Source organism: Marmota flaviventris, chromosome 7 (assembly GCF_047511675.1).
Source record: "Marmota flaviventris isolate mMarFla1 chromosome 7, mMarFla1.hap1, whole genome shotgun sequence".
Classification (NCBI taxonomy): Eukaryota; Metazoa; Chordata; class Mammalia; order Rodentia; family Sciuridae; genus Marmota; species Marmota flaviventris.
Genome location: NC_092504.1, coordinates 107,884,963 through 108,142,893, shown reverse-complemented (window position 1 = coordinate 108,142,893; position 257,931 = coordinate 107,884,963). Strand labels below are relative to the sequence as shown.

The 257,931-nt window shown below is 37.9% G+C and overlaps 3 protein-coding genes across 15 annotated transcripts; 1 reads left to right on the top strand and 2 right to left on the bottom strand.

Annotated features, from left to right (window-relative positions):
* Window positions 1–29,685: 29,685 nt before the first annotated feature.
* On the top strand, window positions 29,686–141,446 carry LOC114085438 (broad substrate specificity ATP-binding cassette transporter ABCG2-like). 10 transcript variants are annotated; one of them, XR_011708018.1, is made up of 19 exons: window positions 29,686–29,875; window positions 56,023–56,243; window positions 62,036–62,095; window positions 63,024–63,138; window positions 63,692–63,841; window positions 66,315–66,451; window positions 71,595–71,746; window positions 73,019–73,114; window positions 73,838–74,085; window positions 76,649–76,731; window positions 83,135–83,224; window positions 84,460–84,584; window positions 86,114–86,259; window positions 88,367–88,456; window positions 89,520–89,605; window positions 115,004–115,084; window positions 140,076–140,343; window positions 140,748–140,785; window positions 141,342–141,446. XR_011708018.1 is itself a non-coding variant. In XM_071614560.1 (18 exons), exons 2-16 carry the CDS (start codon window positions 56,041–56,043, stop codon window positions 115,080–115,082), a joined length of 1,860 nt encoding a protein of 619 aa, XP_071470661.1. In that variant the 5' UTR covers window positions 29,686–29,875; window positions 56,023–56,040; the 3' UTR covers window positions 115,083–115,084; window positions 140,748–140,785; window positions 141,342–141,446. The 10 variants fall into 10 exon arrangements, 7 of the variants coding, with proteins under 7 accessions (XP_071470661.1, XP_071470663.1, XP_071470660.1 ...); XR_011708016.1 differs by having other exon boundaries at window positions 140,748–141,446; XR_011708017.1 differs by having other exon boundaries at window positions 140,076–140,785.
* Window positions 126,650–194,594, bottom strand: LOC114085440 (broad substrate specificity ATP-binding cassette transporter ABCG2-like). Of its 4 annotated transcripts, none has more exons than XM_071614564.1 (18): window positions 194,439–194,594; window positions 191,908–192,024; window positions 188,433–188,553; window positions 164,046–164,263; window positions 159,757–159,816; window positions 158,128–158,242; window positions 157,422–157,574; window positions 154,827–154,963; window positions 151,423–151,574; window positions 149,915–150,019; window positions 149,069–149,316; window positions 144,452–144,534; window positions 141,611–141,700; window positions 139,792–139,916; window positions 138,067–138,221; window positions 135,548–135,637; window positions 134,590–134,675; window positions 126,650–126,892 (listed from the first exon to the last, which is right to left on the bottom strand). In XM_071614564.1, the coding sequence occupies exons 4-18, from the start codon at window positions 164,180–164,182 to the stop codon at window positions 126,745–126,747; spliced, it is 1,884 nt and encodes a 627-aa protein (XP_071470665.1). In that variant the 5' UTR covers window positions 164,183–164,263; window positions 188,433–188,553; window positions 191,908–192,024; window positions 194,439–194,594; the 3' UTR covers window positions 126,650–126,744. The 4 variants fall into 4 exon arrangements, with proteins under 4 accessions (XP_071470665.1, XP_071470667.1, XP_071470666.1 ...); XM_071614566.1 differs by having other exon boundaries at window positions 188,433–188,548; XM_071614565.1 differs by lacking the exon at window positions 191,908–192,024.
* A 16,763-nt stretch (window positions 194,595–211,357) lies between these two features.
* LOC114085439 (broad substrate specificity ATP-binding cassette transporter ABCG2-like) lies at window positions 211,358–257,707 on the bottom strand. The gene is given in 17 exon segments (XM_071614563.1): window positions 211,358–211,586; window positions 213,451–213,536; window positions 214,603–214,692; window positions 216,779–216,924; window positions 218,434–218,558; window positions 219,793–219,882; window positions 225,966–226,048; window positions 228,598–228,845; window positions 230,102–230,197; window positions 231,505–231,656; window positions 239,307–239,443; window positions 240,691–240,743; window positions 240,746–240,842; window positions 241,405–241,519; window positions 242,120–242,179; window positions 248,919–249,139; window positions 257,688–257,707. Coding segments are annotated over 16 exon segments (1,911 nt in total). The 5' UTR covers window positions 249,122–249,139; window positions 257,688–257,707; the 3' UTR covers window positions 211,358–211,456.
* Between the last annotated feature and the right edge of the window lie 224 nt (window positions 257,708–257,931).

Here is a 257,931-nt window from a genome sequence, read left to right as displayed (position 1 = left end):
AATATATTAGAAAAACCAGGATTATTTCTAGAATAAGAAAAGTCACAATGACTGAAAAACATGTCTTTGATAAGCTTATTGAGGTTGATGGAATTTACTTATACTTACCTAGTGGACTTGTTAGAGCTTAGGTGTCTTGACTGGGTGCTTTGGGCTACAGGTGGGTAAAGGGCTAGGGGTCTGCAGATATGGCTCTTATGTCATTTCTAGGACATTCTGCTCTGAAGTCACTTCACTTCCTAGCATGGTTCAGTGGTATAAAACCTGGTTGCACCCAAATCTCCTGCGGAGTCTTGTTATGCTACACACCCGGCCCTGCCTGGCCCACCATAGTAGCACCTGAAGAGACATCTCCTTGAAGAACTCACCAGAGCTGGATTTTGCCATTTCCAAGATCCTCTCAGTTCTGAACATATTACACTTGTGGTTTAATAACTTCTGTATCTCTGCATGCACAAGGTTCCCCCCCCCCAACTTATATACATTTATTTCCACAAGCTACCTTTACCAGGAATGAAGTATTTACCAGAGCTGTGAAAGTCTTTTTACAAGGAATATACAACCAGTCTTCACTAAGGATTTTGTATGTTCCCACGTTTTCAGTCCACAGAGAGAAACTTATGTGTCTGTATTTATTCACAAAATATGCCAACCAAAGCAACCAAAATCATTAATGCCTACTTTTTCAGTTCATAAAAATGTAAATCTATCCTTTTATATAGGTCCTCCCTTTTTATTGTGATATTATGTTTTTATATGTTTTATTGTACTAATAAACACATGGTATAAATTCATTACAGGAATATTTTTGAAAGTGTGAGTTTATTTTCCTTAGGTGAAGAACAAAATGTTACTTCTTTAAAGACTATATGGCAACTTGCTGGCAAGATGATTACATGGGGTAACTGAATGATTTTTCCTGACCTATGTGTGGACTACTACCTTGGGCATTAGATCCTTATGGAGGTATTACCTTTACAGAAATGTTTTTGTATTGTCTGTGGCTACTTTGGCCCTTTGATGGCAAAATATTTTCATAAAGACCATTATAACCTACAAAACCTAAAATATTTACAATCTTTTTGTTTATATAAGCTTACAGACCTCTACATTAAACTAATAGAGTTTGTTCTCAAGAGTTGGAATACTTAGGTCCATGAATCAAGCAATATTGCCCTCTCACAATATTATTTCCATTAACTAATTTTTACAATTATGCTTTGTATCTCTGAAGCTTTAGGTCCTGCTGGATTAGAGGTCCTGAATCCTAAAGAGTCAGGGAATAAAGGAATACCTAGCACTGGAAATAAAGGAAACATTCTATGGAATTTAACAATGTCACTTAGTCACTTTGAGTTTTTCACACTATTAGAATAGCAGCAAAGAACGGAGTTATAATTTTGGTCATCCCTGTTACCTGGAAGGGTCTGGTTGTTACTACATAACGGGCAGAAAATTTATAGAGAAAACTTGGAGTTTCCATGTTCCACATGCTGGTAGGGGCATGAGAGCCAAGACACTCAGCCCTTAGGTTTGAAGATGTGGATCACTGTGCCAGACAAATAGCTTAGTAGAGCTGAAGTACTGACAAAGAGTGAGAACCTTCTAGAAAGGATGGTATAGGAGAAAAGTAAAGAGTTACGACCAGAGCCTGTAACTAGCAGCAGCAGCGGAAACAAGCTGTGTTCCACGAACCCTCTGTATTGTTTTCTACTCTCTCAAATAGTACAGGAAGGACTTAAGGTGATCATATGTGCATCTGCATGGTGCGAGAGGCAGACTCTCACATCTCCTCTGTGCTCCTGCACTTTGGTTTGCGGCTGCGGTGGGCAGTTCCATGTGGGCTGAGCTCATGCTGATAGCATTCTTCCTCAAGCCTGTGCCACACCTCTTTCCACATTTCTGCTCTTAGGCCTTCTCTAAATCTGAAAGAATTTCAGCTCTTGTGTAAGTATAGCTGGAATTGCAGACATTAACACCCCATGAGCACCTTAACCAACAGGGATCAGCCCAGGAGGAAATGCCTCAACCTCCTGTTTTGCAGACGAAATTATTGGAGGCATTCCTTCCTGCTCAGAGAGAAGGAATCCAGTCCCTTTGCCTACAGAGAAAACTTCAGCAGTGCACCTCTGTATCAGTATTCTTCTTTTCCTGCCTTACTATGTTTCCTACTCCAGTTTCCCAGTATTGCCTCTTAAATAAACTACACGAACCAAGTCTTTGTCTTAGCTCTTCTTTCTGGGGAATGCAAACCAAAGCATTCTCCCAGTAAGACAGAAACAAGTATTTCTTCTGTGACTGCTGTTCACTCATACAATGCTATCCTTTTTTACAGAGGGGATATGCTACAGATAATCTGAAGAATCCACACAAATTCAGAGCTAGTAAATAAGTTCAACAAATGTGCTGGATGTTAAGTTATTAAAGAATGAGTGATTTTCCAATGTAATAAAAATATAAAAACTGGAAATATAATGGAAGACAAGATTATGTTCTCTGTAGTAACTGTTAAATAGTAGTGAAATCATTGTGGTAAAAAATTAAAAATAAAAACATTGAGTGCTGGGGTTGTGGCTCAGTGGTAGAGTGCTTGCCTCACATGCATGAGGCACTGGGTTTGATCCTCAGCACCACATTAAATAAATAAATAGATAGATAGATAGATAGATAGATAGATAGATAGATAAATAGATTGTGTCCATTTACAACTAAAAAATATTTTTTAAAAAACATAGATATTAATGAGTACATGAAATTATTAAGAAGTTTTAAGTAACAGTAAAGGAATCTAAATGGAGATCTGAGTAAATGGAGACTCTATTTTTTGGTGTAAAGATGTCACTTTTTCCCAATCCAATAAATCCAACATAATTCAAATTGAATTTCAGTGGAGTTTGTCTCCCAAGAGCACATAAGCCTTTTTCTAACATGTATATAGATAAGCAAAAGTTCACAAGTGTACCTTGGTTGATTTAGCAAACAAAAACAAAAATGAAGAGAAGCATTGCCTTTGTACAAATGAACATATATTGCTTTAGACCTAGTACTAAAAATTGTCATGCAGAATGAGTCATAGATGTATATAAAAGTCCAAAGGATTCAAAACCACACATACATATGTGTGAATCTGAACTATATCAATGATACCATGACCTAATAAAGAAAAACAACAGAGAATTTTGACACTGGCTCATTATATCCCACAGAGTCACTCTTAACCTGAATTAAAAGTGAACAATAAAAACCATAAGTTTAATTAATGAATGAAAATTGGGGGATCTTGTGGATGTCTCTTTTCAACTCCCCAAACCTAATATGCAAAACATTAGTGAACTTTTACTATGTGGCAATGAAGGAAACATTGGCAATTTAGCAAATGGATGAGAAATATTAACAATGTCCAAAACTTATATGGAATTAGTGCTAATATGATGCAAGGAACTTATACACACAAATGACTTTGATCCAATTGACAAACAGGAAGTGAACAAAAACATGCTTATTTCCCATTACCTCAAAACAGATTATTTTAACAGTTTGAGTAGGCAGTTTTAAAAATGGCAAACTCAGGTGCTTAACAATCTCATAAGGGACTGTTCAACCCTTTTAGGAATCAAAAATGCAAAATAAAATGAGTCTCATGTTGGCACCATTCCTTTAACAGATGAAGAAGCTGGAAGGCACCAGTGCTGCTGAGGAGTCCTTGTGTGTGTGCTAGGATTTTAGACAGGGCAGTCACTCTGGAGGGCAGCCTGAGAGTTCTGGAAAAAAGTCTTTATACACTGGGGTTCCAGCACTCAACACCTATTATATGCCCACAGAGGAAGCCATGAAAAGTCAACAAGGGAATGATGTATGGAGTCAACTATTCACTGCAAACTTCCTGTCAAAAATAATGAAAGTAAGAAGATAACCGATCCCATTTTTCAAAGCACAGTCATTTGTTGCTTAACAATAGGGTACTGTCTGAGAAACACATCATTGGGTGCTTTCATGGTGGTGTAAACATCATAGTGTGCACTTTCTCAGCCCAAGATGCTACAGCCTATCACACACCTAGGCTGTGTGGCTATACCTAAGTTACACACATTACAGCATGCTACTGAATATTGTAGGCATTTGTAGCACAATGATATTTTTGTATCTAAACATATATAGACACAGAAAAGATACAGGGAAAATAGGGCATAGGGGATAATAATGGTACATCTGTACAGGGCACGCCCCATCAATGGAGCTCACAGGGCCAGGAATTGCTCTGGGCAAGTCAATGAGTGATGAGCAGATGTGAAGGAGCCCCAGGACATCAGTGAGCACTGCTGTAGGTTTTGTAAACACAGTGCGCTTAGGCTACACAGAATCTATAAAGAAACAAACTTTTCTTCCTTCAATAATAAATTAATAGCTTATTGTAGCATTTTTACTTTATGAACTTTCAAAAATATTGGTTACTTGACTCTTGTAAAAACATTAATTTAGAGCCCAAACTTACTGTTTAGCTCTGCAAAAAATTTTCTTTCTTTATATCACTGAACTTTGCTGTTCATTGAGATTGGGCTACTGTATCACTCTGTTTTGCTGTCTCTGCCACACAAGATGCTTTTTATATAACATAAATATCTTTTCTGACTTTTTTGAAACTTCTTTATTTTGGGAGTTCAACTGTACTTTAATATGTGTGGTAGGAACATTTGTTCCTTCTTAGAATTTGTTGCCTTTTAAAATCTGTGAACAGACACCCAAAAACCTGATGTGACTGCATGGTCGATCCTTCAAGGACAGCTCAAGATTCATATGTTCATCTTCTTTTAAGGTAGCTAAGACTTTATTCTTGATTCCAAAAGTCTTTTTTTAAATCTTTTTTTAAAGATATACATGATGGAGGGATCCAACATGGCAGCGAGTGGGGAGGCAGCGCTTTCAGTACCTCCGCAACAACGGGGTCAGAGAGACGCATAGGACACGCGGTGGGGCTGCAAGTGCAATCAGATCCTTGGGGAACCGCCTCCGGTGAACAGGACCTGGCTGGCTGGCTGGGAGGAGGAACAGGGGGAGGGGCCAGATAAGTGAAAGGGCTCTGGACTAACTGGATTGAGAGACTCCCAGGAGTCACCTTACAGGGATTTCTGTCAGCACATAGAGGGCAGAAGCTCGGCTCAGAGGGCACAGCTCCGCCTATTGGAAGAGAAGAAAATGGGATTCAGCCATAGAACAGGGGATGCCAGCATGGCAGAGATCTGATGTCATCGGAGAGCGGCCGAGGAGAGAACTTCATCAGTGCCAGCGGCGACAGAAACAGTTGGTCTCCAGGTAGGGAGGGTGAGTCACAGATACCCGAGTCTCTCTCGCTTTGTCGTCGAGCCAGAGGGGAGGAGCGGGACCGCCGCCCGCGCCCGCAAGGTAGGCAGACCTGCGACCAACCTGCAGATCAGGCCCAGCGGTCTGCGGGCCTGGTAGGAGGGCAGGGCAGAGCCGCCACCTGCGCCGCAAGGTAAGCAGACCTGCGACAGACAGGCGGATCAGGCCCAGTGGCCTGCCAGCATGGTACACACTTCACCCCAACTGGAGTAGGGGCAGAGCAGAGCCTTCGCCCGCGCCCAGATCAGGTCCAGCGGCCCGCCTGTGTGGTGGTCAAGTGACCCCAATTGGAGTGGGGGCGGAGGGGAACTGCCACCCGTGCCCGCAAGGTGGGCAGACCGGCGACCAACCTGCAGATCAGGCCCAGCGGTCCCCGGGCGTGGTAGGAGGGGCAGGGCAGAGCCTTCGCCCCCACCTGCAAGGTAGGCAGACCTGCGACAAAACGGTGGATCAGGCCCAGGGGTCCACGGGCGTGGTAGACACCTCACACCAATTGGAGGAGGGGCAGAGCAGACCCCCGCCCGCACCTGCAAGGGAGACTTTTCAACTATACAAGAGCAATATAAATATATAGGGGGGGAAAAAATTTCAAAAACACAACAGTTTAACCAAGAAGAAAGAAACGCAAGCAGTATGAAAAGACAAGGAAAGAAAGGACTACAAGCAATGCAGGTCAACTCAACTTTAGAAGAGGTAGCAGCTGCAGCAGATGGAATGTCAGATAAAGAATTCAGGATATATATGCTTCAGATGATCTGGAGTACCAAGGAAGACATTAGACAGCAAAATCAGACAATGAAAGATCACTTCGACAAGGAATTACACAAACAAATCCAGGAAGCAAAGGATCAACTATACAGGGAGATAGAGGTTATAAAAAACAAACAAACAGAAATCCTAGAAATGCAGGAAGCAATAAACCAACTTAAAAACTCAATGGAGAATACTACCAGCAGAGTAGAACACTTAGAAGATAGAACATCAGACAATGAAGACAAAGTCTTTCAACTTGAAAAGAACATAGATAGCTCAGCAAGACTGTTAAGAAACCATGAGCAGAACATCCAAGAAATATGGGATAACATTAAGAGACCAAACTTAAGAGTCATTGGGATACAGGAAGGTATAGAACTCCACAAAAGGAATGAGCAATTTATTCAATGAAATAATACAAGAAAACTTCCCAGACTTGAAGAATGAGACAGAATCCCAAATCCTAGAAGCCTACAGGACGCCGAATGTGCAAAATTATAAGAGATCCACACCTAGACACATTATAATGAAGATGCCCAACATACAGAATAAGGAGAGAATTTTAAAAGCTACAAGAGAAAGGAAGCAGATTACATTTAGGGGTAAGCCAATCAGGTTAACAGCTGATCTTTCAACACAGACTCTGAAAGCTAGAAGATCCTGGAATAACATATTTCAAACACTGAAAGAAAATGGGTTCCAACCAAGAATTGTGTATCCAGCGAAATTAAGCTTCAGGATGGAAGATGAAATTAAAACCTTCCAAGATAAACAAAGTTAAAAGAATATGAAGCTAGAAAACCATCTCTTCAAAACATACTTGGCAAAACATTACAGGAAGAGGAAATGGAAAATAACAATGAAAACCAACAGTGGGAGGTAGGACAGTAAAGGGGGGCGATAATCAAAGAGGAAAACAAACCATGTTTAGTAACATAAATAAACAAATATGGCTGGAAGAACAACCCATATCTCAATAATAACCCTAAATGTTAATGGCTTAAACTCTCCAATTAAAAGACACAGGCTAGTAGAATGGATCACAAAACAAGACCCAACAATATGCTGCCTACAGGAGACGCATTTGATAGGAAAAGACATACATAGGCTGAAGGTGAAAGGTTGGGAAAAATCATATCACTCATATGGACTTCGGAAACAAGCAGGAGTGTCCATACTCATATCAAATAAAATAGATTTCAAGCCAAAGTTAATCAAAAGGGATAAAGAGGGACACTACATACTGCTCAAGGGAACCATACACCAACAAGACATAACAATCATAAATATATATGCCCCAAACAATGGTGCAGCTATGTTCATCAAACAAACTCTTCTCAAGTTCAAGAGTCTAATAGACCACCATACAATAATCATGGGAGACTTCAACACACCTCTCTCACCAATGGACAGATCTTCCAAACAAAAGTTGAATAAGGAAACTATAGAACTCAGTAACACAATTAATAACCTAGACTTAATTGACATATATAGAATATACCACCCAACATCAAGCAGTTACACTTTTTTCTCAGCAGCACATGGATCCTTCTCAAAAATGGATCATATATTATGTCACAGGGCAACTCTTAGACAATATAAAGGAGTACAGATAATACCATGCATCCTTTCTGATCATAATGGAATGAAACTGAAAATCAACGATAAAAGAAGGAAGGAAAAAGCATACATCACTTGGAGAATGAACAATAGGTTACTGAATGATCAATGGGTTATAGAAGACATCAAGGAGGAAATTTCAAAATTCTTAGAGATTAATGAAAACACAGACACAACATATCGGAATCTATGGGACACATTGAAAGCATTTCTAAGAGGAAAATTCATAGCTTGGAGTTCATTCTTTAAAAAAAGAAAAAACCAACAAATAAATGATCTCATACTTCATCTCAGAATCCTAGAAAAAGAAGAGCAAAACAACAGCAAAAGAAGTAGAAGGCAAGAAATAATGAAAATCAGAGCTGAAATTAATGAAATCGAAACAAAAGAAACAATTGAAAAAATTGACAGAACTAAAAGTTACTTCTTTGAAAAAATAAACAAAATCGACAGACCCTTAGCCATGCGAGCGAAGAGAAGAAGAGAGAGAACTCAAATTACTAGCATACGGGATGAAAAAGGCAATATCACAACAGACACTTCAGAAATACAGAAGATAATCAAAAATTATTTCGAATCCTTATACTCCAATAAATTAGAAGATAGTGAAGGCATAGATAAATTTCTTAAGTCATATGATCTGCCCAGATTGAGTCAGGAGGATATAGACAACCTAAACAGACCAATATCAATCGAGGAAATAGAAGAAACCATCAAAAGACTACCAACTAAGAAAAGCCCAGGACCGGATGGGTATACAGCAGAATTTTACAAAACCTTTAAAGAGGAACTAATACCAATACTTTTCAAGCTACTTCAGGAAATAGAAAAGGAGGGAGAACTTCCAAATTCATTCTACGAGGCCAACATCACCCTGATACCTAAACCAGACAAAGACACTTCAAAGAAAGAAAACTTCAGACCAATATCTCTAATGAACCTAGATGCAAAAATCCTCAATAAAATTCTGGCGAATCGGATACAAAAACATATCAAAAAAATTGTGCACCATGATCAAGTAGGATTCATCCCTGGGATGCAAGGCTGGTTCAATATACGGAAATCAATAAATGTTATTCACCACATCAATAGACTTAAAAATAAGAACCATATGATCATCTCGATAGATGCGGAAAAAGCATTCGACAAAGTACAGCATCCCTTTATGTTCAAAACTCTAGAAAAACTAGGGATAACAGGAACACACCTCAATATTGTAAAAGCAATCTATGCTAAGCCTCAGTCTAGCATCATTCTGAATGGAGAAAAATTGAAGGCATTCCCTCTAAAATCTGGAACAAGACAGGGATGCCCTCTTTCACCACTTCTGTTCAACATAGTTCTTGAAACGCTGGCCAGAGCAATTAGACAGACGAAAGAAATTAAAGGCATAAAAATAGGAAAAGAAGAACTTAAATTATCACTATTTGCATATGATATGATTCTATACCTAGCAGACCCAAAAGGCTCTACAAAGAAACTATTAGAGCTAATAAATGAATTCAGCAAAGTGGCAGGATATAAAATCAACACGCATAAATCAAAGGCATTCCTGTATATCAGCAACAAATCCTCTGAAATGGAAATGAGGACAACCACTCCATTCACAATATCTTCAAAAAAAATAAAATACTTGGGAATCAACCTAACAAAAGAGGTGAAAGACTTATACAATGAAAACTACAGAACCCTAAAGAGAGAAATAGAAGAAGATCTTAGAAGATGGAGAAATATACCCTGTTCATGGATAGGCCGAACTAACATCATCAAAATGGCGATATTACCAAAAGTTCTCTATAGGTTTAATGCAATGCCAATCAAAATCCCAACGGCATTTCTTGTAGAAATAGAGAAAGCAATCATGAAATTCATATGGAAAAATAAAAGACCCAGAATAGTAAAAACAATGCTAAGCAGGAAGTGTGAATCAGGCGGTATAGCGATACCAGACTTCAAACTATACTACAGAGCAATAGTAACAAAAACAGCATGGTACTGGTACCAAAACAGGCGGGTGGATCAATGGTACAGAATAGAGGACACAGAAACCAACCCACAAAACTACAACTATCTTATATTTGATAAAGGGGCTAAAAGCATGCAATGGAGGAAGGATAGCATCTTCAACAAATGGTGCTGGGAAAACTGGAAATCCATATGCAACAAAATGAAACTGAATCCCTTTCTCTCGCCATGCACAAAAGTTAATTCAAAATGGATCAAAGACTTTGATATCAAATCAGAGACACGCCATCTGATAGAAGAAAAAGTTGGCTACGATCTACATACGGTGGGGTCGGGCTCCAAATTCCTCAATAGGACACCCATAGCACAAAATTAATAACTAGAATCAACAAATGGGACTTACTCAAACTAAAAAGTTTTTTCTCAGCTAAAGAAACAATAAGAGAGGTAAATAGAGAGCCTACATCCTGGGAACAAATCTTTACTCCTCACACTTCAGATAGAGCCCTAATATCCAGAGTATACAAAGAACTCCAAAAATTAGACAATAAGAGAACAAACAACCCAATCAACAAATGGGCCAAGGACCTGAACAGACACTTCTCAGAGGAGGACATACAATCAATCAACAAGTACATGAAAAAATGCTCACCATCTCTAGCAGTCAGAGAAATGCAAATCAAAACCACCCTAAGATACCATCTCACTCCAGTTAGATTGGCAGCCATTATGAAGTCAAACAACAACAAGTGCTGGCGAGGATGTGGGGAAAAGGGTACACTTGTACATTGCTGGTGGTACTGCAAATTGGTGCAGCCAATTTGGAAAGCAGTATGGAGATTTCTTGGAAAGCTGGGAATGGAGCCACCATTTGACCCAGCTATTCCCCTTCTTGGTCTATTCCCTAAAGACCTAAAAAGAGCATGCTACAGGGACACTGCTACATCGATGTTCATAGCAGCTCAATTCACAATAGCAAGACTGTGGAACCAACCCAGATGCCCTTCAATAGACGAATGGATTAAAAAAATGTGGCATTTATACACAATGGAGTATTACTCTGCATTAAAAAATGACAAAATCATAGAATTTGCAGGGAAATGGATGGCACTAGAGCAGATTATGCTAAGTGAAGCTAGCCAATCCCTAAAAAACAAATGCCAAATGTCTTCTTTGATATAAGGAGAGTAACTAAGAACAGAGTAGGGACGAAGAGCATGAGAAGAAGATTAACATTAAACAGAGATGAGAGGTGGGAGGGAAAGGGAGAGAAAAGGGAAATTGCATGGAAATGGAAGGAGACCCTCAGGGTTATACAAAAGAACATACAAGAGGAAATGAGGGGAAAGGGAAAAATAATACAAGGGGGAGAAATGAAGGTCAGTAGAGGGGGTAGAGAGAGAAGAGGGGAGGGGAGGGGAGGGAAGGGGGGATAGTAGAGGATAGGAAAGGTAGCAGAACACGACATTCCCTAGTATGGCAATATGTAAATCAATGGATGTGTAATTGATGTGATTCTGCAATCTGTATATGGGCTAAAAATGGGAATTCATAACCCACTTGAAGCAAAGTGTGAAAGATGATATATCAAGAACTATGTAATGTTTTGAACAACCAACAATAAAAAAGAAAAGAAAAAAAAATCTGTGAACAATCACGTTTGACGATTTGGGGAAAACATGTTTTTGTCATTTAATATGAATTTTAAATTTCTAACTAATTTTATATGAAGACAGCACATGTTCTAATAATATAAAATACTATCATATTAATATAATCTGTAGTAATTAGCACAATTAAGATCTCATGGAAGCTTTATAATATGAAGTAAAAAATATACATGTGTTTGTAATATATATATATATATATGTTTAAGACTGTTAGAAGACTTTTAAGTAAATACTTAGTTTTCATTTGACACTATCAGTACCTTTTATTGGCCTTTCAAATTTGAAATCAGAAACACATTCCTTGTGTTCATTCAACAGACTTATTTGTTGAGCAAGTCCCTGTGCTAAGTACCATACCATCTTTTTCTATTTGTAAGAAATTTCAACTTTAATATGTTTTTGTACATATATCTTCTTGTTTTGTCCACAGAATCTTCTGAGGTAATTAAGGTAAATATTCATTTTCTCTATGTACAAATAAGAAAAGAAAGTCTTCAGAAAAGCGGGCTCATGCACTAGGTGTCTGGTTGTGGTCACATGACTAGAGTGGAGACTGAAGATTGGAATCTCAACCAGAAGACCAGAGAATAGTAGAGTACTATTATCTGTCTACTTTAAGCTTCTCTTTGTGTTATGGGTGATCTCTAAAGAAGGTCATTTAGAACATCTCCTTATGGTATCATGTTCTGTGGAGAGCCATGTGTGGACTATACCAGCATTGCAGCCTAGTGAATAGGAGAATCTGGTGTCTGGGATCTTCCAGTGGAAATTTCCTCTGGCCAAGGCCACCCAGATACATTGTGAGCCCTATTCAAGCTCTGCCTGGTCCTATACAGCACCAGAGATGGGGTGACCTGCGCAAACACACAGCCTCTCAGAAATGGGTGTGACCTGCCAAGATGCCAACCAACCGGTGAACTGCAATACTCTACCTCTGAAACCTTATCCTGCCTTTGATGTACCCCCTTAAATAAACTACAGGAGCCATATTTTAATTGCCCATCCCCATCTCCTGTATGGACTGAATCTATCAGGGACCCTACTTTAAAACTATGTTTCTGACTCTGTGTCTTTTGTTCTTCACTGATTATGTTTGACTTATTTTCTCCATGGCTCACAATCTCCTGGTCTGGAAGAAGGACTCCTGGAGAGGCGCTGGTAGCCTCCCCAAAATGTTCCTTGTATTATATGGGAATGGAATATCTGAAGTTAAAATTTGTGTGATTACCCCTAGTGGACATTGAAGGCATCTTGCCCTAACCCTTTGTGCCACAGCACTTCAGTGTGTCTACTAAGTTCCAGCAACCTGTGCTTGCACATCTTTCCTTGATCAGAAACCAGCAAGAGTTGTCCTATCTACTAGAAGGGATAGGGAATTATTATCATTCACCCAGAGTAGCTTTCCATACAAAGTCCTATTCCTTAGGTGGGTGAAGTCTGATTGTATGTTCTGCACTGTCTGCCAGTCTCACCAAAAATCTATGGCTCCAGCAGCCTATACATCAGCCAGCTTGATACACGTCCTTTACTGACACTTAAATGCTCCTGTCCATCCCACTCTACTGTTCCCATTGCCTCCACCTCCCAAATTAGCCACCTGCCCTGCCTGGAATCCTTGTCTGGGGCTATACTTCAGCAGGACCTAAAAAATAAGACACCATGCATGGCAGCCCTGTGTATAAAGGTTAAATGGCTACCCAGGATGTTTGTATGTTTCTAATAAACATGGAGATGTGTCAGTTGTGTTGTTTGTGTACATAGAAAGAGAAGGTGTGTTTTTCACACTCTAAACCTTTAGTAAAAGTCTCCTGAAAAAAAGACAAATGACCCAATAGTTTCTACTTGGAAAACAGAAATTCTTACATCTACTACTCCATCATCTGTATTAAGAAGTAAAGTGCTCCGTTCTACATAACTATGGAATTCTTGGTTGTTGATGGAGATTCATAAATGTAACATTTTAATTTATACACTCATATAGACAAGAAGATGATAGGAAAAAGATGGAGAGTGGCTTCTCCATGACTAAAGAGGAAAAGTGTATTGAACTTAAAGGTAGAAAGAAAGAATCTGGCAAAATTCTGCAAGTGAAATTTTTTAAAAAAAACAGTATAGTAAGTATCATGAAGACTTTCTAGTGGCCATAATCATCATATAGCACATGGTCAATACATACAGATGCCATGAAAAGGCTACACTTTAAATTGAAGTTTGTTTACATTTTTACCGATGTGGTACACATACTAAATATGTTCACTCTATACCACTGGAATGCAAATGTCAGTGCCAAGGAATCAAGAACTTTATGAAATGCCTTTATACGAAATTAAAGATAGAGATGAAACCATGGGGAGAGATGTTAAAAAAACTTAGTATGTTTCATTTCTATATAAGCTAAGCTGAAAAGATCCCTGTGCTCCCTTTTCCAGTAGAGATCATTGTTGACATATGTTACCACTTAAATGAACCACTTGTCAATGTAAGCACAGCATTTGAAAAGGGAAGCTTTCTTCTATTGGTTATTCAACAACTCTGTGGGTTCTCTTGCTTGTCCCATTAGCTCCCACTCTGTCACTTTAGTGAACAGTTTTTTTTAAAAAATAACATTCTTATTTGTATTGAGAAATAGATTTCCCTCAGAAATTTAGGGAGACTCTCCACTAATGATAACAACTGCTACTAACTCAAATTTGGATAATATTTCCTGAGGATGGGTGAACTTCCAGCACAAAATTCCAACACAAAAGTCTCCTTTTCATTAAATTGAAGTTCATTTGAATTATAAAGTATAGTTTTGAAGTACCTGATCAGAATTTTTGAGAACTATATTCTTCAAATGTTACAAACCAAAGCTTTTTTTTAGTTTTATAATACTTTATTAACTTCAAACTTTCTTAATATCTTAGTTAACATAAATGTATTTGCTGAGATAAAACTTTTGAGTGCATATTGAAAAAAAGTAGTCAATGGGTCCTACTAGATAAGTTGTAACAGATGCGAATAAATTGAGATACATGGGAAAGAGAAAATGCAGAAGTTTTACTACTAAGCAAACTACTGAAAAAGGAAAACTTAATGACAATGTAAGAATCCTTCTGATTTTCTCATCTATGGTTAGAAGCACCATTTTATACTTCACCTTTGTTTGCTTTTTGAGCTCACTTCAAACAAGTATTAGTATAATATAAAATTAAGATATACAGTTAGTCCTGCAAGACTAACAAGTAAATATAGTACCTAACACTAATCTGAACATTATAAAAATAATAGAATAATGACTACATACACATTTTGTGGTTTGGAGCTCTTTTCTACTTGATTTTTGAGAAACGTTCACTCAAAGAAAGTAGTTGAAATAAAAACAGTCCTTTCTTAAAAGATAAACCATGTATTGCGCTCATGAGTTACTCCTGAAGGGAAAGGCAGGCTCTAGTTCCCTGCACACATTGGAAAATGGCAATACTGATTTTGTGGTTGGAAGTGAAACTCAGAAGCCCTCTGACAGGTCTCATCTAGCTTTAAAAGGCGACTTCATCATCAACTGAGAAGATGCAGGCAAAATGGCAATTGGACATACCACTCAGTACACTTTTCAAGGTTTTTTGTTTTATTTGTTTGTTGTTTTTTCCCTGAACTCAATTTCCATATCTGGATTTCCATATGAGAAAAAGAAAAAAATACTTTGATCCACCAGTAAAATTTGTATAAAGTTTATATAAAATAAATAATGTTCAGAAGATAACAATCAGCCATAAAGAGGAGCATCATATATTAATCATAGTGTATAAATACTGTAATTGTTATGGTGCTTGGGACAGCTGCCTTCTTGTCCCTGAGGAATACAAACACCAATATACCATTATATTGTATGAAAAATGAAGGACCAGAAACCAAGACCTGGAAGCAACACTTTATTAGTAGCCATAGCCCTGAGGGATAATTCCCAAAGTCTGAGCCCAAGTACAGCAGGCTTTTACTTTTATACATAAGCAAGTTTGGTGTACATCAAGGCAAGGGAGTTGATGCAATTCTGTTGGAGTTGATGCAATTCTGTATTCTATATTACTTATATGGATACAAACACTCTGCTTGTCAGTAGCTAGGGACTCAGCTCAGACAATTTAGGGATTTTTACAACACTAAGCCTAAAGGGGGGTTGTTCTGTTCCCAGTATTTTGTTTCCTGCTTCTCCTACTGTGGTTACAAGTACTTGTTAGCTGCCGTAAACCTCTATGTTTAAATGTCAGTAAGTGGAGCTGCTATGTGTCAGCTTGCAAAACCACAGCCTGTCAGCTCCTAAACTGCTAAATTTTCCATTCTCTTCTACCACAATGCACTAATATCCATGCATTGTGGTAGAAGAATGTATTGTTTCTGCCTCCACCTTCTGTGCCATCTGTGGACAGGGAGGAGGAAGGGCAGGATCCTCTGGGGCGAGGCTGACATTGAGTCCCGCAGGTGTGCCTAGACTGTGACTTGTCTAGGAAGCTGCATCATCAGATTCCCAGCACTCCAGCTCTTTCTGCACCAGCATCTGTTCCCTGTGGATTTCACTGTCATGACCCAGTCTTTCATCCTAATAAGGGAAAAGAAACCAAGGTGTTGTTGGTGGGGTTATGCATACTCTGGCACATAGTAATATTTTTAGGACATTCAGGGGCCAAATAATCTGTTAGAGCAAATAATAGTAATTCTGGGTCACTGGAATAATTGTTCACTTAATTGTACCCTTCATTAAAGGCAGGGCCAGTGTGTGGGGTACCGAGTGACACCTCCAGATTCTCATTTGATCTGCGGTTATAGAGGCAGATAAGCATCTCAGGGGAAGGATTTTAAAATATGTCTACCCTGATGTTTTATAGAAACAAAGAGTGAATGTGTTTCAAAGAGAAAATTTTGAAAATGATGGTGAATATAAACAATGGTATGAATAAAGTACAATTTATTTTTCTCTTCTTCAATACTTCAACTAGAACACTGTATCATCAATGTATATTTTATTCAATAAAATGTTGTTCACCCATCAGGTATTTTCCAGCCCATGACCACTGACCTTGGCCTCCCCATCTAGCAGTCTCCCAAGCATATTGTTGAACTTGGACACCATTCTGCCAGTGAAGTGCTCCATGCAGTCCTCACATCTCTCTCACTGCAGGAAACCTCAGTCAAGAGGGCCAAAGCCACCGTGTGATTATCATTTCAGCCTAGTTAGCTTTAAAAATGGAAAAGCTGAGTTTTTCCTTAAACATTATGATGACCTGAACTGTCACATTTTTTTCCGCTTTTGCTGTGCTGGAAGGACACCCAGAGCCTCAGACATGCTGAGCAAGCACTCTGCCTTTGCGCTATTTCCCACCTAGAAACAATACATTCTAGATTTAACTTTTGCTAGTTTGGTTTTGGTAGTAGGGATTGAACCTAGAGATACTTTATCACCGAGTCACATCTCCAGTCCTATTCATTTTTAATTTTGAGACAGAGTCTTGTTAAGTTGCTGATGCTGGCCTTGAACTTGTGATCCTCCTGCTTCAGCCTCCAGGATTACAACCATGTGCCACCATACCTTGCCAATTTTAGAAATTTTTCTAAAGGAAACTTTTGATGTATAAGTACTGTCTGCACATATTCACTAGAATGTTGCTTATTAATAGGGTATCCTTGACAAATGGCTACATTAAACAATCCATAGAAGATTGTTCATCTATGCAATGGAGTTCTAAGATAAGACTAGAAAGTATTTGGTGACAGAATATTTAATAAAATAGAATTTTGTTCATAATATATTAAGTAAATGAAGCAGCTACAAAACACTGTACTGTGTTATTACCCACTATTTTTAAAAATAAAAATAAAAGAGTATAAGTACCTTAAAATGTGAAACAGCGACCATTTCTGAAATGGCAACACAAGAGCTCTGTAGATTCTCTCTCTGATGAAACAACTGTGTTAAAAATTACTTCTGACAACTCAAATGTAGGGGTTCTGTGTTTGGTATTGGGTCCCTGATGACTTCATGGCTGTGGCATGCTTAGTTTCTGTGCAAAGGCATAGGATGCCTGGTTGCTAGGGTAATACCCTCCATGCTAGAGTCATATCAGTTTCCACCTTAATGGTAGGCACATAACTCCCAGGAATAAAGGAACTTGCTTTCTTGATAACTACAATGATTCACCAAGCTCCAGTGCTCCTGGATCTGCCCACCTAACAGTAACTTCAGGCAATAGACTTTCTTGAGAAAGCTCCTAACATTACATATTGTAACTGTGAAATGTAACTACAGAATAAGCAACCTTACTGATACTCTAAACAATAATGTGGTTATGATACTAATGACCTAATGTAACCTACTGGTATAAATAAATGTGGCCATTTGGACAAAGATCCACTCTGCTATCTTCCCTGCCTCTACACCTTCCTTGACTCTGTCTCCTCTTTATTATTATTTCTTATACTCAAACAATTAAATGCTTTAGAAATTGTATTGCTTAAAGTCTGCCCTCTAACATTACTTAGTACATAAATGTTTTGAAAAATTGTTTCCAGATTTGTTGCCTCCTACTTCCTTAAATACTGCAATTCCTTTGTAACTTTGCTTATGATTAATACTCTAGGAGTGTGGGGGTCCAGGAGTTACCTTGATTTATATGAACCGTGTGATGTCACATAGCTGTCATAGATGTGGGATGCAGTTCTAACAGCAACAGGGTCCATTGGTTCCATGCCATATGTATTCTGTAGGATTTTTATTTTACATGAAAACTCTTTCTGAAGCATACATGTATGTGACTTGAGAGGCAGGGGCAGAGTGGATTAGAGGGTTAGTATAAAAATTAAATAAGTTTTCTTGTATGAAGAAACCCTTCGAACAGGGTCTAACACATAGTAGCTTCTAAAGCATAAGCTATTATCATTAGAATTATTATGAGTGCTGTTGCTATGTCATTCAAAACATGTCCATGTAGTTCTTTTTTAATGCCTAATGTTCTCTCACACCCACTATATTTTATTAACTAATAATAGTGATTTGATAGTGACTTGATATAAATGCTTTGCAAATGCTGTGTTGGTTAGTTTTTCATCACTGTGACCAAAATACATGACAAGAACAACATAGAGGAGAAAAGATTTATTGTGGTTCATGGTTTCAGATGTCCTAGTTCATGATGAGATGACTATTGCAGAAATGTCATGCAAGTGCATGGCAGAGGAAAGCCACTCAGCTCATGGCAGCTGGAGAGCAGAGAGAGAGAGTTGGGAGGGTGGAGAGGAAGGGGCCAGGGAAAGATAATATATATGTTATTGCTTCAGATAATAAGTCTTTATTGAGTACCTGTAAAACATAGATACTGGAAAAGGGAGGAAAACACTTAGAGGCAAATTATTCAGAGATAATCAGGTTTCACCTACTGAATGAATGAATGAGAGACTGTCTGTATCTTTCTGTATTGCAAAATACATATTCCTGCCGGGCGTGTTGGTGCACACCTGTAATCCCAGCGACTCGGGAGGCTGAGGCAGGAGGATCAGGAGTTCAAAGCCAGCCTCAGCAAAAGCGAGGCATTAAGCAACTCAGTGAGACCCTGTCTCTACTTAAAATACAAAAGAGGGCTGGGGATATGGCTCAGTGGTCAAATGCCACTCAGCACAATCGCCAGTACCCACCACCTCCAAAAGGTCTCTATGTATTCTTCTCAACCAGATTATATGTGTTTTCAGTGCATGGTTTGTATTTGTTTATGCCCTTCATTTGCCTAGTAAAATTATGTGCATCTAATAAAAGTCTTAGGCTTGTTGGTTGATTAACATTCCATTTAAAAAAATTACACATAATTTAATGAGGTATAATACCAGAAGGATAGAGGGAAATATAAGGGGCAAGAACGTCTTTGTGATAGGAGGTCTTGGAAAGTTCTTCCTTCATATCAAAATTATTGAAGGTATGGATTCCAAAGGGCACAAAAAAATCCCTGCAAATAAACACATGTATTAATATAAACTTAAAATCATAAACATACATTTGAGAAGGATGAACTTTAAACCAGACAGAAAATTCTGAATAATTACATGGCAGTTCTCTTAAAAAACAAAGATAGAACTCCTAAATGGGGCAGCATTCTCACTACTAGGAATATATACAAAGAAAATGAAAATCAGAACATTAAAGAGACCTCTGCACGTCTGTGGATATTGCAGCACTATTTACAGTGGCTAAGATATGGAATCAACTAGTGTCCATCAACTGACGTTCCTTATTGCCTACGTGGCTTAAACAATATGATCCTCAGTTTTCTTCTCTGTAAGATGGAATACTTAACTTCACCACAGTATTTTTTGGTGTGTAAATAGTAATAACTAAAATTCATATAGTACAAGGTGGGCCCTTAACAAATATCTAATAGCAGTGCTTCTTCTTTCCTAACTGGGCTACCACAGCACATTTATTAGAAACATCAGCACTTTAACATGTACCGTCTTATGCTGGAATCTAATGATCATAGATTCAATGTGCTATCATTCCCATAATTAACTGATAAAAAGCTTCAAGGGCTATTTTTTCTCCAATGAATATTCATGGCACCTTTGTCTAGAATGAGAAACTGTATTTATGTGGATTTGTCTCTGTTTCTTCTATTCTGTACCATTGGTCTGTTTGGGTGTCAATATCATGTCTTTTTTTTTTTTTTTAATTCTGGCTCTGCAGTACAGTTTAAGGTCTGGTGTTGAGATGCCTCCTGCTTCACTCTTTTTGCTAAGGATTGCCTTGGTTATTCTGGGCCGTGTCTTTTTCCAAATGAATTTCATGATTGCTTTTTCTAGTTCTGTGAAGAATGTCACTGGGATTTTAATAGGAACTGCATTAAATCTGTATAATACTTTTGGTAGTATGACCACTTTAACTGCATTAATTCTGCCTATGCAAGAGCATGGGAGATCTTTCCATCTTCTAAGGTCCTCTTCAATTCTTTTTTTTAGTGTTCTGTAGTTTTCATTGTAGATATCATTCACCTCTTTTGTTAGATTGATTCCCAAGTACTTTTTTTTTGAGGCTTTTGTGAATGGGGTAGTTTTCCTAATTTCTCTTTCAGTGGATTCATCACTGATGTATAGGAACACATTTGATTTATGGGTATTGAGTTTATATCTTGCTACTTTGTGGAATTCAACAAATGATGTTGGAGAAACTAGAAATCCATATGTAGCAAAATGAAATTAAATACATCTCACCCTACATGAAACTCAACTAACAGTGTATCAAAGACTTAGGCACTAGAACAGAGACCCTGCACCTAATACACAAAAAAGTAGGCCCAAATCTCCACCGTGTTGGCTTAGGAACTGACTTCATTAACAAGACTCCTAAAACGCAAGAAATAAGATCAAGAATCAATAAATGAGACACATTCAAACTTAAAACCTTCTTCTGAGCAAAGGAAACAATTCATCACATGAAGAGAAAGTCCATAGAATGGGAGAAATTATTTACCACCTGCACCTCACATAGAGCATTAATCTACAGGATACATAAAAAAAAAACTCAAAAAACTTAACACCACACACAAAAAATAAATAAATAAACCCCACCAAATAATTTAGTCAATAAATGGGCTAAGGAAATGAACAAACACTTCACAGAAGAAGATATAAAAATCAATCAGCAAATATATGAAAAAAATGTTTAACATATCAAGCAATTAGAGGAATGCAAATCAAAACTAAGATTTTTATCTCACTCCAGTCAGAATGGTAATTATCAAGAATATAAGCAGAAGGTAGGCGGGCCTGCGACCCACCGGCAGAACAGGAGCAGCGGCCTGCTGAGTGGCAGAGCCGCCCCCTCCCCCTGCGCCGGCAAGGTAGACGGAACTGTGACCACCCACAGAACAGGCCCAGCGGGCTGCTGAGGGGCAGAGCCGCCCCACACCACCCGCGCCTGCCAGGTAGGCGGAACTGTGACCACCGACAGAAAAGGCCCAGTGGCCCGCGGAGGGGCAAAGCTGCCAACCACTCCTGCAAGGTAGGCGGGCCTGCGACCCACCGGCAGAACAGGCGCAGCGGCCTGCTGAGAGGCAGAGCCGCCCCCTCCCCCCGCACCTGCAAGGTAGACGGAACTGTGACCACCAACAGAACAGGCCAGACCTGCAACCGACAGATGAACAGGCCCAGTGGCCTGAGGAAGGGTACAGCCACCCACCCCGCGCCTGCAAGGTAGGCGGACCTGCGACCCAACGGCATTACAGCCCCAGAGGCCTGCAGAGGGGCAGTGTCGCTGCCTGCGCCTGCAAAGTAGGCAGAACTGCGACCACCCACAGAACAAGCCTAGAGACCCGCAGAGGGACAGAGCCGCCGCCCGCGCCTGCAAGGTAGGCAGACCTGCTACCGACCGGCAGAGCAGGCCCAGTGGCCTGCCGGCATGGTATGCACATTGCCCCAACTGGAGGAGGGGCAGAGCCGCCGCCCGCGCCTGCGAGGGAGACTTTGCAACTATACAAGAACAATATAAATATATAGGGGGAAAATTCAATAGCACAACAATTTCACCAAGTAGAAAGGAATGCGAACAGTATGAAGAGACAAGGAAAGAAAGGACCACAAGCAATGCAGGTCAACTCAACGTTAGAAGAGGTAATAGCTGCAGCAGATGGAATGTCAGATAAAGAATTCAGGATATACATGCTTCAGATGATCTGGAGTCTCAAGGAAGACATCAGACAGCAAAATCAGACAATGAAAGATCACTTCAACAATGAATTACGCAAACAAATCCAGGAAGCAAAGGATCAACTATACAGGGAGATAGAGGTTATAAAAAACAAACAAACAGAAATCCTAGAAATGCAGGAAGCAATAAACCAACTTAAAAACTCAATGGAGAATACTACCAGCAGAGTAGAACACTTAGAAGATAGAACATCAGAAAATGAAGATAAAGTATTTCAACTTGAAAAGAACATAGACAGCTCAGCAAGACTGTTAAGAAACCATGAGCAGAACATCCAAGAAATATGGGATAACATCAAGAGACCAAATTTAAGAGTCATTGGGATACAGGAAGGGACAGAGTTTCAAACCAAAGGAATGAGCAATCTATTCAATGAAATAATACGAGAAAACTTCACAGACTTGAAGAATGAGACAGAATCCCAAATCCTAGAAGCCTACAGGACGCCGAATGTGCAAAATCATAAGAGACCCACACCTAGACACATTATAATGAAGATGCCCAACATACAGAATAAGGAGAGAATTTTAAAAGCTACAAGAGAAAGGAAGCAGATTACATTTAGGGGTAAGCCAATCAGGATAACAGCTGATCTTTCAACACAGACTCTGAAAGCTAGAAGATCCTGGAATAACATATTTCAAACACTGAAAGAAAATGGGTTCCAACCAAGAATTGTGTATCCAGCGAAATTAAGCTTCAGGATGGAAGATGAAATTAAAACCTTCCACGATAAACAAAGTTAAAGAATTTGCAGCTAGAAAACCATCTCTTCAAAACATACTTGGCAAAACATTACAGGAAGAGGAAATGGAAAATAACAATGAAAACCAACAGTGGGAGGTAGGACAGTAAAGGGGGGGGGAAATAATCAAAGAGGAAAACAAACCATGTTTAGTAACAGAAATAAACAAATATGGCTGGAAGAACAACCCATATCTCAATAATAACCCTAAATGTTAATGGCTTAAACGCACCAATTAAGAGACACAGGCTAGTAGAATGGATCACAAAACAAGACCCAACAATATGCTGCCTACAGGAGACGCATTTGATAGGAAAAGACATACATAGGCTGAAGGTGAAAGGTTGGGAAAAATCATATCACTCATATGGACTTCGGAAACAAGCAGGTGTGTCCATACTCATATCAAATAAAATAGATTTCAAGCCAAAGTTAATCAAAAGGGATAAAGAGGGACACTACATACTGCTCAAGGGAACCATACACCAACAAGACATAACAATCATAAATATATATGCCCCAAACAATGGTGCAGCTATGTTCATCAAACAAACTCTTCTCAAGTTCAAGAGTCTAATAGACCACCATACAATAATCATGGGAGACTTCAACACACCTCTCTCACCAATGGACAGATCTTCCAAACAAAAGTTGAATAAGGAAACTATAGAACTCAATAACACAATTAATAACCTAGACTTAATTGACATATATAGACTATACTACCCAACATCAAGCAGTTACACTTTTTTCTCAGGAGCACATGGATCCTTCTCAAAAATAGATCACATATTATGTCACAGGGCAACTCTTAGACAATATAAAGGAGTAGAGATAATACCATGCATCCTTTCTGATCATAATGGAATGAAACTGAAAATCAACGATAAAAGAAGGAAGGAAAAAGCATACATCACTTGGAGAATGAACAATAGGTTACTGAATGATCAATGGGTTATAGAAGACATCAAGGAGGAAATTAAAAAATTCTTAGAGATAAATGAAAACACAGACACAACATATCGGAATCTATGGGACACATTGAAAGCAGTTCTAAGAGGAAAATTCATTGCATGGAGTTCATTCCTTAAAAAAAGAAAAAACCAACAAATAAATGATCTCATACTTCATCTCAAAATCCTACAAAAAGAAGAGCAAAACAACAGCAAAAGAAGTAGAAGGCAAGAAATAATGAAAATCAGAGCTGAAATTAATGAAATCGAAACAAAAGAAACAATTGAAAAAATTGACAAAACTAAAAGTTGGTTCTTTGAAAAAATAAACAAAATCGACAGACCCTTAGCCATGCTAGCGAAGAGAAGGAGAGAGAACTCAAATTACTAACATACGGGATGAAAAAGGCAATATCACAACAGACACATCAGAAATACAGAAGATAATCAAAAATTATTTTGAATCCTTATACTCCAATACATTAGAAGATAGTGAAGGCATAGATAAATTTCTTAAGGCATATGATCTACCCAGATTGAGTCAGGAGGATATAGACAACCTAAACAGAGCAATATCAATTGAGGAAATAGAAGAAACCATCAAAAGACTACCAACTAAGAAAAGCCCAGGAACGGATGGGTATACAGCAGAGTTTTACAAAACCTTTAAAGAGGAACTAATACCAATACTTTTCAAGCTACTTCAGGAAATAGAGAAAGAGGGAGAACTTCCAAATTCATTCTACGAGGCCAACATCACCCTGATACCTAAACCAGACAAAGACACTTCAAAGAAAGAAAACTACAGACCAATATCTCTAATGAACCTAGATGCAAAAATCCTCAATAAAATTCTGGCGAATCGGATACAAAAACATATCAAAAAAATTGTGCACCATGATCAAGTAGGATTCATCCCTGGGATGCAAGGCTGGTTCAATATACGGAAATCAATAAATGTTATTCACCACATGAATAGACTTAAAAATAAGAACCATATGATCATCTCGATAGATGCGGAAAAAGCATTCAACAAAGTACAGCATCCCTTTATGTTCAAAACTCTAGAAAAACTAGGGATAACAGGAACATACCTCAATATTGTAAAAGCAATCTATGCAAAGCCTCAGGCTAGCATCATTCTGAATGGAGAAAAATTGAAGGCATTCCCTCTAAAATCTGGAACAAGACAGGGATGCCCTCTCTCACCACTTCTGTTCAACATAGGTCTCGAAACACTGGCCAGAGCAATTAGACAGACGAAAGAAATTAAAGGCATAAAAATAGGAAAAGAAGAACTTAAATTATCACTATTTGCTGATGACATGATTCTATACCTAGCAGACCCAAAAGGGTCTACAAAGAAACTATTAGAGCTAATAAATGAATTCAGCAAAGTGGCAGGATATAAAATCAACACGCATAAATCAAAGGCATTCCTGTATATCAGCAACAAATCCTCTGAAATGGAAATGAGGACAACCACTCCATTCACAATATCTTCAAAAAAAATAAAATACTTGGGAATCAACCTAACAAAAGAGGTGAAAGACTTATACAATGAAAACTACAGAACCCTAAAGAGAGAAATAGAAGAAGATCTTAGAAGATGGAAAAATATACCCTGTTCATGGATAGGCAGAACTAACATCATCAAAATGGCGATATTACCAAAAGTACTCTATAGGTTTAATGCAATGCCAATCAAAATCCCAACGGCATTTCTTGTAGAAATAGAGAAAGCAATCATGAAATTCATATGGAAAAATAAAAGACCCAGAATAGCAAAAACAATGCTAAGCAGGAAGTGTGAATCAGGCGGTATAGCGATACCAGACTTCAAACTATACTACAGAGCAATAGTAACAAAAACAGCATGGTACTGGTACCAAAACAGGCGGGTGGACCAATGGTACAGAATAGAGGACACAGAAACCAATCTACAAAACTACAACTATCTTATATTTGATAAAGGGGCTAAAAGCATGCAATGGAGGAAGGATAGCATCTTTAACAAATGGTGCTGGGAAAACTGGAAATCCATATGCAACAAAATGAAACTGAATCCCTTTCTCTCGCCATGCACAAAAGTTAATTTAAAATGGATCAAGGAGCTTAATATCAAATCAGAGACACGCCGTCTGATAGAAGAAAAAGTTGGCTACGATCTACATACTGTGGGGTCGGGCTCCAAATTCCTCAATAGGACACCCATAGCACAAAAGTTAATAACTAGAATCAACAAATGGGACTTACTCAAACTAAAAAGTTTTTTCTCAGCTAAAGAAACAATAAGAGAGGTAAATAGAGAGCCTACATCCTGGGAACAAATCTTTACTCCTCACACTTCAGATAGAGCCCTAATATCCAGAGTATACAAAGAACTCAAAAAATTAGACAATAAGAGAACAAACAACCCAATCAACAAATGGGCCAAGGACCTGATCAGACACTTCTCAGAGGAGGACATATAATCAATCAACAAATACATGAAAAAATGCTCACCATCTCTAGCAGTCAGAGAAATGCAAATCAAAACCACCCTAAGATACCATCTCACTCCAGTTAGATTGGCAGCCATTATGAAGTCAAACAACAACAAGTGCTGACGAGGATGTGGGGAAAAGGGTACACTTGTACATTGCTGGTGGGACTGCAAATTGGTGCAGCCAATTTGGAAAGCAGTATGGAGATTTCTTGGAAAGCTGGGAATGGAGCCACCATTTGACCCAGCTATTCCCCTTCTTGGTCTATTCCCTAAAGACCTAAAAAGAGCATGCTACAGGGACACTGCTACATTGATGTTCATAGCAGCACAATTCACAATAGCAAGACTGTGGAACCAACCTAGATGCCCTTCAATAAATGAATGGATAAAAAAATTTGGCATTTATACACAAGTAATAACTCTGCATTAAAAAATGACAAAATCATAGAATTTACAGGGAAATGGATGGCATTAGAGCAGATTATGCTAAGTGAAGCTAGCCAATCCCTAAAAAACAAATGCCAAATGTCTTCTTTGATATAAGGAGAGTAACTAAGAACAGAGTAGGGTCGAAGAGAATGAGAAGAAGATTAACATTAAACAGGGATGAGAGGTGGGAGGGAAAGGGAGAGAGAAGGGAAATTGCATGGAAATGGAAGGAGACCCTCAGGGTTATACAAAAGTACATACAAGAGGAAGTGAGGGGAAAGGGAAAAATAATACAAGGGGGAGAAAAGAATGACAGTAGAGGGGGCAGAGAGAGAAGAGGGGAGGGGAGGGGAGGGGGGATAGTAGAGGATAGGAAAGGCAGCAGAACACAACAGACACTAGTATGGCAATATGTAAATCAATGGATGTGTAACTGATGTGATTCTGCAATTTGTATATGGGGTAAAAATGGGAGCTCATAACCCACTTGAATCAAAGTGTGAAATATGATATATCAAGAACTATGTAATGTTTTGAACAACCAACAATAAAAAATTAAAAAAAAACAAGTACAATATAAAACTGAACATAGGAAAAAAAAAGAATATAAGCAACAATAAACATTGGCAAGAATGTGGGGGAAAAAGATACATTCATACATTGTTGGTGGGACTGCAAATTGGTACAAACCTTATGGAAAGTGGTATGGAGATTGCTCAGAAAACTTGGAATGGAACCATCATTTGACCCAGCTGTCCTACTCCTCAGTTTATACCTGAAGGACTTAAAATCAGCATAGTATAGTGATGTGGTCAGTTCAATGTTTATAGCAGCTCAATTCACAACAGCTAAACTGAGGAACCAAACTAGATGCCCTTCAACAGATGAATGGATAAAGAAAATTTGGTATCTATACACAATGGAATATTACCCAGCCTTAAAAAACAAAATTATGGCATTTGCAGGTAAATGGATGGAGTTGGAGAATATCATGCTAAGTGAAATAATACAATCCCAAAAAACCAAAGGCCGAATGTTTTCTCTGATATGCAGATGCTAATTCACAGTAAGAGGGTGGGGGTTAGGGACTAATAGAGGTATTTTTATTAGGCAGAATAAAGTGAAGGGAGGGGAGGGGGTATGGGGATAGGAAGGGTATATCAATGAAGAGGACATTAAAACCCTTTGTGCATATATGATTTCAGGTCCTGCGTAACTCTACATAATGTACAACCAGAAGAATGAGGTGTTATACTCCATTTATGCATGATGTGTCAAAATGTGTTCTATTGTAACATATGACTAATCAAAAAAATGTTTTTGAAAGCTTAAAGTGGAAGAAATACATCTTATATTTTTTGGGGGGCTATACTGCTAAAACCCCAGCAATTTATTAATACTTACCTGAATCCATAATAATATTCAGGAATCAAAAAATACATACTAAACCTTATATTAAATTATACAATTAAATTATACAATGTAATAAATTCTCTATCATTTAGCCTTCTTTCCCCCTTAAAATATGTGAATAATTAAAATTACTTAAACAAATGAGTTGGCAGTAGTCATCTACACTTGTTGTGTTTAGCAGTTCATCTTAAGACAACAATTAACATCCACAATACTCACTACACGTATACTGCATCAGAGAAGTAGGAATGGCTTCATAACCAGTTGTCCTTGAACCAAAGTACCAAGAACAGTCTTCCTCAAGTGTTACTTGACCTGCCACATCTCAAACTATATTTGACCTGAGTTTAAGATTTAAAATTCTAACCCATTCACATTTATGGAACAAGTACTAGACATGAAGCTGAACAAGATGTGACCTCTCCCTCCAAAAGAGAAACTTACAGTATTCCCAGGGAGAACGCTGCCTGCCCAGCAACCACCAAGAAGTGGACACAGATAGAATGCAGAGTCCTTATGTGATCCGGAGCCATTTAAGTAAATAAAGTTGACATGAAAGTGTAAGGTTGAGGCTCCAAAGCCAACTAAACAATTCAGTTGATTACTTTCAATTAATATGAAATTAGAATATACTTTGGGTGGATTGACTACTATACACCATTCTGGGGTTTTAGCCTGTTGGTTTGTTGTTTTTAAGGGGAATTTTTTAAAATTAAAATTATTTAAAAATTTGGACTTGTAAATATGGTATAGTTACAGGTAAATATGTAAATTAAAGTGCTTTGGGTACTGATTTAAAAATGGATCTTTCTCATTTTCCTATTGTGCTTAAGAACCAATATACTGACTTTTGGTTTTGAAATTCTCAGAATCTGGCTTTTGTTGCTTCAGTGAAAGGGAAGCAACAATTTCCTTGGTGTCCAGCAGGTTCTCCAGCATTCTTCCAGCTTTGAAGAATGATTATTGTAACAGACCTTTTACCAGCAAACAGGAGCTCAGTGCTCTCTTGTACCATGTCTGGGTATCCCAGATGGCTTCGAGTGACAGTTTTGTACACTCCAGGAGTCAGTTACATCCTTAGTTCGAGGGGATGGCAATTCAACTGCCCCTCAATGACCCCTGGATTTGGAATCAGATGATTTGGCTCAGAGTTTGTTTACCCCAACCTGAATATCTGCCTCTGGGGTTCATGATTGTGGTTCTTGGTGTCTTGGGATACTGGACAGCTATTAACTCTCCTAAGATTGAATTCTGTTTTCTAGAAAAAGAGCATAATAATAACGACAGCTTTTGTGAAGCCCAATAATAGAAAAGTATGTTAAGACTGCTGCACACTATAAAATGCCATGGAAATGTGACAGTTACAGTTATGTCTCTTCTTCATTCAGTCCATCACCCCCCACCCCACCCCCATGGCTGCTTCTGTGTGAATCACAGATCAATAGGTCCACCTCCTGTTCACTTTTCTTATCTGTAAAAAAAAAAAAAAAAAAAAAACAGTGTTTTTGATTTGTCCCTGCGTGCTCTCTGTGACTGGGTTCTCAGTTCCTGGTGTTTATTGTGATCGTCCTTGGCTGCATTCGTCTTCTTCCTTCCGCCAGCCCAGACTGGGTAAAAGGTTGGGGAGCAGACCCGTCGGGGAGACGCTTCCAGCGCCCTGATCACGCACATTGGAGCCCCGCTCAGGGAAGCCTGGTCCGTTGGACCCAGCTCACAGTCCCCAGCCCTAAGCGCAGCCTCCCTGTGCAGGAGCCGCCCGCGGTGAGTGCTGGGGGTAGATGGGACGTGTATGTGTGTGAGTGTGTGTGTGTGTGTGTGTGTGTGTGTGTGTGTGTGGTCGTCCTGGTCCCAGGAAGGCTCTGCCTCAGCTGCAGCTGTGTCCTGGGTCAGCAAACCGCATCCCCAGAGCACAGGAGGGAAGGGGAAACTGTCAGCCCTCTCCCCTGGGTAGGCATGAGACCTGAGACCGAGACCGAAAGTGAATGCATCCAGCGCCCAAACCTAGGGAAACTGTATTGAAGCCTCTGCTAGAGCCAAAACGGAGAGACAGCTCTGACCAACAGTGCTAGGCTGGCTCTTGGATCAGCAGCAACAACAAAAAGGGTAATGATTTTATTCATGTGTCAGGGTTGCAGGGGTGGGCTTTATAGAGTCTAAAAATTCTCCCTTATTTTGGGCACAGTTTCAAAAGGTGTTTTCATTTGCACACACTGTGGCCTTGGGGCGGGAGCTTTTGCAGTCCTCTTTATTGGACTCACTAATGTATAAACGTCCTTGCCCAGGGTAAGAGTGAGCTGCTGTCTCTGCTAAAACAAGATAGGTGCGGGTGGAAGAAAGCATGAATCTCTGGAGTATCACGTTAAAGATCCCAGGAATTTGCCTTTAGCCAGGTATTTGTGGGATGTCCCAACAGTTTTAATACTGAAAGCTCAGTTCTTGTCTCTGTTGCCAATCCAATAATGAGGAAAGAGTTTTGAGAAAAAGGTAAAAGTTGTATTGATCTGCTAGCAATGGAGAAACAGGGACTACTGTCCCAGAGGCTGGGATTCTCCCTGCCAGGGGTAAAACCAGGCTTTTAAAAGAGAAACAAGGATAGGGCAGAGGGGTGGGAGGGGAAGGGATGGGGCACGGGGTTATTAATGATGGTGGGATGTGATGATCATTATTATCCAAAGTACAGTTATGCAGACACGAATTGGTGTGAATATACTATGTATACAACCAGAGATATAAAAAATTGTGCTCTATATGTGTAATAAGAATTGGAATGCATTCTTCTGTCATATATAAATTTTAAAAAGAAAACTTAAAAAACTTTTTTTTAGTAGAACTTTACAGCAAGGAAAAAATCACCCCTAAAAAGTTCATGACTTAACTTCTACGACATCCACAAGTGAGGGTATGCAGGATGTTACCTGCCAAAGAGGACTCCTCTGAGGATGGACATTCTCAGGACTGGAAGAGACTATGTCACATATACTTATGACCACTCGACCAGTGTTTACACACTCTAAGTCTCTTATTTCACACACACACACACACACACACACACACACACAGAAATATATAATAATGAGAGGTATTAGAATCTGCTAGTGAAAGATGGGCTAAAAGTACAGGAAAATATAAGAACGTAAGTCAAACTTGTACATAAGTTGTGATGGAAAAGGAAAGCATATTTTAAAAAAAGAAGAACAAGGGCTGGGATCCAAATATTAACAAATATTAAAATGAGTGATCAGTGCAGTCCTCAAGATAGTTATTGCTCCAGTTCCCATTTTTACAGTTTATTCATGTTTTTACTTCTCATTTTTACTGTTTATTCACATGGGAAGTGATATTTCTTTAGTCAGAGAAGGACATGATAGCTTATTAGGGTATTGGAACAGTCTTAGTCTCCTTTTCTATACTTTTAGGAAAGGGGGATGGAGAAGAAGAAGTAAGGAAAGAAATACATGTCTGTTTTAAAACAACCCACCTGAGGTTGGGCAGCAAAGTTTGTTCTCAAAGCATAAAATGGAATCCTGTTACATTTCCCTATTGTCAATTTTTATCCTCCATTTCTATGGAAAATGGGTGACAACATCTCCTAGCTATTTCCTGCTGAAAATAGATGATAAAGGGGATCCTCAGAATGGAAGTCTTTTTGCCTATTATTGTCATTTTTCCTTCTGGGCTTTTACAAGAAGGGATGCAGCCCTGTTTCTACCCTTGGTGGGGACCTAAATGAAGCATACTCACATAGAATAGTTAATATTTGTCTGATATGTTGTACATAGTGTTCTAATCTAGTTTTCTTCTTCAATAGCCATGTTTGCCCTTCTTCCTTTGGGGTTCCAGGATGGATCTCCCATACAGTATTTGATAGGGGCTCATTTTAAGTCTGCTTATGGGGACCACTCTAGTCGAAGGGAATAATTGGTAATACCTTATCCCACTGCAAATGAGTCCTTGATGTAATTTAAGGTCTTTAAGGTCTGATTCATCTTTTCCATTTTTCCTGTAGATTGGGGTCTTCAGGATACAAGCAGCTTCTATTGGATATCCTATGTTTTGCTCACTTATTGTATTACTTTGTAATGGAAGATAGTCTTTTGTCAGTCTGTACCCAGGAGAGGAATCCATGTCTGGGGCTGGCTCATTTAAGATGGCTTTTGTAATTTCCTTAGCTTTTCTTTTGCTAGTAGGATAAGCCTCAACCCACCCTGAGAAGATGTCTACCAGTATCAGCAAATAGCTCAAGTTTCCCATGGCATGGGACATTTGGGTTATATCTCTCTGCCAATCATCAAAAGCCTGCATTTCTACAGCATTCTGTGTCTTTTACAGTTGGCTACCTTTCACATTGTTTTGTGTGTATAGGACATAGTTTTGAGTCATCTGTGAATAGTCTGTTGGAAGCATGGCCTTTGCATGTTTGACAAGGCAACCCTCCCATAGAGAGTTCTTGTTGGTGTTTTACCAAAGGCAAGACCAGTGCTTCAGGCAAGAGAATGAGCCCATGGGAAATCTGTTTTCACTTTGTACTGTTATCCCGGAAGTCAGAACTCCACTCTATGGCCCATTTCTCATCTTTGTCAGTATAATGAGGTTTGTATTGGTCTAATTCAAGCTATGGTATTAGGGTCTTGTAAACATTTTTTCTTTTTTGGTATGGTCCTTTTGGCTACCCTATCAGCAGCCTAATTTTCCCTGGCCACATAAGTATCTGTCTTCTTATGACTAGGACAGTGTATGATTGTCAACTCCCCTGGTTCGGCCACAACCTAGATCCATGTCAATATTTTAAGGTATTTGTTTTCAAAGGGGACGAACCCTCTTTCTTTCCAAAGAGCTTCATGTGCATGTACTATCCTGAAAATATTTTGAGTTAGCATAAATGTTTACCTTTTTCCCTTTGTACAATCCAAGAGCTCTTATCAGAGCAGTTAGGCTATATGGGTTGATATTTCCAGAGGCAGTCTTGGATTCCACCTTGTATCCAGTTATCTGTTGGCTATTATACACAAAGTTGATCCTGTCAGTGAAAAAGTTCCAGTCTGTCCAGCTCTTGATAGGCTAGTCACCAGGATTTGGTGAGGATCAGGAGGCTAAGGCAGAAAGATTGCGAGTTTAAAGCCAACCTCAGCAAAAGCGAGGCACTAAACAACTCAATGAGACCCTGTCTCTACATAAAATAGGGCTGGGAATGTGGTTCAGTGATCAAATACCCCTGAGATCAATCCCCAGTACCCACCCAAAAATCTGACTCTTTTCAGTGGACTTCTTATATTCACACAAGGCAAGGTGGTCTAGTAAAAGAACCATAGCGTTAGAAAGGCAGTGTTCACAGTCAGGGTTGGCTATAAATAGGTCACCCACTTATGAAAGGATCTCTTGATCTAGCCATAACTCTCACAGGTCTTTTGCTGGACTCTCCTTATACAAAGTGTGAGAGTTTTGGGCTGGGGATGTGGCTCAAGCGGTAGCGTGCTTGCCTGGCATGTGTGCGGCCCAGGTTCGATCCTCAGCACCACATACAAACAAAGATGTTATGTCCATCAAAAAAAACTAAAAAATAAATATTAAAATTCTCTCTCTCTCTTAAAAAAAAACAAAAACAAAAAACAAAGTGTGAGAGTTTTTAAATCTCAGAGGTAGGATAGTCCAGCAACACTGTGTGGTTACTTTGGTTTTGGGGTCCTACCTCTCAAAAGCAAATGGTAATTGGGACTTGCTTTCCAGTGGAATGGAGAAGAATCCTCCTTATAAGTCCAGCACTGAACCAATCATAGTCACCTGGAATTACTGTCTGCAGGGTATAGGCATTTGGCACTGTGGGGTGAATGTTCTGGGCGTTATTACTTATAGCTTCCAAGTCTTATATACTTCAATACTCATCAGTGTGAGGTTTGTTAACAACCAGGATTAGAGTATTATAGGGGATCTGGCAAAGCTGATTCCTTGTTTAAAAAATTTGTCTTAGAAGAGGCTGGATCCTCTTAAAAGGAATATTGTTTCTTACTGTAACAGGTTACTCCCTCCATCTTGATCTGCCTTCCTGGGGTCCTGCTAGCCCATATGGCCTTACTCATTTTTTTAAACAAACCTTCAGCAAAGTGAGCTCAGTTTCTTTTCCTGGTTTGGTTGGCAAGTGAAAGCTGGAACTGGAGTGTGTTATTCAGTGGCACTTGCAAATGGAGTCACTGCTTTTTGGGTGAGGTTTTTGAGCATTTAATCTCCACAACAAATCTCCTTCCAGGAGAGGAATTGGACAGTCTAGCATGTGTAAAAATCTATGCCTCAAATTCTGTTCTCCCAGCTTTTATTCAAAGGGTTGGAGCAGTGGAGGCTGTTGAGTCTGAGTTGTCACTCCTATCATGGCCATAAAGAAGTATATATACTTCAGTTGAGTCCTTACTATTAACTGTATCAGGGCTCCTATGGGGCCCTTTGGCTCATCTCACAGCCATTGTCTTTTGCCCTCTGGTTAGTGCCAGCCTTCTCAGTGCCCAGGCTCATTTCCAAGATTGCCTGATCACTTTTCTTAACCAAGAATTGCAAAGCCTAATGAAAAACACTGAAATTTTTGATCTCTAACTTCCATTTTATTCTCCTGTTTTTAAAAATGCACATACTGCTGATCTCCCCGTGCACTTATGCCAAAGGGTGCATCATTGCAAGAACTGCTTTGCCTCAGCATAGCCAAATGGGATGTCCTGTCCAATTTTAAAAGGAAAGTCATTTTTGTCCTTGGGTTATAATCTAGCAGTGTCAAGAGGAGGGGACTTACTGCTGTCGAGTCCTTTTCAAAGTGTGGGCCTTCCCTGTGTGCAAAGAAGGGCACAGAAATTGGAACCAGTGCCAGACCAGACAGCACAGGATTAAAATTAAGATAAAAAGTGTTTAAATAATTCTCAACTTTTTCTTCAGGTGTTTTTCTAGCCTAACACACTAGAAGTGATGACTTTTTTGGGCACCATTTACTTAGTTTCTGTCTGTTCAAACTTCTTAACTGCATAAATGCCAACACATAAAAAAATTCTTCCATTTATCTGTTCTCTGACATGCCAACCTCAATTGTGAGATTGTATAATTCAGAATATCATCCAATGGCCAGAATGTGTTACAGTGAATCACCATCTTTTTTTTCTTAATTATAGGCTTACAGCTATGCAGGACCCATTCACACAAGATCTACTGGCAGGGATTGATGCAGCATAGCTCATGTGTTGAAGGGCCAACAACAGATGAAAACAAAGCAAAACACATGCACACACACACACACACACACACACAGAGAGAGAGAGAGAGAGAGAGAGAGAGAGAGAGAGAGAGAGAGAGACACACACACAAAAAAAAAAAAAAAAAAAAAAAACTAGAGGGAATTCCCAAAACCAAGACTGACTGACATATGGAGTTACAGAGACCGGGTGGGGGAAAATCTCTAGGTTCTGTAATTCTACTTAATCATGATTCCTAAACCAGTGGTGCCACAAATATTTCCACAAGGAAGAACCATATGTTCCTATGAAGGGAAATCATATGTTCCCATGAAGGGGAACTAGATGTGTGGAATCGAGTGTCTCAGCATGCACACTTGAAACTTGGCCAAGTTATTGACTTTATTATATTTAGTTTTCTTTTTCTCGAAGTATACCAAATAGTGGAGTGAGTCATACACACTCAGGGAGGAAAAAGCAGGAGTTTTCTTAAGCAAAGGGAGCCTCAGCAGAAATATACCTAAGTCATTTCTAATTTTTGCAGAATAGCACCTCTCTCAAAATGGTCTGACTTGGGCAAACTCACCCCATCTCCAATGTCTCAAGTGGTTGGCTGTCAACAAGTTCATCAGCCACCCTATATCTTCAATATGGAAAGGGGATTTCTTGTAGTGCCAGACCTGTCCAGGGAGGCTGGAGTGGGGGCTACTCTTGGGCCCACTTTGGGGACCAATTTGATACCAAAATCTTGGTTTTTTTTCTCCATTGCCAATCCAATAATGAGGACAAAGTTATGAGGAAAAAGTAAAAAGGGTTTTTCTTTTCTTTTTTCCTTTAATTTATTTATTTATTTATTTATTTTGGTATTAGAGAGTGAACCCAGGGCACTTAACTACTGAACAATATCCCCATCACTCCCTGCCCCTTTGTGTATTTTATTTAGAAACAGTGTCTCACTGAATTGCTTAGGACCTCACTAAGTTGCTGGGGCTGGCTTTGAACTCGAAATCCTCCTGCCTCAGGCTCCCAAGCCACTGAGATTATAGGTATGTGCCACTGTGCCTGGCTAGTAAAATGTTTTATTGATTTTCGAGCAAAGGGGAAATAGGAGACTACTGTGATTCTCCCTGTCTGTGATTCAGAACTGGGATCTAAATGTTATCTGTAGATATAATTAATTAGTGTCTATAAGGAGTCCTTGATGGAGTCATTGCTCCAGTTCCCAGGTTTAGAGTTTCCTTATTCATGTGGGAAGTTGTATTTTTTGGAGCAGTGAAGGACATGATAACCTGGGATGGGAAGATAATGTTAGTCATTTTCCTCCTGCTATTAAGAACGGAGAGAAGGGGAAGAAACAGAAACAGAAAATAAAAGGGGAAAAAAAAAACAAACAATGTCAGTTTTAAAATAAACCACCTGGTTTGCACTCAAAGCACAAAGTAGACATTATTACAATTTCATTCATTATGTAGTTTATCCATGGAGATATGGTGACAGCATCTTTTGTTTGCTTGTTGTTATTGTAGTTGTAATACTGGGGATTGAACCCAGAGCCTCCTATGTGCTAGGTAAGCACTCTAATACTGATCTATATTCTCAGTCCTGCCTCTAGATTTTGAGATCATGATTGTTTGAAAGTGTGAGAGAGTAGCAAAGAACACATATCATATACCATATTCTTAATGGATGACAGGTTAAAGTTAAGGTCCTAGAAATGTGTCTGGCTTTTTTTTTGTGTGTGTGTGTGTGTGTGTGTGTGGATAAGATTGACTGTTTAACTTTTCTTCTCAGAGATTTTACTCCCTTTATCTTAAGGAGTGCGATGTTTTGATGGGGGTCCCTAATCGCCTCAAGGACCTTTGGGAAGGAGGCAGCCTGGAAAGAAGCCAGGAGCACTTGGGCAAAGTGCTTATGTTCCACAGCCCAGAAATTTGAGGTCATTATTGAGTGAAAACTGCTGCTTTGTGGGGTATTTGGACGATTCACCTGGCTCCTCTCAACCTTTATATCAAGAACTATTAATACTGTGTCTCAGAGCACATGCACCCAAGACTGGAGCCTTGGTCACTGAGCTTTGAATAAAGTGAGTGAGGAAATTTGTGTGGCAGGAAAATTGTGTGGTACTGTGGTACATTTTATTAGAAAATAGCACACTCCTCAAGTGAGATGACTAAATTTTTGTTATTGGAGTCCTAGTCCAGATAATTGACTATGTGGGTCCTAACAAATCAGGTCTGGGTACTTGGCCCATAAACCAAAGGAAAAGAATAATGGTGCAAAGCAGGAAAGGAACTTTAATTAGTACCACTAGATGTGTTTAGCCATATCTTTGGGTCTGCTGACATGGGTTTCTAGATTATATAGAAGAAGGTAACCAGAAATATGCATCATCTAGTAATCTTAGTTAAACTGAGTAAATTGATTATTATCTCCGGGTTGGTGGACTGGCCTTGTCTAAGATAAGAAAGTTGCCCTTGTCTAGGGGCTAGTTTCCACTCATAAGAGGTTTATTGATCAGATCTCTTGTTCCCTAAATCCAAGGTGACTGACTCAGAGCAAAATACACAGGTTACAAATATAGACAGAGATTCCAAGTTGTTGTTGTTGTTGTTTTAAAAATCCTGCTTTTATTTGCCTATTGCACATTTGTGGGCCTAAGGGAAGAGTCTAAGTCCTCGTTACATTTATCAGCCATGGTAGTTTCATTTGAAAAAGAGTATGAAACACCAACTGATAATTCAGAGTAGTTTCTTCAGAAAATGAAGTGGTGGTGCATCTGATTCCAGGTATTATAGTGGTTATGGGCAGGCTTGTTAAGATAAACCTGGTGCTGTCTCCAAATATGTGAACATAAACATAGAGTTGATATGGGACGGATGAAAACTTACTAAATATGAAATTACTGTAAGTGGAGGATGAGCTTGTTAATATTACTATTTAAAAGGCATTGACAAATATCACCAGCTAGCCAGGCTGGCAACCTATGCTGGGTTCACAAAATCTGGCTACATCATCAATAACTGAGAAAACAGCAAAGAAAGCATGCAAGCACACAGAAATACCTTTTCAAAGTCCAGACGGCTCTTGATCTTAGGGGTCTGTGGGAAAAAGACAGCTTACACCTGGATTCTTTATTTTTTATGGAAGGGGTGCGGTGCACACAAAGGGAGGTTCCATGGAGTGTTCATACCAAAGGGGTCAGGTTCAGGAAGTTGAATCTACCTTCATGATGTCCTGTGGTCAGTAGCTTGATTGACATCTTGGCAAGTCACGCTTATCTCAGGTGCTGTGTGGAAACAGAACGAGAGGAAACTGCACACGTGTGTTGCATGGCCCAAAGAGCACGCAACACCAGGTCAGTCCTCCCATATGTTCAAATGAACATAGCTCACAAACACAGCCCATGGCTGACTCACGACAGACAAACATATTTTATTTCTTGTTTCTAGGATGTAATATTTGTCCACAAGCTTGGTTGGTTTGCTAAAAAGGTCTGCAGCTCCCTTGTGTAATTTTAATGTCAATGGGTGAACTTTAATAATAACTTTAAAAATTAACCACTTGTTAAAATACGGGTTAAAAATAATATTGAGAATGTTCAAATAATACAAAAAGATATTATATACCAAAAATTAATTTGCAATTCTTATTAATTAAAAATATTTATATCTATAACATTGCCCAATTTTCTTTTCTTATATGATTGTAGAAATGTGAATGCTCACTTATTTTTTTCAGAAAATCATACAGATTGTACTATAAATGTTCATTGAGTGTCTAAAGTCAGGACCCTGGACTTTATGCACTAGTTCCTTTAGGAAACACATTCTTTTACATAAGATTTATTACAATATACACACATGCAAAATCTATTTCAGCATTTATATCTCATGAAGCACCCATGAAACATTTGGAGTGAGCTGAAATATGATGTCAAAATAAAATACAACCTAGAGTGGAAAGATGTCATGAGGGAGCACATTGGAATGGACACGGGCAGACACAAGGCCCTTTTGCACTTAAGTTTCATCCTGGAGGTCATAATAAAAGGTAATGATCAGTTACACTATTTAGTTACAATAAAGGGGAAGCATGCTGACTCTTTAGAGCAGCTTCCCCTGGCATTTACTTTTGAGGGAAATATCTTTTGTAAGTATCACACAGGGAGGCAGAGGAGACTGAGAAATGGCCATAGAGAGCACCCTCAGTGTGATCCATAATGCTTGCAATAGCACATGTTCTATGTGCACTTCCTAGGGAGGATTGTTGTAGTTGTAGTTTTCCTTGTTCTACATCTTATGGATGCACATGAATGCTAAGACTCAGTGGCCCCATGTCCTTCTATTTTATGGCTGGGTCTTATTTGGGACAAACCTAGATTTTATGGAGGGCTAGATGGACTTTATGCTTTTAAATATTTTGTAAATATTTTCATCAAGATTTTTAATGCATATTTTTAAATGACACATACTAATTGAACATCTATCCTATGTTTGGTGTGGCATTGCAATGAAAGTTTGCAATGTGTAATGATAAGGTCTGGGTATCTTGCATATCTGGCAACTCAGACATTTTGTCTTCCATTTTTTATAGGAGTTTGGCAGTTCATAGCTACAGCCTGTATCAAGTGAGCTGATTTATACTGTATTTCTTTCTAAGGTAAAGTGATTAAAATATTTTGGTGAAAATTAAAGAGTCCAAAGGAATGTAGCACCCTTTCTATATCTATAGGTGGCATAGGCCTTGAGGAAACTGAAATTTGTCTTTTAGGGGGAAAAAAATCCATGTCAGCACACCTCAAGATGGGAAGCAAAAATTAATAATCTAGATGATTTGGCTGAATATATTCTTTTTCAATGATGCTTTATTGAGATAAAATTTATGCACCCAAAGATCCCACCCTCTGGTACACCTTGCTTGTAACTTAAGGTAGAGAAGAGAATAGATAGGAAAGTCAGAGGGAACAATAGAATACTGAGAAGGAAGAAGAAAACATCTCTCTTTACCTCAAAAAAAGTTGATAAAAACTAAAAATAAGATCTTTGAGACCTTATAATTTTTACTGTGTAAAAACATATTCTACAAGCATTCTCAAGCTTGCACTAAGTTTACAGAAAGGCATATTAGTGCCACATGTATAGATGAGGAAGTTGAGAGTTCCCAATATCATTCAAAGCTGAGGCAGAGTAGAAACTGCAAAAAATAAATGAATGGATGGATGAATGAATCAAAAACTGGTCCAAATTTTATAAGTAAAATAGAAATGCCATATCTGTAGATGAGAAAGTTCATTTTATTTATCTGGAGCTACAAAACAGTCATTGTGTATTGATTTCAGGAAGCTAGAAATATGCCTTCCTCCAGGGAGATGTGCTCCATGTGCCTCACTGAATGCCACCTGAGGAAGCAGAGGCTCTCTCTGAGCAGTTGTCTCCCAGGGTCATATGTGCCTAGCATTGATTTCTGGTTCTGGCTAGGAGAAAAATTCAAGTGGCTTGAATTTGAAACAAAGCACAATTACCACCCATTCTCCCATATATTTTATGCAACAGATTTGGGGGGAAGATTAGCTCTTAGGCCAGAAAAAACTACAAAATATTAATAAGAGCAAAGCAATTAATTCTGTATAATTTGAACTAATAAATACAATCTGATTAGTTCTGTCATCTTTATCCAAAGAAAACCAACTTTTCTGTAAAAGCCAGTCCTGTTGACAGGTAACAGACATACATGAGTGGTAGGAACATGAAGTTAAGGGGACAGTTCTACAAAGTAGGCCCAGTACACTACCCCCTATATGCTTTCTTTAAAAACAATTTACCACAGTTCTTCCTGACCTAATTCAGTAGTCTATGTTATATTCCTTAGCGAACAACTGTATTGAGATATTCAAGCCCCAGAGTTTCCTTTCTGCTGATAAGGAGAACACAAGTTACCCTGTAGGAGAATTTTATGACCTTTAAACCGACCAGATTCGAGAATTCAGGGAAATCATCATCATCATCATCATCATCAAAGCCCCTATACATAAAATCTGTAGGAATAAATTCCAGTTAGAATGGTCAGCACAGGTGAAGGAACTTGAGTTACCTTGGGTCTTTTCCATGCACAGTGGGGACTTGGAAGTCTAGTGTAGTCCTGCCATCAGTCAGAGTCATGGTAGACCTGGGCAGGACTCTCTGGAAATTTCTTTGGGACCACCAATAAAACTGGAGAAAGGAGGTGTTTGCCATCCTCTCCTCTCTGAGTGGACCCACTCTCTCCTTGAAAGTAACCCCCTTTTCCCTTTGCTTTCCCTTCTAATAAACTCATGCCTTGTACTCTGAGTGACATGTCTGAAATCTTTCCAGCATGATTTGGAGAACTGGTAATCTAGGCTGTCTCAACTCAGCTGTGTCTTAGAGCCCTTGCTCTGTATCACTGTCAGATCTGCACTAGAGATTGCCTGTGCACTTTTCTTCTTATACAAATTAAGTTTGGTCACCATCTGGGTAGAAAGTTTAACCCATATTCCCAAACATCCCATATTCCAAAATATCTTTGGAATTTAGGTACATTTTATAGAATACTTTGAGTATGGTCTATAATACTTAATATTATTCCAACAATTTAATGCATATTTAGAGGTACTTTGTAAACTAAATCACAATGGTTATAGTACAACTGAACGAAAACCTTTAAAAAATATCCCATCTTGCTCATACCCTGTATTCACATCTTTACCTTAAATCTGTGTTGAAATGGGGAATGAATCAAAAGCCTTTTTGCTGGTCCTTACACTGGCACTTGGACTTGCATTGCTCCACCAGGTGACCACCTCCGATGTCTGCTCAACATCCTCATTGGAGAGCCCTTTCCTGATGACCTGTCCTCTTGCTTTTTTTTTTTTTCCTCTCCATTGCACTGGCACTTTACATTTTTCACATGTAACCTTTAAAAAGACCAATATCAAGGAAATGTTCCTGATAACTTTTCTCCATGCTGTATTTCTTCAGACTGAGAGTAAAGGCTGAGAAGCTGCTCCCCCTATCTATTGGATTCCAAGTGGAAATTGTCCCCCTGTCCAGGTCTGTCCAGCCCAGGCTAACTAAACATGCACATTTCCTGATTTTACCTCACTTTGCTGTCTCTTCTCTTTGAAGAGCTCTCCTCACCCCAGAGGATCTATACATGGAAATGTAAAACAAAAAGTTCCTATATGTTCCTTTAGAGCTGGCTTTGAAAAGGACCAATTTTCCTGCCAGTTTCCTTTCCGATATTTATGGACTGTGACTAACAGTGCTACGTAGCCTCAGTGATTACTGGGATATTTTGTTTAGTTCCCACCTGCATCTTCAGTGCCTTCTATGTAACATCAGCCTAGTATATACTGAAGTGATTTTACAGGTGAGAAACAGGTTTGGAGAGTGTAAGCTAGGTCATCTTCCTGAAAGCTTCTGTGGTTAGTAAATTTAAGGAAAAGAATCTCAACCCCATTATACTTTAGATATGAGGTGTCCCCCACAAATTCATGTATGAGACAATATAAGAATAGTCAGAGGTGAAATGATCAGATCACAAGAGCTCTAATCTAAACAGTGGATTGATCCACTTGTATGAATTAACTGGAAGGTAACTATAGACAGGTAAGGTGTGACTGGAGGAAGTATATCACTGGGTGTATTCCTTTATGGTTTATATTTTGTCCGCTGGTGAACAGAGCACTCTGTCTGCTTCCTGACTACCATGTACTGAGTTGCTTTCCTCTGTCACATCCTCCTACCCTGATGTTCTGCTTTATCTTGGCCCAGAGATATGGTATTAGCTGACCATAGACTGAATCTGAAACCGTAAGCCAAAATAATCTTTCTTGTCAGGTGTTTTGGTCACAGCAAAACAAAGCTTACTAAAACAAATCCCATATATTGTCTCATGAGCTAGGAAGCATGTTATGGGCATTTTTAGGAAAAAAACCATCTGAGCACCCCCTGGAAATCTGTTGGCCAAGTTGTAGATAACATTAAATATTTTTAGGGTACAACATGCATGTAATTTGTGCTTGGTCTTAGTTCTCTAAAGTATAACTGGACCAAATATTTTCTGAAGTTTTGGTTTTCTACCATAGATTAAAATTAATTTAGGAAAAAAATCTTGCAAATGTTGTGGGAATAGACATTGAAAAACAATAGTCTTGAGGTTTTATGATCATTTACATCTATTTAATGAGAAGATTTTGATTAAGTTGAAAAATTAAAGGACAGGAAAGAGGTCAGTGGTAGGGAGAGGTTTTTTTTTTTTAACTTTTTCTTCTTTTTTTAGTAGACATTTAATTTTTAAGTTTTAAAAATTTAAATTAAATGTACTTTAGCTGATACATAAAAATAAACATTTTACACATTAATGGATACCATATATGGTTTTAATGTTGTATTATATTAAACATGTATATTTCCTCAAATATTTATCATTTCCTTTTGTTGAAAATATTTCAAATCCTTTCTTGTATTATTTTGAAATATATAGTCCATATTTGTTATCTACAGTTGCAAAGGCAAGGAGATGGTCTTTTTGGGGGATGATGGCATTTGTGTATATCCTGACATTGAGACTCACATGACTACATTTTTGAGAGTCTGAAAAGCTCACTTAAAGAGGGGAAATTTTACTATTTAAAATTCTGTTTAGTATTGTCATTTTTGTAATAAACATATTAATTAAGATGTAAGGATATTCCTAGCTAGGTGTATATCCTGCATTGAAACAGAAGAATGATATTTTCTGTGATCTGGAACATTTAATATATTGAGTTCTTAGGTAGTATTATTTAGTATTATGTAGAATTTGTCTGTATCTTTAAAAAATAAATATTATCTACAACTCTAAATATTCTCTAATAAAGCTAAATGTTCTTCGTTTGTGTTTATTCTATTTCTAAATTTTGCATGTACTTTAGTACTTCCACTGTTACCCACCCTCTACTCCCCCCCCAAAAAAAAAACCAAAATGAATCTTTTAGTTTCACTTGCTTCTAAGTTGACTTAAAAATCACTAATTTTGGAGGTGGGCAATAATTATCTATTATTCTTCACTAGCTTTGCTGAAGATAACTCCTCTGATATTTGGGTTATAATGATACTGGTTGCCTGGGTTACTCTTCAGGAACCTTAAGGCCTTTTTGCTGAAAACCCTGACTCTTCCCTTGGACCTGTACCTCTCTGATGGGTGCCTAGGGTGAGATGAAATGTTTGCATCTTTGTCTTCCTTTGTCTCTCCTCTTTATTACTTTGGTCTTTGCAACAGGTTCTACTCAGCTCTGCATGTAAATATGTTTATCATTTAAGAAATGACTTGCCCAACAATAAAATATGGAGTTACCATGGCATAGGCTTGCCTAATCTTTCTTTTTCCCTACTCCAGGGATGAGAGCGCCTACCACCCACCAAATACAGAAACTCCAGACTATGAAAGGAAAGTTAGCACCAGAAATTGCAGAAAAGATTTCTTATTCCCAGAAAGGACATGACTATTCCTCTTTTTTTATAATCCTTTTTCCCTTGTTGTTCTTATTCTTTATCTATAGCCACTCAACTCCCCGGAGTTGTGAAGCTCATTTGTGAACAAGGCTTCCTCTTCTCCATTCTTTGGTCACTGAATGAAGTCTTTCTTTGCACCCAACACTTATCTGTAGAACATATGTTTCTTGGGGGATGAACATCCAAGGCTAAGTTAAGGAACACTATCAGAATTGAGCATCCCTAGAAGAATTCTGTAAGTCTACTTAACATGATTTCCAATGACTTCTTGCTATGATTATTTTTTTTTAATTTTTTATTGTTGGTTGTTCAAAATATTACATAGTTCTTGATATATCATATTTCACACTTTGATTCAAGTGGGTTATGAGCTCCCATTTTTACCCCATATACAGATTGCAGAATCACATCAGTTACACATCCATTGATTTACATATTGCCATACTAGTGTCTGTTGTGTTCTGCTGCCTTTCCTATCCTCTACTATCCCCCCCCTCCCCTCCCCTCCCCTCTTCTCTCTCTGCCCCCTCTACTGACATTCATTTATCCCCCTTGTATTATTTTTCCCTTTCCCCTCACTTCCTCTTGTATGTACTTTTGTATAACTCTGAGGGTCTCCTTCCATTTCCATGCAATTTCCCTTCTCTCTCCCTTTCCCTCCCACCTCTCATCTCTGTTTAATGTTAATCTTCTTCTCATTCTCTTCGACCCTACTCTGTTCTTAGTTACTCTCCTTATATCAAAGAAGACATTTGGCATTTGTTTTTTAGGGATTGGCTAGCTTCACTTAGCATAATCTGCTCTAATGCCATCCATTTCCCTGTAAATTCTATGATTTTGTCATTTTTTAATGCAGAGTAATACTCCATTGTGTATAAATGCCACATTTTTTAATCCATTCATCTATTGAAGGGCATCTAGGTTGGTTCCACAGTCTTGCTATTGTGAATTGTGCTGCTATGAACATTGATGTAGCAGTGTCCCTGTAGCATGCTCTTTTTAGGTCTTTAGGGAATAGACCAAGAAGGGGAATAGCTGGGTCAAATGGTGGCTCCATTCCCAGCTTTCCAAGAAATCTCCATACTGCTTTCCAAATTGGCTGCACCAATTTGCAGTCCCACCAGCAATGTACAAGTGTACCCTTTTCCCCACATCCTCGCCAGCACTTGTTGTTGTTTGACTTCATAATGGCTGCCAATCTAACTGGAGTGAGATGGTATCTTAGGGTGGTTTTGATTTGCATTTCTCTGACTGCTAGAGATGGTGAGCATTTTTTCATGTACTTGTTGATTGATTGTATGTCCTCCTCTGAGAAGTGTCTGTTCAGGTCCTTGGCCCATTTGTTGATTGGGTTGTTTATTCTCTTATTGTCTAATTTTTTGAGTTCTTTGTATACTCTGGATATTAGGGCTCTATCTGAAGTGTGAGGAGTAAAGATTTGTTCCCAGGATGTAGGCTCTCTATTTACCTCTCTTATTGTTTCTTTTGCTGAGAAAAAAACTTTTTAGTTTGAGTAAGTCCCATTTGTTGATTCTAGTTATTAACTTTTGTGCTATGGGTGTCCTATTGAGAAATTTGGAGCCCGACCCCACAGTATGTAGATCGTAGCCAACTTTTTCTTCTATCAGACGGCGTGTCTCTGATTTGATATCAAGCTCCTTGATTGCTATGATTATAATAGATGTGACTTGTAATTTAATTTTTCTTTTACTAGGAATTATTGAGAATAAGGTATGCAGAGATATGGAGGATTGAATAATAGTGGACATTACAGTATTATTGCTTTTATGTTAGCTATCATCTGTTGGAAAATTCAATTTTCAAGTGCAAATATAATGTTTAGAAATTTTATTTTTGCAGGGAAGTGTAAGGAAGATACTTTTATAAATATATTCTTTTATTTACTGACAATGTAGGAGAGAGGTAAGGGCAAATATTTCTGTTCTATGACCTGGGCTTGCAGAACATTTTAGTGCTAAATACTGAAGTTATAATGCAAATACTGGCCCACATGCTTAGGGATCTTTGCAACTTTTATAGGAGAGCCTTGGGGTATTCCTAGAAGGGTTATTGTTACTGAAACTATTCTTGTCTTTATTACATTGTCCTTCCAGTGCTATTGGAAATTTTGTACAAAAAAAATGTGAACTTGTTTCAGGAATGAAAAGAATATGTTTTGGTTTTTGAAAAGTGAACAGATTCAGTGGTCAGGTTTAATTTTTGAGATTCACTTCATTTGTTTTGCTTGAGGTAAATGAATATAGTTAACAGGACAGGTCTAAAAAACCAAAATTATTTTCTTTTAGACAATTGCCACATTTTCTAATTTTACAAATATGTTATTTTCAAGCTGAAGTATATAGCACTTTTTAAATTAATACTGCAGGTTGCTGTGTTTCCTAAAAGTACAATCAGGTAGGAACACTGTTGTGGGAAGAAGGCTTTTATTCTTATGCTGTCATGTAAGGGAGGCAGCAGGTAAGAATGGAATTCCCAGGCCATCTCCCTAAGAGAGAGAAATGCATGTTTTTTAAATAGTATCTATGGGGCAGGCAGGGCCTTGGTCTTCCTAGTGTCAACCCATGTGGAGGGTGGTCTTAGTTGCTTCTGTGCTTTTCTTCATTGTGGAACTTCATGGGTGGCATGTCTCATTATCATCTTTAACCTCTATCTCAGGGTATGATTTTTACTATGCCAATAAAGTAAAAGTTGTTATAGGGTATTCCAGTGGCTGGTTTTTACATGGCTTTGCCTTCTGTAATTAGGAAAATCTCTTTGAACATCTTATTAGAAGAAAGTAAAATATTAATATTTGTTCCTATGTTTGACTGGTAATTAGCTTAAGAACTTTGCTTTTTTCAATCTCATTTTTCCTGATATATCTATTGATCCCATAGTCTTGAGAACTGATTGAAATGACACCATTTCCTACTCTTTTCTATTTTAGTGTTTGTTTTTTTTTTTTTTTGAAGCATATATTTAACATCATAGTTTTGGGTTGTTTTGAAACTCAGGAATTAATTTGTTTTAAGATAGAGAAAATGTATGTATCTTTTAAGGTGTTACAAAATTGCTTTTATTTTTAAGTGATTTAGTAATGAGAAATACAAAATAAGAGAATAAACAGGGATTCAACATTCTACCAAAGTCTGAGCAGCTTACCTTGATCTATCAAATGCTAGCCTATTTGTTGTTTACACATATTCCCATATTTTTTATTTTTTTCCCATATTCTGGGATCTCAGAAATTTGTGTTTAGGGCTCCTGATATTTTCTGACCTGCAAGTCCAAATTTTGTTTTTCTGAGAGATTGCTGAGATATTTGCTTAGAAATATTAAGGGGTCTAGGAACACTCCTATGGCAGCTTTTTTCTTCATGGTTTTCCTGAATGTTTCTCTCTGTGTGTGCAGTTTTCATGTACAAAGACCCAGAAAGGAAAGAGTACAGGGTAGTGAGTTTGATCTAATGCTATTCTCTCCTTTCGGGTATTTTGGTTCCTCAAGTCCAGGATGCTTTGGTTGCTTTCATGAAAACTATTCACATTGCAGATACCAGAAGCTGATGCTGATCCATTAATGAGGACAAGGTTTTGAGAAGAAGGAAAAAGGTGCTTTATTGCTTTGCTAGCAAAAGAGAATATATATATTGGAATCCTGACCCAGAGACAGTGATTCTAAATAATTAGGGGAACAGTGGTCTTTAAAAGAAAAAATGCAGGGAGATTTAAGATGGTGGACTAGAGAAAGGTTGCATTCCTCGTTGCTCCATGGCTGAGGATCCAAGCAGCAGGAAATACTGCTTCTTAGCAGGGAGAAGTGGAGGTGTATTTCACTAAAACTTAACATTTGACAGTGAGACTGTCATTAAGGTTTAGAAATTTGGGTACATTAAACAAAAAATAATGAATACATTGGAGCCAAACTGGTTGCTGCAGCAGTGGCAGCAGTGGTAATGGGGCTGGTTCAGCACACAGGAGGGAGAACATGGACAGAAACACAATGGAAACATTAGTATGGAAGAACCTGAGATCAGGAAAGCAGCCTGAACTCGGTGGATACAGAGCCTGCATTGTGCACTGTTGCTTGAAAAGTGCTCTGTTTCTCAACTGGCTGCAGAGAGCAGATGCAGAGCCATCTTCAGGTGACCATGTTGCAGCTGCTGCTGCAGGAGATCATAGCAAACACTGCCACACTATTTCAGCGAGCACCTACTGTGTACCTAGCAGAATGGAAGTGAAACAGGCACAGAGAATATTGTACCCAGGGGGATTCAAGTCAGAAAAGTGAAGGGGAGTCAACTCCCTTCTCCTTTGAGTGTGGTATCTCATATGAGCAGTTGAACTGGAACTGGGAATCTGAACAGGGGTTGTGAATACACTTAGGGACTAAGCCTGGGAAGGCTGTGTTCCTGGGAAGCATAAAGTCTGGAGGATTGGGTCTCATGGCCTATGAGTAGAATACATGGGAACTTCCTGAGATCCAAACTCCTAACAGAGATCCACAGGGCTTAGCCCCTACACTTTCCAGAAATCATGTTGATTTAACACAAACACTGTGTATACCATACCTATGAGGGGGGATTCAATCTAAAACACTCTAGGCAGATGCAGTAGGATTGTGAATTCAAAGCCAACCTCAGCAACTTAATGAGGTCCCAAGGAACTCAGTGAGACCCTGACGCTAAATTAAAATATATATATTTTATAGAGTCAGGGTCTAAATTAAAATATATATATTATATATATATGGATGTGACAGTAGTTAAGTGCCCCTGGGTTCAATTTCTGGTACCAAAAATTAAAAATTAAATAAAAATAAAGCTGAGGGTATAAAGCAGTAGTAGCACACTTACTTGGCATTCCCAAGGCCCTGGGTTCAATCCCTAGCACTGAAAAAAAAATAATACTAATAAAAATAAAATAAATAGACAGTACACTGGTTTGTACACAATTTATGACTACCTTTGAATGTTGCAAAAAAATAAATAAATAAAACACTCTAGGACAAGTAAAAGCTAAAAGGCCCACAGATAAGAGTGGAAAAGAAATCCCTTCCAACAGACGCATAAAACCCAACATAGGAATACAAGAAATTTGAAAAAAAAAAAATAAGCTAACACAACACCTCCTAAAATTCATCAGCATTATAGAAAAGAAAATAAGTAACTATCATCAGCATTTTACAGTGAGCAACGTTAAGAGACCAAATTTAATAATTATTGCAATTGAGGAGGGTTGTGATATGCAAGCTAATGGAATGGATAACCTCTTTGAGGAAATAATAACAGAAAAATTTTCCAAACCTGCAGAACAGATAAATATTCATCTATAGGAGGCATTCAGAATACCTCATAGACAAGATAAAAAAGGACCTCTCCATGACAAATGATAATTAAAATTCCTAACATACAGAAGAAGAGAGTTTTAAAAATATTAGGAGAAAAATTTCAGGCCATATGTAGAGGCAAACCCATAAAAATCACTCCCAATTACATAAGTAGAATACTATTCAAATTGAAGTCTCAGATAGACCCTAGTACAATAATACTGGGTGATTTCAACACAACTCTCTCACCATTAGATAGGTCATCCAGACATAAACTCAGTAAAGACTCTATGAACTTGAAAAATAAATCAAATGAATCTAACAGACCATCTGTAGAATATTTCATCCAGCAACAGCTGGAGTGGCTAACACATCAGATAAGGAATTCAGGAGAATCCTGAATTCTATGAATAGAATACATGGGAGGTTCCTGAAATCCAAACTCCTAACAGAGATCCACAGGGCCCAGCCCCTAAACTTTCCAGAAATCATGTTGATTTAACACAAACACTGTGTATACCATACCTATGAGGGGGGATTCAATCTAGAACACTCTAGGACAAGTAAAAGCTAAAAGGCCCACAGATAAGAGTGGAAAAGAAATCCCTTCCAACAGACACATAAAACCCAACATAGGAATACAAGAAATATGAAAAAAAATGAGCTAACACAACACCTCCTAAAATTCATAATTTACAGGCAACTGATCCCAATGATAGTGGAGTGGCTAACACATCAGATAAGGAATTCAGGAGAATCATTATTGAAATGATCAGTGAATTCCAAGAGAAACACAGAAAAACAACTGCATTAATTAAGGAAGCCAGTGTAGAATATGAATGAGAAATTCAATAAGGAGATAGAAATACTGAAAAAGTTTCAGTGGCTCTTGAAACTTTCTTCAAAATAGACTGTATTTTAGGCCATAAAGCAACTCTTATCAAATACAAAAAAATAAAAATGATATAATTCCTTACACTTATCAGATCATAATGGAATTAAATTGGAAATCAACATGACAATACCCTGTAAACACATGGATTTTGGACAATACTCTCCTGAATGATGAATAGGTAGTAGTAGAAATCAAGGGAGATTTTCAAAATCCTTAGACTCAAATGACAATAGTGATACAACATACCAGAACCTCTGGGACACTATGAAGGCAGTTTTAAGAGGAAAGTATATACATATGAGTGCCTGCATAATAAAATCAGAAACATCCCAAATAAATAACCTAATGATGCATCTCAAAACCCTTGAAAAAGAATACTTCAATTATAAAACCAGTAGAAGGAAGGAAATATTTAAGATTAGAACTGAAATCAATGAACTTGAGAATATAAAACAATACAAAAAATCAGTGAAACAAAGAGTTGGTTCTTTGAATAGATAAACAGGATTTATAAGCCCTTACCAAACTAACAAAAAGGAAAAGAGAGAAAATCCAAATTAATAAAACTAGAGATGAAAAAGGGGAAATCATCATAGACATCACAGAATTCCAGTGAATCATGAGGACTATTTTGAAAACTTATATTCCAATAAATTGAAAAACCTAGAAGAAATGGATACATTTCTAAACAAATACAATCTGCCAAAACTGAATCAAGAGGACACAGAAAACCTAAACAGACAAATAACTTGTAATGAAATAGAAGCACTAATTTAAAAAAAAACTTTCCAATAAGAACAACAACAAAAAAATCCCAGGACCAGATGGATTCACAGCTGACTTCCAACAAACCTTTAAAGAAGAACTAATGCCAAGACTCCTGAAATTATTTCATGACCCATAGAATGGATGGAACAATTCCAAATTTGTTCTATGAAGCCAGACTCACACTCATACCAAAACCAGATAAGGACACATCAAGGAGAGAAAATTACAGACCAATATCTCTAATGAACTTAGATGCTAAAATACTTAATAAAATATTAGCAAGTTATATTCAACAACATATTAAGAAGACTGTACATCACGACAAAGTTAGTTTGATTGCAACTTGAAATGCAAGGATGGTTTAATATATACAAATCAACAATTGTAATTCATCATATAAATAGAATTAAGGACAGAATTCACTTTGTCATCTCAATATGTACAGAGAAGGCCTTTAAACAAATTAGTTTGCCATCCATTCATGATAAAAACACTAACGAAACTAGGGATAGAAGGAATCTATCTCAACATCATAAGGATTATATATAAAAAATCCAAATCCCACCTCACTATAAATGGGGAAAAACTGAAAGCATTTCTATTAAAATCTGGAACAAGACAAGGATGTTCACTCTAACCACTCCTATTTAATATAGTACTAGAAATTCTAGATAGAGCAATTAGGCAAGAGAGGGAAAAAAAGGGATAAAAATGGGAAAAGAAGAAGTCAAAATATCACTGTTGGCAGGTGATATGATCCTATACCTAGAAGATCCAAAAGCTCCACCAAAAGACTGCTAGAGTTAATATACAAATTAGACAAAGTAGCAGGTTACAAAACCAACTTATAAATCAATAGTTTTCCTCTATTCCAACAATAAATCTACTGAGAAAGAAATCAGGAAAACATTCCAATTACAATAGCTTCGAAATAAATAAACAAAAAACCTGTAGGAATAAATCTAATCAAAAAGGTTACCAAGTCCTCCACAATAAAAATTGCAGTACATTAAAGAAAACCTCAGAAGATATAAAGACTTCCCAAGTTCATAGATAAGCAGAATTAACGTTGTTAAAATGGCCTTCCTTCCAAAATCAATATATACATTTAATGCAATCTCCATCAAATACCAATGACTTTCTTCACACAAGTAGGAAAAACAGTCTTAAAATTCATTTGAAAAAGTAAAAGACCCAGGAATAGCCAAACCAATTTTAAGCCAAAAAGCAATACTAGTGGCATCAAAATACCTGACTTCAAATTATACTACAGAGCTATAGTAAGAAAAACTGCATGGTCCTGATATAAAAACAGATACATAAACCAATGGAACATAACAGGATACACAGAGACAAATCCACATATCTACAGTCATCTGATCCTCCACAAAAGTGCCAAAAATGCACATTGGAGAAAAGGCGCCTTTTAAACAAATGGTGCTGGGGAAACTGGCTATCCTTATGTAGAAGAATGAAGCTGGAACCTTATTTCTCATCCTGCACAAAAATCAACTCAAAATAGATCAAAGGTCTAGGAATTAGACTATGGTACTCCTAAAGAAAACTGTGCTATCCTGGAGTCAACACTCCAGCTTTTAGTGACACACAATGACTTTCTCAATAGCACACCTAAAGCTCAGAAAAGAAGGTAAAGAGTTCTTTAATGGGATGCTATCAAATTAAAAAGCTTCTGTACAGCAAAGAAAACAATTAGGAATGTGAAGAGGGAACCCACAGAATAGTAGAAAATCTTTGTTAGCTACTCTTCAGACAGAGGATTAATATATAAATAATTCAAACCCTTACACCAAATAAACAAATAACCCAGTTAATAAATGGGCAAGTGAATCAGACAGACACTACTAAAAGAAGAAATAGGAATGGCTAACAAATATATGAAAATATGTTTAACATCATTAGGAATTAGGGAAATGCCAATCAAAACTACCCTGAGATTTCATCTCACACCAACAGAATGGTAATCACTATGAATACAAATAATAATGAATGATAAGATGCAGAGAAAAAAAAAACCACTTTTATACTGTTGGTAGTGTGGTAAATTAGTATATCCACTATGGAAATCATTATAAAGGCTCCTCAAAAGACTAGGCATGGAACCACCATATGACCCAACAATACAAGTCCTCAAAATTTATCTTGAAGAATTAATATCTTGCATATCTTATCTTGCATATCCATGTTTATAACAGTATAATTACAATAGTCAAACTGGAACCATCCTAAGTGTAATGTGGTATATATATATACAATGGAGTTTTATTTTACCATAGGGAAAAATTAAATTATGTCCTTTGCAAGAACATGGATGAAACTAAAAACCATTATAATAAGCAAAATAAGTTAAACTCATATGAGGAAGCTAGAAAGGAAAAGGGAAAAGAAAGGAAGTGGATCTCATGAAATCAAAGGGAGGTCAGTCGAAAAAAGGGAAGGCAGGGGAGGCAGTGAGGGAGTGAGGAGGTAATGGGGAGTAATTGTGGCCAAATTATATTATATTTTAATATTGTTTGCATATACAGATATGTAACAACAAATCCCACCATTGTGTTCAACTATAATGCAACAATAAAAAATGTGGAAAGAAATGCAAAGGCTGAACTCCAGATGTGTCCTAGTAGGAATACACTTTATTCTTTGCCTTGAGAGAGCCATTTCTTACATCTACTGGTGCTAACCCAGAAGTCTGGATTCCTACATTCCTGTGCTCAGTGAGCAAAAGGACAGATAGTGTGGCCTAGGACGGAAATCGAGTTAGAACTTCTAAGTTAGGGAAAGTGAAAGGGACAAGAAGAAGGAAAAAATTGTCAGTTTTAAAATAAGCCACCAGTGGCAGAGCAGTGAGGTTTATATTCAAAGCATGAAGTGGACTATTGTTACATTGCCACTTCTCATGTTTTTTACTTTTGTTTTGTTCCCAAGGAAGATTTGTTTGGATCAGCTATTCCATGATTGGCACAGAGAACATACTTCATTGATGAATTTGGCTCTTAAAAATAGAACTTAGTTCCATTAACTTAATTCAGCATAATGTATTGATGAATTTGGCTCTTAAAAACAGAACTTAGTTCCATGAACTTAATTCAGCATAATGTCTTACTCTAATTAAATCTCTCAGGGGCCCTTTTTCAGTTGTTTAATGAAGCATTTAAAAATTCATTGATACACTTAATATTCAGGTTTTTGCTTTAAAGTTTGGAGCTGCTTAAATATTGGTTTGACTTTGTCATTTGCATATTTAATTTTAAATCTTTCTAGAATTTAAATGTTTTCTTATAAGGAAATGATTAGGTAAACATAAATAATTTTGGAGTATACGGTGTTATTAAGATTTCCATTGCTGTGACAAAATACCTGAGAAATTCAACCTAGAGGAGGAAAGATTATTTTGGCTCGTGGTTTCAGAGGTTTCATTCCATGGTCAGCTAGCTCCATTACTTTTAGGATTGCAGTGGGATAGAAAAATCATATCAGAAGGACATTGAGAAAGAAAACTGATCACTTCATGTAAGTCAGAATGAAAGAGTAGAGAAGGAGCCAGGAACAAGATACACCTCTCTATAATACACCTCTAGTGACCTTCCTCCTTTAGCCAGGCCCCACCTCCACTAGCACCACAGGCCGTCACACTTTCAAGTACATGGCCTTTGAGACACATTTGATATCTGTATCCTCACCATCACATCTGCCTGGTTGATTGAAGGTCCATAACACGCAGAGATGTAAAGTTTGGAACCATATGTTCAGAGAAATTCCTCCTGTCACTGACAGCTTGGTTCTGTCCTGTTTGGTAATAAAAATGTTACAAACTTTAAAATTAAAGAAAAAATGCAGGGGTACATGCAGGCTGTCCCTGAAAGAAAGTTGTGTTGTCATATGCCTTTCAGGACAGACAAGTCTAACCTTTACCTCTTTTTCCTACTTTGTGTTTTGAGTACTTTTCCTACTCTGAACTCTTATTAGGAACTTACTTGACATCTGATTGGAATGCAGGTGTTCATAGTGTCTTCCTGCCATTTTAGGCTCTAAGGTTGTTCTTATCACAGTGATGTGGGCTGTTCTTTGGTAAGGAATCTACTCACTGCAGCACAGTTGAAAACAGTCTTGCTTTAATTGTATTGTTATCTAGGGTTTACAATCTCATTTATGTAGACAATCAACTTACTATTGCTTTTTTCTCTACAGAAGGCAAAATCTCTGAAGATGTCTTCTAATAATGACCAGGTTGTTATTCCAATGCTACAAAGACACACCAATGGCCTTCCTGAGATGATCTCTACTGACGGGGAGACAATTACCCAAGGAGCTGTGTTGAGTTTTCATAACATCTGCTATAGAGGACAAGAGAAGAGAGGCTCTCTACTGCGACGAAGAACAGTTGAGAAAGAAATACTATCGAATATCAGGTATGTGCATGAACTTTTTAAAAAATCACTTAATTGACCTACCATGAACCTCACAGGCTTTGCCTATAACCAATAAGCTGCTGTGAACATTTGTATATAAGTCTTTGTAGAGACATGTAGACACATGCTTTCTTTCCTTTTGGATAAACTAAAGACTGAAATGATTGGATCACTTGTTAAGTATGTTTAACTTTGAAAGGAACTGACAAATTCTTTGTAAAAATTATTCCTTCCTGTGTTTGAGAAACCAAACAATGTGTCATTTAGTTTTGAAGTGGGAACTAAAGTGTGGAGAGAAAGGAGCACGTCTGTAAAACTTTCTCACTGTCAGGTATCTCAATTAAATTGCATATGCTAGATATTGGGTTGTTAATGTTTTTCTCATTTCTAGAGAACAGAGGCTATAATTTCCTTCCACAATGACTGGAAGTGAATTTTGTTTTGCTCAGACAGCACAACATACAAGTATTTTCTGTTTATTTATTTAAAAATAAAATCGTTATTCCTAGAGCAAGTGAGCAACTTTTGGGGGGGGAGTCTCCAAGGCAGGGGCAGGGGTTTACAAGAGGCCTTTAATCTGGGGTGGCCATGAACCTATATGGAATCAGATGTTTGTCCTATTTTCTTGATATTTTGTATGTGACTGTGATCTTCTGTGTTAGTAGCAGCCATCTTCCTCAGAGGCAAGGAAATAATGAGGATCATCTATGTTTGCATGTGGGTGAGAGCAAAATATCAGGATCTGAATGATGACTGAGCTGAGGCCCGGAGCACTGTGCAGATTGGAACTCTCTCCATGCTCTACACCTGGCATCATGTCTTCCTGTCTCTTTCTTGTGTTGGTTACATTCTGACTAGGAGAATAATAGTGGATGCAAACTGTCATTTTTAGCTGCATGAATCAATAGAATTGACTAATGAACAGTTGAGAGCATTTTGTGAAACATAATCAAGAAAATGTTGGTACTTCAGATTTTGTGGTGAAAGAGGCAGAAAGTAACAGGAATTGAATACGGCCAGGTTTGAATAGCTGTAAAGTGCACACTGTGTACTTATATATTCTAGCTAGCACCTCCAAGCACCGTCTCTTCTAATCAAGGTTCACCTTGAGTGTGCCTGAATAGTGTACTTCTTGGCAAAGGAGGAGGTCATCATCTAGTGCTTTCCTACTGTCCACACTGCACTGCATTTGCTCCCCTCCCTGTGTCTCTTTCCTTACTCATTGCCATTAGCTTTTTGGCAATCATTTGAGAGCAGGCTGTTCAGGTGATGCTCCTTCACCCCTAACTCCTTCTTAATTAGTTTGCAGAAAGAAGGACTCTTTTATGTATAATCACCAGTTGTTTTCTGGCAATAGCTGAGGGGAAATATAGCCTCAGAATGAAGGAAGGAGTGGTCCTCAGGGCTGCCCATCACCTTGCTCCTCACATAGCTGACTGGCCACCACATCGTGTCTCTGCAGGTTCATACAATCTGGTATTTTTTGTCCCATCCCCTCCTGGTGATGGTAATATTTATCACCTGGCTGTGTTGCTGTCTGCAAACTTCACCATAATGCTGCCATTTTCCTCTTTGGACATTATTAGTATTATGAGGGCAGATGCTCTGACAATGTTTCAGAATCCTGCTCCTCATTGAGCTGCAACTCACCAACTTCAGTTCCTATTTGTGGGTGCTGTCTGGATCAGCAACACGGTGGTAGTAATTTTTTTATTTTATCATCTCATAGTTTTCATTCTAGTAGGGACATAGTTTCATTCATGGTCCTTTCTTTCATTTATTGTACTGACTCATGGATTCCTATTTCATTCAACAGCATTCAATACCAATGCATGGTTATGGTTATTTATCATGATACACCTATTATTCCTGGTTTGGTCAGTGGAAAATCTTTCCAAGTGAGTTCCCTTTGTCCTTTTTTATTTTGACTTATCCTCTAATTATTTGAGGACTTCCTTAGCACTGCTAGAAGTTCCAGACTCTAATGTGCATGTTGGTAAGACTTGAAATTTCACCTACTCGGTAGGCTGAGGCAGGGGGATCACATGTTTGTAGACAACCTGGCAGCTTAGAGATAGCATGACTCAAAAGGGAGTTCATAACCCACTTGAATCAAAGTGTGAAATATGATATATCAAGAAATTTGTAATGTTTTGAACAACCAACAATAAAAAATTAAAAATAAATAAATAAATAAATAAAACATCTTCAATATTAAAAAAAAAAAAAGAAAATTTAAAAGTGGCTGTGGATGTAGTTCAAAAGTAGAGAGCTTGCCTAGCATGAATGAGACCCCACAGAATTTCCAGGCTCACAGTATAATTACCTTGCCAGACCTGGGGCCAGCTGCTGTTCATTCCTGTGGAGGATGGTATTTACAAACCAATATCTGAGTGTTTAGAATGCTCATTGCTATTGGTGTGTCATTGCTCCTAGATCTTCTAAATGAACAGACCTAGAGAATATATGTATGCATGTACACACACACACATGTATACACATACATTTATAACATTGTTTAAAAAAAAAACTGCCTCTGTGTGCGCACATGCACATGGATCTGGCCAAGAGGGGTAAAAGGAGTGATGGGTGGAGTGATTGTTCCCACAGCACCTTGGGAGTTTTCCATCTATACTTTTCTATAATTCTCTGTATAGATTAAAAACTATGAGTTCTCATTAATGCACCAATTCCAATTGAATGAGATTTTGTTCTCAGAAATTTTATAGTCTAATGGTTGCACAAAACTAGAGCATTTTTACTGTGTTATTCTGGCGTGATAGAAGGATTAAAAAGTACAATGTCAACTTGTAACCCTAAATTGAAAGTTTTAAGATCATGGAATTTGAGAAAATGGATATGTTGAGTGAGCATGTGTATAGGGAGGTGGGATATGCTCCAAGAATGTCCTTGACACCTCTTTTCCACAAACAAAACAAAACCAAAGAATTAATCACTGTTCATTAAAATGTAATGGATGTGACAGGAATCCTTAAGGAGAGTTTTATTTCACACATTTATAATTCAGTATGTTACTTATTATGGGAGATGGACAAAGGATAAAATAGTGACAGCGTGACACAGTTCTTGTTCACAATCCCTTCACAGTATAATAAGGAGAATCAATATATACAAACACCATAAAGCAATAAACAACAGTGAGCCATGACTATCTTTCTTCCCTCCCTCCTTCCCTTTCTCCTCCCTCCCTCCCTTCCTTCCTTTCTTCCTCCTTCCTTCCTTCCCTTCTTCGTTTATTTCCTTCTCTTTTTTTCTGTGGATCAAAGTCAGGGCCTTGTGCATGCTATGCAATCACTTTACTATCCAGCTATGTACCCAACCCTTTTTATTTAGAGACAGTGTATTGCTAAGTTTCCCAGGTGGCCTCAAATATGCTATCCTCCTACCTCATCTTCCCAAGTACTTGGGAAGCATGGGCCACCGCACCCATCAGTGGTAGAGCTCATGCCTAGCATGTGCAAGGTCCTGGGCTCAATCTCCAGTACAGGGAAGGCTTGGGGGCAGAGGGTAGGGTGGGGAGACCAGGGAATTGTGGAACTTACACTAGAACAGAGACCAGCAAAACATGTTCTGTGAAGGGCCAAATAATAAATTATTTTGAACTTTTTGGGGCATTCAACTGGGTTGAAAATAAATTCTGCTTTTGTAGCATGGAAACAACTATAGATACTATATAACCCAACAAATGTGGTTCTGTCTCAAACCACTGTTTATGAAGACACAGGTGACCTGCTGTAGTATTGCTGTTTCCTTGGATAGAATATCAACTCTGAGAGGGATAGAATCTTTTTATTTTTGTTTTTCTACTTTTTTTGTTTGTTTGTTTGTTTCATTCTCAGCTCTATCCCATGTCATGGAAGAGTGTCTTGTCTGTACATCATACACACTTAATATTGTGTTGTGTCATGGAGGTGGAATTAGCCACTGTTCTACTTTGGAACCCTTGCATTTGTGATTGTACATCATTGTTTTCTGTTAACGCTAGAGTTTAGTGTCAAAGCAAGCAAATTTATTCATCTTAACCCATCCAAGTTCAGTTTAATTCAGAAATAATTCAGGATTACTTGGTCTTTATTTGACTAGGTATTACAAAAATCTGGAAAACTCAGGCTGGGGTTGTGGCTCAGTGATAGAGCACTTGCCTAGCATGTGTGAAGCACTGGGTTTGATCCTTAGCTCCACATAAAAATAAATAAATAAAGATATTGCATTCATCACTAAAAAAATTATAATAATATTTTTAAAAATCTGGAAAACTCTTCTGGCAGTGAAACCTTAGTAAATCTCAAACTTGTTTGGTCATTTCAGAAGCAGAGGCTAGGTAGCTATTAAAAAAAAAAAAAAAAAAAGATGCACTAAGTGTTACAGGAGAACCCACTTTGACATTTCCCAGTCATTGCTATGTCTTCCCATTGGGAGGTGAAAGGCTACTAAAGAATAAGTGATATTCCTGTTACAGTTTGTTCCAGGGTTATGGAATTCTCATTGTCTCTGATGTTTCAGTGAGAGGTTCCTCAGTTAGTGAGCAAAGTCAAAGGTGCATTTCACGTTAGTTTCCAGCAACTCATAGTATAATGGTGACAGATCAGGTGCCACAAGCAAATGAATGCTAAGGCCCTCTTGGATGTGAGCACTGTGTGGAAGTTGTGCTGGGAAATTTATAACCTCTGTGGGAATCATCATCTGAGAATGAAGTAGCTGTCAGCTTTGATCTTGCATGTGGAATAAATACTGTTTTCTATGTAGAATACATCTTGACCTCTGTACAATTTTAAAGGGAGACTAGATGTATACACCAGCATTCTGAATGAGCTATATGAGGCCTCTGTTTCATCATGCCTACGTACCCACAGTGGCTCTGCTATAATTTTTTTTTCCTTCTTCCTACTCCATCTGAATATTCACTACCCTCATGCCTCTGTAGGAAATTTACTTATGCCTGGATGTTCTTAAATGACATCACCCGATAAGTGATGTTTCTAATTCTAAAATGAGCTCTTGGACACTTAACAAAGAAGGAGCTGATCTATGGTGAGGATGTGTTTCCTTTTCTAATTGTTGAGACTTTTCGTTAGTGTTAAGCACCTGTGATGCTTTCTTATCCTCTGGAGTGCTCCATTCTAGCTTTTCATTTCTACTTAAGATATGTTGGGTTTTGGTCTGATGAGAGATTAGCAGTGACATCACTACTTCTCATAGTCTCCAAGCCAGTGGTTGATGGATTGTTTAGGGCTGGCTAGGTAGCAAGTGAGGTCAATGGAAGATACTAATCATTGAACAACTCTCAGAAGCTCTCATGTACGTCTACACTGTGCTGGGAGGCACTGACTTTACTGGAGAGAATCTGTTACTTATTTCAAGGAACTTTTGATGTTGTTGCTGGGGATGGAGCCCATGGCCTCCTGCATGCTAACTGCTGTCTCTGCAACTGATCTATATTCCCAGGACAATTTCAAGGAATTTTTTGGATGTGTCATTTTCCAAAAGGGATAAGTGATTTAGAGAATAAATGGAAGGAATTTAGAGGAACCTAGCCATCTTTCTTGTAGGTATTGACTAGGACTGACGTCTTTGGTATACTGAACTTCTATTAATCATCAATTCTATTTTTTTCTCTTTGATTTGGTACTTGTTTACTGTTTCCTATTTCATCAGACTTTCTTGAGTGTATTCAGTGCAGACTGCAAAGTAATAGAGAATGAAATGAAACAATGAGTCATTTTTTGTGTTAAAATGGAATAATGAGTCATTTTTTATGTGTGTGTTTCCAGTGGGATCATGAAACCTGGCCTCAATGCCATCATGGGACCCCCAGGTGGAGACAAATCTTTGTGAGTATAACAAAATATAAATAAGCTTTTTCTGTGCAATTTTGGTATGCTTTTTAAAAAATCACTTTACAGCTGGGCATGTTGCTGCACACCTGTAATCCCAGTGACTCAGGAGACTTAGACAGGAGGATCACGAATTCAAAGCCAGCCTTAGCCAAAACAATGCACTAAGCAACTCAGTGAGACCCTGTCTCTATGAAAAATACAAAATAGGACTGGGGATGTGGTTCAGTGGTTGAGTGTCTCTGAATCTCTGGTACCAAAAAAAAAAAAAAAAGAAAAATCACTTTACAGAGTAGGTGTTGGTTAAGCCTTTGCTGTACATTTCCAATCTGGTCCTATGTGCTGGAGATAACATGCAGTCAGACTGGCTTATCCCAAGGACCAGAAAGTCCTATTAGGCCACCTTCACTCACACAGCATAAAAGGTGATTGACATAAAGTTGTTGGACATATTATAAAGCAATGTGGATGAAAAAGTAGGGAATAATATTAAAAGTGGGGAGAAGAACTGATACAACAGCTAGAATGATATCACTGTCCTAAAAAGGGCATACTGCCATTCCTCTCTACCTTTCCATTTAATTCCACTTTCAATCTTTTGTTGAAGATAAATCTTAGAAAAAGGAGCACATTGCCTGGTTGGATCTTCTAAGGTCAGACAGCCGGGGGAATCACTTGAGAGGTCTGTGCTGGACAAGCTAAATTTTTCTTGCATTTTTATTTTTGAGCTTTTTGTAGTAAGTACATAATGAAAAGGAAGGTGAGAATTGTATACCTATATGGGTATAGATAAAATTTTAGTTATACCATGTACTTCTTGACTAGTACATTTTCCAGTGCACAAAATTTGGTTTCAGGATAACTAAGTGATATGGCCTGAGGTGAGGGAAAAAAAATAACTCAGAAAATATCTGTCTTTTTATAGGTTGTTAGATATCTTAGCTGCAAGGAAAGATCCATGTGGATTATCTGGAGAAGTTTGGATTAATGGAGTACATCAGCCTGCCAATTTCAGATGTAATTCAGGTTATGTGGTACGAGTAAGTATCAGTGAGTTTGATTTTTATGTTTCTTCCTTTTCTATGTGGGAAAGAACCTTGGATTGTCATTTTGTGTGCTCCCAGATGAATACCTGACATGCTCATGGAACCATCTTTCTGTACAGTAGGTCTTCATAAAATTCCATAAAATTGATAGTGGAATTAATGGAAAGGTAGAGAGTATCCACAGTATGATCATTTTAGGATAGTGATATTCTTGCTGTTTTATCACTTTCAAAAGTGTCTGCTGTTATACTTTTTGCCTTTCCTTCAAATTTCTGATTCCTCTAGAAGATGCCTTTGGTAAACCATCATGCAAAACAGTGTGAGTCATCATAATTACATGTGCTTCATGTGGCTGTGCATTTGTGAATGAAATGACTGCCTTGGGCTCTGTAGCTGTCTGTATGGGGGATGACTGTAGTTCACAGAGTTAAAAGTTCCCTAGAATGTTACATTGCGCATGTTTCTTCTGGATATTAAGTTACATACATCAGAGTGATGGTCTTAGAAAAAACTCTTTGTCTCATTCAAATACTCTATTTGTCTTAAGGATGATGTTGTGGTGCACACCCTGACAGTAAGAGAAAACTTACAGTTCTCAGCAGCTCTTCGACTACCAACTATGACAAATCATGAAAAAAATGAGAGGGTTAATGATATTATGGAAGAGTTAAATCTGGATAACATGGCAAATTACAAGGTAATGTGGGGGAAAAAAAAACCTGATCAATCATAGCCAGATAAAGGATCCCTGTGTAGATAATATAACCCTTAATCATAAATGTCCTATAATATGCATGGTCAAAAGTGGCTGCTTTCTTTAACAATGAGAAAAGCAACTAGTTGTGTACTGAGAAGGGGGAAACTAAGTGGGAAAACAATCATAATGATGGTCAAATCCCAAGAATGAAGTGTGTACAGCTTTTTCCATACAGTTGTCATTGTATGTACCCTCATTGTCAAGTTATGGCTCATTTGATGTCTTTGCATTAACTTTTCTTCTTCCCCTTTTAGCTTTTCTTTTCCCTCTTTTCCTCCAGTGAACTTTGGTCTAGTGTTTTTTTGTTTTGTTTTGTTTTTTGAAGTATAATTCTGGAATTGATTAATGATGAGAATCCAAGGATTCTTGCTCTCTTTCACTTTTGTGTAATTTGTCTTTCAAAATTTATCCATAAACAGTAGGATTTACTTTTAATTTTTGTAGTGTTCAAGTTATTTTTCTATAGTGTCTCTTTAGCAGTTTTCTCTGTCCTCACCTCTTTTCTTCTCTTCCTTCTTCCCTTTCTCTTACTATTGTATTTCCAGAGTCTTACATGCCAGACTTTTTTAGGATTGAGAAGTAGAGTGGTGGGCAAGAGTGACAAAGATTGGACAAAGTAACTCTTCTGTTTATGGACTGTGCAGGATCAGAGAAAGATGAGAAGAGAGTGAACTTGACAGGTGAACACTCCATACAGAAGTTTTGTTGAGCAGACATTTTTGGATCTTTGGGTGATAATGAGCTGTTTAGAATGTAGTGGCTCTGGTTTAATCTGCTGTGATCTCCCCTTCAGGAGGCAATGATGACTGCAGAAGAGCCTTCTGCTGGCAGCTGCTTCCTGTTGTACTTACTTATAGTTTTTATGTGAAATATATTTGTTTGAAAAACCCTATGATACCACCATTTTCCACATATTTTTGCTTTGTGACTTATTGAGTTGTCATTATTTTGGCTTTATTTATTGAACTATTGTCTTTCCACTTTGGTAGCTTCTTTCACTCTATTCTATTTTTTTAAGGTTTTTTTTTTTTTTTTTTTTTTTTTTTGTACTTGTAGATGGACAGCATGCCTTTATTTTATTTTATTTTATTTCTATGTGGTGCTGAGGATTGAACGCAGCACCTTCCACATGCCAGGCAAGCAATCTGCCACTAAGCTACAGCCCCAGCCCTCATTCTATTCTTTATCATTAAGCACTCACTGCCTTAAGTTTCTCAATTCAATTTCCAGGGAAAATATACAGATACAGCTTGAATTATTAAAATTCATAAATTTGATTGAAATAATTTTGATTTTTTTACTTTTTATGATGTTTTAAGCATTACAAAAATGCTAAGAAGATAGTCTGATTACTATGACATAATTGTTGAACGATTCATATAGTAGTATGATTACTAAAAAAAATCATGCAGGTTTCTCAGTTGTTAACATCTTCTCTCATAATTACAACTGCTGTTTCTTACTGAAGTGTTTTTATAGAAAGTTATGTGAGATTTTATACTTGAATATTTATTAGGTATCTAGAAAAAAAGCAAGGACACTTGCCTACCTTCCCCAATACCATTATCAACTAACAAATCAAACAATATCTTCATGGCACCTGCAATACCAAGAGCATCTTCGTTCACATTTCCCAAGTTACCTCCACATGTTAAAGTTCAGTTATTGATAGAATCCAATCAAGGGCCACAAGTAACATCTGAATATTATCTTTTTGGAGACTCTTAGATTCACCATTGTTTCCCAATTCCTGCCTCCCCCAAGCCTTCCTAGTCCTCTAGCCATGAACAATGACCCTGACTGGTTGAAAACATTGAACCAGTTGCTGGGTGGAATATCCCACTAAATGGATTTATCCTAAAGAATGAATTAGGAATTCTATGGTGAGTCAGGGAAATCCTTGTGGTGATTAAAATGAAACAAATATGGTACAGTAGAAAGTGAATTTCTCTGGCTCCAAGTTCACCCTCTTATTGTAAGTGTACTGGGGAATTTGGATGGATGTAGTGGGCTGAGGGTGTTGACAGAAGACTAATCAATTACTAGTGATGCTTCCCCTTTTCCTCTTCTGTCTTTATCTCTGTTTTATACTGCAGTTTCACTATGTCAGGGCCATCTGCATTAGTGTTCTAAGGCACTGTCTTAAAACTATATATTTGACTTGATAAGGACAAAAATATTAAGAGTCTGGACTTTCTATCAAGTCTAGCTTCTTAGCAGCTCTGTCCTAAGCCTCAGTTTACCTATCTGGTAAAAGAGAACCTCCTCTTTCTCGGGGGCCTATTTCCTTGATGTTCAAAATCATGAGGATAATGACATAAAGTTTTCCTAGCAAGGCTGGCACAGGTTAGTTCAACAAAAGAGAGTGACTTTGGTAGTTTTCTGTTGATAATGATAATAATCTGTGTTTTAGGTTAAATCTAGAGAATTGAAAAAAAGGACTAGTATAGCTGTGGAGCTGATCACTGATCCTGCCATTTTGTTCCTGGATGAGCCAACAAATGGTCTAGACCCAAGCACTGCAAATACTGTTTTTTCACTCCTGAAAGGGTAAGTGTTACAGGAACATTTTTTTTTTCTATTTTCAATCACTTCTATGTACAGGTGTTCTTATTGCAGGGGATTCTGAAGTAAATTGCAGGGTTTTCTTTGCTAGAGAAAAACAGTCAATTAAAAAACAAGTAGTAACAAGAAAGCTTAAACAAGAGCTTGGGAAAGAAGGCTGTGGTGGGTGTGGGGAGCTCTTTTAAACAGCATGAGGGTCAGGGAAGACCACAAGCATGGGCATGTGAGCTGGAGGAGAGGGAATGGGACCTGAAGGTCCTGCGGAAGAGAGTTCTGGTTGGAAGGAGTACCCTGTGGCCCTGAGGTAGAGTATTCCTGATGTGTATGGAATATCAGAAAAGCCTCGGAGACAGCACCCAGTGACTGAGGGGAGTGAAGGTTGGTTTCTGTACTGTCATAACAATGCCACAGGCTGTGGACTGAGCAACAGAAATCACTTTTCTTCTAGCTCTGGTGTCTGGAATTTGAGATCAATGGGTCCACAGGATTGTTTCTTCCAAGGCCTCTCTCTTTGGCTTGAAGATGGCCATCTTCTCCCTGTGTGTCTCTGTCCTAATCCCTCTTAACTGGACACAGTCAGTTGAGAAGCCACCAGTCAGTTACATTCTTTAATCTTAAGTACCTCTTTAAAGACACTATCTCTAAATGTAGCCACCTTCTGGGATACAGGGGGTTAGGACTTTCACATAAAATTTTGAGGAGGCCACAATTTAACCCATCAGTTAGAATATAATATGAGATAGAGTTGGGTTTGTGGCAGGTTACTTAGTCCTCGAAGGGCATTGTAAGACAAATGGCTTTTCCTGTAACTAGGGAACATGAGAGCATCTGGAGAGTGTCAGAACAGAGCAGAGACTGTGGGGAAGGTTGTGCGTTCGACAAGAGTGAGTGAAGGACACTGGGAAGGAGCTGTGGAGGCAGGATAGGGCCTGGGCCAGGATGCTTATGGTGAGGTGGTGAGAAGAGCCATCTCAGTTTCCTTTGTGCCTCAAGATCCTTTTCAGAAACAGGCTTTTTCTGTTTTTTCTCTAATCTAGAAGAGTTTCTAGTCATTCCCTGTCATGTCCTTGCAATTCTTAGTCCATTCTATGGAGTGACCCTTGGCTGGGACTATCCCTGTCTTACACAGCTGATTTCAACCATGAAATTCTGCTGTTCTTGGAACAATACAGCCAGGGTTATGCATATACCTCAGGTGGTATGGATCTCTGTCACTTGGGGTCTGCTGGGCTTCTCTGCTGGGAAATTACTCTTCATCTCCATTGTAATTGATTACTGTTTTGTTAGGGAAGATATTTGGCTATTATGTCTATGTTATGTTCATCACCAAATCTCTTCCCACCAGTTTTAGCATACACCAATAATGCCTGCTCTTGTGACAGTTACCCAACATGCAATAGTTGACATTGTGTGGAAGGAAGAAATTTCTCTCCTTCCTTATTCATTTTCTGTTTGACACAATGGGTTAATCTGTTCTTCACTGTTTCAATGATCAATGTGGCTTTCGGGTTTTTGTATTTGTTTTTTTAATATTCCCCTTATCTTCTTCTAGCAATTTTTACTTCTTGATCGCCATAATATTCAGGTTTATCATGTATTTTTCCTGCAAGAGCTGTTTATTCCAGAGGTCCTGGTTCCATCTGGTATAGTTATTTATTTTATTTTATTTTTTAATTGATTTTTTAAAAAACATAAATGACAACAGAATGCATTACAATTCATTAAACATATACAGCACAATTTTTCATATCTCGGGTTGTATATAAAGACCAATTCGTGTCTTCCTACAGGTACTTTGGTTAGAAGCTAATATCTGGTTTCTTAGTGTGGTCCCTGCTACCAGAGTGGCATTATTTCTATATCCTTAGTAGACAGAACAAGGAAATACATATGTGTGATGTGTGTGGATGTGTGTGTGTGTGTGTGTGTGTGTGTGTGCTGGGAATCCAAACCAATGGTTTTGCACATGCTAAGCACCAGCTTTACTAGTGAGCTACACCCTAGCTCATATGTTTATATTTCCAACAAAAATCATATATAAACATAGATCTATAAGTAATGCTGTTTAAGTATATATATTCAAAACCACATGAGTTCTGTGCTAGTCAGGTTTACATAATTATGGCCAAAATATCCAAAAAAAAATCAACCTAGAGCAGAATAAGGTTTGGGGGGGCTCACCATTTCAGAGGTTCAGTCCATATTCAATTGATGTCATTGCTTTGGATATGAGATGAAGCAAAGAACCAGGACGAAGGACATGGAAGGAGAAGCCGCTTCTTTCATGGTGGCTTGAAGCAGAAAGAAAATGGAAAGGGGCTGCAGGGAAGACAAACCCTTCCTGATCACACCACTAGTGACCTACCTCCTCCAGCCACACCCCACCTGCCTACATTTACACCCCAGTTAGCCCATCGAAACTAGGATGGATTGATTAAATTACAGCTCTCCTAATCAAATTATTTCACTTCTAAATATTTCTGTGTTAAATTGAAGCTTTTGAGACACCTTATATTGAAGCCATAACAGCTCATGTTTATGTCACAATGCAAAATGCATTCAATCCATCTCCAGAGTCCCTATAGACTTAATAGTTCCAGAATTACTCCAAAGTCCAAGTCCATAGTTTTCAGTGAGACTCAAGGCCAACTTTTGACTGTGAGCCCCGGTGACAATATCAAAAGCAAGTTACATACATCCAATATATGATGGCACAGATTAAATATCCCCATTCTAAACAGGAGGAATAGAGGCATAGAAAGAAGGAACAGAACCCAAATAAGACCTTAACCTAGGTGGGCAAACATTTCCTGTAGGTTCATATCCAACATCTGGGCAGATGATGGTGAATTGTTAACTCCAAAGGTCTTGGGCAGCCCCATCCCTATGGCCTTGCTGGTTGTGGCCTATACGGCCTCTCTTTTCCTCTGGCTCTGCCTACATTAGCAGCTTTCCTTGGAAGACATTCCACATTCCTGGCATCCCTTAATCTCCTGGGTCTCCCTGCAGCTTTGACTTCCTTCTCACAGCTTCATACACCACCCTTTCAGGGACTTCCCACAGGGATACCGACTCTGCCACACTTTGCCTAGCCTCCCAGGCCTTCCTTTGAAATCTTGGTGGCAGTTTCCAATCCCCTAACTCTAGAATCTTGCATTTACACAGAAATAATGCTGCATGGGTGATGCCAGAGATTGCAACCAGCTCAGGTAATAGCTGGGACCCCTGAAGTGGCTTCTAAGTACCTGTGCCGCCAAGCATGGTGAAATAACTTCCTTGCCCTCCTGCCCTGTATAAGTAAAGTGCACCCCCAAGGTCATTTAAGTGAGTTTTCACTTCTATATCCTTGAGCTGCAGTTGGTATGATATTGCTGATTCCTGAGATGCAGTCAGGGTGTCTTTCTGTTGTCTTAGTGCCCAGTACTTACCTTCTCTTTCATGATGGTACCATACCATTTTGGCCACAATTTTACATGTACTTCTCTAGCCAACTTGTAAGTTTTAAAAATCCTCCTCCTTCACTACTTTTTGCTCCTGATTCTAGCAGTAAACCTGGCTACAAACTGCCAGCAATATTCATGCCACTGCCTGATTGCTGTGCATGGAAGCACTGGGTAAGCACTTCACTACAGAGTCACTCCCCAACCTTTTAACTGTCTTGTTTTACACTGTGTAGTGCACAGGCATCCTTGCTTATACAGAGAGCTCTACCCAGTCCTTCTCAAGCACCACTCTACTCATGCCCTGAGTCTGGTTAAATATGTAGATTCTGTTTCCCTAGGACTGAGGTAGAGCCCCAGTTTCTTCCCAGGAGACTCTAAGAGGAGGTCTTCATACTGATGCTGCTGGTCCTCAGACCACACATTGGGTGTCAGGGCTCTCAGGTAATCCCACTTCATGCCCTGAGTCCTTTACCAGCTCCCGATTACCTATGAGCAAAGTTCCAGTTTCTGAGTGAGGGTTTAGCATGGGCCTGTTCTGCTCTCTGTGTACTCACTTTATCTTCCTCGTCCAACACCAGTTCACATTCACATTCACTCACACACACACACACACACACACACAAACACTTAGTCCTGAACACTGAGCTTCTTACTCTACTTTCCCAGTGAGATCTTTTTATTTCACACTTTGTTCACCTTGTTCTCCTACCATGAGTGAGTTTCTCTTCTTAGCTCACCACTCCTGTTTGGCCTTTGAATATTCTACTTCAATCATCTTTAGACTGGGTTATAAGTCTCCTGTTTTGATCCCAAGAAACCTTAGTTAAATTTATTTCACATTGTATTCAGATTATTGGTCTTATGTCCTGATTCTCTTTGAAGCAGAACCCACTCTGCTAGTATATACTGGGTGGTGATCAAATGCATAAATTAAAGTGATTCTTCTCATAAAATATTTTAATAACACTTTGAGCAGTGGTTTTCGCCTTTGTTTTCTGTGCCCATTAGTAATAACTCCTATGCAAAGGTAGCTTAGCACTTTTTTTTAAACCATGGAATAGAACTAGCCTTTCCCCTCAGTAACTGTGATCAATTTGACCTTTAATGCATATCTGTAAAAGAAAGAAATAGTAATATTGCAACTGCCTTTAAAAAGTAGTATAAAAAATTGAAATTAAGTTATCTTTAAAGCATTTATTGCAAAATTATAAGCTGCCAGGATTATTAATTGTATTGTCAGAGCAGAATGAAAAACAATCCTAAAAAGATAGAAGATTAGAGTGGTCAAAGAATAGGGTGTAGGACCTTTGTTTGAATATTTAGTTCATTATTAATTCTTAAACATGAGTGTAGTTACAGATTACTTGAAGAATTTTAAAAACTATGGGCTCACAGTACTGACTCCTAGAAATTCCAGTTCAATATCTGGGAAGACATTCCACTAATCTGCATTGTCAGTGAACATTTTACTGGATTTTAGAATGCTGATGCTGGGTCCTTTAGAAGCCCTAGCTTAATAAGAGCATGGAATTTAGGTTCCCCTACTATCATGCAGGTAATATGAGATGAAAAGTTTGTTCAAAAAAATTAATTTGAGCTATAGGCAAATGCTATAATGAGAGAAATAAAGTATTTTAACAAGAATCAGATTTTAATGGCTTATTATTTTTCTTCTTTCTGCATAGGATGTCTAATCGTGATCGAACAATCATCTTCACCATTCAACAGCCTCGGTATTCCATTTTCAAGCTGTTTGACAGCCTCACCTTATTGGCTTCAGGAAAACTAATGTATCATGGTCCTGCACAGGGGGCTCTGGAGTACTTTCAATCGGCAGGTGTGGTTGACCTTTTCACGCACTAGATCCTTCATTCATAGACTCCTTGGTAGAGTACAGGGTTCCACAGGAGTGTTGCTTGATATCTGTGCAGACACACCTTGGGATCCCCCACTGTAAAACATCTTCAGTTAGTTTCATGGTAACTTTTGCTTCATTTTGCAGCACCTGCTTGTTTTTTAGGTCTTTTTCTTGTTTGTATTTGAGTGTGCATGCATGTGTGTGAGTATTTCTACTAGGACATTGTTCTGCTTCACAGCTATGATGTTCTTTCCCTGAACATTCAATGATTAACTGGTTGGACAAACAGACAGTTTCACATTTATGGTAAGGCCCAACATTATTATCTTCTTGACCATTGTAAGAGATTGTGGTTTTTTAGCTTTCCTCCTGACCAGTGATCTTGCTCTGCTTTCATGAGGGCTCATGGAGATGCTACTTTATTTTCTAGTAAGATTAGATTGCAGGTTTAGGCCCTGAATGGATTTGAGTGACCCATCAGTCAATAGAATGATCTTAAATCTGATTTTGATGTGCCAAAATTTTGGGGCTACCTCATTCTTTGTATTTCAGGTTGAATTATGTGATTTTAAAAAATGGCTCACTCAATCTGCTTCATTTTAGAGATATTGGTTGTGATTATAGATGTTTGTCCATGATCCCATATACAGTTTAAATAGTCACTGGTTATTTTTCTTAATTTTTATTTAATCTCTGTCAATTAAAAATGATCAACCATATATGGGTCTGGGGAATCCAGAGTAGACGAACTTAAGCATCAGATCTCAGGCTAAAATCAGATGATTGTGGCATAAGAAGCTGAGGTGAATTCAGGTGTGCTCTGCTGGTCATGTTTTAGCAAGAGTGCTGCTATAGGGATTGGTTGAATATTTGGAATGATGGCAGGTGGATCTTTGTATTTAGATGGTGGAGAAACAATTGTTGCTGACATGCATCCATTATGGAATTTTAAAAAACTCAGAGCATACTGGACATGGGTATTTAATGCTTTTTTTCTTGGACTTAGTTTTAGAATTATAAAGTTCTGATAAGCATCAGAGCATTTTGATAGCTCCTTGGGTTTCATGATTTATGATAGTTGAAGACTAATGTAAGATGTTCTGAAAGGATAAATTAGGGGAGAAGAAAGCCAGAAGATGAGAGAGAAGTTGTTAGATTCGACTTAGCCTCACCTCCCTCACTCTCTGGAAGTGAGTCCTCTTTATTTTCTAAGACCATTAGGTTATGTTCTTAGGTGGCTTTTGTTCTCAGGTTACTCTGGTGAGGAATACCAAAACCCTGCAGACTTCTTCCTGGACATCATCAATGGAAACGTCCCTCCTATAAACAGAGAGGAAGAAAATGAAGGTATGTGTACCTGTTCGATTCACAGATATTTGCCTGATTGGTTTGGTTAATGTTTGACAATATGGTTGGCTGGAGTAGTAGCACAGTGGTAGAGCACTTACCTAGCATGTGTAAGGCACTGGGTTTGATCCTCAGCACCACATAAAAATAAATAAAATAAAAGTTCATCAACAACTAAAAGAAATTAAAAATGTGGTGGCTCATTAAACCATGGCTTTTTGAATTCATGTTAATGTGGTTGTGTCACACCAATCAACAGATAGACTTTGTTGACCATGAGTGCTGTGCATGTTTTTTTATTTTATTTATTAATGAATATTTATATGTTACTGTCAGTTTTAAAGGGAGTTTCCATTAAAAATAAACGTGCTTGTTTTTATAATATTTAAAAATGAGAATCTTATTTTAATGTAGTAATAATCGAGGAACAGATGTTTATATTAAGAAATATAACTATGAATGGTAAAAAGTAATTTTAAGAATTAGGTTCCAATCAGTTAGGAAAAGGTTAGTGAATTTGCTGTTTGCCACAAGATAATGACAGAAGTCAGGGCAATTAACAAGTTTATCAATGTGTAAAATGATAACAATGCTAGTACTTTTTCAATATTCAACCTTTAGAATTAAGGTGTTAACCAAGAAACAGGAAACAGAAAAACACTTTCAATCAGTTGTTAAATCTGTTAAAAATACTTCCCTTCTTTATCCACTTTTATTCCAAAGCCGAGGAGACTGAACAGCTTTTCCAGAGAGAAAAACCAGTAATAGAAGCATTAGCTGAGTTTTATGCCAACTCAGCCTTCTACAGAGACACAGAAGCTGAATTAGAGCATCTGTCAGGGGGTCAGAATAGCAGGAGTTTGGCCTTCAAGGAGATCACCTGTGTCACCTCCTTCTTTCATCAACTCAGGTGGATTTTCTGGCGTTCATTCAAAAACTTGCTGGGTTTCCCTTCGGTCACTCGTCGTCAGGTAACCTGCAGACTCATAACTGTGCTGTGAAATACTGATGTGGGAGCAGTTTTGTTCTAATGTAGTCTGCCTCAGGATTATGTGTATCTTCTACCCACCCTTCCATCTATTTGTTGTCCCTACTCCATTGAGGATATAGAGATAGTCAATAGGACAGGTAAAAATTAAGTTTTTACTAAGGAAACATTTTTAGTGGTTTCTAGGACACTATCAGAAGTTTTGTTGTTTAGAAGAGATGTAATATATAATCTAGTAGAAAAAGATTTTGGGGGTTCAATCAAGAATTGAACCCAGGGAGGCTTAACCACTGAGCCACATCCCCAACCTTTTTTATTTTTTTATTTTGAAACAAGGTCTCTAAGTTGCTTAGGGTCTTACTAAATTGCTGAGACTGACTTTGAACTTGAGATCCTGCTGCTTCAGCCTCGAAGGTCGCTGAGATTCTAGGCATGAGCCACCCATTCTCAGCTAGAAAACGAATTTTTTAATTAAACTAAAAGCAATGTCAGTCACATTTGGGGTGTTCTATTAGTTGGCGTCCTTCATATATTGATTTATTCCACAACTTGCATGCAGATCATTTGCTGCATTTTGGGGACTCTAATATGGTTGTGAACAAAGTGAATAAAAATAACAATCTCTGCCCTCATGGAACTTACTTTCTTATCAGGGTAGAGAGGTGGTAATTGGACAAATAAAATATACAGCAGCTCAGATGGCAGCAGGACTATGCAGAAAATTTAAGCAGAGAAGCAATAGAGAAGGGGAGGGAGAGGGCAGGCAGTTGGTAGAAGAAAGTTGGTTTGCAGTTGCAATCAGGTAATGAGGGACACCTGGTGGCATTTAGTACACCTGAGGGAGGTCTGGGATGTACACTTTCTGACAGAAGAACCTGTAGGCAAAGTGTTCTTCCTTATAATTGACCCTCCTCATTGAGAGATTCTAATCTTTGAAAATAGATATTTGTAAATAGATATTTCAAAGAGTGTGCTATTTATACACAGGTAGTAACTAGAGTTAATAAGGCTACTCATTGTCCCATTATCTTTCTCAACTGAGATGAGATAATATTCTTTTGCTCTTTTCACTGGTTCTGCAGTGGTTGTTGATTATTACTCCTTATGTTTTTTTGTTATACTTAACCCCTGTAACACATGAAATCCTAGTTGTCCTAGTCGATTGGGCTGTTATTTATAAGGGAATTAATCTTACTGGTAGTTTTTTAGTTATTTTATTATCAGTCATTGAATTTCTCCTGAGTACTGAAAGAATATTGTTGGCTCTAATGAAATACTGCTAACTACTTCACATATACACTGTAATTTTCAGATACAAGTCATCACTTTCTGAGTATATCTGAGATCCTATATCCCCATTTGAACATACTGTCATTGCTCCAAATATTTTTGATCCCTATGACATTGACATTTCTGTTGGAACCAGGCAATTAGGTGTCTTAAAAAAATAAATTATGTCATTTGGAGACACATCTGGTGATTTAGATGCATCAACCTGGATTTCCCATGATGGAACAGTGAGCTACAAAGAGTTGATTATTTAAAGTGATTCATGCATTTAATTTTTCCTACTTGCCCCTCGAAGTGGTTTATAGTGCTTTATATAAGACACGTAAATGGTAGTTGTGCACAGGGCATAATTAGAACAGAGCAACTTTCAATAAACCAGGATCGTGTCTTGAGATTACATGTTCAAACTCTTTGTCTCATCAGTGAATTCAGTTCCCCAAAAGGAATTCCAGCAATTTTCTGAAAAGTAGTAGTCTCTAGAAGAAGGGTAGAACCTTGTAGCTCCCTGAGATTAAAGGAACAACTCTTGTTCAGGTTTGTAATAGGTATAATGTAGTACATTATATATATATACCTACAGAAATATAATTTTTAGTAAAGGGCCAGTTGGAAAATCTTTCACGCTTTTAAAGTATGAAACTACATGTTCACTGGCACAAAACTTGGGAGCTCAGTTCAACTCTGAAAATTTGTTCCCCAAGTGTCTTCAGCACTCTGCTACCCTGTGTGGCAGTGTCCAGTTGACACTGAAAGGAATGTTAACTTGCAGAGTCGTCTGCTCTGTTGTCCTATCAGCTCCCAAAACAACAGATACTTTAATTTTCAATTTAATTTAGAAAGCACACTAATAATACACAGTGTTTTGTATTCTCTTAGGGACTCTGGCCAAGCCATTTAAAGTGTTGATAATCTCAATGGAGAGATTTGATTATGCAGCCAAATATCTTGTAATAATCAGTGATGTGGCGGGATGCAGTGGCTCACATCTGTAATCCCAGCAGCTCAGGAGGCTGAAGCAGGAGAATCAAGAGCTCAAAGCCAGCCTCAGCAAAAGGGAGGCACTAAGCAACTTGGTGATACTCTGTCTTTAAATAAAATAAAAAAAAATGTTTGGGGATGTGGGTCAGTGGTTGAGTGCCCTGAGTTCAATCCCAAGTTGCCCTCCTCCCCCCAACAAAAAATCAATGATGTGCATGCAACAATTTTACCTCTAATCAAATTTTTTCTTTTTTCTTTTTCTTTTTATTTTTGATAAGCTATATTACACAGTCATTCTGGCACTGGCTGTAGGTGGCATTTTCCTTGTGTTAAAAAATGATTGTACTGACATCCAGGTTAGGTAAGTAAATTTGGATCTTTACTTGAAAAAATGCTATTACTTTTTTCAAACTTGTAAATATCCTTTAAGAATTTGAATTTATGATAAGTATAGAATAAATGTTACTGTTTAATTCTGGGTAGAATGAGTTGGTACATTAAAAACCAAATGGAAGACTAATCTTTCTTTTTATCAGATGCATATATATACAAATGTACTAGTAAACTCTGATTTAGCCTTTTAATCATTCTTTTTAAAATTTTTTATTTGTTCTAATTAGTTATACATGACATTAGAGTGAACTTTGATACATCATACATAAATGGAATATAACTTCTCATTTTTCTGGTTGCACATGATGTAGAATCACACCCTTTTGTAGTCATTTATGCACATAGGGTAATAATATCAGATTCGTTCTATTATCTTTCCTAACTCCATATCCTCTCCCCTTTCTTTAATCTCCTCTGCCTAATCCAAAGTAACTCTATTCTTCCCTAACACCCCCATCCGTTATTGTGAATTAGTGTCTACATATCAGAGAAAGCATTAGGTCTTTTTGGTTTGGGGGGGATTGCTTATTTCACTTAACATGATATTCTCCAGCTCCATCCATTTACCGGCAAATGCCATAATTTCATTCTTCTTTAAGGCTGAATAATAATATTCCATTGTGTATATATACACCACATTCTCCTTATCCATTTATCTGTTGAAGGACACCTAGGTTAGGTGTCCATAGTTTAGCTATTGTAAGTTGAGCTGCTAAAAACATTGATATGGCTGTATCACTAAAATGTGCTGATTTTAAATTCTTTGGGTATAAACTGAGGAGTGGAATAGCTGAGTTAAATGGTGGTTGTATTCCAAGTTTTCTATGGAATCTCCAAACTGCTTTCCAGATTGGTTGCACCAATTTTTAGTCCCACCAGCAATGTATGAGTGCATCTTTTTCCTCACCTTCTTGCCAACATTTATTGTTGCTTTTATTCTTGATAATTGCCATACTGACTGGAGTGAGATGAAATCTTAGAGTAGTTTTGATTTGCATTTCTCTAATTGATAGAGATGTTGAACATTTATTTATATATTTGTTGATTGATTGTATTTTTTATTTTTTAGTTGTAGTTGGACACAATAACTTTATTTTATTTATTTATTGTTATATGGTGCTAAGAATGGAACCCAATGCCTCCAGCTAGGCGAGTGCTCTACGCTGAACCCCAACCCCAGCCCGATTGAATGCAAAACTCTTCTGTGAAGTGTCTGTTCAGTTTCTTAGCCCATTTATTGATTGGGTTATTTCTTTTTTTGGTGTCAAGGTTTTTGAGTTCTATATAAATCCTGGAGATTAATGCTCTATATGAGGTGCATGTGGTAAAGATTTTCTTCCATTCTGTAGGCTTTCTCTTCACGTTCTTGATTATTTCCTTTGCTGAGAAAAACCTTTTTTTTTTATTGGTTGTTCAAAACATTACAAAGCTCATGACATGTCATCTCTCATGCATTTGATTCAAGTGGGTTATGAACTCCCATTTTTACCCCAAATACAAGTTGCAGAATCACATCGGTTACACATCCACATTTTTACATAATGCCATATTAGTGACTGTTGTATTCTGCTACCTTTGATGAGAGGGAAGGGGAGGGGGGATAGAAGGGAAGAAAAACCTTTTTATTTTGAATTCATCTCATGTATTGATTCTTGATTTTACTTCTTGCACTTTAGGAGTCTCATTAAGGAAGCCAAATCCTAAGCTGACATGGTGAAGATTTAGACCTTCTTTTTCTACTATAAGCACAAGGTCTCTGTTCTAGAGCCTAAGTTTTTGATCCATTTTCAGTTGAGTTTTGTGCAAGGTGAGAGATAGGGACTTAATTTTATTTTGTTACATATGGATATCCAATTTTCCCTGCACCATTTTTTGGATAGGCTATCTTTTCTCCAATAAATGTTTTTGGTGCCTTTGTCTACCATGAGATAACTGTATGTGGGTTCATCTCTGTCTCTTCTATTCAGTATCATTAGTGGAATCAAGTATATTCACCTTGTGGAAGTACCACCACCATCCAACACCAGACCATTTTTTCATCTTCCTGAATGAAATTCCCATAAAACAGTAATTTCCCATACTTACTTCTCCTAAGTCCTGCCTACCACCTATCTACTTTGTGTTTCTGAATTTGGACACTCTAGGAATCTCATATACGTGAACTCATAGTATTTCTCTTTTGGTGACTGACTTATTTTCCTTAACATTATGTCCTCAGTGTTCATTCAAAATGTAGTATGTGTTGGAATTTGGCTTTTAATTCTGTAAAATAGTTATGTATTTATTATATTTGGCTTTACCCATTCATTTACTGATGAAAATCTGGGTACCTCCAGGTTTGAGCTCTTGTAAGTAACGCAGCTATAAGCATGAAAATATCTCTTTGAGTCCTTCTTTCTGTCTGGAGTAGACACCCAGAAGTGGAATGGCTGGATTATATGGCAATTCTGGTGATTTTCTGAGGAACTGCCAGGCAGTGGAAGCACTGTAGCTGCACCATTTTACATTCTTTGTAGCACACAAGGGTTCTAGTTTCTTCACATCCCCATGAACTTCTTACTTTGTCTTTTACTAAATATTAGAGTTCCACTGGGTCTTTGGTAAAATGTACAGTCCTTTGTTCATTTTAAAATTGGCTTGGTTGTTGCGATTATTGTTGAGTTGGAGATCTTTATATTTCTGGCTTATTAATCTCTTATTAATCGGGACCACTTTCATTTTTATGTATTTTGAAATCTCACAGGAAGGTGACTGTCCTAGTCAAGCATAATTAAAGGCTTTTGGATAGTTGTGTGGTTGACGTCTCTAGTAATGAGCTGACTAAGGATTCCCTCCATTGTCTGTATTTTCTTTCCACATGTCTTTCTTTCATTACTCCACTTTAAAACTGTGTTAGTGTTATGGTCTAGATATGTGATACTCCCCAAAGCTTCTATGTTAATGCAGGAATGTTTGGAGATGAAATGATTGAGTTATGAAAGCTGTAATCTAATCAGTTCATCCTAGTTTGAATGGCTAAATAGGTAGTAACTATAGGCAGATTGGGCTAGATGAGGAAGGTCAATGGAGGATGAGACCTGGACGAGTTTAGAGTTTATTATACCTGAATCTCTTTTCCTTTTCTCTCTCTGCTTCTGGCCATGATGAAGAAAGCAACACTTGTATACCACACCATTACACCATGATCTTCTGCCTCGAAATCCATTGGGTCTAGAGCAATGGACTTTGCCAACTGTGGACTCAACCTCTGAAACTATGAGTCAAAATAAACTTTTCCTCCTCTAAGTTGTCAGATAGGTTGTTCTCACCAATGCTAAGCTGAATAACATGAAAATCAGTAACAGGAATAGGGATATGTCAAGAGTTTTGTAATGTTTTGAACAACGAATAAAAAAAGTGGAAAAAAAAGGAATAGGGATTTTGCTGTGCCTAATCTGCTCATGTAGTTGAGAAACCTTTGGAAATGGTTTGTAGTAGGAGTTTAGAAAAGTTTGGAGATGCAAGCTGGAGAAGGCTTAAAATATTGTAAGCAGAGCTAAATGGGCTATTATGGCAGAAATTCAGAAGACCAAAATGCAAACAGGGCATGGACATTAAGGACTGTGCTCACGAGGTTTCAGAGGGAAATGAGGACTCTCTTGGGAATTGGACTAGAGACTATTTATGTTACATTCTGTCAAACAAGTTGTCTACATTTTGCCCATGTCCTCAGATTTTCTGTGAGGCTGCATTTAAAGGTGAAGGATGAATTAATCTAGTGGAGGAAATTTTATGGCAGTTCAGCATTCATTCAGGAAGTGTCATGGATTACTCTCAGATTTTGGCCAGGTTTACTGTAAGAATCAGGAGTAAAAAACAAGAGAAGGAAGATTTTTTTTTTTTAACTTGCAGTTTGGCAAGTTAAATGGGTAATGTAGGGTGTGTAGTAGTCGGGCCAAGAAAACTGTGATTGTTGAAGAGATTATAGCCACTAAAGAGATACTAAGCACTTTAAACAGAGACAGTAGGGAAGATAGTTTGAAGGCATCTCAGGAATTCATAAGATTACATCCCTTGCAGGCTCAAGGATGTAGAAAGAAAAATCACACTGAGGAAAGATTGTGGGTGCACATTGCTACATAGTTGGGCCTAGGAAGTTTTTTCATACTTATCAGCTGCCCAGGCACTCAGAGGCTACTATAGCCATGATCCCAGGGGGACCAACTACTGCACAAGCTAGCAGCAGACCTTGATATCATCAATGTATTGCTGGTTCTGCCAGAATGCAAGATAAATTAGTTAATGGATCATAGAGGCTTTCAACTGAGATTGCAGAGGAAGTTCTGTGAGACCAGGTGACGTGTAGGATGGTTGGAATCCCTAAAGGCTGCCCTGAGAGGGTAATGAATGAAGCTGTACAGATGAATGGAATGGAGACCCCAGAAATGAAATGCCAGTAGTGTGGACTACCTGCTCATAAAAGCTCCTGACTACAGAGAAACCAGGCTAACAGAGAGGCCATGTGCACCACAACTTGCAAGACCAAATAGTCAGGGTTGCTCTAGCCTTTTGGAGATCATATCCCACCACCATGTGTCTTAGATGCAATAAGTGGAGTTTGGGGAGCTTCTTGCCTGGCTGGGTTTGGGTCTTTTCTGGTTCTATGTTTTCTTTCTATGCCCCTAATCCTCCGTTTTGGAATGGAGATATATACTCTGTACAATGTCATATTGGATATCTGTAATTTTCTTTTGATATTTACAGGTGCTCTCAGCTAAGAGTTTGCCTTGAGTCTCAAATGAGATGTTGTACTTTGAATTTGAGGCACTGCTATAACTGTTAAAACTATGGGGACTCTTGCAGATGAACTAAGTGCATTATAAACTATGAGATGGATGTGAGCTTTTGGGGGCTAGGAGTCTTATGGTTGGAATATTAGGTGTCCCACAAAGTTCCTGTGTTAATGTAGGAATATTTGGTGGTGAAATGATTGCCATTGTGAGAGTGGTAAACTAATCAGCACATTTTAGTTTGAATGAGCTAACTGGGTGATAACTGTAGGCAGGTGGGGAATTGCTGGAGGAGCTGGGTCACTGGGGGAATGCCCTAGAAGGGTACATCTCCCCTCTACCCCTTTCCTTTTTTCTTTGCTTCCTGGCTACCATGTTGTGAGCAACGCTCCTTCTGCCATGATGTTGCCTCACCTTGTGTCCAGAGCTATGGACTCAAACTGATGACAGACTCAAACTCTGAAACCATGAGTCAAAACAAACAGTTAGAAATCTTTTCATTGCTATGACTATAATACTCTACAAGAATTACTTAGAAAAGGAAAAGTTTATTTGGCTCACAGTTTTAGAGGTTCAGTCCATGGTTGACTGAGTTCATTGCTTTGGGCCCAAGGATGAGGCAGAATATCACAGCAGAATGGCAAGACAGAGGAAAGCTGCAAATTTCACGGCAGCCAGGTAGCAGAAAGAGATAGATGGATGGATGGATACATAGATAGATAGATAGATAGATAGATAGATAGATAGAGCCAGAGATAAAATATAATGCCCAAATATAAGATCTGAGTAGCCTACTTCCAGTAGCCATGACTCACCTGCCTACAGTTACCAACCATATTCCTTTCAAATTAATAATCTATCAAATGCATTAATCCACTAATTAAGTTGAACATCCCTGCATAAACACATGGATTATTGAATATTTAAACAATTTTGAGCTCTATTTATCTTTCTATCATACATTACAATTGATATTTGGCATTTGGGGTAGTTAAATTGAAAGTGATAGTACTGTTATAATCTATAAATTAGCTTAGGCTGCCATAACAAATATTGTAGAATCAGTGGCTTAAACAACAGAAGTTTAATGTATCTCAGTTCTAAAGTCTGGAAATCTGAGCTCACAGTGTCATTCCAACAAGATCAGGCTCCTGTGAGAATGCTTCATTCCTTGCAGATGGCAGTCTTCACTCTGTACCTTCTCCTGACGAAGCATGCTGGGATGTTTCTTCTTATTATTAGTACAGTAATCTTGGGCTCTCTATTCTCATGACCTTTTTTAATTTTATTACTTCTCATGTTAATTATATCCAAATACCTTCATATTGGGGGTTGTTGTTTCAAATCAGTTTTAGTGAACACTAAAATTTTAGTTCAGAGTAAACTAAGACCATGAATTTCAAAAAATGTGGAATTATAGGAGTACCAGAGGAGAGACCTCATGGAGTTGTACCCTTTCAGTTTCAACCAGAACAGTTCTACACTTTTTAAAGAAAGATATAATTAATGTTATGTCATTGTGGAATCAGTTCTGTGGGTAGAAATCAGACCTACCAGCATTGACTTGACTGTCGTACTTTTGTTCCTGTTCTGTCCTGGCAGAGCCTGGGGACTCTATATACTGATTGTCTTCCAGTGTTTCAGCAGTGTTACTGCTGGGGAGATATTTGAGCTCGAGAAGAAACTCTTTAAGTGAGTAGATCTCTGTTTCTAGAGGGTACATTATCAGCTTTTGGTCACACTGGTCATCGCACAAATATATCCAAGGATGTGACCCTGAGGAATACCAGAATTTTTCATTTTTTTAATTTATTCAATTGACAAACATAAATTGTACATACTTATCATGCAGGATTTGAGCTTTTGCAGCATGTGTTGGGATTATCAATAATAACTGAGAGAAGGCAGTCAGGACCAAGTTGGAATATCAGGTTGGGCCTGCTATCTAGGCTAAAGGGAATCTCTAGGATGAGGATGTCAGTAAGTCCTAAACATTCACAGAAAGGGACAATAAAGGGGCTGATATTTTATTTTGTGTTTATCAAACAACACATTATGATGGCCCTCACAGTGAAAGGTTGAAGGGCTTGGTAAAGATTAAGTGGTAGAATCAGCTGTGAATTGGAGGTGCAGGGGGTAAAGCTGGATGAATGTAACCAAGAGTAACCTCACCAGGTGGAGTAATGGGAAGAGTCAGAGGACCACAATGAGTAGAGAGAAGACTGGGTTTGTCTTTTGTGTTTTTTGAAGATGGAAGAGATTTTCTCATACTTCCGTGCCTAGCACAGGATCAGCAGAGAGGGAAGAGATGAAGACAGCAGTGGAAGAGTTTGGGATTCTGAGAAAAACCTGTCAGATGTCAAAAGATGAGGACTTAGGGGCTGACAGGGCTGCCTGTTCTAGGAAGAAGTCTTTCTGTTTTTAATATGAAAGTAGCCAAAGTTTAAAGAGTTTAGGGATCCGATGCTGCATTGGGGCCTTGGAGAATAACAGTGTCACCTTCTTCACACTCAGAAATGGGGAGAAGAAAAGCCCCTGTTACACTGAGATTAGCCCCTCAAGTGCTGCTGTTCAGGCAGAGCCAGCCTCAGAGGAGCAGCAGAGTCTCTGAGGAGAGTGAGGAGAAGCACACTGTGTCCCTGGAGGGGTGATGTGGGCCAGAGTGGGTGGCAGCAGGAGGGGTGCTGTCATGAGAGGGTCACAGCAAGAGCCTTGGGGGGCTGATTCCCCAGGGAGGCTGCACCTGAGGTGGAGAAGGGCATTAACCAGGGATCAGCCTGGAGCCTGTGGGCAGCTGCAGTGTCAGACCTGGTGGCAGCAGGAGTCTGCACAGCAGCATCTCATCTGGGCTGTGCCTTCTTGGACTAATCTGGGATATGTGGTGTGTGTTTTTTGTTTTGTTTTGTTTTTTCTTTTGTTTTCTGTAGACATGAGTATATCAGTGGCTATTACAGTGAAAAATCTTACTTCTTTGGAAAACTGTTATCTGATTTAATACCCAGGAGGATTTGTCCAAGTTTTATATTTACTTTTATACTATCCTTGATGTTAGGTAAGTAACAAGGCAAAAACAATGTGCCTTAATCTTGGATATGAGGTGATGCTAATTTCTAATTTCTCTTTCTCCAAACTACAAAACAAGCCAAAAGCTAGGGAAATACTGTACCCTCTTGAATATAGCTGCTAAATGTGGGCATTGTTTTTCAGACTTTTCCTATCAAACGTGTGTGCATGTATTTTACTGGGGCTTGAACCCAGGATATAAATGTGCTGGCCAAGTACTCTGACACTCCACTACATCAAAACTATCATTTTGGTTTATTTTAATTTGAGACCTTTTAGTTTTGCTTAGTTGTCCAAGCTAGCTTTGAACTTGCAAGCCTCTTGCCTTAGTCTCTGTAGTAGCTGTGTTTTCAGGTATGTGCCCCTGAAACTGACCCAACCAAATGTTAATACTGTTTATAAAACTACATGGTATTGAGAAACACTGTGTGTCATACACAAATATGGAAGGAATTATAACACTATATGAGACTATGCTGAAGGAACTGGGATATTTATTGCCTATCCATCTACATATCTTCTTTGATATCTCTCCATATATCTCTATATGGAGATAAAATACAGATAGTAATATATAAAGAGATATATTGAGAGGGATAAATAATCTACATACACACATTATTCTCTCCCTCTTCCCATCTTTGTTGAGAGAATGGTGGCTTTTGAGGTTATTGATTTAATTAAAATACTTGCTTGGTGAGTATAGACACATGTGTTTGTGCATTATGCTCAGGTTTCCCCCTAGTTTCATTGCATGAGTATTCCCATATATATCTCTCTCTCTCACACACACACACACACATAAATACACCAGAAATATGTATTTTTGAAACATACTTCAAAGGAGGAACCACTAATAGAGACTAAAATTAAACTTTCCTTTTACAAATAAGAGGTGTCATAAATAATTAGTCATGGAATCTAGGTCCCCAGACTCCTGATTTTTGTTCTTGCAGCTGTTCAAAAATCTTCAGACTGTATGATCCAAATCATATTAAGAAACACAGCTTAGCCCCATTCTCTATGACCATGCCATAGGTGGTTTGTCTAGAGGGTCTTAGGTTGTTGAGATACCTCCCTTGCCCTAGGTATTAAAACTACTGTGACATTGTAGAACCCAGTCCCAGTTTCTTCATTAATGCAGTTGCAGCAAATAATGCACCTGTGGATATGTCAGGGGACATGAATATGCTTTGAGAAATTTCCTCAGATAGTAGAATTTTGGCCATTTTTGTTGTCTCTATCTCTCCATCTCAGCAACTCAGAAATCGTTCCCAATTACACATAGTTGTTACATGGAAAAGTTATTTGCAATAAGTGTAATGAAGAAAACTGTATGATAATTTTACATGATTTCATAGAGGGAAATAATACAATTGTGACTCATGATAGTTGGATAGTAGGTAACTTCATTCTGATATTAGTTTAGCAGAATGTTATAGTGTTATTTGACTAATAAATAAGTTCAAATACTAGGTGACCTAGGCCACTGGACTGACCCTTTCTTTTCCTTCTAAGGATGGAAACTAGGAGCTTTCTTCATGACGATGTTCATTGTTTTGCTGGTGGCTTATACCACCAGTTCCATGGCACTAATCCTAGGAGCAGGCGAGAAGGCAGATAGAAAGATACTTCTTGTGATTGTCTATTTTATGTTTATGCTGGTAAGTGTGAACTGTGCTTCTCTGAGAAGGAATTTTTCCCCTGTTCCTTCTTGCTCCTTCAACTTTACTGTAAAACCTGCTTTGAGGATTTTGTACATGAGGCTTAGATGCTCTTAGGATGCCAGCTTTCCTCTTACTCTTTTAGTGAAGTTACTATAACTTTTAATCATATCCTCACTAATGAGCTTTTAAAAATACTTTTTGGTGATATATTATGAACCCTTGATAAATTGGAAACCAGAGTTGTGATTGGCTGATTCCCTCATAAAAACAGTTCTCTGCCTTCCTTTTATGCTAGTGTTAGAGAACTGACAGCTGTTTAACCAGCAGAGGTGGTTTGGTTGGATTCACTTCTCTCCAAGTTCAAAGTGAAGCTCCTTGATAAATTTAATAGTGTGCAACATGGGGAGGCTAACTTGAGTGCCACTTATATTCTCAAAAGGAGGATTTTAAAATCGTGGAAAATTCCCAAACCTAGAGTACAAGATCACTTACTTTTTGGCTTTCTGAGGAACTGTTTATATCATATACTTTTGCTTTTAATGGTTACTTAGTTCTAATCTTATATGCCCCTGAAATCTATACTCACAATGATGAATCAACAGATGAATGGAACTAGTTACCACATTTCCCCACTTTGATATCAACTAAACTGGAGATCTTAAACTATTAATACACACATTTTTTCTGCTACAGTAGGAGAGATGTCAGTCAATGATAAGTAGTTAGCATAAGCTCTTGGCAAAGTATAATTCTTCCATTTCTGAAATTGGCAACTACCAATGTATATCATTGAGAAAACAGTAAATGCTGTTTATAGTTCCTATGCTGTCATCCAATAAATAAAATGTCTTTCAATAAATAAAGATGGTTTGTTTGATTTATTTGATGTTTTATAGATTATTAGGCAAAGGTCTCTATATGGAACTTTAAAAACAGTCATAACATTGAGTGATGTTGTGTTATATGCTAAGCACTTGGTTAGGTCAAGTCTAAGTATATGCAGATACACCACAACTTTGTCCTTGTTCTGCATATCCCAGTGCACCTCACACCCATTAGGACAAGTGTTATATAAACCTTATACTTGTCTTTTGTGTGTCTCCCACTGTCCTTCTTGTCATCTCCATTGAGATACTGTTTTTCTAATAAATTTAATTGGCTTAATGACATTTTCTGTGTCATTAATTTTCTGTGTCATAATGTGATCATCACATTATGCTCTTTATCTGTTCTAGGCTTTGAGTTACTTTAAACCTGAATTCAAAACTTCATTTTACTCCTAAAGTCATAAAGAGTACAAACCCCTGTAAATAATAAATTTCAATATATGGAAGTAGAGAGGGGTGTGTAATGCTCAGGGTTGTTCTAGTACATTTTCCTAGATTTCTAGGTTCATTAGGGCAACAGAGAGTGGAGATATAATTCAATTAGTCAGTATAGTTGGCCCTTCTAGCCCACTAATCTTCATTGAGATATTCAACCAACTTGAAATAGAGACTTTTTAAAACAAAAATTATGTCTCTATTATATATGTACATTTTTCCTTTTTTGTTATAATATATTTTCCAAGTTTCATGTTGTATTAGGCATCAAAAATATATTAAAATGATTAAAAATATACAGGTGTACATATTTAAATCATGGATAATATTCATCATTACATATGAATGCCATAGTGTTTTAAAAATATGTGACATGAGCATCTGTATATTTTTGAGGCTGTGAGTGGGGGTGGAGTGGTCCTGTAACCAATCCCTGATTGATACTAAGGGGTTGACTAAACTTCCTAATCTTCAATTGTATGCAGTTATAGAGAAAGTTGAGAATATCTTCTTGATAATTAAGGATCCTCCAAATAAGTGAAATACATAATATAGATTGTAGTTGTATTGTTCTTCCTTTAATATCAAAAGCTGTTGTAGCTATGCAGAGGTACACATAAAGCATTAAGATTAGTGTTTAGAAGTAAGTGGAAGAAATTTCAACAAAGAATTGATCCTAGCAGAATGTTTAGAAGGTTGTAGGGTTCTAGGAAAGGGTCTTGTCAAGCATTCCTTCTGAAAATGCTGAACCAGTTCTGACTCTTGGGGTTTGCTTTTTGTAGGTTTTCTTGGGTATGTCGCTGAATTTTGGAACCACAAAACTTTGGCTCTCCTGGCTTCAGTACTTCAGTATTCCTTACTATGGCTATATGGTAAGTTGTCTTCATCTGTTATTGTGGGGAATAGCTTGGGAAAGCTGGGAACAACCAAAATAAAGCCTAGTCATTTCATTTCCTCAGCCATGAGCTGTGAATCTCTCCCATCCCAGAACTGTCTTTCAGGAGCAATAGATGAGTATTTCCTGTTAGCCTTCGCTAAGACAAGATCAGGGAGTTTTCTGGGGTTTCCTCAGTTACACCATTGTTGGCAGAAGATGAAGTTGGAGAGAAAGGTTGAAGGAGAAAGATTGTCTCATTACAAAAAAGATTATGTTTTAGTTCAATAAGGAAATAAATGAAGGATGCGAGACTAGACGACATAGCTTGCATTGTAAGGGAAATTAGAAAAGAAACAAAGACCATAGAATACTCAGAGCCATACTGATTTTAGCAAGTTAGTCAGCTTCAAAGAAAGTTATCTGTGGTGTTACACAGTGTAACCAAGTTTCTAACTCCCAGAATTATAAGTGGTCTTGATAAAAAACAAACAAGAAAAGATCATTACCATATCTAAACAGTGTTGTTAGAGAACCATTGTATTATTCCAATTATAATGTTTATGGGATTATAAAATTGGAAGAAAAGAAGGAATGAAGTACGACATAATAGAACCAGAGGTCTCCCTTTATCTCAATGTTAAGCTTCTCAATTGCCAAGGAAAAATCTTTAGTTGCCTTGCTGTGACAAAATTTTGACAGTGAAACTTGGCATTTTTTTTTAAGCAATAATAAAGACTGAACTTGAGGACATAAATGTGACAATTATTTGGTCACTGGGTTTCTGTTTTGTTTTCTTTTCAGTAGTAGGGATTGAACTCACACCTCACCTATGCTAGGCAAGCACTTTACCACTGAGTTATTTTCTCAGTATTTTTTAATTTTTTATTGTGAAACAAGGTTTGACTACTTGAGTTACCCAGTTTGGCCTTGAACTTGCCATCATCCTGCATGAGCCTTTCCACTATCTGAGATTCCAGGTGTGCATCTCTGCACCTTGCTTTTGGAAACATTTTGAAATTTAGAACTGTTTACCTTTCCTTGTTCTCCTTGTGCAATAGGCTTTGCTGCATAATGAATTTTTGGGACGAAACTTCTGTCCAGGACTTAGTACAACAGAAAGCAGTGGCTGTGCCAGCTATGTGATGTAAGTTTCCCTTCAATGTCATAATGAGACTTCTTAACACTGCCACGAGAGGAAGAAAGTCCCCTGGGCTTAAAGCTGGTATGAGACCTTTCAGGGTCAACAAACCTTTCTGACCCTGTTTTCTCACCCATAAATTGAAGCATTGTGCACTAGTACATGTGCACATGTTGTACTTGTATTCTACTATTTAATGTGAAGAAATGTTCATTTTGGAACTTTTGAAGGATTGTTTTGATGTTTTGATTGTGGGGTGAATTCTCATTTCTTCAGAACATTTGACTTTGAAATGGGCTGTTCCTTGTTTAACAAGGGTTCATATTCTCGGAGCTGAATGGATTATATGGAGCCTGAGACCTCAGCACGTGCACAACAGGAAGAGCTAAGTGGGGGATAGGAGTATAAATGGAGGGAACATTGGCCCAAAGAGGCTGTTCCTTTCCTCTGCTTGTGCACGTGGGAGACATCATGAAATCACAGGCTGTACACTTGTATATATGTGTGTCTGTGAGTTGTATGCATGTAAACAGGAATACCCCCTATCAAAGGATGTGTACTCTCTTAAAGAAGGAAGAACACATTTCAGCAATTGAGAAGGAAATCCCATTTTTGCATAATGTCATCAAAACAGAAATGCATGTTATAGCAAAATCAGAGGATATTGGTTTAAAATTTTAGAAATACTTTCCTTTTCAAGGATGTCAATTATTTCATTTTGTTCCAGAAATAAATAAGGGAAAATCTGCATACCAAGGCTGGTATGCAAACTCTGTCCTGGATTTTTCAAATAGTATAGAAATAATTCTTGTTAGTTATACAAATTTTTATTTTGAATGACTGACAGGTAAACTTCTGTGGGAAGGGGTTTTCTTTACCCTGTCAACTCTCTTTTGTGGGATCTGGTTGTGGCATCTTTGTAATACAAAATCAGTGCCACACTTCTGATGAGTAGATGGGAAAAGTGGGACAGATAGGGAGAAGCCACCACAGACTTCATGACCATTAAGGTTCATGTTCACAAGAGGAAGGAGGATCTTCCCTTACAGCAAAGAGAAGCCAGGGATGTTTTTTAAACTGCTGAATTCCAGAAGATGCCTAAGAATGGCAACAGGCAACAACTGCAGCTGAACCTGGTGTTTTAGTGTCAGCTGCTTTTCTAACCTGTGCCAGGACCACTCCATCCTGCTGTGCTCTTACTGGTACTTAGGGTTGGAGTCTGATTCATGGGCTTGCTGATGATGTCCCGTTGCTGAGTATCTGTGATGCTCATTACAGTCTTGGTGCCAGAGCTGGCAGACATGGCACTTGTAGAAGTCCCTTGCTCCCCTCTGGTCCTAGTTTTTGAATTCTTAACCTGTATTTTTTGCATGGCTGTCTTGTGAGTGAACAGAAGTTCAAGGATCTTTACTTAGCTTCGTAAGGAGCACAGTTATCATCAAGTAAAGCTGAGGGTTCTCCACTGGGAGTAAGTAAAAAGTTACATGATCAATATTTCCTTTGAAGAGAGTAGCATTATGGATTTGGAAATGAATGTGTTTGAGAAGTGTAGAAATTTGGTTCCCATTGTGAATCTCTAAAATTAGCCAAGTTAGTTAAGCCTAATTCCACCCCTCTTTTAAATGTGTTTAATATGTATATACTGTTGGATTATGTAGGATTTAACTAAGCTCTTAGGTACAAGTTGCTCAGCATAGTATCAGCCAAATTGTAAGCACACAACAACTGTTAGCTATTATATGTGAAGGGGTAACTCCTCATAATTTGATTAACCTATAGGTTTCTCTAACAAGTCATAGTGAATATAGTCAATATAATTTGATGTTTGGTAGGAATGTAGTTATTTTTGTGTGTGTGTTTGTTAAATTTCAGATGTACAGGAGAAGAATTCTTGACCCTCCAGGGCATCGATCTCTCTTGGGGCTTGTGGAAGAATCTTCTGGGTTTGGCTGTTATGCTAATTTGCTTCCTCACAATTACCTACCTAAAATTGATATTTCTTAAAAAAAAAACATTCTTAAATCTCCCTTTATTTGCTATAAATTACTCTCACATTAAAAGGAGCATGTTGACTTAATCATCCAATAAAGTATTTTTTGTTTGTTTTGTGTGTGTTTGTGTATGTGTGTGTGTGGTCTTGTGTTCAGTTGCCTTCACAATGTCATTTAGTAACAATTATTTTTAATAGAAAATATCAAAAAAACATACATAAATGAACTCAAGCCCCAAACTACTGACATTATGCATTATATACTAGTTTATCTGGTGAGTTAATAACCACAGAAAAGGAATACAGTCCATTTAATTTACGTAAAAAAGGAGAACTGAAGCCACATGCGGTGGCACATGTCTGTAATCCCAGTGGTCTAGGAGGCTGAGGCAGTAGGATCACAAGTTCAAAGCCAGCCTCAGCAATGCAGAGAGGCCCTAAGCAACTTAATGAGACCCTGTCTCAAAATTAAAAAATAAATAAATAAAAAGGGCTGGGGATGTAGTTCAGTGGTTAAGTGCCCCTGAGTTCAATCCCCAGTACAAAAAAGGAAAAAAGAAGAATTGAAACAGATGGTAAGCTACTAATACCTCTGGTACCAGTTTCCTCATATTCAAAATGAATAGGTAGGATAGTAGTTTTAATAGTCTATAAGTCTATGATCTGCTATTGTGTCATAAATACCATTCATGAATGCAGTCTTAGAAGCATGAAATATAAAATATGTTGAAAAGTCAGTGCTATTTCTAAGGTAAAAAAAAATCCATATTAATAGAAAATCATGTCTTCGATGAGTGAATTAAGTTTGGTGGTATTTACTGAGTTCAGGAGTGTGCAAGTGGCCAGGGGTCCAGGAATAGAGCTTTTATGGCATTACTGGGACATTCTGCTCTGAAGTCACTTCACTTCCCTGGATGTCTCAGTGGTACATAATCTGGTTACATCCTGAAGAGCTTTGCTAAGACCCAGATGTCTGGCCCTGCCTGTCCACTGCAGCAGTACCAACAGAGTTATCTCCAGGAAGAACTCACCAGGGCTGGGTTTGGCCATTTCCAAGGTGCTTCTCAGCTCTGAAAATGTTACGTTTATGCTTTAATAACTGTCATATCTGTCCCTGCACAGGATCCCCCACCTACCTCTAGACTCCATCTGTTTCCATATACTCTCTTCACTCAAATCGTCATCAGTAACAGGGGAATGTTTACCAGTAAAATGGAAGTATGTTAAAACCTCTCTTATACTGAAGGATAATTAAACTATTAAAAAATAGAGTTCAGTCAATTACCATACAGTGAAGACACATGTGCCATCCCCAGTCCAGGTCAAGAAGTAGAACACAACCAGCACGTGGGAGCCCCACATGCCCCTCTCCCAGTTGCTACTTCTTCCTAGGCTTCTTTTTGAGATTACAGTGTATATTCCTCTCTGCTGGTGCTATCAGAACATCACTGGAGTTCAGGTGGGAGTCCTAGTGTGCAGTTACATAAGTCTCCCTCCCACTTCTTAATAAACTCTTAACCTTTAAATAATTTTAGATTTATAGAAAAATTGCATGGATATGGTGGAAGTTCCCATGTGCACTTTGCCCAGATTCCCATAGAGTTGATGTTTTATATACCAAGCTACGTTGTTCCAAGCCAAGAAATTAACATTGGAACATTAATTAACATTGGGACACTCTCTTTAAATCTCACCACTTTCCAGCTAATGTTCTTTTATTGTTCTTGGATCAAATTCAGGGGTGCACATTGCATCTAGCTCCCTTTATAAAAGCAAATACTTGCAGGAATTAAGAGAGCTGGTGGATCATTGGAGAACAGCCCCATGTGACTGTGGTTGCCTAGGAATACCACATAGCCAGTCTGTGGGTACCCTGCTACATCATATTGCTACATCAGTCTAGAGACATAGCTTTTTATTTTTATCTTTGAACTTAACATTGTCAGCTTTTTCACTGCCATGACTAAAGGACCTGATCAGCATAATTGTAGAGGAGAAAAGGTTTATTCAGGGGCCATGGTTTCAGAGGTCTTAGTCCATAGAAGTCTGGTTCCATTCCTCTGGGCTTGAGGTTCACCGAAAATCATGGCGGGAGAGTGTGGTAGAGATCACACCATGATCAGGAAGCAGAGAGGAAAGTCTCCACTTGCCAGATACAAATATATATATATACCCAAAGCCATGCCCCATCCCCAACTCCTCCAGCCACTCCCTACCACTTCAGTTACCACTTCAGTTACCACTGTTAATTGATATCAGGGGATTAATTCATTGATTGGGTTAAGACTCTCAGAACCTAATCATTTCTCCTCTGAACCTTCTTGCATTGTCTCACACATGAGCTTTTGGGGGACACCTCACATCCAAACTATAATAGAACTTTAAGGAACATTTTGTTTCTTATGATACAAATAATATTGTATCTGTTTTTTTTCTGGTTATTATATGAACATAAATCTCAATTAACTATTCCTGGTTTTGGTATCAGCCTTTTCATTAGTAATCATACCTCCCTCATAGTTCCCTATGTTCACAGTTCCTCTGTCCACAAAGAGAAACACATTTCTATACTTATTCACAAAATATAGCTACCAGAACAACCAAAAATTATTTATACTTTTTAAATTAATAAGAATTCAAATATATCCTGTTATGTTTATCCTCTTTTTATTATAGTCAACATTTTATGTAATTTTTATTGTGGAAAGAAAAATCATAACCAAAATTAATCATCTACTACATTTTTAAATTAAGGAATATTTTTTAAACGTGATTTATTTTTCATAAGGTAAAAAACAAAATTGAAAGCATTCCCTCTAAAAACTGGAACAAGACAGAGATGCCCTTTCTCACCACTTTTATTTAACATAGTTCTTGAAACACCGGCCAGAGCAATTAAGTAGATGAAAGAAATAAAAGTGATACAGATAGGAAAAGAGGAACTCAAATTAGCACTATTTGCCAATGATATGATTCTATACCTAGAAGACCAAAAAATTCCATGAGAAAATTTCTAGAACTAGTAAATGAATTCAGCAAAGTAGCAGAATACAAAATCAACACCCATAAATCAAAGGCATTTCTGTATATCAGTGACAAATCCTCTGAAAGGGAAATGAGAAAAACTACTCCCCCCCCAAAAAAAATACTTGGGACTCAACCTAAGGAAAGAGGTGAAAGTCCTCTACAATGAAAACTACAGAACACTAAAGAAAGAAATTAAAGAAGATCTTAGAAGATGAAAAAAAATCTCCTTTGTTCTTAGATAGGCAGAATTAATATTGTCAAAATGACCATACTATCAAAAGCACTATACATATTTAATGCAATTCCAATAAAAATTCCAATGACATTACTCATATAATAGGGAAAGCAGTCGTGAAGTTCATCTAGAAAAATAAAAGACCCAGAATAGCTAAAGCAATTCTTAGCAAAAGAGTGAAGCAGGTGGCATCACTATACCAGACCTTAAACTATATTACAGAGCAATAGTAACAAAAGTGGCCTGGTATTGGCACTAAAATAGACTTGTAGACCAATGGTGCAGAATAGAGGACAGAGACTAACCCACATAACTACAGCTATCTTATATTAGACAAAGATGCCAAAAATATACATTGGAGAAAAGATAGCCTCTTCAACAAATGGTGCTGGGAAAACTGGAAATCCATATGCAACAAAATGAAATTAAACCCCTATCTCTCACCATGCACAAAACTCAACTCAAAGTGGATCAAGGACCTAGGAATTAAACCAGAGACGCTGCTCCTAACAGGAGAAAAAGTAGGCCCAAATCTTCATCATGTCAGATTAGGTCCCGACTTCCTTAATAAGACTCCTATAGCACAAGAATTAAAGTCAAGAATAAATAAATGGGATGGATTCACACTAAAAAGCTCCTTCTCAGCAAAAGAAACAATCAGTGAGGTGAATAGAGAGCCTACACCTTGGGAGCAAATTTTTACCACTTGCACATCAGATAGAGCACTAATCTCTAGGATATATAAAGAACTCAAAAAGTAAACACCAAAATCATCATCATCATCATCATCATCATCATCATCATCATCATCCTATCAATAAATGGGCCAAGGACCTGAACAGACACTTCTCATACGATGATATACAATTAATCAACAAATATATGAAAAAATGTTCAATGTCTCTAGCAAGTAGAGAAATGCAAATCAAAACTACTCTAAGATTTTATGTCACTCCAGTCAGAATGGCAGCTATTATGCATACAAACAACAATAAGTGTTGGTGAGGATGTGGGGGAAAGGGCACACTTATACCTTGCTGGTGGGACTGTGAATTGGTAAAGCCAATATGGAAAGCAGTATGGAGATTTCTTGGAAAACTGGGAAAGGAACCACCATTTGACCCAGCTATCCTACTCCTTGGTAATGAAGATACACATTCCTCCCGATTCTGGGCAGTTTCCTGTACAGCCTGCTCTGAAAATAGGCAAGGAAATCCTTGTCTACAACTGGCTAATGAGGATATAAAAGGTCCAAACAGATACCAAGGCAGAGGTGAAAAGTGAAGGCTAGTGGGCTAAGCATATTTGGTAAAGGGAGTTAGGATTCTAGAATAGTATGGTTTGGCTTACCATACTATTCTAGTATGGTAAAGTCTGTCTATGTCTGTCTAAATTTACCACAATTCTGGGACCTTCTCAGTAAAAGCAATGAGTATTCTGACATTGACAGCCAAAAAGGATGAGAGGTACATGATTCATTGCCATGTCTTCTGGTTATTAAATCCTGACTCATCAATAAACCATACAGCAACTTAGATGATTAGTGCTATTTTAAATAAAGAAAAGAAAAATACAACTAGATAAGTGGGATCCTATGTTTAATCTGGATGTCATGTTGGCAACAACCGAATATCATCAAAAGAATTATGTGCACATGTATTTTCCACAAAATAAAAGGATATATTTTCATAATATCCATATTTTTGAGCTCAAATACAACTCTGCTTTAATTACAAGGTGGATTTCTCCAGTCCTTATATATAACAACATTTGCATAAGACAATATTACATTAAATCAAGTAGTAGCTATTACTAGAAGTGAATGGAAATCTTTTGCAATTATTATTGAACTTTTCCTGATGATTCCAGTGAGGTCAAAAGAGGGTAATGAGAGGCAGGCAAATGATATTTAAGTAAATATCTATTTACAGAGTGTCTTAGTATATCTTTCACTTCTTCTCCAGATTGTAAGGGTGATGACCATCAAGGCAATTATTTCATTTCTCTACAATGTTTTCGAAGTTTCTGGAAGTGGTTAGTAAGTAAAGGGCCAGAAAGGTCCAGGAGATGACTTGACACACAGAGGCCACTTCCTTTCCTTGTCAGTTCCAATTGAGCCTGTTATGAGGCTCTTTGTTCCAGCATTGCTTTCCTGAGATTCGAGTCATTATGTGGAAATAAAATATGTATGTTTTTGTTTCAGACTACAGGCATTTATTCAGTACCTATGAATCACACAGCTCTGGAAAGGGAAGGAAAAGCAACCCTGTTCTGTGCTAGTTAGGGGTTATCTACTGAATTAATTAATTAATGATATTCTGTCCCTATCTGTTATAGTTTTGAGTCTGGAATATCCCCAAAAGGTCATGTGTTATGTGAAGACTGGATAATGAGGCCTCTGACCTCCTCAGTGGATTAATGATGGATTAATCCATTGATAGATAAGGGGACTACTGGGAGGTGGGCTTAGTTTGAGTAGGCCACTGGAGAAATACTTCAGAATGGTCTATCTTCTCCTCAGCACCTCTCTCTCTCTCTTGCATCTTCTGCTTCCTTGCCGCCAAGAGGTGTGCAGCTTCCCTCTCTATGCCTTTCCACCATGAGGTTTCTGCTTTGGAGCCAGCACACCATGGACTTAATCTCTCTGAAACCATGAGCCAAAAATAAATTTTTCCTCCTATAAGTTGTTCTTGCCAGATAATTTTGTCACAGTGATTGAAAGTGGAATAAAAGAAAATTGGTACTGAGAAATAGAGTCATTACTAACTATATCTGATCATGCCCTTCAGGAGCCTTTGGAACCGGTTTGTGGGAGGAATTTAGAAATTCTGGTGATGATTTCTAGAAAAGTCTTAAAAATGTTGTAAGCAGAGTTTAGTGGACAATTGTGGTAGGAGTTCAAAAGACCAGAATGCCCATATGAATGCAGACGATAATGATCATTCTCATGAGGTTTCAGATCGAAATGAGAACTCCATTGGGAATTGGAGTAGAGAACATTCATGTTACATTCTGGCAGAGACTTGATCTATATTTTGTCCATGTCTGAGACTTTCTGTGAGGCTGAATTTTAAGTTGATGTCTAATTAATCTGGTGGGGAAAAAAACACAGAGAATTCTGGGGGTGGCATGGGTATAACAGTCAGCTTTAACCAGGTTTACTGTGAGAATCAGGAGCAAAAGTAGAGATGAAAGATGTGAAAAACTTATAGTTTGAACAGAAAAGACATGCATGTAAAATTGAAGCCAAGAAATCTGGGGTAGCTTGAGGAGATTACTTTCACTTAAAAAAGACTAAGTACTTTGCATAGTGATGATACAAAAGATGATTTGAAGCATCCCAAGGTTGCTCAGTCCACTCTATAATTGGTCACCCATCACGGAATAAAAGATATAAAAGTGAAAATGTCTTTGGAAGACTTTGCTTTAAGAAGAGGCCATAAGGTACCCTGCTCCAACAGGGGTAACTAAGTAATGTTTTGTTTCATAATGATTTGTTTCACCATGCTCAGCTGTCCAGGAACCCAGAGACTACTGCAGTTATGGTACAAAGGGAAGTGGCTAGTACTTGAGCTGGTGACAGACCTTGGTGTTTTCCACATGGTTCTATGTATGCAGGAATGGTAAATGCTATAGTTAGGAGTGATGTGGGCTTCCAGAATTCTAAAGGAAAATCTGGCAGGTCAGGCATTGTGTTTTGAAGTTGGAATCCCTTCAGGTGGCCCTTGAAAGGGTGACACATGAAACCATGTGAGTTAAACCAAATTTATAATGGAAACCCCAGGAATTAAGAAATGTGAGGAATGTGGAATGCCTGCCAGTCCATGAGAGATGCCATGTGGGCTACTACAGAAATGATAGGCACAGGGTTGCCCAAGCCCTTTGGGGCCCGCATCTTACTACTGAGAGTCCTGTATGCTAGATGTGGATCCATAAGCCTTGTGTGCCCTTCTAGGCTTCGGTCTTCCTTTGATCCCATTCCTTCTTCCTATACACCTATTTCTCTCCTTTGAAATGGGAATGTTTACTCTGTGCCATTATAAATAGGAAGCATGTAACTTGTTTTTTTTATTTTAACAGAGGTTCATAGCTAATAGTTTGCTTGTGTCTTAGAGGAGAATTTTGACTTGAATTTTTGAGTCATGCTAGAACTATGAAGACTTCTGGAGAAAGACTGAATGTATTTTGCATTGTGAGGTAGACATGAACTTTGGGGGCTAAGGGCAGAATGTTATGATTTGCATCTGGGATGAAAATTCATGTGTTAAGTAATGATTGGATCATAATTGTTCGGATCTCCTCTGTGAATTAATCCATTTGATGGATTCATCCTTTGGTAGCTAAAGGGACTACTAGGAGGTGGGACCTAGTTCAAGGAAGTGGGTCACTAGAGGCTTTTCCTATAAGGTCTGTCTTCTCACCAATCCATTTCTTTCTCTTTCTCTCTTCTTCTACCCATGAAGTGAGCAGCTTTCCTCTGCCATAACCTTCTGCCACGATGTTTCTGCCTTGGAGCTATAGACTGAATTCTCTGAAACTATGAGCCAAAATAAATTTATTCTCCTCTAAGCTGTTCTGGTCAGGTATTTTGATCCCAACAATGAAAATCTGATGAACCCATGATCTTTATGCATTATAAAATATATACTCTACTTCTCAACCAGATCTTATGGGTTTGAGTGTATGGCTTGTTTTTCTTTATGTCCTCCATGTTGCCTAGTAAAATGACTTGTATTTTAAAAAGTCTTAGAAACTTATTGGTGAATTTTCCATTTAAAAGAAGTGTACAGTGTGTGGAGCCCTGTAAATACCACAAAAGTAGAAGGAACACTGAAGACAGAGGAAACTTTTAGGATGGGAGCCCTTGGGAAGTCTAGTTCCTTTTACAGTGCAAGATTCTACAAGTATGAACACAATGGCCATGATAAAACTGATTTGTGACTCTTGGGATATGTTATGATAATGGTTTTGTTACCCTTCTACTGCAGGAACAGAAGAGATAAACAACCTTTCCAGGATGTAGCCATGTTGTTTTATTTGTTTGTTTGTTGTTATTGTTCTTATTGCCATGCATATGATTGGTTGAATTCCCAGCAACAAGCAGTGTGGTTCCCTCTTGGCAATTTCAGCCTATAAAGGTGATCCACGACATCACAAATTCTGTTGTTGTTGTTTTCTCTTGCAGCCTGTGAGATTTATCTTTTGTTTCTTTTCATTTACTATGTGGTGGAAGAAATAATAGAAACTTGCATATACAAGCTACACTATTTCAGAAATAGTGTATTTCTGGAATTGTCTAGATGTTTTCATTGTGGTAGGCTGAAGAACAACAAAGTCCATACTCTATTCAAAAAGTATGTTAATTCCAGCCCTTTATTTCTTCAGTCCTGTAGGTCTTGATATTCCCAGAAAAGAATCTAAAAATTCCTTTCTGTTAATAAGTTAATAAGTATTTTCTAATATGGAAGTCAAAATTTTTCTGACTATAAAATGAAGAGGCATTTACAGTAAGCTCTCAATTAACAACACTAATCATTAGGTAACCTCATTAATTCATATTTGGGTTTGGCACGTCATGTGAGATGGGTGGAAGAAAACAGCTTTTGCTACTGATATATTCTTCAATTGCTAATAAAAATTGACTTATGTTTTTCTGCACCTGTATTGAGTTACAGCAAGAAGAAACATCCTGATAATTTTGTGACTGATAGAGCAAACTTCCAGCAATTTAAAATTTTCTGTGAAAAATTCAAAGAGAAAAAATTGAATTATATACCACAAAGTTCTCTGCATATTTTAGTCAGCTTTTTAATTGCTGTGACTAAAAAGCTGAAAGAACAATTTTTAGAGGATGAAAAGTTTATTTGGGGGCTCACAGTTTTAGAGGTCTCAATCCATAGACAGCAGGCTCCATTTCTTGTGGCTCAAGGTAAGGCAGAAAATCATGGCAGAAAAGCATGGTGGAGGAAAACAGCTTATTTGATGATCAGGAAGCAGACAGAGAAAAAAAGAGAGGCTCCTCTACTCACCAGATACAAAATATACACCCCCAAAGGCATGCACCCAATGACTCACCTCCTCCAACACCTACCTGTATTCAGTTATCGCTAAAGTAACCCCATGGTGGGGGGGAAATTAATCACTGATTAGGTTAAGGCTCTCATAACTCAATCATTTCTCTTCTAAACCTTCTTGCATTGTCTCACATATGAGCTTTGGGGGGATACTTCACATCCAAACCATAACACTGTATAAGGTAGAGGAAACCATAAGGCAGTGTTCTACAGTCAAGATAGCAGCATCTTTTACCTGCTATGCCTGTCCTTGACTCTACTGTAACTTCTAGCACTTGTTCAATTTGTTTTCCCTTCATCTGAATCAGTTTTAATCATCACAACCAGTACCCTCTACAGGCCTTGGTATAAAAATAAACTTTCACCAGTGTATCTTCTTTCAGTAATAAGAGATGACCTTTTACTAAGTCTTGTTGTACTTCCAAGCACATAATAATGTGCCCAATTGTTACTTGCTTAAAAGTTTTTATTGGCATGGCTCTGCCATATTCTATATCAGGACTTCCCACTATTCTACCATAGAAATGACCCTCTGAAATCTCAGTAAATGATGCATTACCTGTTAGCATTCACCTTTGTATGTGCATTCCTTGTGACAATTATTTTTTCCCTTGCATCTTTCAAAAACTTCTTTGGCCTTTCTGAATCATTTATATCAAGTCAGTATCAAATCATTTCTAACTGGTATTAGTTAAGATACATAGATAGAAATTATGTTTTTCATATATGAGTGAATAAAATCGGTATAAAACAATTATGTGTAGCAATACATATAGTTTTAGCAATAATAGTAGCAAAAATAGTAACTGCTTCCACTCTAGAAGTTATGTGTTAGCTAGCAACAGTTCCAAGTCCTTTCCATTTAAAAAAAAAAACAACAAAACAAAACAAAAAACACATGTTTAGTTCTTACACTAATCCTTTCTATTTAAAAAAAATAGCACATTTTTTGTGGTACTGAGGATTGACCTCAGGGGCACTCTATCACTGAGCTACATTCCCAGCCCTTCTAAATTTTATTTTGAGATAGGATCTCACTAAGTTGCCAAGGCTGGTCTTGAACTTGCCTCAGCCTCCTGAGTTGCTGGGTTTACAGGCATGAGCTATAATGCTCAGCTCTACTAACCCTTTTAATCACTTGCCCTGCCTCTCAATCCATGTGATGTGTGCTTAAGAAAAAACTTTAACTTAAAATCTGGATTTCTACAAAATAGATACAATGTGGAACCCACAGAACCCTGCTACACTCAGAACTGTTCCCATCCTTCATGATGGTTGTGTAAACTAATGTAAATACTTAATTGTCATATTCCCAAGTTACAAAAGAATTTTAGTGTTTATGGAATGAGGAGAAGCAGCAATTCTACAAATAATTTGTCAAAATATATCTGTACTAAGTGATAACAGAATGCAGTTCATATATACATTAAAAATTACTCTAAACACAATTATTGCTTACAGCTTTTAAGGATGAAAACCCTACTTTATGGTCTACATAGATTTAATTGTATTTAAATTATTGGGAATAATGGTAACAATTTTGATATTATTCTAATCGATTAGAAAACTCATTTCTTTTCTCCCAAATAAATTTAATAGTGATAAAAGACTGCTAAGAATAATTCAACATTTTTTTATCTTATATGCATATCAGGGAAAATAATGACTGCATACTCTAATATATTGTATTTATTTTATAAGTTGCATGTATGCGTGGGTGTATGTATGTGTGTACATGTATTGGTGTAATAGATATATCTTCAAAAACATACACATTCATAAAAATATTTTAAAATAGAATTAAATTAAATATAAATAGAATTTTAACATTTTCTTACCACCCACAAATTTTCAAGTTTTCTTCACTCCCTCCAGGGAATTGTCTTGAACCCACTACGGAAATCCCTGGAGAAATAGCCGATGGTATCACTGAATTTGAGGATAGTGTCTTTGGCTCAACACTCCCTGTTTTTTGCTAGTATTTGAAAATTCACTTTTTCTTTTCATTTTTCTCTCTGAACACTACAAGGCAGCAATTCAGTATACTTTTATAAAGAACAAGAAGAGCCACTGGAATCCCCACCTTTTCTTTGAAAGATTCTCTGAACCATCAGTAAAGGGAGCCAAGGCTTTCTGTTTTATTGGGTACAAATTTGTCTACCTGAAAATCTAAAAATAATAATAATAATTGTATTCTAAATTTCACTTCTCACAATCACTTTGACAATATTTCTTCTATTTTCATATTTTGTTTCTTCAGCAAATACTCTGAAATCAACAGTTAGCTATTTGTCTTAAGCAATAGTCTCTCAAAATTAGAATAAGAAAAGATCTTGAGGGCAAGGGTTGGGGGTTTGCATAGCTGGAGGTTTTGCAAAACTGTGAAAGCAAGTAATCTTTATCAGGTGTTGTTTCATCCATTATGTCAAGAATGGTCAGGTGGGACCTAGTGGGAGGTAAGAAAGTTTCTGTTGCCTGAGAGTAGCTTCAACTCATCACAAAATATTATCAATTGCACTCAGAGTAAAGCAGACAGATGCAAATGGAGACAGAGATGCCAAAGCTTTAATTCTGTTTTTAGCCATCTATGAGACATTTTCAGGCAAAAGTGAGATGTCTAAGTCCTTGTTACATTTTTACCCTTTGTCTTTTCCAATTTTCAATCTTAAGGGACTTAGCCAGTTATTTGTAAATGTTTCTAACAGCAGATTAATATTTTATGAAAATCTTGTGTTTTAAAAAAGAGAATAAGATTTTGATTTTATATCAATAAATTTTGACCTTATAAAAACCCTTAAATAACTTAATTATGACCAATTTAATCACATGTAAAATTTTTATATACTGTGAGTTATATAAATATTCTACAATTTGTTTAAAATGTTATTTTTTCCCCTTTTTCCCCCATCTTAGACTTTAGTATAAAAATCTTACTTTACAATACAAAATCCTTTCTCATCCAAAAACATTTTCAAGCACTAGAATCCCTCACCTCTCAGAGAAGAGGAATTATGCACACAAGGGTTGAGTTCTCTGATTAGATGGGGTGTGTGTGTGTGTGTGTGTGTGTGCGTGTATGTATTATTTTAGAAAGAAGAAATGTGTAGGCTTTCAGGCAAGCTTCTTTGAACATCAAGTCTTATGACAGTCATTTGATATTTGGTGTCCAGACTGTTTCTCTGTAGGTAAGCAAACAATGTTACGGCTGTGACGAGTCCTTGCTTTCCAGAATGCTGAAATATAACACGGGAGAAGCATGCAAGTATAGAGTGGAAAGTGGAAGTCTTTATTAAAAGACAGCAGAAATGACTTCTTCCTGGAGGAAGAGGTGGATCCGTGGAATAGCTAAGGTCTTCTTTTAGTCCTCCCACATTCCTGTCCTTTGTTTCCCTCTAACCTGCAGTGATAGAATGCAGGTGGGAAGGCCAAAAGGTGGGAGATAGGTGGACTGGAGGAGTAATTTGGGCAGGAAGGGTCTGGGGTGGTTTGATTAGCACCTCCCTGTTTGCTGGGAGCTGCTTCATTAACAGTTCCTTAGGATGGGTTGGAGCCTTGGGGACATTAACATTTCAATTTCCCCAAGTGCTGCTCGGGGTTTCCTGGACTCCATTCGATAATGGTCTCCATTTTCTAGACTCAATTTACCTAACTACACTAACTACCTATCTTTAAATCTGGCTTCACTAGTTTAATGTTTTATAGATGTCCTTTATATAGGATAATGAGTCAAAATAGGTTAAGGGAAACAGAAGGGGGAAGATGTATCTTCTATAATTTCTCTGAGCTGGGGAAGAAAATTATCATTTATCTACTCTGGGATCAACTCTTTGCCTGCCTGATCTAATGGGGACAAGAAGAGAGTTTGCTATTTAGTGGTGGAGACAAACCAGAATGCATAAGAGTACATCATCTTTAAGTGAAATTATTGCATCCTACAAGAAAATTAAAACACATGTACAGAATAGTACAAGTGTTACTGATATAGGACAGAAGAGGCTGGACACCTGAGGAATTTTCAGGAAGCAGGTTTATTGGCTACAGCCAGCCAGGCCAGAGTATGGCTCATGCCTGAAATTCTCTGGACCTAGAGTCTAGAAATTCTTTTAAGTTTTATACTCAGTAGAGTAGTTACATGTCAGTGGGTGGGAACTTAATAGTTAGTCCTTGACCCATATTCTTAGGTTAGACAGAGGTTTCACATGTTTTTTTCTGCAAACCTGGCAATTACAAGAAAGAGGAAGCTTCAAACCACATTGAACTTTCCGCAGAACTCTTGTGAAATCCTGTTGACAGTCTTCATAAAAATCTTTCTGACAAGAAGAGCAGCTAGGAACGGTGACTACCAGCAGAACAGGCCCAGCGGTCTGCTGAGGGGCAGAGCCACACCCTCCCCCCGCGCCTGCAAGGTAGGCGGAACTGTGACGACCCAAAGAACAGGCCCAGTGGCCCGCGGAGGGGCAGAGCTGCCAACCATGCCTGCAAGGTAGGCGGACCTCCCACCCCCCGGGAGAACAGGCCCAGCGACCTGCTGAGGGGCAGAGCCGCCCACTCCCCCCGTGCCTGCAAGCTGCCAACCACGCCTGCAAGCCGCCCACTCCCCCCCCCGGAACTGTGACCACCAAAAGAATAGACCCAGCGGCCCGCAGAGGGGCAGAGCCGCCCCCCGCGCCTGCAAGGTAGGCGGACCTGTGACCACCAACAGAACAGGCCAGACTTGCAACCGACAGATAGAACAGTCCCAGCGGCACGCAGAGGGGCAGAGCCGTCGCCCGCGCCTGGAAGGTAGGCAGACCTGCTACCGACTAGCAGAACAGGCCCAGCGGCCTGCCAGCGTGGTAGGCACATTGCCCCAATTGGAGGAGGGGCAGAGCCGCCGCCCATGACTGCGAGGGAGACTTTGCAACTATACAAGAGCAATATAAATATATAGAGGGAAAATTCAATAGCACAACAGTTTCACCAAGCAGAAAGAAACGCGAACAGTATGAAGAGACAAGGAAAGAAAGGACCACAAGCAATGCAGTTCAACTCAACGTTAGAAGAGGTAATAGCTGCAGCAGATGGAATGTCAGATAAAGAAATCAGGATATACATGCTTCAGATGATCTGGAGTCTCAAAGAAGACATCAGACAACAAAATCAGACAATGAAAGATCACTTCAACAATGAATTATATAAACAAATCCAAGAAGCAAAAGATCAACTATACAGGGAGATAGAGGTTATAAAAAACAAACAAACAGAAATCCTAGAAATGCAGGAAGCAATAAACCAACTTAAAAACTCAATGGAGAATACTACCAGCAGAGTAGAACACTTAGAAGATAGAACATCAGACAATGAAGACAAAGTATTTCAACTGGAAAAGAACATAGACAGCTCAGCAAGACTGTTAAGAAACCATGAGCAGAACATCCAAGAAATATGGGATAACATTAAGAGACCAAACTTAAGAGTCATTGGGATACAGGAAGGGACAGAGCTCCAAACCAAAGGAATGAGCAGTCTATTCAATGAAATAATATGAGAAAACTTCCCAGACTTGAAGAATGAGACAGAATGCCAAATCATAGAAGCCTACAGGACGCCGAATGTGCCAAATAATAAGAGATCCACACCTAGACACATTATAATGAAGATGCCCAACATACAGAATAAGGAGAGAATTTTAAAAGCTACAAGAGAAAGGAAGCAGATTACATTTAGGGGTAAGCCAATCAGGATAACAGCTGATCTTTCAACACAGACTCTGAAAGCTAGAAGATCCTGGAATAACATATTTCAAACACTGAAAGAAAATGGGTTCCAACCAAAAATTGTGTATCCAGCAAAATTAAGCTTCAGGATGGAAGATGAAATTAAAACTTTCCACGATAAACAAAAGTTAAAAGAATTTGCAGCTAGAAAACCATCTCTTCAAAACATCCTTGGCAAAACATTACAGGAAGAGGAAATGGAAAATAACAATGAAAACCAACAGTGGGAGGTAGGACAGTAAAGGGGGGAAAAATAATCAAAGAGGAAAACAAACCATGTTTAGTAACAGAAATAAACAAATATGGCTGGAAGAACAACCCATATCTCAATAATAACCCTAATTGTTAATGGCTTAAACTCACCAATTAAGAGACACAGGCTAGTAGAATGGATCACAAAACAAGACCCAACAATATGCTGCCTACAGGAAACGCATTTGATAGGAAAAGACGTACATAGGCTGAAGGTGAAAGGTTGGGAAAAATCATATCACTCATATGGACTTCGGAAACAAGCAGGAGTGTCCATACTCATATCAAATAAAATAGATTTCAAGCCAAAGTTAATCAAAAGGGATAAAGAGGGACACTACATACTGCTCAAGGGAACCATACACCAACAAGACATAACAATCATAAATATATATACCCCAAACAATGGTGCAGCTATGTTCATCAAACAAACTCTTCTCAAGTTCAAGAGTCTAATAGACCACCATATAATAATCATGGGAGACTTCAACACACCTCTCTCACCACTGGACAGATCTTCCAAACAAAAGTTGAATAAGGAAACTATAGAACTCAATGACACAATTAATAACCTAGACTTAATTGACATATGTAGAATATACTACCCAACATCAAGCAGTTACACTTTTTTCTCAGCAGCACATGGATCCTTCTCAAAAATAGATCATATATTATGTCACAGGGCAACTGTTAGACAATATAAAGGAGTAGAGATAATACCATGCATCTTATCTGATCATAATGGAATGAAACTGAAAATCAACGATAAAAGAAGGAAGGAAAAATCATGCATCACTTGGAGAATGAACAATAGGCTACTGAATGATCAATGGGTTATAGAAGACATCAAGGAGGAAATTAAAAAATTCTTAGAGATAAATGAAAACACAGACACAACATATCGGAATCTATGTGACACATTGAAAGCAGTTCTAAAAGGAAAATTCATTACGTGGAGTTCATTCCTTAAAAAAAGAAAAAACCAACAAATAAATGATCTCATACTTCATCTCAAAATCCTAGAAAAAGAAGAGCAAAACAACAGCAAAAGGAGTAGAAGGCAAGAAATAGTTAAAAACAGAGCTGAAATTAATGAAATCGAAACAAAAGAAACAATTGAAAAAATTGACAAAACAAAAAGTTGGTTCTTTGAAAAAATAAATAAAATCGACAGACCCTTTGCCGTGCTAACAAAGAGAAGAAGGGAGAGAACTCACATTACTAGCATACGGGATGAAAAAGGCAATATCACAACAGACACTTCAGAAATACAGAAGATAATTAGAAATTATTTTGAATCCTTATACTCCAATAAATTAGAAGATAGTGAAGGCATCAATAAATTTCTTAAGTCATATGATCTGCCCAGATTGAGTCAGGAGGATATAGACAACCTAAACAGACCAATATCAATTGAGGAAATAGAAGAAACCATCAAAAGACTACCAACTAAGAAAAGCCCAGGACCGGATGGGTATACAGCAGAGTTTTACAAAACCTTTAAAGAGGAACTAATACCAATACTTTTCAAGCTACTTTAGGAAATAGAAAAAGAGGGAGAACTTCCAAATTCATTCTACGAGGCCAACATCACCCTGATTCCTAAACCAGACAAAGACACTTCAAAGAAAGAAAACTACAGACCAATATCTCTAATGAACCTAGATGCAAAAATCCTTAATAAAATTCTGGTGAATCGGATACAAAAACATATCAAAAAAATTGTGCACCATGATCAAGTAGGATTCATCCCTGGGATGCAAGCCTGGTTCAATATACGGAAATCCATAACTGTTATTCACCACATCAATAGACTTAAAAATAAGAACCATATGATCATCTCGATAGATGCGGAAAAAGCATTCGACAAAGTACAGCATTCCTTTATGTTCAAAACTCTAGAAAAACTAGGGATAACAGGAACATACCTCAATATTGTAAAAGCAATCTATGCTAAGCCTCAGGCTAGCATCATTCTGAATGGAGAAAAATTGAAGGCATTCCCTCTAAAATCTGGAACAAGACAGGGATGCCCTCTCTCACCACTTCTGTTCAACATAGTTCTCGAAACACTGGCCAGAGCAATTAGACAGACGAAAGAAATTAAAGGCACAAAAATAGGAAAAGAAGAACTTAAATTATCACTATTTGCAGCAGACATGATTCTATACCTAGCAGACCCAAAAGGGTCTACAAAGAAACTATTAGAGCTAATAAATGAATTCAGCAAAGTGGCAGGATACAAAATCAACACACATAAATCAAAGGCATTCCTGTATATCAGCAACAAATCCTCTGAAATGGAAATGAGGACAACTACCCCATTCACAATATCTTCAAAAAAAATAAAATACTTGGGAATCAACCTAACAAAAGAGGTGAAAGACCTATACAATGAAAACTACAGAACCCTAAAGAGAGAAATAGAAGAAGATCTTAGAAGATGGAAAAATATACCCTGTTCATGGATAGGCAGAACTAACATCATCAAAATGGCGATATTACCAAAAGTTCTCTATAGGTTTAATGCAATGCCAATCAAAATCCCAACGGCATTTCTTGTAGAAATAGAGAAAGCAATCATGAAATTCATATGGAAAAATAAACGACCCAGAATAGCAAAAACAATGCTAAGCAGGAAGTGTGAATCAGGCGGTATAGCGATACCAGACTTCAAACTATACTACAGAGCAATAGTAACAAAAACAGCATGGTACTGGTACCAAAACAGGCGGGTGGACCAATGGTACAGAATAGAGGACACAGAAACCAATCCACAAAACTACAACTATCTTATATTTGATAAAGGGGCTAAAAGCATGCAATGGAGGAAGGATAGCATCTTCAACAAATGGTGCTGGGAAAACTGGAAATCCATATGCAACAAAATGAAACTGAATCCATTTCTCTCGCCATGCACAAAAGTTAATTCAAAATGGATCAAGGAGCTTGATATCAAATCAGAGACACGCCGTCTGATAGAAGAAAAAGTTGGCTACGATCTACATACTGTGGGGTCGGGCTCCAAATTCCTCAATAGGACACCCATAGCACAAAAGTTAATAACTAGGATCAACAAATGGGACTTACTCAAACTAAAAAGTTTTTTCTCAGCAAAAGAAACAATAAGTGAGGTAAATAGGGAGCCTACATCCTGGGAACAAATCTTTACTCCTCACACTTCAGATAGAGCCCTAATATCTAGAGTATACAAAGAACTCAAAAAATTAGACAATAAGATAACAAATAACCCAATCAACAAATGGGCCAAGGACCTGAACAGACACTTCTCAGAGGAGGACATACAATCAATCAACAAGTACATGAAAAAATGCTCACCATCTCTAGCAGTCAGAGAAATGCAAATCAAAACCACCCTAAGATACCATCTCACTCCAGTTAGATTGGCAGCCATTATGAAGTCAAACAACAACAAGTGCTGGCGAGGATGTGGGGAAAAGGGTACACTTGTACATTGCTGGTGGGACTGCAAATTGGTGCAGCCAATTTGGAAAGCAGTATGGAGATTTCTTGGAAAGCTGGGAATGGAGCCACCATTTGACCCAGCTATTCCCCTTCTTGGTCTATTCCCTAAAGACCTAAAAAGAGCATGCTACAGGGACACTGCTACATCAATGTTCATAGCAGCACAATTCACAATAGCAAGACTGTGGAACCAACCTAGATGCCCTTCAATAGATGAATGGATAAAAAAAATGTGGCATTTATACACAATGGAGTATTACTCTGCATTAAAAAATGACAAAATCATAGAATTTACAGGGAAATGGATGGCATTAGAGCAGATTATGCTAAGTGAAGCTAGCCAATCCCTAAAAAACAAATGCCAAATGTCTTCTTTGATATAAGGAGAGTAACTAAGAACAGAGTAGGGTCGAAGAGCATGAGAAGAAGATTAACATTAAACAGGGATGAGAGGTGGGAGGGAAAGGGAGAGAGAAGGGAAATTGCATGGAAATGGAAGAAGACCCTCAGAGTTATACAAAAGTACATACAAGAGGAAGTGAGGGGAAAATAATACAAGGGGGAGAAATGAATGACAGTAGAGGGGGTAGAGAGAGAAGAGGGGAGGGGAGGGGGGGGGGGATAGTAGAGGATAGGAAAGGCAGCAGAATACAACAGACACTAGTATGGCAATATGTAAATCAATGGATGTGTAACTGATGTGATTCTGCATTTCGTATATGGGGTAAAAATGGGAGTTCATAACCCACTTGAATCAAAGTGTGAAATATGATATATCAAGAACTATGTAATATTTTGAACAACCAACAATAAATAAAAAGAATAGCAGCTTAATTATGACAGGATTCTTTGGGGTAGGGATATCTGGTCTGCTTCATAATCATTAGGGATCACAGACAAGGTTAAAAAACATTTTGGGATGAGTAGGTAAGCCCTAATTGTGTCCCCCAATTTTTGTGGTTTCTAGATAAATAGTTTTTAGGCAGGTTAATTCTTATAAAATCTTATCAGCATTGTTTTCTATTTATCTTGTTATCTTGATGTAGAAACAACAAAATATTTTGCCAGGGCACAGGCCTCTCCTTCCTGTTCTAGAAGGCAGTTCAATGCTAATCTGTTATCTATGACCATTTGAGTCAGAGAGTCTATGGAGTTTGAAATAACTTGAAATATTGCCTGTTTCAGAGTCAATCTCAAAGTAGATGAAATATTTTGAGCTCTGATTATACTGCTTTGCTTGGGGAACTTTCCCCACACTCCTGAGGATGTGCCCCTACTTCTCAGGAAAGTGCCACTACTTTTCCTGGTATGGCTGACAGACTCACGTGGAACCTGTGTAGAGGCCAGCTCATTCCCCCTCCTGGGAATTTGTAATCAAAGTATTAGCTGACAATGGGGCAGCGATGAATTGTGGAAACCTTAGTGGCTACTCTTGGGGATTGAGCAGAGAGATTCAGGGAAATCTAATCTGTAAAGAGAAACAATGGTGAAGCAGAAGTAGAGATGACAGACCATGTGGCTTGGATACAGTATGCGTGACACCTCCTGCAATTCTGTGAGAACTCTTGTTAAAGCAATAATCAGATCACAAAAATAATCAGACTAGGTCTTCCCATTTTATGGCTTAAGAGAGTAAGAAAAGTCCTCTGAGGACTATAATACTATCATCCTATCTGGAGAAGGCAAGCATATTCAATTGCCAATCTCCAGACATTTTGTGTCAATCAGTATATCATACTGATTATATCATACTCATCATACTGGGGTACATTTCAAGATTGGCATGGTCTAAATTTCTTTATGGATCTAATTTTTGGGGGTCTCTTAAAGGTACAAAAACAGGTTGTTAATTACTTTTCCTGGTATCTCAGTATCTCAGATTCTTGGGTCTACTTGAGATAAAATAATTTTAAATATATTTTTGTAATGTTTATTTATTGAGGTCATTATTAATGTTCCTAGGAGAGGTGGTAAGCTTCTGGGTGCTTAGTAAATATTTGCACCCAGAGGGACTAGAACATCTCTTCCCAATAGTGACATGGGACACTGGTAGAGCCAGAAAAGCCTGAGAAAATATTAAGTTCTCAAATCTATAAATTGAGCATTTTGTAAATCATTAGATCTTAGGGATCCTACCTACAGCAGTCACAACACAAGTTTGACTAGAAAGGAGGTTCAAATAAGATGAAAAAATGAAGCCCTCATACTCAATGGAAAACTGTTGTCTCTGTCATGTCAGGAGTCACATGAGGCTCTTCTGTGGTGATGTTCAGTTGGTGAAAGGGGGCTCTGAGAGACTTGGGTCATCCTCAGTCTTTCGGAGTGGCCATAATGGAAGCATAAGGCATTGCCTTCCTTCAGAGGTAAGGGCAATGTCATGTCCAGTGATTTCCATCTTTACAGGGGTGGCATTGCCCAGGACAAGGTGGCTACCATTGAAGGCAGCTCTTGGTCCACTACCCAGATCTGCAACATCTATTGTGTCTCTAGACCTCCCTTTTTTGTTATATGTGCCTCTTGGGTGACCCTAAATTTTCATGGGTTTACCATTTAGAGCAACAGCAAGTAATTTGGCTTGTTCTCTTGCCTGCTATCATCTCTTCTGAGCCTTTATGGTATCTTCTACCTTGTTCCTCTTGTTGAGAATACCAAAGGCCAAATTTAAAAGTAGACTAATAGGGATCTGAGAACCCACATTCTGTTTTTAAAGGTTTGTTATTGTTGATGATGATGTTGTTGTTTTAAATTTCTGGAGCAAATTGGCTAAAGAAATGGAAAAAAAAAATATGTGCCCTGCAAAATTTGTCCTTCATGGAACCTGGGATCAACATTTGTATATTTTCAGAGGGCTTTTGACAGCCGTCCCAAGAAAAGAGCAGGGTTTTTATATACAATCCTGTGTTATTGCCCTAATATTTTCATTAACTCATTTATGTATACACTTCTCATTCTTTCCTTGAACAAGTGATCATATGATTGTACATTTTCAGATCTGCACTATGGATCTGAAAATTCCAATTAGGCTTTCATCTGGGCACTGCAGTTCCTCTTACAAGCTGAGTGTGTGTGGTCATAGCGACTTCCTCTACATAAGCTTGGCCAGTAGCCCAAATATAGACCTTTTCCTTCAGGCTGCAACAGGCATAAAGGATTACCTGAATATTAGCCCATGTTAAGTCAAAAGAAATAGTCAACCCTTGAAACTCACCTATAAATTTTCTAGGGTCCTCTGATAGTAAACTCAGTTTTTGTTTGCATTGAGTTAAATCAGCCATGGATAAAAGGTCACGTATTCTCGTTGTACCTTGTTCTCTGTCATTCTATAAACAAATTGGACAAATGTTTGAAGATTTTTAACTTCTTCAGTGGTAAGATATTCCATTTTGTGTGGTGCTGGCTGGGATGTTTCCCCAGTAAGGTTAGAGTATAAAGGATACCAGGAGAAAGTGCCAGTGTAGTGGGCAGGAGACACGGGGTGATAGATTGAAGATTCTGCAGGATCATATTCAGAGGAAGGAAGATTCTCCAAAGTTGCGGCTTGATTTTTTTTTTCTTTTTAACCTGAGTTCTTTGTGTGCATTGTGCAGGAAAGGTCTGCTTGGGGTGCTCAAAAAACACATTTCCATAGAATCTGATTTTTTTTTCTTTTCCTCAGGAGAATGTAAGCATAGCACGTTTTGCATGAGCCCCTACGCTCTGGGGAGTTGATATAGGGTCATGAAAGCCTGACCATGCAGGATTTCAGTCTATTTCCCTTCTTGTTTACAAAATAGGTCAAACTAAAATGTTGTGATAAAATTTTAAATGCCATTTTTTTTAGCCAAATTTTTTCATTTACCAATTTTTACTGTGGTCATGTGGGCAAAGGAACAGTCATTTCACAGAGTAAATATCAATGGTCAACAAACATATAAAAATGTTCAACATCTCTAAAAATTAGAGAAATGCAAATTAAAACTACACTGAGATTTCACCTCACTCCAGTCAGAATGGCAGTTATCAAAAATAATAATACATGTTGGCAAAGATGTGGGGGAAAGGGTACACTCATTTATTGATGGTGGGACTGCAAATTGGTACAACCACTATGAAAAGCAGTATGGAGATTCCTCAAAAAAACTAGGACTGGAACCAACATTTGACCCACTTATCTCACTCCTCAGCATATAGTCAAAGCACTTAAAATCAGCATACTATAGTGATGTGACCACATCAATGTTGACAGCAGCTCAACTCACAATAGCTAAGCTATGGAACCAAAGTAGGTGCACTTCAATATGGGAAGCCATTACCTCCCTGGCTGGGTGAGAGGTGCTTAGACAACTGTGTCAGAGCCTTCTCCACCCTGTCCCAGGCGCGAGGGCTTGTCAATGTGGAGGTGTGCCTGGCCACTGACCCGAAAACCAATCACTAACCCTGACCTTGGGATGCTGCCCCCCTGGACTTTCATTGGATGGAATTTTCCCTTGAATTTTTTGTTCCCCAATAAAAGCTCACTCCCTGCCCTGTTCGTTCTCTCTCTCTCTCTCTCTCTCTCTCTCTCTCTCTCTCTCTCTCTCTCTCTCTCTCTTTCTCTCTCGATAGCCTCTGTGTTAACCTCACCACCGCATTAGGTGGCTGCAGGCGGAAGCTAGGAGAAGCCATCTCTGGAGCTGGGCATTAAAGGTAAGGAGAATATGTCTCTTTGATTTTAAAACTCACTAGTTAATTTTTATGCTTCGAACCTCTTTTATGAAGCTCACGTGCTGGTCGCGTGGCAGACTTAAACAGATGAATGGATAAAGAAAATGTGATATATATACACATAAAGAAGAATGAAATTATAGCATTTGCCTGTAAATGGATGAACTAGAGAATATCATGCTAAATGAAATAATCCAGTCTCAAAAAAACCAAAGGTCAAATGTTCTTTCTTATATGTGGATGCTAACACACAATAAGGGGAGGTAGGGAGGAAGAATAGAATTTCATTGGATTAGACAAAGGGAAATGAAGGAAAGAGGGAGGATGGGAAAGGGAAAGACAGTTGAATTACACATAAATTTCATATGCTCATATATGAATACATGACCAGTGTTAACTCCACATCATGTACAACCACAAGAATGGAATTGATCCTAATTAGATATTATACTCCATTTATGTATAATATGTCAAAATATGCTCTACCATCACATATACCTAAAAAGAACAAATTAAAAGATTTTTAAAATTTGACAAAACAAAAGACCCAAAACATTTCTTTAGATTGCCTTAATGAAAAAAAATTAAAAACACACCTAAAAGGGAATTATTTGAAATAGAGGTTTGAATTACCCACAGAGTTCTTTAAATAGCATGCTTCTCATTCATATCTGTGTGTTCTGAATTAGAAGAAAAACATAGTATTAGTAAGTTCCTAACCTGGGATTGGACAATACCAGTCAATCCCTTCTGTAATTTATTGGGGGTCCAAGCCTTTTTGCCCCCAATAAATAGATATTTTACTTCCAGGAGTCCCTGGAAATTTTGCAGACTCCTGCAAGCCTGCTTAAGATCATTTACAAGCCATTTTAAAAGTGGCAAAAGATACACACAGAATTTGGGTCTTCAACTTTTTGTAAATAAAAAAAAATGACCATGATATATTATAATCTAAATGTATCTGACTATTAAGATCTTTCCAAGTTCTTGTAGCAATTAAACAGAGCATTCTTAAATTGGGATTTTGGAGGTTCCCTGAATTAGACACTGTCAAATAGAACCTGATGGAAAAGGACTTAATAACAGAATGCCTCACCCCTGCATTCTCCCCAAAGACCAATGGGAGTCATGTCTCAAGGCAAGCTTTTACAAAAGTATAAGGGTTTAAGGCAAAATCCTACGTGTCGGAGCAATGCTAGAATTGCTCCCAAAGGGGGAGCTGTTGTACTGCCGATCAACTAAAACCATTAAGGAGGATGTTTATCAAGGTCATAATATGAAGGGAGAGACAAGGAGCAATGTTAATATGCAGTATCAAAAAAAAAAAAAAAGGTTAAGATTTCAGCTTCTGTTCCTACAAAATTGTTACAGGAGGACGTAAGAGTAGACGGGAATCTGCTATATGTATCAAAGGAAAAGTCTGGGGTTGTTGGGAAGCATCTTGTAGCTAAAGAATACATAGCTAGGGGGCGCGGGGAGGCGCACAGAAATAAGGCAGAAGTGACAGAGAGCATTTATGAGCACCAGACATTTTTTTCTTGCCATGTCCCAAAGACAGCATCAGTTTCATCAAATGAGCCTTGTATCTGCTAGGCTTTTTTGAGTGACTGAGTATTATACTCTATAAATGATAATTCACAAGAAAAAAAAAGGAGAGGGAAGAAATAAGCAAGAGAGAGAGAGGGAGGGAAAGGGAGAGAGAGAGAGAGTATATTTTATCCTTATATGGAAGGAAAAAGGTAAAGATTAAAGCTTAAGATAGCTCAGGAGGCATCTTTGATCTGAAGTGTTTACAATCTGTAGTTTTGTATGATTTTTGGAGATAGCTCCCTTGGGTGTCACCCAAAAGTTGGCTTTCTCCATAGGGCTTTGTATATGTCCTATACATTTGACAAAATGTGACATTACTCTAGAAACTGGGTGACCAGTCCCTTATTTGTGCCTTTTGGATGAGCAAATAAGTTTCTTCTGACCCATGGATGTTCTGTTATGCTGATGGTTTCCTGTGATGCTACTACACATTTTGAGGTATTCTCCCTGACGCTGTTGCCCAATTTTAGGTCAAGAGGATGGAGTGCCTCTTATCTTTAGTGACATTTATAAGCAAGCACACATTTCTAGGGATGAGCCTCTGATTAAAGGAAAGAGAAACTGAAAGTACAGAGGTTTACAGAGAAAGCCATGAAATAAAAGGGCAAAAGTTTAAAGGAAAAAAAAAAAACAGTAAAACTCACCAAAGTATGTTTGTGGATCCTTCATGTTTACCAAAGATATGTCACTGGACAGGGATCTGAGGAGGTTCTGCCAAAGAGAATGAGACCTCAATTTGGCCAAGGGAGGCTCTTATCAATCTCCACTTATGCTTTTCTGCTCTGCCATGAAGGGTTGTATTTATTTTCAAATTTTTATTTATTTATTTATCTATTTTTTTTGAGACAAAGGAAAAAAGTTTTATTGCTTTGCTAGCAAAGAAAAAACTCTTAGCCTTTGTTTATGTTTTATATGTAATGTTGTCTTGTGTTTTTTGTCAATATCCCCACCTTACCTGAGATACAGCTCTGCCTCTCACCTTTCTCCATGTTAGAATGGCTCCAAAATAGGCTAGATTGAGCTCATTTAGAGTTATGATCAAAAGATCAAATTTTGTTGTGAAGATTACTGTGATCTCAAACAGAGGATATAGTACATAACTAAGTAAAGGTTTAAGATTTTAACAATCATTTTACTTGGTTCATAGCTATTACACAAACTGAATATGTTTTGCCCTGTTAACTTCATTGTGTATTTTTCCTTGCAAACTTTATAACTGTTGCATATTAGTGTTTCGCAGAGGTCCTGCTTCTAGTAAAACAACCTGAGTTAATTTGAGATAATAAGCCATTACATATAGGACAGATAGGATATAATGCTGACTTACAGTTACTTATCCCAATTAAATGAAAGGGGTAACTGTAAAATTATAGATATTGGAGTTATAACTTGTTACTGACACTTTAAGACTGATGAAACTGGCCTGCTGGGTGTTTAAAACCCAAAACTTGGAGATGAAAGTCAAAGAAAGAGAAGGGCCCTCTTCTTTGTAGAATGTGCACTGGTTGGCTCCCTGTTCTCTAGGGTTCCCCCAGTCTCCATAATTAGCAGATGTGGCAGCTCACCAAAGGGCACAGAGAGGGTGCCTGTCATTCTCTGAGTCCTAACTAACCTTAGAAATCAAGGGCATATATAGCCCTTGCTGCTCTGCCACTGCAACTTATTTTTTTTTAAATAAATTTGTTTCTTTCTCTTTCTCTCTCACTGCTTCTCCCTAGTCTGTCCCTCTACCCAATCTCAGGCAAAACAAGATTACCTTTTGTCCCCATCTTAGGCAGATTTATCTGTCCTTGAGTACACACTCACCAGAAGAATGAAGTAATCCAGACTTTGGGGATGGTACCAGAAGATTTCTGAAATTACCATCTCTCAAATTAACAAGTAATTTCAACTCCAACAAAGAACATGTGGAATGTAGCCTTTGAATCATCTCCTTAAAATCCACCTGTCCTGCTAATGGACAGAATCACAGCCCTTGAGACAGGAGTTCCCTGTGTTTTTTTCTTTTTTAACAGGTTAAAAAAAATCTATCAGACAAGAACTTGGAAAAGAAATTATCAGTGAACCGCTAGGGTCTACCCCTGAAAGCCACAGCATGCCACTCAATTGTAGTGGAGAGGAATCTGACTTTGCCAGATAGACCCTCTGAGCTGATGCCAGCTAATTAGCTGCTAACACTGAAAGGTGTTTTCTAGGCTGCAGAGGCCTGCGACTTGACTTTCACAGACCCCACCCACTAACAGAAGTGAAGAATCTAATTTTCACTCAAATGTTGGTTTCTAAATCAATCATCACCAACACAGACTAGCAACCACCAGACTAACAACCAAAATATGTAGAACAATTACATTTGAGCAGAGTGCATTTTCCAATATCAATTTTCTTCATCTTGCTCATAGATTTATAACTATAAGTAGAACAAACAGCTGATTTCTCCTAGAGGGCACCAAGACAGAATTGATGCTTTCCATTTTTATGTAAATCACCACAGAGGCTACCTCAAACCAAACTGGTTTCTCTTAATACCTTACAGCCCCTCCCTGCTAAGGTGTCAACATAAAGTTACAGAATAAAAATTTGATACTCATTGCAAAAACGTGACTGAGAGTCAAATTTGTTCAAAAGATACTGAAATGGCTCAAGGAGTGTCAAAAAAAAAAAAGGAAAAGAAAGGGTAAGACTTGATGAGCACCACTAGGGAGTATTTGCCAGGGCTCAGATGTGGGGGCCCATAAAGTCCAGAATTTGTTTCTCTGTTTCACCAAATATTAGTAGAAAGCAGCTGACCCTATCCCAGAGTGGAAAGCAATTGGACATCCTGAAATAAATGCTTTTTTTTTTTTTTTTTTTTTTGCAGCATGGGACCCTCCATTTCTGCCCTCTTGACTTAGAGTTGGTACCTGCCGGTGGCTAATGACCAAAGGGTGTGAAGGGTGTGCTTTCTCTTGGCTGGCTCCCCAAAGTTATTGCTGGATTCCTAGACCAGAGGCATGACTCTGGGGATCCAACAAATTAGTTCTAGCCACTCACCCTAAAAATTAAATGGAAAAGGTAATGATGAAAAGCATGAAAGGATCTTTTAACAGGGTAGCTTCAAGAAAAAGACAGTTGGTGCCCTTATTTGTTTAGATTTGTGTAGCCTAGTCTTAGCCTTCTCTTCAAGGTTATGATAATGACTTTAAGGTTTTATAGAAAGGGAAATTAGAGTGAGCTTTGGGATTTTGCATAGGTGAAGGCATAGGTTGAGGCTTTGGGATCACCCAAACAGTGATCTTGGTCAGATGTAGTCTGATCTATCATTATCTCAGAGTTAGTCAAGCAAGGCCTTGTTGGCAATTAAAAAAAAAAAAAAAAAAGTTGTTTCCTAATAGTTACCTCTTTCTCATCACCAGATGTTTATCCATCAGACCTATCATTCTTGGAACCCAAAGTATCTCATAGCAAAGAAGACAGATGCAAAATGGAGGTAGTCATTCATCCTGTTTTCAATACCCAGGAGACATTTGCAGGCAAAAGCAAAGAATCTAAGATAATAAAGAATCTAAGATAAAATGAGAATTACTTCAATTACTTCCAAACCAATACTGATCTATTGAATTTTTAAAAAATAAAGTTTAGATTGCCATATTTTAGGAATTAAATGATTGCTACTTTGAAGGCTTAATAGAAATGCTGCTGGTTTGGAGTTAATTTCTGGGAATTCTTTCATGCCCTGAATTCAATTCCCAAATAATCCTTTTGACTCTTACCAAGTTAGTGCCCTTATTTGTTTAGACATTTCCTCTAGTGTGTTTCACCTTGAGTCCCTGAGTTCATACAACAATTGAAAGGGAAAATAATATAAAGATGTTTCCAGGTTTTCTATTTTAATTACAATTTTAAATGGAAAAATATTTAGTTATTTGCCATTTATATTTGACCTTCCAGGGTAGTTGTAAATGGAAAAAAGTCCCTGGATTTAGGCCACAGCCTGGGGCTTGAGAACATTTTCAAACCTTCTCAGCAAGTCCTTGATTGCTGATGAAGAGGAGAGGACCTGAAAGGGTGCAGCTGTGGTCCTCTCAGTGTGGCTTCTTTATTGAGTAAAGAATATTTATGTAAATAAAGACTTTTAACATACTCAGATTTTCCCCAACATCCTGTTGGCCCACGGCATGGACCCTTAACTCTGTTTTTCTATTGATTTAAGCCACCAACCATGTTGCATGGGAATCATGATGTAAGTGAAAACTTCAGCTTCTTAAATCAGAATCCCTTGCATGGAACACGAGATTACTGTTTTCCTGAATTCTGTCTCATAGTTGCCTACATTTAAAAATGGTTTTGTTCTGGGGATTGAACCCAGGGATACTTTACACTGAGCTATAACCCCAGCCATTTTTAATTTTAATTTTGAGATAAGGTCTTGCTAAGTTGCTTAGGGCCTAGATAAATTATGGAGGCTGTTCTTGAACTTGTGATCTTCCTGTCTCAGCCCACCAAATCACTGGGATTATAAGTGTGGGCTACCATGCCTGGCTCAGTTGCCCATATTTTAGCAAATCTCCTGTGTATATAAGCATGTCACACTGTGCAGAAAATTAATAAATAAAGTTCAATTACCACAGTTTAATCATATAACACCAGATCTTTGAAACCTGATTCAAATTTAAGTTGCCATAGTATATTTAACTGTATTAGCATAAAGTACAAATTCCACTGCTAGCTCTTCAATGTATAAGTCATTGCCTATGCAACAAGTGTGCATCACTCTCAGTGACCATTCATGACACTGATTTCAACACTTTTCTGATTAATCACTGGACATATTCTATTCAGTTTATGTTGTAGGTCCTGGGTGATGGCTGGTTCATGGATAGTGATAAGACTTCATCAAGACAAAGAGAAGCAGTTAACAAAGTTTATTAGAGGAATATACACTCCTAAAAAAAAAAAAAAAAAGAGAGAGAGAGAGGGGATGGATTTGGGCTAATATGCACTTCTGAGTTGTTTGCCACTGGCAGGATTTTTGCTAGGAGTGGCTTATGGTAAATGAGGGATGATTGACAGATTCCTGTGCCTTGCCCATAATGCTTATTGCACATGTGCCAAATGTTCATTACCAGGTTTTAAAGCCAATGCATTAGAGGTCTTAAACAAGGACATTACCCTCTTAGGTTACTTAGGTTAAAGTTGGAGGTCTCAGTTTGCTCCTCAGGACAGTTGGGTAATCTTATTAAAAATATGATCTTGCTGTTTTTGAGGAAAGTTATCTCCTCTGATAATAGCCATAACATTGGGGATGGATAAAAGGGAGGCCCTTAGGCTCACATCAACTCTGCTGATCAAAGTTGGGTGGGGCCTGGGAAAATGGTCCTTAATCTTTCCTGCCTCAGTTCATGCTACAATATAGTGTACAGTGTCACTTCCTTTTCTCCCAGTAAATAACCCATGTGACATTCAACAAAAATCAACAATTGGAAAAAAAAGAGATAATAGGTTACAAAAGATAAAAGTAAAGTTCTCTTAGAACTGCTTTCATACTGTCCCAGAAATTTCAATATGTTGCATCTCTGTCCTCATTCATTTCTAAGAATTTCTTGATTTCTATTCTCATTTTTCTCTCATCCATTCTTTATATTGTTGATTCTCCATGTGTTTATGTGGTCTATATTATTTTTCTTGCTGTTTATTTTCAAATTCACTCCATTATGCTCTGTTAAAGTACAGGGGATTACATAGATTTGTTTGTATTTGCTAGCATTTACTTTGTGGCAGAGAATATGATCTGTTTTGGAAAAAGTTCCTTGCACAACTAAGAAGGTGAATTCAGATATCTGGGGATGGAATATTCTGTAGATGTCTGTTAGGTCCAATTGATTATAGTGTTACTTAGGTTGGGTATACCTTTATTCACTTTATATTTTGATGACCTGTCTACTGGTGATAAGGGTGTGTTGAAGTCACACAGTATTATTGTGTTAGGGGTCTATGCAGTATTTCATGTTATGGAGTATTTTTTAATGTAATTGGGTGTGTTGACATTTGGGGTATAAATGTTTATTATTATTGTATCTTCTTTTTAGACTGTTCCCTTTACCAGAATGTAGTGATCTTCTTTGTCTCTTCTGATTAATTTTTGCTTGAAATCTGCTTTGTCAGATATGAGAATAGCTATTCCTGTTTGTTCTCATGGTCAGTATGCATGAAAGATTTTTTTTTCTCCCCACCTTCAGCCTGTAGATGTCCTTGCTTATGTGAGATGAGTTGCTTGTAAACAGCATATAGTTGGATATTGTTTTTTGATCTGTTCTGCTAATCTGTGTCTTTTAATTTGGGAATTGAGGCCATTAACTTTAAGTGTTGGTACGGATATGTACTTGTAGTTTCCTGCTTCTTTTTTATTTTTATTTTATTTTTTTGCTATGTTTTATCCTGTCTTGATTCTCCTTTATTGAGTTATTCTTCTATTTGAACTTCCCTATTTGGAAGTTGTTTTTTCTTGTTTTTAAACATTTGTTCCTCTGTGTGCAGTTTGTCTTTGAGTATTCTTTGTAGTGCTTGCTTGGTACTTATTAATTTTTTGATTGATTTTTTTGTGGAATATTTTTATTTTCCTCTTGAATTTGAATCTGAGCTTTGCTGGGTATAGTAACCTTGGCTGGGAGTTGTTTTCTTTTAGGACCTGGAAAATATCAGTCCAGACCCTCCATGATTTTAGGGTCTGAACTAAAAAATCAGAAACTAATTTTATTGGTTTGCCTCTAAATATGATCTGATTTTCTCTCTTGCAGCTTTTAACATTCTTTCCTTATTTTCTGTTAGGCATTTTGATTATGATATGTCTTGGTGAGATTCTCATTGAATAATTTATTTGGGGTCCTGCAAGTCACCTGTATGTCTACTTTATTTCAGATATGGGAAAATAAAAATTTTCTGTAACTGTCTCACTGAAAATATTCTTTATGTCTTCAGTTTGTATCTCCATATGCTCTTCTACCCCAATGATTCTTAGGTTTGGTCTTTTAATGTTGTCCCAGAGTTCTTATATATTCTAGTCATGTTCTATATTTTTACCTTTATTGCACTCTGTGGATTCAAGTTCATATACCCTGTCTTCAAGGCCTGAAGTTCTGAAGCTCTAATATCCACAAGTAGTGGATATTAAAATGATAAAACATAGCCAGGTGCAGGGGCACATGCCTGTAATCCCAGCAGCTTGGGAGCCTGAGGTCATTAACAGTTTTTTTGTTAATTCTGTTTTTCTATAGGAGTGAATGTCCATGAGTGGGACCCAAAGGATTCCCCTACCCATTCTTACTTGAAACTTGATCATTAGTTTTGGGGTTTTGTCTCCGCTATTCTTTGTATTGAATTATCACTGAAGTTTCGCTGTGCTTAGTTTATATGTGGGGCAAGGTGCATTTTCTCTTGGCTGGGTTTAGTTCACCAGCTGCATCTCTGCCCTGTGAATTTATAGTGTCCATGTAAACTCCCTGAAACTCTCAAAAAAGTGGGAAACAAATAATAGCAATGATCAAAAGAAATAACATACAGTATTAAAATATATGCCCAGTGCCTACTATGACATTAACAATACTAATTACCACCAAAACAGGAATAGTGGGGTTAGAAATTTCCAACAGCAAAAACCAATAAATAGTTGTGAAATAGATCTAGCATTAAACAGCATATGTCAATTATGCCATCCACAATACTAATAACTTCGACATGAATGGTTTTAGAACAAATAGTTCTAAAAAATTTTAAAAACATAGTTCATCAAGAGAAAATAAAATGTGGTAGGAAGGTACACGAAAATTTAGAATGTTCAAAATGTGAAAAGAGAGAATGCAGAGGAGATGTAACAAGTAGAGGACATTAAAATGATAAATCATAGCCCTGCACGTTGGCACATGCCTGTAATCCCAGTGGCTGATAGGGTGAGGCAGGAAGATTGTGAGTTCAAAGCCAGCCTCAGCAAAAGTGAGGTGCTTAACAATTCAGTGAGTCCCTGTCTCTAAATAAAAAACAAAATAGGGCTGGGGATGTGGCTCAGTGGTTGAGTGTCCCTGAATTCAATCCTTAGTACCCACCCTGCAAAAAAAAAAGATAATAGAAAACAAAGTAAAGTGAAAAAGAAAGAAGAGAATTTTGTTAGTAGAGAAGAAAGGAGAAAAAATATAAAAAGAAAACAAAATCAAAATGAACAAAAATCCTACCCTCAAAGACAAGGAAAAATTAGTATTATAAAAATAGAAAAAAGAAACAAATACATGTATATATATCCATGAACCAATCAGCACAGCAAGAACACCAAAAAAGAAAATAAAAAAATTCCTTAGCAATTGTAAACATGTAAGACATTGAAAAGTAAATTTAAAAAATATTCACTCATTTGATAAATTTTTATTAAACACCAATCATGTACAATGAACAAAATAAACTATTATTTTGGAATACAAAAAAAAGAAAAGAAAATATTCTAAATGAAAAATGAAAGAACTGTCTTCACTGAAGTGTTCAAAACTGTCAGTGAGGCTAAATGGTCACTACCTATGTCCAACTATCTCACTATTCATTTCTTCTAGGGTTATGGAGGGAGGGAGAAGGGAGGAAAAGAGAGAGGGAGAGGGAGGCCTGGGGGTTGTTAACCCCTTCCTCTTTTTGTTGCTCATGAAGCTGTCAGCTGGAGTGGTCTAAAACCAAAGCTGGTAGAGATAGCTTTCAGCTTTTCTTTTTACCAGTTTAAGCAGCTGGGACTTAGTCTAATTAGGACTTAGTGACTCTGAAGGGTGGTATAATCTCTGGAGTGATTATATCAACACACCTCTAGATGCCAATCTCTGCTTTGAGTCTGGATGTCATGAGCTTCCCAAGAATTCTATTTATAGGGCAGGGGAGCCAACCCACTACTGGGCACACTCACTCTGCTGCCCACAAATATGCCTTTAATAGACTTAGCATCTGAGTGTATTCACACCCACCTGTTCAATTTCCCAGTCCCCTTCAGCTGGTCATGTGAATGTCCAGACTCAAAAGGAAAGCAAATAGCACTCCTTTCCATATTTCTTACTTGAATTCCCTGGGTATAATCTTTTTGGAGCCTGTTTCAATCATTTTCTGCTAGGTACACCCTAGACCACCCAGTAGATGCTCGCCAAGACAGTATGGCAGTGTTTGTTACAATCTCCCATGCTCAGGTAGCAGAAGGTGCAGCATGAACTCTTTAAAATGGCTCTAGTCTCAGCTCTCTGCTTTCCACTTACAAAATGGATCATTTTTAAATGTCATTTTGCTGTGTAGTCTCTGGACCAGCTAAGTTCAGACTGTTTTTCTGATCTAGGAATTTTTTTACTTGACAAATTGGTCCATTGTGTTTCTGTTTGTATTTTCCCTCCCTTCCATGGTGAACTAGGTACACTGCAACTTCTACAAAGAGCTTGAATCCAATGAATTTTTTTTCTTATTCTTTCTTTAATGCACTCAAAATTCTGAGTCTTTATGAGACTCTGACTGTACAATACTGAATTTCAGTGAATTCCCCCTTTTCACCTACCTTGCTGAGACGCAGTACTCCTGCTGCTTGTATCCAAGCCAAGGAGCAATTAGAAATTCAGCCATCCTCTGTCATCTTGAGATCTCTTCAGATGTTAACATATATGTTATTAATTAATAGAAAATTACACAGTTGCAAACTTTTAATATTGGAGTGATAGTAACCTCCCTATTTATTAAAAAGGGGAGAAAACTGATATCAGAGATGTTGGCAACTTGTCAAGAGTTTCTGAAATTCAATTCCTCTTTTTCAGGTCAATAAATTAGACTAGATTTCTTCTCCATTCCTGTCTCATGAGATAAACTATTATACAATACATAATAGCATCAGTATTTTGCTTGGTTCTGTCACGTAAAATATGGCTTGTTATAATTTTTGTGAAATTTTTGTAAATTAAAATAATTGTTGATCGCAACTGGTCAGAAAATAATATAAAATCTTTATTGGATATTTAAAATAAATCAAGGTTCTCTTTTTTAATGTGAGGGTAATTCATAGTAAATTAAACAGGGATTTAAGAATGTTTTTTAAGAAATAACATTTTTAGATAGGCAATTACGAGGAAGACAAACATCATACAAGCCAAACCCAGATGGTTGATCCATAAGCTCCAAGGTGAGAGACTGAGGCCCTGAATTATCAAGAATTCTTCGCCAGTACATCTGAAATTCAACACAAATAAAGTTACAATTTCATTCCTAGTATCTGTCAAATTTTACTCAATATATTTACTATTTCTTTTTCCAAGAAGCCTACAGTTAACCAGGTGTTATCCCTTCATATCTAATAATTATCAATCATTAAATGATTACAATTTTGCTAGATACCATGCCAAGCAATTTGCATCTAAACACTCAGTTAAACCCTAAAAAAATCTAAAGGGGTATTGATATTACACATATTTTAAAGAGGAGAATTAGGATTAACAACCTTGACCAAATTTGCAGTCATACTATGAACCAAGTTTCTAGCATCCAAAGATGAACTAATTTCCAAATTTGTAATGCTGCTCTCTTCAAAGGAAATATTGTTCAGGTAATTTTCACATACTCCTCATAGGGAACCCTCAGCTTTAACTGATGACACCTGTGGCCCTTGTTAAGATGATCAAAGATCCCCATAGTTCTGCTCACAAGACAGCCATTCAAAGAACACAGGCTAAGAATTATAAAATTAGGACCAGGGAGGAGTAAAGGCTTGCAGCCAGAGTTATACTCTGGAGGCTTTTGCACCAAGACTGTGATGAGCATCACACATACTGAGCTACAGAAAGATACCCTCAGGGCCAGGAATCAGAGTTGGATCTTAAGTAGCAGCTGGAGCAGAGCAGGATGCAATGTCTTGCAACAGGTTACAAAAGCAGCTAAAGCAGAGCAGGATGGAGTGTTCTTGCCACAGCTTAGAAAAGCAGCTGTTACAAAAAAAAAAAAAAAAAAAAAAAAACCTGGTGCAGCCACAATTATTGCCTGCTGCCATTCTTGTGCATCTCTTCAAATTTAGAAGTTTCAAAAACATCCATGGCCTCTCTTTGCTGGAGGGAAGCTTCCTCATTTCCCTTAAGAGGATGAGCCTTATGTAATTGTGAAGCCCATGGTGGCTCCTTATCTGCTCCGTCTTTTCGCATACACTTCATCCTGACCAGCGATGCGCCACTGACTTTGTTTTTTTTTTTTTTTTTTGGATAATGATATTGTTGTGTTTTTTTTTTAATTTTTTATTGGTGGCTGTTCAAAACATTACATAGTTCTTGATATATCATATTTCACACTTTGATTCAAGTGGGTTATGAGCTCCCATTTTTACCCCATATACAGATTGCAAAATCACATCAGTTACACATCCATTGATTTACATATTGCCATACTAGTGTCTGTTGTGTTCTGCTGCCTTTCCTATCCTCTACTATCCCCCCTCCCCTCCCCTCCCCTCACCTCTTCTCTCTCTGCCCCCTCTACTGACATTCATTTGTCCCCCTTGTATTATTTTTCCCTTTCCCCTCACTTCCTCTTGTATGTACTTTTGTATAACTCTGAGGGTCTCCTTCCATTTCCATGCATTTTCCCTTCTCTCTCCCTTTCCCTCCCACCTCTCATCCCTGTTTAATGTTAATCTTCTTCTCATGCTCTTCGACCCTACTCTGTTCTTAGTTACTCTCCTTATATCAAAGAAGACATTTGGCATTTGTTTTTTAGGGATTGGCTAGCTTCACTTAGCATAATCTGCTCTAATGCCATCCATTTCCCTGTAAATTCTATGATTTTGTCATTTTTTAATGCAGAGTAATACTCCATTGTGTATAAATGCCACATTTTTTTTATCCATTCATCTATTGAAGGGCATCTAGGTTGGTTCCACAGTCTTGCTATTGTGAATTGTGCTGCTATGAACATCGATGTAGCAGTGTCCCTGTAGCATGCTCTTTTTAGGTCTTTAGGGAATAGACCAAGAAGGGGAATAGCTGGGTCAAATGGTGGCTCCATTCCCAGCTTTCCAAGAAATCTCCATACTGCTTTCCAAATTGGCTGCACCAATTTGCAGTCCCACCAGCAATGTACAAGTGTACCCATTTCCCCACATCCTCGCCAGCACTTGTTGTTGTTTGACTTCATAATGGCTGCCAATCTTACTGGAGTGAGATGGTATCTTAGGGTGGTTTTGATTTGCATTTCTCTGACTGCTAGAGATGGTGAGCATTTTTTCATGTACTTGTTGATTGATTGTATGTCCTCCTCTGAGAAGTGTCTGTTCAGGTCCTTGGCCCATTTGTTGATTGGGTTGTTTGTTCTCTTATTGTCTAATTTTTTGAGTTCTTTGTATACTCTGGATATTAGGGCTCTATCTGAAGTGTGAGGAGTAAAGATTTGTTCCCAGGATGTAGGCTCTCTATTTACCTCACTTATTGTTTCTTTTGCTGAGAAAAAACTTTTTAGTTTGAGTAAGTCCCATTTGTTGATTCTAGTTATTAACTTTTGTGCTATGGGTGTCCTATTGAGGAATTTGGAGCCCGACCCCACCAACTGTAGATCGTAGCCAACTTTTTCTTCTATCAGACGGCGTGTCTCTGATTTGATATCAAGCTCCTTGATCCATTTTGAATTCACTTTTGTGCATGGTGAGAGAAAGGGATTCAGTTTCATTTTGTTGCATATGGATTTCCAGTTTTCCCAGCACCATTTGTTGAAGATGCTATCCTTCCTCCATTGCATGCTTTTAGACCCTTTATCAAATATAAGATAGTTGTAGTTTTGTGGATTGGTTTCTGTGTCCTCTATTCTGTACCATTGGTCCACCCGCCTGTTTTGGTACCAGTACCATGCTGTTTTTGTTACTATTGCTCTGTAGTATAGTTTGAAGTCTGGTATCACTATACCGCCTGATTCACACTTCCTGCTTAGCATTGTTTTTGCTATTCTGGGTCTTTTATTTTTCCATATGAATTTCATGATTGCTTTCTCTATTTCTACAAGAAATGCCGTTGGGATTTTGATTGGCATTGCATTAAACCTATAGAGAACTTTTGGTAATATCGCCATTTTGATGATGTTAGTTCTGCCTATCCATGAACAGGGTATATTTTTCCATCTTCTGAGATCTTCTTCTATTTCTCTCTTTAGGGTTCTGTAGTTTTCATTGTATAAGTCTTTCACCTCTTTTGTTAGGTTGATTCCCAAGTATTTTATTTTTTTTGAAGATATTGTGAATGGAGTGGTTGTCCTCATTTCCATTTCAGAGGATTTGTCACTGATATACAGGAATGCCTTTGATTTGTGCGTGTTGATTTTATATCCTGCCACTTTGATGAATTCATTTATTAGCTCTAATAGTTTCTTTGTAGACCCTTTTGGGTCTGCTAGGTATAGAATCATGTCATCTGCAAATAGTGATAATTTAAGTTCTTCTTTTCCTATTTTGATGCCTTTAATTTCTATCGTCTGTCTAATTGCTCTGGCCAGTGTTTCGAGAACTATGTTGAACAGAAGTGGTGAGAGAGGGCATCCCTGTCTTGTTCCAGATTTTAGAGGGAATGCCTTCAATTTTTCTCCATTCAGAATGATGCTAGCCTGAGGCTTAGCATAGATTGCTTTTACAATATTGAGGTATGTTCCTGTTATCCCTAGTTTTTCTAGAGTTTTGAACATAAAGGGATGCTGTACTTTGTCGAATGCTTTTTCCGCATCTATCGAGATGATCATATGGTTCTTATTTTTAAGTCTATTGATGTGGTGAATAACATTTATTGATTTCCGTATATTGAACCAGCCTTGCATCCCAGGGATGACTCCTACTTGATCATGGTGCACAATTTTTTTGATATGTTTTTGTATCCGATTTGCCAGAATTTTATTGAGGATTTTTGCATCTAGGTTCATTAGAGATATTGGTCTGAAGTTTTCTTTCTTTGAAGTGTCTTTGTCTGGTTTAGGTATCAGGGTGATGTTGGCCTCGTAGAATGAATTTGGAAGTTCTCCCTCTTTTTCTATTTCCTGAAGTAGCTTGAAAAGTATTGGTATTAGTTCCTCTTTAAAGGTTTTGTAAAACTCTGCTGTATACCCATCCAGTCCTGGGCTTTTCTTAGTTGGTAGTCTTTTGATGGTTTCTTCTATTTCCTCAATTGATAATGGTCTGTTTAGGTTGTCTATATCCTCCTGACTCAATCTGGGCAGATCATATGACTTAAGAAATTTATCGATGCCTTCACTATCTTCTAATTTATTGGAGTATAAGGATTCAAAATAATTTTTGATCATCTTCTGTATATCTGAAGTGTCTGTTGTGATATTGCCTTTTTCATCCCGTATGCTAGTAATTTGAGTTCTCTCTCTTCTTCTCTTCGCTAGCATGGCTAAGGGTCTGTCGATTTTGTTTATTTTTTCAAAGAACCAACTTTTAGTTTTGTCAATTTTTTCAATTGTTTCTTTTGTTTCGATTTCATTAATTTCAGCTCTAATTTTAATTATTTCTTGCCTTCTATTTCTTTTGCTGTTGTTTTGCTCTTCTTTTTCAAGGATTTTGAGATGAAGTATGAGATCATTTATTTGTTGGTTTTTTCTTTTTTTAAGGAATGAACTCCAAGCAATGAATTTTCCTCTTAGAACTGCTTTCAATGTGTCCCATAGATTCCGATATGTTGTGTCTGTGTTTTCATTAATCTCTAAGAATTTTTTAATTTCCTCCTTGATGTCTTCTATAACCCATTGATCATTCAGTAACCTATTGTTCATTCTCCAAGTGATGTATGCTTTTTCCTTCCTTCTTTTATCGTTGATTTTCAGTTCCATTCCATTATGATCAGATAAGATGCATGGTATTATCTCTACTCCTTTATATTGTCTAAGAGTTTCCCTGTGACATAATATATGATCTATGTTTGAGAAGGATCCATGTGCTTCTGAGAAAAAAGTGTAACTGCTTGATGTTGGGTGGTATATTCTATATATGTCAATTAAGTATAGGTTATTAATTGTGTTATTGAGTTCTATAGTTTCCTTATTCAACTTTTGTTTGGAAGATCTGTCCAGTGGCGAGAGAGGTGTGTTGAAGTCTCCCATGATTATTGTATGGTGGTCTATTAGACTCTTGAACTTGAGAAGAGTTTGTTTGATGAACATAGCTGCACCATTGTTTGGGGCATATATATTTATGATTGTTATGTCTTGTTGGTGTATGGTTCCCTTAAGTAGTATGTAGTGTCCCTCTTTATCCCTTTTGATTAACTTTGGCTTGAAATCTATTTTATTTGATATGAGTATGGACACTCCTGCTTGTTTCCGAAGTCCATATGAGTGATATGATTTTTCCCAACCTTTCACCTTCAGCCTATGTACGTCTTTTCTTATCAAATGCGTTTCCTGTAGGCAGCATATTGTTGGGTCTTGTTTTGTGATCCATTCTACTAGCCTGTGTCTCTTGATTGGTGAGTTTAAGCCATTAACATTTAGGGTTATTATTGAGATATGGGTTGTTCTTCCAGCCATATTTGTTTATTTTTTTACTAAACATGGTTTGTTTTCCTCTTTGATTATTTTTCCCCCCTTTACTGTCCTACCTCCCACTGTTGGTTTTCATTGTTATTTTCCATTTCCTCTTCCTGTAATGTTTTGCCAAGGATTTTTGAAGAGATGGTTTTCTAGCTGCAAATTCTTTTAACTTTTGTTTATCGTGGAAGGTTTTAATTTCATCTTCCATCCTGAAGCTTAATTTCGCTGGAACACAATTCTTGGTTGGAACCCATTTTCTTTCAGTGTTTGAAATGTTATTCCAGGATCTTCTAGCTTTCAGAGTCTGTGTTGAAAGATCAGCTGTTATCCTGAGTGGCTTACCCCTAAATGTGATCTGCTTCCTTTCTCTTGTAGCTTTTAAAATTCTCTCCTTATTCTGTATGTTGGGCATCTTCATTATAATGTGTCTAGGTGTGGGTCTCTTATGATTTTGCACATTCGGCGTCCTGTAGGCTTCTAGGATTTGGGATTCTGTCTCATTCTTCAAGTCTGTGAAGTTTTCTCGTATTATTTCATTGAATAGATTGCTCATTCCTTTGGTTTGAAACTCTGTCCCTTCCTGTATCCCAATGACTCTTAAATTTGGTCTCTTGATGTTATCCCATATTTCTTGGATGTTCTGCTCATGGTTTCTTAACAGTCTTGCTGAGCTGTCTATGTTCTTTTCAAGTTGAAATACTTTATCTTCATTGTCTGATGTTCTATCTTCTAAGTGTTCTACTCTGCTGGTAGTATTCTCCATTGAGTTTTTAAGTTGGTTTATTGCTTCCTGCATTTCTAGGATTTCTGTTTGTTTGTTTTTTATATCCTCTATCTCCCTGTATAGTTGATCTTTTGCTTCTTGGATTTGTTTATGTAATTCATTGTTGAAGTGATCTTTCATTGTCTGATTTTGCTGTCTGATGTCTTCCTTGAGACTCCAGATCATCTGAAGCATGTATATCCTGAATTCTTTATCTGACATTCCATCTGCTGCAGCTATTACCTCTTCTAACATTGAGTTGACCTGAATTGCTTGTGGTCCTTTCTTTCCTTGTCTCTTCATACTGTTCGCGTTCCTTTCTACTTGGTGAAACTGTTGTGCTATTGAATTTTCCCCCTATATATTTATATTGGTCTTGTATAGTTGCAAAGTCTCCCTCGCAGGCACGTGCGGCGGCTCTGCCCCTCCTCCAATTGGGGCAATGTGCCCAGCATGCCGGCAGGCCGCTGGGCCTGCTCTGCCGGTCGGTAGCAGGTCCGCCTACCTTGCAGGTGCGGGCGGCGGCTCTGTCCCTCTGCGGGCCGCTAGGCTTGTTCTGTCGGTGGTCGCAGTTCTGCCTACTTTGCAGGCACAGGCAGCGGCACTGCCCCTCTGCAGTCCTCTGGGGCTGTTCTGCCAGTGGGTCGCAGGTCCGCCTACCTTGCAGGCGCGGCGGGGGGGGCGGCTCTACCCTTCCTCAGGCCACTGGGCCTGTTCTGTCTGTCGGTTGCAGGTCTGCCCTGTTCTGTTGGTGGTCACAGTTCAGTCTACCTTTCAGGCGTGGGGGGAGGGCGCAGCTCTGCCTCTCAGCAGGCCGCTGCTCCTCTTCTGCCGGTGGGTCACAGGCCTGCCTACCTTGCAGGAGTGATTGGAAGCTCTGCCCCTCCGCGGGCCACTGGGCCTTTTCTGTTGGTGGTCACAGTTCCCCTACCTGGCAGGCGCGGGGGATGGGGGACGGCTCTGCCCCTCAGCAGGCCGCTGGGCCTGTTCTGTGGGTGGTCACAGTTCCGTCTACCTTGCCGGCTCAGGGGGAGGGGGCGGCTCTGCCTCTCAGCAGGCCTCTGCTCCTCTTCTGCCGGTGGGTCGCAGGCCCGCCTACCTTGCAGGAGTGATTGGAAGCTCTGCCCCTCCGCGGGCCACTGGGCCTTTTCTCGTGCCACTGACTTTGTGTTACAAAGATGTCACACCCAGATCAAACCAGAATTAAGGGGGAAAGAAAGAAAATTTTCACAGAATTTTTCCTGTCAGTAATTAATAATAGAAATTTGTTACTACTAAGAATTATTTTAATACTATTTGGAAAATCTATGAGTTTAACATACTGGCATTCTCTTTTCTCTTGTTAATTCAAAACCACAACTAAAACATCAGTCTTTCAAAAGCTCAAAACAGATAATTCTCCACATTAAATACAATTTTGACTGCAGTCAAATACATGCACAGCATGTTCCCATGCATTACCAGTGCACCATGGCTTACTTTAAGAGTGAGAAAACATAGATTCAGAAACTCTTGTTGACCCTGGAAGGTCTCAAATTTTTTCTAAGCCCAGGGGACTTTCTACATCACACCACAGTAGAAAGTAAGCAATCCTTTAGGACACTGAACTCAAACTTACATCAAAAAGCTGGGACGGCAGTTGCTCATTGTTGTATTGGGTCCTGAACAGAACTTTTGTTCCAAAAATTCATTATGCTGCAAAGCCTGTAATACAAGGGGGAACAGAACAAGGTAAACACTTTCAAATTTCAAAGGCTGAGGTAGGAGAATTGCAAGTTCAAGGTCAGCCTGGGCAACTCAACTTAGCCAGATCCTGTGTCAAGATAAAAGAAAAAGGGCTGGAGATATACCAAAGTGTTAGAGCACATGCTGAGCATGCACAAGGGACTGGGTTCACTCCCTAGTACCGCAAAAGAGAAAAAACAAAAGTGCCAAAGAAGTATCTCAGTTATATCCTCCAGAATAATCCTCAAAAGGCTTAGTGTTGTGATGTTTTAAATTGGCCAAGAAGAAAGACTTCTGGTTGTTATTGCCCCATATTTACTTTCTTCTTTCCCAATATTTTAACCCCACAAACAGTGTATTCCAAATAATACTTTGGTGCTTAATGAATATTGTTGATTTATGGTAATGATCTTTTCTTGTTTATTTCAATCAAAACCAGTTATAAGTCTGGTAGTTAAAAATTTGGTTGTACTGTGTTAAGACACAGCTTTCTTTGGAGCCAATTAACTTGCCAAAGCCAATATGGCTATGAGTACTTCATGGTCTTTGTTTCTCTTCCAATTTGCCTTTTAGAATAAGCTGTTTTCCAGTCTCCCACCCGCCTTTTATTCTGAAAATATTTTTCACCTTTCATCTCCTTCAAACAATGAGGTGACTGAGAAAAACCTCAGATGAATCCCTGACCTTGTGGTTACCCATGCTAATAGGAAATACTCATGCATTGTTCCTGAAAGACAGTTCATGGATAGTAGACAGTCACAGTTCATGGATTGGAAATGAGAGTGTCGGGCTTGATTTTGTTTGTTCCCAGGTTAGGAACCCAGTCACAATGGCAGATGAAGACAACTTACCATATAGCCATAATGAGGAATACTGAAGTACTGAAGCCAGGAGAGCTGAGGTGCCATGGTTTCAAAATTCAATGACATACCCAAGAAAACCTATGAAAAGAAAAACCAAGTATCAGAACTGGTTCAGTGTTTTCTGTTAGAGTCTGTAAACAAGTCAAAATAACACCTGGCATTTTTCCAGGGGAAGGTTAGAGTTCGTAAACAAGTCTGGATGGCGCCTGGCAAAATGCCAGAGGGAGTGGTTTGAGAAGTAACAAAAGCGAGCCATTAAGTGTGGAGATTCCTTATTGGTTGACTGATGTATCTAGTTTATGCTAATTAGATAAGCTGTGTGGAATGTATAAATACTACTCCTGTCCTGCAATAAACGGCTCCTACTCCTGCTGTATCAACGTACACAAGTTATTCGTCACCCCCCCCCCAGGGTTATTTTGCTGCAGCTGGACTGCAGCAGTTTTCATGAGGAACTCTGGGCAAGGCCCTCTACAAGAACTCCACAACCTTCTAAAAACATCTCTGCTAAGATCTACACTTTCTTGAAATTCTTTCCATTTACTCTAAACAATAATCTTTGTTCTTTGCATGTCTATACCTCTGCATAAATGAGGCAGTTTATGATATTAAAGGAAGGATAATATATGTATAAAGTATATTACACGTTTCAATTATTTTGAAGATTTGGGGAAATAAGCCTATAATCTGTATAATATGCTCCACTTATTTGGAGGATTCTTAATTATCAGGACTATGCTATCAGCTTTCTTTGTAGCTGCACACAATGAAAGATTAAGAAATACAGCTATCTCTTAGTATCTGAGGAATTTTTTCCAGGACCCACCCATCTCAACTACAGGTACCAAAACTTGCAGACGCTTAAGTCCCTTATTTTAAAAATGGCAGAGTTTTATATGTAACCTATGTACATTCTTTATGCTGTAAATATACACATCCTGCATATTTTAAATCATTTCCATGTCTTATGTAAATACCTAACACAATGTAAATGCTATGTGGTTTAAACATTATGGCTTAGATGAGAAAAGAATAACTATACATATTCAGTCCAGACCTGATTTTTGTTCTGTATAGTTCTGTGGTAGGCTGAATCTTTGATGAAGAACCCATAGACATGAGGCCTGGCTACACTGAATATTGACATTGCACTACCACTATCTGTTCTCCTAATAAAGCTGACCATCTAGGAACACATACCAGAGACCCTGAGCATCACACATCCCTCTCTACTTCCATACGATATGATTTATTATTTACAAGGGTCTGTGCAGTATATCCATGACTTTTGGAGTAATTTGGGGTTCAGAATGCAGGCTCAAGGAAACCCAAAGCCTAAAATTGATAAAGAGGATGATGTAGTGGAGCACAGCAGAAAACACAGTCAATACATTCATCTAAAGCTAACAGAAAGCAGTATGACAATGGAGGTGACAAGAGCGAATGCTCAAGATGAAAAAGAGACACCTCTGAGGTCCACATAACACGTAACTCAACTGGTGCAAGGTGCCTTGGGATATGCAAAACAATGACTGGTACTGTGCTGTGCCTACACATTTACTCATGAAGACTCCATGTGCTTAGTATACAACAGCATCTCTAAGTAAAATGTGGTTTTGTGATCGGCTTCTAAACTGCCACATAGAAATGTTTACATGTTAGTCAGAGCACCAAATAAAGCAAACAAAACATCTTAATTTATTGAAGAACACTTCATTTACTGACGGACAATATAGGAAATATAAATAAGACATTAATTTCTCAATGATATACATTGGTAGTTGCCAAATTTAGAAAGGAAAGAATTAAACTTTGGCAAGTGCTTTTACTAATTATGCATCACTGAAAGGCATCTCTTCCTACTGTAGCAGAAAGCATGTATTAATGGCTAGGCACTCCTGTTTAGTTCATGTCATAGTGGTAAGTAGTTCCATTCACCTGTTGATTCATCACTGTGAGTGCAAACTTTAGGCCATGTAAGATTAGAACTAAGTAACCATTGAAAACAAAATAAGAGCAGAAAAATATTGATATAAGAGATCATCAGGAAACCAGAAATAAGTGACCTATAGATTTAAGTTCTATCAGTGGTTCCTACTCTGGTATGTTGTCAAAAATAGATATTTCTAGTGTTTTTATGTGTGTGTGAGACAGAGAGATGGAAATATTCAATGCAATGAAACTGGGGGGAAACCCAAGCATAATATATAGGTTTGGACATTTTCCACTATTTTTAAAACTCAAGTTAGACTCCTCATGCTGCACACTCATGAAGCTTCGCTCTGATCTTGGAGAGTAGTGAGTCCAACCAAACCATCTTTGCTGTGGGTAAACAGCTAGCAAATCTCTAATACCAGCATCAAAGGCAGGCAGGTAACTTATCTTCTTTATGAGGTAATGGGCCAATGATAGTTCCTCTGGATTATCAAGTTCCAATTTATCAAGGTGAATGTGCATGAAGAAACAAGGTGAAAATTCTCTCTCACAGAAGCACAGTTCCCACTCACCAGCATAAACACAAAATAGATGGTCACCAGAAGTGTTTTTCCGGATGCTGCATTCTCACGTGTTCCTATAGCCAGGATCATGGCAGTGGTGGAATAAGCCACCATCAAAGTGGTAATCATTGTGATGAGGAAAGCTGTTATCCCCCGTTTCAGCCCTCAGAAAGAAAAGAAGGGGTCAGTGCAGCTGTATAGGTCACCTTGTCTTTCAGACTGTTCAACATGCAAAGAACACTACAATTTTCCAATCAACTAATATCAGAATGAAAAAAAGACAAACATGACCCAACTATCATGATTCACCACTTAATTTTTTCCCTTGTTGTAAGTGCACAAAGTTATCACAGTTCTTTTGTACATTTACTGATGAAGGACCTTTCCATGTAACACCTACTCTCCTTTACATGTAATTATGAACAATATCAGATTGCTGAGGTGGAGAGACACAGGCAACACAAATGGCTAAAATTCTACAGTCTAAGGAGACTCAAGAGCAGACATCTCCACATTGTTCACTGTTTGATGCAACTGCATTAGTGAAGAAACTGGGGTTGGGATTCCACAAGTGGATTGAGTGTCTTGGGAAATGGAGAGAGAGTTTCTCCATAATGGAAGACTTCCCTAGACAAACGATCACATGGCTCTGGAATATTTATTGCTCACATGTGATATAGAATGGGTTAGGTTAAGCAACTACTTTATAAATGATTATAAGCTAATGCTCTTGGTCATAAAACAGCTTCAAGAATACTAAACAGGAGTCTGGGGGTCTAGTTATCATGACAAATTCTTTATGATGCAACTTTTTATTTATTTGTAATATGGAAGATTTAAGTTCTATCAGTGGTTCTTACTCTCATGTGTTGTCAAAAATGGATATTTCTGTTGTGTTTATGTGTGCACATGTATGTATGTGTGTGTGTGTTTGTGTGAGATATGGAAATATTCATGCAATGAAACTGGAAGGAAACCTGAGCATAATGCACAAACATCTGTCTATATCTACCAAACAAGTATTTTTATTAAATTAACCTTCTTTAAAAGTCACTATTTTTCTTTCACCATAGAAGGAGACAGGGAGAGAATGTATGCGTGTGTTGATTATTTATCCCTCTCAACATATCTCTATAGATTCTAGAGATATTACCTACCTATCTATATTTTATCTCCATATAGAGATATATGTAGAGATACAGAGAAGAAATATAGATAAATAGGCAATAAATATTCCAGTTCCTCTAGCACAATCTCAAAGAGTTTTATAAATTCCCTCCATATCTGTATATGACACACAGCATTTCTCAATAAAATGTAGTTTTAATAAGAGTTTATTGGACTGCTTACAGGGGGCATATACCTGAAAACAGGCTACTTAGGAGAACAAGGAAGCAGGCTCACAAGTTCAAGGCTAGCCTGGAAATTTACCAAGATTAAAATGTCTCATATTAAAGTAAAACTAAAATGGAATGGTCCAGCACTTGCCTACTGAGCTTATACCTTAGGGTCAATCCTCAGTACACCCCTCCCGCACACATGCACAAAAGTTTGTTTAGAAAAAGTCTGAACAAGGCCCACATTTAGCAGCTTTATTAGAGAGGATACAATGCTTCAATAGCTTTTGGCTGGGTATGCAGTTTGGAGAACCATGGACATGCTTACAAAGAGAAATTAGAAATTAGCATCAGCTCATATCTAAGACTGAAGACATATCTTTGTCTTATTACTTACCTAATATCCAGTATAGTATACCAGTAAATATAAAACTTGGAAAAAACCTCCTGAATAGGAACTCAAATAACAGTTTTCCAAGGAAGTAAGATGACACTCTGTAGTATCCACTTATGTACTCAAGTCTACAGAACAAAAACACACACCACACATCCCAGATTAGTCCAAGAAGGCACAGCCCAGATGAGATGCTGTTGTGCAGACTCCTGCTGCCACCAGGTCTGACACTGCAGCTGCCGACCGGCTCCAGGCTGATCCCTGGTTAATGCCTTTCTCCACCTCAGGTGCAGCCTCCCTGGGGCATCAGCCCCTCAAGGCTCTTGCTGTGACCCTCTCATGACAGCACCCTTCCTGCCACCGCCCACTCTAGTCCACATCACCCCTCCTGGGACACAGTCTGCATCTCCTCACTCTCCTCTGAGACCCTACTTGTCCTCTAAGGCTGTCTGAAGAGTAGAACTCCAGGACCTAATCTCAGTGGCAGCACAGGCTTTTCTTCTCCCCAATTCTGAATGTGAAGAATGTGACACTGATATTTTCCAAAGCCTTAATGTAAGTGCACATCCCTAAAGTCCTTTTACTTCTGCTACTTTCATGTTACAAAAGAAAAAAAGTCTTCTTCCTTCAATGATCACATCTCAAATGTACCACCCTGTCAGCTACCAAATCCTCATCTTTCTTCTTCCTGAAACATCCCATAATTCCAAACTCTTCCACCAGTGTCTTCATTCCTTCCCTCTGATGATTCCTGCTCTTGGCATGTAAGTATGGGAAAATCTCTTCCATCTTTGAAAACAGAAGACACAAAACCAGCCAGCTCTTTACTGTAAGGCTGCCCTCTGGCCACTTCTCCTTCATTCACCAAGGACTATACTTTCTTAAATTCTTTGTCAGTTTTACTTCCCACCTCTGATTTGCATTAAATCTCTACCAAGCTTCTTAAACTTTTCCCACAGGTGCCATCATGACCCTGTTATTTGCTAAAAACGAAAAGGTAATTTCAGCCCCTTTATTGCTCATTTTCCCTGTAACACTGGAATTCACTGACCACATCTAACACTGAAACTCTGTTTTCCCTCAGTAGCAGGCCCCACTTCCTCTTGATTTTCCAGTCCATCCCTGAGTGCTTCTTCTCCATTAATATTAGCAATCCCTATACAGACTTCAAAAGCTCATGTTGCACTTTACATGTCTATACAATTTGCATTTGTCAATTAAACAAACTAAGAAATAAAACTGTGATAGCAGAAGCAAATGTGACTCCATGTTGTTTTATGACTTCATCTTGTCAAACAACCATGCCAAGTAGAAGGGTCATGACTGGGGCAAGATGTCCTTTTCCTTTTGCTATAGAAACCTTTAAGAACGTGGAACTACCTAACGGGGAATTGTTTCTGTAACTAGGATAACGGGGCTCTGTTTCTGTAACTGGGGTGACTGGGATAACTGTGATTGGTTAGGCTTCCCAACGCTTGACTGCACTCTCCCACTTCTGTAACCTGGCTTGCTTGCATTGGCTGGACCCCTAACACCCCTTTTGTGTTTTTCAGGCTTATGAGGAGCGCCCTTGAAATTGTTTGGGGCTGATCAGGGGAACAGCTTTATGTTCTGGTCAACTGCCACCGGTATGCTACAATAAAGGCTTGATTCGATTATACATGAGTGGTCTGGAAGTCAGTTTAAGAAACCCCGGGATGAAGCTTTAACTATAACAAAACAATACTCGTAATCTCCCAGATTATAATCTCGGCTCAATTCTGAATGCTATCAGTTTGACCAGTGGGTCTGATGCTACTTCCCAGAGTGGAAACCTACTCACATAAAAAGATTCCTCTCCATCAGGAAGATCTCCCTGGCTGAGACACTCGTGACACATTGGAAGACAGTTAGCACATAGAGTGACCAGGCTCTGCAGAAGAGGAACAAAAGCCCTACTGTTAATTCAAAACAATTAGGGAAGTTTTTACCCCCAGAACTTTTATATCTGTAATGATATAAGATTAAATAGACTTTTTTAAAATACAGATTAAAACAGGTACATGTGACTCCGTGAGGTCTCTCCCCACTTCTATCTCCATAGTGGTGCCTCCATAGTTTTTGAGGTATGTGACATTTTGCTAAGCACTTACGTTCAGACACAGCTATTAAAAAGTCTCATCAAGAAATGAGATTTTTAAGGGTATTTCCATAGGTAACAATCACTGCACTGACCTAAGTATTATCCATGTAACAGAAAATCTCAAATCCTATCCACCTATCCTATACTCCTATAACATCCTTAAAGGAAAAAGGAGGGCACTAAAGCCATTTCTATACCCTTAACCCCTTTTTGTTCCAAAAACCTAGCCAAGTTAGGAGAACAGTGAGAACCACCCTACTATATATATATATGCAAAGACTGTTCTGTAGATAAGAAACACACAGGGGCTGTGATTGTTGCTCAGCGGTAGAGCGCTCGCCTAGCACAGGCGGAGCCCTGGATTTGATCCTCAGCACCAAATAAAAATAAAGGCATTTTGTTGCATCCAACTACAATTAAATATATATATATATATATATATATATATATATATATATATATATATATAATTTTTTTTTAAAGAGACATCCTGATCCAGGTCTGGTTGGGAGGAAATGAGACCTTTACACAGACCAGAGATTCCAAGTTATAGAAAAGCAGGATGATTAAGATAAGATTCCACCAACCAAAAGTTCTGTAAAACAAGTTCCAATTAAAACTTGTCAGCCAGGCCAGTATGACAGAGTTGTACTTCTGTTGTTAGCATATCATTATAATATCATTGTGATTACAGCCTCCCTCTTCATCAGGTTTCACTTAAATGCCTATAGATAAAAGCATACCCTGTAGAGGTTTAGGAATCTAATATAGTTTGTAAATCAGAGCTGAGGAGTGATACGTGGGTGGGACTTTTTAACAACTTTCCCACTCTCCCCTCAAAAATTGAGCTCAATAAATAAACCAATAAAATCAAGTGGTCAAGAAAACTCATCATCTTTGAGAAAACTTATCATCTTCTTTGGGGGTGCTTTCTTTCTTAGTAAAATATGTTAAACTTTTACTGTGGTTTGTATCTTGCTTGAAATCTTCTCTGGTGAGAACACAGGAGCTGAGTACACAAGACAACCCCAAGTAACAATAGTAACACAAGGAGAAAAGTAAGTTAATGCTGGTACTGTCGTGGCTTCTATAACTTCACTTGCCTCCCTGCAGTAACTGTTGCAGACCAGAGCACAGGGAGGAGTGAGCTGCTCAAAAGGCAGCCACCACTGAACAGTGTGGAGACAGATAAAAGATATTACTTTCTGGTGAAGTCCCAGCAGCACTGAGTGCAGCAGAGGTACACCAGCCCACTGCAACTGGACCTCCCCCACAAGTATTTCTGAATAAACTCTATAACTTCTGTCACATCTGTGGGTATCTTCCCTGCTCTCTAAACATTCTATCCCTCTTCCCTAGCACAGCTGGGCAGAAATGAGCACAATTCTCAAGTCAAACTAATCAAAACATATCAAGGAAACTGGCCCACAAACAACAAAAGAAAGAATAGGCTAACTGGACTACATCAAAATTAAAAACATTTATGCATCAAAGGCACTATCAATGGAATGAAAAGACAGCCTACAGAATGGAAGAAAATATTTGCAAATTATTTATCTGATAAAGGATTCATAATACAGGAATATAAAAAAACTACAAAGCAACTATAGCAACAATAAATTTCCCAAATAATCCAATTTGAAAATTAGCAAAGAACTCAAATAAATGTTTCTCCAAAGATCCAGGGGACATCTATGTTTTTTAGAGAAAGAAAAAAAATAAATAACATATTCTGGTGGGGAGGTGGAGAAATTGGAACCCTTATGTGCTGCGGGTAAAAATGTAAAATGGTGCAGCTGCAGTGGAAGACAGCATAGCAGTTCCTGAAAAAATTAAAATTATAATTTGATCCAACAAGGCTAGGTGCCTACATCACAGTGCTGAAATCAGGAATTCAGACAAATATTTGTACACCCATAGCAGCATTGTTAACAACCAAAAGGTGGAAACAACCCACATTCTCAGAAACAGAGGAATAATAAACAAAAGGTAGTATATATTCAATGGACTATTATTCAGTCTTAAAATGGAAAAATGATTCCAACATATGCTGCAACTTAGATGATTATTAAGGAGATAATGCTAAAGAAAATAAGGTACCAAAGGACTAATACCGTATCAGTCCAAGTATATTAGGATCCTAGAGTGGCCAGATTCAGAGACAGAATTATAAGGTGGTGGCCAGGGGTTGGGATTGATGGATATGGAGGGTTATTCTTTAATGGGTATGAAGATTCCATTTGAGAAGATGAAAAAATGTTCTTGAGCTGGATGGTGGTTATAGTTGCACAGTGTGAATGCAACTGATACCACTGAACTATACACTTAAAAATGGATAAAAGGTCAACATTTATGTTGTATATTACTTGCCATTACATACATACCTTTGAAAAAAAGGAAATTAACTCTTCCACTCAGTTTGCAATGTGCTCATTCCACTCCCAATAAAACAATGACATTTATCCCATACTTATTATAAATTCAAATTCATACTGGCTCTTTATAAGCTTGAACAATGTAACAGTATTTAAATTTACTTACTTATTCTGGATTTCAGTACAATCATTTTTTAGTCCAAGGAAAGTGACACCTATTAACAGTCCCAGCATAAATATGATGAATATCTTTTCCAAAAGAAAAATGAAAATAGAGTTGTAATTACAGGTAAAAATTTTTCCACATCATTTATTTGTTTATTTATTTTGGTACCAGGGATTGAACTCAGAGGCACTCAACCACTGAGCCACACTCCAGCCCTATTTTGTATTTTATTTAGAGACAGGATCTCACTGGGTTGCTTAGAGCCCCACTGTTGCTGAGGCTGGCTTTGAACTCATGATTCTCCTGCCTCAGCCTCCAGAGCTGCTGGGATTATAGGCTTGTGCTACTATACCCGGCTTTCCACATCATTTATTATGATACAATATATGGCTACATAATCAGAACCCTCTCTGAAGATAAACACTTTATATGACTTGGTCAAATCTTGGGAGAAGATAAAATTATGTGTGTTTATTAGACTACTTTCCATACCAAATTAAAAACGTTTGGGGAACTGACAGGAAAATAGAGCAGACTACTGGACAGGCTGAAATCCCTCCAGTGTTCACCAGGAATGGCCAGTCCAAGCCCCAGCTCTAGTACTGGACATGCAAATGCCACACAGTATGGCAGACTGGTGCAGAAAATCACTTGGGGAACAAACTAACATCCAAGTGGGTAAGAGCTCAGACTAGAATGGAACTCTCAACTTTTGTGCCAGTGCACATGCATAGACAGTTTCATCCTTCAAGAGGTTCAACTGAAAACAAGATGACTTTACACTCATTAAAAATAAATGAGGGCTGGGGATGTAGCTCAGTTGGTAGGGTTCGATCCCTAGCACCACAAAAATAAATAAATAACTAAATTACATTTATATGAAATTTCAGGGCTAGCAGGAGAATGCTAGCCTAGCATGTGTGAGACACTGGGTTTGACCCCAGCACCACAAAATGAATAAACAACATTTTAAAAGCATACACACACAAATTTTGACAATGGTATTTTTCATGATAAAGACTAGTTGTAAGTTGGCTCCCACCTATTCAACCTCTCTCCTCCATGGGAAATTGTATTGTCATGGTCACCAAAGCACTCAGCCAGTTTTCTTTGGGGACACCCAAGTGCTTCATTACCATCTCCTCTGTCTGCTTCTCTTCAACCTCAGCCAGTGAAGCTTATAGTCAACACATTCACCTGAGCTAACAGCCCCTCACCATCCTCACCTACTCAGTCTGTGCACAACTCCCAAGGTTACTGGGCCAGCACCACTTTTGTTTTAAGGATAAAAATTCTCTCAGGGATACTTCAATCAACAAAAGGTTAAGGGTCACATTATCATGTTTTATTTGAGGAATTCCACATCTAATGCTTCACAAGTTAAATATAAAAATGTAGGAAATTGGAAGTCTAGAGAAAAAAAAATACCCTACCATATATCTTGAAAACTTCAAAGTTAAAAAAAAATACTCAATATTACAATTGTATCCACACACAAAATGATTTGTGAAGAACATTTTAGGCAGGCAGCAAGCCAGAATAGAAAAACTAAATCATAATCTGAAAAAACTGGTTTGTGAAGACCACAGTTTGGAAATGTCGTTATTTAAGTGTTTTACTCATAAGATCTCCTTCAACATAAGACAGAAATTTAGGGGAAAATTCATCCTGCTGATACGTCTTCACTACCTTCAGAATATACTCACTTCATGTCAGTAGAAAGAGCTTCCAAAATATATGCTGATGGATTTGCCAATGTGCAGGACACACAGGTACACAGCAGTCTATACGTCACTCAGGATAACTTATATTCAGTCTTGCTATCCAGAGGTTCTGCATTCTTTGTTTCTTTTGCATCCACACCTGATATCTTATACTAACACATCACCTGTTCTTTATTTTCAGTCGGTTTTCTACCATACTGGCAAATCAGTGAATCCTATGATCATGTCATGGTTTTCAAAGTATACCTGTGCTATTCTTTCTTACATGAAGAAAGAAAAAACCCCAGGCAAAATGAAATTGCACAATGGAGCAAATGACTGAGCTTTGTGCATGTGGCCACCAGTCTCAGTTTTGAACAGAAGGATTCGATAAAGAAATCGTCCCAATATTTTATTCTGCTTTTGTTCAAATGTGTTTAATGAGTATTTCTCAAGACATGTTCTGAGAGAAATTTGTGCATTTACTAGCAAAATGAATCCACAGTCAAATGTTTAATATGCTCATAGAAAACAATGACTTTCTAAGAGATTAATGACAAGTCTTCCAAATTGGTTTGATCAGGAAATGTTTGACATTATAATTGAACAATAAATCTTATAAAGATCATCATTCTTTCCAATCTTCCAAATACAGCCTCTGGTTAGAGATAAAGTATAAATCATATATATATATATATATATATCTAGTTCAAACCAAAGTACAGCTATACATCAAGAGATACAAGATTTATTAGTAGGAAGTCATAAATATTTTGACAATTCTATGATCAAAACTTAGAGAAATAAAAATCATACAAGATTTCAAACCCTATGCCAAGCAAACTATGGCCCAAGCCAAATGGGGCCCAACACCTATTTTTTTTTCAAAGTTGATGAGCTAAGAATGGTTTTTACCCCTTTTTTTAGTAGTTGGAGGGGGAAAGGTAATATATCTTGCACTATGTAATTTATATGAAATTCAAACTTCAGTGTCATGAATACAGTTTCTTGAGAACCCAGCCATGTTCGTTTGCTTATGTATGAGCTACAGCCACTTTCATGTTAAAATTGGCAGGACTGACCACATGAGACAGACCACATGGGGCCTACAAAGCCCAAACATTTACCATCTGGGCTCTTTACTGAAAAGGGTTTGCCTACTCCTACACTAACATTTCAGTGTTCACAAACTTTAACACGAGTTGTTCTGCTAAACTCCAGGAGCTTCAAGGTTCTACCCTTATTCTAGAGATGGCTACTTCTCTGAACATAGTGGGAATTCCTTTTGTAGGATTGAGTTTGCTGATGAGGCTGAACAGGTGACCTGGAGACTCTGGGCCTGGTGTTTATGCCTTAATGAAGCCAAGATCCCAAATAGGCACAATCCTGGTGTATACCAAGTAGCCATGGTCTATTCATGCCCTGCCCATAACTCATACTTGGGTCCTGGATGAGACACAATGTCCTGCACATTGGCAGATCCATCATTTTGAGAGGCAGTACGAAAAACCTAACACAGAAAACACACTAAAGAATCAACTCCCTATATCACCCCACTGTTGAACAATGGGTGATCCAAGTTAATGGATCTAACTTACCTGGAATAATTCTAAAACATCAAATCTTTTCTCAGAGAATAAAATGTTACCCTTGATAAATAGCCACAAAAGTGGCCATGTTCTGACAGAATGATAAATGAAAAGTTCAAAAACATGTGGCACAACTGACAGCATGACTGAAACAAGAACAGGCTCTCAGATACACCTGAAAGGTGACAATACTGAAAGATGAAAACTGTGGTTCTTATGTTAAAGAATCACAGTTTTCATCTTTCAGTTCAGTAGAACCTACAGCAGGCCATCTTTCAGTACTCAAACTCAATGACTGATAATAAAAATAACAACCCCCAAACAACTAGCTAAATTGATTTCCTTATAAATGATGGACTGATGAACTTTTTACTGTGACACAGGAGTTAGGAATAGCAAAAAAGAAAAATAACCTTAAGGAGTAATAATCAACAATGACCAAAGGCCAATCAAAAGGAGAAAAGAACGTCATCACATCTTAGTTAAGAGAGCTAATGTGACAGTGAATATCCTTGTTAAGTGTGGTTACTACCTGTGCTTAAACTGAAAACTTTTCAAGATATTTAGTGCTTTCCAAACATTAGAATCTCTCAATGAGGAGGGTCAATTACAAGGAAAACAGCATACAGGCTCTTCCCTCAGAGAGTGGACAGACCAAAGTCCTTGCAGATGTATTCAAAGCCACTAGCTCTCCCTCACCACCTAATTTCAAATGCAAACCAACACTCTTTTCCCTATCTCTTGCCCTCTCTCTTCCCCTTCTCTATCCCTATTTCGCCTGAACTTGTTGCGTAGTCCCTCCTGCAATCTAACATGCTGTGTGTTGTATTACTTCACTCATCATCACTCTGTCTTCATACGAAAATAAATTCCATGAGAGCAGAGGTTGTCATTTTAACTCACTTTGTCCACTACCATATTAGATTCCCCAAAATACAACTCAAGATCTTGCATTCAAGCTGTGGAATGAATCAATGAATGAAAGTAGATAGTACTAGAAAACCCCAAAATGGATTCTGTTGCCTGTAGCTTCCATTTATTGAAAAAAAAATAAATTTCTTACTGAGATGTTCCCTTACAATTTGTCTGGTTCAAAATTCTGAGTTATGTATTCTAAGAAATCACTGAAAAAAAAAAAAACCTTTCTAGATGTGAAAACTTAATTGTGTTTTATGGACTGCTTCTATATCCTAAATGGAGTAAGGATGACAAATAAATGGAAGGGTGGGTAGAAGATCCACATTATCTTGAAGCAGACTATATCAGAACCAAATTGCATCCACATGAATATTTCACAGCAAACTTAAAAGAATCTGTAAGATTACCTCAACTATCCAGGGCTTGAGACGACCCATCAAGTTTCTGAATGAACGCCAGAAAATCCATCTGAACTGATGGCAGAAGGTGGTGACATAGGTGATCTCCTTGAAGGCTGGGCTCCTGCTATGCTGGCCACCTGAAAGTCTCTCTAATTCAGTTTCTGTTTCTCTATAGAAGGGGGATTTGCTATAAAACTGAGCTAATCCTTTGATCACTTGCAGTCTTCCTATTAATAGCTGTTCAGTCTCATTGGCTTTGGAATAAAAGCACACACAAAAAAGAGAAATATTATTAATAGGTGACAAACAAAGCCATTTTTCTGTGATCCTTTTCATGGATAATACCTAAATTTTAAAGCTAAGCACAGAAAAATCACAAGCATTGTCATGGCTCTACACATCAGAAAAACACATGGAATTAACAAGACTTCTGCCTGGATCTTATGGCTAGAGCAAACTCACAGACCTTTTCCTAAGTATGTGGACCCTAATCCTTAAAATAGACTCCTTACCATACAGAATTATAAGTTTTAATTTTTAAAAAGTTGGTCCTTATTTTCTATGTGCAAAAGTATGAGTTTCAATTTCTTTTTCTAAAAATATGTAACAATTATCATATTTTCTTTTTAATGAAAACTCCTTTTATAATGAGAGTAGCACAGAAGCGGTCATTCATAAATTCAATAAAGAACATCCATAGCTCTTATGGAGAAGAAAGTCTATCTGTTAACTGGAATCACAATACCATATGAGTAGGAATTCAGAAAGCCAGGTTTTAACAAGCCACCACATTGCTAAACTTCAGCCAAATCAACCAGGCAAAGACCTGTGAATCTAAGCTATTCACAATACCTTCACCCCCTTCCTCTTGCATTGCTGTCACTGCAGCAGGGGAGTCTCCATTGATGACATCCAGGAAGAAGTCTAAAGGGTTATTGAGGTGCTCACAATGGTAACCTATAAAACAAAGCAACCAAAGAACTCAACCTGATGGGCTTGAAAAGTAAAAACTACTCACTTCCAGAGAGTGAGGGAAGTAAGGCTAGGGAAGACAAATCTAGCATTTTCTCTGCCATGTTCTTGCTTTCTTCTCACCTCACTTTATATTTTATACTTTCCTCTTGTTCATTCATATAATATTTCAACATGCTTTGTCTCCTAATCCTGTGTGTGTGCATAAACACATACATATATAATACATATATATATAATACATATACAATACACATATATACGTGTGTGTGTGTGTGTGTGTGTGTGTGTCCTGGACTGTTTAGAACATAATATCCTGGTCTTTTTTATGGGGATCAACTGATGCTTATCAGTACTTCTTAAATCTAGATACAAGAAAAAAAATGCCCGGGTTCATTGTGTTTTCTGAGTTCATGAAGCAAATGCTGGGATGGCACTATGCATGTCAACAAGATTGCTTCTCCACCTATTAAATTCAGAGGTCCAAATTATCATTATCATATCATGCTGCCATAATTAAAAATAGACAATAAATTCCCAGAACTGAATTCTTGAGAGAACATGACCAGCACAGCACACCCAAACTCTCACCTCAACTTCTTCTGGCACATTATCTAAACTTGGCCTGAGACCAGACTCTTAAGTATTTCCTCTGAACTCTCCAAACCCATACATACTTAATTTTAAGTGGCTGAGAATAAACTAAAATATTAAGATAGCTAGTGAATGTTTAAAACTATATTTGGGGTTATGAAGAAATATCTATATTAATTTCTAAATGTTTCTAAAATGAAGCAGATTGCATGAGCCATTAAAAAGATCACACAATTCAATCTGAAAGAAAACCTGGGAGCCCAGAAATGTTTGCCTACCCAAGTCAAACTTAGGACCAGCCATTCCAGGGGCTAATAATAACTTACACCCACTCAAGCCAATTTAATGTTACTAGAAAACAACGAGCATCTCCATGAGCCCTCATAAAAGTAGAACAACATCACTATCTGTTGCATGGTCTAGAAGAAAATGAATGATACTGGGTCTTTCCAAAAATGTTCAGCTGAAAAGCCTGGCTGTGAGTCCAACCAGTTAATTATTGAACTCTCAAACTCTCAGGGAATGGTCACCATAACTAGGAAGTAGGCCCATGAAAAACACACACACACAAATACACACATGCATTCATACTCAAAGAGGGGAGAAGAAGGAAAGAGACCTAAACAATAAGCAAACACTGAAAAATGAAGACAACTCCTGACACCAACTGACCAAAAATGTTTTGGAGTGATGGCACCCGTTAGTCTATGCAGAGACCAAGCAGCGCTCCTGTCCACCTCACTGTCCTCCCCTAGGAGTCTATGATGGAAGGATCTAGTGCCTGAAAACCACACCTGCTGATTTAAAATACTCCAAAGCCTTCTGGGCAGGACCGTGGTACATTAGCTTTCCTGAGGCCAATATGGTGAGGCTGTCAAACAGCTTGAAGATGGAATGCTGAGGCTGATGAAAGGAGAAGATGATAGTTCGTCCTTGTTCAGAAATGCTAAGTTGAAAGAAGGAAAATAATGAGTCATTAGATATCAGAACATTGCTCTTCTTAATAAAATACTTTATTATATGGTGAAAGCATTTGTCCAGAGTTTAATTTGATTTTTCTCATATGAACTTCTCATCTCATGTTAGCAACATGACACTTGGGGAACCTAAACTAAATGTTTTCATTAAAATAGGTGTGAGTTATTATTAGGGCTGGGGCTGGGAATATAGCTCAGTTGGCAGAGTGCTTGCCTCACATGCACAAGGCCCTGGGTTCAATGCCCAACACCACAAAATAAAAAAATAACATAAAATAAAATAAACCTTAGGGTCTCTTAAGGATGATACACAACAGTCTAGAATCCACTAGAAAGTTCATTGACAATGCAGATTCTTGGACAGTCTTCATAGATATTGGATTAGAATCTCTCGGGGTGAGTTCAGGGTGTCCATATTTTTAACAAGCAGTCCAGGTCTACATATGTACTACATATTAAAACAATGATCATATGACCAGTTCTCATTGATCATTTAAATCTTCTGGCTCTTTAGGATTGTTTTCATCTTTTTTCCTGATAATACAGTTGACATTAATAAGTGCTTTCTACCTTCTTTCAATTTTCACAATGTTGTATAACACAGTTCCCATATTATTGTCTCCTTCTATTTGCAGATATAATTTAAAGATCAAGTAACTGGCCAAGGAGACAATGTTACAAAAGGGCAATGCTGAGATTTAAAGTCTGATCTATCCCATGGCAGAAACAGTACTAAACTATCATTTCACAGGAGTTATCATTTATAGTTAAAAGAAATGTTCAAAATCACTGTTAAAAATGTTATTAAAAATATCACCTTTCTTTGCTTTTGTGTCTGTTTTCCTTGTTAAGAACCTTTTATACCTAAAGGATTTAAAATCAGCCTACTACAGTGACTCAGTCACATCAATGTTCAAAGCAGATCAATTCACAATAGTTAAGCTATGGAACCAATCTAGGTGCCTTTCAGCAGATGAATGGATAGAGAAAATATGGTATATATACACAATGTGATATTACTCAGCCATAAAGAAAAATGAAATTATAGCATTTGCAGGTAAATGAATGGAACTGGAGTCTATCATGCTAAGTGAAATAAGCCAAATCCTGCCCCCAACAAAAGGCGGAATGTTCTATCTAATATGTGGATGCTAACACACAATAAGGGGAGGTGGGGAGGGAAGGATAGAATTTCATTGGATTAGACAAAAGGGAATAAAGGAAATTGAGGGGGGATGAGAATAGGAAAGACAGTTGAATGAAACAGACAAAACTTTCATATGTTCATATATGAAAAGACAACCAGTGTAACTCCCCATCACGTACAACCACAAGAACGGCATCCTAAATTACACTCCATGTATGTATAATATGTGAAAATACACTCTACTGTCAACTTTATCTAAGCAGAACAAATATAATTTTTTAAAAATTCAAAATAAAAAACAAAATGCTTGATAATTTGAAGCTATCACTTCATGATTAATGGGGCAGGGATATATGACTAGATGAAAAGCCAATTGGAAAGGTCTGAGTATATGAATGGTTTCATCAACTATTTAGGGTGATAAAGGTGAGTTGTTTGTGGGGAGAACCTTAGTCTATAAATTTTTACTGCAGCCATATTCCCAAGGAAGAGCATCCTGTCTGGAAATCTAGTTGTTAGTGTATGGGGGGGGGGAAGGGCAATCTTGTTATTAAAAATATTTTATGACAAAAATCACTTTATACAATCAATTTACACATTTGATTAAGTAACTAGCATATGCTATCAGGATACCCTAAGTTATTCTGCCTCCAATTGAGTCAGACCCTATGATTAATGATTTCAACACAACGTATAAAAGAAGTAGCTAAGGATTCCTTATTCATAAGCAAAACAGGACAATTGGAATATTATCCCATCTTCCTGTATCTTCTCTCCATTCCTCCCCTGTCCCTCCTCCCCATAATGGTTCAGCATCCACATATCAGAGAAAACATTTAGCCTTTGGGTTTTGGAGATTGGCTTATTTCACTTAGCATGGTAGTCTCCAACTCCATCCATTTACCTGTAAATACCATAATTTTATTTTCTTTTAATACAGCTGCTTTCTTAATAAAAGAAAATATGATTTCATTTACTTCTTCTTCCTTTTATTCAAGTCCAAATCTTAGGAGTTATTCTTCCAATCCTTATAACCCAGATCCAATATCTGAGTCAATCCTGTTGATTCCCCTTAAAAACAGATCCAGAACCCAAGGTCTTCTTTCCACCTCTCCAGGAGAATCCTGGTTCAATCCCTGTCCTGGTCCATACCCTTTTCTTCTCACCATAAGCAGCTCCTCCCTGGTAACCTTCACTCACCGTGGACTGACTGCACAGCCATTGCTCTGCTCTGACACTCTCAAAATGCTCTCACATCCCTTAGTGACAGGAAATGCCATAATTTTTACAGTTGTCTATGAGGTCTATGCAGTGTGACATCAGCCCAACTCTACCTCACATTATATTCTAACTATATGGTCTCCCCAGAATTCATATGTTGAAATCCTAACCTCAGTACCCTAAAATGTGGCTCCTTTGTAGATAGAGTCTTCAAAGAGGGCCGTAAGATTAAATGAGATTGTTGATGGTCCTCTTCTTAATGGTGTCCAGTTAGGAGGAGATTAAGATGCAGACACACATGGCCATTTACAAGCCAGTGAGACAGGCCTCACAGGAAACAGCCCTGCAGACACTTTGACCTCAACTTTTGGCCTCCACAGCTATAAGAAAAGTAATTTCTGTTGCTCATCCCCCAGCTTGTGGTATTGTTATGACACTGCAGAAACCAATATCCACTCCTCATAGTCACTGGGTTCTGTCCCTTTGGCCTCTCTGATGCTCCACACACTTCAAGCATGCTCTATCTTGGGGTCACTAGGTCACTCCTTCCAACTAGAACTCTCTTCTGCAGATACAGCTGGTCTCACTCATTTACTCCCAGCTCATGTGTCACATGTTGTGATCTTCCCTGACCCTCCTGCTATTTAAATCAGCTCCCCACTACCACCATAGCCATCTTTCCATATGCTCTTGTTTCAACTTTTTTCTTTTAATCACTTCCTGTTGTTTGTTTTCAAGAAAGAAGGAACAAGTTACATTGTTCATTTCTGAATCCCTTTCACCAAGAATACATGGTACATAGACATGACCAGATATTAAATTAATGAAACATCCCTAACCCTATAGTACTTACTTTTTCAGGAGTGAAATGATAGCATTTGCTGTGCTGGAGTCTAAGCCAGTTGTGGGCTCATCTAGGAACAAGATGGAAGGATCAGTGATCAGCCCCATTGCTATACTGGTCTTTTTTCTTTCTTCTCCAGATCTAACCTAAAACACAAATTATTGCATTATCAACAAGAATGACAATGATCTAACTATCATTTGGTGAACTAAGCTCTGCTAATCTTGCTAGAGAACTTTATCTCACTATCCTCATTATGAAACAGGAAGTAAATGAACCTGGGAGAAGGAGGAAGTTTCTCTTTTACCAGATGAGTAAACTGAGGCTCAGGGCAAAGCTTCCCATTGGCTGGACCTGATATGAAGCCCATGCTTTTAACAGTTCTGAATGTTCCTCACCAAGACAAATATTTAGTTTTAAGATAGGAAGTTAGAATACTAAAATGAAATGGCCCTAACAGTAAAATTATAGTCTGAAACAGGAGAAAAGATAGGAGGAGAAAAGGAAATGGATCTGTAGTAAATTATTAGTCTTCTATCAACACTCGTGTTTCCACCCAAAGTCCCCAGGTAGACTTACAAGAACAGGATGCACTCATACAGGAAAGTTCACTTTCCAACATACCATATCAGTACCTGTCCAATCACCATAATGCTTTGACAATGGGTACAGACTACACCCTGACTCACGGCAGAATTCCAAATTCACACTTTCAGACATATGCAGAAAATATGGGATATTCATATCCTGAAGATGGGCTATTCCACAGGACAGATGGCTCAATCTTTGCAAACATTAAATGCTCATTTGTGTAGTGAAGGGACTAGGAAGGTTTGGGGAGACAGAAAGTAGGAAATAATATTGAAATTAAGAATCTTCAAAGAGATAGTATTCAAATGCTACTCACAGACCTTGCTTGAATCTATTGATAACTAAACTCTAAAATGTCTTTGGAGAGGATTTGGGAAATGTGAATGAATAAGGGCTTGACATAGCTGATGATATGAAATATTGTTCACTTTGTTAGTTGATCAATATATTGTAGTAAGGTAAGCAAATATCCTTATTTTTTTCTAGATTCCTAGCAAGTACTCAAGGATGAAATAGCATATAACATTATATAAAATACTTCAGTAAAAAAATAGCTGTACTAATCATGGGAGAAGATGTTAACAACTGAGAAATCTAGGTGAACAGTATTTGTAATTATATTATTATAGTAATTATCCAAAAATCAAATCATTAGAGTAATCAGACCTTCTCTACAGTTCTATAATGATTAAAATGACATATAACATTAAAAAATTAAAGATTATTTCAATCAGTTAGATTATATGAATTATAAGTCAATAGTGCCTCTGTATATTTTTTCCTAGAAATCCAAGCAAGCACCTTAAGGCAGTGAGTGCCTTTAAAAGAGAGTAAAAGAAAGCATACACCCAGAAAGAAAAAAAAAATCAAGTGAATAAACAGCCAAAGAAATGACAACTCAATCACTCATTAAAAATAAAAAAGTGGAAAATAATGGCATCACAGGGTTATTCTTCTAAACAAAATACACTTCACATAAAAAAAATATGAGCAAATATAACAGGAAGCAGCAGCCAGTGGTACCCCCATTCTCCATTGCCTCTAGGAAGCAGGTCACAGGGGCTTAATCCAGAGTCATCACTTTTACAGGGCTCATTATCACCCCAACCTACAAATGTCTAATCAGTAAAATTTCCATATTGAGTGGTCAACTATAAAACTTACTTTTTCATCTCATTTTTCTTCCTTTATCCTGCACAACCTGCCAAAGGAGGAGTTCATTTCTTTACAGTTTGTTACTCTTGCTGACAACTGCGTTCCTCAAACCTGAAAGAGCCTGGCCTATGAGAGTCTGGAAATAAATATCAGCAGAGAAAAGGGAAGAAGGGAGAGAGTGAGGGAGGGGATGAGCAACAAAAATGCCAAAGAAACCATGGAAAAAATATCCTGGTCACTGCAAAAATTCAATGTAAATTTTTTTTTCTTTCCTTTTTTTTTTTTTTTTTTTGTGGTGCTGGGGATTGAACCCAGGGCTTTGTGCATGCAAGGCAAGCACTCTACCAACTGAGCTATGTCCCCAGCCCCTCAATGTAAATCTTAATGAAAATAAATATAGATTTTAAGACAAACTTACACCAGTATGAAACAGCAAGAATCCTTGGATTCTAGTCATTTATGAATTCCAGAAATATAAAAAAAATCAACTGAACAAAATCCTCCAGAAGAAGAGAGGCAGAAGAGCAGCCAAAAGAAGGAAGAGAAAGAAGAAAAGTCAGTGCAAAGACATCAAAAGAGCTGTGACTTGAATAATGAGGGTGGAGGAGCATGGAAAAGGCCTGAGGAGCACTCTCCACAGGGATCATACTCTATTCACACCAGGATCACACTAAGGTTAAGATTAGTTTTCCAGCTTCATTTCCACCTTCATAGTATGTAACCAGTCACTTTTCTCATCATTAAAGAAAGCAGACCCTTTTGTCCTCACATGCTCTAGGAAACTTCTGATTAAGGTCACATGGTCCACACAGGGAGGTCCTTGTTCCTGTCTGATTCTGTCGGGTTTTTTCACATTACCTTGGAATCAGCCACTTCATCCAGACCTAACTCCTCAATGACCACTTTCATCCGTTCATCTTTTTCATGTTTTGTCATAGTTGTTGGAAGCCGAAGAGCCGCTGAGAACGCTAAGTTTTCTCTCACCGTCAGGGTGCCCAGTACGAGATCATCCTGAAGGGAAGATGGGATTTCAATGGGACACACTGAGTCTTTTCTAAAAGCATCTCTTTAGTGTAGTTATCTTAATCCATAAAAACAATATAAGCAAGGTAAAGTTCCAGCTAATGTTGAACTTTCAACTCGATAAACTTCAGTGATCCACAGACAGCTACAGACTGGAGTGAGGCATTTTCATCCCCCATCTGCAACCCAGGCAGAGCACAGGTAATTATGATGATTTCTAGACACATCCAGATTGTTTTATGTGAAGATTTGACAAAGGCATCTTCAAAGGGAAGGAAAGAGATGAAAGAAGGGCAAATAGGGCCATAGCAGACCCTTATGGAAATGACACCAAAATTATATTTGACACCATTGCTTACAAGCCCTCTCCACCTTTCCATTTTATTCCACCTTCAATCTAAGCAGATATTGTGAAAAGCTGGTGTAAATAAATTCAGTTCCTTGAACATGTAAATCCAACTGGTTGCACACAAAATCATAAGCCAAAGCACTTCCCACATAGAAGTAGGGGAAACCTAGAAGGCAGACTTGCAATACTTACTTGAACCACAAAACCTGAATTATATTTGAAATTGGCAGGTCGAGGGGCTCCATTGATCAAAATATCTCCAGATAATCCACTTGGATCATTCCTTGCAGCTAAGACATCCAGAAATCTATAAAAAGACACGTATGTTGTGTTTTCCCCCTAACACAGGCCATATCTCTCAGTTATTATGAATCCAAATATTGCTCTAGGTAGAAAGTGAACTAGTCAAAAAAGTCTATGGTTTAATTAAAATTGTACAAATAATATGTGTACATATACATAAATAATATTCAAAAAAATTTCAGTGCATTATAGGAATATATAATAGTGGGGTTCATTTTGATATATTCATATGTTTGTATCATTTCAATCCTCAGTACTTCCTTTCTCCCTCCCTCCCTCCTGCCCCATGATCTCCTTGCTCTACTCTATTCATATTCCTCTTATTTATTTATTTAGTAGTACTGAGTATTGAACCCAGGGCCTTGTGCATTTGAAGCAAGCACTCTACCAACTGAGCTATATCCCCAGCCCCTATTTATTTATTTTTAATTGGTGCATCATAGTTATATACAAAACTGGGATGCATTGAGATGTATCATACTTACTTATAACATCATTTGGTCAACTCCATCCCCCAGTTCTGCACAATTCTTTTCCCTCCTCTCAACCCCTGATCCCCCATCTCTACTGATGTCCCTTCTATTTTTGTGACATCCTTTTTTATTCCCTTTTTCCTCTCTAGCTTCTGCATATGAGAGAATACATTCAACCTTTGATGAGTCTGGCTTAGTTCACTTAGCCTGATGTTCTCCACGACCATCCATTTACTTGCAAATGACATAATTTCATTATTCTGTATGGCTGAATAGAAATCTCTCTCTCTCTCTCTCTCTCTCTATATATATATATATATATATATATTTTTAATGTATGTATATATGTGTATACATATGTATACACATATATACATACATTAAAATATATACATATATATACATTTATGTATATTTAAATTTTCACCTTCCTTTACATTATATGTTAAAAGAAAGATCTAAAATGTACAAGCAAGGTAACATCAGTTTATCCATCAAAGACCTTCCAAATGAACTTAATGGCTGTCTGACCTTGATGGATCCAACCCACACTCCTTTCTCTAAATTCATGTCTTCAATTATTCTTTCTGCTCCATCCACATTTTTTATATTTTTTTTATCTTTTATTGATTTTATTATTTTTTAAATACACGACAGCAATAGAATGCATTACAATTCTTATTACACATAGAGAACAATTTTTTGTATCTCTGTATATAAAATATGTTCATTAGAACTGTAATGCAAAAAAAAAGTTCATGTATAAAGGCATAAATTAATATCATTCTCCTCTTCTTCCTCCTCATTAGCTCATAATGTGGTAACATGTCAATCACACAATCATGCTTAGCAAGACTGATCTAATAAGACTTCTTGGTCCTTGGATTAAATCCACAGGCTAGCCCAAATGCATGTTATCTCTGGCACCTAGGAACAGATTGCAGACACACAGCAAAGGTTCAATCAACACCTGCTTCCACCAAAGTGATTTTTTTTTTTAAAAGCACACTGAAACTACAAAGACTATATTTTCCATTATACTCACAAAGATTTGCCTCCACCTATGCATTCCATGATAGCATTAAGGCCAGGTTTCATGACCCCACTGCAAAAAAAAGAAGCATAATATCTTTTTGTCCCATTTGAAACAAAATTCTATTAATTTTATTAATATGAGTCTGCATTGAATACATTCAAGGAAGCCTGATGAAATTGCTGAAAGAAAACAAACACTAACTTTTAAAGATTTAAAGAATGAACTGTTGATTAATACAAGTCTAATATAAAAGGGATCACTAGTCAGAATTTATAAGAAAGTTGGCTTATATTCCTCTAAATTCTCTTCATTTATTCTCCAAACCACTTACTGATTTTGGAAAACTACCCATCCAAGATTCAAAGTTGCTAGAACCTAGGGGTAGAGCTTAGTGGAAAAACCAGCAGTTACCCTGGGTTCCATTACCAGCAACAATAACAAAAGTTCCTTGATATAATTAACAGATTCTCATTAAGCTTCTCCTTTACGCTTATTCCTCTAAACACAGTTCATACTAGTTTCTAAGAAATGTTTGATTATCAACATCTTGAAATCATCTCACTTGGTGACTAGTTAAGTTCTACACAATTAGTAACTAATTTTTATAATATCAGTTATAGTGTTCTCTCTGCTAAAATCTCCTCAGAGCAAACATCAACATACCTTAAGTAGAAATGAAAGGCTAGAGTGAAGCACTCCATAGTTAAAGAAAGCATTACCATTTCTTAACCTGGAAATAACGCTTTACCAGTCAGAAAAAGAAAGAGAGGGAGAGGGAGAGAGGAAAGAAAGGAAGGAAGGAAGGAAGAAAGGGAGGGAGGGAGGGAGGGAGGAAGGGAAAGAGGGAAGAAATATGTACACCCTCAAAATAGATCATTTCCTTCCTTCTTAAGAGCCCAGTAAGAGGCCTGAAAAATGGTCAATTTAGAATGGGGAGCCATCATTCCAGTAGGGAATATCCTTAAAGGATACACAGAATAGACACCAATATTTTCAAAAAATAAGCTAAGTGGGTGTGTGAGAGTGCTAAATATTCAGATAGAGTAGGAAGGAGGAAAACAAATTACAGCAGGGCCACCACAGGTAGTGAAACAGATAAAACAGAGGCCTCCGTTAGCCTATTCAGAAACCTGATGTCCTTGCTCAGTACCTCTTAAGAACTTGGAAGCAGGTCAACATGTATTTCACCGAGAAAACAGTATCTATTCCAAGGGCAAGATCAAAGCTGACAGCTATTCTTTCTCAGACAATGATTCCACAGAGGTCCATCCTCTGTCACAGCTGTCATGAGGGATGAACTTCCTAGCACAACTGCCCCACGTGCTCACATCCACAAGGACCTCGGCATTCACTGCCTGTGGCAACTGTATCTGGCATCTTCTTCCACCTGCCAAACCCCAAATCTGTTTCCTGGGTCAGAGCCCCCACAGGACACCAATCATTTCACCTCTAAACCTTCTTGCATTGTCTTACACATGAGCTTTTGGGGACACCACGTATCTAAACCATAAAGAAGAAAACACCTTTCTTCTGACCAAACTCAAATTCACTTCCTGTCACCATAGAGGGGAAGTATGGGCATACTGGATGGTACAGCCACCCAGGAGGAAAGAGATGAGGCTATAACACTCACTGCTCCAGAAATATTCAGAGTAAGATTGATAGGAGCATTATAGCCTAGACTCTTTTCCTCCTCAGGCTTTATTAGAACCAACTGGGGAGTTCCAGTCAGGAGCAATAGCCTATCCTGCCCTTAAGCAAGATAGCTCAGGCTGGCAGTGATCTCCAAAGAAAGGCCTCACAGATAAGATGCTCTCATAACCAGCCAAGGCTGGAGTTGGAATCTCCAGGAAGGGTACTGCATCTGCTGGGATATATTTAAATCCCAGGTGATTTATCCCATTCCTTTATACTGCAGCCTCAACTTTCAAAAATGGCTTCATTGGTGAGGAAAAAAGGTTATTGAAAAAAGTCAGCAGGCCATATTTGTTGTTCCATCAAGGTACACGCGGAAGATTTTCTCCAACAATTGTGGCTTTGGACATTGAGTCATTCTGTGGTACTGGCTATCTCCTGTATGGAAAGTAGTGAGCCATGTGGAACATTAGCTGCTTAAGGCTTACAGGAACATTTGCTTTTGGGGGTACTGGTCAGTCAGATACAATTCAGAAGACATAAAAATTTTCCAGCACTCTAATTGGATTGGATGAGTGCATGTTTATCCAGTTTTGTTTTGGAAGAGTATATCAGAGCCCATATAACTGGAAGTGCATGGTGATTTAGTACAACTATTTCATAAGTTTAAACTTCACAACTGGCTTCAATAGGCCATGTTCTGGTGGCTCCTGCACCAGATTTATCCACTTGTAAAAAGAATTCCATTTCAGAAGAGCACACCCTGTTCCTGGGTTGTAAGGAACTTTGGGAATCTTATTCAGAAGATAAACTATAAAGGTTTGTTCAACTCATACCTTGAACTAACTCCATTCCCTCCTTGATGTTTAGGGCTTTTTTGGTAACACATAAGATAAAAATCTCTGGTCCACTGCTGAAAGAGGGAAAGGAATTCCTGAAGCAGCACATTTTGATCACCTAAAACATTTCCCAAGGATAGTCCATGCTTCCGTCATTAGATAAGTCTCTACTGAAAAGATGGACTATATTTACCCACAATCACTTTATTTGAGTTCATGTCCCCCCCCCCAGTAAATTCACTTCCTCTTTGATTATGTGTGCTTAAATTATATATGTATATATTATATATGTAAATTATGTATATATTCTAGATAAAGTTGTTTTTGTTTGTTTGGTTTGGTTTTTTGTTTGTTTATTTGGTTAGTGGGTTAATTTTTTGCCTGTCTCTAAAAAGAAAATTCACAATTTAAGTTTTGCTAGCCTTAGTCATTAGATGTAAAGTTTCTACTTGGCATCAAATTTAGAAATGCAAATTTAAGACTTAACAGACTTCTTTCAATATCAGGTCAAAAATATGGCTTTTAAAACTAGAAAATATTAAATCTAAGTTTTAAATTTCCTTGAATGTTCCTGTATGTTTATATGCTTATACACAGACTGTTTTCATGATACTAAATTGACTTATTATCAGACCAAATGCCTTTCACATGAATTTAGTAAATCTGTAATAAGTCATTTGAACGTGTTCATAAGAATGTCTTCAAAATCTAGTAACTTGAGTTTATGGCCTGCTAACCAATTCGGATATTTGTCTAGCTATCAGAGGAATTGTGTTCATTGTTTTCTATATACAAGAATCTCTTAGGACTTTTTTGGGGAAAGAAATTAAAACATTAACTATCTTGCAATAAATGAATAATCTAAACATAGCTGTTAAAATGAGTATATTAAATAAGAGAAGTGTTTTGAATTCTTAAAACTGTGTCTTTTAAAATAATTTTGTTTTTGTAAGAAAACTTAAATCTAGAGCTAAAAATCTTGGGCTTTCCACACCTCAGAAATGTCTGCTTTCTTTTAATAATTGTGTACTGCTTATATCTATATATGACATTCATGGTTTGTCTAAAATATTAATTGTTTAGTAGATTTGGAAATTGAATGAACCACAATGTTTCACCAAGCTCTGCTGCACCTGAACTTGTCCACATAACAATAACTTGAAACAATGAACTTTCTTAAGAGCTACACAGATGTCCTAACATTGCACATTACAACTATAGTATATAACTGAAGAGTAAGCTGCATAATGTTGCTAAGTTTGTAACCTACCTAATGACACAATGAACAATAATGTACTCTCAGTGACCTAATAACCTATTGATATAAATAAAGCTGGCAGCTTGGAAAAAGGAGACTTTCTGCCATCCTGCCTCCACACCTTGCTTCTGTCTCCTTTTGTTTTCTTTACAAAAATCTGACAGTTTGAGTATACTGGTATTAATTATGATAATTGTCTTAATTGTGGAGGAAATTAAGTTGTTTTGCTATGTCGCAAATTTCTCTAAATAGTAATGGTAGTAAGTAGCTTCTACAGGAATTTTCCTTTCTCCCCTCATTTATTTTCTACTTCAAAAACTAGTTTATACAACAATTGTTCAAACATATTATATAAACATTTTTACAGTTTGCCAGTTGCTTTCAAAGTTAAACACATACTTAAGTGATCCAATCATTTCATTCCAAATTTAGCCAAAATAAATAAAATGGGTTAATACATTTTTACAAAGAGATAAACATAAATGTTCACAGCAGCTTATTGGTGATAAGTATAATCTGTGAAGTTCATTCAATAAAGTAGTATTTTGAAAAGTTTATGCACATACCTGATATTTGTAAATATTTCTCTCTCAAATGTTTTCCGGCGAAATAGAAAGCTATGCTCCTCTTTTACTCGATAACAGATGTTATGAAAACTTAACACAGTCTCCTGAGTAAATGACTTCAGGTCAATGAATGCCATCTTAGGGAATTATTAGGTATTTTTGTGACTCTGGGATAAAATCCTGGTAATGACTGGAAGAAATGTGGAGTTTCTGCTTTTCTGTAGAGGAAAAAGCAATCGTAAGTTGACAGTCCAGATAAATGAGATTACAAACATTACAAAATACTATATACTACTACTTTTTTGCTCTTTTATTTTTGTTTGTTTGTTTGTTTTTGTTATTGGGGATTGAACCCAGAGGTGCTTTACCACTTAACTACATGTCCAACATGTTTAAATTTCTTTTTTTTTTTTTTATTTTGAGGAAAATCTTGCTAAGTTGTTGAGGTTGACCTTAAACATGCAATGCCTCTGTCCCTCAGGGAGTTGTAATTATAGGTGGGTGTCACTGAACCCAGTTAGATAACAGAAGTCTGTTGTTAACTACACTGCAGTGCGTAGATTCCTTTCTAATGAACAGACCACAGCACCATAAAAACAACCTTAGAATCCATAATGGGAAGAAAGACAACTTTGAATACTTGAACTCCAATAAGATGTGAAAGAAATTCCTAAAAAAAATAAATAAATAGTGAAAAGTATGAAAATTACAACTCATAAAAAAGAAAAAAATACAGATAGTCTTGTCTGGCTTGAAAAACCATATAACAATACAACTTCAGTTCTGGAACATCCTACCTGATGGCACTCATACCCCCTTTTTAATTGATAGATTGGTTCTATTTCAAAATTTATAAGATTATTTGTTTCTTTACTTTCTTATTGTATTTTAGAGTTTATAACATTATTATTACTAAAAGGGGCTTAACTAAACAGTCAGGAGAAATTTCTAGTTCCAGACTTTACAGCTCTAATTGCTATTGCCTTTAATCATCTAAGAAGGTATTGTAGTTTGGATATAATATATCCACAAAGTCCATGTGCTAAAGGATTAATTGCCAGCCTATGGTGCCATGGGAGATAAAAACGTGGAGATTGGACCTGATTTGGAGGAGGTGGATCACTGGGGGTACATTCTGGAGGGATATATCTTGCCACTATTCTTTCTTTGCCTCCTGGTTTCCATGAACTAAAACTTTCATTCTTCTCCTTACAGTATGATGTTTATGCCTTTTAATATCCCTGGAAGCAATGGAGTGAGCTGACCAGGGTCTGAAATCTCTGAAACCATTATTCATAATAAACCTTTCCTTCTTTAAATTGGTTTTCTCAAGTATTTTGTAACAGCAATGGAAAGGTGACTAAAATAAAAGGCAAATTCCAATTTGTTTGCAATAAATTAATCACTTCCTTAATGGACAAACATATTTAAATTTTAGGAAGGTTTAAAATCAAGTCTGAAAATTATTATGTAAATCAAACCAATAGTTAAACAGCTCAAGGCTTTAAAGAAAAAACTTCACATTAAGTTTATAAATGTTTAAAATGTTTCACTAAACAATTTATATAAGACCCCTGAAACAGATTTAATTAGAATGAGACTTTAAGGTGAGCTAAGCTTGTAAAAGAGGTTTGAAATATTAACTGCAATAAAACCAAAGTCATCCATGAAGAACTTTCTCTCCACTTTTGGTGGACTAGCTGCTCCTAACTAATCATTCTCCTGAGAACAACCAGAAAAGTAGATCAAACAATAGAGGACATGTACAGTGTTCTCTGATGACAGCAGCCAAAGCAGCCAGAACTTGAGGAACCAAAATCCTGGAAATGAGGAAAACGCATTGGAGCAAACCCAGCTCCCACCCTTTCCTCACCAGGCAGTTGAACACACAAACTGCACATGTGTGGGGAAATATAGGACTATCTGGTAAAAGGAAACTGCTAGAGGGGTCTTGCTAAAACCACTATTATTTCAAATATTTTAGCAGACTCTCAGGTAGGGAGACAAAATTAAAAGTCATCAGCCAGCAAAGATAATAGCCCTGAAAACTGCTAGGTTTTGAGATCCCAGATGTCCTGGGAATATAGGGAAACCAAAACAGACCAGACTCTGCTCTAAGAAGGTGATCTGCTTTCATAGTGTCCCAGAGAGTTTGATATGTTGTGTCTATGTTCTCAATTACCTCTACTTTTGACAAAATACAGCACTCCTTCATGTTCAAAACATTAGAAAAACTAAGGATAACAGAAATATATCCCAACATTGTAAAGGCTATCTATGCTAAGTTTCAGGCCAACATCATTCTAAATGGAGAAAAATTGAAGGCATTCCCTCTAAAACCTGCAACAACACAGGAATGCCCTCTTTCACCACTTCTATTCAATATAGTTCTTGAAACACTGGCCAGAGCAATTAGACAGACAAAAAAATTAAAGGGATATGTATAGGAAAAGAACTTAAATTAGCACTAATTGCTGATGATATGATTCTATACCTAGCAGACCCAAAAAGCTCCACCAGAAAACTTCTAGAACTAGTAAATGAATTCAGCAAAATAGCAGGATATAAAATCAATACCCATAAATCAAAGGCATTTCTGTATATCAGTGACAAATGTTCTGAGAAGGAAATGAGGAAAACTACTCCATTTATAATAACCTAAAAAAAATAAGATATTGGGAATCAACAAAAGAAGTGAAAGATATATAAAATGAAAACTATAGAACCCTAAAGAAAGAAATAGGGTCTGGGGATATATCTCAAATGGTAGAGAGCTTGCCTTGCATGCACAAGGCCCTGGGTTCAATCCCCAGCACACACACACAAAAAAGAAGAAGAAAAAGAAAAATAGAAGAAGACCTTAGAAGATAGAAAGATCTACCTTGCTCTTGGATAGGCAGAATTAATATTATCAAAATGACCATACTATCAAAAAGACTATACAAATTTAATGCAATTCTGATCAAAATCCCAATGGCATTCCTCATGGAAATAGAAAAATCAATCATGAAATTCATCTGGAACAATAAAGAGACCCAGAATAGCTAAAGCAATTCTTAGCAGGAACAATAAAGCAGGTGGCATCACTATACCAGACTTTAAACTGTACTACAGAGGAATCATGACAAAAACAACATGGTATTGGCACCAAAACAGACTGGTAGACCAATGGTACAGAATAGAGGACACAGAGACTAACCCACAAAATTACAATTATCTTATATTAGACTAAGGTGCAAAAACATGCACTGGAGAAAAGATAGACTCTTCAACAAATGGTGCTGGGAAAACTGGAAATCCATATGCAACAAAATGAAATTAAAACTCTATCTCTCACATGCATAAAACTCAACTCAAAGTGGATCAAGGACCTAGGAATTAAGCCAGAGACTCTGCATCTAACATAAGAAAAAGTAGGCCCTAATCTTCATCATGTGGGATTAGGCCCCAACTTCCTTAATAAGATTCCTATAGTGCAAGAATTAAAATTAAGAATCAGTAAATGAGATGGACTCAAACTAAAATGTTTCTTCTCAGCAAAAAAAAAAAAAAAATACAATCTGTGAGGTGAACAGAGAGCCTACATCCTGGGAGCAAATTTTTACCCCTCACACATCTGATAGAACACTAATTTCTAGGGTATATAAAGAACTCAAAAAGCTAAGTACAAAAAAAACAAATAACCCAATCAACATATGGGCCAAGGACCTGAACAGACACTTCTCAGAAGAGGATATACAATCAATCAACAAATACATGAAAAAATGTTCATCACCTCTTGCAATTAGAGAAATGCAAATCAAAACTAGTCTAAGATATCATCTCACTCCAGTCAGAATGGCAGCTATTATGAAGACAAACAACAATAATTGTTGGTGAAGATGTGGAAAAGGTACACTCATACATTGCTGGTGGGGACTGCAAATTGGTACAGCCAATATGGAAAGCAGTATGGAAATTCCTTGGAAATCTGGGAATGGAGCCACCATTTGACCCGGATATCCCTCTCCTTGATGTATACCCAAGAGGCTTAAAAACAGTATACTATAGGGACAGAGCCACATCAATTTTACAGCAGCACAATTCACAATAGCTAAACTGTAGAGCCAACCTAGATGCCCTTCAGTGGATGAATGTATTAAAAAATGTGGCATATATATACACAATGGAATTTTACTCAGCAATAAAAGAGAATAAAATCATGGCATTTGCAGGTAAATGGATGGTGTTGGAGAAGATAATGCTAAGTGAAGTTAGCCAATCCCAAAAAAACAAATGCCGAATTTTTTCTCTATATAAGGAGGCTGACTCATAGTGGGGTAGGGAGGGGGAGCATGGGAGGAATAGATATATTCTAGATGGGGCTGAGGGGTGGGAGAGACAGGGAGGGGACAAAGGATTAGCAAGGATGGTGGAATGTGATGGACATTATTATCCAAAATACATGTATGAGGACTCTAATTGGTGTCAACATACTTTATATACAACCAGAGATATGAAAGTTGTGCTGTATATGTGTAATAAGAATTGTATTGCATTCTGGTGTCACTTATTTTTAAAAAAAAATCAATAAAAAAAGAAGGTGATCTATCTGGACTTTGTAAGAAGAATGTTAATTACACTCTCAAAGGTGATATCATCAACCAAATTATCAATAAAAATTTACCAGCCATGCCAGAAAATAAAACCTAAAATTCCAAAAATAAGAACATAGAAGTAGAGCCATGGGTAATCCAGACTGGAGTTATCAAACATTGACTCTAAAACAGCTGATGAATATATTTAATAATGTAAATTTTAAAATTGATGATTGCTAAATAATAACAATCTTTAACAACGAAATTTAAGAATTAGAGCTGGATATGGTGGTGTACATCTACAGTCCCAGATACACAAAAGGCTAAAGCACAATGGTAATGATTTTGAGGCCAGCCTGGGAAAAATAGCAAGATCCTATTTCTTATAAAACAAATAAGGAGGCTGGGGATGTAGCCCTGTAGTAAAACGCATGATCAAAACCATGGTTTTGATCTCCAGTATGAGGCGGGGAATGGATTTAACAGCTAAACACATTAGATTAGAAAAGACAATTCAAGAACCAGAAGACTGGTATAAAGAAAAAACTTCCAGGAGGAAAATTAGAAATGATGAAAACTGTCACTGTTTTAAAAATGGCTGGGGATGAGAGGAGCTCCTTATTGAAAAGAAAGAGTACCACATAAAAGAGTAAAAGAAAAATAGAGCATGAAGCCAGACACAGTGATCCACACCTGTAATCCCAGTGGCTCAGGAGGCTGAAGCAGGAAGATTGCAAGTTCAAGGCTAGCCTCAGCAATTTAGTGAGGACCTAAACAACTGAGCAAGACCTTGTTTCAAAACAAACAAACAAAAACAAAAAATAGAGGCCTGGGGATATGGCTCAGTGGTTAAGTGGCCCTGCCCTGGTACCAAAACAATATACATAGATGGAAGTGGAAATCTGGGAGAGGAGGAAAAATGGATTAGAACCAATACATAAAGATATATACCAGTGAAATATTTTCCAAAACTGACAAAGGAATTAAGTCACAGATTTAACAGTCTGCAGAGCCATGAAGCATGAAAAACAAAAGAAAATCACATGCAGGCACATCAGGGCAAAACTGACAAAAACAAAAGTCGTAGATGAATAATAGTTTTTACAACCCAAACTTCATACTTACAACACCCTATTCATCTTGGAAACTGGAAAAGAAAGAAATCATTTAAAGATTAATATCTAAGATATTAAAGGTGAATAACTGAGTTTTATATTAGAACACAACAAATGGTAATGATTAGCCAAAATTCTATTCTTCTGAAATACTAACATATGAACTTTACACCTTTACTTTAAAAACACTGCAAGCCATCTCCCCAGGTCTTCAGAAACCAAAATGTGTGAATTCCAACACCAGCAGTCACTTCTATTGTCACCACTTTGTAATGTTCAACCACTGAGGACATTTCTCACCTTGTCCCAAAACGTATTAGGAGAATCACGTAACAACACAATGATCGACTCTAAATAGGTCTTAAGTGAAAACTCTCATTTCCATCTCATTTAACATGGAAATGAGACTTCCCTTAGGTTTTCCAGTAATAAAAGGCAACAAGTAGACTAAAGTTCCCAAATAAGTTCACCCATCCCTACAGGACAGTGGGCTAAAACATATGAGTGTAGTAATGATGTCAGAAGCATGTGTAAAGAGTTTCCTTGCCTGTGACCGGATTAAGTTTGTGACTCATGTTGCTGAGCAGGTACTTATTACCTTGCTCAAGTTCTACCTATCTTCCTTAGAGAGATGCAGTTTCAAACTGGGAAGACAGTTAATCTGCCTCCCCCATCCTCCAGGAACATTACAATTTATAGGGACAAAAAGCCAGGAAGCAGCGAATACCAAGTTCTAAGCTTCTCCCAGTGACAATGAGTTTTGGGCTTTTTAGGACTTCTTTCCTGACTGTCCAAACCAACGTATCCTGCCTCAGTTTCCAATGATTAATCCTCCCTCATTGTAAGCTATAAAACTCAGACTCCTTCTGTAGCAGAGGATCATTGTCAAACCCAGAAAATGAGCCCATCCAGTGCCTGAATGATTGACTCTGCTATGGAATAAAGGAAGGCTTGCTGATCCCTTTGAGGTCTGCTTCCATCCTGGTTATCTGTATGTTCATAATGGTGCTGAACCATGTTGATTATTTTTGCTTACAATTATGTTAATTAAAATTAATAAATAGTATAATTATATTCTTATTATCATTGTTTGACTTTATTATATAATTGTATGTTACATGCTGTACTTAAGTTTTGTTTTGGTTTTGTTTTGTTTGCCGGGGAAGGAATGGGTAACAGGGATCGAACTCAGGGACACTAGACCATTGAGCCACATTCCCAGCCCTATTTTGTATTTTATTTAGAAACAGGGACTCACTGAGTTGCTTAGCACCTCACTTTTGCTGAGGCTGGCTTTGAAATCTCTATCCTCCTGCCTCAGCCTCCTGATCTGCTGGGATTACAGGCATGCACCACCGTGCCCGGCTATACTTTTATAGATGTTATACATCTAGGATGATGGAATAAAATGGTTTAAACTATCTATTGATGTTAATGCCAATACATTACAATACTGACAAGGAATTAGAGGCCTCAAGTCACTGTCAGATGGCAGTGGCTTCCACTTACAAATAGAAAGGAAAAGGAATGTAAAAGCTAGATTTTAAATTCTGAAAGTAAGACAGTTTGCTGAAATACTGTAGGCCCCCACATCATTGCAGAAGGGCTCTGGAATATAAGGTAGGCTAGACTGTCATAAGCAGGTGGACAGAGTGAAGGACAAAGAAGAGCAGTAACTTACAGGAAGATGTATGCATCAAAGAAAATCCAGAACAGAAACACAGGTAAATTATCAACATAGGAAAGAATCTGTAAAATGGAAACCAGAAGGTCCTCTGTTCCCCCACCATAGATAATTATAGATAATTATAAGTCCTTAAGAAAACTATTGCTTCAAGATCAGTCAGCATCAAAACTATGTCACACCCACCCCTTGTGTCTAGGTCAACATGACCCTCACATAGACAATTTGCTGAAGGTGACACCAAGGGGTGATAAACAACTTAAGGGGATATAAGATAGCAGAACAAGAACAAAGGGACCAAAAATCATTAAAATCTTCTGCTGTATAAGGGCCACATCATCCTCTCCCAGAGGAAGTTTGTTCAGTGCTGGTTCTGAATATCTGTATTATCCTATTGCTAGGACAACAGGGGTGGGCCATGGTAATGGTAAAGCAGGACAGAAGAGACTGGATGCCCTAGGAATTTTCAGGAAGCAGGTTTATTGAATGCAGGGTTCAGAGGTGGTTCTCACCTAAGAATTCTTCCTCTGAATAAAGATTTTGGAAATTCTTTAAAGTTTATACCCACTGAGGGGTGCCCTTGGGAGTTCACATGCCAAGTGCTCTCTATTCCCCTCCTAGACCAGACATAGATTTCACAAGTTTGTTTGTTTATTTTTAACCAAGAAAACAGAGACAATATCTTTTTGCATAAGCTTGCAGACCTTTTCACACCTTTTGTGTGCAAACATGGCATTTACAAGAGGAAGCTTCAACCACAATAACCTCTGAAGACATCCTGCTGATCTGACAAGAGAAAAGCTTGATTTGGGCTGGGGGTCTCTGGCCTATTTCAATGGTGAAAAGGATGTCAAGTTCAAGGACTCAGAGAAATGAACTTCTACTGAAAACAAGGATGAACAAGATTCTCCTGGATGACAATGCTCCCTAACTGCTTTTGGTCTTTGCTATGAAATAATGTATTGCCTTTAAGTTTTCTTAAATGCTACTTTGGGGAAGGAAAAACATTTTTTCCTCTCCCCTTTAAATTCTCCATCTGAAGTTCTGGAAATTAAAGTGAGTCCAGGCTGCATGCAGTGTAGCTCAGTGGTAGAGTCCAGCCTTAACCAGGCCCTAGGCAAAAGGAACAAATGAGAAATAAGTAAGAAAAAAGAAAGATTAAGAAAAGAAAAAAAAAAGGTTCCCTGTGTAAGTGTGCACAGGAATTTCACCAAGAAATGAGACTCTAGTAGGGGGCCCATATGATTGATGATTATATTCCATTTTAGGCCAAAGGAAAAGAGGTTGAAGATTCTAGTGGCAGAAATGCTCAAAATGATGGAGAAAAGATACGGTTGGGTAAGGGTCATCTTGTTAGACAAGGAGTTCTCCCTGAGGGAAGAGTCATCATGAACAGTCAACTTAAGAAGTGGAAACTGCCTTCACAGAATACAAACAGGCAGAGGGAGGTGAAGAGTTCTACCAGAGTCTACAGCTCTCAACTGCCTTATGCTAAAAATAATCCAAATATCAAAGAGGCACCAGGGAGGCATTCTATGGCACCCTTCACTGAAGACTGACTTTTGAGAGAACACGAAAGTGTGAGCTATTTTCAGAGATGCATCTATGAACTTAAACTATCACATGCAGTTTTACACTTTAATGTTTGTGCCTCCACCATTTTCAGAATCCATATGAAAAATCTTTATCAGTGGCCTCCCATTCCTTGAACTTCTCCCCTCTAATGATCTAGTCTCCCTCCCCCACGACCTCAGTCAAGCATTCTCCCCACTCATCACCATGAATCAAACAACTTCCTCTCATTCCTGTCTTTCCAGTTAGATGTCCTAACCACCTCTTTTCATTACTTTCCTTTTGTGGTGTTTCTAGTCACAGTGGCTGGTAAGTGTTGTAAGCCTTGAAATAAGGAGACACTAGAAAAGTCTAGGTCAAGTTAATCCTATATTATAAATTTGGGCAAAACATTTCTCAAATGATCAACATGTCTATAAGCAGAGTTTTATAGATTCTGACTCTACAGTTAAGGTGACTATATGAAGATGGACATCACAAACATTTTTATCCTGCTCTAGTCATCCATAAAATATCAGCAGGCCCAAGTAAAGAATCAGTGTTTTCAGAAAAAGCAGGCTTGAGGTCCCTGAAGAGTAATATAGGCAACCATTATCATCACAACCCACATGTCAGTAACATTAACTATGGCAAAGCTAATGGGAGACTAATAATGTATTTCCTAGCTAGGCAAACTCCAAAATTTGAGATATTTTAAGTCAACTAAGAGTAAGTAAAGATAAAAATCCAATTTAAGTTTTTCCTTGGTGAGAGTAGGATTTCTAAACCACATATAAAACTAGAGAATAAAATACAGATTGAAAAAGTTTAGCCTTAAATTTCTGAAAGGTATGGTCAAATCCTAAACTATAACACATAACAATTCAATATATTACCAGTTCTAGATCACAAAAAATACATTTCTCCTGTTGTAAGGGTAAAAGAAATTGAAGTTAGTGTAAAAGTTAAAGTGTAAAAGACCGGGCACTGTAAAGTTTCTAAGCTGCAAGGCCTGAGTTAAAATGTAAAGGATTAGGTATTGTTAGGTTTCTATGCTACATGCAAAACCTGAAATTCCTGTAGCTGTCAAGACAATGCTTTGAACCATCCAGTAAATATTCCCCCTGACCGCTTGGTTGTCTAATAACTCAGGGCTCTGTATGATCTTGCACGTAGGCATTGCAGGGCCTGGACCAATCAGTTTGAATGTGTATCCCGTTTAGAACTGACCTATCACCCCCGCCCGACCTGTTCCCGCCAATGAATTAACTAATCATGTTTAGGAATTGTTGTTAGATTTTCCCGCGGTGTATGATGATTTGTTAAAGGAGACTGTGATGTATGTAAAATCCCCGCCCTCCCCAAAAAAGTGTACTTAAGCAGTGCTCAGCCCCTGCTCGGGGCTCTGGGCTGCTTTCCCTTCTCGAGTGGGCACGGAGCCCCAGCATGCTGGTTCAATAAATCCCCTTCTGCCAATTGCATGAGTGGTCACTTGGTGGTCTCTTTCTCCGACGCTTCGCCGGACCCTTACACTGTTTCAATGCAGAATATACTTCCAGGTAGGACTATCTCTCCCCCTCTTAATCCTTATAATTATACATCAGGTGCTATAATACCTTGTGCTATAATACCTTGTTCCTTGAAAGCTGGGCTGCTGATCTCTAGCCTGTGTTAGGAGAGACAGCCACTGATCAGTTCTCTTTGTGTACACAAATACAAGATTTCTTTTATTTGATTTAAAATGGAATTGGTGGTCTTTTCTTTGCATGGGGGTTCAACAGACACACCAAGTAAATCTGAAGGGGGGAATGAAGTAAAAAAAATGTTGATGTAGTAAAGAAATACAAATTCTTTCACTTGAAAGACATGTTTGGAAATGTTTATAGTTCATCATGTGGAAGGTTAGCTTTCAAAAGAGACAGTAAGAATGTAAGGCCAGACAGGGCAGCAAAGGCCATCAAGGGTGAGCATGCCTTCTCAGGAGCTGAGCCTTGGCCTTGGAAGCCTGGAGGGCTCTGGACCACTAGGTTCCTTCCCCACCCTCTCCTCACACAATCTGGACATCCTGATCCTTCCTGTACTGACAAGGAGAGCCAGCAGGGGATCTTGGGAATTAATGATTTATTACCAAAGAAGAAAAAATATGCTTTGGAAGGGCACCCAATCCACACAGTTCACCTTATCTTTTTGCTGTTGTTTTGTAGTCACATCTATTAGAAATGTGACAGTGGCAAAGAGTGCTATAAAAAGAAAAATTTCCCCTCTGTAAGTGCAGACTTTCAAATGTACAGTCACATGACCACCACTACCAGGATATACACCATTGCATCACCCCAAAGAAAATCCTCTCCCTGTTATTGCACAATGGGGTGATTAGAGAAAACAAGTATGAACTGTCTATTTCAAAATGGTGGAAAAATAGGATTTCAATTTTTTACCAAAAATCATAAATGAGGAAAGAAATCATGTGTTTAAACATGATTTAAACATTAACTGATTTACGTTAACTGATTTACACATTACACATGTCAACAAGAATTAAAAACTCATATGGTAACCAACTAATATGTACAATTTTTAAAATTTTACATATCACTTAAAAATAGAAATCTAAATTTAAAAAAAATAAAATGTCAACTAAAATCAAAGGAAGGAAGGAAAGAAAATGAGAAAGGAAACCCCAGTGCCAACAGGCTCCAATAACCACCAATTTATTTCCTGCCCATTTAATTTTTTAAATCAATATAATGCTCTCTTTAAATGAATAAAAATGAACATAAAATTTCATATAACTATTCTATTTTCCTTTTATAATATCACAAGACTTTTGCCCAAATTCATTTTAATCTGTGATAGAAACCCAAATCCAGACTTCAAAAAATATCTAGTCCAATTATAGTTAATGAGATTAACACTAAATAAAATTTACTGTGTGTTGCATCCCTAATGTTTTAATGTTATCTACAAATTGGTCAGAAGTTTTACAGAGGATACTGAGATGTTCCTTTCCTAAAACTGCCTATAAAATGATCTCTAATCCATGGTACAAGGTATGGGGTCTGAGTTCCTCCTGCCCATTAAACTTACTAGCCATGTAACCTTATGAGAATAGCTTAATCTCTCCAAAATTTTTCTTAGCAGTAAAATCAATTCAGTATTTACTAATATTACATTATATTGCATGCACTGGAGCTACATTAATGAACAAAACATCCCAGCTATCAATGAGGTTACCAGTCAAAAAAGTCATCCAATAGTGCAATAGGGAAAAAAAAATTAAGACAGGTGGTCGGGAAGGACCATCCCATGAAGCCATTAAACAAGTCATCTGAGAGTGACCACCTGGAGCAACAGTGCAAGTCCAAGTGCTAGACTAAGGAACAGTAAAGAGGCCATAAGACCTTGAGAATGAGGAAGAGAAGAGGATAGGAGATGAGGTCAGCAGAAGGACAGCTCAGGCTGAGCCCACCACTGACCACCATAAGGACTTTGGCTTTGACTTCAAGTGAGATTGAGAGGCACCAGAAAGTTCTGACTGAAGGAATGTCATATTCTTACTATGTTTAAAGAATCATTCTAACTTTAATCAGGGGTAGGGATGCAGCAAGGAGGCCATGTAAAGGACTGTGTAATAATAATTGGTATCACACGAGAAGGCTTACTATACATCCTTCCCAGTGCAACACCAAACACAAAGCACTCAGGAACTAAAAACAGACACAGAACCAGGTTTCTCAGACACAACACCTGCAGTACTCTCTTCTGACCCACAAGAATATGGAGGTGGATGTGGGAAAGCACAGAACTCCAGCAGGAGGAGAACTTCATTCCCACAGCAAGGGCACAACCTAATAAAGGCTTTTTATGGGTTCTTTTTGGAGCAGGAGCAGGGGTTGCTGGAGATTGTACACACTGCAACTGATTCGACAAGAGGATGCCAAAATTAGTGAATAGAAATTGAAGGACAAATATGATATTTCTATAATCCAAGTTTATCTAGCAGAGTATCTCTTAATTACAAAGGAACAAAGATAACTCTGTTGAGATATCACCTTCACCAAGATTAACATCATCTATAATAAGATACACTAAGCACACACTCCTGATATGTTTTACTATAATTTACTTCTTTGGTATTTTCCGCCAAAAGCAAAACTCAATCAAATCATAATAAAATACCAAACAAATACAAATAGGATGCATTCTACAAATTAACTGATCACAATAGTGTCAAGATCATGAGAAAAATAAGGCTGAGGAATTGTAACAAATTTGAAGGAACTAGATATATAGCAGTTAATTGCAATGTGAAAACCTGAACAGAAAAACTAAAGTTGAAATACAAGAAAAATATAAAAAAATTATGGAATGTCTAGCATTATAATTAATCTAATTACTAGTATTGATTTAATCAATTAATAGTATTTTAGAGTATGTCAATGTTAATTTACTAGTTTTGACTAATATTATAGTTGTGCAGGATGTTACTCCCTACTTAAAGGGACATCTCTGTACATTGAGAGAAAAATCAGGGCAGGAAGTTTATAATCTTATAAATGTTCAGAAGTGTTTGCTCCTCTTCCCTTTTAGGTGGAAGGTGGATGGAAAGGGTGGCAATTGCTCTTTGTTGAAAAATACAAGCCACTTAAACTATCTCTTGGCATGAACTAGTAGTCAATGCTAGGCATACATTGCTCTTGGAAAAAACTAGTGAGAGAGCCTTTGCTTCCTTTAAGTTTATTGAGCATCTCATGGATCATATAATTTGAACTTCAGCTAAACATATATGCCACAATAACCTGGGAGAGATGTGTTTAATATGTTATTCTTCATAAAATGTGCTTTCTGGAATCTAGGTTTGATTGGGTTGTACAGATTTTGATTAAAAAAAACTTGAAAGAACAAAGAAAGCATGTTAAGTCTAACATTGTTTCCATTAAAAACATTGAAAAAGTTTGTTTTATTAATTTAATTTTGGAACAATTTTTTACTTAATTAAAAGCTGAAAAAATCAGTAGAGAGTAACATCATATTTTCTTTTATCAAGAAAGCAGCTATATTAAATAAAATTAAATTATGGCATTTACAGGTAAATAGATGGAGTTGGAGACCACCATGCTAAGTGAAATAAGCCAATCCCCAAAACCCAAAGGCTAAATGTTTTCTCTGATATATGGATGCTGAACCATTATGGAGAAGAGGGACAGGGGAGGAATGGAGAGAAGATACAGGAAGATGGGATGATATTCCAATTGTCCTGTTTTGCTTATGAATAAGGAATCCTTAGCTACTTCTTTTATACGTTGTGTTGAAATCATTAATCATAGGGTCTGACTCTCTTGGAGGCAGAATAACTTAGGGCATCCTGATAGCATATGCTAGTTACTTAATCAAATGTGTAAATTGAAGTGATTTTTGTCATAAAATATTTTTAATAACAAGATTGCCCTTTCCCCCCATACACTAACAACTAGATTTCCAGACAGGATGCTTTTCCTTGGGAATATGGCTGCAGTAAAAATTTATAGACTAAGGTTCTCCCCACAAACAACTTACCTTTATCACCCTAAAGAGTTGACAAAACCATTCATATACTCAGACCTTTCCAATTGGCTTTTCATCTAGTCATATATCCCTGCCCCATTAATCATGAAGGGATAGCTTCAAATTATCAAGCATTTTGTTTTTTATTTTGAATTTTAAAAAAATTATATTTGTTCTGCTTAGATAAAGTTGACAGTAGAGTATATTTTCACATATTATACATACATAGAGTGTAATCTAGGATGCCGTTCTTGTGGTTGTACGTGATGGGGAGTTACACTGGTTGTCTTTTCATATATGAACATATGAAAGTTTTGTCTGTTTCATTCAACTGTCTTTCCTATTCTCATCCCCCCTCAATTTCCTTTATTCCCTTTTGTCTAATCCAGTGAAATTCTATCCTTCCCTCCCCACCTCCCCTTATTGTGTGTTAGCATCCACATATTAGATAGAACATTCCGCCTTTTGTTGGGGGCAGGATTTGGCTTATTTCACTTAGCATGATAGACTCAAGTTCCATTCATTTACCTGTAAATGCTATAATTTCATTTTTCTTTATGGCTGAGTAATATCACATTTTGTATATATACCATATTTTCTCTATCCATTCATCTGTTGAAAGGCACCTAGATTGGTTCCATAGCTTAACTATTGTGAATTGATCTGCTTTGAACATTGATGTGACTGAGTCACTGTAGTAGGCTGATTTTAAATCCTTTAGGTATAAAAGGTTCTTAACAAGGAAAACAGACACAAAAGCAAAGAAAGGTGATATTTTTAATAACATTTTTAACAGTGATTTTGAACATTTCTTTTAACTATAAATGATAACTCCTGTGAAATGATAGTTTAGTACTGTTTCTGCCATGGGATAGATCAGACTTTAAATCTCAGCATTGCCCTTTAGTAACATTGTCTCCTTGGCCAGTTACTTGATCTTATTTAAATTATATCTGTAAATAAAAGGAGACAATAATATGGGAACTGTGTTATAACAACATTGTGAAAATTGAAAGGAGGTAGTAAGCATTTATTAATGTCAACTGTATTATCAGGCAAAAAGATGAAAACAAACCTAAAGAGCCAGAAGATTTAAATGATCAATGAGAACTGGTCATATGATCATTGTTTTAATATGTAGTACATATGTAGACCTGGACTGCTTGTTAAAAATATGGACACCCTGAACTCACCCTGAGAGATTCTAATCCAATATCTATGAAGACTGTCTGAGAATCTGCATTGTCAATGAACTTTCTAGTGGATTATAGCCTGTTGTGTATCATCCTTAAGAGACCCTAAGGTTTATTTTATTTTATTTTGTGGTGCTGGGGATTGAACCCAGGGCCTTGTGCATGTGAGGCAAGCACTCTGCCAACTGAGCTATATTCCCAGCCCCAGCCCTAATAATAACTCACACCTATTTTAATGAAAACATTTAGTTTAGGTTCCCCAAGTGTCATGTAGATAACATGAGAAGTTCATAAGAGAAAAATCAAATTAAACTCTGGACAAATGCTTTCACCATACAATAAAGTATTTTATTAAGAAGGGCAATGTTCTGATATCTAATGACTCATTATTTTCCCCATATATGCCACCCTGATTTTTTAAAAGAGCATTAAGAATACTCCAGAAATTTCCCTCGTACTACATTGTACTCATTATTCCCTTCCAAAAAGTCACTAGTATTCTAACTTTTATACATTAGTTTTTAATTACATTTATGTAATTATGACTATTGTTACTATTGACATTGCTTGGTATGGGACCCAAGGCCTCATACATGCCTGCATGCATCCATGGCCCTCACCGGGAGGAGGGGAAGGGTGCTGTCATGCACACTGCAGTAATGGCACACAAAGATTCTCACTTATTGTTGACAACTTGCCCAATCCTGCTCTCTCTTGCTCACTAGTATGTCATTCAGTAATACACAGACCTTTTCCTGCAAATTGATGACAATTAAACCAGTTTAAGACTAATGATTATTTATGGCATTTTTGCATTTATATATGAAGTGTTTATAGTACCCTTAAATATATGTCCTTATTTATCTCTTTCTTATCCTGTGAGAATATGGTCCAATACAGAACTAGAAAAGAAATTAGTTTTCCTATGCCAGGTTGCAACTTCACTTTGTCACATATGGTCTGGAACCTTGGACCAAGATCTCTTAGTTCTACTACTGTCTTTAAATCTGGAATGTTACATTTTCAGGGCAGTTTAGGTTTACTCTTTGGCCAACAGGTAATTAAGAGGAAAAAATGTTTTGAAATTTCTAAATGAGTTGATTTTGGATATAATGCTTATTTTTTGTTGATATTCAGAAAGTATGACTTTAAAAAGTTACCTGAGCAACAGATTTTAATATATTTGAAGAGTATATAAATAAGATTTCTTGGTAATGGGACACAAGTATAACCATGACATTGATTTATGTTTTATGTATACCTATAAGCCTCTTGTGTTTGATTTTCCAATTCATTCTTCATGTTTAGAAAATTTTCTGATATTGAATAGATTGTTCATTCTTTTGGTTTGTAACCCTATGCCTTCCTCTATCCCAATAATTCTTAAATTTGGTCTTCTCATGTTATCCCATAATTCTTGAATGTTCTGCTCATGGTTTTTTACCATCTTCACTGTGTGGTCAACTTTATTTTTAAGATTATATATTTTTTCTTCATTGTCTGAGGTTCTGTCTTCCAAGTGATCTAATCTATTGGTGGTGCTTTCTATTGAGTTTTTAATTATTTGTTTTACGATTTCCTTCATTTCAAAGATTTCTTTCTTTTTTTTTTCAGAACCTCTATCTCTTTATTGAAGTAATCTTTTGCTTTCTGTATTTGCTTATGTAGCTCTTTATTGAAATGATCTTTTGCTGCCTGTATTTGCTCTCTTAAATCACCCTTTAATTCACAGGACATTTTATTTATGTACATCCTGAACTTCTTCTCTGACATTTCTTCTGCTGTGCTGGTATGGATTCTAATACTGTAGTATCTTGATTTGTTTGGAGCACTTTCTTCCCTTGTTTTTTTTTTATTTTGTTCATGTGTCTTACTTTCTAGCACTGTATATCTGATGTGTCACAGCTTTTACCTAATAGGCTTATAGTATCCCTGCAGGGTTGCAATAACTCTCCTTTAAGGGGGAGAACAATATTAACAGATCCCAATACAAACAATCTACAAGAAACCAATAACCAATAAACCAAATAGCTCCTATTGAGATGTTTACAGTTTTGTTACAATATACAGAAATTTTGAGTTCAATTATTATCTACAATATAAACAGTAGGTTTGCAAAAGTGTCTACAGTTTCTGACGGTGTACAAAGAGAGAACTGGGAATGGGGCATAGGATGAGATGTTAAGGAGGTAGGAGGTGAGGATATAGAGTTACTAGATCTTTGGAAGCATGAAAGAGTAATCTAAAGAAGTTGGCTAGTAGCAGGAGAAAAGAGAGAAAGTGATTTTAGGGAGATAAGTAAGTGAAATGACAATAGAGTACAACAAACAAACAAATATAAAAATTAAGAAAAATAAAAAGTGTAAAAATAGGTAGGAGATAAAAGATTATACAACACAAATGTAATATACTATGACATCCCAGTCCTCAGGAGACTAACCCATGAAAAGTACCTGGTTTCACAAATGTTGGGGATGTGAGGGCAGGAGAAAAGTAAAAGAAAAAAAAGTCTCAAAGAAAAATACAAGTATTATTTTTGTTGGAGTTCAGTATCTTTCCTGCTACCCTTCTCATCCAATAGGTGGGGTTGTCTGTCTTTTGCTGGCATCTCCACCCTCAGAATGGTGAAGGTTATTAGGGTGGGAGTGTTGGTCTTGGGGTCAGAGCTCCTGGAAGTGGGGTTTAGCACTTGCCAGTCCCTAATATAAGACTACATCACAAGGATCTCCTTTGGGAACCACCGCTGTGATGTGGGCACCTAGTCTTTATCTCCTTATATTGCCTGTAGACCTCACAATTCCTGGTCTCTAATTTAAAGTCAAGCATTGAACTTTTGCAATGTCTATAGCCATTAAAAATATAATAAGAGCTACATATTCTGTCACCAGGTCCCCAACTATCAAAAATTGACCCCTTTCCCTGTGTTTCCCACACTAAGATGATTCCCAAGCTTTTAGAAATCAAGTACAATAGTAAGGGACCATGATGGGTGGATACTCAGGTACCAGGTCCACAGTGACATCCACTACGTGCCAAGGCACTATCCTAGGCTTTAGGATATAGCAGTGAACAAAACAAATATCTTTTCTTTGCAAATCTTGCATTTAATAAAATGAGCTAATTAAATAATACAGATTTTTGATAAGAAGTGCTATTTTAAAAAAAGAAAAAAAGGAACAAAAATATAGAGTAAGGCAAGCGGGATCAGAGTTCACTTTGGATATTATGTCAGCAACATCCAAACAACATACAAATGGATTACTTGCACATATATTTCCACAAAGAATGATGTAGTCTTATAATATCTGTGTTTTGTCATCACTTTTGAGATTAAACTCCATTCTGCTTTAATGAGCATTTGTATGATCCCGGTCCTTGTATTTAACAAATGTGCTAGAAAATTATCACATTAAATCATGTAGTAATTATTATTAGAAATGAATGACAATCTGTTGCAGTAATTGTTGAGTTTTACTAATGATTCTGGTGAGGATCAGAAGGGGATAATGACAGGCAAGCAATTGACATTTAAGAAAATGTCTATGTACAGAATGTCTTAAGAATATCTTTCACTTCCTCCCCAGACTTTTTTAGGGTGACCATCAACAAGGCAGTTATTTCATTTCTCTATACTGATATCTAAGTTTATGGAAGTGGAAGTGGTTGACATGTGCAGGGCCAGAATAAGCCAGAGAGAGAAGATGACTCACCACTTCCTTCCCTTGGGAGTTCACCCTGAGGTCATCAGCAGACTCTGCTATCAGTTTTGCTTTCCTGAAATCCTTACTTCTCACAGCTACTCTCCGGCATATCAAATAGGAAGGAAAGAACAGGAAATTTGACAAGGAATCCTTATTGCCACGATCCCTGCCTTGACTTGGTCATTGTTGAAACTCACATGGGTCCTGGAAGCTCAGGTTCTAGGTGTGGCCTCCCCTTGTGTACCAGAAGAGAAATGATGCATAATAGCTGCTCAGAGGCTGTTAAAACTCTAATTATGAAACTAGAGATTCTATTTCTAGCTTGATCGAAAGACGGTACAGTACAAGTGAATCATTTAAATTTATTAATGTGATATCTGTATAATGTTTTATATTTCTTGTGTTTGCTAGAAAAATAATTCATATCTAACAGAGGTCTTCAAATTGTTTGTTGACTGAAATTCCATATGTAAAAGCTATACAGCATTTTGAGTAATATAAATACTAGAAGAGTAGAGGAAATGCTGAGGAGGAAGGAATTTGGGGAGATGGAGGCCTTGGGAAGTCTGGATCCTTTTACAGAGCAAGATTCTACAGTGAAGGAAGGCATTGTCCCTGATAACAATGACTAGCCACTCCTAGAAGTTAGCTGTGAAAGCAGTTTTACTATATGTACACTGTAAGGACGTAAAAGACACCTTCCCTGGCTACATCCATGTGTAGTTGTTGGTTTAATTGCTCTTATTGCAATTCACGTGATTGACTGAATTCCCAGCAATAGGCAGTGGTTCCCTCCTGATACATTCCAGTCTGTAAATCTGATTCATGACATCATCACTTAGATAATCCTGGCAGCCTGTGAGATTACATTTTGTTTCTTTGAACTTTACTATGCGGTGTAAGAGATATTAGAAATTCACATTCACAAACTTCATTTTTTCAGAAATTTCGGGAATTGTCTGGATGTTGTGATCATTGGGGTAGGTTGGAGAACACCACCAAATTCCCTACTCTATTCTAAAAGTATAATAATTACAGTCTGCTATTCTGAGCAGTGTGGATCTTGATATGCCCAAAAAGTGAAACCAGCAGTTCCTATGACATCCACTTATGTCACAACATTTTTCTAATTTGAGAGATGAAAACTTTCTGAAGAGGCATTTATAGTAAGCTCTCAATTAACCACCCTAATCATGAAAATAACTCAGAATTCTTATTGGGCTTTGGCATGCCATATGATATATGGGGGAGTAAGGTATTTAATTAGGATTTTGCTGATGATATTTAACTGCTAGTAAGAGTCATGTTTTCATGCACATGACAAGTAGTGGCAAAATGTAACATCTTAAAAATATCTTCAGTGACAGAGCAACCTAATGCAGTTCAGAATTTCTTATGAAGTACAAGGGGCAAGAGGTGAGAGCACATGAACTATATTCACTTCTATTCTGTATTCTACATATTAAAATTAAATTAAAACATATAATGTGGCTTTTAGCCTCATCAATATATGCGTAATGTTCTTTTTCCATGTTTTTGTTGAGATTTATAACTGAAGTTCTAAAAGTCAAAGATTCATTCCAGATAATAAAATTGAAATTATGTCCATCAAAGTTCTCTGTTTAGGTACAGAATATCATAAAGTAGAGTTATATATTCAAGATTAAGATCCTTTTTGTATGTCAAGCCTGCTATTCTAACTTCTATTACTTGCTCATATCTTTTTCTTTACCTCAATCACTTATTTAGCCATCATCTTAATTAGTTCTGTCCAGAAGTCTCAGTATAAAAATTACTTTCACTAGTATATCTTCTTTGATCAATAACAGAAGATCCTTTTGCTAAGTTCTGATATACACTTAAGCATGTAATATCATGCCTAATTGTTACATGCCTGAGTTTTGATTGGCATAGCTGTGCCATTTACTATTCTATGTCCATACTTCCCACCATCCTACCATAGAAATGACCCTCTGAAATCTCACTAAGTGATGGTTTACCTGTGAGCATTCACTCTTACATGAGCCTTCCTCAGGACAATTACTCTTTCTCTTGCCTCACTCATGAAAATTCATTTGGCCTTTGTGAAGCATTTACCTTGAGTTATTGTTAAATCATTTCTCACTAGTATTAGTTATGAAAAAAATGTTATTCATTTATGAGTGAAAGGACACTTAAGGAATTAAAAGAAGAAGAAGAACTTGGACATATATTGCATATAATAACAGTAATAATAACCACAATAATAATAATAATCCTCATCATAATGACTTACACTTTAGAAGCTACAGTGCTGGGCTCTATTCAAGGTGTTTCTCACATATAAAAGCTTATTCAATCTTTACTTGACTACTCTGCCCCTGCTTCTCAAGACAGTGCATGTGCCCTTCAGAAAGAAAATTCACTTTAAATGAAAAGTCCTATAAATAGATACATTATGAAAGGCATTGGACACTGTCACCATTAGAATTGCATCCCATAGTTCAGGATGGCCTTTGACACCACACAGCTAACTCCTTGGTCCTTACATTCCCAGTGTATTAATAATGAACAAAGCCACAAGAGAATTATAGCATTTAAGAAGCAGGAGAGTCAACGATATAGAAAATAATTATATAATTATTTAAAATATTTCTGTACTAAGTGATGGCAAAGTATAGATGCTTCATTGCCTTAATATGACCCTAAAAACTATCAAAAACTTTTAAGTTGTGTCTTATGTCAAAAGTCTAATACGCATCAATTAAATGCTACACAACATATTTTACTAAAAGAATTATTTATTTTGCTAGTAAATGTAGATATATCTTTTTAATAATGTCATTATAACTTTTTTCCACTTCAGGATTTGTATTATTTTAAATGTCTTTTACTTTCTCCATTTTAAATTATGAAAAGACATAGAACATTAACACGTTTTATTTTTAAGTTAAAATTTTACCTTGAAAGTTTTTTAGGTTTGATGTATGCTTCACCTATCAATAAGTCTTAAAATAATAAGTATTAGATTTCAATAACTTACTTTTAAAAGCAATATGAATTTCATGAGAAATAGTTGTATCCAATTAAATAAATCATGATTGTTTTCTTAACATATTATAGAGGTAACTAAATTGTCTTGCTGTTGCAGATCAAGGGCCTGCCACAGAGCCAAGGTAGCCCCAGTGGTCCTCTCTCACTAGTTTTCAGACCCATTGCTCCAAGTTGCAGGCCTGAGTTTATTAGAAGGGATAAGAAAAGGGAAAGGGGGACACTGTCAAGGGAAGAGTGGCTCCTCTAAACTGTAGAAGGACGGCATGCCCCTCCTGCCTTCCAGTTTTATTTAGGGGTCCCAGGGAAGTTGTCAAAGAGTCACACTTAAGTCCACCCCTTGACTTCTGACTTGATAGCTGGATTGTATCAGACTCCCAAGTCCCCAAGAAGCACTGTAAAAATATAAGATAATTCTGGGTCACTTTTGCCCATGCTGGCCGATTCTAATGAGAACATGTTTTCTCAGATTTTGTAGTTAGGGGGAATCATTCTTATTCTGAGTACTAGGATCTGGTCTGTGTGAGGGTCACAAAATTCCTCCTTCCAGGGTAATCTTTATTCTCCCTATCATCAGGGTGAGACATTTTCAGGCCTGTATTTCTCCTGTATATCTCCAGATAACAATTCACATCAAGAAAACAAAACGACATGACTGCTTTCTCTATTTCTATGAATAATATCAATGGAATTTTAAAATTAATTCCATTAAATCTGTATAGCGCTTTTGGTAGTATGGCAAATTTGACAATATTTATTCTGCCTATCCAAGAACATGGGAGATCATTCCATCTTCTAAGGTCTTCTTCAATTTCTCTCTTTAGTGGTCTATAGTTTTCATGTAGAGGTCTTTCATCTCTTTTGTTAGACTGATTTGCTCTGGCTAGGGTTTCAAGGATGAGGTTGAATAAAAGTGGTAAAAGAGGGCATCCCAGTTTTGTTCTAGCTTTTAGAGGGAAGGCTTTCCCATTTGATATGCTGAAGAATAGCTGGGAGAACTAAGACTTCAGGAGAGCAAAACTGAAAGCAGAGTCTGGTGACAGCCTCAGAGTGAACTCCCAAGGGAAGAAAGTGGCTTCTGTGTGTCCTCATCTCTCTCTGGCCCTATACTTGTGAACCACTTCCACTTCCAGAAACTTAGAAATCAGTATAGAGAAATGAAATAGCTGCCTTGATGATGATCATCCGAAAGTTCTATACAGATTCAGTGCATTTCCCATTCAAATTCCAATGACATTCTTCACAGAAAGAGAAAAAGCAGCCATGAAATTCATTTGGGAAAATAAGAGGCCCAGAATAGCCAAAACAATCCTTAGTAAGAATAGAGGACACAGGTCCCAGAAACACTAGACAAAGGCACCAAAACTATACATTGGAGAAAAGATAGCCTCTTCATCAAATGGTGCTGGGAAAACTGGAAATCCATATGCAGCAAAAGGAAATTAAACCCCTATCTCCCACCCTGCACAAAACTCAGAACTCGGAGTGGGTCAAGGACTTAGGCATTAGACCAGAGATGCTGTGCCTACCAGAAGAAAAAGTAAGCTTAAATCTCCATCATGTCAGCGTAGGAACTGAACTCCTTAAGAAAGCTCCTAAAGCACAAGAAGTAAAATCAAGACTCAAACTAAAAAGCTTCTTCACAGCAAAGGAAACAATGAAGAATATGAAGAGAGAGTCTACAGAATGGGAGAGAATCTTTCCACCTGCACATCATATAGAGCATTAATCTCCAGGATATATAAAGATCTTAACACCAAAAAAACACCCAAATAAGCCAATCAATAAATGGGCTAAGGAACTGAACAGACATTCACAGAAGAAATATGATCAGTCAACATACGTGAAAATCTATTGAACATCTCCAGTTAATTAATCAGAGAAATTCAAATTAAAACTCCACTGAAATTTCATCTCACTCTAGTCAGAATGGCAGCTATTAAGAATACAACTAACAATAAATGTTGGCAAGGATGTTCAATATGATCTTACCTTTGGGTTTGCCCTATAGCCTTTAGAATGCCATGGTAGGTGCCTTCTATCCCTCGGTTCCCCAGTGTTTTTAAGGTTCAGTCATACATTGCTGGTGGGACTGCAAATTGGTGCAACTACTCTGGAAAGCAATATGGAAATTCCTTAGAAAACTTGGGATGGAACCACCATTTGACCCAGTTATCCCACTCCTTGGCATATACCTAAAGGACCTAAAATCAGTATACTCTAGTGACGTGGCCACTACAATGTTTATAGCAGCTCAATTCACAATAACTAAGCTATGAAACCAACCTAAGTACCTTCCAACAGATGAATGGATAAAGAAAATGTTGTACATATACACAATGGACTATTAGTCATAAAGAGAAATTAAATCATGACATTTGCTGGTAAATCTATGGAACTGGAGACTAATATGTCAAGTGAAATAAACCAATCCTGAAAAACCAAAGGTTGAATATTTTTTCTGATATGCATATGCTAACACAATAATAGGGGATGGATAGAAGTTCACTGTATTAGACAAAGGGGAATGAAGGGCAGGGAAGGTGGGTGAGGGATGAGAATAGGAAAGAAAGTAGAATGAATCGGACATAACTTTCCTATGTTTATATATGAATACAGGATCAGTGTAACTCCACATCATGTACAACCACAAGAATGGTAAGTTATACTCCTTGCATGTATAATATTTCTAAATACATTCTACTGTCATGTACAACTGAAAAGAACAAATTTAAAAATAGGAAACAAAACTACAGACCAATATCCCTAATGAAATAGATGCAAAAATCCTTAAAAATATTAACAAAATACATTAAGAAATGTATAAAAAAGATAGTGCATTATAATCAAGTGGCTTTCATCCCAGGGATATGAGGCTGGTTCAATATACACAAATTAATAAATGTAATTTCACCCATTTACATAAAATAAGGACAAGAATCATATGATTATCTTAATAGGTGCAGAAAAGGCTTCTGATAAAGTTCAACAGGAATTCATGTTAAAAAAACTGGGGAACCTAGGGATAAAAGGCACCTACCATGGCATTCTAAAGGCTATATGGCAAACCCAAAGGTAAGATCATATTGAACAGAGAGAAACTGAAACATTTTCTCTAAAACCAAGCACAAGACAAGGATATCCACTGTCACAAATCGTATTCACTATAGCCCTTAAAACTCTAGCTAAAGCAATCAGGCAAGAAAGGGAAATAAAAGGAGTACAAATAGGAAAAGAAGAAGTCAAATTATTTGTTTGTTGATGTCATGATCCTATGTAAGGAAGACCTGAAAACACTCCACCAAAAGACTTCTAAAGCTGATAATGAATTCAGCAAGGTAACAGGATACAAGAGCAACATCACATATCAAGACTTTTCTGTGCTACAACATTGATCATGCTGAGAATTAAACCAAGACGTCTATACGACTCACAATAACCAGAAAAGAAAAACAAAATACTTGGGAGTTAATATAACTCAGGAGGTGAAAGATCTCCACAGTGAAAATTATAGAACACTGAAGGAAAAAAAGTTGAAGAAGTCCTTAGAAAATGGAAAGACCTCCCATTTTCTTGGAGAGGCAGAATTAATAAAATGGCCACATTACCAAAAGATTATAAAGATTGAATGCTGTCCCCACCAAAATACCAATGATAATCTTCACAGAATTAGAAAAAGTAGTCCTAAAATTCATTTGAAAGAATAAGAGACCGACAATGGCCAAAGCAATACTGAGCAAGAGAAGGGATCCAAAAGGCATCACAATACCTGATCTCAAATTATACTACAGAGCTGTACTAACAAAAACCACGTTATTGGCATCAAGTCAACATGAAGACCAACGGAATAGAATAGAAGACATTGACAAATCTACATACTTAAAGACATCTGATACTTGACAAAGGTGCCAAAATGTATGTGGGAAAGACAGTTTTTTAACAAATGGGAAAACTGGATATCCATAGGTAGAAGAATGAAAATAGATTCCTGTCTCTTACCCTGTGTGAAAGTCAAATCAAAAAAGTCAAGCTTTAGGAGTTAGAACAAAAACTTTGCAAGACTGAAAACAGAGTCAACACTCCATACATGCAGGCACTAACTTCCTTAACAAGACACCTAGAGCTCAAGAAATAAAACCAAGAATCAATAAGTGGGATCCAACTAAACTAAAAAGCTTCTGCACAACAAAGGAAATGATTATAAGTGTGAAGAGAGAGCCTACACAGTGGGAGAAAATATTTTTCAGCTACTCTTCTGATAGGGGATTAGTATCTAAAATATATATAAAAAAAAAAACTAGAAAACAATTAATACCAAAAAAAAGTAACCCAATCAATAAATCTTCAATGAACTAAATAGACTTTCTCCAAAGAAGAAACAATATGGCCAATAAATATTTGAAAAAATGTTCAACATATCTAGCAATCAGGAAAATGCAAATCAAAATCACACTAAGATTTTATCTCACTCCGGTCATAATAGCAATTATCAAAAACTTAAATAATAGTAAATACTGGCAAGGATGTCCAGGGGAAAGGTACATTCACGCATTTTTGGTGGAATTGCAAATTAATACAACCACTCTGGAAAGCATTATGGACATTCCTCAAAAAACTAGGAATGAAGTCCCCATATTACCCAGCTATCCCACTCATTGGAATTTATTCAAAAGAACTAAAATCAGAATACTATAGTAATACAGTGACACCAATGTTTATAGTAGCACAATTCACAATAGTCAAGTTATAGAAACAGCCCAGATGCCCATCAATAGATGAACAGATTAAGAAAATGTGGTGGATATACACAATGGAATATTACTCAGCCACAAAGAAGAATGAAATTCTGGCATTTGCCAGTAAATGGGTGGAACTGGAGAACATCATGCTAAGTTAAATAAGTCAAATTCAGAAAGTCAAAGATCAAATGTTTTCTTCTACTTAGGGAAACTAGAACAAAATAAGGGGGGAAATGAAGGGGATTGAATATCATGAAAATATATGGAAGATTTATATAAGGAGACTGAGGCGAAGGGAGGACAGACAGGAAAGCAGAAGAAATGCAGAATGAGTTTGACAAAATTCTGCTATGGGCATGTGTAAATATACCACAGTGAACTCCATTCTTATATATTTCCAACTCTGATGTACTGATCAAAAATGACTAAATAAATGAGTGAAAGGAAGACCAGTGGAGTAAAGAGGATAGGAGGAAGGAAGAGGGCCAGGAAATGGGGAGGGCACCAGGGACTGAAGTGGAGTAAATCAAACTTTATGCATGTATGATTTTAAACCCAATTATAATGTAGAAGTCTAATGTACTAATAAGAAAGCACAAAAGTAAATGCCAGGGAAAGCTTCTTTGAAAAGCCACAGTGTTTATCCCTTTATGGTCATTGAACTACGTAACTAATCATTTCCTTTTGTTATGACCACCAGGATGCAATTTTATAAAGTGCAAAGGGACCTTGTTTCTGCTTATGTCCATTCCAATGTGCTCCCTCATGGCAGCTTCCCAGTCTAAGTTGTTGTCGTCCATTTTCTGCTTATCATACTTCAGCTTACTTCAAAGGCTTCATGGATGCTTAGTGACAATAAATACAGAAAAAGATATTATATGTGTGTTTATTTCTATGTATCTTATATAAAAGAATATTTCCCAAAGGAACTTGTAGGTAATGCTCAGGGCCTGGAACAAGATGCCCAATAAACATTTGTTACTATGAATCTGTATTTTTATTTGTAAAAGGAGTGACCTTTTACATTTCCATTACTAAGACAGCAAATGAAATGAGACAACCTTATAGATATATAGATATACATTTTTTTCCTTAACTGATAAGACTTATAATCTAATTTTTGGTCTTATATTTTTCTGTACTTGAACTTTCTCAATATTATTTTTAATATAAGTTGCAACATGCAGTTCATTTTAAAAGTTAATAATGAAAATTCAATTATTTACAGAAAAATTACAAAAGGGAACCCAATATCTCTTTAGCAAACTACCCAGAGTTATAGAAAAATTCTATGTCCTGGGAATAAGAAACAAATATATTTCTTATTTTAAAAGTCAACACTTCAAAATATTATTGCGAACAAGCTTCTCCTTTACTTGTAGTAACTCCCTGCACAGTAAGTTTTTATCTAGACTTTATCAATTGTTTATCTTTGCACATTGGAGATAATCACCAGGTTTACCTTAAAGAGCCTGCCCATAACACACTAAAGAACTGGAATCATTTTCACCACCAAATTGTTTTCTGACAATATTCTGAATTCAGTTTGTATTTCATACTCACTTTCGAATGAAACTGCCAGTGGCTACAAATGTAATAATAACTTAGACTCTTCACTTGTGCATGCAAGTGACCAACGGGCAACTAAATGCAGGATAAAAAGTTTGGCATCTCTGCCTCCACTTTTTGTGTTCTTTGCTGTGAGTCAGTCACCTTAGATTCCAGTAATAACAAATCTGATCAATAAAATTCTTGTGATAAGTGGAAATGGCACCTGGGAAACAGCCACTTTCATATCTCATACAAGTCCAGTCTGACCAATCCTGAGATAATGACTGATCTGACCATGGTTTGACCAAGATATTTTGATTATGGTTCCCCATGTCTACATAATCCACAGCTCATGCATTATCCCCAAAGATAGGGCTAGAAATGTTAATCCCCTGTGTCTTCCAAGTGTAACTCTACTGATTAAAGTTTCTATCTGGCTTTCCACCATTACTCTTTCCATTTGGTTGGTAGGGCAAGACTATTCTTTGTTGGGAGAGTATGGCCTCTGGCCTAGGACTCTAGAAATACAAAATCAAGTCATTGCATTTAGTAGAGTGCTCTTTTCTAACAAAATGTACATACAATACACACCCACCTTTCCTGCCACACAAATTTACTCACTGGCCAAATTGCAGTTTAGGTGACCAAGGGCTGTGGTCTCAAGACACATGTGCTCAAGGGCAGATCATTAACAATACAGTCCTTGACCTCTGTGTTGAGAGGAGTCACTTGGACCTTCCACACAGCTCCAACAAGCAGCTTCCTTCTGATCATGATGTCAATCATTTGTGCTGTGCAATTCCTAAAGAGCTTTTCCCAAACACCCTTTCCAGGATGCCTCCTTCCTGAGTCTCCCTAACACCATCAGGGACCCCCATGAAAAACAGCACTCTTAAGAGTATGTGAATAGAAGATCTGAAGGGGACAATGAGATATTCAGCACCCCTCCCCCCAAAAAGGAGATATATTCCAAGAATCTTTACTGAGCCTGTCATCTACTAAAAATAGGTTCTTGGCTACTTGCTAACTTTTTCAAACCAACTTGTGGACATCAAAAACCAGAGGCAGGGCTGGGAGTGTAGTTCAGTGATAGAGCACTTGCCTAGCATGTAGGAGGTCCTTGGTTCAATCCCCAGTACTGCAACACCACCACCATCACCACCACCACCACCATCACCACCACCACCACCACCCCCAAAAAAAGGAAAAGAAAAAGAAAAAAGCATTAGGGCCGGATGCCTTCATGCCTTCCCCATACTAACTCTCAGGATAAATTACATAAAAGAATGAAGAATGAAACTGTTAGGGGATCCCCGCAAAAGGCTAAAGGCAAACTCCCTGATCCCTTAACTTGTTCAGTCCAATTTGTGCTTTCCTCCACCCCCACCTCATTTGAACCACAAGCTTGGTCATACTGGACCTGGGTCCAATAGGACTGCAAATGCTCCTCGCTCAAGGCCTGTCTGACCAGCACAAAGAAACATCCTTTGAAAATGGATGCCAGTGAAAATTCCTAGACTCCACAGAGCCCATTCCTGCAACCCCTACTGGCTTTTTCCCTGTTCCAGGAGCCAGTCTGACCAGCACTCTGGGTCAGAGCGGTTTCTCCTTTCTGCCTCCAGCAGAGGCCCCAGTACAACCTCCTGTGCATCAGCGATCACTTGATTCGCTTTCGGTTTTACCGACAAGTCTCCGGCATCATGCCTACCTTCTCCCTTCCCTCCTGCGGTTTGGGGACGTGGTCTGTGCGCACCCCAGGTCACCGCCCGCAGCCGCGGCAGAGCCCTTCCCGGGAGGACCCCACGGGGCCGCGGCGCTGCTGGAGGGCACTCGCCCCAGGCGGCGCTGGCTGCTGGCTCAGGGCTGCGGACTGAGAGTAGAGCCGCGGGGAGGCGGCTTCACCACCGGCTGCGGGGTCAGGGAGCTGACGGAAGCCACTCCCTGGAGGGCTGGCTTCCTTTGGTTGGCGGGGTAGGGGAATCCGAAGGGGTTGCATCGGCTCTCAGGCTGCAATAAGCGGGTCCGAGAGCCTGGGTCATGGAGAAGAATGTCGCAGAGCACACAGGGACAACGCAAAAACTCCCTGTTTTTACAAAGGGAAATGAAAAACTCACAAAAAATGGATACATGATTGCAACAGGGCGGGACAGCACAGCATGTGAAACTGATTTAACAGTCACATTTTTATTACATTTTACAGTGCGCATGCCTTCTCTTAAATTTCTTTAGTTGGCTTCATAAAAGTCCTAAATGTTATTATGCTAATTTTCTAGAAAACAAAATTCAAGCTCAGGAGAGTTAACAGCTAGCCAACATCCCAAGACACCAAGACCCCTTGTCATGAACCACAGAGGCAATAAATAATTCAGCCTCCAGCAAAGATGAAAATCTTATGCAAATCATCTGACTCCAAATCTAGGGGACGCTGAGCTGCCACCTACATGGAGTAGTTGTCTACTGGAATATGTAGAACTGAGCCCAAGTAAGGGCTTCTCACTTTGGAGATAGCCTATATTCTCCTTCGAATGGGTGTCCACTTTCCTAAGTAAATCTCTGTCTATGCCTTTGTGTGGCTCATGCTGAAATTCTTTTGTGACACATATGCCAAGAACTCCACTGGCCCTGAGTTGAGGTTTGCCTCTCTTCTGGGAACCCCTCAGATCCCTTTCCAAGGACACCTCTTCTCTGTGACAGAACTGTCACTTAAAGACATCTGGGACAGTGCAGAGCCTGGCAAAGGGCCAGGCCCTGATGACAGAGTTCTTGTTTGCTCATTAAATGTGGGCATTGTTTCTGACTGTGCAGCAGCTGGGGATGCATAACCAAAGAAGCTGTTGCTTCACTCTGAGTGAAACCAGGAAAGCCAACACAGATCCTGAGAATTTCAAAACCAAAAGTCAATATTGGGTCTTAAGCATGACGGGAAAATATATTTTTTTAAAAAATCAGTGGTTAAAGTTCCTGTATTTATATATAACTATGCCATATTTAGAAGTCAACAAATTTAAAATCCAAAGTGCATTCTAATTCACAATAATTGGAAGCATTCAACTTGATCACTCAGTTGGGGTTGCGGTTGCGAGCCTTTACTCCTCACCCATGTCAGCCATGTCCCAACAATTGACTCTGGAATCACAGGAATCTGCATAAGGTATTGTACCTTCACATGCTGTACCTGCATCCCACATTTGGTGGGAGAAGGACAGGCAGCACACTCCCTGTGTTTAACAGGGGTCCCTTTCACTTCTCAGGGTTTCACTTTATGTTCTGAATATAAACCTTCCTGCTGGGATACTGGCAGCTTATTTGTTAGCAGACTCTTTCTTTCTTTCTTTCTTTCTTTCTTTCTTTCTTTCTTTCTTTCTCTCTCTCTCTCTCTCTCTCTCTCTCTCTCTCTCTCTCTCTCTCTCTCTCCTTCTTTCTTTCTTCTCCTCTCTCTTTCCTTCCCAAACTGCATACAAAACAAGATTTACATTCTTCCCATCCTGAGAAACTAATGTGACTCCATTTTTAAAAATAAATAAATAACAGCAGCTTCTACCTTAAGGCCTGTCCTAAGGAAGGAGACGTGACCCTCGTCCTTGGAAAAACCCACAGAGCACTCCTAAGCACATACCCACCCTGCTGAGTTGTTTGTCTGTAAATAACAGGAGAGGTCTGTGGTGCCAGGTGTCCCTGACTCAGTTAGGCTAGGTGAGGACCCATAGCAACCCCCCTAGCAACCTCCAATCAGCATGAGACAGGGGAAAATACCTGGAATGCCAGATGACCCCCAAGTAGTTTATGGTGGTTGATAACATGTTGGGAAACCATGTAGTTTAGCACGTACACCCCTTGTGGCCTAAACCAATCAGTTCAAACGAACCCCCCCCCTCTTATATTAACCAATTACCCCTACTCAAATTTTTCCCACCATTGAATGTGCTAATCAATGTTAAGAGTTTGTTGTTTGATTTTCCCCACAGTATGGAATGATTTGCTGTGTGATATTGTGATGCACAGCGTATTCCTCAAAAACCTATAAAATCCCACTGAACAAAGGACCAGGACTCACTCCCTGGGACCGCTGCATCTGGAATGGTTGTGAGTCCAGGCTCACCTTGCAATAAAGACTCTTGTGTGCTTGCATCGGATTCGGCTCCTGGAGGTCTATTGGGGTCCCACGAATCTGGCATAACAATCCTAAGCTGAGTTTTCTGCCCATCCTTTTACTGCCCACCTAAACAAAGAAACTCCAGACCTGAAACTGGGAAAACAGCTCTCTGAAGGAAAAGGTTAACATTAATTACATCTACTGATAATATCTGTAAAACAGTGCAGTATTATCCATTATAAAGCTCTCTGTTCCCCTTAGCATCTGGAATGGCAGCCTGTGTCACATGACTCCTTTGCCTTTCTCCTTTGCCAGCAAAGCAATAAAACTTGTTTTTCCTTTTTCTCTAAACTTTTTCTCATTATTGAATCAGGACCAAGCTTTCAGTGTCACTTGGGGACACTATGAATTTCTCTCTTGAAGGAAAAGGTGACCCCTTGCTCATCTTCCTGGTCAGTACAAGTTCAATGAATGTGAATGAGTTAGAATTCAAAACCTTGAACTCAAGTACTACATAGTTTGAGAAGTGGGGGGCCAATTAACTGTTGAAGAAGACTGTTCTTGTCCTAACTTCTTTGGGTCCTAGGATGGAGGATAGGTGAGGGAAGCTAACTAGGGGAAAAGAAAATCATTCTTACCTCTCCTGATACGTTGCACACATTGTGTGTATTTATATATTTTTTACTTAATTATTTGCTTGTGACAAACCTGCTGAACTCATAAGTTGAGATGACTATTTCCTGTTCATAAACTTTGTAAATTATCTATATATTTGAAAGGGGAAGTAGACTACATGAAAGAAAGATTTAATAATTAGCATTTAATCCAAAAATAATTTTTATTGGTTCTTTTTAGTTATACACGACTGTAGAGTCCATTTTGTGGAATAAAAGTACCTCATTTTTGTGGATGTACATGCTGGTGAGATTCCTTGTGGTGTATGCATATATGTACATAGGAAAATTATGTCAGATTCATTCCACTGTCTGTTTTTCTATCCCTACTACCTTCCTTTTATTCCCCTTTGTCTAATTTACTGAACTTCTATTCTTCCCTTCCCCCTTATTGTGAGTTATCTCCCACATATCAGTGAAAACATTCAACCTTTGGGTTTGGGATATTGGCTTATTTCACTTAGATAGTCTCCAGTTCATCCATTTACAGGCAAGTGTCATAAAGTCATTCTTCTTAATGGCTGAGTAATAATTCATCGTGTATATAGACAACATTTTCTTTATCCATTCATCTGTTGAAGGGCAACTATGTTGGCTCGATAGCTTAGTTATTGTGAATTCTGCTGCTATAAACATTGATGTGGTTGTGTCACTGTAGTATCCTGATTTTAAGTCCTTTGAGTACTTACCAAGGAGTGGGATAGCTGGGTCAAATGGTCATTCCATTCCTAGTTTTTTGAGGAATCTTCATACTGCTTTCCAGAGTAATTGCACCAATTTGCAATCCCACCAACCATGTTTGAGTGTACACTTTTCCCCATATCCTCACCAACATTTATTGTTACGCATATTCTTGATAGTTGCCATTTTGACCGGAGTAAGATGAAATCTCAGTGTTGTTTCAATTTGCACTTCTCTAATTGCTAGAGACACAAAAATAATTCAATACATGGTATAGTATGTGTTTTTTGATTTCTGAATATTTTTATAGAATCACATAAATATTAATAATCTGCTGAGTTCTCAGGATGGTGGTCCAAAGAAATGTAAAACATATTTCATCTCCTTGAAGCTTTTTATCAGGTAATTATAGGAATTTCACCATATTACAACTATGATCATTAGATTCCAGCATAAGACCATACTTGATAAAGTGCTGAAATTTGTAGTAGATGTGTTGTAGCAGCCCAGTTATGGAAGAAGAAGCACCATTAGTGGACATTCATAAGTGTTTGGTGGTGCCTTGTACTATATGAATTTTAGTCCTTTTTGTTTATGCACCAGCAAATCCTGTGGTGTAGCTAATTATCCCATCTTACAGAGGAGAAAACTGAAGAGCATAATGTTGAAGCCACCTGCCAGATGAAGTGGGCAATAAGGAACATGACCAAGAGTCAAACCCTGATTTCCTTTTACCTACTGTTAGGGTTTGGATCTTAAATGTCCTCAAAAAGTTTGTGTGTTAAACAATTGGTCCCTAACTGATAGAACTTGTCAACTATATATCATGTTTACTCTATCCATGAATGAGTTGATGGACACTGGTTGGTTCCATTTCTTGGCTACTGTAAATAATTCTACAATAGACATAAGAGAGCAGAGGTCTCTTTAATATTCAGATTTCATTTTCTTTGTATATAAGCCTAGTATGAGATCACTGGCTCATCCAAGAGTTCTATTTTTAGTGGTTTAGAGAACCTCCCTATAAAGTGGGAAGTATTTAAAGTATGAGCTGGTGAGGCAGATTTCTGTCTGGCTTAAAGCCCATCCTTCTCAAACGTATTTTTTTTTGTATTAATACATGTGCATATTTACAGATTTTTTGTGTACATGAGTATGCATACCTTCAATAACTTGAATTTAAGAAAGAATACTTTATAATTATTGTAATTATTATAGAGACATGGGCCACCCTCTCAGGCTGTCTCAGGGTGGGTCTGGGATCTCTGCCTCTGGGAAGTCACTGTGGCAGAGCTGCCTTCTAAGCTCTGCGGAGTGCATTCTGTCAGGTCATCTAGATTCTTTCCTGAAGAACTGAGTCACCCAGAACACACATTTGCTAATGTACAAGGGAGGAAATAGCTTTTCAGTGACCAAATTCTTTTCTACCTCTAGTGTACACTTTTTTAAATTGAGGCCCTATAAGATACAAAATTAGTAAAAATCAGGAAATTAAGAGGAAAGGAACTAAAAATCATGAAAGATATTTGTTACAGATTGAGAGTGATTAGGCTTTCTTGTGCTGCTTTTTCTAGTTCCTGCACAGCATGAGCATGCCCTTAATCCAATATTTTACTTCACCTGATGTCATTAATAAGAGGGTTTACTTAATCACTTCTCTATGCTCACCCCTGTTCATGTCTGCATTACCTCATTTCTCCCTTGCTGCCCCTGACACACGCAAGCAGCTGAACTTAAGGTACCTGATGTGAATTTCTAGGGACACCAAATAAAACACAGACACACACTCTACCTTTAAACAAGCTTCAGGATGGCTTCTCCACTCTCGGCCTCAGGCTCCCCAAATGGGAGAGCAAGAGAAAGTCATGAGAGGCCGGCCAGAGAGAGCCAGCATGTTCGGAAGTGGGCTTTTATTGGGGGGACCCTTGTTCTTAGAAAGTTCCATCTGAAAAAGGTCAGAAGGAGCAGGGTTACAAGGGACAGGTGAGTGTAATTCAACCCAAGGTGTGTCATCTACATCTGAGGACATGCCCTCAACTTCCTGAACCAGGACAACCCCCAAGTTCCCAAGTCGCTAAGAAATGTAGTGATGGTCAAAGCCTCTCACTTCAGGATGGAAGGAGCAAGTCATTCGGAGTGGCTCCCCACACTCCATCACAAAACACCTCTAAGATAGGAATTGGGCATTTTATATGGAAGAAAGAGGCCAAACAGTGGGGCACCAGAAGGACTTGTTCACTTTTAGTTGCAATTTTCACTGTGGCTCTGAAATCATACAGTCCCTGATTTCAGACAGTTACCAGGGAAAGTAGCCAGGGGAACTCAGGCTGATGGCACAGGCTCCGTGGACAGGCAGATCTGGTGTGGGTTCTGAACTTTGCCATCAAAAGCTTTGGGACTAAATTACCTCAGTTAGTTTCAGGATGCTTGCTAAAAAATGGGACTAAAAATGGATGAGAATTCAGTAAGGAAATATTTATGAAATGGGATGAAAAGCATGTTTCTCATCTTGATAAGAATGATCTGTTTATATAACTTATCTTACCAAGAAGGGATTGTGTTTGTAATTGCCACAGGTATGCTACTGACTTTATCTGTTCTCGTTTTTATTTGATTTATTTTTGATTATTTGCATTTATAAAAGTGAAAAAGATTCCAATGGGAGTAGTCATTGGGGAGTAATTAAAATTTAGAGTTGATCTGACTATCACCTAGATTGTCAAGAAACAGGGCGGAAAAAGTTTCCCAGATTGCTAGGCACAGGAAAAAATATCTGACTGGAACTAGAAACCAGGGCAACTTTTAATTTTGAGTTTTCAGTGTTTAAGACCAACAGTAGCCTAGTAAGTACAGACAGGTGTGTATTGAGGGCACACAACCTCCCATTTCTGGCAAATGTCTGTACATCCTCTTCTAGTGATAAGCCAAGAAACCCTTGCCTGCAGCTGAATAAATGAAGGTACCCAAAATCCAGGTTAGTAGCAAAGCAGGGATAAAAAGTCTTAGTGGGACAAAGCAATTTGGGAAAGAGAGTTAAAATCCTAGAATATTATGATTTGGGAAGAATCTAAATCTGTCCAACTTCATTCCAATTCTAGGATCTTTCAGAAAAAGCACTGACATTTTCTAATCTCTAACCATCATAATCATGATCAGAGCTACATGCTCCATCACTAAGACCCTCAGCTACCAAACCTTGACTCCTTTCCCAGTGTATCCTTCACTCAGCTGATTCCCAAGGTATTAGAACTCAAGCACAGTAGTGACAGGACAAGAATGACGGATACCAAGGTACTATCAAACATGTACCAGGTCCACAATGACACCTACTATGTGTAAAGGTACTGTTCTAGGCTTTGGGGACACATCAGTGAACAAAACAAATATCTTGTCTTTATGGAACGTGTATTGCATTAAAAAATGAGCAAAATAAATAAAAAAAAACACTCTCTGAAAGAGGTTCTTTTTTAAAAAAAGAAAGAAAAAAGGTACAAAAATTTAGAACAAGGCAATAAGGATTGGAGTTCACTTTGGATGTCATCTCAGCAACAACCAAATGTCATACATGTGGACTACCTGCACATTTATTTCCACAAAGAAGAAGGATATGTTCTCATAACATCTATATTTTGTCAGCACTTTGGGGGTTAAATTCCACTCAATTTTTTAGAATGTTTTTCTAGTCCTTTTATTTAACAACTTTTGCTGAAAAATTACCACATTAAATCATGTAATAATTATCACTAGAAGTGAATGCCAACAGTTCAGAGGTGGAAAGGGATTTTTGTTGTTGTTTGTTTTGCGGGTTTTGTTTTCTCAGTTTCCAAAGATTCAGTCCCTGGTCAGCCAGCTCTATTGCTCTGGGCCTGAGGTGAGGCAGAACGTCATGGAAGAAGAGTATGGCAGAGGAAAGCAGGTCAGCTGATGGCAGTCACAAAACAGCAAAATACACAGAGGAAGAAACTGGGAGAAGATGAGCCCTTCCAGGGTATGCCCCCAGAGACTCACTTCCTCCAACCTAGTCTCACATCTCAGTGGTACATTTTATTATCAATGGACCAATCCAGTTGATGGAAGTTATGTTTTGGATAAAGGTGTCCACTGAAAACTCACGATTAGATTATGAGAACTGCAACCTAATGAGATGATTAATCCATTTGAAAGATTATTTAAAAGACTACTGTATTGGGTGATAACTATATGCAGATAAGGTGTGGTTGGAGAAGGTAAGTGGCTGGAGGAAGTAGATCACTGGCAGTGTGCCTTTGGGGTTTATATTTTGTCCCCGACACTCACTTTCTCAATATAATTTCTGTTTTCCCTGAGATGATCAGCTTTCTTCTATCACACCCTTCTGCCAAGAGTCTCTGCCTGACCTTGGGCCTGGAGCAATAGGGTCAACTGACCATAGACTGAGACCGCTGAAACTATGAGTGCAAATAAACCTTTCCTCCTCTAAGTGGTTCTTGTCAGATATTTTGGTCACAGTGATGAAAAACTGACTAACACAATGGATAACCCACGGATTAGAGTCCCATGATGCAATCATTGCCCCAAAGCCCCCACCTCTGAATCTTCCTGCATTGTGAAACATGATTTCAAATTGAACCTTTGGGGGACATTCCAATCCATATACTTCATTATTGCTGGAGCATGCATGGGTACTGGAAGCTCAGGTTCTAGGTGTGGCCACTCTTCCTGTACCAGAGAAGACAGTGATACCTAATAGCTGACTAGAGTCTTTAAATGTGTAAAATAGTAGAGCTAAAGATTATATTTCTAGTTTGATAGGAAGATAGGACAATTTTCCTAATGTGACACCTATAAAATTGTATATTGGCAAGAAAAATTCTCAGCTCAATTATGCGAAAGCACTATGATCTTTAGGGCCATCAGTTTGAGTGCAAAACATGGATGTTACTATTTTAGACAATAGGTATTTATTGTATACCTTTGAACCATTAGGCCTAGGGAAGGGGTAAAGAAGTGATCCAGAGGCAAACTGTTTATAGTAGGTGTTACCTATGGAATGAATGAATGAATGACTATGAATGACTCAGTCATGTATTACAAAATTTATATCCTAATTCTCAACCATATTATACACGTTTTCAGTGCATGGTTTATATTTTCTTAGGTTCTTCACATTGCTTTGTAAAATAACTTGTATCTAATAAAAGACTGAGACATATTTATTCATTAACATTTCATTTAATAAATTGTATAGAAATTTGAGCAGTATAAATACTAGAAGAGTAGAAAGAAGTCTGAGGAGGAAGATTGTCCTTTGGGATGGGAAGCCTTGGGATGTCTGGTTCCTTTTACAGAACAAGATTCTATAAACATGAAGATATTGGCCATGATAAAAATGATTTGCCCTTAGCTTGAGGTGAGCCATGATTACCTTAAAATGAAGACAAAGACAAGATAGATATCTTTCCCTAGCTACATTCATGAGGTGTTGTTACTGATGTTGCTGCTGTTATGGTGGTTTTAATTGTTTTTGTTTTTGTAATTCAAGTTATTGGTTGAATTCCCAGCAACAGGCAACAACAATTACAATCTGTAAAGCTGAACCTCTCCTTCACCACTTTTGAGTTCTTCCTTTCAAACTGTGAGATTATCTTTTGTCCTTGTCCTGCACTATGTGCTAAAAGAGATAAGAAATTCACAGAGTATACTCTTTCAGGAATTCCTAGATAACATAATCATTGTGGTAGGGTGGAATGCATCAAATTCCTTAACTCTAGTTTAAAGGCATGTTAATGATAGTCCTCACTTTCTTCCACATTATAGATCTTGATATTCCCCCCAAAGAGTCTAGAAGTTCCTTTCTTTTACATCTACTTCTATTTACAGCTTTTTTTCTAATTTGGAAAGTGAAACTTTTCTGCCAATAAATTGAAGAGGCATTTATAGTAAGCTTTCAGTTAATCACAATAATCCTGAGACTAACTCAGTACTTCATATTTGGCTTTGGCATGACATATGAAAGTGGGGGAGAAAAGTATTTATTTGGGATTTTGCTAATGATATTTTCTTGAACTACTAGTAAAAAAAATTAATTTGTTTTTCTTCACGTGCCAACTTATTGCAGGAAATGACACCCTGAAAATATGTTCAGTGAAAAACAATAGCATACAATTTAAAATTTCCTGCAAATATCTCATGAAGAACAAAATTAAAGTTATGTACATCAAAATACACTTTGTAAGATAACAGAACTCATAAGTCAGTTATACAGTCAAGATTGTAACAACTTTGACATGTAATGTCTATCTTGATTATAAGTGCTAGCACTTGAACATTTCTTTACCTTTCGTCTGAATCAATTAAGATCATATCAATCACATCTTTCCAAAGACTTCAGTATAAAAATGAACGTTCACTAGTGTTTCTTACTTCAGCAGTAATAGACAATTTTTTGCTAATTTTTGTTATACATTTTAGCATGTGACAATGTGTCTGAGCTGTGCCATTTATAGATCTATGTCCATCCTTCCCACCATCCCACCATAGAAACGACCCTCTATAATTTCACTAAATTATGATTTCGCTTTTCAGTTAGCTTTCTTTGTGACCATTACTCTTTTTCTCACCACACTCCCAAACACTCATTTGGCCTTTGTGTTTGTATCAAGTCACTTTCAAATATTTTCTTCTTGCTGGGAATGGTGGTACATGCCTGTAATCCCAGTGGATCAAGAGGCTGAGGCAGGAGGATCACAAGTTCAAAGCCAGCCTCAGCAAAAGTGAGGTGCTAAGCAACTCAGTGAGACCCTGTCTCTAAATAAAATACAAAATAGGGCTGGAGATGTGGCTCAGTGGGCGAGTGTCCCTGAGTTCAATCCTTGGTACCAACTTCCCCCCCCAATTTTTTTTCTTCTTAGTATTAGTTAAAAACATACAAAAAAAAAATGTTATCCATGTGTAAGTGAAAGGAAACCTAAGGCTAAAAAAAATGGACATATATTACATGGCAATAACAATAGTAGCAGAAATAATAACAGTAAGACAGTGGCTTACACTTCAGAAGCTAGTCAGAAGTTAGGCCTAGTTCCCAGTGTTTTTCGTATACAAAGAATTATTTAATCTTTATACTAATCCTCTTAACCACTCTGCCCCAGCATGTGCATTTGCATTTCAGAAAGAGTTCTCACTTAAAATAAAAATCCCTAGCAACTAGTGAATATAAGCAATGTTTGGAACACATTGAAATTCCATATCAATTTTGGATATTGTTAATATCTCTAATTTATCTGGTAAATGTGCAATGTTTCCTTCATTATAAAAGAGTAAAATCCATTAATTGTTTGTCTTATTGAGTTTTGGGAGTTAAAAAGAGATATTTATAAGGTTACAACATTCTCATTCATTAAATTTATGGTTTTTACCTTTCACCTTTAATGCATATTAAGAGTTCCTTTGTAGAAGTACCTTTGTATAATGTCCACAGGTGCTTTTCTCCATAAATAGAGGCAGTTTTGCCAATATTGTCTAATAAATAAGTCATTTTTCCTTACTAGGTCATAGTTCACCAATATATTTAATACTCATGTTTGTGTGTCTGGTTCTGAACTCTTTGTCCTTTTACATAGATCTGTGAATCTTCTCACACAATTTTTATTACTATATCTTTATGCATCCACAAGCAAAGGGATGCTTCTCTTTGTTTTCTTTTTGTTTTCCCAAATCTACTAAGGTAATATTGTAAGCCTTTGTTTTTCTATATTAATATTAGAATAAGGTATATGGGTTCCTGAGGGGAAAGAATGAGACAAAGTGTACTAAAATTTACGAGAATTGTGTAAATTTCAGGAGAACTGACATCTTTAAAACATCGGAAAAATAGTCTCCATTTTCTCAGATCTTGTTTTATATCCTTCAATGTTTCTTAAAATTTCTTAAAGATCTTTTGCATTCATAAATATCAATAGTCTTATGGCCACTATGATTTCACTATTATTATATGTTTTGCTAACTATGATGAATATAATCTTGTCTTCTTTTGTACTTTTAATTAGATATTGCTATTATAATGTAAAATTACTTTTTTATAAATAAATCTCACACGATGCACATTTTCAGAACTTCTCTACTAGCTCTGAATTTGTGTTGATTCTTCAACATCTCCTTGGTAAATAAGGACAGCATTGCACAGGTAAACAGCACAGGAGACATTCTTGTTTCTGTCTTAATGAGAGAGTGCTTTGGTTCACATTCTCCAGAAAGAAGAGCCAAGAGAAGAACTTGATTCAGGTAGTTTATTAAAAAACTGGGGGAGGTAAGCTGGTGAGGTAGGAAAAGAAGAAACTCCCATGTACAGGTGTGCTGCTAAAGCTTTCTCTGTAGGCCAAAGGGGCTGGCTGGATACTTCCTCTGTCAGCAGGAAGGAATGCCTGTTGTAATTCTGTTTGAAAAACTTGAGGTTGGGGCACTTCTCCCTGGTTTGATCCCCATTGGTTCTGGATGCTCCTGGGTTTTATCCCTGAAATTTCCAGCTACACTTGCACAGGAACTAAGCTTCTGTTAGATTTAGAGAAGGCCTAAAAGCAGAAGAGTGGAGAGAGGTGTGGTGCAGGCTCAAGGAGGGATGCTGTGAGAATGATCTTAGCCCACATGGAACTGCCCACCACAGCTGCAACCAAAGGGGGAGGAGCACAGAGCAGATGTGGCAGCATCAGCAGCTCCCACTTCAGCCCACCCCTCACACACTATGCAGATCCACTTATGTCCACCTTAGGTTCACTCTGAACCTCTGAGGGAGAGGCTCTAGAAACACAACATAGGAGGTTAAATGGAACTAGTTGGGTCCCATTGTTAATCCTGGTCACAGACTAGGATACTATTTTTACTTCTCTCCTTTGTCATTCTTTCTAGAATTTCCTCATTCCTTGCCAGTAACTTAGCTCTACTAAGACACTTGCCTGGTGCAGTGATTCATGCCTTCATTCTTGAGGGTGTGGAGCCTTGGCTGTCATGTCCTTACCAGGCTGTGGAGCTTGGAAATACTGGATCACTTCTGTGACCACTTTATCAATTATCCAGCAATAACCTGAGCCTTCTGGGTGACAGCGATGACCAATACTATACCGTCATTCTTTGTTGCTGTTCCACCAGAGGGAAAATCCTAGTAAGTGGCAGACACTGACAGATTCCTTAGGCCCTTTCTATATTTCTAGGCACCTGTGTCCCTTTTGCACAGGAAAGGAAAAAATTAACAATGTGGAAAAAAAAAAAAAAAAGCCCACCACATGGTAGAAAATCTTCGTCAGCTTCTCCTAATAAGGGATTAATGTATAACAACATGATTCTTTATTTAGAAGGCCCAAAAAACTCCATCAGAAAGTTTCTAGAACTCATAAATGAATCAGCAAAGTAGAAGGATATAAAATTAACACCCATTAATCTGTTGCATTCCTATACAGCAATGATGAATCACCTGAAAGAGAAATTAGGAAAACTATCCCATTCACAACAGCCTCAAAAAAAAAAAATGCTTGGGAATCAATCTAATAAAAGAGGTGAAAGACCTCTGCAATGAAAACCACAGAACACTAAAGAAAGAAATTGAAGAAGACCTTAGAAGATGGAAAGATCTCCCATATTCTTGTATAGGCAGAATTAACATTGTCAAAATGGCCATACAACCAAAAGTGCTATACAGATTTAATAAAATTCCAATTAAAATACCAATGATATTCTTCAGATAAATAGAAAAATCAGTTGTGAAATTTATTTGGAAAAATAAAAAGCCCAGAATATGGAAAGCTATCCTTAGTAGGAAAAGTGAAGCAGGAGGCAACACAATACCAGACCTTAAATCATACTACAAAGCTGTAGTAAAAAAAACATCATGGTATTAGCACAAAAACAAGCATGAAGCCCAATGATACAGAATAGAAGACATATGAATACAGTAATCTCATATTAGACAAAGGCACCATAATCATACATTGGAGAAAAGAAAGCCTCTTCAAGAAATGGTGCTGGGAAAACTGGAAATCCATATTTACTAAAAAGAAATTAAACCCATATCTTTCATCCACAAAACTCAACTCAAAGTGGATCAAGGACCTATGAATTAGAACAGAGACCTTGCACCTAGAAAGGAAAAATCTGCAAAAATCTCCACCATGTCAGCTTATGAACTGAATTCCTCAACAAGACTCCTCAAGTGCAAGAAGTAAAATCAAATATCCATAAATGGTATGGCATCAAAGTAAAAAGCTTATTCATAGCTATGAAGAGACAGCCTACAGAATGGGGGGAAATCTTTGTCACCTGCACCTCAGATAGCGCACTAATTTCCAGGATATATTAAAAAATCACAAAACTTGACACCCAAAAAACAAATAACTCAATCAATAAATGGGTAAGAAACTGAAGAGACACTTCACAGATGAAGAAATACAATCAATCAACAAACATATGAAAAAATGTTCAACATCACTAGCAGTTAGCGAAATGCAAACTAAAACTAGACTGAAATTTCATCTCACTCCAGTCAGAATAGCAATTATCAAGAATTCAATTAATAATAAATGTTGGTGAGGATGTGGGGGAAAAGGTTCACTTATACATTGCTGGTGGGACTGCAAATTGGTGCAACCACCCTGGAAATCACTATGGAGATTCCTCAGAAAACTTGGAATGGAACCACCATTTGAACCAATTATCCAACTCCTCAACATATACCCAAAAAGACTTAAAATTGGTACACTATAATGATATAGCCACATCAAGATTTATAGCAGCACAATTTACAATACCTAAGCTATGGAACCAAATGTGGTGACTTTTAACAGATGAATGGATAAAGAAAATGTGGTACATATACACAATGGAATATTACTTAGCCATAAAAATAAAGTTATGGCATTTTTCATAACCTGCAAGAATTGGGGCATGGCTTTGGGGTATATATTTGTATATGGCAAGTGGACACCTTGCTGTCTGCTTCCTGATCATGGTGTGATCTCTGCCACACTCTCCCGCCAAGATGTTCTGGTGAACCTCAAGCCTGGAGGAATGGAGTCAGCCTTCTATGGACTAAGACCTCTGAAACCATGAGCCCCTGAATAAACCTTTTCTCCTCTACAATTGTGCTGGTCAGATCCTTTAGTCATGACAGCAGAAAAGCTGATTATAACAAGTTCAAAGATAAAAATATAGGGCTGGGGATGTGGCTCAAGTGGTAGCGCACTCGCCTGGCATGCGTGGGGGGCTGGGTTCGATCCTCAGCACATCATAAAAATAAAATAAAGATGTATCCACCAAAAACTGGAAAATAAATATTTTTAAAAATTCTCTCTCAAAAAAAAATATAAAAATATAAAGCAATGTCCCCAGAGTGATGTAGCAATATGATATAGCAATATGATGTAGCAAGGCACCCACAGAACGGCTATGTGGTATTCCAAGGCAACCACAGTCACATGGGGCTGTTCTCCAGTGATCCACCAGCTCTCTTAATTCTTGCAAGTATTTGCTTTTATAAAGGGAGCTAGCTGTAATGTGCACCCCAGAATTTGATCCCAGAACAATAAAAGAACATTAGTTGGAAAGTGGTAAGATCTGAAGAGAGTATGCTGTTTGATCAACAGTAATGTCCCAATGTTAATTTCTTGGCTTGGAACAATGTAGCTTGGTATATAAAACATTAACACTATGGGAATCTAGGCAAAGTGCACATGGGAACTTCCACCATATCCATGCAATTTTTCTACAAATCTAAAATTATTTAAAGGTTAAGAGTTTATTAAGAAGTGGGAGGGAGACTTAAGTATATAACTGCTAGGACTCCCACCTGAACTCCAGTGATGTACTGATAGCACCAGCAGAGAGGAATACACACTGTAATCTCAAAAAGAAGCCTAGGAAGAAGTAGCAACTGGGAGAGGGGCATGTGGGGCTCCCACATGCTGGTTGCGTTCTACTTCTTGACCTGGACTGGGGGTGGCACATGTGTCTTCATTGGATGGTAATTGACTGAACTCTATTTTTTGTTTAATTATCCTTCAGTATAAGATAGGTTTTTACATACTTCCATTTTACTGGTAAACATTCCCCTGTTACTGATGACGATTTGAGTGAAGAGAGTATATGGAAACAGATGGGGTCTAGAGGTAGGTGGGGGATCCTGTGCAGGGACAGATATGACAGTTGATAAAGCATAAGCATAACATTTTCAGAGCTGAGAAGGACCTTGGAAATGGCGAAACCCAGCCCTGGTGAGTTCTTCCTGGGGACAACTCTGTTGGTACTGCTGCAGTGAACAGGCAGAGCCAGACATCTGGGTCTTAGCAAAGCTCTTCAGGATGTAACCAGATTATGTACCACTGAGACATCCAGGGAAGTGAAGTGACTTCAGAGCAGAATGTCCCAGTAATGCCATAAAAGCTCTATTCCTGGACCCCTGGCCACTTGCACACTCCTGAGCTCAGTAAATACCACCAAACTTAATTCACTCATCGAAGACATGATTTTCTATCAGTATGGATTTTTTTTTTTACCTTAGAAATAGCACTGACTTTTCAACATATTTTATATTTCATGCTTCTAAGACTGTATTCATGAATGGTATTTATGACACAATAGCAGATCATAGACTTATACTCATAGACTATTAAAACTACTATCCTACCTATTCATTTTGAATATGAGGAAACTAGTACCAGAGGTATTAGTAGCTTGCCACCTGTTTCAATTCTTCTTTTTTCCTTTTTTTGTATTGGGGGTTGAACCCAGGGGCACTTAACCACTGAACTACATCCCCAGCCCTTTAAATTTTTTTTTTTTTTTTTTTGAGACAGGGTCTCATTAAGTTGCTTAGGGCCTCTCTAAGTTGCTGAGGCTAGCTTTGAACTTGTGATCTTACTGCCGCAGCCTCCTAGACCACTGGGATTACAGACATGTGCCACCGCACTTGGCTTCAGTTCTCCTTTTTTACATAAATTAAACGGACTGGATTCCTTTTCTGTGGTTATTAACTCACCAGATAAACTAGTATATAATGCATAATGTCAGTAGTTTGGGGCTTGAGTTCATTTATGTATGATTTTTTTGATATTTTCTATTAAAAATAATTGTTACTAAATGACATTGTGAAGGCAACTGAACACAAGACCACACACACACACATACACACACACACACACACATACACAAACACACACAAAACAAACAAAAAATACTTTATTGGATGATTAAATCAAGATGCTCCTTTTAATATGAGAGCAATTTATAGCACATAAAGGGAGATTTTAGAATGTTTTTTTAAGAAATATCAATTTTAGGTAGGTAATTGTGAGGAAGCAGATTAGCATAACAGCCAAACCCAGAAGATTCTTCCACAAGCCCCAAGAGAGATCGATGCCCTGGAGTCAAGAATTCTTCTTCTGTACATCTGAAATTTAACAAACACACACACAAAAATAACTACATTCCTACCAAACATCAAATTATATTGACTATACTCACTATGACTTGTTAGAGAAACCTATAGGTTAATCAAATTATGAGGAGTTACCCCTTCACATATAATAGCTAACAGTTGTTGTGTGCTTACAATTTGGCTGATACTATGCTAAGCAACTAGTACCTAAGAGCTTAGTTAAATCCTACATAATCCAACAGTATACACATATTAAACACATTTAAAAGAGGGGTGGAATTAGGCTTAACTAACTTGGCTAATTTACAGATTCACAATGAGAACCAAATTTCTACACTTCTCAAACACATTCATTTTCAAATCCATAATGCTACTCTCTTCAAAGGAAATATTGATCATGACTTTTTACTTTCTCTCAATGGGGACCCCTCAGCTTTACCTGATGATGCCTGTGCCTCTTTCCAAGCTAAATAAAGATCCTTGAACTTCTGCTCACTCACAAGACAGCCATGCAAAAAATACAGGTTAAGAATTCAAAAACTAGGACCAGATAGGAGCAAAGGATTTCTACAAGAGCCATGTCTGCCAGCTCTGGCACCAAGACTGTAATGAACATCACAGATACTCAGCAACAGGACATCACCAACAAGGCCAGGAATCAGACACCAACCCTAAGTACCAGTTAGAGCACAGCAGGATGGAGTGGTCCTGGCACAGGTTAGAAAAGCAGCTGACACTAAAATAACAGGTTCAGCTGCAGTTGTTGCCTGTTGCCATTCTTAGGCATCTTCTGGAATTTAGCAGTTAAAAAAAAAATCCCTGGCTTCTCTTTGCTGTAAAGGAAGATCCTCCGTCCTCTTGTGAACATGAACCTTAATGGTCATGAAGTCTGTGGTGGCTTCTCCCTATCTGTCCCACTTTTCCCATCTACTCATCAGCAGTGTGGCACTGACTTTGTGTTACAAAGATGCCACAACCAGATCCCACAAAAGACAGTGGACAGGATAAAGAAAACCCCTTCCCACGGAAGTTTACATGTCAGTCATTCAAAATAAAAATTTGTATAACTACCAAGAATTATTTCTATACTATTTGAAAAATCCAGGACAGATTTTGCATACCAGCCTTGGTATGCAAATTTTCCCTTATTTATTACTGGAACAAAATGAAATAATTGACATCCTTGAAAAGGAAAGTATTTCTAAAATTTTAAACCAATATCCTCTGATTTTGTTATAACATGTATTTCTGTTTTGATGACATTATGCAAAAATGGGATTTCCTTCTCAATTGCTGAAATGTGTTCTTCCTTCTTTAAGAGAGTACACATCCTTTGATAGGGGGTATTCCTGTTTACATGCATACAACTCACAGACACACATATATACAAGTGTACAGCCTGTGATTTCATGATGTCTCCCACGTGCACAAGCAGAGGAAAGGAACAGCCTCTTTGGGCCAATGTTCCCTCCATTTATACTCCTATCCCCCACTTAGCTCTTCCTGTTGTGCATGTGCTGAGGTCTCAGGCTCCATATAATCCATTCAGCTCAGAGAATATGAACCCTTGTTAAACAAGGAACAGCCCATTTCAAAGTCAAATGTTCTGAAGAAATGAGAATTCACCCCACAATCAAAACATCAAAACAATCCTTCAAAAGTTCCAAAATGAACATTTCTTCACATTAAATAGTAGAATACAAGTACAACATGTGCACATGTACTAGTGCACAATGCTTCAATTTATGGGTGAGAAAACAGGGTCAGAAAGGTTTGTTGACCCTGAAAGGTCTCATACCAGCTTTAAGCCCAGGGGATTTTCTTCCTCTCGTGGCAGTGTTAAGAAGTCTCATTATGACATTGAAGGGAAACTTACATCACATAGCTGGCACAGCCACTGCTTTCTGTTGTACTAAGTCCTGGACAGAAGTTTCGTCCCAAAAATTCATTATGCAGCAAAGCCTATTGCACAAGGAGAACAAGGAAAGGTAAACAGTTCTAAATTTCAAAATGTTTCCAAAAGCAAGGTGCAGAGATGCACACCTGGAATCTCAGATAGTGGAAAGGCTCATGCAGGATGATGGCAAGTTCAAGGCCAAACTGGGCAAATCAACTCAGTTCAACCCTGTTTCACGATAAAAAAATTAAAAAATAAAAATTGGGAAACTCAGTGGTAAAGTGCTTGCCTAGCATAGGTGAGGTGTGAGTTCAATCCCTACTACTGAAAAGAAAACAAAACAAAAACCCAGTGACCAAAGAATTGTCACATTTATGCCCTCAAGTTCAGTCTTTATTATTGCTTCTAAAAAAATGCCAAGTTTCACTATCAAAATTTTGTCACAGCAAGGCAACTAAAGATTTTTCCTTGGCAATTGAGAAGCTTAACATTGAGATAAAGGGAGACCTCTGGTTCTATTATGTCATACTTCATTCCTTCTTTTCTTCCAATTTTATAATCCCATAAACATTATAATTAAAATAATATAGTGGTTCTCAATGAACATTGTTTAGATATGGTAATGATCTTTTCTTGTTTGTTTTTTATCAAGACCACTTATAATTCTGGGAGTTAGAAACTTGGTTACACTATGTAACACCACAGATAACTTTCTTTGAAGCTGACTAACTTGCTAAAATCAGTATGGCTCTGAGTATTCTATGGTCTTTATTTCTTTTCTAATTTCCCTTACAATGCAAGCTATGTCTTCTAGTCTCCCATCCTTCATTTATTTCCTTATTGAACTAAAACATAATGCTTTTTGTTAATGAGACAATCTTTCTCCTTCAACCTTTCTCTCCAACTTCATCTTCTGCCAACAATGGTGTAACTGGGGAAACCCCAGAAAACGCCTTGATCTTGTGTTAGCCAAGGCTAACAGGAAATACTCATGCATTGCTCCTGAAAGACAGTTCTGGGATGGGAGAGATTCACAGCTCATGGCTAAGGAAATAAAATTATTAGGCTTTATTTTGGTTGTTCCCAGCTTTCCCAAGCTATTCCCCACAATAACAGATGGAGACAACTTACTATATAGCCATAATAAGGAATACTGAAGTACTGAAGCCAGGAGAGCCAAAGTTTTGTGGTCCCAAAATTCAGCGATATGCCCAAGAAAACCTACAAAAAGCAAAACCCAAGAGTCAGAACTGGTTCAGCATTTTCAGAAGGAATGCTTGACAAGACCCTTTCCAAGAACCCTACAACTTTCCAAACATTCTGCTAGGATCAATTCTTTGTTGAAATTTCTTCCACTTACTTCTAAACACTAATCTTAATGCTTTATGTGTACCTCTGCATAGCTACAACAGCTTTTGATATTAAAGGAAGAACAATACAACTACAATCTATATTATGTATTTCATTTATTTGGAGGATCCTTAATTTTCAAGAAGATATTTTCAACTTTCTCTATAACTGCATACAATGGAAGATTAGGAAGTACAGTCAATCCCTTAGTATCAATCAGGAATTGGTTACAGGACTACTCCACCCCCACTCACAGCCTCAAAAATATACAAATGCTCATGTCATATATTTTTAAAACACTATGGCATTCACATGTAATGCTGAATATTCTTCATGATTTGAATATGCACACCTTATATATTGTTAATCATTTTAATATATTTTTGATGCCTAATGCAACAGGAAACTTGGAAAATATATTATAACAAAAAGGAAAAATGTGTATATACAATAGAGACATAATTTTTGTTTTGAAAAGTCTATATTTCAAGTTGGTTGAATATCTCAATGAAGATTAGTGGGCTAGAAGGGCCAACTGTACTGACTAATTGAATTATATCTCAGCTCTCTGTTCCCCTAATGAACCTAGAAATCCAGGAAAATGTAACAGAACAACCCTGAGCATCACACACCCCTCTCTACTTCCATATATTGAAATTTATTATTTACAGGGGTTTGTACTCTCTATGACTTTAGGAGTAAAATGAAGTTCTGAATTCAGGTTTAAAGTAACTCAAACCCTAGAATAGATAAAGAGCAAAATATAATGAAGTCCATCAGAAAATGTCATTAATCCAATTAAAGTTATTAGAAAACAGTATCTCAATGGAGATGACAAGAAGGACTGTGAGAGACACACAAAAGACAAGTATAAGGTTTATATAACACTTGTCCTAATGGGTGTGAGGTGCACTGGGATATGCAGAACAAGGACAAGATTGTGGTGTATTTGCATATACTTAGACTTTACCTAACCAAGTGCTTAGCATATAACACAACATCACTCAATGTTATGACTGTTTTTAAAGTTCCACATAGAGACCTTTGCCTAATAATCTATAAAACATCAAATAAATCAAACAAACCATCTTTATTTATTGAAAGACATTTTATTTATTGGATGACAGCATAGGAACTATAAACAGCATTTACTGTTTTCTCAATGATATACATTGGTAGTTGCCAATTTCAGAAATGGAAGAATTATACTTTGCCAAGAGCTTATGCTAACTACTTATCATTGACTGACATCTCTCCTACTGTAGCAGAAAAAATGTGTGTATTAATAGTTTAAGATCTCCAGTTTAGTTGATATCAAAGTGGGGAAATGTGGTAACTAGTTCCATTCATCTGTTGATTCATCATTGTGAGTATAGATTTCAGGGGCATATAAGATTAGAACTAAGTAACCATTAAAAGCAAAAGTATATGATATAAAGAGTTCCTCAGAAAGCCAAAAAAGTAAGTGATCTTGTACTCTAGGTTTGGGAATTTTCTACGATTTTCAAAATCCTCCTTTTGAAAATATAAGTGGCACTCAAGTTAGCCTCCCCATGTTGCACACTATTAAATTTATCAAGGAGCTTCACTTTGAACTTGGAGAGAAGTGAATCCAACCAAACCACCTCTGCTGGTTAAACAGCTGTCAGTTCTCTAACACTAGCATAAAAGGAAGGCAGAGAACTGTTTTTATGAGGGAATCAGCCAGTCACAACTCTGGTTTCCAATTTATCAAGGGTTCATAATATATCACCAAAAAGTATTTTTAAAAGCTCATTAGTGAGGATATGATTAAAAGTTATAGTAACTTCACTAAAAGAGTAAGAGGAAAGCTGGCATCCTAAGAGCATCTAAGCCTCATGTACAAAATCCTCAAAGCAGGTTTTACAGTAAAGTTGAAGGAGCAAGAAGGAACAGGGGAAAAATTCCTTCTCAGAGAAGCACAGTTCACACTTACCAGCATAAACATAAAATAGACAATCACAAGAAGTATCTTTCTATCTGCCTTCTTGCCTGCTCCTAGGATTAGTGCCATGGAACTGGTGGTATAAGCCACCAGCAAAACAATAAACATCGTCATGAAGAAAGCTCCTAGTTTCCATCCTTAGAAGGAAAAGAAAGGGTCAGTCCAGTGGCCTAGGTCACCTAGTATTTGAACTTATTTATTAGTCAAATAACACTATAACATTCTGCTAAACTAATATCAGAATGAAGTTACCTACTATCCAACTATCATGAGTCACAATTGTATTATTTCCCTCTATGAAATCATGTAAAATTATCATACAGTTTTCTTCATTACACTTATTGCAAATAACTTTTCCATGTAACAACTATGTGTAATTGGGAACGATTTCTGAGTTGCTGAGATGGAGAGATATAGACAACAAAAATGGCCAAAATTCTACTATCTGAGGAAATTTCTCAAAGCATATTCATGTCCCCTGACATATCCACAGGTGCATTATTTGCTGCAACTGCATTAATGAAGAAACTGGGACTGGGTTTCACAATGTCACAGTAGTTTTAATACCTAGGGCAAGGGAGGTATCTCAACAACCTAAGACCCTCTAGACAAACCACCACATGGCATGGTCATAGAGAATGGGGCTAAGCTGTGTTTCTTAATATGATCTGGATCATACACTCTGAAGATTTTTGAACAGCTGCAAGAACAAAAATCAGGAGTCTGGGGATCTAGATTCCATAACTATTTGTTTATGATACCTCTTATTTGTGAAAGGAAAGGTTTAATTAGTCTCTATTAGTGGTTCTTACTTTGAAGTATGTTTCAAAAGTAGATATTTCTGGTGTGTTTATGTGTGTGTGAGAGAGAGATATATGGGAATACTCATGCAATGAAACTAGAGAGATACCTGAGCATAATGCACAAACACATGTGTCTATACCCACCAAGCAAGTATTTTAATTAAATCAATAACCTCAAAAGCCACCATTCTCTCAACAAAGAAGGGAAGAGGGAGAGAATAATGTGTGTATGTAGATTATTTATCCCTCTCAATATATCTCTTTAGATATTACTATCTGTAGTTTATCTCCATATAGAGATATATAGAGAGAAGAAATGTAGATGGATAGGCAATAAATATCCCAGTTCCTCCAGCATAGTCTCCTATAGTTTTATAATTCCTTCCATATTTGTGTATGACACACAGCATTTCTCAATACCATGTAGTTTTATAAACAGTATTAACATTTGGTTGGGTCAGTTTCAGGGGCACATACCTGAAAACACAGCTACTCCAGAGACTGAGGCAAGAGGCTTGCAAGTTCAAAGCTAGTTTGGACAACTAAGCAAAACTAAAAGGTCTCAAATTAAAATAAAGCAAAATGATAGCTTGTGATGTAGTGGAGTGTCAGAGTACTTGGCCAGTACATTTATATCCTGGGTTCAAGCCCCAGTAAAATACATACACACACATTTGATAGGAAAAGTCTGAAAAACAATGCCCACATTTAGCAGCTATATTCAAGAGGGTATAATATTTCCCTAGCTTTTGGCTTGGTTTGTAGTTTGGAAAAAGAGAAATTAGAAATTAGCATCACCTCATATCCAAGATTAAGGCACATTGTTTTTGCCTTGTTACTTACCTAACATCAAGGATAGTATAAAAGTAAATATAAAACTTGGACAAATCCTCCTGGATATTAAATCAGATAACAGTTTTCCAAAGAAGTAAGATTTTTCACTGTAGTATCCACTGATATACTCATGTCTACAGAAAACAAAAGAAAAAACAAAACAAAATGAAAACACACACCACATATCCCAGATTAGTCTGAGAAGGCACAGCCCAGATGAGATGCTGCTGTGCAGACTCCTGCTGCCACCAGGTCTGACACTGCAGCTGCCCACAGGCTCCAGGCTGATCCCTGGTTAATGCCCTTCTCCACCTCAGGTGCAGCCTCCCTGGGGAATCAGCCCCCCAAGGCTCTTGCTGTGACCCTCTCATGACAGCACCCCTCCTGCTGCCACCCACTCTGGCCCACATCACCCCTCCAGGGACACTGTGTGCTTCTCCTCACTCTCCTCAGAGACTCTGCTGCTCCTCTGAGGCTGGCTCTGCCTGAACAGCAGCACTTGAGGGGCTAATCTCAGTGTAACAGGGGCTTTTCTTCTCCCCATTTCTGAGTGTGAAGAAGGTGACACTGTTATTCTCCAAGGCCCCAATGCAGCAGCGGATCCCTAAACTCTTTGAGCTTTGGCTACTTTCATATTAAAAACAGAAAGACTTCTTCCTAGAACAGGCAGCCCTGTCAGCCCCTAAGTCCTCATCTTTTGACGTCTGACAGGTTTTTCTCAGAATCCCAAACTCTTCCACTGCTGTCTTCATCTCTTCCCTCTCTGCTGATCCTGTGCTAGGCACAGAAGTATGGGAAAATCTCTTCCATCTTCAAAAAACACAAAAGACAAACCCAGTCTGCTCTCTACCTCATTGTGGTCCTCTGGCTCTTCCCATTACTCCACCTGGTGAGGTTACTCTTGGTTACATTCACCCAGCTTTACCCCCTGTGCCTCCAATTCACAGCTGATTCTACCAGTTAATCTTTACCAAGCCCTTCAACCTTTCACTGTGAGGGCCATCATAATGTGTTGTTTGATAAACACAAAATAAAACAAAATCTCAGCCTTTTTATTGCCCCTTTCTGGGAATGTTTAGGATATACTGACATCCTCATCCTAGAGATTCCCTTTAGCCTAGATAGCAGGCCCAACCTGATATTCCAACTTGGTCCTGACTGCCTTCTCTCAGTTATTATTGATAATCCCAACACATGCTGCAAAAGCTCAAATCCTGCATGATAAGTATGTACAATTTATATTTGTCAATTGAATAATTTTAAAAAAATTATTGTATTCCCCAGGGTCACATCCTTGGACATATTTGTGAGATGACCAGTGTGACCAAAAGCTGTTAATGCACCCTCTAGAAACAGAGATCTACTCACTTAAAGAGTTTCTTCTCAAGCTCAAACATCTCCCCAGCAGTCACACTGCTGAAACACTGGAAGACAATCAGCACATAGAGTCCCCAGGCTCTGCCAGGACAGAACAGGAACAAAAGTACGACAGTCAAGTCAATTCTGGTAGGTCTGATTTCTACCCACAGAACTGATTCCACAATGACATAATATTAATTATATCTTTCTTTAAAAAGTGTAGAACTGTTCTGGTTGAAACTGAAAGGGTACAACTCCATGAGGTTTCTCCTCTGGTACTCCTATAACTCCACATTTTTTGAAATTCATGGTCTTAGTTTACTCTGAACTAAAATTTTAGTGTTCACTAAAATTGATTTGAAACAACAACCCCCAATATGAAGGTATTTGGATGTAATTAACATGAGAAGTAATAAAATTAAAAGAGGTCATGAGAATAGAGAGCCCAAGATTACTGTACTAATAAGAGGAAGAAACATCCCAGTATGCTCTGTCAGGAGAAGGTACAGAGTGAAGACTGCCATCTGCAAGGAATGAAGCATTCTCACAGGAGCCTGATCTTGTTGGAATGACACTATGAGCTCAGATTTCCAGACTTTAAAACTGAGATACATTAAACTTCTGTTGTTTAAGCCACTGATTCTACAATATTTGTTATGGCAGCCTAAGCTAATTTATAGATTATAACAGTACTATTAACTTTCAATTTAACTACCCCAAATGCCAAATATCAATTGTAATGTATGATAGAAAGATAAATAGAGCTCAAAATTGTTTAAATATTCAATAATCCATGTGTTTATGCAGGGATGTTCAACTTAATTAGTGGATTAATGCATTTGATAGATTATTAATTTGAAAGGAACAATGGTTGGTAACTGTAGGCAGGTGAGTCATGGCTAGAGGAAGTAGGCTACTCAGATCTTATATTTTGGCATTATATTTTATCTGGATAGATCTATCTATCTATCCTTCCTTCTATGTCTTTCTGCTACCTGGCTTCCATGAAATTTGCAGCTTTCCTCTGTCTTGCCATTCTGCTGTGATATTCTGCCTCATCCTTGGGCCCAAAGCAATGAACTCAGTCAACCATGGACTGAACCTCTAAAACTGTGAGCCAAATAAACTTTTCCTTTTCTAAGTAATTCTTGTAGAGTATTATAGTCATAGCAATGAAAAGATTTCTAACTGTTTGTTTTGACTCATGGTTTCAGAGTTTGAGTCTATTGTCAGTTGAGTCCATAGCTCTGGACACAAGGTGAGGCAACATCGTAGCAGAAGGAGTGTTGCTCACAACATGGTAGCAAGGAAGCAAATAAATAAGGAAAGGGGTAGCAGGGAAGATATACCCTTCTAGGGCATTCACCCAGTGACCCAGCTCCTCCAGCAATTCCCCACCTGCCTACAGTTATCACCCAGTTAGCCCATTCAAACTAAAATGTGCTGATTAGTTTAATACTCTCACAATGGCAATCATTTCACCACCAAATATTCCTACATTAACACAGGAACTTTGTGGGACACCTAATATTCCAACCATAAGACTCCTAGCCCCCAAAAGCTCACGTCCATCTCATAGTTTATAATGCACTTAGTTCATCTGCAAGAGTCCCCATAGTTTTAACAGTTATAGCAGTGCCTAGAATTCAAAGTCCAACATCTCATTTGAGACTCAAGGCAAACTCTTAGCTGCAAGCACCTGTAAAGATCAAAAGAAAATTACAGATATCCAATATGACATTGTAGAGAGTATATATCTCCATTCCAAAATGGAGGATTAGGGGCATAGAAAGAAGGCATAGAACAAGAAAACACCCAAACCCAGCCAGGCAAGAAGCTCCCCAAACTCCACTTATTGCATCTAAGACACATGGTGGTGGGATGTGATCTCCAAAAGGCTAGAGCAACCCTGACTGTTTTGTCTTGCAAGTTGTAGCGCACATGGCCTCTCTGTTCACCTGGTTTCTCTGTAGTCAGGAGCTTTTATGAGCAGGTAGTCCACACTACTGGCATTTCATTTCTGGGGCCTCCATTCCATTCATCTTTACAGCTTCATTCATTACCCTCTCACGGCAGCCTTTAGGGATTCCAACCATCCTACACGTCACCTGGTCTCACAGAACTTCCTCTGCAATCTCAGTTGAAAGCCTCTATGATCCATTAACTAATTTATCTTGCATTCTGGCAGAACCAGCAATACATGGATGATATCAAGGTCTGCTGCTAGCTTGTGCAGTAGTTGGTCCCCCTGGGATCATGGCTATAGTAGCCTCTGAGTGCCTGGGCAGCTGATAAGTGTGAAAAAACTTCCTAGGCCCAACTATGTAGCAATGTGTACCCACAATCTTTCCTCAGTGTGATTTTTCTTTCTACATCCTTGAGCCTGCAAGGGATGTAATCTTATGAATTCCTGAGATGCCTTCAAACTATCTTCCCCACTGTCTCTATTTAAAGTGCTTAGTATCTCTTTAGTGGCTATAATCTCTTCAACAATCACAGTTTTCTTGGCCTGACTACTACACACCCTACATTACCCATTTAACATGCCAAACTGCAAGTTAAAAAAAATCTTCCTTCTCTGATTTTTACTCCTGATTCTTACAGTAAACCTGGCCAAAATCTGAGAGTAATCCATGACACTTCCTGAATGAATGCTGTACTGCCATAAAATTTCCTCCACTAGATTAATTCATCCTTCACCTTTAAATGCAGCCTCACAGAAAATCTGAGGACATGGGCAAAATGTAGACAACTTGTTTGACAGAATGTAACATAAATAGTCTCTAGTCCAATTCCCAAGAGAGTCCTCATTTCCCTCTGAAACCTTGTGAGCACAGTCCTTAATGTCCATGCCCTGTTTGCATTTTAGTCTTCTGAATTTCTGCCATAATAGCCCATTTAGTTCTGCTTACAATATTTTAAGCCTTCTCCAGCTTGCATCTCCAAACTTTTCTAAACTCCTACTACAAACCATTTCCAAAGGCTTCTCAACTACATGAGCAGGTTAAGCACAGCAAAATCCCTATTTGTGGTATTGATTTTTATATTATTCAGCTTAGCATTGGTGAGAACAAACTATCTGACAACTTAGAGGAGGAAAAGTTTATTTTGACTCATAGTTTCAGAAGTTTAGTCCACAGTTGGCAAAGTCCATTGTTTTAGACCCAATGGATTTTGAGGCAGAAGATCATGGTGTAATGGTGTGGTGTACAAGTGCTGCTTTCTTCATCATGGCCAGAAGCACAGAGAGAAAAGGAAAAGAGATTCAGGTATAATAAACTCTAAACTCATCCAGGTCTCATCCTCCATTGACCTTCCTCATCTAGCCCCATCTGCCTACAGTTACTACCTATTTAGCCATTCAAACTAGGATGAACTGATTAGATTACAGCTTTCATAAGTCAATCATTTCATCTCCAAACATTCCTGCATTAACATAGAAGCTTTGGGGAGTATCACATATCTAGACCATAACACTAACACAGTTTTAAAGTGGAGTAATGAAAGAAAGACATGTGGAAAGAAAATACAGACAATGGAGGGAATCCTTAGTCAGCTCATTACTAGAGACGTCAACCACACAACTATCCAAAAGCCTTTAATTATGCTTGACTAGGACAGCCACCTTCCTGTGAGATTTCAAAATACATAAAAATGAAAGTGGTCCTGATTAATAAGAGATTAATAAGCCAGAAATATAAAAATCTCCAACTAAACAATAGCACCAACCAAGCCAATTTTAAAATGAACAAAGGACTGTACATTTTACCGAAGACCCAGTGGAACTCTAATATTTAGCAAAAGACAAAGTAAGAAGTTCGTGGGGATGTGAAGAAACTAGAACCCTTGTGTGCTACAAAGAATGTAAAATGGTGCAGCTACAGTGCTTCCACTGCCTGGCAGTTCCTCAGAAAATTACCAGAATTACCATATAATCCAGCCATTCCACTTCTGGGTGTCTACTCCAGACAGAAAGCAGGACTCAAAGAGATATTTTCACACTTATAGCTTGCGTTACTTACAAGAGCTCAAACCTGGAGCTACCCAGATTTTCATCAGTAAATGAATGGGTAAAGCCAAATATAATAAATACATAACTATTTTACAGAATGAAAAGCCAAATTCCAACACATACTACATTTTGAATGAACACTGAGGACATAATGTTAAGGAAAATAAGTCAGTCACCAAAAGAGAAATACTATGAATTCACGTATATGAGATTCCTAGAGTCTCCAAATTCAGAAACACAAAGTAGATAGGTGGTAGGCAGGACTTAGGAGAAGTAAGTATGGGAAATTACTGTTTTATGGGGATTTCATTCAGGAAGATGAAAAAATGGTCTGGTGTTGGATGGTGGTGATACTTCCACAAGGTGAATGTACTTGATTCCACTAATGGTACTGAATAGAAGATACAGAGATGAACCCACATACAGTTATCTCATGGTAGACAAAGGCACCAAAAACATTCATTGGAGAAAAGATAGTCTATCCAAAAAATGGTGCAGGGAAAATTGGATATCCATATGTAACAAAATAAAATTAAGTCCGTATCTCTCACCTTGCACAAAACTCAACTGAAAATGGATCAAAAACTTAGGCTCTAGAACAGAGACCTTGTGCTTATAGTAGAAAAAGTAGGTCTAAATCTTCACCATGTCAGCTTTGGATTTGGCTTCCTTAATGAGACTCCTAAAGTGCAAGAAGTAAAATCAAGAATCAATACATGAGATGAATTCAAAATAAAAAGGTTTCTCTCGGCAAAGGAAATAATCAAGAATGTGAAGAGAAAGCCTACAGAATGGAAGAAAATCTTTACCACATGCACCTCATATAGACCATTAATCTCCAGGATTTATATAGAACTCAAAAACCTTGACACCAAAAAAAAGAAATAACCCAATCAATAAATGGGCTAAGAAACTGAACAGACACTTCACCAAAGAGCTTTGCATTCAATTGGGCTGGGGTTGGGGTTTAGTGTAGAGCACTCACCTAGCATGTGGGAGGCACTGGGTTCCATTCTTAGCACCATATAAAAATAAATAAATAAAATAAAGTTATTGTGTCCAACTACAACTAAAAAATAAAAAATAAAATCAATCAGCAAATATATAAATAAATGTTCAACATCTCTATCAATTAGAGAAATGCAAATCAATGCTACTCTAAGATTTCATCTCACTCCAGTCAGTATGGCAATTATCAAGAATACAAGCAACAATAAATGCTGGCAAGAAGGTGAGGAAAAAGATGCACTCATAAATTGCTGGTGGGACTAAAACTTGGTGCAACCAATCTGGAAAGCAGTTTGGAGATTCCATAGAAAACTTCGAATAGAACCACCATTTGACTCAGCTATTCCACTCCTCAGTTTATACCCAAAGAATTTTAAATCAGCACATTATAGTGATACAGCCATATCAATGTTTTTAGCAGCTCAACTTACAATAGCTAAACTATGGACACCTAACCTAGGTGTCCTTCAACAGATGAATGGATAAGGAGAATGTGGTGTATATATACACAATGGAATATTATTACTCAGCCTTAAAGAAGAATGAAATTATGGAATTTGCCAGTAAATGGATGGAGCTGGAGAATATCATGTTATTTGAAATAAGCAATCCCCCCCAAACCAAAAAGACCTAATGCTTTCTCTGATATGTAGACACTAATTCACAATAAAGGACGGGGGTGTTAGGGAAGAATAGAGTTACTTTGGATTAGGCAGAGGGGATTAAAGAAAGGGGAGAGGATATGGAGTTAGGAAAGATAGTAGAATGAATCTGATATTATCACCCTATGTGCATAAATGACTACATAAAGGGTGTGATTCTACATCATGTGCAACCAGAAAAATGAGAAGTTATATTCCATTTATGTATGATGTGTCAAAGTTCATTCTACTGTCATGTATAACTAATTAGAACAAATAAAAAATTTAAAAAGAATGGTTAAAAGGCTAAATCAGAGTTTACTAGTACATTTGTATATACATGCATCTGATAAAAAGAAAGGTTAGTCTTCTATTTGGTTTTTAATGTACCAACTCATTCTACCCAGAATTAAACAGTAACATTTATTCTATACTTATCATAAATTCAAATTCTTAAAGGATATTTACAAGTTTGAAAAAAGTAATAGGATTTTCTCAAGTAAAGATCCAAATTTACTTACCTAACCTGGATGTCAGTACAATCATTTTTGAACACAAGGAAAGTGCCACCTACAGCCAGTGCCAGAATGACAGTGCAATATAGCTTATCAAAAACAAAAAGAAAAAAATTTGATTAGAAGTAAAATTGTTGCATGCACATCATTGATTTTTTGTTGGGGGGAGGAGGGCAACTTGGGATTGAACTCAGGGCACTCAACCACTGACCCACATCCCCAGACATTTTTTGTATTTTATTTATAAACAGAGTCTCACCAAGTTGCTTAGTGCCTCCCTTTTGCTGAGGCTGGCTTTGAACTCTTGATTCTCCTGCCTCAGCCTCCTGAGCTGCTGGGATTACAGATGTGAGCCACTGCATCCCGCCACATCACTGATTATTACAAGATATTTGGCTGCATAATCAAATCTCTCCATTGAGATTATCAACACTTTAAATGGCTTGGCCAGAGTCCCTAAGAGAATACAAAACACTGTATATTATTAGTGTGCTTTCTAAATTAAATTGAAAATTAAGGCATCTGTTGTTTTGGAAGCTGATAGGACAACAGAGCAGACGACTCTGCAAGTTAACATTCCTTTCAGTGTCAAACGGACACTGCCACATAGGGTAGCAGAGTGCTGAAGACACTTGGGGAACAAATTTTCAGAGTTGAACTGACCTCCCAAGTTTTGTGCCAGTGAATATGTAGTTTCATACTTTAAAAGCGTCAAAGATTTTCCAACTGGCCCTTTACTAAAAATTATACTTCTGTACTACATTACACCTATTACAAACCTGAACAAGAGTTGTTCCTTTAATCTCAGGGAGCTACAAGGTTCTACCCTTCTTCTAGAGACTACTACTTTTCAGACAATTGCTGAAATTCCTTTTGGGGAACTGAATTCACTGATGAGACAAAGAGTTTGAACATGCAATCTCAAGACACGATCCTGGTTTATTGAAAGTCGCTCTGTTCTAATTATACCCTGTGCACAACTACCATCTACGTGTCTTGTACAAAGCACTATAAACCACTTTGAGGGGCAAGTAGGAAAAATTAAATGCATGAACCACCTTAAAGAATCAACTCATTGCAGCTCACTGTTCCATCATGGGAAATCCAAGTTGATGGATCTAAATCAACAGATGTGTTGCCAAATGACATAACTTATTTTCTAAGAATAAAACTTTACCTTGGTTGACAGGACACCTAATTGCCTGTGTTCCAACAGAAATGGCAATGTCACAGGGATGAAAATATTTGGAGCAATGACAGTATGATTCAAATGGGGATATAGGATCTCAGATATACTCAGAAAGTGATGACTTGTATATGAAAATTATAGTGTACATGTGAAGTAGTTAGCAGTATTTCATTAGAGCCAACAATATTCTTTCAGTACTCAGGAGAAACTCAATGACTGATAATAAAATAACTGAAAAACTACCAGTAAGATTGATTCCCTTATAAATAACAGCCCAATGGACTAGGGCAACTAGGATTTCATGTGTTACAAGGGTTAAGTATAACAAAAAAACATAAGGAGTAATAATCAACAATCACTGCAGAACCAGTGGAAAGAGCAAAAGAATATTATCTCATCTCAGTTGAGTAAGATAATGGGACAATGAGTAGCCTTATTAACTCCAGTTACTACCTGTGTATAAATAGCACACTCTTTGAAATATCTATTTACAAATATCTATTTTCAAAGATTAGAATCTCTCAATGAGGAGGGTCAATTATAAGGAAGAACACTTTGCCTACAGGTTCTTCTGTCAGAAAGTGTACATCCCAGACCTCCCTCAGGTGTACTAAGTGCCACCAGGTGTCCCTCATTGCCTGATTTCAGCTTCAAACCAACTTTCTTCTACCAACTGCCTGCCCTCTCCCTCCCCTTCTCTATTGCTTCTCTGCTTAAATTTTCTGCATGGTCCTGCTGCCATCTGAGCTGCTGTATATTTTATTTGTCCAATTACCACCTCTCTACCCTGATAAGAAAGTAAGTTCCAAGAGGGCAGAGATTGTTATTTTTACTCACTTTGTTCACAACCATATTAGAGTCCCCAAAATGCAGCAAATGATCTGCGTGCAAGTTGTGGAATAAATCAATATATGAAGGACACCAACTAATAGAACACCCCAAATGTGACTGACATTGCTTTTAGTTTAATTAAAAAATTCGTTTTCTAGCTGAGCATGGTGGCTCATGCCTAGAATCTCAGTGACTCTGGAGGCTGAAGCAGGAAGATTTCAAGTTCAAAGTCAGCCTCAGCCACTTAGTAAGGCCCTAAGCAACTTAGAGACCTTGTTTCAAAATAAAAAGGGTTGGGGATGTGGCTCAGTGGTTAAGCCTCCCTGGGTTCAATTCTTGATTGAACCCAAAAAATCTTTTTGTACTCAGATTATATATTACATCTCTTCTAAACAACAAAACTTCTGATAGTGTCCTAGAAACCACTAAAAATGTTTCCTTAGTAAAAACTTAATTTTTACCTGTCCTATTGACTATCTCTATATCCTCAATGGAGTAGGGACAACAAATAGATGGAAGGGTGGGTAGAAGATACACATAATCCTCAGGCAGACTACATTAGAACAAAACTGCTCCCACATTAGTATTTTACAGCACTGTTATGAGTCTGCAGATTACCTGACGACGAGTGACCGAAGGGAAACCCAGCACGTTTTTGAATGAACGCCAGAAAATCCACCTGAGTTGATGAAAGAAGGAGGTGACACAGGTGATCTCCCTGAAGGCCAAACTCCTGCTATTCCGACCCCCTGACAGACGCTCTAATTCAGCTTCTGTGTCTCTGTAGAAGGCCGAGTTGGCATAAAACTCAGCTAATGCTTCTATTACTGGTTTTTCTCTCTGGAAAAGCTGTTCAGTCTCCTCGGCTTTGGAATAAAAGTGGATAAGGAAAGGAAGTATTTTTAATAGATTTAATAACTGATTTAAAGTGTTTCTCTGTTTCCTGTTTCTTGGTTAACACCTGAAAGATCCACAGATCCCAAACCCGGAATGAACCACACGAGACACTGGCTGCAAGAGCAAGAGGCAAGTTTATTGATACACAGGCGCCTGCGGGTGCTCAGCAACACCTCAGCCGGAGCTTCGGTGAACTGGCACACCGGGCTCTGGGGCACAGATCTTTTATATGGAGCAGGGGGTTAGTTTTCAGCTTAGCACAGCAGCAGCCTTTCTATTGGTTTCCCTGAATCCAGCAGCGGGGTCACCTGGGGGGTAAACTTGTTTTTTTTTAACTTTTTGTTCTCAGAAAAACCATAAAATTGCACCCTGCTCTTTTTGGTTCCTGTTTTCTCCCTGTTTGCTCAAGTTTGGCCCTCCCGGGGTTATCTATATGGAACATCTTGTGGTTGCCATTGTGCAAGACTTGAAATGCTACGTGCAACTAGTGGGGTTTTGACATGGGGGTTGGGTAAGAAAGCTTCCTGCAGCTTCAAGGCACAGGGGTTGGATTTCCTAATGTGGGGCCTGGGTCCTTGAGGTCCTTCACACCTTACTTCTAAAGATTGAATATTGAAGAAGTACTAGCATTGTTATCAATTTACACATTGATAAACTTGTTAATTGACCTGACTTCTGTCATTATCTTGTGGCAAACAGCAAATTTACTAACCTTTTCCTAACTGATTGGAACCTAATTCTTAAAATTACTTTTTACCATACAGAGTTATATTTCTCAATATAAACATCTGTTCCTCGATTATTACTACATTAAAATAAGATTCTCATTTTTGAATATTATAAAAATGAGCACGTTGATTTTTAATGGAAACTCCCTTTAAAACTGACAGTAATATATAAATATTCATTAATAAATAAAGTAAAAAAAACATGCACAGCACTCATGGTCAACAAAGTCTATCTGTTGATTGGTGTGACACCACCACATTAACCTGAACTCAAAAAGCCATGTTTTAAGGAGCCACCATATTTTTAATTTTTTTTTTTTTTGGTTGTTGATGAACTTTTATTTTATTTATTTTTATGTGGTGCTGAGGATCAAACCCAGTGCCTTACACATGCTAGGTAAGTGCTCTACCTCTGTGCTACTACCCAGCCAATCATATTGTTAAACATTAACCAAACCAATCAGGCAAATGTCTGTGAATCGAACAGTTACACATACCTTCATTTTCTTCCTCTCTGTTTATAGGAGGGACATTTCCATTGATGATGTCTAGGAAGAAGTCTGCAGGGTTTTGGTATTCCTCACCAGAGTAACCTGAGAACAAAAGCCACCTAAGAACACAACCCAATGGTCTTAGAAAATAATGACTCACTTCCAGAGGGTGAGGGAGGTGAGGCTAAGGATAAGAGAATCTAACAAATTCTCCCTCATCTTCTGGCTCTTTTCTCCCCTAATTTAACCTTTCAGAACATCAAACTTAGTTAGTCTTCAACTATAATAAATCATAAAACCCAAAGAGCTATCAAAATACCCTGATGCTTATCAGAACTTCATAAATCTAAAACTAAGTCCAAGAAAAAAGCATTAAATACTAAGTCCAGTGTGCTCTGTGTTTATATACCAAATTCCATAATGGATGCATATAGCAACAATAGTTTCTCCACCACATAAATACAAAGGTCCAGATTATCATCTGTCTACCTGTCATAATTCCAAATATTCAACCAATCCCCAGAGCAGCATTCTTGAGAGAACATGACTACCACAGCACACCTGAACTCACCTCAACTCACCTTGTGCCACAGTCATCTGAACTTGGCCTGAGATCTGACTCTTAAGTTCATCCACTCTGGATTCCCCAGACCCATATATGGTTGATCATTTTTAAATGACAGACATTAAATAAAAATTAAGAAATATAGCTAGTGAATATTTAAACTGTATATGAGATCATGGAGAAACATCTGTAATCATAACCAAATATTTCTAAAATGAAGTAGATTATGTGAGCCGTTTTTTAAAAAATCACATAATTCAACCTGAAATACAAAGAATGAGGTAGCCTAAAAACTTTGGTACTTCAAAGTCAGATTTAGGATCACTCAAATCCATTCAGGGTATAAATATGCAATATAATGTTACCAGAAAATAAATTAGCATGTCCATGAGCCCTCATGAAGGCAGAGCAAGATCACATGTCCGTGGGAAAGCTAAAACCACAATCTGCTATATGGTCAAGAATATGAGCCTTTCCATAAATATTCAACTGATGGAATAACTGGCTGTTGGTTCAACCTGTTTATGATTAACTTTCAGGGAAAGAACATCACAACTGTGAAGCAAAAAAAAAAAAAAAAGACACAGGAGAAATACTCACATGCACACAGCACACACACACACTCAAATACGAAAAAGAAAAAGACCTACAGAACAAGCAAGTGCTGCACAATGAAGCAAAATTTTGGTGCCCAAAATTTAGCATCAAACTAACGGAAGATGTTTTATAGTGGTGGAATCTGAGGTATGTCTACACAGAGATCAAGCGGTACTCCTGTTGACCCCTCTGCTCTCCCCAGGAGTCTATGAAGGAAGGATCTAGTGCATGAAAACGTCAACCACACCTGCTGATTCTAAGTACTCCAAAGCCTTGTGGGCAGGACCATGGTACATTAGTTTTCCTGAGGCCAATAAGGTGAGGCTGTCAAACAGCTTGAAGATGGAGTAGTGAGGCTGATGAATGGTGAAGATGATTGTTCTTCCCTGCTCAGAAATGCTAAGTTAAAAAGGGAAAACTATTTGTTATTAAACATCTGATTATAAATACTTTATTCCCATCATTAGACCATTTGCTTCGGGCTCAAATTAATTTTCTCTTACAAACTTTTCATCTCATTACCAGCATGATAGTTGGGGAAACTAAATTCCATGTTGTCATTAAGTATGGTATGTCAGAATTCTAGAATCCACTAGAATGTTCACTGACAATGTAGATATTGAAATGTCTTCCCAGATACCGAAATCGAATTTCTAGGAGTCAGTACAGGAAGCCCATATTTTTAAAAATTCTCCAAGTAATCTGTAAGTACACTCACGTTGAAGAGCTAATAATGGACTAAATATTTCAAAAAAAGGTCCTACGCACTATTCTTTGACCACTTAAATCTTTTATCTTTTTAGGATTGCTTTTTATTCTGCTCTTCTGCTCTGACAACACAATTAAAAAGCTTATAATATTTGTACCAAATGCTTTAAAGATAATCTCATTTAGATTTTTACACTATTGTTTTAAAGATATGGGTTAAAGGTCAAGTAAATGGCCAAGGGGTCTCCGCTACTAAGGGGAAAGGCTAGGATTTGAACTCTGGTCCGACTTCATGGTAAAAATAAATAGTGCTAAACTACCCTTTCATAAGAGTTATTACTAATGAGTACAGAACAAAGGCCAAAACCACTGCTCAAAATTCTTATTATATGTGACATATTTACACAATGGAATATTATTCAGCAATAAAAGAGAATAAAATCATGGCATTTGCAGGTAAACAATCCCAAAAAAACAAACACCAAATGTGTTCTCTGATATAAGGAGGCTGATTCATAGTCAGGTAGGGAAAGGGATCATGAAACGAATAGACAAACTCTAAATAGGGAAGAGGGGTTGGAGGGGAAGGGAGGGGGCAGGAGGTTAGAAATGATAGTGGAATATTATGACATTATTATCCAAAGTACATGTATGAAGACACAAATTGGTGTGAATATACTTTATATACAACAATTGATGTGAAAAATTGTGCTCTATATGTGTTAACAATAATTGTAATGCATTCTGCTGTCATATATAAATTAAAAAATTAATTTAAAAATTAAAAAATTACTTTACAACAAGAATCACTTTAATTTATGCATTTGATCACCACCCAGTATACACTAGCAGAGTGTGTTCTGCCTCAAAGAGAATCAGGACATAAGACCAATAATCTGAATACAATGTGGAATAGGATTAACTAAGGTTTCTTATGATCAAAATAGGAGACTTATAACCCAGTCTGAAGATGACATAAGTAGAATATCAAAAGGCCCAACAGGAGTGGTAAGCTAAGAAGAGAAAAGCACTCATGGTAGGAGAACCAGGTGAACAAAGTGTGAAATTAAAAGATCTCACTAGGAAAGTAGAGTAAGAAGCTCAGTGTTCAGGACTAAGTGTTTTTTGTGTGTGTGAGTGAATGTGAATGTGAACTGGTGTTGGATGAGGAAGATAAAGTGAGTACAGAGAGAGCAGAACAGGCCCATGCTAAACCCTCAGAAACTGGAACTTTGCTCATAAGGTGCTAAGAGCCACAGCCAATTAATATGATGCATGGCATTTTTGGTTGAAAGGTGACGCCAGCAAGCCATTGAGATGATATGATTATGTTAAGATCTGCATTCATATGGATATTGGACTCCTGCTGTCCACCTAGGCCTGCTACTGGACTCCTGGAGAGTTCCCATTGGTTGGGGAAGTGCGGTAGGAGGGAATTCCAGAGGAGGGACTTCCTGTTGGGGTCCAGGAGAACACAGTGTGGGTCTGTCGGCAATCTGGCCAGGAGCGTACAGGGCGTTGGCGGCAGTTTCAAAAATAAAGTTTGTTCCTGCTTGAGTGGCTCGTGATTTGTGCCCAGCCAGACTGCGGCAATAGGGAATCGGGAGCTGGTAAAGGACTCAGGGCATGAAGTGGGATTACCTGAGAGCCCTGATACCCAATGTGTGGTCTGAGGACCAGCAGCATCAGTATGAAGACCTCCTCTTAGAATCTCCTGGGAAGAAACTGGGGCTCTACCTCAGTCCTAGAGAAACAGAATCTACCTATTTAACGAGACTCAGGGCATGAGTAGAGTGGTGCTTGAGAAGGAGTGGGTAGAGCTCTCTGTATAAACAAGGATGCCTGTGCACTACACAGTGTAAAACAAGACAGTTAAAAGATTGGGGGGTGACTCCGTAGTGAAGTGCTTGCCCAGTGCCTCCAAGTCCCTGGGTGGAATCTGAAAATGGGGGCAGAGAGATTTCCAGGGTGGTGTGCACAGAGCCATCGGGAGCCTGATTGTATTAAACAATTAAATTACTTGTTTGAGCAAGGAAGTGAATATACTAAGGTAATGTGAGCCAAACCTCTGTCTGAAGTCACTGACAAACATGGAAATGGAAAACACTCAAAATAACAGAGGTTTTACATTAGAATTAGAAATATTATTAGGAATTTGTTATGGTTTTATGAGAAGTCCCCCAAAAGGTCTTGTACTAATGCAGAAATAGTCAAAGGTGAAATTATTAGATATGAGAGCTATCATATTATCAGTCAATTGTAGTTTAAATGACTGCCTAGAAAGCAACTGTAGGTAGGTGGTACATGGCTGGTATTAGTGGGCCACAGGCGGCATGCCTTGGAAGGGTTCATCATCCCTGCGGCCTCTTCCCCTTTCTCTTCCTCTGCTACCTGGCAGGCATGAGGTGAGCAGATTTCCCCTGCCAAGCTCTTCATGGTGTTTCACCTCACTATAGACCCCAAACAAAGGAGTCAGCCAACAATCAACTAAACCTCTGAAAACGGTAAGTTCAAAATAAACTTTTCCTTCTCTAACTTGTTCATCTTGGATATTTTGGTCATAGCAATGTAAAGCCAACCAAGACAGAAATTGGTACCAAGAGGAGTCATGGCTATGACAACAAAACCATGTGGTTCAAAAGAGTTTGGGAACTGGTTTGCAGGAGGAATTTGAAAAGTTTGGAGATTCCAACTGGAGAAGCCTTAGAATGCTGCAAGGAGGGGTTGATGGGTGATTCCAGAGCTCAGGGGACCAAAATGCCAAAGACTGTGCTCATGAGATTTCTGAGAGAAATAGGGACTCTGCTGAAAACTGGACAAGAGGCTGTATGTTGTAGGAATAGACAAGGTCAGACACCAAAGAATTAGCAGAAAACTGATTCATTTGGCTGCAGCCAGGTTCAGAGGGAAAAGCTTTCTCTATATCAATCAATCCCCCTGAACCCTGAGTTAAAGAAGTTTTAGAACTTTATACCCAGTGTATTAGAGGAGGGACTCAAGAGTTTCACAATCTACAGAAGTTCCCATGACAACAGGACTTTTTTTCCCTGTTCTGGGAAAATTAACCCCACACTGACTCTTATTTGTTTTTATTTTTTGCAAGAATCAGTGCCTGAGAAAGGGAGAGCTCCTTCTCTCCTTTTTTCTCTCCCTTGACAGCTGTTACCTTGGAGCTTAATTAGTAACATCTTCTCTTCTCTTTGAAATGTAAATATCCCTGTGAAGTCTGAGGCCCACCTTCAAAGACCTTGTTAAAACAATCTGTCTTCCTTATCACACTCTGCATTTGCAAACACATTTACCACTAGAAAACTTTTACAAATGGTCATATATCCTTACAATACTAGACAGTCCATAAATGTTGTGAAAAACTAGTAAAGGGGTGTTCAGAACCTGGAGTGTGGAACTCTTTCATGGCCCATAGCCAAGTAAAATAGAGCAACAGGAAACAGAAAACTTAACAACATTGAACTCTTTTGTAGAGATTCTTTTGCTGATAGTCCTAAGATCAATTCTGGTGAAGATTTCTGGAGAAGCTTAAGATTTTTTGTGGAGGAGGGGGTACCACTACAAGACCATACTGTTATATTCTGGCAAAGAAATTATTTACATTTCACCATGTCCTGAGACTTTGTATGAGGCTGAATGTAAAGGAGATGGACAAATTAACCTAATGAAGGAAATGTCAAGGAAGCACAGCAATCAGGCAGTGGCATGAATATTGCTGGCAGTTTGCAGCCAGGTTTACTGCCAGAATCAGGAGCAAAAAGTAGTGAAGGAGGAGGATTTTTAAAACTTACAATTTGGCTAGAGAAGCGCATGTAAAATTGTGGCCAAAAAGGTATGGTACCATCATGAAAGAGAAGGTAAGTACTGGGCACTAAGACAACAGAAAGACACCTTGACTGCATCTCAGGAATCAGCAATACCATACCAACTGCAGCTCAAGGATATAGAAGTGAAAACTCATTTAAATGACCTTGGGGGTGCACTTTACTTATACAGGGCAGGAGGGCAAGGAAGTTATTTCACCATGCTTGGCGGCACAGGCACTTAGATGTCACTTCAGGGGGCCCAGATATTACCTGAGCTGGTTGCAATCTTTGGCATCACCCATGCAGTGTTGTTTCTGTGTAAATGCAAGATTCTAGAGTTAGGGGATTGGAAACTGCCACCAAGATTTCAAAGGAAGGCCTGGGAGGCTAGGCAAAGTGTGGCAGAGTCAGTATCCCCGTGGGAAGTCCCTGAAAGGGTGGTGTATGAAGCTGTGAGAAGGAAGTCAAAGGTGCAGGGAGACCCAGGAGATTAAGGGATGCCAGGAATGTGGAATGTCTGCCAAGGAAAGCTGCTAACTGTAGGCAGAGCCAGAGGAAAAGAGAGGCCACATAGGCCACAACCGACAAGGCCATAGGGGTGGGGCTGCCCAAGACCTTTGGAGTTAACAATTCACCATCATCTGCCCAGATGTTGGATATGAACCTACAGGAAATGTTTGCCCACCTAGGTTAAGGTCTTATTTGGGTTCTGTTCCTTCTTTCTATGCCTCTATTCCTCCTGTTTAGAATGGGGATATTTAATCTGTGCCATCATATATTGGATGTATGTAACTTGCTTTTGATACTGTCACAGGGGCTCACAGTCAAAAGTTTGCCTTGAGTCTCACTGAAAACTATGGACTTGGACTTTGGAGTAATTCTGGAACTATTAAGTCTATAGGGACTCTGGAGATGGATTGAATGCATTTTGCATTGTGACATAAACATGAGCTGTTATGGCTTCAATATAAGGTGTCTCAAAAGCTTCAATTTAACACAGAAATATTTAGAAGTGAAATAATTTGATTAGGAGAGCTTTAATTTAATCAATCCATCCTAGTTTGGATGGGCTAACTGAGGTGTAAATGTAGGCAGGTGGGGTGTGGCTGGAGGAGGTAGGTTACTAGTGGTATGATTAGGAAGGGTTTGTCTTCCCTGCAGCCCCTTCCATTTTCTTTCTGCTTCAAGCCACCATGAAATAAGCAGCTTCTCCTTCCATGTCCTTCATCCTGGTGCTCTGCTTCATCTCATATCCAAAACAATGACATCAATTGAATATGGACTGAACCTCTGAAATGGTGAGCCCCCAAACCTTATTCTGCTCTAAGTTGATTTTGTTGGGTATTTATGCCACAATTATGTAAACCTGACTAGCACAGAACTCATGTGGTTTTGAATATATATACTTAAACAGAAACAGCATTGCTTACAGATCTATGTTTATGTATGATTTTTGTTGGAAATATACACATATGAGCTAGGGTGTAGCTCACTAGTAAAGCTGGTGCTTAGCATGTGCAAAATCATTGGTTTGGATCCACAGTGTGTGCACGCGTGAGCACGCATACACACACACACACACATATTTATCACACATATGTATTTCCTTGTTCTGTCTACTAAGGATATAGAAATAATGCCACTCTAGTAGCAGGGAGCACACTAAGAAACCAGATATTAGCTTCTAACCAAAGTACATGTAGGAAGAAACAAAATGGTCTTTATATACAACCAGAGATATGAAAAATTGTGCTGTATTTGTTTAACAAGAATTGTAATGCATTCCATTGTCATTTTTTTAAAAAAAAGAAATAAAAAAGAACTATACCAGACGGAACCAGAACCTCTGGAATAAACAGCTCTTGCAGGAAAAATACATGATAAACCTTGAATATTATAGTGATCAAGAGGTAAAAATTTCTAGAAGACATTAAAAAACAAATACAAATACCCAAAAGCCACATTGAAGTGGATTTCACTGGCCAAATCTGAAATAATTTGATCATTAAAACAGTGAAGAACAGATTAACCCATTGTGTCAAACAGAAAATGAATAAGGAAGGAGAGAAATTTATTCCTTCCATAGAATGTCAACTATTGCATGTTGGGTGAGTGTCACAAGAGCAGGCATTATTGGTGTATGTAAAACTAGTGGGAAGAGATTTGGTGATGAACAGAACATAGGCATAATAGCCAAATATCTTCCCTAACAAAACAGTAATCAATTACAAAGGAGATGAATAGTAATTTCCCAGCAGAGAAGCCCAGCAGATCCCAAGATGACAGAGATCCATACCACCTGAGGTATATGCATAACCCTGGCTGTATTGTTCAGAGAACAGCAGAGTTTCATGGTTGAAATCAGCTCGTGGAAGACAGGGATAGTCCCAGCCAAGGGTCACTCCATAGAATGGACTAAGAATTGCAAGGACATGACAGGGAATGACTAGGAACTCTTCTAGATTAGAGAAAAAAATAGGAAAACCAGAAAAAGCCTGTTTCTGAAAAGGATCTTGAGGCACAAAGGAAACTGAGATGGCTCTTCTCACCACCTCACCATGAGCATCCTGGCCCAGGCCCTATCCTGCCTCCACAGCTCCTGCCCAGTGTCCTTCACCCACTCTTGTCCAACGCACAACCTTCCCCACAGTCTCTGCTCTGTTCTGACACTCTCCAGATGCTCTCATGTTCCCTAGTTACAGGAAAAGCCATTTGTCTTACAATGCCCTTCAAGAACTAAGCAGCCTGCCATAAACCAAACTCTACCTCATAGTTTATTCTAAAGGATGGGTTAAATTGTGGCCTCCTCAAAATTTATACGTGGAAGTCCTAACCCACTGTATCCCAGAAGGTGGCTACATTTAGAGATAGTGTCTTTAAAGAGGTACTTAAGATTAAAGAATGTCATTGACTGGTGGCTTCTCAACTGACTGTGTCCAGTTAAGAGGGATTAGGACAGAGACACACAGGGCGAAGATGGCCATCTTCAAGCCAAAGAGAGAGGCCTTGGAAGAAACAATCCTGTGGACCCGTTGATCTCAAATTCCAGACACCAGAGCTAGAAGAAAAGTGATTTCTGTTGCTCAGTCCACAGCCTGTGGCATTGTTATGACAGTACAGAAACCAACCTTCACTCCCCTAAGTCACTGGGTGCTGTCTCCGAGGCTTTTCTGATATTCCATACACATCAGGAATACTCTACCTCAGGGCCACGGGGTACTCCTTCTAACCAGAACTCTCTTCCGCAGGACCTTCAGGTCCCATTCCCTCTCCTCCAGCTCACATGCCCATGCTTGTGGTCTCTCCTGACCCTCATGCTGCTTAAAAGAGCTCCCCACACCCACCACAGCCTTCTTTCCCAAGCTCTTGATTAATCTTTCTTGTTACTACTTCTTTGTTAATTGTTTTTCTCTAACAAAGAAGGAAAAAATCCTGCAGTTTACTTCAGAATCCCCTGCAATAAGAACACCTGTACATAGAAGTGGTTGAAAATAGAAAACAAAAACAATATTCCCATAGCACTTACCTTTTTAGGAGTGAAAAAACAGTATTTGCAGTGCTTGGGTCTAGACCAGTTGTTGGCTCATCCAGGAACAAAATGGCAGGATCAGTGATCAGCTCCACAGCTATACTAGTCCTTTTTCGTAATTCTCTAGGTCTAACCTAAAACACAGATTATTATCATTATCAACAGAAAACTACCAAAGTCACTCTCTTTTGTTGAACTAACCTGTGCCAGCCCTGCTAGAGAAACTTTATGTCATTATCCTCATGATTTTGAACAGCAAGGAAATAGGCCCCTGAGGAACAGGAGGTTCTCTTTTACCAGATAGGTAAACTGAGGCTCATGACAGAGCTGCTAAGTAGCTAGACCCGACAGAAAGTCCAACTTCTGTTCTTATCAAGTCAAATATTTAGTTTGAGCAACTTAAGGTAGTGAGTGCTTAATGGGAACGAATAGAGTGAAAGAAGCTACCAAAGTGGAAAGACAACATTAGTTCAATAAATAAAACCAAAGTAATGACAACTCAATCAGTTACAAAGCAAAAATACGTGGAAAATGGTGGCATCATAGGGTTTTCAAACAAAAATATATTTCACATAAAAACTATCAGTAAGTATAACAGGAAGCAGCTGCCAGCTGCTCTCCCCCAGTCATCATTGCCTCCTGGAGGGGAGATCACAGCAGATGAAACCAGAGCCATTATATTCTAAGCAGCTCATTATCACCCAAAGATCCAAAGGTCTGCTCAGCAAAACTTGTGTATGGAGTGTTCACCTGTCAAGCTCACCCTCTTCTCATCATCTCGCTCTGATCCTGCACATCCACAAATGGAGGAGTTACTTGGTCTTTGTCACTCTTGCCCACAACTCTACTTCTCATTCCTAAAAATGTCTGCCTTATAAGAGTCTGGAAATACATTGGCAGGAGAATGGGAAGAAAGGAGAGAGGGAAAGAGGAGCTGAGAGGAAGCTTGCTCTTACTCTTGCGCTCTCTCTCTCTCTCTCTCTCTCTCTCTCTCTCTCTCTTGCTCTTGCTCTCTCTTCTCTTGCTTTCCCTCTCCCTCTCCCTCTCTCCTCTCCTCTTCACTCTCTCTCTCTATGCTCTCCTGCCTCTTTCTTCTATCTTTCCCTGCTCTTTCTTTCTCTCTCTTTTTTTCCTCTTTTGCACTGCTGCAATAAAGATCTCTTGGTCTCTCCGAGTGTTGTGGTCACTTTCCTTTCAATTTGACCATTGTTAGGATTATTTCTCTGCTTAATTTCCCCCTTCACAGTATGCAACTAGTTACTTTTCTCATTGTTAAAGAAAGCAGCCACTTTTGACCATGCACTTATGACTAAGGGTCATATTATCCACACAGGAATCCTCTTTCTGGTTATGACTGATCAGGTTTTATTTCCCATATTACCTTGGAATTTGCCACTCCATCCAGATTTAACTCTTTCATAATATTGTTAGCCATCTCATCTTTTCCTGATTTGTCATAGTTGTTGGAAGTCGAAGGGCTGCTAAGAACTGTAAGTTTTCTCTCACTGACAGGGTGTGCACCACAACATCATCCTTAAGAAAAATGGTATTTCAATGAGACAAAGAGTCTTTTCTAAGACCATCACTCTGATATATGTAACTTAATCCCCAGAAGAAACATACCCAGTGTAACATTCTAGGTGATCCCCAGCAACAACATCTGTGAACTGCAGTCACTCTATGTACAGACAGCTACAGAGCCCAAGGCAGTCATTCCATCCACAAATGCATACCCAGATGAAGCACATGTAATTATGATGACTCACACTGCTTTGCATGATGGTTTACCAAAGGCATCTTCTAGGGGACTCAGAAGTTTGAAGGAAAGGCAAAAAGGATAACAGCAGACACTTTTGAAAGTGATACAACAGCTAGAACGATATCACTGTCCTAAAAGGGTCATACTGCCAATCCTCTCTACCTTTCCATTTAATTTCACCATCAATCTTATGGGATTTTATGAAGACCTACTGTACAGAAAGATGATTCCATAAGCATGTCAGGTATTCATCTGGGAGCATACAAAATGTCAAGCCAAGGTTCTTTCCCACACAGAAAAGGAGGAAACATGAAAATCAAACTCACTGATACATACTTGTACCACGTAACCTGAATTATATCTGAAATTTGCAGGTTGATGTACTCCATTTACCAAAACTTCTCCAGATAATCCACATGGATCTTTCCTTGCAACTAAGATAGCTAACAACCTATAAAAAAGACAGATATTTTCTGAGTTATTTTTTCCTCTCCACACAGGCCATATCAGTTATCCTGAATCCAAATTTTGTGCACTGGAAAATGTACTAGTCGAGAAGTGCATGGTTTAAATAAAATTTTATCTGTATCCATATAGGTACACAATTCTCACCTTCCTTTTCATTATATGCTACAAAAAGCCCAAAAATAAAAATGCAAGAAAAATTTAGCTTATCCAGAACAGTCCTCTCAAGTGACGCCCCCTAGCAGTCTGACCTTGGAGGATCCTGCCAGGCAATGTGCTCCTTTTTCTAAAATTTGTGTCTTCAGTCTCCCCACTTTTAATATTATCCTCTACTTTTTCCTACCCCTTGTTTTATAATATGGCCAACCACTTTGTGTCTATCACCTTTAAGCTGTGTTAGTGGAGCTGGCCTAATAAGACTTTCTGGTCCTTGGGATAAGCTAGTCTAACTGCATTTTATCCCCAGGACTGAGGCCCAGATTGGAAATTACTGCAAAGTCTTAACCAACACCTGCTCTGTAAAGTGATTTTTTAAAGCACACTGAAATTGCACAGAAAAGGCTTACTTATCTTTTGTTATACTCACGAGGATTTGCCTCCACCTGGGGGTCCCATGATGGCATTGAGGCCAGGTTTCATGATCCCACTGTAAACACAAAGTGACTTATTGTTTCATTTTAAATGAATCTCTATTGCTTTGTAGTCTGCACTGAATATACTTAAGAAAGACGGATGAAATTGCAAACAGAAAACAAGTACCAAAGCAAAGAGAAAAAAAAAGAATTGATGATTAATAGAAGTTCAGTATACAAAAGATGTCAGTCACTAAACAGTACCCTATAAGAAAGAAGGCTAGGTCCCTCTAAATTACTTTCATTTATTCTCTAAATCACTTATCCCTTTTGGAAAATGACACATCCAAAAAATTCCTTGAAATTGTCCTGGGAATATAGGTCAGTTGCAGAGACAGCAGTTAGCATGCAGGAGTCCATGGGCTCCATCCCCAGCAACAACATCAAAAGTTCCTTGAAATAAGTAACAGATTCTCTCCAGTAAAGTCAGTGCCTCCCAGCACAGTGTAGAAGTACATGAGAGCTTCTGAGAGTTGTTCAATGATTAGTATCTTCCTTTGACCTCACTTGCTACCTAGCCAGCCCTAGACAATCCATCAACCACTGGCTTGGAGACTGTGAGAAGTAGTGATGTCACTGCTAATCTCTCATCAGACCAAAACCCAACATATCTTAAGTAGAAATGAAAAGCTAGAATGGAGCCTTCCAGAGGACAAGAAAGCATTACAGGTACTTAACGCTAATGAAAAGTCTCAACAATTAGAAAAGGAAACACACTCTCACGATAGATCAGCTCCTTCTTTGTTAAGTGTCCAAGAGCAGATGGCAAAATTCTCAATTTAGAATTGGAAACATAACTTATCAGGTAATGTCATAAGGACATCCAAGTATAATTAAATTTCCTACAAACTAATTAGAGGCAAGGGTAGTGAATATTTAGATGGAGTTGGGAGAAGGAAAAAAAAATAGCACAACCACTGTGGGTACACAGGCATGGTGAAAAAGAGGCCTCATTTAGCCCTTTCAGAATGCTGGTGTCTACAACCAGTTTTTCATTAAAATTGTATAGAGGTCAAGATGTATTCTACACAGGAAATAGTATCTATTCCACATGCAAGGTCAAAGCTGATAGGTACTTCATTCTCAGACAATGATTCCCACAGAGGTCAATCCTAGATTACCCAATTGTCATGTGTTATGAATTTCCAGTGCAACTTCCACATGGTGCTCACATCCAAGAGGACCTTGGCATTCACTTCTTGTGGCACCTGATCTGTCACCATTATACTACGACTTGCTGGAAACCAATCTGAAATGCACCCATCACTTTGCTCACTAACTGAGGAACCTCTCATTGAAACATCAGACAATGAGAATTCCATAACCTCGGAATAAACTGTAACAGGAAAATCACTTATTCTTTAATAGCCTTTCACCTCCCAATGGGAAGACATACCATTTATGAGGTAAACTTCAAGGTGGGTTCATCTATAATGCTTGTTTCATTTTTTTTTTATTAATAGCTACCTAGACTCTGCTTCTGAAATGACCAGAAACAAGTTTGATATTTACTAAGGTTTCACTGCCAGAAGAGTTTTCCAGATTTTTGTAATACCCAGTCAAATAAAGACTAAGAGATCTTGAATTATTCCACTACAAACTGAACTTGGATGGGTTAAGACAAAGAAATTTGCTTGCTTTGACACTAAACTCTAGCATTAACAGAAAACAATGATGTACAATCACAAATGCAAGGGTTCCCAGGTAGAACAGTGGCTAATTCCATCTCCATGACACAACACAACATTAAGTGTATATGATGTACAGACAAGACACTCTTCTATGGCATGAGATAGAGCTAAGAATGAAAAAAGCAGAAAAACAAAAAGAAAAAAAAAATCTATCCCTCTCAGAGTTTATATTCTAGCCAAGGAAACAGCAACACTACAGCAGGTCACCTGTGTCTTCATCAACAGTGGTTTGGGACAGAACCACACTTTTTGGGTTATATAGTATCTATAGCTGTTTCCATGCTACAAAAACAGAGTTTATTTTCTACACACTTGAATAGCCCATAAATTTTAAAATATTTATTATTTGGCCTGTCACAGAAAGGGTTTGCTGGCCTTTGTTCTAGTATCAGTTCCACAACTCCTTGGTCTCCCTGCCCTACCCTCTGCCCTCAACCCCCTCCCTGTCCTGGAGATTGAGGTCAGGGCCTTGCACATGCTAGGTATGTGCTCTACCACTAGCTATATCCCCAACCCCTTCCACCCTTCTTTCACACCCCAAAAGCCATTTCTAGCTGGGAGCGGTGGCCCATGCCTCCCAAGTATTGGGAGGATGAGGTAGGAGGATAGCATGTTTAAGGCCAACCTGAGAAATAATCAATACTCTGTCTCTAAATAGAAAGGACTGGGGATGTAGCCTGGTGGTAAAGTGATTGCATACCATGCATAAGGCATTGGCTTTAATCCACAGTACCACAAAAAGAAAGAGAGAAGGAAGGAAGGAAGGAAGGAAGGAAAGAAGGAAGGAAGGAAGAAAATAAATCATGGCTTACTGTTATTTATTGCTTTATGGTGTTTGTATACATTGATTCTCTTTATTATACCATAAAGTTTGTGAATAAGAACTGTGTCACACTGTCACCATTTTATCCTTCATCCATTCTCCATAGTAAAAAACATACTGAATTATAAATGTGTGAAATAAAACTCATCTTAAGGATTCCTGTCACATCTATTACATTTTAATGAACAGTGCTTAATTGTTTGGATTTATTTTGTTTGTGGAAAAGTAGTGTCAAGGCCATTCTTGGAGCATGGCCCACCTCCCTATTCGCATGCTCACTCAACATCCATTTTCTCAAACTCCATGATCCTGGAACTTTCAATTTAGGGTTACAAGTTGACATTGTACCTTTTAATCCTTCCATCACACCAGAATAACTCAGTGAAACTGATCTAGTTTTGTGCATCCAGTAGACTATAAAATTTCTGAGAACAGATGTCATATCCATCACTAGCAATTTGCAAAATGCTATGCACCTAGCAAGCCTTCAAAATTCAAGTGAATTGCTACATTTTTGTAAAATTGGAGTTATTGTTAAGACAGCAAAAGAATCTTTTTGATAAAAAACTAAACTCAAGAATATAGAACTATCTCATTAATATATACAATTTTTATGTTTTAATGAGTCAGTTAAAAAACAAATTCAGCCCAGGCATAGTAGAGCATGCCCATGATCCCAGCTATTTAGGAAAATGAGGCAAGAAGACTACAAGTTTGAGGCCAACCTGGTTAACGTAGTGAGAGCTTGTCTCAAATTATTAAAAAATCAAAAACTGCTGGAGATGTAGCTCAGTGGTATAGTACCTGCCTAGCATCTTCAAGGCCAAGAGTTTGATTCTCAGTACACAAAAAGAAACATTTTTCCATTTAATTAATAAAAAGAAGTAGGAAACACCTTATTGAAAATATGTATATTCTGACTGGAAAGAAAACTTTTGTCACATTTATACTTGTGATTTGATGTTCAGATAATATATCAGACATTTCTATTAGACTTGCCCTTCTGCTTTATTTCTTAGTAGAAAGATGAAGGAAGTTCTGAGTAGAGGTGCATAAAACACTAGCACCCAGGAACACAGGCTAGGAAGAAGGGTGGGAGGAGAAAGGAGAAGCCAAAGCCTGGACATATGAATATATTAGGATTAAGAGAACTGACTAAACAAATCAGTAAGTATAATAAGAATAATGAGAGCAAGATTTTTGAGCAAGTTTGAAAACATGGAAATGTGAAAAGACTCTAAAGCATTCAATTGAATTGGTACATTAATGAGAACTCACAGTTTTTAATCTATACAGAGAATTATAGAAAAGTATAGGTGGAAAACTCCCAGGGTGCTGTGGGAGCAGTCATCTGCTGTTCACTCTTGTTATCCCTCTTGGCCAGATCCATATGCATGTGCACACAGAGGCAGTTTTTTCCTTAACAATGTTATAAATGTATGTGTATGCATGTGTGTATGTGTACATGCATGCATATCTTCCCTAGGTCTGTCCATTTAGAAGACCTAGGAGCAATGACACACCAATAGCAATGAGCATTCTAAACACTCAGATGTTGGTCTGTAAATACCATCCTCCACAGGAATGAACAGCAGCTGGCCCCAGGTCTGGCAAAGTAATTATACGGTGAGTCTGGAACTTCTGTGGTGGGGCGGCTAGGTGGGTACTGAGATTGAACCCAGAGTCTTGTACATGCTAGGCAAGCTCTCTACCTCTGAACTACATTCCCAGCCACTTTTAAATTTTCTTTTGAGTCATTTTATCTCTAAGCTTCGAGGATGGCCACAAACATGTGATTCCCCCTGCCTCAGCTTACTGAGTAGCTGAAATTACAAGCCTATGCCATCATGCACATAGGAGTCTGGAACTTCTAGCTGTGCTAAGGAAGTCCTCAAAGGATTAGGGGATAAATCAAAATAAAAAGAGACAAAGGGAACTCTCTTGGGAAGATTTTCCACTGACCAAACCAGGAACAATAGGTGTATCAAGGTAAATAACCATAACCATGCATTAGTATTGAATGCTGCTGAATGAAATAGGAATTCATGAGTCAGTACAGTAAATGAAAGAAAGAACCATCAATGAAGCTATTTCCTCTTCTAGAATGAAAATTATGAGATGATAAAATAGAAAATTACTACCACCGTGTTGCTGATCCAGACAGCACCCAAAAATGGGAACTGAAGCTGGTGAGTTGCAGCTCAACGAGGAGCAGAATTCTGAAACATTGTCAGAGCATCTGCCCTCATAATACTAATAATGTCCAAAGAGGAAAATGGCGGCATTATGGTGAAGTTTGCAGACAGCAACACAGCCAGGTGATCAGTATTAAAATCACCAGCAGGGGTTGGGACAAAAAAATACCAAATTGTATGAGCCTGCAGAGACATGATATGGTGGCCAGTCAGCTATGTGAGGAGCAAGGTGATGGGCAGCCCTCAGGACCACTCTTTCCTTCATTCTGAGGCTATATTTCCCCTCAGCTATTGCCAGAAAACAACTGGTGATTATACATAAAAGAGTCCTTCTTTCTGCAAACTAAGAAGGAGTTAGGGGTGAAGGAGCATCACCTGAACAGCCTGCTCTCAAATGATTGCCAAAAAGCTAATGGCAATGAGTAAGGAAAGAGACACAGGGAGGGGAGCAAATGCAGTGCAGTGTGGACAGTAGGAATCTGGTAAGAGGATTAGGTTTGGCATCACTCAAAAAAAAATTATCATTCTGCAAATCTACCAAAACGCATAATAAATTTTCCTCATGATCATAGGATATGTGTAGATCTACTGGAATGCTGAAATACATTTTTTTAGATAGATCATCATCACTGGTGAGGGAAAGCCCAAGCGATGGGTATCATGAGAATAACCCTTCCCTGATTCCAGAGGCTCTACTTATTTGAAACCAGCAAACAACGGAAAGATTGGGAACATGGCATGGATGACTCTTCTCAAGGAACTGTGAAATAGAAATGTGTTTATGAATACCCATACTTATTGTCTTTTCAACTGTAAAAATTGTAAGTATGGCAATACATGACTGCACTTTTTTAAGCCGTGGAAAGCACTAGATAATGACCTCCTCCTTTACCAAGAAGTACACCATTTAGGCACACTCAATATGAACCTTGATTAGAAGAGACGGAGCTTGGAGGTGCTAGCTAGAACATATAAGCACACAGTGTGCACTTTACAGCTATTCAAACCTGGCCGTATTCAATTCCCGTTACTTTCTGCCTCTTTCATCACAAAATCTGAAGTACCAACATTTTCTTGATTATGTTTCACAAAATGCTCTCAACTGTTCATTAGTCAAACCTATTGACTCATGCAGCTAAAAATGAAAGTTTTGCATCCACCATTATTCTCCGTATTCTCCTAGTCAGAATGTAACCAACACAAGAAGGAGACAAGAAGACATGACGCCAGGTGTAGAGCATGGAGAGAGTTCCAATCTGCACAGAGCTCCAGGCCTCAGCTCAGTCATCATTCAGATCCTGATCATTTTGCTCTCACCCACATGTAAACATATTTGATCCTCAACATTTCCTTGCCTCTAAGGAAGATGGCTGCTACTAACACAAAAGATCACAGTCACACACAAAATATCAAAAAAATAGGACAAACATCTGATTCCATATAGGTCTATAGCCACACCAGATTAAAGGCCTCTTGTCTCCACCTGCCCCTGTCCTAGAGATTCCAAAAAAAAAAAAAAAAAGTTGCTCACTTGCTGTAGGAATAACGATTTTATTTTTAAACAAATAAACAGAAAAGACTTGTATGTTGTGCTGTCTGAGCCAACCAAAATTCATTTCCAGTCACTGTAGAAGGAAGTTATAGCCTCTGTTCTCTAGAAATGAGAAAAACAGTAACAACCCCAATGTCTAGCATATGCAATTTAATTGAGATACCTGACAGTGAGAAAGTTTTACAGACATGTCCATTCTCTCCACACTTTAGTTCCCACTTCAAAACTAAATGACACAGTGTTTGGTTTCTCAAACACAGGAAGCAATAATTTTTACAAAGAATTTGTCAGTTCCTTTCAAAGTTAAACCTACTTAACAAGTGAACCAATCATTTCAGTCCAAGTTTATCCAAGAGGAAAGAAAGCATGTGTCTACATGTCTCTACAAAGACTTGTATACAAATGTTCACAGCAGCTTATTGGTTATAGGCAAAGCCTGTGAGGTTCATGGTAGGTCACTAAACTGATTTTTTAAAAAGTTCATGCACATACCTGATATTCGATAGTATTTCTTTCTCAACTGTTCTTTGTCAGAGCAGAGAGCCTCTCTTCTCTTGTCCTCTATAGCAGATGTTATGAAAACTCAACACAGCTCCTTGGGTAATTGTCTCCTTGTCAGTAGAGATCATCTCAGGAAGGCCATTGGTGTGTCTTTGTAGCATTGGAATAACAACCTGGTCATTATTAGAAGACATCTTCAGAGATTTTGCCTTCTGTAGAGAAAAAAGCAATAGTAAGTTGATTGTCTACATAAATGAGATTGTAAACCCTAGATAACAATACAATTAAAGCAAGACTGTTTTAAACTGTGCTGCAGTGAGTAGATTCCTTACCAATGAACAGCCCACATCACTGTGATAAGAACAACCTTAGAGCCTAAAATGGCAGGAAGACACTATGAACACCTGCATTCCAATCAGATGTCAAGTAAGTTCCTAATAAGAGTTCAGAGTAGGAAAAGTACTCAAAACACAAAGTAGGAAAAAGAGGTAAAGGTTAGACTTGTCTGTCCTGAAAGGCATATGACAACACAACTTTCTTTCAGGGACAGCATATGTAATCCTCATGTACCCCTGCATTTTTTTTTTAATATTAAAGTTTGTAACATTTTTATTACCAACAGGACAGAACCAAGCTGTCACTGACAGGAGGAATTTCTCTGAACATATGGTTCCACACTTTACATCTCTGCATGTTATGGACCTTCAATCAACCAGGCAGATGTGATGGTGTGGATACAGATATCAAGTGTTTCTCAAAGGCCATGTACTTGAAAGTGTGACGGCCTGTAGTGCTAGTGGAGGGACCTTTTAGAGGGGGGGCCTGGCTGAAGGAGGAAGGTCACTGGGGATGTATTCTAGGGGAGGTATATCTTGTCCTGACTATTTCTTTACTCTCTTTAACTCCTCACTTCCATGAAGTGATCAGTTTTCTTACTCAATGCCCTTCTGCCATGATGTTTCTGTCCCACTGCAGTCCTAAATGTACTGGAGCTGGCTGACCATGGAATGAAACTTCTGAAACCATGAGCCAAAATAACCTTTCCTCCTTTAAGTTGATTTTTACTAGTATTTTGTCATAGCTATGGAATTCTGAATAACACTGAAGGTATACTCCCAAACTGTTTGCATTTACTTAATCATTTCCTTATGGGAAAACATTTAAATTTTAGAAAGATTTAAAATTTAATATGAAAATGACAAAATAAGTCAAACCAATACTTAATCAGCTCACAACTTTCAGGCAAAAACTGAATATTAAGTGTATAAATGGATTTTTTAAATGTTTCATCAAGCAACTTAAAAAAGGCCCCTGAGAGATTTAATTAGAAGCAACTTTAAAAAGGCCCCTGAGAGATTTAATTAGAGTAAGACATTATGCTAAACTAAGTTCATGGAGCTAAGTTCCATTTTTAAGAGCCAAAGTCAGCCATGAAGAACTTTATCTGTGCTTATGGTGGAGTAACTAATCCAAATAAATCATCCTTGGGAACAAAACAAAAGTAGAAAAAAACATGAGAAGTGGCAACGTAATAGTGGTCCACTTCATGCTTTGAATACAAACCTCACTGCTCTGCCACTGGTGGCTGATTTTAAAACTGATCATTTTTTCCTTCTTCTTGTCCCTCTCACTCTCCCTAATTTAGAAGAATCAAGATTAACCCGATTTCTGTCCTAGGCCACGTTATCTGTCTTTGGCTCACTGAGCACAGGAATGAAAGAATCCAGATTTCTGGGTTAGCACCAGTAGATATAAGATATGGCTCTCTCTCAAGACAAAGAATAAAGTGTATTCCTAACAGGGCCTACCTGGAGTTGAGGCTTTGCGTTTCTTTTTAATTTTTTCCACATTTTTTATTAGTGCATTATATTTGTATATAATGATGGGAATTGTTGTTGTATGTTCCTATATACAAACAATATAAAATATAATATAGTTTGGCCATTATTATTCCCCAGCACCTCCTTACTCCCTCATTGCCTCCTACCCCTCAGTCCCTTTCTTCTATTGATCTCCCTTTGATTTCCTGAGATCCACCCTCACCTTTCTTTTCCTTTTTCCTCTCTAGCTTCCTCATATGTGTTTAATTTATTTCACTTAACATAATCATTTCTAGTTCCACTCATTTCTGTTCTTGCAAATGACATAATTTCATTTTTTCCTATAGTGGAATAAAAATCCACTGTGTATATATACCACATTTTCTTCATTCATCTTTTGATGGACACCTAGGCTGGTTCCATGGTTTGGCTCTTGTGAATTATGGTGCTATAAACATGGGTATTTATGTATCAAAATAGTATGCTGACTTTAATTCTTCAAGATAAATACTGAGGAGTGGTATAGTTGGATCATGTGGTGGTTCCATGGCTACTCTTTTGAGGAATCTCGATACTGGTTTCCATAGTGGTTGTACTAATTTATAATCCCACCAACCATGCAAAAGTGTTCCTTTTTCTCTGCATCCTATCATTGATTATTAACTGAATTCTTGATGATTACCATTCTATTGGTATGAGATGATGTAGTTTTGATTGGCATTTTCCTAATCACTAGTAATGTTAAACATTTTTTCATATACTTATTAGCAATTCATATTTCTTCTTTGAGCAGTGTCTGTTTAATTCATTTGCCCATTTATTAACTGAGTTATTTGTTTATTGGTGTAAAGGTTTGAGTTCTTTATATATTCAGGATTTAATCCTCTGTCAGAAGAGTGGCTAGCAAAAATTTTTCTCCTATTCTGTGGGTTCCCTTTTTACATTCCTATTTGTTTTCTTTGCTGTGCAGAAGCTTTTTAATTTGATAGCATCCCATTAAGGAACTCTTTGTATTCTTTCCTGAGCTTTAGGTGTGTTATTGAGAAAGTTGCTGCCTGTCCCTAAAAGCTGGAGTGTTGACCCTAGGAGTAGGTATTGTTTTCTATAAGAGTAGTATAGTTTTTGCTCAAACTTCTAGGTCTTTGATCCATTCTGAGTTGATTTTTGTGCAGGGTGAGAAATAAGGGTCTAGTTTCATCCTTCTACATATAGGTAACCAGCATCATTTGCTTAAAAGGCTGTCTTTTCTCCAATGTACATTTTGGCACCTTTGTGAAGGATCAGACAACTGTAGATGTGTGGGTTTGTCTCTGTCTTCTATTCTATTCCATTGGGCTATGTATCTGCTTTTATATCAGGACCATACAGTTTTTGTTGCTATAGATCTGTTGTATAATTTGAAGTCAAGTATTGTGATGTCATTAGTATTACTTTTTGGCATAAAATTGCTTTGGCTATTCCTGGGTCTTTTACTCTTCCAATTGAATTTTAGGACTGTTTTTTTCTAGTTGTACGAAAATGTCATTGGTAATTTGATGGGGATTGCATTCAACGTGTATATTGCTTTTGGAAGTAAGGCCATTTTAACAATATTAATTCTGCCTAACTCAGAGGTCTTTCCATCCTCTGAGATTATTTCAATATTCTGTAGTTTTTATTGTAAATGACTTTCACCTTTTTGATTAGAAATATTTCTTTGTTTTTGTTTGTTTGTTTTGAAGCTATTGTGATTGGAATTGTTTTTTTATTTCTTTCTCATCACATTCATTGTTGGAATATAGGAAAGCTATTGATTTTTTATGTTCATTTTGTAACCTGCTACTTTGCCTAATTTACTTATTAACTCTAACAGTCTTTTGGTGAAGTATTTGGATCTTCTAGGTATATGATCACAGCATCTGCAAACAGTGATATTTTGACTTCTTCCTTTCCTATTTTTATCCCATTTATTTTCTTCTCTTGCCTAATTGCTCTGTCTAAAATTTCTAGCACTATATTAAATAGGAATGGTTAGAATGAACATCCTTTTCTTGTTCCAGATTTTAATAGAAATGCTTTCAAGTTTTCCCATTTACTATGAGATTGTGTTTGGATATTTATATATATAGCGTTCTATCCCTAGATTCTTCAGTGTTTTTATCATGAATTGGTGCCAAGTTTTGTTAAAGGCCTTCTCTGTACATATTGAGATGATGAACTAAATTTTGTCCTTAATTTTATTTATGTAATGAATTATATTTGTCAATTTATGTATATTAAACATCCTTGCATCTCAAGTTGCAATAAGACCAACTTGGTCATAGTGTATAATCTTCTTAATATGTTGTTGAATGTAACTTGCTAATATTTTATTAAGCATTTTTGCATCTAAGTTCATCAGAGATATTGGTCTATAGATTTCTTTCCTTGATGTGACCTTATCTGGTTTTGGTGTGAGTTGAGTCTGGTTTCATAGGACAAATTTGGAAGTGTTCCATTGATTCTTATTTCATGGAATAACTTGAGGAGTATTGGCATTAGTTCTCCTTTAAAGTTTTGGTAGAATTCAGCTGAGAATCCATCTGGTCCTGGGATTTTTGTTGTTGTTGTTGTTGTTGTTGTTGGAAAAGTTTTTATTGGTGTTTCTATTTTATTACAAGTTATTGGTCTGTTTAGGTTTTCTATGCCCTCTTAATTCAGTTTTGGCAGATTGTATTTGTCTAGACATACATCCATTTCTTCTAGGTTTTTGTGTTTACAGGAGTACAAGTTTTCAAAATAGTCTGTAGTGATCTGCTGGGTTTCTGTGATGTCTATGATGATTTTCCCTTTTTCATCTCTAGTTTTATTAACTTGGATTTTTTCTCTTTTCTTTTTAGTTAGTTTGATAAGGCTTATCAATCTTGTTTACCTTTTCAAAAAATCAACTCTTTGTTTCATTGATTCTTTGTATGTTTTTTATTCTCAAGTTCATTGATTTCAGTTCTGATCTTAATTATTTCCTTCCTTCTACTGGTTTTAGAATTGATGTATTCTTTTTAAAGGGACTTGAGATGCATCATTAGATTGTTTAGCAATTGCCAATAACAAAAACAATAAGTAACCATGAACTATTTGGCAGTAAAGCAAAAAACAGTTGTGCATTATGTTATCCACAGAAGAAATAATTGCAATAGAATTAATGGTGGGGGCAGGAGTTACATAAACCAATTAGTTCTAAAATGGTAAGAATATAGTTAAGAGAAAATAAAATATGATAGGAATGTAAAAAAGAGTTTACAATTTCAAAAAGTAAACAGAGAATGCAGAAGAGATGTAGCAGATGATGGTTGTAAGGAGGAGGTTAAAAAAATAGAGGTAACAATGTAATGGAAGAGGGAACAATGGAATTTGGCTATTAGTAGGAAAGAAAAGAGAGAAATAGAAAACAATCCAAAACAAAACCAAAATATACAAAGCCCAAACCCTAACCCTCAAAAGGCAAGGCAAGGGAAAATAACTACATTTTTTAAATGCTAAAAGTGGGAAAAAAGAAACAAAAATATATATGTATATATGTCCATGAATCAACTGGCACAACTAAAATACACACAAATAATAAATAAATTAAATAAATAAGAAAAAATAATGAAAAAAATGAAGAAACCATTTCCATTGAAATGGTAAAATAGTTGAACATAGATAACCACTGTCTATGCCTATCTTTCTTTCCATTTCTCCTTGAGTTATGTACTAAGAGTGAGAGCAAGGACTGGAGATTGTTAACCCCTTCCTTTTGTGTGTGTGTTTTGCTCTCTGAGCTGCCTTTGGGAACGGCCTTACACTGACGCTTGTTCAAATAAGTCTCAGCTTCCCTTCTCACTAGTACAAGGTAGGATGGAATGGGAAGTACTATCAATAGGAGTTTTGTCTGCACAGATCAGTGCATTTCCAGGTGGGGCTGTTGCAGAGTTCTATTATGGGAATTCTAGCAGGTGGAGTTTAAGTCGATTCAGACTTTAAGAGATTTTTTGGATGGTGTATACTCTGAAGAGTTTAGGTCCATACCATTGTGGATCTCTGTCAGGAGTTTGGATCTCAGGGGCCTCTCAGGAATTCTATTCATAGGGCATGGGAGCCAATCCTCCACACTTTATGCTGCCCAGGAACATAGCCTTCCTAGGTATAGTTTTTGAGTGTATTCCCACCCCCTTGTTCAGATTCCCAGCTCACTTCAGCTGGTCATGTGAAACACCACACTTAAAAAAGAAGTAAGCTGACTCCCCTTCACTTTTCTGACTTGAATCCCCCTGGGTACAATCTTCTCTGCGCCTGTTTCACTCCTATTCTGCTAGGTACACCCTAGATCACATTGTAGGTGCTCGCTGGAACAGTGTGGCAGTGTTTGCTATGATCTTCTGGCTCTGAGACAGCAGCCGCAGTGTAGCTCTGCCTTCAAGATGCCTCTGCTCTCTGCAGCCAGTTGAGAAGCAGAGCACATTTCAAGCACCACTGCACAATGCAGCTCTGGATCCACTACGTTCAGGCTGCTTTCCTGATCTCAGGTTCTTTCATACTAATCTGTCCACTGTGTTTCTATCTATGTTCTCCCTCCTCTGTGCTGAACCAACACCACTACCACGGCTGCCACTGCTGCAGCAACCAGCTTGGCTCCAATGCATTCACTCTTCTTTGTTTAATGTTCCCAAATTTCTAAGTCTCCAAGACACTCTTACTGTCAAATATTGAGTTTTAGTGAAATACCTCTTTTATCCATCTGTTCAGAAGCAGTACTCCTGCTGCTTGGATCCTGAGCCATGAAGGAACTAGGAATGCAGCCTTTCTCTAGTCCACCATCTTAAATCTCCCTGCATTTCTTCTTTAAAAGATCATGGTTTCCCTTAGCATTTGGAATCACAGTCTCTGGGTCAGGAATCCCCTGTACATTCTCTTTTGCTAGAAAAGCAATACAACATCTTTTTTCTTCTTCTCAAAACCTTGTCCTCATTAATGGACCAGCATCAGGGACAAGGACCCAGCTTCTGGTATCTGCAATGTGAACAGTTTTCATGAAAGCAACCAAAGCAGCAGGACTTGAGGAACTAAAATACCAGCAAGGAAGGAGCAGCACTAGGTCAAACCCACTCTTTACTTTCTGTGTCTTTGTACATGAAAATTCCACACATAGTGGGTAACATTCAGGAAAACCATGAAGAAAAAAGCTGCCATAGGAGTGTTCCTGAAGCCCTTGATATTTCTGACCAAATATCTCAGCAATCTCTCAGAGAGAGAAACAGAATTTGGACTTGCAGGTCAGAAAAGATCAGGAGCCCTGGAAACACAAAATTCTGAGGTCAAAGAATGTGGAAAAAATTTTTTAAAATATGGGAATATGGGCAAACAAAAAATAGGCCATAATTTGCTAGATCAAGGTAAGCTACTCAGACTTCGGTAGAAGAAAGTTGAATCTCTGTTTATGCTCTTATTTTGTATTTCTCATTACTATATGCTAAAAATAAAAGCAATTTTGTGACATCATAAAAGATACATATATTTGCTGTATCTTAAAACAAATTAATTCCTGAGTTTCAAAACAACTCCAAACTATGATGCTAAATATATGTTTCAAGAATAGGAAAATACTAAAAAAGAAAAGAATAGGAAATAGAGTCATTTCAATCAGTTCTCAAGACTACAGGATCAACAGATATATCAGGAAAATGAGATTGAGAAAAGCAAATTTATTAAGCTAATTATCAAACATAAGAACAAATATTAAAATTTACCTTCTTCTAATAAGATGTTCATAGATTTATCTAATTACAGGAGGCAAAGTTGGTGAAAACTAGTCACTGGAATACCCTATAACAACTTTTACTTTAGTAAAATCCATACCCTGGGTCAGAGGTTTAAGATGATAATGAGAAATGCTACCCATGAAGTCTCACAATGAAGGAAAGAAAGCACAGAAGCAACTAAGACCCCCCTCCACACATGTTGACACTAGGAAGACTGAGGCCCTGCCTGCCCCATAGATACTATTAAGAAAACTAGGGAGATAGCCTGGGAATTCCATTCACACCTGCTGCCTCCCTTGTATGACAGTATAAGAATAAAAGCCTTCTTCCCACAACAGTGTTTCTACCTGATTGTACTTTTAGGAAACACAGCATCCTGCAGTATTGATAACAAAAGTGCTATATACTTCAGCTTGAAAACCACACATTTGTAAAATTAGCAAATGTGGCAACTGTCTAAAGGAAAATAATTTTGTTTTTTTAAGACCTGTCCTGTTAACTATATTCATTTACCTCAAGCAAAACAAATGCAGTGAATCTCAAAAAATTAAACCTAATCATTGAATCCATTCACTTTTCAAAACCCAAAACATATCCTTTTCATTCTTGAAGCAAGTTTCACATTCTTTTATACAAAATTTCCACTTAGCAATGGGAGGCCAATGTAATAAAGACAAGAATAGTTTCAGTAACTATAACCCTTCCAGGAATACCCCAAGGCTCTCCTATAAAAGTCGAAAAGATCCCTAAGCATGTGTGACAGTATTTGCATTATAATTTCAGTAATTTAGCACTAAAATGTTCTTGAAGCCCAGGCCATAGAGCAGAAATTTTTGTCCTTACCTTTCTCCTACATTGTCTGTAAATAAAAGAAAATATTTATAAAAGTATCTTCCTTAGACTTCATTGCAAAAATAAAATCTCTAAACATTATATTTGCACTTTGAAAATTGAATTTTCCAACAGATGATAGCTAACATAAAAGCAATAATATTGTAATATCCACTATTATTCAATCCTCCATATCTCTGCATACCTTATTCTCAATGATTCCTATTAAAAGAAAAATTAAATCACAAGTCACATCTATTATAATCATAGCAAGAAGTCACTGGAAATCATGTTAAGTAGACTTACAGAATTATTCTAGGGATACTCAATTCTGATAGTGTTCCTTAACTTACCCTTGGATGATCATCACCCAAGAAACATACGTCCTACAGGTAAGTGTTGGATACAAAGAAAGACTTCATTCAGTAGCCAAAGACTGGAGAAGAGGAAGCCTTGTTCACAAATCAGCTTCACAACTCTGGGGAGTTGAGTGGCTACAGATAAATAATAAGAACAACAAGGGGGAAAGGCTGATAAAAGAGAGGAATAGTCATGTCTGTTTTGGGAATAAGCAAAAATCTTCTGCAATCTCTGGTG

Bases quoted from the DNA above. Each gene is read 5' to 3' on its own strand.
- LOC114085438 (XM_027926573.3), top strand. From the start codon at position 56,041: ATGTCTTCTAATAATGACCAGGTTGTTATTCCAATGCTACAAAGACAC. The intron at 56,244-62,035 runs GTATGTGCATGA...GTGTGTTTCCAG, and splicing joins GAAATACTATCGAATATCAG to TGGGATCATGAAACCTGGCC. The intron at 86,260-88,366 runs GTAAGTGTGAAC...TGCTTTTTGTAG, and splicing joins TCTATTTTATGTTTATGCTG to GTTTTCTTGGGTATGTCGCT.
- LOC114085440 (XM_071614564.1), bottom strand. From the start codon at position 164,182: ATGGCATTCATTGACCTGAAGTCATTTACTCAGGAGACTGTGTTAAGT. The intron at 149,317-149,914 runs GTATTGTGAATA...TTTATTCCAAAG, and splicing joins GCAAGAGGAAGGGGGTGAAG to CCAATGAGACTGAACAGCTA. The intron at 144,535-149,068 runs GTAATCTTACAG...CTTTTGGAAAAG, and splicing joins TCAAGCCCTGGATAGTTGAG to ATATTCATCATATTTATGCT.